This window comes from Bos taurus, chromosome 10 (assembly GCF_002263795.3).
Source record: "Bos taurus isolate L1 Dominette 01449 registration number 42190680 breed Hereford chromosome 10, ARS-UCD2.0, whole genome shotgun sequence".
Taxonomy (NCBI): domain Eukaryota; kingdom Metazoa; phylum Chordata; class Mammalia; order Artiodactyla; family Bovidae; genus Bos; species Bos taurus.
In genome coordinates, this window is record NC_037337.1 from 11244041 (window position 1) to 11487833 (window position 243793).

Below are 243793 nucleotides of genomic sequence, written 5' to 3' on the forward strand. Positions count from 1 at the left end.
TCCATTTCTTCTAAGGGATTCTTGCCCACAGTAGTAGATATAGTGGTCATCTGAATTAAATTCACCCATTCCAGTCCATTTTAGTTCACTGATTCCTAACATGTTGATGTTCACTCTTGCCATCTCCTGTTTGACCACTTCCAATTTGCCTCGATTCGTAGACCTAACATGCTAGGTTCCTATGCAATATTGTTCTTTACAGCATCAGACTTTACTTCCATTACCAGTCACATACACAACTGGGTGTTGTTTTCACTTGGGCCCATCTTTTCCTTCTTTCTGGAGTTATTACTCCACACCTCTCCAGTAGCATATTGGGCAAGTACCGACCTGGGGAGTTCATCTTTCAGTGTCTTATCTTTTTGCCTTTTCATACTGTTCAAAATAGATTCAAAGGTTGATACAGTGCCTGAAGAACCATGGACAGAAGTTCATGACATTGTACAGGAGGCAGTGATCAAGACCATTCCTAAGAAAAAGAAATACAAAAAGACAAAATGGTTGTCTGAGGAGGCCTTACAAATAGCTGAGAAAAGAAGAGAAGCTAAAGGCAAAGGAGAAAAGGAAAGATATACCCATTTGAATGCAGAGTTCCAAAGAATACCTAGGAGAGATAAGAAAGCCTTCATCAGTGATTAATGCAAAGAAATAGAGGAAAACAATAGAATGGGAAAGACTAGAGATCTCTTCAAGAAAATTAGAGATACCAAGGGAACATTTCATTTAAAGATGTGCTCGATAAAGGACAGAAATGGTATGGACCTAACAGAAGCAGAAGATATTAAGAAGAGGTGGCAAGAATACACAGAAGAACTATACAAAAAAGATCTTCATGACCCAGATAACCACAATGGTGTGATCACTCACCTAGAGCCAGACATCTTGGAATGCAAAGTCAAGTGGGCCTTAGGAAGCATCACTACAAACATAGCTAGTGGAGGTGATGGAATTCCAGTTGAGCTATTTCAAATCCTAAAAGATGATGCTGCTAAAGTGCTGCATTCAATATGCCAGCAAATTTGGAAAACTCAACCATGGCCACAGGACTGGAAAAGGTCAGTTTTTGTTCCAATCCCAAGAAAGGCAATGTTAAAGAATGTTCCAACAACACACTAGTAAAGTAATGCTCAAAACTCTCTAAGCCAGGCTTCAATAGTACATGAACCATGAACTTCCAGATGTTCAAGCTGGATTAAGAAAAGACAGAAGAACCAGAGATCAAATTGCCAACACCCATTGGGTCATTGAAAAGCAAGAGAGTTCCAGAAAAACATGTACTTCTACTTTATTGACCTCACCAAAACCTTTGACTGTGTGGATAACAACAAACTGTGGAAAATTCTGAAAGAGATGGGAAAACCAGACCACCTGACCTGCCTCTTGAGAAACCTGTATGCAGGTCAGGAAGCAACAGTTAGAACTGGACATGGAACAACAGACTGGTTCCAAATAGGAAAAGGAGTACGTCAAGGCTGTATATTGTCACCCTGCTTATTTAAACTATATGCAGAGTACATCATAAGAAACGCTCGGCTGGATGAAGCACAAACTGGAATCAAGATTGCTGGGAGAAATATCAATAACCTCAGATATGCAGATGACACCACCCTTTTGGCAGAAAGTGAAGAACTAAAGAGCCTCTTGATGAAAGTGAAAGAGGAGAGTGAAAAAGTTGGCTTAAAGCTCAACATTCAGAAACTAAGACCATGGCATCCGGTCCCATCAGTTCAGTTCAGTTCAGTTCAGTCACTCAGTCATGTCCGACTCTTTGTGACCCCATGAACCACAGCACGCCAGGCCTCCCTGTTCATCACCAACTCCGGAGTCCACCCAAACCCATGTCCATTGAGTCGGTGATGCCATCCAACCATCTCATCCTCTGTCATCTCCTTCTCCTCCTGCCCTCAATCTTTCCCAGCATCAGGGTCTTTTCCAATGAGTCAGCTCTTTGCATCAGGTGGCCAAAGTACTGGAGTTTCAGCTTCAACATCAGTCCTTCCAATGAACACCCAGGACTGATCTCCTTTAGGATGGACTGGTTGGATCTCCTTGAAGTCCAAGGGACTCTCAAAACTTCATGGAAAATAGATGGGGAAACAGTGGAAACAGTGGCTGACTTTATTTTGGGGGGCTCCAAAATCACTGCAGATGGTGATTGCAGCCATGAAATTAAAAAATGCTTACTCCTTGGAAGAAAAGTTATGACCAACCTAGACAGCATATTACAAAGCAGAGACATTACTTTGTCAAGAAAGGTTCGTCTAGTCAAGGCTGTGGCTTTTCCAGTAGTCGTGTATGGATGTGAGAGTTGGACTGTGAAGAAAGCTGAGTGCAGAATTGATGCTTTTGAACTGTGGTGTTGGAGAAGACTCTTGAGTGTCCCTTGGACTGCAAGGAGATCCAACCAGTCCATTCTGAAGAAGATCAGCCCTGGGATTTCTTTGGAAGGAATGATGCTAAAGCTGAAATTCCAGTACTTTGGCCACCTCATGCGAAGAGTTGACTCATTGGAAAAGACTCTGATGCTGGGAGGGATTGGGGGCAGGAGGAGAAGGGGACGACAGAGGATGAGATGGCTGGATGGCATCACTGACTCGATGGATGTGAGTCTGAGTGAACTCCGGGAGTTGGTGATGGACAGGGAGGCCTGGCGTGCTGCAACTCATGGAGTCGCAAAGAGTCAGATGCGACTGAGTGACTGAACTGAACTGAGCTGAACACAGTCAAAGGCTTTAGTGTAGTCAATGAAGCAGAAGTAGAAGTTTTTCTGAAATTCCCTTTCTTTTTTCTACGATCCAGTGGATGTTAGCAATTTGATTTCTGGTTCCTCTTCCTTTTCTAAATCCAGCTTGAACATCTAGAATTTCTGAGTTCACATCCTGTTGAAGGATAACTTGAAGGATTTTAAGCATTACCTTGCAAAAATGTGAAATGAGTGCAATTGTATGGTAGTTTGAACATTCTTTGGTATTGACTTTCTTTATTATATATAAGTCTTTTTCTGTTTTCTATAGTAGTTCATTGGTATAAATTGATAGATTCCTCCTGTAGGTGATATCTGATGATATTTCTCTCTCTCCGACTTACTTCCATGCACATGGTAATGTCTTTGTCCATCTTTGCTGCTCCCAATGGATTTATTTAATTCTGTTTTATGAGTGAGGAGTATTCTAGTGTCTAGTTGTCTCAATAAGTCTTCCGTTTTTTATCTCTGGCCATGTTTGTTGATTCTCCTTCTCGGCTCTAATAAATAGTGCTGCTCTGAATATAAGAGTGCACGAGTCATTTCAAATTATGATTTTCTCTGTATCTGAACCCAGGAGTGGGACTGCTGGATCATATGGTACCTGTGTGTTGAGTTTTTTAAAGAACCTCCTGCTGTTTTCCACAGTGGCTGCACCCATTTACACCCCCACCAAGAAAGAAGGAAGATTCCTTTTTGTCTCTGACCTCTGCAGCGTTTATTCTTTGTGGGTCTTTCTGATGATGGCCATTCTGATCATGGTGAGGTGATTCCTCAGTGTTGTTTTGATTTGCATTGATTTGATAATTAGTCATGTGAACTACGTTTCCATGTGCTTTTTGATCCTATACAGTGACAGTACAGTTTGCCTGTTGAAATTGGCTTCTTGAACGACAACCCTATTTTGAATTCATTTTTTGGTGATTTACCCCAAGGACTTCACTTGAGGGCAGGTGTCCTTTCCAGCCCTGCCTGCCTTGTGAATATTCAGAACCGATTCAGTTCAGTTCAGTTGCTCAGTCACGTCTGACTCACTGCAACCCCAATGACTGCAGCACGCCAGCCTTCCCTGTCCATCACCATCTCCCAGAGCTTGCTCAAACTCATGTCCATCCAGTCAGTGATGCCATCCAACCCTGTCATCCTCTGTCATCCCCTTCTCCTCGTGCCCTCAAACTTTCCCAGCATCAGGGTCTTTTCCAAGGAGTCAGCCCTTCGCATCAGGTGGCCAAAGTATTGGAGTTTCAGCTTCAACACCAGTCCTTCCAATGAACACCCAGGACTGATCTCCTTTAGGATGGACTGGTTGGATCTCCTTGCAGTCCAAGGGACTCTCAAGAGTCTTCTCCAACACCACAGTTCAAAAGCATCAATTCTTTGGTGCTCAGCCTTCTTCACAGTCCAACTCTCACATCCATACATGACCACTGGAAAAACCATAGGCTTGACTAGACGGACCTTTCTTGACAAAGTAATGTCTCTGCTTTTTAATATGCTGTCTAGGTTTGTCATAACTTTCCTTCCAAAGAGTAAGCGTCTTTTAATTTTATGGCTGCAGTCACCATCTGCAGTGATTTTGGAGCCCCCAAAAATAAAGTCTGACACTGTTTCCACCATTTCCCCATCTATTTGCCATGAAGTGATGGGACCGGATACCATGATCATCGTTTACTGAATGTTGAGCTTTAAGCCAACTTTTTCACTCTCCTCTTTCACTTTCATCAAGAGCTTTTTAGTTCCTCTTCACTTTCTGCCATAAGGGTGGTGTCATCTGCATATCTGAGGTCATTGATATTTCTCCCAGCAATCTTGATTCTAGCTTGTGCTTCCTCCAGCCCAGCATTTCTCATGATGTACTCTGCAAAAAGTTAAATAAGCAGGGTGACAATATACAGCAGCAATTGCAGCTCTTCAATATGAGCCGTTGAGACTTCAGGAACTCAGGAAGAAGAATATCTGCTCTCTAGCAGCCATCAGACTGCAGACACTCCCTAAGGTGAGCCCTGAGGAAAGGAAGCTCAGGATGCTGGCCCAGATTGGTGAGGTGCATATGAAAGGAAAGACTTCAGGGAGCCCTGACTCTTGCATCTTCCCTTACACAGAAAAGCACTAAATTCCTTGACTCAGGATGTCTGGCTTTCTTTAGCAGTAATCTTTTGATATTCAGACTACCTGCCCTTTGTTACAAAGCTCTGTGTAAGCTGGCTCCTCCCCTCCCCATCCCGGGAGCAGTTCTCTCAGGGTTGCTTGAGATGGTGTCTCCTGAGCTCGAAGTCCTAAAAATTCCTACTGAATAAAAAAACATAACTCTCAACTTTTAGGTTCTGAATACTTTTTAAGTCGACAGGGCTGTTGTAATTTTGTTCCCATTTTCCTTGTTTAAGGAACCTCCACGCTGTTTCCATGGGCTTCCCAGGTGGCGCTAGTGGTAAAGAACCCTCCTGCCCACCCGGGAAACAGACGTGCGTTGGATCCCTGGGTGGGGAAGATCCCCTAGAGACAACCCACTCCGGTATTTCTTGCCTGGAGAATCCCATGGACAGAGGAGCCTGGCAGGTTACAGTTCATAGGGTCAAAAAGAGTCAGACACGACTGGAATGACTTAGCACGTGTGCACACTGTCTCCATAGTGGCTGTTCCCAGTTGGCATTCCAGCATCGATGGAGGAAGGTTCTCATTTCTCCACACCCTCTCCAGCCTTGGTTCTTTGTAGAGTGTTTGACAATGGTCATTCTGATCAGTGTGAGGTGATACCTCATTGTAGTTTTGATTTGGATTTCTCTAATATTTAGCGAGGTTAACATCATTCTCTGTGATTGTTTTTTAGAGGGTATGAGTGAAATATCTAGCAATTGGCTTTTGAATGTCTGCCCTGTGTTTCGACCAACACTGCTAGAACAGTCCTTGAAGGCAGGTGTTGTTTACGCACAACCCCATGGGTCTTCTGAATATTAAGTGCCCATCAGCACAGCTTTACACGTTGCTGTCATGGAAAGTGCCAGCAGCATTTTTTCATGCCCCTTTCTTTTTTCTTTCTGTGCAATTTCATTTTGATCCTATATTGGAATAGAGTTGATTTCCAATGCTGTGTTTGTGTAAGGTGTACAGGAACTTAATTCAGTCATGCATAAATGTGTATCTATTCTTTTTCAGGTTCTTCTTCCCATATATAGAAGAGCCTAAAAAGTACCGAGAAGCAAGAATCAGAGAAGAGAAAAAAAATGCAGGAAGAGGTGGCGGAGGTGTTGGAAACAAATGCAAAATCCAAGAAATGTAATCCTGTAGAAGCAGGGCTCTACAAATTTAAAGCATGGAAACTGGATTCTAGAATTCTTTACAGTGGGGGCATTTTCCCTAAGAAACTGCCAGAGAAGCAGGCAGTGCCTATTGGCTTTAACTTTGAAACGGAGAAAAGAAATCAAACAGGGAGAAGCAAAGAGGATAAACACTTTAAATTTATGTGAAGCCTTGCCCTTATCGCATCTTGTTAGGTGTTGTGGGTGTTCCTGAGAAGAAAGAAATTCCACTCACTGTCCCCAGGACTCCTGCCTTTGTTCAGAAGAAGAGAACCCCAAAACCCACCCAAGAAGATGAGGATGAGGAGCAGCCAGTAATAATAAGAGCTCGATAACTGCCCCTTGACGGAGTACCTTTGAAGCCCAAAATCCCAGTGAGGAGAACTGTGGAAATATATCCTTTCTCTTTTGATTCAAAAAAGTCATTTACAGAAAGAGAAGAAAATAAAACAACTGCAGAAAGGGGAGGTGCCCAAGTTCTAGGTGCTTCCTTTGCCCCATTTTCCCATCATTAACCTGCAGGAGAAGATGAAGAACACAACTCAAGTGGAGCCTTCTGCTTGGAGCCTGGCAGAAGAGGTGCCTGAAGGCACAGACTTGGGTTCTCTCTGTGCCCTGGTGACAAAGAGGGCTCCTCCCAGTGTGATGGTAAGAGCAGCTTTGGTTCCCGGATGGTGTCTGCAGCCGAGTCTAGCGGTGGAGTTGACTAGAGAACTTGGGTGGTACCCACATAGTCACTTATAGAAATTTGTGTTGCTTCCATCCTCCTCCTCTTTTTTAATATGTCAGAATATATAGTTGATTTAGTTTGTAATTTATTCACTTAAAGTGTGATTTTTACTGCTTTTATCCTTCACTTTTTATATTTAAAGTTAAAAATAAAGATACTTGATTTAGTTTATAGTTTATGTCTGATTCTTTCCTCTTCTCTATGCAAAATGAATTTGGAGTTAAGGAGCCCTTTGCTATGAAGGGGGAGCCTCGTTAACCATCTGACAAGGAAGAGACTTGACTGATGTGTCCCCCACTGAGGCTGTCTGCCGGCATCAGGCAGAGCTGCTGTTCAGGCACCTTCTGCCCTTATTGGTGCTGACAATGGGGGAACGCTGAGCAGGACATGTTTTAAGTCATCCTGTGACCTGGGCTGGAATCGATGTTTGTCTTGGTGAAAGTGAAAGTCTCTCAGTTGTGTCTGACTCTGTGACCCCTTGGACTATACAGTCCATAGAATTCTCCAGGCCAGAATACTGGAGCGGGTAATCTTTCCCTTCTCCAGGGGTATCTTCCCAACCCAGGGATGGAACCCAGGTCTCCCACACTGCAGGCGGATTCTTTACCAGCTGAGCCACAGGGAAGCCCAAGAATACTGATATGGGTAGCCTATCCTTTCTCCAGGGGATGGATCTTCCTGACCCAGGAATTGAACCAGGGTCTCCTGCGTTGCACATGGATTCTTTACCAACTGAGCTACCAGGGAAGCTCAACTTGACTACAGATCAAAAGCAGTTCCATACTCCTCTCCACAGTGATTCTTAGCATTTATAGCTCATCAGCACCGTGAGTGTTCTCTTTCCACCGGGTCTTCTCCACCATTCACCTTTGTAGACTGAGGATGGCCTCAAACAGGTGCAGTGTTCCCTTGCTGTGGTTTTGATTTGCACGTCTCTAACAATTCCTGATGTGCAGCACGTTTTCATGGGCTTTGATTTAACTAGTGTGTGTGGAATTGACTGTGGAAATTTTCTTCTTCACCCTCTGTCCAGTTTTTATTTATTTTCAATTAGTTACCCATGGAAGTTTTTAAAGTGCCGGTGTCATTTAGAGCCCAGCAGTCTTTGTGAATATGAAGTGTTTATAAGTGTTGCAGTGAAATAAAAAATAGTTTTCTTTTTCTCTTTTGCCTTTTGAGTCTTTGTCTACTTTAACTGTTCCTGATCTAGACGGCATTGATAATTAAGTTTCCTTCTTTTCAGAAGACTAACCTGTTATACAAGCTATATCCTACACGTGTGTGTGTGTTAGTCACTCAGTCATGTCTGACTCTTTGTGATCCCATGGACTGTAGCTCACCAGGCTCCTCTGTCCATAAAATTTTCCTGGCTAGAATACTGGAGTGGGTAGCCAATCCCTTCTCCAGGGATATCCCACACCTATCGCCCTCTATCTCTGCATGAGCCATACTTTGCTTCTATTATCTTTTAATTTTATGCTAGTCACATCCTAATGCTTAACTTTATGGTACTCTCTCTGCAAAACTCCCCTTATAGTTTGTTTCCCCTCTTTTTGCATTACAGGGAGAAAGCCGCAGTGCAATCCACAAAAGTCAAGGAACCCAACTCCTGAGCCTTGCCGGACCCAAGTTACTGGGCTCCCTGATGCCAGCCTAGTGACTGTTTTGAAACAAAAATGCAAAAAGAAAGAATACTCTTTTTGCTCTTTTGCTCTTTATCTCCAACCTCTAACTACGAGCCCAAACTGTGTGATCCCCTTGATTCCCCATCGTGGGGGAGACACAGTTCTTGAGGCACAAGCATACTGTGTTTTTGTCTCTGCCAGCTTAGGGATTAAAGCCACCTTTCTATTTCCTCCAAAACACATGTATTTCCACAAAGGTATAAGGTTTTTATATTCTTGTTCCTTTTATCATTGTTTCAAAAAAGTCAATAGCTCAATCTTCTGAAAAGAAGAAAACTTAGTTATCAATGCAGACTATAGATCAGGAACAGCTAAAGTAGAGAAGGAATCAAAAGACCAAAGAGAAAAAACTGTTTCTTATTTCACTGCAGCATAAGCAATAGCTTTACAGTTTCTGTTGTGGGAAATGGCCACAAGGAGACAGGATTTCTTCATCCCCTACTCCTGTTACTATAGTAACCAGAGCCTTAGGGTTACTCCTAGTCCATGGTTTCTTCTGGCACAGGCCAGAAGCCTGTGTCTCATTAATCCTTGTGTTTTTTTTTTTTTGTCTTTTTAAGTTAGCGTTTACGTTTTTAGGAGGATAGTTGACTTACAACGTTGTGTTAGTCGGTGTAGAGATTCTTCATCAGTTATCTCCATAAACATATTGATTCATCTTTTTTTTCTCACATAACATTATTATAGAGTGTGTAGTACACTACCCTTTCTAAAGTAGATTCATGCTGATTCTATATTCTATATGTATTTGTGAATATAAATGAATCCCCACCTCCTAATTTATCCCTTCCACCCACCACTCCTCTTTGGTAACCATGTTTGTTTCCTAAGACTGTGCGTGTATTTCGCTTTTATAAAATAGCTCATTGGTATCAGTTTCCTTCTGAAGTACTTCACTTACTATGATTGTCCTAGATTAATCTATGATTGTTCTAGATTATCCCTGTAAATGGGATTTTGTTTTCATGGCAATCACATTCCATTCTATGCATAGATGACTTCTTTCTTCATTCATCTGTCCATGTACATCTTGGTTACTTATATGTCTCAGCTGTTGTAAATGCTGCACAGTGCATGCTTGTGTGCACTGCTGTCAGTCGCTACTTCTATCTTGCAAAACCAAAACAGTTCCCATGAGACACGCAGTCTGCATTCCCCTCCCTCATCTCCTGGCACTCACCATCCTGTGGGCATCAGCCCCAGCAGGATGTTACCTGAGCGGGAGCCTAGGAGGTTTCAGCCACCCTCCCCCAACCCTGCGGGGAAGCAGGACCTGAGGATGCTCCACTCCAACTGACCATCAGGATGGACGGACCCGCTCTCCCTGCCAGACCTTAGGGGACTGTCCTTCCTGGGCGACCGGGGCAGCGCCTCCTGCTGGAAGCTTGCGACGCTGCAGCCGAGCCACTTCAGTCTGTCTCTGCAGGACCCTGGGCTGCGCTCGAGGTTCCTGGCTCTCCCCTGGGCCCTGACCACCACGTGGCCGCAGAACCTGCTCACAGCTTTGTTCTGCCCCTTGAGATGTTTAGTGACGAAGCTTTTGTTCCGTTTCCTGACGTGGGTGAAATGTGGAGCCCAGGGATGATCTCTTCTTCAAGAAGGGTACATCCTTGTTCCCACGTAGGGGTGAGCCCCCGTCCAACGATGAGAGACCCCGGGGGTGTGCCTCCTGGGAGCACAGCCCTAAGCTACTTTGAACCTGACCAAGTTCTGTCTACATGGTAGATTCAGACCTCTCCAAGTCCTGTCTACCCTGATTATGTTTAGATGAGACCGTGTGCTTCTATAATGAGAATATTTACACCTGACCGGGTTCTCTGTGCAGTAGGACATGGAGACCTGGGTAGAGACCCCACCTGGCCTCTGTCCCAGAAAACTCCGTGCCTGCATCTGAATGTCAGCGCTCAGATGCTGGGGTCTGGAGCTGAGGTGGGTTTCTCTGGGTAACCGTGCTTTTCTCTGAATGGTGTTCCAAGGCCCTCCCAGGGGTCAGTGCTGAGGTAGGGCTCTGAGGCTTTCCCTCTGACAAGTTCACCTCCCCTGGGGCTCATAGAGACACCTCGGATGGGCTACCTGCTTGCTGTCATTCAGTCTCTAAGTCCGTCCAACTCTTTGTGACCCCACGGACTGCAGCACGCCAGGCTTCCCTGTCCTCCTCTATCTCCCGGTGTTTGCTCAAGCCCACATCGGTTGAGTCGGTGATGCCATCCAGCCATCTCATCCTCTGTTGTCCCCTTCCCCTCCTGCCTTCAATCTTTCTTAGCATCAGGGTTTTTTCCAATGAGTCAGCTTTTCCCAGCAGGTGGCCTAAGTATTGTAGCTTCAGCTTCAGCATCGGTCCTTCCAATAAATATTCACAGTTGATTTCCTTTAGGATTGACTGGTTTGATCTTGCTGTCCAAGGTCTCTTAAGAGTCTTCTCCAGCACCACAGTTCAAAAGCATCATTTCTTCAGCACTCAGCCTTCTTTATGGTCCAACTCTCACACCCATACATGACTACTGGAAAAACCATAGCTTTGACTACATGGACCTGGCTTGTTTACACTTTGGAGGCCCACCAATCACAGCCATGGTATTCTGACCACGGAATGTGTAACCCCAGGTAGGAGGCTCTGGGGTCTGTGTGAGTCTCACTCCATCTGTGTGGGTCAGAATCATGTGCAGAGGGAGACCATACACTCAAAGCCAAGAAAAAGGGAAGAATATATGTGAGCTTCACTTGACCTGTGTTTAGTAATTAATGCTTTACAGTATCATTTTACACAGGCCTGTGCCAATTCCGGAGAAAGCAATGGCACCCTACTCCAGTACTCTTGCCTGGAGAATCGCATGGACGGAGGAGCCTGGTGGGCTGCAGTCCATGGGGTCACGAAGAGTTGGACACGACTGAGAGATTTCACTTTCACTTTTCACTTTCATGCATTGGAGAAGGAAATGGCAACCCACTCCATTGTTCTTGCCTGGAGAATCCCAGGGACGGGGGAGCCTGTTGGGCTGCCATCTATGGGGTCGCACAAAGTTGGACATGACTGACGTGACTTGGCAGCAGCAGCAGTGCCTATTCCCTCTTTACCCCTGCAAGATTCCCTATCCGTGGGGCTCCTGGAGACTCCTCAGGTGAGCTGCTGCTGCTACTGCTGCTGCTAAGTTGCTTCAGTCGTGTCCAACTCTATGCGACCCCATAGACGGCAGCCTACGAGGCTCCTCCGTCCCTGGGATTCTCCAGACAAGAACACTGGAGTGGGTTGCCATTTCCTTCTCCAATGCATGACAATGAAAAGTGAAAGTGAAGCCTCTCAGTCGTGTCCGACTCTTCGAGACCCCATGGATTGCAGCCTACAGGCTCCTCCTTCCATGGGGTTTTCCAGGCAAGAGTACTGGAGTGGGGTGCCATTGCCTTCTCCATCTCAGGTGAGCTACCTGGTAATTATTCCAATTCACCAGCACGAGCATGGCAAGAGGGGAGCAGGTTTATCTGGGCAATTGATTGCAGGGCACATGGATCAGGCAAAAAGCCAATGGGCAGCAGGTGAGGTTGCTGCTTTGCTCTCCTTCCAGCAGAGTGTCCTTACTCAGCAGAGACCAGACCTGCCCCTCATCTTCCAGCTCAGCGTCTGGTGTGTTTTCACAGCACCTCAGCAGGACAACAAAAGACTGAGACTGCCAGCACCAAGGTAGTGTTTTCAAGTAGCTGTCATTATCATGACAGCTGTAAAACCAGTTAATATAACGTAGAACTGAAGGGAAAAGAGAAGGACTGCTATGGGACAAGTGTTGGGGAACGAGACTGACCCGACAGTTCTATATCTGCCAAGCCAGGAGCTTACAGGAACTCACTCATTTCCACCGAAGGGGCCCAACCAGCAGAGGCCTGGTGTCCTAACCAAGGGTCTTGCCACCAAAGGTGCAGGGTCTGGGAGAGGGGATCACCCTAGAGACTGTAGACATGTGACCCCAGGTACATGGTCTGGGAAGGAGGGTCACCCTGGAGACTGTGGACATAGGACCCCAGGTGCAAGGTCTGGAAGGGATCACCCTGGAGACTTTAGACATGTGACCCCAGGTGCAGGGTCTGGAGGGGTCACCCTGGAGACTGTACTAGACATGTGACCCCAGGTATGGGGTCTGGGGGGGGTCACCCTGGAGACTGTAGACATGTGACCCCAGGTATGGGGTCTGGGAAGGAGGGTCACCCTGGAGACTGTGGACATAGGACCCCAGGTGCAGGGTCTGGAAGGGATCACCCTGGAGACTGTGGGCATGTGACCCCAGGCGCAGGGTCTGAGGATTGTGTGGGTCTCATCCCATCCACACAAGTCAGGTCCTGTACCTGCAGACCCCACATGTGCTCTTTACATACGTGTGCCTTGTCCCCTCTGAGATTTCCAACATCTGAATGGAGGATGTTGCCCTGATTAACCTGCGGTCCTTTTTTTTTTTTTTTTTAATTTTATTTTATTTTTAAACTTTACAATATTGTATTGGTTTTGCCAAATATAGAAATGAATCCACCACAGGTATACATGTGTTCCCCATCCTGAACCCTCCTCCCTCCTTCCTCCCCATACCATCCCTCTGGGTCGTCCCAGTGCAACAGCCCCAAGCATCCAGTATCGTGCATCGAACCTGGACTGGCGACTCGTTTCATATATGATATTATACGTATTTCAATGCCATTCTCCCAAATCATCCCACCCTCTCCCTCTCCCACAGAGTCCAAAAGACTCTTCTATACATCAGTGTCTCTTTGGCTGTCTCATATACAGGGTTATTGTTACCATCTTTCTAAATTCCATATATATGCGTTAGTATACTGTATTGGTGTTTTTCTTTCTGGCTTACTTCACTCTGTATAATAGGCTCCAGTTTCATCCACCTCATTAGAACTGATTCAAATGGCTGAGTAATACTCCATGGGTATATGTACCACAGCTTTCTTATCCATTCATCTGTTGATGGACATCTAGGTTGCTTCCATGTCCTGGCTATTATAAACAGTGCTGCAATGAACATTTGGGTACACGTGTCTCTTTCAATTCTGGTTTCCTCAGTATGTATGCCCAACAGTGGGATTGCTGGATCATAAGGCAGTTCTATTTCCAGTTTTTTAAGGAATCTCCACACTGTTCTCCATAGTGGCTGTACTAGTTTGCATTCCCACCAACAGTGTAAGAGGGTTCCCTTTTCTCCACACCCTCTCCAGCATTTATTGCTTGTAGACTTTTGGATCGCAGCCATTCTGACTGGCGTGAAATGGTACCTCATAGTGGTTTTGATTTGCATTTCTCTGATAATGAGTGATGTTGAGCATCTTTACATGTGTTTGTTAGCCATCTGTATGTCTTCTTTGGAGAAATGTCTATTTAGTTCTTTGGCCCATTTTTTGATTGGGTCATTTAGTTTTCTGGAATTGAGCTGTAGGAGTTGCTTGTATATTTTTGAGATTAGTTGTTTGTCAGTTGCTTCATTTGCTATTATTTTCTCCCATTCTGAAGGCTGTCTTTTCACCTTGCTTATAGTTTCCTTTGTTGTGCAGAAGCCTTTAAGTTTAATTAGGTCCCATTTGTTTATTTTTGCTTTTATTTCCAATATTCTGGGAGGTGGGTCATAGAGGATCCTGCTGTGATGTATGTCGGAGAGTGTTTTGCCTATGTTCTCCTCTAGGAGTTTTATAGTTTCTGGTCTTACGTTTAGATCTTTAATCCATTTTGAGTTTATTTTTGTGTATGGTGTTAGAAAGTGCTCTAGTTTCATTCTTTTACAAGTGGTTGACCAGTTTTCCCAGCACCACTTGTTAAAGAGATTGTCTTTAATCCATTGTATATTCTTGCCTACTTTGTCAAAGATAAGGTGTCCATATGTGCGTGGATTTATCTCTGGGCTTTCTATTTTGTTCCATTGATCTATATTTCTGTCTTTGTGCCAGTACCATACTGTCTTGATAACTGTGGCTTTGTAGTAGAGCCTGAAGTCAGGTAGGTTGATTCCTCCAGTTCCATTCTTCTTTCTCAGGATCGCTTTGGCTATTCGAGGCTTTTTGTATTTCCATACAAATTGTGAAATTATTTGTTCTAGCTCTGTGAAGAATACTGTTGGTAGCTTGATAGGGATTGCATTGAATCTATAGATTGCTTTGGGTAGTATACTCATTTTCACTATATTGATTCTTCCAATCCATGAACATAGTATATTTCTCCATCTATTAGTGTCCTCTTTGATTTCTTTCACCAATGTTTTATAGTTTTCTATATATAGATCTTTAGTTTCTTTAGGTAGATATATTCCTAAGTATTTTAGTCTTTCCGTTGCAATGGTGAATGGAATTGTTTCCTTAATTTCTCTGTTTTCTCATTATTAGTGTATAGGAATGCAAGGGATTTCTGTGTGTTGATTTTATATCCTGCAACTTTACTATAATCATTGATTAGTTCTAGTAATTTTCTGGTGGAGTCTTTAGGGTTTTCTATGTAGAGGATCATGTCATCTGCAAACAGTGAGAGTTTTACTTCTTCTTTCCCAATTTGGATTCCTTTTATTTCTTTTTCTGCTCTGATTGCTGTGGCCAAAACTTCCAAAACTATGTTGAAGAGTAATGGTGAAAGTGGGCACCCTTGTCTTGTTCCTGACTTTAGAGGAAATGCTTTCAATTTTTCACCATTAAGGATAATGTTTGCTGTGGGTTTGTCATATATAGCTTTTATTATGTTGAGATATGTTCCTTCTATTCCTGCTTTCTGGAGAGTTTTTTTTATCATAAATAGATATTGAATTTTGTCAAAGGCTTTCTCTGCATCTATTGAGATAATCATATGGCTTTTATTTTTCAATTTGTTAATGTGGTGTATTACATTGATTGATTTGCAGATATTGAAGAATCCTTGCATCCCTGGGATAAAGCCCACTTGGTCATGGTGTATGATCTTTTTGATGTGTTGTTGGATTCTGATTGCTAAAAGTTTGTTAAGGATTTTTGCATCTATGTTCATCAGTGATATTGGCCTGTAATTTTCTTTTTTGTGGGATCTTTGTCAGGTTTTGGTATTAGGGTGATGGTGGCCTCATAGAATGAGTTTGGAAGTTTACCTTCCTCTGCAATTTTCTGGGAGAGTTTGAGCAGGATAGGTGTTAGCTCTTCTCTAAATTTTTGGTAGAATTCAGCTGTGAAGCCATCTGGACCTGGGCTTTTGTTTGCTGGAAGATTTTTGATTACAGTTTCAATTTCCGTGCTTGTGATGGGTCTGTTAAGATTTTCTATTTTTTTCAGGTCCAGTTTTGGAAAGTTGTACTTTTCTAAGAATTTGTCCATTTCTTCCACATTATCCATTTTATTGGCATATAATTGTTGATAGTAGTCTCTTATGATCCTTTGTATTTCTGTGTTGTCTGTTGTGATCGCTCCATTTTCATTTCTAATTTTATTGATTTGATTTTTCTCCCTTTGTTTCTTGATGAGTCTGGCTAATGGTTTGTCAATTTTATTTATCCTTTCAAAGAACCAGCTTTTGGCTTTGTTGATTTTTGCTATGGTCTCTTTTGTTTCTTTTGCATTTATTTCTGCCCTTATTTTTAAGATTTCTTTCCTTCTACTAACCCTGGGGTTCTTCATTTCTTCCTTTTCTAGTTGCTTTAGGTGTAGAGTTAGGTTATTTATTTGACTTTTTTCTTGTTTCTTGAGGTGTGCCTGTATTGCTATGAACTTTCCCCTTAGGACTGCTTTTACAGTGTCCCACAGGTTTTGGGTTGTTGTGTTTTCATTTTCATTCATTTCTACGCAAATTTTGATTTCTTTTTTGATTTCTTCTGTGATTTTTTGGTTATTCAGCAGCATGTTGTTCAGCCTCCATATGTTGGAATTTTTAATAGTTTTGCTCCTGTAATTGAGATCTAATCTTACTGCATTGTGGTCAGAAAAGATGCTTGGAATGATTTCAATTTTTTTGAATTTACCAAGACTAGATTTATGGCCCAGGATGTGATCTATCCTGGAGAAGGTTCCATGTGCGCTTGAGAAAAAGGTAAAATTCATTGTTTTGGGATGAAATGTCCTATAGATATCAATTAGGTCTAACTGGTCTATTGTATCATTTAAAGTTTGTGTTTCCTTGTTAATTTTCTGTTTAGTTGATCTATCCATAGGTGTGAGTGGGGTATTAAAGTCTCCCACTATTATTGTGTTATTGTTAATTTCTCCTTTCATACTTGTTAGCATTTGTCTTACATATTGCAGTGCTCCTGTGTTGGGTGCATATATATTTATAATTGTTATATCTTCTTCTTGGATTGATCCTTTGATCATTATGTAGTGACCATCTTTGTCTCTTTTCACAGCCTTTGTTTTAAAGTCTATTTTATCTGATATGAGTATTGCTACTCCTGCTTTCTTTTGGTCCCTATTAGCATGAAAAATCTTTTTCCAGCCCTTCACTTTCAGTCTGTATGTGTCCCCTGTTTTGAGGTGGGTTTCTTGTAGACAGCATATGTAGGGGTCTTGTTTTTGTACCCATTCAGCCAGTCTTTGTCTTTTGGTTGGGGCATTCAACCCATTTACGTTTAAGGTAATTATTGATAAGTATGATCCCGTTGCCATTTACTTTATTGTTTTGGGTTCGAATTTATACACTGTTTTTGTGTTTCCTGTCTAGAGAATATCCTTTAGTATTTGTTGGAGAGCTGGTTTGGTGGTGCTGAATTCTCTCAGCTTTTGCTTGTCTGTAAGCTTTTGATTTCTCCTTCATATTTGAATGAGATCCTTGCTGGGTACAATAATCTGGGCTGTAGGTTATTTTCTTTCATCACTTTAAGTATGTCTTGCCATTCCCTCCTGGCTTAGAGAGTTTCTATTGAAAGATCAGCTGTTATCCTTATGGGAATTCCCTTGTGTGTTATTTGCTGTTTTTCCCTTGCTGCTTTTAATATTTGTTCTTTGTGTTTGATCTTTGTTAATTTGATTAATATGTGTCTTGGGGTGTCTCACCTTGGGTTTATCCTGTTTGGGACCCTCTGGGTTTCTTGGACTTGAGTGATTATTTCCTTCCCCATTTTAGGGAAGTTTTCAACTATTATCTCCTCAAGTATTTTCTCATGGTCTTTCTTTTTGTCTTCTTCTTCTGGGACCCCTTTGATTCGAATGTTGTAGTGTTTAATATTGTCCTGGAGGTCTCTGAGATTGTCCTCATTTCTTTTAATTCGTTTTTCTTTTTTCCTCTCTGATTCATTTATTTCTACCATTCTATCTTCTAATTCACTAATCCTATCTTCTGCCTCTGTTATTCTACTATTTGTTTCTTCCAGAGTGTTTTTTATTTCATTTATTGCATTATTCATTATATATTGACTCTTTTTGATTTCTTCTAGGTCCTTGTTAAACCTTTCTTGCATCTTCTCAATCCTTGTCTCCAGGCTATTTATCTGTTATTCCATTTTGATTTCAAGATTTTGGATCAATTTCACTATCATTATTCGGAATTCTTTATCAGGCAGATTCCCTATCTCTTCCTCTTCTGTTTGGTTTGGTGGGCATTTATCCTGTTCCTTTATCTGCTGGGTATTCCTCTGTCTCTTCATCTTGTTTAAATTGCTGAGTTTGGGGTGTCCTTTTTGTATTCTGGCAGTTTGTGGAGTTCTCTTTATTGTGGCGTTTCCTCACTGTGTGTGGGTTTGTACAGGTGGCTTGTCAAGGTTTCTTGGTTAGGGAAACTTGTGTTGGAGTTCTGGTGGGTGGATTTGGATTTCTTCTCTCTGGAGTGCAATGAAGTGTCCAGTAGTGAGTTATGAGATGTCTGTGGTTTTGGGGTGACTTTGGACAGCCTGTATCTTGGAGCTCAGGGCTGTGTTCCTGTGTTGCTGGAGAATTTGCTTGGTATGTCTTGCCCTGGAACTTGTTGGCCCTTGTGTGGTGCTTGGTTTCAGTGTATGTATGGAGGCGTTTGATGAGCTCCTGTCAATTAATGATCCCTGGAGTCAGGAGTTCCCTGGAGTCAGGGTTTGGACTTAAGCCTCCTGCTTCCGGTTATCGGTCTTATTTTTACACTAGTTTCAAAACTTCTCCTTCTATACAGCACCATTGATAAAACATCTACATTAAAGATGAAAAGTTTCTCCACCGTGAGGGTCACCCAGAGAGGTTCATGGCGTTACATGGAGAACAGAAGAGGGAGGAGGCAGTTAGAGGTGACCTGAATGAGATGAGGTGGAATCAATAGAGGAGAGAGTGGGCTAGCTAGTAATCACTTCCTTATGTGCACTCCACAACTGGACCACTCAGAGATGTTCACGGAGTTATACAGAGAAGAGAAGAAGGAGGAAGGAGACAGAGGTGGCCAGGAGGATAAAACGGGGAAATGAAAAGGAGGGAGACAGATCCAGCCAGTAATCAGTTCCCTAAGTGTTCTCCACCATCTGGAACACACAGAAATTCACAGAGTTGGGTAGAGTAGAGAGGGGTTAGGGAGGAGACACAGGCGACCTGGTGGAGAAAAAGGAGAGTCCAAAGGGAGAGAGAGCAGTCAAGCCAGTAATCTCGTTCCCTAGTGAAAAATGGGTACTGAAGATTGGGTTCTTAAAGGTACAAAATTGGTAACAAATACATAAAAGCAAAAATTAAAAATCTAGAGTAGAGTTTGGGATTTCAAAAATACAGTGTTAAAGAAAAGAAGGAAAAGAAAGAGAGAAAACAAACAAACAAAAACAAAGTCGCAAAAATTATAAAGAAAATATAGGTAAAAAGTTGATAACAAATACCAAAAAGCAAAAGTTAAACATCTAGAGTAGAGTTTGGAATTTCAAAAATACAATGTTAAAAAAAAGAAGAAAAAGAAAGAGAAAAACAAACAAAAACAAACAAAGTCACAAAAATTATAAAGAAAATATAGGTACAAAATTGATAACAAATACCAAAAAGCATAAATTAAAAATCTAGAGTAGAGATTGGAATTTCAAAAATACAATGTTAAAGAAAAGAAGGGGAAAAAAATTATAAAATATATATATATGAAGTTTGCTTTAAAAAAAAATAGGGTCTTTTTTTTTTTTTGCGAAGTAATAGTAGGTTATAAAAGTGAAAATTAAAGGAATAATAGAGGACTTAAAATTTTTTTAAAATTTAAAAAAAAGAAAGAATGAATGATCGTATAAATAGTAAAAATATATCTAGGACTTTCTCTGGTTTTGTTGTGAGTATTGTGGGGTCAGTTCATTTTTGGCTAGTTCCTTGGTCCAACTTATATTTCTCAAGATCTATAGGCCCCTTGCTATGTAGTCAGTACTAACCACAGGGTTTAATCGATTGCCTGTAGCTTCCAAGGCGGTTCCCTCTGTTATAGCTTCTTCCATTTGCTGGTCTCTTCAGTGTCTGGTTTCCGCCCTGACACAAAGGGGACAGTGGTGGACACTTTGTTTTTTTTAGGCTCACTTGTTCAGTCGCGCTTTGGGGAGGGATGGACGCTGCAAACAAATAACACTGGTGTGTGCTCGCAGTGCCTCAGCCACACTGGGCCTGTCTCCGCTCATGGCGCGTGTAGCCTCCCTGCCCACACTGCTCAGGCTCTAGGTTGCTCCGCCAGGAACCATCCGAGGCCGGCCCTGGGCTGATTGCACCTCCCAGGTCCAAGCCGCTCAGGTTCAGGCACTCGGGTAGTCCTCAGAGGCGCAGACTCGGTTGGGCCTGCGTTTTGTGCCCTTCCCAGGTCCAAGCAGCTCAGGTGATGAGGTGTTTGGCCAGCAGGATTGCTGCGACTTATCGCCTCCCCGCCCTCGGTTATCTAGGTGTACATCCAGCACCCTTTCTCAGGCGGATGTTGATGGTCCAGACCCCCAAGAAGTTTTAGTTAGCAAAGAAGTCTGCTTACAGTTTTATAGATAATGTCTCTCTGGGGCTGCGATTGCCCCCTTCCGGCTCTGGCTGCGTGTCACCGGAGGGGGAAGGTCTGCAGCCGGCTGTCTCTGTTCAGTCCTTTGTTCCGTGCACAGGCCTGGCGGTGTCTTAGGTTAGGGCTGGCTTTTCACGTGGTAGATATCCCACAGTCTGGTTTGCTAACCCAAATTATTTCGCTCAGATAGTGCTCAGGGTATTCAGGCCAGATCCTTACTCTAAGCGATGCAGCCTGCGCCGTGCCTCCCTGCCCAGCCCCCGCTTGCTAGTGATGTGTGCAGGCGTCTGCGCTGCTTCTCCGCTGGGGGAGTTACCGTAGGGCTCGTAATCTGCAGGTTTTAATTGTTTATTTATTTTTCCTCCCTGTTATGTTGCCCTCTGTGCTTCCAAGGCTCGGCACAGATTCGGCAGTGAGAAGGTTTCCTGGTGTTTGGAAACTTCTCTCTTTTTAAGACTCCCTTCCCGGGACAGAACTCCGTCCCTCCCTCTTTTGTCTCTTTTTTTGTCTTTATATTTTTTCCTACCTCCTTTCGAAGACTTGGGTTGCTTTTCTGGGTGCCTGATGTCCTCTGCCGGCATTCAGAAGTTGTTTTGTGAAATTTACTCGGCGTTTAAATGTTCTTTTGATGAATTTGTGGGGGAGAAAGTGTTCTCCCCGTCCTACTCCTCTGCCATCTTAGCTCCTCCCTCTGCAGTCCTTTTTTTTCTCTTCATATTGTCACAATCACATGAGGTCAGGCACCTTTGAGTGAGTTGCCACTCTGCATTCTGCTGAGTGAAAGAGAAGCTTTGGTGGGGTCATGTATTGATATCATAGCATATCATGTATCTAATTCATAGGGTCACCACTATCGGGTTTCCTCTAGACTGAGTTCATGTAATTTAATTTGTAATTTATTGTTATTTTATATTGGGGCAGAGTTTATTTCCAATGTTTTGTTTGTTTTAGGTGTACATGTGTTACAGAAATCAGTACTCGAGAAACCAAGCACCACACTTGGAGAGTTGGAAAACTCAGGTTTATTATGCCAGTGGGCCCAGAGGAGTTAACACTCCAAGCTCTGAGCCCTGAACAAAGGGGTTGCAGAGTTTTTATACACGGACAGGCATGATTAAGCAGGTTTGCAGGGGCTGGGCAATTGCAAAGAGCAGGACAAGGGTGAGTGAGATAAACTCCAGTTCCTAGTATTGTGAGTCCCCACTTTCTGAGACTACGCGACCTACGTGATCCAGACTTTGCAAGGAGCAAGCTGAGTTACAGGGTCAGAACGAGCAGGAGGCTATGTAAAATTTTAACTTTTCCTCTTCATTCCCCCCTCTTGATGCTTCTATCACTTATTGTAGAAAGCATCATCTCATGTTTGGATAGGACATTCAGAGCCCCATCGTTTACGGGGCTATATTGAGCTATTACCATTTATAACTTTGTGGAATCAATTCAAGAGGTTATGAAGTGGGTAACAGCACTGAGAATACGAAGGCCAAACAAGAATGCCCCAAAGAACATGAAGAGAGGACCTGTTAAAGGGAGAAGCCACGATGCCAGCTCCAGATATTGTTCTAATTACCCCAGGAATTTGCTATTTCCTCTCTCCTTTTTATGATTTGTTTCCTTAGCTGTTGGGCCCTGTCCTTGACTATTACTGATTGGTTTACATAAAAGCCACATTCTTCGTTCAAGAAGAGGCAGAGTCCTCCCTTTTCAGCTGTCAGTAGGTCTAGCCCTCTCCTATTCTGTAAACGGAGAAGGAAATGGCAACCCACTCCAGTGTTCTTCCCTGGAGAATCCCAGGGATGGCGGAGCCTGGTGGGCTGTCGTCTATGGGGTCACACAGAGTCGGACATGACTGAAGCGACTTAGCAGCAGCAGCATTCTGTAAAACCACCTCAGCCAGGGAATCTAGTTGGTCCTGTAAGGCCACTTAAGATTTGGCTACTCTCTCAATGTCCAGACCAACTAGTAAAGGTATAAGCTGGATGGCTCTTTTTGACTGCGTATGTCCTGCCAGAGGTACGGTGAGAGTCTGGTTGTTAGGGACAGTGCTAATCTGGGGAGTGAGGAAAGCTAAGGTGCAGATACCCATCCAATTGACTGGTAGATGTAAGCAAGCATCTGGCCCACAAAGAAAAGGCCTTGACGGGGGTGGCACCGTCTTGTGTTTGTCAGAGGATGAGTGGGCCACTCACCTTTTAAAGTTTGAATACATTCGTCCCTGGCTAAATTGCCTATAGGCTCAGTTCCTCCATCATTTGTAAAGCATTCTGGAGCCTTTTGAGTTAACTCAATTGTCCTAAAGACTGGCCCTTGTAAGGGAGAGTCTATAGGAGTTCCCATGGCTGTTGCATTATTTGATGGTACTGGTGTAGCTAAGTACCGTGGAGCTCCTAAGCATGAGCAGAGCCAGCAGTTCCTGGCCAGCACGGCTGGTGTTGTTGAGAAGGCGATGAGCTGTGTTGAGAACCTAGTCCTGATGGGGTCTAAGGGGGGGTTAACTCTGTAGCCTGGGTCTTACTGCCAACAGGCAGAGCTTGAGTTTTTAGGGCAAAGTTGGTCCATGATTTTGCTTGTCTGCATTATTGTCCCTGTCCAGTAGGTCTTTCCATTTATTCGGCAGACAGACACCTGCTCTGGGTGGTAGCATGTGCGTGGCATTTGGGGGTAGACAGAGGCACAGGGGCATGATGGCAATGCCATGGCATTGGGATACCGCCTGGGGTTTGGATCCTCTGATGGGGGAAAGGTAGCAGCAGCAGGGGGCATGACTGGAAAACATTTTGGCCCCCAGGCCCCTGGATATACATCGCATGGTTATGAAGGCAGTGGGTGATCAGCCTATAGGATTGGCTATCTATACATTGTTCTAGCTGATGGTTGAGTAAGTGATTTTCCAAGGGTTGACTGTAACGTTGACAGGTGCATGATGGATAAGGAATGGCACCATCTGTTAGAGCAAGGGGCACCAAAAGCCTGCAAAGCAGCCTGCACGTAACAGATAACTGAGCTCTAGCAAAAGCTTTTCTCCCCATCTTTGGGTTGTCACGGCTATAGCAACTGAGCCTATCGTGAAGGTTATATTGTGAGTGATTTAGTTAGCAGGGAGAATCGATCATGAGACGTCTGATAAGAATGAGGCTTCCCACTACAGTGAGATAACAGACAGCTAACCACAGCTTCCAGAAAAACATCTGTTTCTACTTTATTGACTACGCCAAAGCCTTTGATGTGTAGATCACAATAAACTGTGGAAAATTCTGAAAGAGATGGGAATACCAGACCACCTGACCTGCCTCTTGAGAAATCTATATGCAGGTCAGGAAGCAACAGTTAGAACTGGACATGGAACAACAGACTGGTTCCAAATAGGAAAAGGAGTACGTCAAGGCTGTATATTGTCACCCTGCTTATTTAACTTATATGCAGAGTACATCATGAGAAATGCTGGGCTGGATGAAGCACAAGCTGGAATCAAGATTGCTGGGAGAAATATCAATAACCTCAGATATGCAGGTGACACCACCCTTATGGCAGAAAGTGAAGAGGAACGAAAAAGCCTCTTGATGAAGGTGAAAGTGGAGAGTGAAAAGTTGGCTTAAAGGTCAACATTCAGAAAACGAAGATCATGGCATCTGGTCCCATCACTTCATGGGAAATAGATGGGGAAACAGTGGAAACAGTGTCAGACTTTATTTTGGGGGGCTCCAAAATCACTGCACATGGTGATTGCAACCATGAACTTATAAGACGCTTACTCCTTGGAAGGAAAGTTATGACCAACCTAGACAGCATATTGAAAAGCAGAGACATTACTTTGCCAACAAAGGTCCGTCTAGTCAAGGCTATGGTTTTTCCAGTGATCATGTATGGATGTGAGAGTTGGACTGTGAAGAAAGCTGAGTGCCAAAGAATTGATGCTTTTGAACTGTGGTGTTGGAGAAGACTCTTGAGTGTCCCTTGGACTGCAAGGAGATTCAACCAGTCCATTCTGAAGGAGATCAGCTCTGGGATTTCTTTGGAAGGAATGATGCTAAAGCTGAAACTCCAGTACTTTGGCCACCTCATGCGAAGAGTTGACTCATTGGAAAAGACTCTAATGCTGGGAGGGATTGGCGGCAGGAGGAGAAGGAGACGACAGAGGATGAGATGGCTGGATGGCATCAGTGACTCGATGGACATGAGTCTGAGTGAACTCCGGGAGTTGGTGATGGACAGGGAGGCCTGGCATGCTGCGATTCATGGGGTCGCAAAGAGTTGGACACGACTGAGCAACTGAACTTAACTGATACTGTTTTCTATATTGCCTGTTTCAAAAGTGTTGTCCCAAGCCTATTATACAAAATGAAGTAAGTCAGAAGGAGAAACCACCAATGCAGTATATTAATGCGTATATATGGAATTTAGAAAGATGGTAACGATGACCCTATATGCAAGGCAGCAAAAGAGACACAGATGTAAAAACAGACTTTTGACTGTGGTAGAAGGCGAGGGTGGGATGATTTGAGGCAATAGAATTGAAACATGTATATTACCATATGTAAAATAGATGACTGAGGCATGGTCAGTGCGTGACTCAGGGCACTCAGAGCTGGTGCTCTGGGACAACCCAGAGAGATGGGGTGGGGAGAGAGGTGGGAGGGGGCTTCAGGATGGGGGGGCACATGTGTAGCCATGGCTGATTCATGTCAATGTATGACAAAAACCACCACAATATTGTAAAGTAATTATACTCCAATTAAAATAAATTAATTTTTAAAAATTAAAAAAAAAGTGTTGTCTCTTACATTACCAAGTGTGTGACAAAATGGTTATGTAATTTCCCCAAACTATGGTCAGATTCATTACCTTGAAGGAGCTCTGCCATCTACCTCTACAAAGATTAAATCATGGCCACTGAAGCCATTGACCTTCAACACCCCCTGAAAGGAGTTCAGGATAGAAATTAGGAATGAGGCACTCTGTGCTCTGTAAAAAAAAAAAAAAAAAAACTGCGGAAGAGACATTCAGATAGACACTTTGGGGAGGAGATTTTATGACCCCCGATTCTTGTATCTTCTCTAACCTAGAGAAACACTAACATTGCTGACAGTGACAGCCGCTTTGGCTATTAAGACAAAAATTTACAATTAAAGTCAAAATAGAGTAGCTATGGAAATAACCAGGTGACACTATGGTGTCATTTCAGACAGGTCCTTGTATTGTTGAGAGCTTGAGTTTTCTGAGCTGTGTCAGACTTAGGATGCCGTCAGCCATTCTGAAAACCAAGCCTGCTAGCAGCAGGTGACTACAATCTTACTTTTTAAAGGTCTCTTCTTGTAACTATTATACATTTAAGTGAGGAAATTGCTCTGGCATCATATGTTGACAAGAAAAAAAAATGTGTAGTGACCAATATCCACATTAAAGGTTAAGACCTACATAGATAAACCTAGACAACTGGCTACCTGACTACAGGTCCCTTCAAAGTGTTAAGTATAAACTAGGATTCAGGCTTAATTTTTCCTAATTTGTCTATTAATGTTCAGGTTGTCATTCCTCCAACTATTTCTGAGTCCTAAAGGCTCCATCCCTTTGAACAGGATGACCCAAGCACTGACCCTATCTGGACCACAATCAAAATCACCATCAAATGTAATGTGGTTCTTACTCCTTCTTTGACTCCTAGTTACAATAACTCTTACTGATCTATGGCCTCTGGTTTCTTAAACTACCTGTTAAGACTTAACTCTTCCAGATAACAACAGATTTACATCAAGATAATAATGATGCAGAGAGAAAACCCACACCCCCAAAGAGATTACAGCCACTCCTCTGAACAGATTCTGTGGGAATAACCACAAAAGTCACTCAGGGGTCCCTTAATAAAACAGGGCCAGAGCTCTGTGACCTCGATTAGATAGGGTCTATGAGTCCCATATTGTTGGGGTCCTTTAATGGACTGGAACCTGGTGGTCCGGAGTTGACGATAAGAAAGTAAGAGAGAGAGAGAGGCTGATATTCCCTGGTTTACACAGAAAACCAATAAAGCCCTTGACACAGAGCTTGCGTTGCTCACGAAGGCACTGGGCACCCTCTCGAGGTGGTGAAGGCACAGGGCACCTTCTCAAGAGGGTCTCAGAAGCCCGGGCAGAAGAGTGAGCACGACGGGTTTCTACGCTCCAGAGAATTAGCTGGGGAGAGAGAGAAAGAAAGACACAGGGACACAAGCTCTGATGAAGCATGGGTGGGTATATATACTGTCTTACAAGGTAGCTATTTTCAGCAAAGATAAAGATCAAAAGTCCAGACTTACAAATTATCAAGGAAACATAAGGCAATCCATATCAAAGAAAGAGGGTTGTAAATAATCACTTTTACCGTATGGTTCATAAAAAGGAAGAGGGTCATAAATAGTTACTTATCACCATATGGAAAAACTAACAGAGGAAATGCATGCATTCCTCAGCCCTGGGAGCGGTTTGCCACTCCTCTTAATTCCTGAATATTCAGGAATTAATAAGGAACAGAGGATTCATGACAGATCCAAAACAGCACACAGGAAGCCTCCTGTTAAATGCTTTCTGGCACCATGTCAGCATTAAAGTTACAAAAGATTGACTTTCTATCCCTCATCAACCCAAAAAAGATTTCTTGGGGTTCACATCTTTCAAGGGAAATTTGAAGTAGGAGACAGCTGGGCCCCTGGGCTGAACAGCTGATGGTTATCCAACAGAGCAAAACTGAGGTTTGTCCTCAACCAGACAAGAACAAGAATGACACCTATTTCCCTTTCTCCATTGATAACAGAGGAAATAAAATGACAGGGAATTTGTTGCAGTGAAAAGGAAAAAAAAAGAGGAGTGAGATTTTTTCTTTTCTTTCCTGAGAACAAAGAAGATGAAGAGAACAGTGAGCAGGCCTGAGCATTCCTAGTTGTTTTCGTTTTTTTTTCTTTTTTCTTTGTTACATTAGCTGCTCCTAACTCCATGCGTCTGTAACTTAGTTTGCTTTTCTGCCCCCTAACTCTGCAGGAGCTACACTCACACCTATGGTCCTTTGCTTACTCTTACAACGCCCTCCTCCTTGCAGTTCACATCAGAAGGAGGTTGCAGAGCCACCGGCCTGCCAGACTCAATCACTGGGTTACTGATGCCAGCCTATGACTGTTTTTGAGAAGATTCTAACATATTTGTTAGAGGATGTGTTAGAATGCAGGAGGGGGGCACAGTTCTTGGGGCACGAGCCCCCTGTGTTCTCCTCTCCACTGGCTGAGTATTAAAACCACCTTTCTATTTCCTCCAAGTTCTGTCTCCATATTTTTTTATTCAGCTGCAGTGGACAGAGAAAGCCAAGATTTCTCCTAAGTACATTGCAAACAACCATGCAGGAGGGTTCCTTTCTCTCCACATCCTCTCTAGCATTTGTTCTTTAAGATGTTTCAGTTCAGTTCAGTTCAGTCGCTCAGTCCTGTCCGACTCTTTGTGACCCCATGAATCGCAGCACTCCAGGCCTCCCTGTCCATCACCAACTCCCGGAGTTCACTCAGACTCACGTCCATCGAGTCAGTGATGCCATCCAGCCATCTCATCCTCTGTCATTCCCTTCTCCTCCTGCCCCCAATCCCTCCCAGCATCAGAGTCTTTTCCAATGAGTCACCTCTTCACATGAAGTGGCCAAAGTACTGGAGTTTCAGCTTTAGCATCATTCCTTCCAAAGAAATCCCAGGGCTGATCTCCTTCAGAATGGACTGGTTGAATCTCCTTGCAGTCCAAGGGACTCTCAAGAGTCTTCTCCAACACCACAGTTCAAAAGCATCAATTCTTCAGCACTCAGCTTTCTTCACAGTCCAACTCTCACATCCATACATGACCACAGGAAAAACCATAGCCTTGACTAGACGAACCTTTGTTGGCAAAGTAATGTCTTTGCTTTTGAATATGCTATCTAGGTTGGTCATAACTTTCCTTCCAAGGAGTAAGCGTCTTCTAATTTCATGGCTGCAGTCACCATCTGTAGTGATTTTGGAGCCCAGAAAAATAAAGTCGGACACTGTTTCCACTGTTTCCCCATCTATTTCCCATGAAGTGGTGGGACCGGATGCCATGATCTTCATTTTCTGAATGTTGAGCTTTAAGCCAACTTTTTCACTCTCCACTTTCACTTTCATCAAGAGGCTTTTGAGTTCCTCTTCACTTTCTGCCATAAGGGTGGTGTCATCTGCATATCTGAGGTTATTGATATTCCTTATTTACCACTAAATTCTCCTTTGGTTTTTTATTTTCTAAACACTTCTGTATAAGTTATGTTCCTGAGGTACAAAATGTAGCCTACGTCTTCCCTTCCCATGGGCTATGCCTTGACCAAACATCTGACAGTTATGGTAATTATGCTTTCTGCTGTTCCTCCCCCGGGTTCCCTGAGGATGGGGTTTACCAGAGCCTGTCAATGATCAAACAGGCTTCTCTAGAGGAACATGAATCACTGCCAAGTTCTCTGACTTTTAGGCTGATGCTCGTCCTATTCTGGTGAATAATTTTGTTGTTATAATTATGTGGATGTAGGGCTGAGCATAGAGGGATATCTAATCCCAGTGTGGGTCTTCGTTGTGGTGTCATCAGAAGTGTTAAAGTCAGCTTCATGGCTTATTTATATTTTTTTATTATTTTATTTTTTAATTTGAAAACTTGTCTTCCACTTTTACTGATATGTAATTGACATATAGAGACTGTATAATTTTAAAATATACACTGTAATAAGTTGACTTATATACATGATGAAGTGATTATCACAAAAAAATTATTGAACATCCAGTCTTATGTAAAAACAACATTAAATAAATATAAAAAATATTTTTTCTTTGTGTTGAGAACTCAAGATTCTCTTAACTTTCATAGGTAACATACACAGTGTTAATTTTATTTCGTGGTTTATTTTCTTTTAGCTATGGATTTTTACAGCTTCACTAGGACTTAACTTTATTTTGAGGTAATCCTTAACATGCTTTACACTGGATTTCTACTGATATGAGTTAATCTTAGGGCCAAAGTAGCTGACATGTGCCAACCCTAATTAGTTAACATAACTCACTCAGACTTCCTCTCGTGTGTGCTTGGTCTCAGTCGTGTCCGACTCTTTGCAACCCCATGGACTGTGGCCCGCCAGGCTCCTCTGTCCATGGGATTCTCCAGGCCAGAACACTAGAGTAGGCTCCCATTTCCTCCTCCAGGGGATTTTCCCAACCCAGGGATGGGCCCTGCGTCTTCCTTGTCTCCTGCCTTGCAGGGGGTTCTCTACCTGCTGAGCCTCCTCTATGGCTTACCTTTCATCCCTGCCGTTTCCCATGGGGCAGGGTTACTCAGCCATCGTCTTTGTGTACCTGGTGTCTGCTCCTTTTAATCTTCTGTGTTTAGAGACCTCACCAGACGCAGATAATTACATGTGTAACTGTATCAATATTAGACATTAGTAGACTGGAACTTGTGTGTTTATGGGGTTATTAAATCCATCCAGGTGTTTATAGGGCTTCACTTTAATTGTTAAGCTACATCACCAAGTTGAGTAGGATTTTGTAAGTATAAGTTTTATCATTTAGGTGATATATTGATATTCAGTATAGTAGTTTGGGTTGGGTTAAAATTAGAATTGAAATATTTAACATTTTTTCTTTTGAAGATCATTAAAATGTACTTTATTGGTTATTTTGTTTGAGGTACATGGCAGATCCAGAGGGATATATATATATATATTTTTTTTACATCCATTATCTCTTTTATTGGGGTATAGTTGCTTTACAATGTTGTGCTGGTTTCTGCTGTACAATGAAGTGAACCAGCTGAGGTGTACATATATCCTCTCCCACCTGAGCCTCCCTCCTCCCCATCCCACCCCTCTAGGTCATCACAGAGCACAGAGCTGAGCTCCCTGTGCAGGACAGCAGCTTCCCACATGGTGGTGAGTATACATCAATGCTACTCTCTCTGTTTGTGCCGCCTCCTCCTTCCCAGACTGTGTCCCCAAGTCTGTTCCCTAAGTCCCTGTCTCCAGTGCTGCCCTGCAAATAGGCTCATCAGGACCTTGAGTCAACATTTTACAAGAAAAGGACATGGGGGTTTGTACAGGGTTTTATTAGCTGGAACACCATTAGCTCCTCCTGCTGTCTACTTCTTGCCCAGCAGCTGGTCTAGAGGGGAAGGGCATGTATTCAGCAGAATTAACTGGAAAATGGGACAGCAAGGAAGGCAAATTTGTGATAATTTAAAGCAACTCTGTATGGTGGCTTTTGTTAAAAAAAAAAAATCCCAGTTCCAGGAGCCTCTCCAGGAACCAAGCCGGCAGCTGACACAGAGCATCTGTATTAAACCCAGCCACGCCACTCTCGGCACGTCACCACACAGTCATTTACATGGAGTTTGTCAATTTATTGGGTTTCTCTGGTGGCTCAGCTGTTAAAGAATCTGCCTGCAGTGCAGGAGACCTGGGTTCGATCCCTGGGTTAGGAAGATCCCCTGGAGAAGGGAACGGCTACCCACTCCAGTATTCTGGCCTGGAGAATTCCGTGGACTGTATAGTCCATGGGGTTGCAAAGAATCGGACACGACTGAAAGACTTTTACTTTCATTTTGTCAATTTCTTACAACTGCCACACTCGACAACACTTCGATATACCATGTGTCTCTGCCATTTGCTATTGTAAAATCACGCAGAATCTATGGAAATACAGCTCAGTTCAAGTGTGGCTTTCCATTCAATTCAGTTTGGTTCAGACTCTCAGTCATGTCCGACTCTGCGTTTCCATTAAATAGCTTCAATTTACTCATCCGTACGATGAACTTTTAACCATGGTCAGAGTGGGCTTATCCAGGTCACAGGATAGTTTTAAAAATCAAATGAAGTAGTTCACTTTCAAGTAATGAATTTGTTTATTTATGTTTGGCTGTGCTGGGTCTTCATTGCTGCTCAGGCTCTTTAGCTGTGGCAAGTGGAGACCACTCTCTAGCTCTGGCGTGTGGACTTCTCATTGCAGTGGCTTCTCTTGTTGCAGAGCACAGGCTCTAGGGTGCAGGCTCAGTAGTTGTGGGGCACACGGTTAATTACTCCACGACATGTAGGATCTTCCTGGAGCAGGGATCAAACCCATGTCCCCTGCATTGGCAGGCAGACTCTTCACCACTGGACCACCAAGGAAACTCATGATGTAATTTATGCACAAGAGAATTTTATGGAAGCCATACATGCAAACAAGTCCAGTAGTTAGAATTCTTCAGAAGGAAGTAATGAGTGTATCATTTCAGGTTTATATTTAAAGCTTTGCTTGCATAATAGTTTAAAATCATTTCCTAAAAACACAGCAATGCACATGCCTCTAAGCGGGAAGCTGATGTAGTGGAATGCTGTGGAGAGAGAACAAGGAACTGAGTGTCTATCCACACACACACTAATCAGAAATGTCATTAGTGGCAGTTTTCTCTGGGTAGTGGAATCACAGAAAATGATTAAAACTTTGTTTGCTTTGCAGTAAGTAATGAATTTTCTCCCATATATGTAAAACTTTGATAACTTTTAAAAGAGATTACTTGGGGGGAAAAAAATCAATGCGTCCCTGTAAAACAGCATTTAGATAGCTCTCCCCAGAATTTTCATTCTACAGAATTCCACTATTCGAGGCTTGCAGTCGAACAGTAAGTGCAAGGCCATTCCCGAGTGCTATCAGAAAAGTCTGTTTAGCAAAATTACTGCCTTTGCAAGTAATCACACCAGCAAAAGAAAAGGATTTCTCTTCCATTTCCCATCATTATAAGTTCAAATTAAATTCTGTTTTCTCTTTGTTTCCTTATGCTCTTGTCTGTATTTTTTCTCTGTGGCTTAGAAGAGGATCATTTTGTGAGACTGTCTCTATGGAAACTCTAAGAAAATACAGAAAGAATTGGCCAAGTTGGAACGAACACAAACAGTGAAATCCATTTCGTAGTCCTTTTATGGACTGTGATTGGCCAGTGCATCTCTGTCTTTTCTGGTTCTGAGGCTGAAATGCTTCAGCTCTCATTTTGTACAGCCTCGGCCACCTCTGAGACACCGTGTCCCTCTGACCCGAGGAGGAAGGCTTTGCTCCCTACACAACAGCCCCAGCAGGACAGCTGTTCTCATTCCCGCTGTGTCTGGGGATCTGAGGTAAAGGAGAGGAGGCTTTGCTTGCTTTGTTTACTGCTTTTCTTTCTCCCTGATGAAAGCCAAGGCCCTGTAAATGTTATTGTATTCTATTTATTCTATAATCGTTACTTAACAAAAGGGTTTAGCCTTTCTTCTCTACTGAATCTCAAATGAGAGCCTTTAAAAACGTAACTTCTCTCTTCAGGTAATGCAACAGTAACACATATTCAGGATATGACGAACTCTTGGACAGACTCTTTTGCATCCTGCTGGTTGTAGAAGCATTTTCCCTGCAAAAAGTCATCAAGATGCTTGAACAAGTGGTAGTCAGTTGGTGAGAGTGTGTGTGTGATATAGCATACACCTTGTCCAGATGGACTTATAATATCAAAAATCTCAATGAAATTATTTAATATGTACCATTTTTGAAAATATGAACTGTTGAAGACCACTGTTGAAGACCAGCTCAGTGGATGGACTGAGTAGAAGCTCCAAAACACTTTCCAAAGCCACCCCTTATAAGAAAAAATTGTCATGGTAAATGTTTGGTGGTCTGCTGCCCAAACTGATCCGCTACAGCTTTTTGAATCCCAGCAAAACTATTATGTCTGAGGAGTATGCTCAGCAAATCAGTGAGATGCACCGATAGCTCCAAAGCTTGCAGCCAGCATTGGTCCACAGAAAGGGTCCAAGTCTTCTCCATGACAATGCCCCACTGCACATCATACAACTAACATTTCAAAAGTTGAACAAACTGCTATGATGTTTTGCCTCATCTACCATATTCACCTGACCTCTCGCCAACCGACTACCACTTGTTCGAGCATCTTGATAACTTTTTACAGGGAAAACACTTCCACAACCAGCGGGATGTAAAAAAAGCTGTCCAAGAGTTCATCATATCCCAAAGCATGGATTTTTTTTTTTTTTTTTTTTGCTACAGGAATAAACAAACTTATTTCTCATTGGCAAAAATGTGTTGATTCTAATGGTTCCTATTAATCCTATTGATTAATAAAGATATGTTTGAGCCTAGTTATAATGATTTAAAACTCACAGTTCAAAACCACAGTTATGCTTGCCCCAAATTAATAGATGGACAATTGGCACATAATAAGATGCTCAGCATCACTAATTACTAGAAATGCAAATCAAAATCACAATGAAATACCACCTCACACCAGTCAGAGTGGCCATCGTCCAACCATTCTTGTAGACAGGACACAAGTCAGGGATCTCGATGTATCTTTGTACCTATTTGTATCTTTCATTCGTAAAAGTGATGAATAGCAGAGAGGCAGAAAGTAGCATGATGTTTTGAAAGGTTCTTAATTCTCACCAAATGAGAATTTCTAGCAACATATTTATTTTAGATAAAATGGAAAGATGATATTAAATATAAAATTATGAAAAAGAAGGAACTGAAGAAGTTCTGATGCAAATGTTGTTGAACTCTTTGGTCAATCTCAGGGAGAGAGTATTAAATGTTTAATGGCATTTCAATGATGATAATCTTGGAATTAGATTTCTCCAACAGTGTTAATGCTGAGGGAGGCTATTTCATACATTTGTAAAATGTCATGTAGGTGGGATTTACATATATAGCAGCAGTTATACAGACATGCAGATAACTAACATTTGTTTGCTAATATGTATCACTGTAAATCTAAGATAGGGCGCAGAACAATAGATTAAAACATTTGTCCAGCCAATGAAACAGCAAATTAGCTAGTTGCCATGGGATTTTTAATTGGAAAATTGCTGACTAGATCCAGGCATGGTATGGTATTTTAAATTAGTGTCTTCCTTTATCAGATAATTGCAATAATTTGAGGACGTGAGAAAGAAGCAGCACATCTTTTGTCTGCCATAGTTCGTGACTGCATGAAAAGGACGTTGGTTATTCTACATCCGAAAGAGTGGAAGGCTCTTAGTCCTCAGGGCAATGAGCAGGATGCTGTAACTCTGTTCCTTTGGGCACATGGAGCTTTAGAACTTCCTGTAAACCCAAGTTCAATGCTGTTACTTTGCTTAAATCTCACGTCTCTGAGTAAGTTAGTCATCATGCTACAATCAAGGAGCGTAGGTAAGCAAGTTTCATCTAGAGAACTAGAGTGCATGCCCACAGAATTTCATGCAGAAAGAAAATAATCCCTCAGATCCATCAGACTGGTTTTTACATGGAAGTTCCTGAGCATGAATGTGTGTGATTTAATCTGCTTCTCAAACCCAGGACACCTGAACATTTGCCCGAGATCCTGAAGGAAAAGAGAGATCATGAAAGGACAAAGCAAACTTCATCACCAGCTCCTTTATGATGGTCTCTGGTGGTAGACATGACAACATGGAGAACGTGCCTACATCAGACGGTCCCCAGAGCCCAGAACCCCAGCAGGAGGACCACAACCACAGCCAGGGGCCACCCAACCTGGGGTGTCAGACTTCAGTCCCCACCACGTCTCCCAGCATGCAACAAACGATTAAACTGTTGAATGGATGAGAGAGTGTCACTCTTCATGACAATGAGAGATGATCTGGAGCAAAGAGCTTGGAAGGAGGAAACCGTGCTTGTCTGATCACCTCTTAGGGCTCATCCATGTAAAATGTGAGAGTCAGTGGCCTTATTCTGCACAACACACCACACACACACATACACAACACACAACATATGCACACAACACACACACACACACACAACCTTTTTCACAGAAGTAGAGTGAGGGGAGGGCCCTGGTCCCTTTGGGCTGCTGTAACAAAAGACCACAGCCATGGAAGCTTATAAACAATAGACCATTCTGGAGGCTGAAGGCCAAGTGTGGTTGGGGTCAGGGTCAGGGTCGGGTCCAGGTCGGGTCCAGGGTCTCCCTCACAGGGAGATAGGGGCAGGGGCTCCATGGTCCTTCTGTAACAGCACTGACCCCATTCCTGAGGGCTCCACTCTCACGATGAAGTGTCTCTCCTGGGTCACCTCCCAGTACCATCACATGGGCATCAAGGTCTAATGCATGAATCTGGGGGAGACACAAACGTAGCAGGAGCCGAACTGAACATCCCTGGGCCATACTTTTGAGTTATTACTTTTTCACCTTTTTACTTAACAAGATAAATTTAAAAGCCAGATGTGATCAACCAGGATTACTATTCTTTGTAAAATTAAAATTAATAGAAATGTTGTACCAACTTTGCATACTTGGGGTAAACCACCCTTGATTGTGGTGTATAACTATTTTTATACATTGTTGGGTTCTATTTTGGAGAAGGCAATGGCACCCACGCCAGTACTCTTGCCTGGAAAATCCCATGGACGGAGGAGCCTGGTAGGCTGCAGTCCGTGGGGTCACTAAGAGTTGGACACGACTTAGTGACTTCACTTTGACTTTTCACTTTCATGCATTGGAGAAGGAAATGGCAACCCACTCCAGTGTTCTTGCCTGGAGAATCCCAGGGACGGGGGAGCCTGGTGGGCTGCCGTCTATGGGGTTGCACAGAGTCGGACACGACTGAAGCGACTTAGCAGCAGGGTTCTATTTGCTAATATTTTCACGTAGCGATAGTTCACGTTTATATTCATGAGAGATATTGGTCTGTAGTTTCCTTTCGTTTTTTAGAATTTGCTTCTGGCTGTGCTGGGCCTTCCTTGCTGTGTGAGCTTTTCTCTAGTTGCGACAGACGGGGGTTCCTCTCCATCTGTGGTGCACGGCTTCTCTCTGAGGTGGCTTCCCTTGTGGAGCACGGGCTCTAGAGCACAGGCTCAGTGGTTGTGGTGCATGGGCTTAGTCGCTCTGTGGCCTGTGGAATCTTCCTGGACCGGACATCAAACCTGTGCCCCCTGCAATGGCACATGGGCTCTTCTCCACTGTACCAACAGGGAGGTTCATTACATTATTTCTGTTGTTTTAAACTTGTTAAAGTGTGTCTGTGGCCCAGAATGTGGCATGGTGTATCTTTGTGAGTCTTCCAGGTGAGCATGAGAACAACGTGTGTTCTGTTGTTGCCATAATTCGTAGATGTGAATTGTATCCAGTTGACGAATGTTATGTGTTTAACATTCATTTATTTGGCTGTGTCGGGTCTTAGTTGCAGCATGCGGGATCTTCACTGCATCACGTGGAATCCTTTGCTGCAGCTCACAGGCTCACTAGTTGTGACGTGCAGGCTCAGGAGTTGGGGGTGTGGGCTCTAAAGCACGTGGCTTCAGGAGTTGTGGCACGCGGGCTTAGTTGTGCCATGGCATGTGGGATCTTAGATCCTGAACCAGGGTTTGAATGTGTGTCCCTTGCATTGCAAGGCGGATTCTTAACCACTGGACCACAAGGGAAGTTCCTAGATGTTATGGTTGAGTTTCCTTCCTGATTTTCTTCCTGATGATCTGTCCATTTCTAATAGACTTGTGTTGAAATCTCCAGCTCGGATAATGGATTTACCTACGTCTTTTGCAATTCTATTAGTTTCTCCTTCACACAGTTTGCCCATTGTTAGGTTCATTCACATGAAGGATTGTTATGTCTTCTTGATAATTGATTCCTTTATCATTATTTAATACTCTCTTTATCCCTGATACCTTTCCCTGCTTTGAAGCTTGTTCTGTGAAATTAATAGGTTACTCCTGTTTTCTCTGGACTGCTGTTTATATGTGGATTTTCCTTCATCTGTTTGTCTTTACACTCAGTGTGAGTTTCCTATAGACAATGTGTGATTGAGTCTGCTGTTTTGACCCAGCTTACAAACAATTATTGGTCATTTAGATCACTGATGTTCAAAGTGGTTGCTGAGGTAGCTGGATTCGTATCTGCCATGTTTGTTACTATAGTTTATTTGTTGCCCTTTACCATCTAATTTTTTTCAACACTTTTCCTGCTTTTTGTGACTTTACCTGAGCATTTTGTATGATGTCATTTTTTCCCTTTTATTAGCATATCACTTAAATATTCTTTTTTTACTTGTTTTAGTGGTAGCCCTAGAGTTTGCATCATACATTTACAGCTAATAGTAGGCCACTTTCAAATAATGTCATAATTCAAAGGTAGTATAAATACCTTAAAGTAAGAAGGCAATGGCACCCCACTCCAGTACTCTTGCCTGGAAAATCCCATGGATGGACGAGCCTGGTAGGCTGCAGTCCATGGGGTTGCTAAGAGTCGGACATGACTGAGTGACTTCACTTTCACTTTTCACTTTCATGCATTGGAGAAGGAAATGGCAACCCACTCCAGTGTTCTTGCCTGGAGAATCCCAGGGACGGGGGCGCCTGGTGGGCTGCTGTCTATGGGGTCGAACAGAGTTGGACACGACTGAAGTGACTTAGCAGCTTTGCAGCAGCAACAAAATAATCCTAGTCCCTTCCTTCAATCCCTTGAATCTTTGCTGTCATTTTAAAAATGTATATACAAGCATGTTGTTATTGTTTAGACACTAAGTCATGCCTGACTATTTGTGACCCCATGGACTGTGGGATTTACCGGGCAAGAATACTGGAGCAGGTTGCCATTTCCTTTACCAGGAGATTTTCCTAACCCAGAGATCAAACCTGCATCTCCTGCATTGGCAGGCAGATTCTTTACTGCTGAGCAACCTGCGAAGCCCATATACAAGCATACACAAGCATATATAAGTATATTATATATGATTACATAACTGAATATATTGCTGGTAGTATTCTTTAACAAAATGTTATCTGATAGATGCATGAGAACTAAGAAAAATAAAAGTTTATTTTGACTTCACTTATTCTTTCTTCAGTGCTCTTTCTTCCTTTATATAGGCCTAAATTTCTGACCTTCTCTCTAAACAACTATTTTCCCCTTCTGTCTAAATAATTTATTATTTTCCTTCTCTAAAAGCTCCATCTTGGACCTAGAAAGGTATTTCAACACCAGACAAGGTGCTTTGTTTTTTGTTCTCCCCCGCTCTGGTGTCTCTCAGGATTTCTTGTCTATCTTTGGTCTTATGGAGATTGAGCATAAAATTCCAGCCGGTATTGTTTCATAACCCTCAAGACGATGATGCCATTAAAATGCTGCACTCAGTGTGCCAGCAAATTTGAAAAACTCAGCAGTGGCCATCGGACTGGAAAAGATCAGTTTTCTTTCTTATCCAAAAGAAGGGCAATGCAAAAGAATGTTCAAACTACCACACAACTGTGCTTATTTCACATGCTAGCAAGGTAATCCTCAAAATCCATCAAGATGGGCTTCAGCAGTACGTGAACCAAGAACTTCCAGATGTACAAGCTGGATTTAGAAAGGCAGAGGAACCAGAGGTCAAATTGTCAACATCCACTGGATCATAGAAAAAGAAAGAGAATTCCAGAAAACCATCTACTTCTGTTTCATTAACTATGCTAAAGGCTTTGTTTGTGTGGATAACAACAAACTGTGGAAAATTCTTAAAGAGATAGGAACAACAGACCATCTTACCTGCCTCCTGAGAGACTTGAATGCAGGTCAAGAAGCAACAGCTAGAACCAGGCATGGAATAATGAACTGGCTCAAAATTGGGAAAGAAGTACGTCAAGGCCGTATACTGTCACCTTGTTTCTTTAATTGCTATGCAGAGAACATCATAAGAAACACTGGGCTCAATGAGTCACAAGCTGGAATCAAGATTACCGGGAGAAATATCAACAACCTCAGATACGCAGATGATACCACCCTATGGCAGAAAGCAAAGAGAGACTAAAGGGCCTCTTGATGAGAGTGAAAGATAAGAGTGAAAAAGCTGGCTTAAAACTCAACATTCACAAAAAGAAGATCATGGCATCCGGTCCCATCACTTCATGGCAATAGATGGGGAAACAATGGAAATAGCAACAGACTTTATTTTGGGGGGCTTCAAAATCACTGCAGATGATGACTGGACCATGAAATTAAAAGACACTTGCTCCTTGGAAGAAAAACTATGACCAACCTAGACAGCATATTAAAAAGTAGAGACATCACTTTGCCAACAGGGATGCATCTAGTCAAAGCTATGGTTTTTCCAGTAGTCATGTATAGATGTGAGAGTTGGACCATAAAGAATGCTGAGTACTGAAGAATTGATGCTTTCGAACTGTGGTGCTGGAGAAGACTCTTGAGAGTCCCTCAGACAGCAAACAGACCAAACCAGTCAATCCTAAAGGAAATCAACCCTGAGTATTCCTTGGAAGGGCTGACTCTGAAGCTCCAATACTTTGGCCATCTGATGCGAAGAACTGACTCATTGGAAAGGACCCTGATGCTGGGAAAGACTGAAGGCAGGAGGAGAAGGGGACGACAGAGGATGAGATGGTTGGATGGCATCACTGACTCAGTGAACATGAGTTTGACCATACTCCAGGAGACAGTGAAAGACAGGGAAGCCTGGCGTGCTGTAGTCCATGGGATTCCAAAGAGTCAGACATGACTTCATGACTGAACAACAACAAATGGGTTCATACATTTCATTTGTTTCTTTCTTTCTGCTCCTTCAGTTAGGCCCTGATGACCCCAGGTGGTTGTGCAGCCTCGTTAAGAAGAACAGAGTGCTGTCTCTGTTAGAGCACAAAGGCTTTTCTCACTGGTATTTAATGTGAGGACCAGGTTGAACTCCTCAGGGAAAAGCCCACAATCTTGTGGGTGTCCCTCCATCATTAGGTCCTTCTGGAGTTTTTAACACAGGTTGTCGCCCATGAGCCTCAGGCAACTCATAAATTACAGTTAAGGCTTTCCTAGCCCAGGACTGGCTCCTGTGGTAATTTCCACTTGTGTGTCTCCACTCCAGATGTTTCGTTACCCCATGTGGGATTCAGAACCGGAACAGAGGTGGGTAATTCCTGGCTCCGGGGCAGCTAGGCAGTGAGGAAATCTGAGTAGGTTAACCTCTGTAAAGTGGTTTCTCTTGAGGTCAGGTCTGGTGAAGGCCTGGAGCATTGGGGAAAAATGACACTGAGACATAGTGTTATGAAGAAGTCCTTGGACCTTATAAGCAAAAGCAACATTCCTTAGTGCCAATAAAAAGTGCACATTAGGTTTTGACTTGATTTACTGATCATTAGTCCTTGAGTTGAGAAGATCCCTTGGAAAATGGAATGGCTACCCACTCCAGTATTCTTGCCCGGAGGATTCCATGGACAGAGGATCCATGTGGTTGCAAAGAGTCAGACATAACTGAAGCGACTGACACACTTTTGCTTCTTATCCAGTGTAATGGAGCAAGATGTCACCAGTGACATTTATATGATAATAACTTTTAAAGCTTTGAACATGCAGTTTTGTTAGTCTGACTTCATCCTCTCTATACTCAGAGACCACACATTGTAAGTACAAGCTGGGGGGGACATCTGTGCAAGTAATTCAGGGAAGCTTGAGACTTGTGACTGTGTCAGCAGGATGTGATGACTCCGTGACAGACATGTGTGTGTGAGTGACTGGTTGTCTTGGAGACGAGATATTCAGGGCCACATAGAAAGACATTTCAGGCATTGTCTTGACCGAGGTCTTCCCAACAGGGTGATTCCTAAATGACAGACTCTGAAGAATAAGTAGTCTGTTCCTGGGAACCACACGGAAGTCTCCTCATCAGATGTTTGTTTACATAGCAAATCATTGCCTGAGATACTGAACCACCCTGAATCCTTGACACGCTGTTTTTGTGTGATATAGAAACTCACAAGTGTGCTCTCGGGTGACTGTACAAGCCAGCTAAAGTAATTTAGCAGGTTCAAGGCCACTTCTGCTTTCACCTGACTCATTCTTTTTAGAGAGATCTGTTTTTAAGGTAGGGTTTAAATGGTGCATGAGACCCAAATCTCTTTTTTCCTTTAAAAAAATAAAACTTATTGGTGTATAATTGCCTTACAGTGTTCTGTTTGTTTCTACTGTACAGCAAAGTGAATCTGTTGTATGTATAACTATATCCCCTCTTCTTTTGGATTTCCTTCTCATTTAGGTCACCGGGGGACAGAGGAGTGAGATGATTTGGGGGACTGGGATTGACATATATACATTATTGATACTATGAATAAAATAGATAATTAATGAGAACCTACTGTACAGCACAGAATCTTTAAAAATTTTTTATTTATTTGCTTATGGCTGTGCTGGGTCTTCACTGATGTGTGGGCTTTTTTCTAGGTGTGGTGTGTGGTGGTTTCTCTTGTTGCTCCCAGGCTCTAGAGCACAGGCTCAATAGTTATGGCACAGGCATAATTCCTCTGCAGCGTGTGGGGTCTGCCTGGACCAGGGATGGAACCCATGTCTCCTGCATTGGCAGGTGGATTCTTTACCACTGAGCCACCAAAGAAGCCCCCAGAATCTTTTTAAAACACTCTTCTGTCAGTTCAGTTCAGTTCAGTCACTCAGCCATATTCGACTCTTTGTGATCCAATGGACTGCAGCACGCCAGGCCTCACTGTCCATCACCAACTCCTGGAGATTAATCAAACTCATGCCCATTGAGTCGGTGATGCCATCCAACCAGCTCATCCTTTGTCATCCCCTTCTCCTTGTGCCTTCAATCTTTCCCAGCATCAGGGTCTTTTCAAATAAGTCAGTTCTCTGCATTAGGTGGCCAAAGTATTGGAGTTTCAGCTTCAGCATCAGTCCTTCCAATGTATATTCAGGTCTGATCTCCTTTAGGATGGACTGGATGGATCTCCTTGCAGTCCAAGGGACCCTCAAGAGTCTTCTTCAACACCACAGTTCAAAAGCATCAAGTTTTCAGCTCTCAGCTTCTTTTATAGTCCAACTCTCATATCCTTACATGACTATTGGAAAATCCATAGCTTTGACTAAAAGGACCTTTGTTGACAGAGTAATGTCTTTGCTTTTAAATATGCTGTCTAGGTTGGTCATAGCTTTTCTTCCAAGAATCAAACATCTTTTAATATCATGGCTGCAATCACCACCTGCAGTGATTTTGGAGCCCCTCAAAATAAAGTCTGCCACTGTTTCTGTTTCCCCATATATTTGCCATGAAGTGATGGAACTAGATGCTATGATCTTAGTTTTTTGAATGTTGAGTTTCAAGCTAACTTTTTCACTCTCCTCTTTCACTTTCATCAAGAGGCTCTTTAGTTTTTCTTCACTTTATGCCATAAGGGTGGTGTCATCTGCATATCTGATGTTATTGCTATTTCTCCTGGCAATCTTGATTCCAGCTTGTGACTCATCCAATCCAGCGTTTCTCATGATTCACTCTGCACAATAAGTTAAATAAGCAGGGTAACAATATACAGCCTTGACGTACTCCTTTCCCAATTTGGAACCAGTCTGTTGTTCCATGCCAAGTTCTAACTGTTGCTTCTTGACCTGCATACAGATTTCTCAGGAGGCAGGTCAGGTGGTCTGGTATTCCCATCTCTTGAAAGATTTTCCACAGTTAGTTGTGATCCACATAGTCAAAGGCTTTGGCATAGTCAATAAAGCAGAAGTAGATGTTTTTCTGGGACTCTCTTGCTTTTTTGGATGATCCAGCAGATGTTGGCAATTTGATCTCTGGTTCCTCTGCCTTTTCTAAATCTAACTTGAACATCTGGAAGTTCACGGTTCATGTACTGTTGAAGCCTGGCTTGGAAAATTTAGAGCAGTACTTTGCTAGCATATGAGATGAGTGCAATTGTGTGGTAGTTTGAGCATTCTTTGGCATTACCTTTCTTTGGGATTGGAATTAAACTGACCTTTTCAAGTCCTGTGGCCACTGCTGAGTTTTCCAAATTTGGTGGTATATTGAACTGTGGTGTTGGAGAAGACTCTTGAGGGTCCCTTGGACTGCAAGGAGATCAAACCAGTCCATCCTAAAGGAAATCAGTCCTGAATATTCAGGAAGGACTGATGCTGAAGCTGAAACTCCAGTACTTTGGCCACCTGATGCAAAGAACTGACTCATTTGAAAAGACCCTGATGCCGGGAAAGATTGAAGGTGGGAGGAGAAGGGGACAACAGAGGATGAGATGATTGGATGGCATCACTGACTCAATGGACATGAGTTTGAGTAACCTCCAGCAGTTGGTGATGGACAGGAAAGCCCAGTGTGCTGCAGTCCATGGGATTGCCAAGAGTTGGACGTGACTGAGCAACTGAAATGACTTACTGACTGAATGCGGCACTTCCACAGCATCATCTTTTAGGATTTGAAATAGCTCAACTGGAAATCCATCACCTCCACTAGCTTTGTTCGTAGTGATGCTTCCTAAAGCCCTCTTGACCTTGCATTCCAGGATGTCTGGCTCTAGGTGAGTGATCACACCATTGTGATTATCTTGGTCGTGAAGATCTTTTTTGTATAGTTCTGTGTATTCTTGCCACCTCGTCTTAATATCTTCTGCTTCTGTTAGGTCCATACCATTTCTGTTGTTTACTGTGCCCATCTTTGCATGAAATGTTCCCTTGGTATCTCTAATTTTTTTGATGAGATCTCTAGCCTGTCCCATTCTATTGTTTTCCTCTATTTCTTTGCATTGATCACTGAGGGAGGCTTTCTTATCTCTCCTTGCTAGTCTTTGGAAGTCTGCATTCAAATGGGTATATATTTATCTTTCCTTTTCTCCTTTGCCTTTAGCCTCTCTTCTTTTCTCAGCTATTTGTAAGGCCTCCTCAGACAGCCATTTTGCCTTTTTGCATTTCTTTTTTTTGGGAACGGTCTTGATCACTGCCTCCTGTACAATCATCTGGAAAACAGAGCAGAAACTGTTTTAAATTAAACACGAGTTTAAACTGTTTGATTATGGCATTATGTTTGCATGAATAAAGATGATAGTTTCATAAGACAATTTTAAAATGATATGAAAAAGAAAAAACCTTTCAAATAAATGGCCTAATGTTGTAGTAGTGAAATAAAAAGGACAAAGATTTAAGAAAGAGAAGAATCAATAAAAACATATTTGTGAGGAGATGAGAGTATTCACTTTTTGTTTGAATAGTATATTGATTAAATATTGGCTCTGATTACCACATTCAGCCTTTGAAACAGTTCCATCCACGGCACTGATGCTGACTTTCAATGTCATGTCAGGGCTGAGTCACCGGAACCAGGTGGTGGAATTTTACTGGTAAGGCTTTGTGCGTCCCCATTTCGGTGTGGACCACGGGAGAATGCGGGAGACATTGCAAGGCCTCAGGCAGAATAGGGTTAGGGTGAGCATGGTTGCTCTGAGTTGTGCTGGTGATGGTTCACATTCTAAGATGCGACTTCAGAGGCAGACATAATTGAATAGTAAAAAAAAAAAAAAAAATTTCCCTTGATATGAAATTACCCCTCAGCCCTCATTACTGTGCATAAAATAGGTAACTAAGGGAAACCTACTGCACAGCACAGGGAACCCTACTCGGTGCTCTGTGATGATCTAAATGGGAAGGAAGTCCAGAAATGAGGGGATTTATGCATCTGCATAGCTGATTCACTTTGCTGTGTGGTAGAAATGAACACAACATTGTAAAGAATCTATACCCCATTAGAAAACAAACAAACAAAACAAAAAACCTGACTGCACATTAGGCACTTGAGTAGGCTCTAGGGTTGCAAGCAATGGATAAGCAATCAAAACCTGTCCTCATGGAGCGCAAGGTCTAGTGAGGAGAAAGAGAAGACGGGGGATTAATAAACCTATAAATAAAGGAAACTGCGGAGATATATGTCATTAAGCGCTGTGAACGAAACAAGCAGGGAAGCTATTTAGGGAATTTCTGGTGTTGATACAGTGTTTGTAAAGATGGTTAAGGGTTATCTCTCTAAGAAGGTAACATTTGAACAGCCTGAGAGTGCAGGAGCCTGTTGTGTGCCAGAGATGCGGGGGACACTTGTGGAAGCTTGTTCTCAGGCGAGGGAACAGAACCTGCAAAGACCCCAAGGCAGGAGCGCAGCGAGGAAGCCTGTCCGTCTGGGGCCAGGGAGAGGGAGCAGGACTGAGGAGACTCAGCTCACAGGTTATGTATTGTGGTGGCTGTGGCTCCTGCTCCCAGTGACGGGATGGCTTTGGAGGGGGTGGTAAAGAGAAGCCTTGTCGACTTAGTGTGAACAGCTGGTAGATTTACATTTAGCCTCCAGTTCTATCACACAGGGGATTTGTTTTTAAGTTTGTAACATCGTATTAGGGCTTCTTAGGTAGTGCACTGGTAAAGAATCCACTTGCCAGTGCAGGAGGTGCAAAAGACACGGGTTTGATTCCTGAGTCGGGAAAATCCCCTGGAGAAGGGCATGGCAACCCATTCTACTATCCTTGCCTGGAGAATCCCATGGACAGAGGAGGCTGGTGCGCTACAGTCCATGTGGTCTCAAAAAGTCGGATATGACTGAGCGACTGAGCATATTGTCAAATGAAGAAAAGTATTAGAAATGCCCAGGGGTCCAATAGCAGCTGGAGAAGGAGATGTTGACTGTCCCATGAATGTGAAACCATCTTAGGAGAGGATACACACTTTCTCTAGCATACAAATCCTTCTATAACCATAGAACTCTAAAAAAGGCACTTTCCCACTTTCAAATATTTCTTGTGTGTGTATTCTTTCTGTTGTAAAGAACATAAATTTGTACTAGCTTGCTTTATTGATCATTGGAAAACATTTGTTTAACAGAAAGTTGCTTTTAAAAAGCAGATAAACAGTCAGCAAAGATTATTAAAATGGTTTATTTTTAAACTCCCTTCTAAGAGTAGGTCACTGCAGTCAATAAATGTGTTATTCATACTTTTCAGCACAGTTATATTTTGCTATTTGAGACACAGCATGGACCACTTGTGAGTCTTATGTTTTGGCTTTGATTTTTATTTTATTTTCGGCTGTACTGGGTCTTCTTGCTGCACTCAGGCTTTGTCTAGTTGCTGTGACAGGGGGCTCCCCTCTAGTTCCTGCGAGTGCCAGGGCTTCTCATTGCAGTGGCTTCTTTTTTTGTGTGGAGCATGTTGTGGGCTCTCGGTGCACGGGCTTCAGTAGTTGTAGCGTTCAGGCTTAGCTGCCCCGCAGCATGTGGGATCTTCCCAGGCCAGGGATTGAACCTGTGTCCCCTGCACTGATAGGTGGAAGCTTACCCAGTGGACCTCCAGGGAAGTCCCACTTGTTAGTCCTGATACTTGACACTGTGCCCCTGGATCTTGGTGTGTTGGTTTAGACTCACAAAAGCTTCACGCCCCTGACTCCACACAGGTGTGATGGAGGTGGAGATGCCCGCTGTGCGTGGAGAACTCTGAGGTTCCACTTGGTGCCTGACTGAGAGAGAGTGCATCCATGCAGGGGCAGGAGCTGGAGTGGGGCCGGCTAATCCAAGTTACCTAATGGACGCTAGGGACCCAACTGCAGCAGGAACTCCGAATGTCATCTTGTAAAAAGGAGACAGACGTACGTACCTGAGGGCAGACGACACAGGACACAGGCACTCGTTGCTCCTCTTCTTCATCTCATGCTTTTGGTGTCGGGGCTGGGTGACCTCACAGCCCAGGTCTGGCTGAGGCTGTAAATGCTGGTGGTCAGTGGATGTGATTCAGTGCCTCCCTTTGCCTTGCGGTTGCTCATTCACAGTGAAAGTGTTAGTCACTCAGTTGCGTCAGATCTTTGGGGTCCCATGGACTGGAACCGCCAGACTCCTCTGTCCACGGCATTTCCCAGGCAAGAATACTGGAGTGGATTGCCATTCCCTTCTTCAGGGGATCCTCCTGACCCAGGGCTCCGACCTATGTCTCTTGCTTGGCAGGCAGATCCTTTACCACTGAGTCACCTGGGAAGTTCGAACCGCTCCTTAGGTGAGAGCAAAGCCAGGGAGTGCAGGTCAGCCCCGCAGTCATCCGAGCAAACAGTGTGCTTCCTCCTTCAGGAGAGAAGGCACCTCGGGCTCATCTCCTCCAAGTGTGTCTCCCTGGAAATAAAGCTGTGATGATTATCAGTCTACTTACTCCCGAGAAACAGTCCTCAGAAACGTTAGTCTAGTTTTTATTGATGTAAACACACTAGTATTCACGGTGAACCCCAGTAGGCACTGAAACGTTTCTGTCGACCCCGATGCTTGAGGAGAACAAGTTTTCCTTTATTTTGTATTAGATTACTAGTCATGCCCCGATGCTTGAGGAGAACAAGTTTTCCTTTATTTTGTATTAGATTACTAGTCATGAGTAAACAAGTGTAATCTTTTTTTTTCCGACACATCTGGGTAAATAATTCAGATGTAATCCTTTCTTATGAGTCATAAGAAATTGTAAATTGTCTAATATGTGCTTAACTGACTTTGTGCTTAAGATCACAAACAGTGAGACTAAAAACGATAATAATGAAATATAGCCATTATTTCTGCTTATGATAACTTTATAATAGTAAGTACAGAGCTGAACCTCTACTATTCTCTTGCCATTTATGTAACATGCACCAAAATATTTCCATTTTAGATCCTGTTACATTGTATTATAATTGTGGGAATTGTCACAGTTCCCTATGCTACACTTTAGGATTATGTTGTAACATTTTTATAAGTCAAGATTTATAAGTCAAGCAAGTTGTTTTCACTTGGAAAAATTACTGGGCTCCGGGAGTGCAGACTCAGCCTGCTGCAAACCTTCAGGATGCAGTTCAGTGGGCTTCTTTAGTTGGCAGAATAGCATGATAAAAAGAGCCAATTACATGAGAAAAATAAGGGCCACTTTTGTCAGCCATAGCATGCATAGTTTGCTTGCAATAAAATGATGGTTATAGTCCTTGTTTATCTGAAGTGTTTAAATGTTGTTACAATAATATTTTCCTTCAGCACATTTCACCATCTTGTAACATTTATTTGCAATCATATAATAACATTATTCAATATTCTTACTTAGTAAAAATGGACTCAATATTTCTTTTTCTTAAAACTTATTTTAAAATGTATTTAGCTGCCATAGGCCTTAGTTGCAGTGTGTGGACTGTTTCATCTTCATTACAGCGTGCGGACTCTTTAGTTGCGACATGTGGGATCTAGTTCCCTGACTGAGAGGGTAACAGGCAGGAAGGCTGCTGCTGCTAAGCTGCTAAGTCGCTTGAGTCCTGTCCGACTCTGTGCAACCCCAGAGACAGCAGCCCATCAGGCTCCCCCGTCCCTGGGATTCTCCAGGCAAGAACACTGGAGTGGGTCGCCATTTCCTTCTCCAATGCATGAAAGTGAAGTCACTCAGTCGTGTCCGACTCTTAGCAACCCCATGGACTGCAGTCCACCAGGCTCCTCTGTCCATGGGATTTTCCAGGCCATTTCCAGGCACCAGAGAGGCCTGGTGCCACTCTCTGAGTTTCGAGATGTTTCCTTTCTCTAATTAGCAGCCTGCTAGTAGGTATATCCGTTCAGTTCAGTTCAGTCACTCAGTCGTGTCCGACTCTTTAAGACTAGCAGGTGGGCACTTTTTCTGCCCCCTTCCAATGTCTATGTCAGAAGCCTTCTCTATCTGTTTTATACTTTAATAAAACTTTATTACACAAAAGGTCTGAGCGATCAAGCCTCGTCACTGGCCCCAGGTTGAATTCTTCTCCTCCGGAGGCCAAGAATCCCAGCATCTTTAATGGCTCAGCAACAACCTGTCATGATCAGGGATCAGACCCATACCCCCTGCACTGGGACTGTGGAGTCTTAGCCACTGGACCACCAGGGAAGTACCTGGACTCAGTATTTTTGATTCATCTAATTGCCACTGTCCTTTCTTTTATGATACATTCAGTCTTGTACTTGAGCACTTACTATTTGAAATAAATTCACTGTAGTTCCATTTTTTACACACTTTTCTCTACTGCAACATGGTATCTTAGATTCCATCTGCTTTATTTAGGTCATGGAGATGAGAGTGAGTGATGAAGTGTGTGTGGAGCTAATAGTACCATCAGTCCCGGTTTTCCTAAACATGAATTTAGAAATACACTTCACGCCTCCATCTCTGAGTCAGTCTGTTCTGTGGGACACACCAAGCACAGCTGATCAAATAGAGCTTTACTATTTTCCTCCAAACTATCATTGTTTATGGGCTGGTGGCTCAGATAGTAAAGAATCTGCCTGCAATGAGGGAGACCTGGATTCGATCCCTGGGTTTGGAAGATACCCTGGAGGAGGGCACGGTACCCATTCCAGTATTCTTGCCTGGAGAATCTGCACGGACAGAGGAGCCTGGTGAACTACAGTCCGTGGGGGTTACAAAGAGTCGAACGTGACTGAGCAACTAAGCACAGCACAGAACATCATTGCTTCTATGCCAATTACAGGACTCCCCCGGTGGCTCAGTGGGTAAAAAAATCCACCTGCAATGCAGGAGTCACAGGACATGCAGGTTTGATCCCTGTGTTGGGAAGATCCCTTGGAGGAGGAAATGGCAACCCACTCCAGTATTCTCGCCTGTAAAATCCCGTGGACAGAGGAGCCTGGCAGGCTACAGTTTATGGGATCACAAAGAGCAGGACTAAAGCAGGCACCCACGCATATGACAATTACGCTTCAGTACTTCAATTAAACAGTTTAAGAAACAGTAACTATCAGTAATCTAGACATTTACATTGTACTTCTATGAAAGTAACAGGAAATACTCTTTTAAAAATTGGGTCTTCTATTCACTTTGTTGCTGTTCAGTTGCTAAGTTGTGTCCAACCCTTTGCGATTCCATGGACTGCTGCCTTTTTACACTGTTCATGGGGTTTTCCAGGTGAGAATATTGGAATGTGTTGCCACTTTCTTCTCCAGTGGACCACATTTTGTCAGAACTCTTCACTATGACCTGTCTGTCTTGGGTGGCCCTGCATGGCATGGCTCATAGTTTCACTGAGTTATGCAAGCCCCTTCACCAGGACAAGGCTGTGATGTATAAAATAGATAATTAAGGAGAACCTACTGTACAGCACAGGAAACTACTCAGTGCTCTGTGCTGACTTAAATGGGAAGGAAATCCGAAAATGAGGGGATATGTGTATACATGTGGCTGATTCACTTTGCTGTACCGCAGAAATTAACATAACAGTGTAAAGTAGCTATACTCCAATAAAAAAAAATTAAAGAAAAATAATGTGACTGTTCCAATTTTGTTTAAAGGCATTAGAATGAGCATAACTCAGCTAGAGATATGTGAATCTTCTAAAGTCTTATGAAATACTCAAAGCATAATTCAAGAGATAAGAAAATGATGAATGAGAAGATGGATGTTAACTGAGCCTACTGTAGTAATCATTTCTCAATACATATCAATCAAAACTGTTGTGGTGTATGCCTTAAACTTATACAGTGATGTATGTCAATTATTTCCTAATAAAGCTGTAAAAGTAATAAAATAAATTTTAAAATTAAAAAACAAAAAATAGGTCTTAGTGGGGTCATTTAGATCAGCCCCATGAGAAGCCTTCTGTCTTCAGGGGGTCTTCCTTCAAACACCAACCTCCCCTTCCAAAGTTTCAGTGTTTCCTCAGTTCCTATGTACAAAATCAAAGCCTTTGAAATGGTACACAGAAGTGCTCCTAATCTGAACCTTGTAAATCGCCCTCACCTTCTCTTATACCCAAACACTTCTTCATCTTAGGTATGCAGAGTCATTTGTGATTATTTCTGTTCATCACCTCTGCATCCATTGTTCTTTCCTGACTGCCTGGAAAACTCTCAGTATGCTCTCAGAGGTAACCTGAGTGTTAACTTCCCTAAATTGAATCCTATTCAGGGAGTGTACTTGAGCGCCTCCCCTGAAAGGCTTTCTTCTGGACCCTGGACCTGCTTTTCCTGCCCTGGAGCCTGCCCAGCCTGGCGACCCACTACGCTGAAGCCCCACAGTGAGCTGTATGTGCTGTGAATAGTTTGTGTCATAACGTCGGACACCACTGAGCAACTGAACAAGGACTCACAAGCAAAACTTTTACGGTTGCTATTGCAGGGAATGGCCACAAGGTGACAGGCTTTTCTCAAGCCCAATTGTGATTACCTGGGAAATGAAAGCTTTCCAGAATTTTAATTCAGGGCTGTAATTTAATGTGGAATGTACTTGAAGAAAACCCAAAAGCTTTTGTGTTTTTCCTGAGTATTCTTTTTTAAATTAACCTGTATTCCATATTATAGTAACATTGATACACAATGTGTTGTCGGTGGCAGGTGACCTGAATATATTTTCTATTTTGCTGTTATTTCTGCTTTCTCACCATTGTACCCTGATTAAATTCTAGACAATGTAACTTCTGTTTCTTTTAAATTTACCGTCTAAGCCAGTGGGGAAGTCCTTCATCTGCATTAGCAGAAAAAATAATATCACCAAAGTTAGAAATCTGATTATGAAATAACATGTTCCAAATTATCTGGAAGTAGTTAGGACTTTCTTTTTTAAAGGAATGATTTTGAAATAACCTAAACTTTGGTCGATCTTGCATTTCTGTGTTAAAATTTGAAACATTCTTTCCGTTTATTTTAAACTCTTCTCTGAGAAACTAAATCACACAGTGCTTTTGCCCATTAGGCTCAGGCATTTTGATAAAAGAGATAAAAAAAATGAGACACCTCAGATGTCCTAAGACAGTCTGGTAAGTGATTTGTCTCACAAGAAACTGCGAGGCTTGACGCGTAATAGCCCTCATAAGCATGAAGGGTCACTGATGTACACACATGTCATTGACCATAATCTTCTATCAACCAGTGACCAAGGGTTTCAGGAGCTGTGACAGGAAGCTCTCACCTCCCACTGACTCTAAATCTCTGTGACTTCCTGCGCTCCTTGAAAGTGAAAGTTGCTCAGTTGTGTCTGACTCTTTGCAACCTCCATACAGTCCATGGAATTCTCCAGGGCAGAATACTGGAGTGGGTAGCTGTTCCCTTCTCCAGGGGATCTTCCCAACCCAGGGATTGAACCCAGGTCTCCCACATTGCAGGCAAATTCTTTATCAGCTGAGCCACCAGGGAAGCCCAAGAATATCGGAGTGGGTAGCCTATCCCTTCTCCAGGGGATGTTCCTGACCCAGGAATCGAACTGGGGTCTCCTGCATTGCAGGCGGATTCTGAGCTCCTTACTTTAATGAATTCTGTCCCCATGCCCTTCCTCCCTGTTGACTGATGGTGATGGCAGCCCACAGAGCAGAAGGTCTGGTCCAATAACTGACTTACAGGCTCTTTCTTCTCTTCCCTTTCCAGTCCTACCTTTACGCCTCTTTCTCTTTTCTCTGCTCATTGCTCACCTTTGATGTTATCAATGGGAGGTGGTGGACAAGCATTATTCTTCATCCAAAAAAGAATAAGTGAAAATGCATTGCTATCCCAGTAGGAACATTTTAATTTAGACATAAGAGCAGCTCACAATGAATATGATCTTGTACAGTTTTCTGTAGATTTGTTGTTGTCCAGTCTCTTGGTTGTGTCTGACTCTTTGCGACCCCATGGACTGCAGGACACCACGCTTCCCTGTCCTTCATCATCTCCCAGGGTTTGCTGAACTTCATGTCCATTGAGTTGGTGATGCCACCCAACCATCTCATCCTCTGTCATCCCCTTCTCCTCCTACCTTCAATCTTTCCCAGCATCAGGGTCTTTTCCAATGAGTCAGTTCTCCACATCAGGTGGCCAAAGTATTGGAACTTCAGCTTCAGCATCCATCCTTCCAATGAATATTCAGGACTAATTTTCTTTAGGAAGGACTGGTTGGATCTTCCTTGCCATCCAAGGGTCTGTCAAGAGTCTTCTCCAATACCACAGTTCAAAAGCATCAATTCTTCGATGCTCAGTCTTCTTTATGGTCCAACTCTCACATCCATACATGACTACTGGAAAACCCATAACTGTGACTAGACAGACCTTTGTTGGCAAAGTAATGTCTCTGCTTTTTACTATGCTGTCTAGGTTGATCATAGCTTTTCATCCAAGGAGCAAGCGTCATTTAATTTCATGGCTCTAGTCACCATCTACACTGATTTTGTAGCCCAAGAAAATAAACATCTCTCATTGTTTCCATTATTTCTTCATCTATTTGCTATGAAGTGATGGGACCAGATGTCATAATCTTCATTTTTTAAATGTTGAGTTTTAAGCCAGCTTTTTCACTCCCCTGTTTTACCCTTATCAAGAGGCTCTTTAGTTCCTGTTTGCTTTCTGCCATAAGGGTGGTATCATCTGCATATCTGCGGTTATTGATATTTCTCCTGGCAGTCTTGATTCCAGCTTGTGCTTCATCCAGCCCAGCATTTTGCTGATGTACTCTGCATAGAAGTTAAATAAGCAGGGTGAGAATATACAGCCTTGACATACTCTTTTCCTGATGTAGGACTGGCCACTTCCTCCGCCTCCACTTGGGACCCTTGTTGGGGGGAAGTGGCTGCCTTGTGAGGGGGGACACAGCAGCTCTGGAAAGACACAGGTGACCCGTAAGTGGGGCCTCCCTCCCACCTTCACCTGCGTGGTCCACAGAGGCGGACACCCAGCTCCGGCCAAGCCTTCTGATGCCTGCAGCGCCCATGACACTCCACCTGCATCCCACAGACTCCCAGATATCCTGCCCCAAGCATCTCATTAAAAGAGATAGTGAGAAAACTCTTTCCTAAGCTTCTAAATTCTGTCAGGAAGCAGACAGTGGTGATGGTAGCATCCTCCCAACTGAGTTTCTACGCTTAGCCGCTCCCCTCTGCAATTGGTCTAGCCTCCTCCACCCGTGTGTCTGGCTACCGTGGCCTTCCCTTAACCCCATGTGTTTCCCATAGCTCCCACTCTCTCCAGACTTGTAAAACCCCCTCATGTGGTGCAAGGAAATCAGCTCTTTCAGAAATGTATTAACTCACCCAGATTTCAAATGTATTATTCTTCCAAATGGCTGACAATTTTCACCTTTTTAAAGAATTTATTTATTTATTATGTGTTTGGCTGCATGAGGTCTTAGTTGGGGCACAGGGTATCTTCGCTGCGTTATGTGGGATCTTTTGAGTCACTGTGCAAACTCTAGTTGTGGCTCTGCGACTCAGGAGCTGTGGCATGTGTAGGGTAAGGGAGTTGGTTCGGAAAAAGAAGGAGACCGGCCCCTTCCAGGAACAAATTACCTTTAATGAGGTGAGAAGGGGCAGCAGTCAGATTAGTGCGCTGCTGCACTAACCCAAGAAAAGAGTAAGTATAGGCGTATATGTGGAAAACTGTTTTGAGGGGGCCTGGTCTTCTCCAAGGTTGTTTCAGATTAGTTATCTCTTAAACAGCTGGGGCAGGGAATTCTGGAGATCAGCCAGAGGATGGAACTGCCTAGGAGCTGGGCATAATCAGCCCTAATGTCCATTTTTTCCTTCGGGTGAGAGAGTTCTTTGTTTTGCATAGAATGGTGGGGAGGACCTGGCGGGGAGTTTTAACTCCAGGCTATTTTGAGCCCTGTAACTTACCTTCAGCATGGAAGCTCTGTTGCCCCTTTTTATGTGGGATTTTAGTTCTCTGATCAGCGATCAGCAACTGAACCCTAGTTCCCCTGCATTGCCAGGTGGATTCTTAACCACTGAACCACCAGTGAGGTCCCTGAAAATTTCACTTTTGAAAACTGAGATAACCAGTTTGATTTGGGTGTTACCTAAGTGTACAGTTGAGTGCACGTGTCAAGTCACACAGTCATTTCATCAGGTTTTAGAAGCACACAGCCAGAGCACAAAAGCTTTCTTCATACATCTGCAGAGAGCGTGCACTCTGACCAAAACTCTAGCTTACAAGTTTCAAAGTGATAACTGTAAAGCTGCCATCAACAGATTCCCAGCTAACAGGTTCCCAGCTACACTTTGACAACATCTTTGGTGTTGCCTTGGGGCTCTTGCTAATACTGAGCATAGATAAGTTGTTGTTCTTCAGCAGACAGTTCTTTTATGTGCTGAGCCCTGTCTTCACGGTGCTGGGCAGAGACTGCAGCACAAGAGTGCATAGTGCTTCTTACTTCTCTGAAAGGCATTATTATGGCTTTTCTCAATTGTGTCCTGATTTAAAATAATCCAAACTAATAATCCTCAAAATAAAGCTGTAATACAACTACCTGAAGATGATGAATTTTTTTTCAAAAACATAATTACAAAACTCTATTTAGTCACCTTATTTATGGATCAGTTGGTGAAAGTTCTTGTGAGATACATAAAACAGTAACTATGAGCTAAAACTGATTTATTAACAGTTCAAATTCAAAACTATGTACATTAGCTCTATTTTTGATTTGGATCAAATCAGCTTGAAGAAATCAGATCATTCTTCATCAGACTGAAGAAATTAGTAGACCGAAAGAGAAAGGATGTTTTTACCTACTCTCTAAGACTCTGACCTTTACTTCTGATATGGTAAGGAAGTACTTTCTGTATTCAGTTCAATTCAGTTCAGTAGCTCAGTCGTGTCTGACTCTTTGCGACCCCATGAACCGCAGCACGCCAGACCTCCCTGTCCATCACCAACTCCCAGAGTCCACCCAAACCCATGTCCATTGAGTCGGTGATGCCATCCAACCATCTCATCCTCTGTCGTCCCCTTCCTCTCCTGCCCTCAATCTTTTTCAGCATCAGGGTCTTTTCCAGTAAGTCAGCTCTTCGCCTCAGGTGGCCAAAGTATTGGAGTTTCAGCTTCAAAATCAGTCCTTCCAATGAACACCCAGGACTGATCTCCTTTAGGATGGACTGGTTGGATCTCCTTGCAGTCCAAGGGACTCTCAAGAGTCTTCTCCAACACCACAGTTCAAAAGCATCAGTTTTTCAGTGCTCAGCTTTCTTTATAGTCCAATTCTCACATCCATACATGACCACTGGAAAAACCATAGCCTTGATTAGACAGACCTTTGTTGGCAAAATAATGTCTCTGCTTTTCAGTATGCTATCTAGGTTGGTCATAACTTTCCTTCCAAGGAGTAAGCATCTTTTAATTTCATGGCTGCAATCACCATCTGCAGTGATTTTGGAGCCCAGAAAAATAAAGTCAGCCACTGTTTCCACTGTTTCCCCGTCTATTTGCCATGAAGTGATGGGACTAGATGCCATGATCTTAGTTTTCTGAATGTGGAGCTTTAAGCCAATTTTTTCACTCTCCTCTTTCACTTTCATCAAGAGGCCCTTTAGTTCTTCTTCACTTTCTGCCATAAGGGTGGTGTCATCTGCATATCTGAGGTTATTGATATTTCTCCTGGCAATCTTGATTCCAGCTTGTGCTTCCTCCAGCCCAGCGTTTCTCATGATGTACTCTGCGTATAAGTTAAATAAGCAGGGTGACAATATACAGCCTTGATGTACTCCTTTTCCTATTTGGAACCAGTCTGTTGTTCCATGTCCAATTCTAACTGTTGCTTCCTGACCTGAATACAGGTTTCTCAAGGGGCAGATCAGGTGGTCTGGTATTCCCATCTCTTTCAGAATTTTCCACAGTTTATTGTCATCCACACAAAGACTTTGACATAGTCAATAAAGCAGAAATAGATGTTTTTCTGGAACTCTCTTGCTTTTTCGATGATCCAGCAGATGTTGGCAATTTGATCTCTGGTTCCTCTGCCTTTTCTAAAACCAGCTTGAACATCTGGAAGTTCATGGTTCACATATTGCTGAAGCCTGGCTTGGAGAATTTTGAGCATTACTTTACTAACGTGTGAGATGAGTGCACTTGTGTGGTAGTTTGAGCATTTTTTGGCATTGCCTTTCTTTGGGATTGGAATGAAACCTGACCTTTTCCAGTCCTGTGGCCACTGCTGAGTTTTCCAAATTTGCTGGCATATTGAGTGCAACACTTTCACAGCATCATCTTTCAGGAGTTGACATAGTTCAACTGGAATTCCATCACCTCCACTAGCTTTGTGCCAAAACAATTCTTTATATTCCAGACTCTAGTATTTTGAGGGCATACATATAACACATTTATGTGAGAAAGAAGTAACAGAAAACAGATGTTCAGGAAAACTTCAAACAGCATGAATGACTGTGGCATTTTGCTCTGCCCTGTTTTCCATAATTGTTTTCTGGGCTTTCAATAATGTGGATTTTGAAAATAAGCAGACTTGCCTTTTCTCATTGGTTAAATGGAGTGAAAAGGGAGAAAGAAGAACTGACTCACTGAAGGTAGAAATCTGTGAAAACCCTTGGCAGCTCCCAAAGGTGTTGGTCTTTTTATTTGTTAACAATTAACACTTGAGTTATGTTTGTTAACAACACAACAATTAGGTTTCTATTTTAATGGAGGTGCACAGTGCTCTTTGTACTTAATCCACACCGAATATACGAAAATGGCCTGTTCAATTTCTCCAAAGGAAAAATGCTGGCCAGAGGATGTTTGGTGAGGCATGATGGGGCATGAGTGGTGAGCTGCCCACTTGCCCTGTGGGCTGAGGAGGGGCAGGGAGCTGGCTGTGGTTCCCATCTCAGCTTCTACAGAATAAACAGAGAGCAGGCCAGTAACCTTGGCTCAGAGGAGTTGGGGTCTTCCCAGGTAGCTCATTGGTAAAGAATCTGCCTGCCAATGTCAGAGATGTGGGTTTAATCCCTGGGTCTGAAAGATCCCCTGGAAAAGGGAATGGCAACCCACTCCAGTATTCTTGCCTGGAGAACCCCATGGACAGAGGACCCTGGTGGGCTACAGTCCATGGGGTCACAGAGTCAGACACGATGGAACGACTGAACAACAGCAATAGAGAGCTCTCAGCTCAGAGGCACTCACACTGTACCTGACAGTTGACATGTGAATTCAGTCAACACCATGAACACTAGCTTATCATTTTTATGTATTTCAAGTGTTCACATAGTTAATTTATCAAAGACATTTCACTTTTAATTTAGTTTTTTGTTAAATTATAAAAATTGATCTTTAGAAATTGAGATACAAATGTAACTTTTAGAAAACTTTCCATGAAAGATTCTGTATTTGTTATTTAAAAAAATTACACTTTCTTTTAGTCCCACCTTTTTTCAACCTTGTTCTGTGTAGCTCTTGGCAACTCTTATTGGTAGTAAGATGGTCTAACTTTTGAGGCCATAAGTGAATCAGAGTGAAAACAATCTTAAAATTACCCCGAGAGGAAGAAAACTGAGGAGTACCGTTCATTTTCCTTTGACGTCTGCTCTGTTATATATATATAAGACATATATAAGCTCTATATATATGTAGAATGTTCTGGGGTGAACCCCAAAGCAGAAACAACTCATGATGTTAATGGCCGTGTGCTCACACAGCCAGATTATGGACTGTAGCCCAGCAGGCTCCTCTGTCTATGTAATTCTCCAGGCAAGATTACTGCAGTGGGTTACCATGCCCTCCTCCAGGGGATCTTCCCAGCCCTGGGATCAAACCCATGTCTCCTGCACTGCAGCAGATTCTTTACTGTCTGAGCCACCAGGGAAGCCACAAGATTATCTCAGGCTGTCGTCAATTTGTAGAGGGTCTCCATCTGTGTCTCGTGAGAATTTATGATCAAGTAGAAAGGCTCTGCTATTTTATCATTCTCTTTAATTTCAGTATGCTCTTATGTCTCTGCATGACTGTATAATTATAAAAAATGTAATGGCCATAGCTAGTAAAGGATACCTGGTGCATTTTCAAAAACCTTCCCATGCGACTGGTACACTTTTTAGGACTCTTTTTTTTTTATCATAAATGAAGTTTTTTATTCATCAGCAGTGAAAATGACAGTGATAATAACTTGAGAACTTGGGATTTAATTTTAAGAATACTATTTTACAACATAAATTGAAAATATGGAAACAGACATCGAAATAAAGATTTTTGTTTTATTTTAAGCATGTCATTACTCAGATTGTTTTCGTAGTACTCTTGTGACTTGTGTAGTACTTCTATAATGAAGAAATCTGCTGTGAAATGGTCACGTGTTCAGTACATATATTTGTGCTAAGACATAAGATCTTCTTAAAGGTCTGTTGTTTGAGGTTAGCATCTGAGGACTACCTGGTTTTTATCCTTCTTTATTTTTGCATTTCTCTATGATTGGGTCACTGTACTAATGCAAGGACATCCTCTGATGCCCATTATCATTATCAAGGCACTTTACATCCATATTAACGATGAGTTGCTTAGCAACTGACTAGTTGATGAAACCTACTGGATCTCCTCGCTGCCTTTTTGGAATATGTCAGGAACTAAATGGAGTATATTTGATTTTTCACAACACTTTAGCATTCTACCATCTCTGAAGGTTTATAAGCAGTTTTATTTATTTGTTTTTGAATAGGTTTCATTTTTGTTTTTCAAACCCAGATTTCCATGAATAGTGGGCTTCCCTTGTGGCTCAGCTGGTAAAGAACCTACCTGGAATGAGGGAGACCTGGGTTTGATCCCTGGGTTGGGAAGATCCCCTGGAGAAGGGAAAGGCTACCCACTCCAGTATTCGGGCCTGGAGAATTCCATGGACTGTATAGTCCATGGGGTCGCAAAGAGTGAACTCCGGGAGTTGGTGATGGACAGGGAGGCCTGGCGTGCTGCAATTCATGGGGTTGCAAAGAGTCGGACACGACTGAGCGACTGATCTGATCTGATCTGAGCAACTTTCACTTGGTGAATAGGCTTTATTTTTGTTCTTCAACCTCAGACTTCCTTGTGACTTCCTTGGAAGTTGACTTACTTGGAAGTTGATTACAACTTTTATCTTCAAGAGATAGTATTCCTAATATTTAAAGATTTGTTTCATATATTAGATCTTGAGAGCTCAATCTTGATCAGTCTTTGTAACTAGTCGGTTAAATTATGCTATGTCCAAAATATAATGTTAGATTATTGTTAGGTTGGCTTGATTTCTACTTTCAGCAAAGGGGTTTAAATTCATCTGGAGCCACACAGCATTATACTACACTAGATGTATCAGTTGGTAAAGAATCTGCCTGCAGTGTGGGAGATCCAGGTTTGATCCCTGGTTTGGGAAGATCCCCTGGAAAAGGGGAATGGCAGTCCACTCCAGTATTCTTGCCTGGAGAATCCCATGGGCATAGGAACCTGGGACTACAGTCCATGGGGTCGTAAAGAGTCAGGCATGACTGAATGACTAATACTTTAATTTTCTGACAAAGAACGGCAGTGCTTGATAAGTGACCAACAAGTGCAGAGAGTACAGAAGTTCAGGAAGGAAGCAAAAATCATGTCCTTGATGTTATTCAGGACAGGATAACCATGATGTGTCTCTTGGATACCGTAGAGGGATAAGAGAAAGCAGACCTTTCTAGATGGAGAAAATACAGCATCCTGAATTCCTCTTAGGTGTACAGAAATGCATAAAGATGACAACATTTGTGAAGGCATTGTAAAGGTTTTTCTCTTAAACCATTCTAATGAGATTAGTATATAATTTAAAGTAGAATGCCTATCATTCACATGTATTACATCAATGGATGGCTTACCTCATTCAATACCACACAGACTGTGGATCACAATAAACTATGGAAAATTCTGAAAGAGATGGGAATACCAGACCACCTAACGTGCCTCTTGAGAAATCTGTATGCAGGTCAGGAAGCAACAGTTAGAACTGGACATGGAACAACAGACTGGTTCCAAATCAGGAAAGGAGTATGTTAAGCTCAACATTCAGAAAACTAAGATCATGGCATCCAGTCCCATCACTTCATGGGAAATAGATGGGGAAATGGTGGAAACAGTGACAGACTTTATTTTTGGGGGCTCCAAAATCACTACAGATGGTGACTGCAGCCATGAAATTAAAAGACGCTTACTCCTTGGAAGGAATGTTATGACCAGCCTAGACAACATATTAAAAAGCAGAGACATTACTTTGCTGACAAAGTTCTGTCTAGTCATGTATGGATGTGAGAGTTGGACTATAAAGAAAGTGGAGCACTGAGGAATTGATGCTTTTGAACTGTGGTGTTGGAGAAGACTCTTGAGAGACTTTTGGACTGCAAGGAGATCCAACCAGGCAATCCTAAAGGAGATCAGTCCTGAGTGTTCATTGCAAGGACTGATGTTGAAGCTGAAACTCCCATACCTTGGCCACCTGATGAGAAGAGCTGACTCATTGGAAAAGAACCTGATGCTGGGAAAGATTGAGGGCAGGAGGAGAAGGGGACGACAGGGGATGAGATGGTTGGATGGCATCATCAACTTGATGGACATGGGTTTGAGTAAACTCTGGGATTTGGTGATGGACAGGGAGGCCTGGGGTGCTGCAGTCCATGGGGTCGCAAAGAGTTGGACACGAATGAGCAACTGAACTGAACTGAAAGATGTCTATAGCAAAAAGACTAATAATGTTATAGTTGGAGTTATACAAGAAAGAATGTGAGACTCCAGTTCTTATTTTTAGTTAAACCACTGTTCCATTCAGTTAGCAAGTAGTGAGTAAGTACCTCAAAGAGTCAGACATGACTGAGCACCCATGCACACACCATAAACAGAAATGGGGAAGCAATATAATACAACAATGTTTATGGCATATTTAACACTCCCAGGCAGTTAGTCACATGATTCCACGTTTCACTTTTACACCTGGAATACACTGGACATTGATTTTTTTTTTTTTTAATGCTGGGTTTCAAGGCATTTTGTTCCCCTATAGTGAGCCAATCAACCCAGAACCAGTCACTCTTTCCATTACATCGTCCCTATTATCATAAATCAGGTAATTCTCTCTCTGTGGGTATTTCCTTCTAAATTCTCAATCCTGTTCCCTCAGTTCTCTCCATGGATCAATTTCCTACTGTGTTAATTACTTTATAATAAAAATTCTCCATAGATGATGATGTAAATTCTCCAGGTTTCTTCTTCTTGCTTGGACACACTAAACCCTTAGACTTGCCACATGATTTTACAGCCATCTTGATAATTTCCACAACAACTTCTATTGGGATTAAAAAAAAATTATTGGAGCATTCTACTGGGATTTTAATTAAGATCAAATCTATGGATCAATCTAGGGAGAACTGATAGTTTTACAATATTGAAATTTTTAACCCACAAATCTGATGTAACCTCTATTTAGGTTTTTAAATGTTTCCCCTTTAATTTTCTTCAATAATATTTTGTACTTTGCAGTCTAACTGGTACTAGATTTATTCCTAGGTATTTGGTCTTTTATGCATTTTTGGTAAATCATATTTAAAATTCTTTTGTTTTCAATTTCTTTTTATTTTTATAAAGGAATACAATGGATCACTGACCTATGTCCAGAGATCATCTTAAATTTAAATTTATTTTAAAAATTATTTGGATTTTTGACACAATCATATTGTATACAATATATGATGGTTTTGTGTTTTGTATTTCCAATTCCTATGACTTTCATCTTTTCTTTGTAGCCTAATTACACTGGCTCAAGTGTAATTCTCTTTTTAATATACTTTTTTAAATTTATTTTTTATTGAAGGATAATTACTTTACAGAATTTTGTTGTTTTCATCAAACCTCAACATCGATCAGCCATCAGATCAGATCAGTCGCTCAGTCGTGTCTGACTCTTTGCGACCCCATGAATCGCAGCATGCCAGGCCTCCCTGTCCATCACCAACTCCCAGAATTCACTGAGACTCACGTCCATCGAGTCAGTGATGCCATCCAGCCATCTCATCCTCTGTCGTCCCCTTCTCCTCCTGCCCCCAATCCCTCACAGCATCAGAGTCTTTTCCAATGAGTCAACTCTTCGCATGAGGTGGCCAAAGTACTGGAGTTTCAGCTTTAGCATCATTCCTTCCAAAGAAATCCCAGGGCTGATCTCCTTCAGAATGGACTGGTTGGATCTCCTTGCAGTCCAAGGGACTCTCAAGAGTCTTCTCCAACACACCAAAAGCATCAATTCTTCAGTGCTCAGCCTTCTTCACAGTCCAACTCTCACATCCATACATGACCACAGGAAAAACCATAGCCTTGACTAGACGAACCTTTGTTGGCAAAGTAATGTCTCTGCTTTTGAATATGCTATCTAGGTTGGTCATAACTTTCCTTCCAAGGAGTAAGCATCTTTTAATTTTATGGCTGCAGTCACCATCTGTAGTGATTTTGGAGCCCAGAAAAATAAAGTCTGACACTGTTTCCACTGTTTCCCCATCTATTTCCCATGAAGTGGTGGGACCGGATGCCATGACCTTTGTTTTCTGAATGTTGAGCTTTAAGCCAACTTTTTCACTCTCCACTTTCACTTTCATCAAGAGGCTTTTGAGTTCCTCTTCACTTTCTGCCATAAGGGTGGTGTCATCTGCATATCTGAGGTTATTGATATTTCTCCCGGCAGTCTTGATTCCAGCTTGTGTTTCTTCCAGTCCAGCGTTTCTCAATCAGCCGTAGGTATACATATATCCCCTCCCTTTTGAACCTCCATCCTATCTCCCTCCCCATCCCAACCCTCGAGGTTGATACAGAGCCCCTGTTTGACTTTCCTGAGCCATACAGCAAATTCCTGTTGGCTATCTATTTTACATATGGTAATGTAAGTTTCCATGTTACTCTTTGCATACATCTCACCCTTTCCTCCCCTCTCCCCATGTCCGTAAGTCTATTCTCTATGTCTGTTTCTCCATTTCTGCCCTGTAAATAAATTCTTCAGAACTATTTTTCTAGATTCCGTATATGTGCATTAGAATATGATATTTATCTTTCTCTTTCTGACTCACTTCACTCTGTATAATAGGTTCTAGGTTCATCCACCTCATCAGAACTGACTCAAATGCATTCCTTTTTATGGCTGAGTAATATTCCATTGTGTATATGTACCACAACTTCTTTATCCATTCATCTGTCAATGGACATCTAGGTTGCTTCCGTGTTCTAGCTATTGTAAACAGTGCTGCAATGAACAATGGGATACATGTGTTTTTTCAACCCCGGTTTCCTCAGGGTATATGCCTAGGAGTGGGATTGCTGGGTCATACAGCGACTTAACAGCAACAGTAACATGGTGGTTTTATTTCTAGTTTTTTAAGGAATCTCCATACCATCTTTCATAGTGGCTGTAATCAATTTACATTCCCACCAACAGTGCAAGAGTGTTCCCTTTTCTCCATACCCTCTCCAGCATTTATTGTTTGTAGACATTTTGATGATGGCCATTCTGACAGGTGTGAGGTGATATCTCATTATGGTTTTGATTTGCATTTCTCTAATAATGAGCGATGTTGAGCATCTTTTCATGTGTTTGTTAGCCATCTGTATGTCTCCTTTGGACAAATGTCTGTTTAGGTCTTTTTCCCACTTTTCGATTGGGTTGTTTGTTTTCCTGGTATTGAGTTCTATGAGCTACTTGTATATTTTGGAAATTAATCCTTTGTCAGTTGTTTCATTTGCTATTATTTTCTCTCATTCCAAGGGTTGTCTTTTCACCTTGCTTATAGTTTCCTTTGCTGTGCAAAAGCTTTTGAGTTTAATCAGGTCCCACTTGTTTACTTTTGTTTTTATTTCCATTACTCTAGGAGGTAGATCATAGAGGATCTTGCTTTGATTTATGTCAACGAGTGTTCTGCCTATGTTTTCCACTAAGAGCTTTATAGTTTCTGGTCTTATATTTAGGTCTTTAATTCCATGTTCCTGGGTAGGAAGAATCAGTATTATGAAAATGACTATACTACCAAATGCAATCTACAGATTCAATACGATCCCTATCAAATTACCAATGGAATTTTTCACAGAACTAGAACAAAAAATTTCACAATGCATATGGAAACACAAAAGACCTTGAATAGCCAAAGCAGTCTTGAGAAAGAAGAATGGAGCTGGAGGAATCCACCTTTCTGACTTCAGATTAAAATATAAAGCTGCAGTCATCAAGACAGTATGGTACTGGCACAAAAACAGAAATATAGACCAATGGAACAAGATAGAAAGCCCAGAAATAAACCCACGCACCTATGGGTACCTTGTTTTTGACAAAGTGAAAGTGAAATGGCTGTGCTACTGCTGCTGCTAAGTCGCTTCAGTCGTGTCCGACTCTGTGTGACCCCGTAGACGGCAGCCCACCAGGCTCCCCCGTCCCTGGGATTCTCCAGGCAAGAATACTGGAGTGGGGTGCCATTTCCTTCTCCAATGCATGAAAGTGAAAAGTGAAAGTGAAGTCGCTCAGTCGTGCCCGACTCTTAGCAACCCCATGGACTGCAGCCCACCAGGCTCCTCCGTCCATGGGATTTTCCAGGCAAGAGTACTGGAGTGGGGTGCCATTGGCTCAGTCGTGTCCAACTCTTTGTGACCCCATGGACTGTAGCCTACAAGGCTCCTCCATCCATGGGATTTTCCAGGCAAGAGTACTGGGGTGGGTTACCATTTCCTTCTCCAGGGGATCTTCCCGACCCATGGATTGAACCAGGGTATCCCACGTTGTAGGCAGGCACTTCACTGTCTGAGCCACTAGGGAAGTCTGCCTTTTGACAAAGGAGGCAGGCTAGAATATACAATGGGGCAAATATAGTGTGTTCAATAAATGGTGCTGGGAAAACTGGACAGCTACATGTAAAAGAATGAAATTAGAACACTTCCTAACACCATACACAAAGATAAACTCAAAATGGATTAAAGACCTAAATGTAAGACCAGAAACCATAAAACTCTTAGAGGAAAACAGGCAGAACACTCTATGTCAAGTGTAATTCTTAATAGAAATTACAGTGGTTTCCCCCTCTGATCCTTAATGTGATAGGTTGCATTCCTAAAGATAAGCCACTCTTACTTGCAGAAAGTGAAGAAGAACTAAAGAGCCTCTTGATGAAAGTGAAAGGGGAGAGTGAAAAAGCTTGCTTAAAACTCAACACTCAAAAAATCAAGATCATGGCAAATAGAAGGGGGAAAAGTAGAAGCAGTGACAGGCTTTATTTTCTTGGGCTCCCAAATCACTGCAGATGGTGACTGCAACCATGAAATTAAAAGATGCTTGCTCCTTGGAAGAAAAGCTCTGACAAACCTAGACAGCATATTAAAAAGCAGAGACATCACTTTGTGGTGACCAGAGCAAGCTGGGACTCAATAAAACCTCTTTGGGTTGTAAATTAGCTCTTTTTTTCACTTTCTTTTTATTTTTCCTAGAAGGGACATTTTGAGTAATTGCCTTGCTCTGGCTAGCTGAATTTCCTTTGTGTATGAGTATTCTAGATCTATCCCTGTGGCTACTGTAAGGCGAGTGCAGAGAAAAGAGAGCAAGCCGGGCAGTCAGGCAATGAAAAGGGAAATTTATTAGAGGGAAAAGAGACGGTGACTGGCCCTTAAGCAGGACCAGTGTCCTCCCTTTCTGATGAGGTCTTTCATATACCCCACCAATGAAAAATTCTCTGATGGTTAATTCTCTGCAGTTGAGTCCTGTGGTCACATAGTCAGAGGTCTGGAATCCGGTGGTCTCGTAGCCTTGAGAAGGTAGGCGCCAGTGGGAAAACAGAATGTTGTTTGGGCAATTTGGTCAGTCTCAAGAGTCACTGTGATTTTATTCTTTGTTTGCAAGGTCAACATCATGAGCCATTTCTACCGTGAACCCCCAAATAGACTCTAACATTCAGCCTTTTTGATTTGGGATAAGAGCCAAAGGTCAATTTTGCCTAACTGCTTCCTGCAGGACAGAGGCACATCGGGGTGAGATGAGGAAAGTCTGGAATGTGAGTCAAGGGGATTTGTGTGGGGTCAAAGTTTTTGAGCGAGCTAGAAGTAGCTCATGGATAGTTCAGCTGGTAAATGCTCATTAACGGTCCTGAAGAAATTTTGAAAAAGATGCATTAAACATGGGCCAAAAGTTAAAATAAGGGTAAGCAGAAGAAGAAGGCCTAGCAAAGGTAGGACCCAGGGCAACCAATTCCAATTGCTTCACCAGTTTTCCCATGAATGACTGAGGTGTTTATATATTCTAGAGGCCCTGTTTGTTAGATCTCTTGCTGCTTCCTTTACAACCCGGTGGCTCAGCTGGTGAAGAATCTGCCTGCAATGCGGAAGACCTGGGTTTGATCCCTGGGTTGGGAAGATCCCCTGGAGAAGGGAAAGTCTACCCACTACAGTATTCTGGCCTGGAGAATTCCATGGACTGCATAGTCCATGGTGTTGCAAAGTGTCGGACACAACTGAGCGACTTTCACTTTCTTTCTTTAGAACGCCTGATTTGTTGGTGTAGAAGCAGCATGCTTCCTCCAAAAATAGACACAGGCCCCTGTTTTCTGCCGTGAGAAGGTCTAATCCTCTTCTGTTTTGGAGGACCACGACTGCCGGGGAATCGAGCTGGTTTTGAATAGTGATAAGGCTAGTAGCTATTTCTTCTAGGCTCTCAGTGAGGTCTTTAGAAAGGCTTTGGTAGTAATTTAAAGAGGTTGTGAGTCCTGCAGTCGCTGTTCCAATCCCAGCCACTATTCCTATACTTCTTAATAAAGGAATGAATTGAATTGCCCATTTGGGTCAGTTATGAATTAGTGGGATAGGAAGGGCCTGTAAGGAATATGTAGTTGCCAGGTTATGCCAAAGGATTGGGCTACTAGTTGAGTGATTTGGGAAATGAAAGCTGGCCCATTATCGGATTGGAGAGAGAGTGGGAGGACAAAGCGAGGGGTGACTTCTCATATGAGAAGTGTTACTCAGTGTTACTCAGTTTCTGAGGCAGTTTCTGATCTCATAGGAAAAGCCTCAATCCACCCTGAAAAAGTGTCTCTGACAGTGAACATGAGTTTTAATTTTCGTGTTGGAGGAATGTGCGTGAAGTCAATTGGCCAGTCCTCTCCTGGGATATGCCCTCAAGCCTGACATTTTGAGAGTGAGGGAATAGGCTTTAGGGTCCCCTGTGGTAAGACTGAGGAGCAGATAATGCAAGAGTAAGTGACTTGTAGGAGTGAAAGAATGTTAGGATAGGTGATAAGAGGTCTTCAGTTCAGTTCAACTGCTCAGTCGTGTCACGCCAGGCTTCCCTGTCCATCACCAACTCTCAGAGCTTGCTCAAACTCATGCTCATCGAGTCAGTGATGCCATAAGAGGCCTTAAGAGATGATAAAGAGGTTTGGTGCCTACTTGACGGGCCTGATGAGCGTCTGTAAGCATCAGTGTGGCCTGAGATTGGGGAAGGACAGAGCAGCCCTGTTTTTGTAACCAGTCTGCTTGTAGTTGTGCTCCCTCTTGCAATAATCGTGTGTTTTCTTCGGGGAGGTGAAGGGGTTTTATGTTGGAGATTACTATAAGTTGTTGAGCTGGTGATTGGAGTGAGGCTTGTTTTGCTTCTCTGTCTGTGGTGTCATTGCCCCATGAAATGAGGTCTGAGGCCCCCTGGTGACCTTGGCAATGTATGATGCCTACTTCAGTTGGCATATTAGCTGCTTTTAAAAGCTGGAATATGAGCAGGGCGTTAGTTATGGGAGAACCTTTGGCAGATAGGAGCCCTCGCTCCTTCCAGATGGCAGCATGTAAGTGTACGATGTGGAAAGAATCAGTGTATATGTTTGCTCTCTTGTTAGCTGTGAGGGTAAGTGCTCTAGTTAGTGCAATAAGTACTGCCTTTTGGGAAGAGGTTCCTGAGGGGAGAGGTAGGGATTCAATAATTTCAGTGTCAGAGACAACTGCAATCCAGCTACCTTTTTTCCTTCTGATGTGGTAGAGGAGCTGCCATCTGTATACCAAGTAAAGTCAGGGTTATTTAAAGGTGTTGGGGAAATGTGGGAGAAATGGGGCATCAGGTCTTCTAATGCCTCTTTGCAAGTATGGGTGGGGCTCAGAAGAATTCGGGATGAGGGTGGCAGGGTTGAGAGTAGGACAGAGTTCAAAGGAAAACGGGAGATTCAAGAAGGGTGACATGAATTAGATGAAAGCGTGAAGGAGATAGAAGGGTCATGGATTTGTGAGACGGTCCTTAAAGTCACGTGGTGAATGAATGACAGTGGGTGCTCCAAAAGGAAGATTTTTACTTTCCTGAGTGAGGAACACAGCTGCTGCCAGAGCAGGTAGGCAGGCTCTCGATCCTCAAATTGTGGCATCTAATTGCTTTGACAGATAAGCAACAGGGGTGAAGGAGGGGCCCTAATTTTGTCTCAAAACTCTTAGGGCAATTTTGTGTCTCTCAGTAGAGTATAAAGGGGCAAGAAAGGTCAGGACATGTGAGAGCTGGGGCTGAGAGAATGGCTTGCTTAAGGGTTTTAAAGGCTGAATGGATATTTGATTTTAGCTCTAGTTCTGAAAGATCTTCTCGGGTGGCTTGATACAGGGGTTGTGCCAAGAGGGCAAAATTAGGAATCCAGAGGTGTCGATATCCAGCTAACTCCAAGAAGGACAGGATCTCTGTTTCTGATGAAGGGAGTGGTAGGGTAGATATAAGGGACTTTCTATCAGTAGTAATATGTCTTTTGGTTGGTAATAAAAGGACTCTAAGATAAGTGAACTCTAGGAAGAGAGAGCTGAACCTTGGTGGGAGATACTCAATAGCCTCGATTGGCTAGAAAATTGAAGAGTTGTATAGTGTGTTGTTGAGAGTGGGTAAGCCTCCTCCTACAAAGGAGGAGATCATCCACATATTGGAGGACAGTACTGAGATTAAGGGAGAAGGCGATGGCACCCCACTCCAGTATTCTTGCCTGGAAAATCCCATGTATGGAGGAGCCTGGTGGGCTGCACTCCATGGGGTTGCTAAGAGTCAGACATGACTGAGTAACTTCCCTTTCAATTTTCACTTTCCACTTTCATGCATTGGAGAAGGAAATGGCAACCCACTCCAGTGTTCTTGCCTGCAGAATCCCAGGGACGGGGGAGCCTGGTGGGCTGCCGTCTATGGGGTCACACAGAGTCGGACATGACTGAAGCGACTTAGCAGCAGCAGCAGCACTCAGAGTAAGGTCAAGAGAGGTTAGGTCTGATGCTAGAGCTTGGCCGAAGAAATGAGGGCTATCACGAAAGACTTGTGGGAGGACTGTCCCTGTCAGCCGTTGGGAGTGATGACTGTCTGGATCGGTCCAGATAAAGGCAAAGAGGTCTTGAGAGTTTGGGTGTAAAGGGATGGTAAAGAAGGCATCCTTGAGGTGTAGAACAGTGAAGTGTGTAGTGGAAGAGGGAATGAGAGAAGAGTATAGGGATTTGGAACTACTGGGTATATGGGAATGACAGCCACATTGATAACTCTCAGGTCTTGGACCAGGCAATAGGAGCCATTTGGCTTTTTGATGGGTAAGATAGAGGTGTTATAGGGAGAGTGGCTTGGGCGCAAGAGACCCTGATGTAGGAGTTTAGTGATGATAGGTTTTAACCCTTGTTGATGTTTTTTGGGGACTGGATATTGTGGTTGATTGGGGAATTTAGAGGGATTTTTGAGGTGGATATGAATTGAGCATGGTGAGAGGTGACAGATGGGTTGTCGGTATCCCAAACTATGGGGTTTATGGACGAGGAGGGCAATGGGGTGGGGGAAGAGAAGGTGGGGTTGAGGAGCAGTAGCCAGGCTAGATCAGAAGATGGGCCTGGGACAGTAATAGAGGCTTTGAATTTTGAGAGAAGGTCTCTCCAAGAATAGGAGTGGGGCATTTTGGGAGTATGAGAAAAGAATGGGAAAATGGGGTATGTTGAAGTGTGCAAAGTTGAGGCTCGGTTATTCATAGTGTAGCTATTAAACCATCAACCCCTGTAACAGAGACCTGAGAGACCTTGGTTTTTCCAGAGTAGGCAGGCACAGCAGAGTAAGTGGCACCCGTGTCGATGAGAAAAGAGATCGGCTTAACTGAGACTGAGAAAGTTACCCTGGGCTCCATAGACATGATGAGAGTCAGGGCCCTGGGCACCTTCAGTTTTCAGTGGCGAGTCCAAGGAGGCTGGGCAGAGCTGGGTCGGAGGACTCCTGCTCGGGACCAGGAGGGGATGTCCAGATCCCTGGAGGGGGATTTGGGCCATTGACCTTCCAATGTCCCTTTGTGCCACAGCTGGGACACGGACCTGGAGGGGCCTCGGTTTAGCATGAGAGGGCCCAGTGACCGTCTTTGCCGCAGTTGAAGCAAGGCCCAGGGGGCTGCCTGTCTTTGTTGATTGGTGGAGACGTGGAGCCATGTAGGGCAATGGCCAATAGGTGGCATTTAATCTGATCCCCCTGGGCCTTCTCTAGATTTGTCTTCTCTTCCTGGTTATTGAAAATCATAAAGGCTAAATTTAAAAGGTCTCATTGAGGGGTTTGAGGGCCTTCTGCCTTTTTTAGTTTCTTTCAGATATCTGAGGATGACTGGGAGATAAAATGGCTGTTAAGGACAATGATGCCCTCTGTTGAAGTGGGGTCTAATCTTGTAGGGCTTCCATTAACCTGGCTAGAAACTGTGCCCAGCTTTCGTCTAGTCCTTGAGTTATTAGCTGGAGCTTATAAAAGTTGATGGCTTTATGTCCTGCCATTTGAAGGCCCATGATGAGGCAAGCAAGCATGTGATTACGGGCTGCTCCTCCAGGTCTCTCTGCCTGATAATCCCAGTTGGCATCATCTTGGGGGACAGCTGTGGCCCCTCTGGGCTTAGTGTTGTCTGTCCTGTGTATTCATCAGATGTGCCTGAGAGGCTTGCTATACTCATACTCGTTCCTACTCTTCTGGGAGAAGAGTGGAGGGAAGTATGATGAAAATATCATGCCAGGTTAAGTTGTAAGACTGGGTAAGATACTTGAATTCTTTTATTTATTTTATTTTTTTCAAGATAAATTCAAAAGGTTTATTGCACCAGATGCCACAGAAAAATGGATCAAAGTAATATGTGAACAAGTTTTAAGAAAAAAGACTTCCATACATTGATACTGATATCTATTTAACTGATCAAAAACAAAGTCCTATCAATTTGTTGTATTGGAACTTCAATGATAACAAATCAACCCTGGAATTTTCTCCTTTTAAAACATCACTTAAATTTAAGCATATTGCAGTTTTGCTTCCAAGATTTATGGTTCACCAAATATGGACTTTTAAAAATTAACATTCAGAGGGGGCTGCTTGATTTAGGCAAATATTATATTAAAAGGTTCCTGCCCCCAAAGCACAATAGGAAACAAATGGTTCACATTTACCAAGAAGCTCAAGACTTTTTCAATTTATTGGTGAAAGTATGCATGAACAAAATACTTTCAAAAGCACATGTAAGTGGAAAAATCCAGATATTTAAAAGAACTGTAAGGTCACTTTATATTCTTTATTTTTATGTACAACCAACTCCAGTGAGGAACCTAAAAAGCTACAGACTGAATTTTATAAAATCTCAGGACCTAATTAGAAGAGCCAAAACAAGAGTTTAGTATCATTTAGCAGGTGGGGATTTTCCTCCCTCAAAAAAAGTTAACTTTGAAAAATATGATAAGTTTAAAAAGTTGCAATGTGTAAACGGCAGTTTCATGGGATGTGAAAAGTTTATCGTTACTTTCATTAAAAAACAGCACACTTCAGAAAAATGGATTGGAGCCTGTACAAAAAGCTATTTAACACTGATAAAAATAAAATACTTTGGAATTATGCACAAGTATGGAAGCTACATTTTAAGTTTTCATTGTCATGTTTAAACGTACACAAGTATCTTTACATTCATATCACTCATCAATCTACGAAAAATTAAGCCTCGACATGCTGGAGGAAGGCCCGCACGGCAATGCTGGAGCACACCCGCTCCGTCTGCCTCCCATTCGCCTGGACAAGCAAGATGCTACAAGAGGTACACTCAACAGGTAAGACGTCAAAGTTGAAGAAACCCTAAAGGTGGAATCCTGTCAACTGAGGTAGTTTTCTCTATTTGTACTTTTTTTTTTTAAATTTTGCTTTCTTCTTGAGGTGGGCCTGGGCGAGGGCGGGTCCCTTCCTTACCTCTGTGGCTGAGACAGAACCCGGCCCCGGGGTGGTGTCTGGCGTGTCTCCACCCAGTTCCATGAGATTCTTTTTCCACTTTTGGGAAGAGGTTGAGTTTATGAGAGAACAGGTGGATGTTCTTGAGAGGAGGAGGGTTCACAGAAGAGCAGCAACATTCCTGGTCTGTGGTGCAGGTGGCAGCCGTGAGGGGTGGGCTGCCTGGTGTCCTGAGGGGTCTCCCTTGTCACCTCCTTCTAGAGGAGGGGGGCATGCAGACGCCAAGCTAGTTTTCTCGGCTGCCAGGGGCTGGGCCACATCTTTTCTGCATGAAGCTTAGAATTGACCATTTAAAGCTCAGCTTCCCTGGGCTGGGTCTAATGCTCCACAGGCTGCTACCTGCACTGATTTTGCATCTAGTTATTGTCTGTAAACCCTGGAGGGTGGCAGGGGAGGGAAAGTGTCCAGAACATGCCAGTGAGAAGGGGGTCAGAGACTGGGGGATGCTCAAAGCTGGTGCAGTGGGGACGCTGTGACCTCGCTCAGCACGTGCATCACACATAAGGGACTCAGATGGGGAGAGGGCGGCCATGGGCCAGGTTGAATTCTTTTAGATCATTATCAGAGTCTGAAGAGAAAGAGCCAAGCTGCTTTTGGATTTGAGATAGATCGGTGAGGGAGAATGGGACATGAACCCCAACAATGCCTTCTGCTCCAGCTGCTTCCCATACAGGAGAAGTGGAACAGGGTAAGGAGAGGGGTCCTGCCATAAAGTTTCCTGCTTGTTCAGGACCAGATATGGGGAGGGGCTCTAGGGAGGTCGGGGTAAAGCCTTGGGACCCTCCAGTAGAGGGTGGGGCTGAGGTCTCAGAGCTTATCTCAGGCACAGGCTGGGGAGGGGGGCTGGGAGCCACAGAGAAGGAGGGAGGGAGGAGGGGGCATAAGGTGGATGCTGTGAAACTGGATCTGGAGCAGCTGCAAGGGGATTGGGAGCAATAGGGGGTGGACTGTGGTCGGAAGGATCGAAGGAAGAAGAAGAAAAGTCTGAACAGGGATCAGGAGACATTGTATGAGGAGGATGTGGCCCAGAGTGGGCTAAGAGTGTCTGAGAAGTAGAACAGGATTCACAGAGGGAGGGTCGTGAGCGGAGAGCAAAGAAAGCCTGGACATGAGGGATCTCTGACCACTTGCTGTTGTGGTGGCAGAAGTTACTGAGGTCCCGTAGAGGATTATAATCGAGAGTTCTGTTTTCTGGCCATAGGGACCCATTATCAAGTCTGTATTGTGGCCTGACAGTGTTAGAATAGTAAATAAGTCTTTTTGGTCCAATTGCCCCTTGGAAGTCCAAGGCTTTTAGGTTTTGGAGAAGGCATCCTAGAGGAGCAGATTTTGAGGGCTGGGACTAAGAATTTCCCGTTGCGGCTGAATAGGAAGGGTAGACAAGGGCGAGGGAAAGCGAGGAGAAAGGTCTGAGAGAAAAGGCATCCCTGTTCTCAGGACCTTCTCAGAGAGTAATAAGTCTGCTTTGAAATGGGTGCCCCCTATTTCAAAGTCAGACGGAGCACAAGGCTGAGGGCCCGAGGGCCGTGGGGATCCTCCCGCCTAGCGCTAGGGCTTGGAAATGAGGCTAGAGAGAGAGGGAGGGAGGATCCAAGGGAATGGGATTTCACTCACCCTTGAAACAGATGGATGAAATCTGGGCTGGTGGGTGGATGTCAGTCCAGCAAGGCAAGTGGATGGTACCGTCCTGGAGCTCGTCTCAGTTTCTCGGACAGGTCCAAGGGAGGGGACCACTGGAGGTGGGCTCCTGAGACCCAGTTGTGGTGGATTTTCCCTCCCAGGTTTCAGCACCAAAATGCAAAGCGAGTGCAGAGAAAAGGAGAGCAAGCCGGGCAGTCAGGCAAGAAAAGGAAATTTATTAGAGGGAAATGAGAGGGTGACTGGCTGTTAAGAAGAACCAGTGTCCTCCCTTTCTGATGGGGTCTTTCATATACCCTGCCAATGAAAAATTCTCTGAAGGGATGGTTAATTTTTAGCCTGTAGTTGAGTCCTGTGGTCACATAGCCAGAGGTCTGGAATCCTGAGGTCTCCTAGCTTTGAGAAGGTAGGTGCCAGTGGGAAAACAGAATGCCATTTGGGCAATTTGGTCAGTCTCAAGGGTCGCTGTGATTTTATTCTTGTTTTTGAGGTCAACATAATGAGGCATTTCTACCACAAGCCCCCATGTAGGCCTGATCAGCTCCCAGGGGCACAATATCCTCATTTAGTGTTGTTTTGATATGACCGAGTGATAGTCCATCGTACATACGGAGCACATCTTGTTGAAGCTTTAACCTGTTCGTGAGGATTTTGCTGTTTATCGTCGTTGCTCTTGTAGGTGGTGCTGCAGCACTCATTGGGGTGCATGCGTCTTTGGAAAGATGGCTTTCTTGGGATCTAAGACCAGATGGGAGAATGTTAGATCCCAGGCTTAGCTTCTCTCGATAGTTTACTTTCAGGCATTCGGAGACTGTCAACTATCCTTCGTTTTGACAGACTACCTTCCCACCGACTGTGTAGGGGGTTCTTCTTACTCAATGGCATCCCTGCAGTAATTAGGGATGCAGAGCATCTTGGCCTGTGGTGGAGATTTGGGTTTTGTATTATTTCTTAAAGGTTGTGTGGAAAAGTTCCCTTTGCTGTTGACTTCCTGAAAAGTCCATGGTGTTTGGAATTTCTTTCTGCAACACCCACCCCAGGAAATGGCCTGAGGGCAGCTGTCATTGACAACCCCCCCAAGACATTTGTATGTTGGTTTAAACTCAACATTCAAAAAACAAAGATCATGGCATCCGGTCCCATTCAGTTCAGTTCAGTCGCTCAGTCGTGTCCGACTCTTTGCGACCCCATGAACTGCAGCACGCCAGGCCTCCCTGTCCATCACCAACTCCCAGAGATCACTCAAACTCACGACCATCAAGTTGGTGATGCCATCCAGCCATCTCATCCTCTGTCGTCCCCCTTCTCCTCCTGCCCTCAATCCCTCCCAGCATCAGAGTCTTTTCCAATGAGTCAACTCTTCACATGAGGTGGCCAAAGTATCGGAGTCTCAGCTTTAGCATCATTCCTTCCAAAGAACACCTAGGACTGATCTCCTTTAGAATGGACTGGTTGGATCTCCTTGCAGTCCAAGGGACTCTCAAGAGTCTTCTCCAACACCACAGTTCAAAAGCATCAATTCTTCGGTGCTCAGCTTTCTTCACAGTCCACTCTCACATCCATACATGACTCCCATTACTTCCTGGCGAATAGATGGGGAAATAATGGAAACAGTAACAGACTCTATTTTAGGGGGCTTCTAAATCACTCTAGATGGTGGCTGTGGCCATGAAATAAAAGACACTTGCTCCTTGGAAGAAAAGCTATGATCAATCTAGACAGCATGGTAAAAAACAGAGACATTACTTTGCCAACAAAGATCTGTCTAGTCAAAGCTATGGTTTTTCCAGTAGTCATGTATGGATGTGAGAGTTGGACCATAAAGAAGGCTGAGAGCCGAAGAATTGATGCTTTGGAAATGTGGTGTTGGAGAAGACTCCTGAGAGTCCCTTGGACTGCAAGAAGATCCAACCAGTCCATCCTAAAGGAAATTAGTCCTGAATATTCTTTGGAAGGACTGAAGCTGAAGCTGAAACTCTAATACTTTGGCCACCTGATGCGAAGAGCTGACTCATTTGAAAAGACCCTGATGCTGGGAAAGACAGAAGGTGGGAGGAGAGGGGGACGACAGAGGATGAGATGGTTGGATGGCATCACCAACTCAGTGGACACGAGCTTGAGTAAACTCTGAAAGTTGGTGATGGACAGGGAGGCCTGGCGTGCTGCAGTCAATGGGGTCGCAAAAAGTCAGACACGACTGAGCAACTAAACTGAACTGAACTGAACAGGTGGTGTGGTTGTCATTACAGGAAGTCTCCACAAGGCAGTACTTTCCCCTGCCCGCCTCTGGTTCCTCAGATAACCAGAGCCTCAGGGAAAGTGGGCTTCCTGGGCTGTGAATTGAAGTGGAATGTGCCAGAGCAAAATACCTGCAGCCTTGTGACTCACTGCTTCTTCCCCCTAAAGCTTCACACACCCGACCACCAGACTAACCCCAACCACAGCCACGGCACCCAGCTGAGGGTACTTAGGTGCTAGGAGGCTGCGCTCTCAGGAAAGAGGCTTGAGCTGGGACCCCCAGCAGCAGGGGATGTGCAGGCTAGGTCACTGTTGCTGCCATGATCCTCCAGGCTTTGATCCCACTTGGGACTCTGGTCCCAGCTGAGATAAGCAGACGGTTGTGATTTTCAAAGGCATTCAGAAATAATAAGGGCTCAATGAAGGGCACCCTGCCAGGCTCTTTGGACCCCACCTCAGTCCAGCCTTGGGACTCAAGCCTAGTCAGGCTCCTGGGATGCCATAGAAGCCCAAATGAGGGAGGCTGGAAACAATAAAATTGGCATTGATTTTCTCTCCCTTCCTTTGACTTCATGCCAATGAAGCAGGAGTAGAGTCAACCTGCCCACTGTGCTTGATGTCAGTGTACCGTCAGCTGATTCAGGTATGGCGTATCCATGGAACATGTCTAATTTTGGGGGGTGGTTTTTTTTTTTTTTTTTTTGCCATAGAGTTTATTGCAGAAGGTTGAGCAATGTGCTGAGCATCTGGTCCTTGTGGGTTATCTATCTCACATACAGTGTTCTGTGTATATGAGGAAGGAAGGAAGAAAATAGTCTATGTGGAGTATCTCTTAGAGATGCCCGTTTCTGTGTATATGTGGAAGGGAGGAAGGAAGCTGATAATCCTTGTGGATTACTATTACAGATACAGATTTCTGTGTCTATATTAGTCTCAACCTCCTAATTCATCCCAGGCCCTTCACTTTTTTCTTGAACACTTGGTTTGAATTTGAATTCTTATAGTCTGTCTTTGGGTTGTAAATTCTTTTGTTTCACCTTTTTTATTTTGCCTAGAAGGGACATCTTGTGTTATTGGCTTCCTTTGTCTGTGTGAGATCCTTTAGGGTATGATCCTTCTAGATCTATCCCTGTGGCTACCAGTGACATAATTTCCTTACTTCAGTCTTGGTTTTTATGGCTAATAGTCCATCATATATATGTATATCATACATATATATCTTGTTTAAGCTTAATCTATTGGTGAAGATTTTGCTGTCTCTGTTGGTTATTGTGAGTAATGTTGCAGTGCTAGTTGGGGGTCCATGTGCCTTTTTGAATGATGGATTTATCATTGTGGAAATGTCAGATCCTAGACCTACCTTCTCTTGATAGTGTATTTTCAGGCATTCAGAAATGTCTTATTCAGGCATAAGAAAGTCTTCCTCAGTGATCAATGCAAAGGAATAGAGGAAAACAAAAGAATGGGAAAGACTAGAAATGTCTTCAAGAAAATTAGAGATACCAAGGGAACTTTTCATGCAAAGATGGGCACAATAAAGGACAGAAATGGTATGGACCTAACAGAAGCAGGAGATATTAAGAGGTGGCAAGAATACACAGAAGAAGAACAATACAAAAAAAAGATCTTCATGACCCAGATAACCATAATAGTGTGATCACTCACCTAGAGCCAGACATCCTGGAACTCGAAGTCAAATGGGCTTTAGGAAGCATCACTACAAACAAACTTAGTGGAGGTGAAGGAATTCCAGTTGAGCTATTTCAAATCCTAAAAGATGATGCTGTGGAAGTGCTGCACTCAATATGCCAGCAAATTTGGAAAACTCAGTAGTGGCCACAGGACTGGAAAAGGTCAGTTTTCATTCCAATCCCAAAGAAAGTCAATGCCAAAGAATGCTCAAACTACTGCACAATTGCACTCATCTCACACGCTAGCAAAATAATGCTCAAAAGTCTCCAAGCCAGGTTTCAACAGTACATGAACTGTGAACTTTCAGATGTTCAAGCTGGATTTAGAAAAGGCAGAGGAACCAGAGATCAAATTGCCAACATCCGCTGGATCATGGAAAAAGCAAGAGAGTTCCAGAAAAACATCTACTTCTGCTTTATTGACTATGCTAAAGCGTTTGACTGTGTGGATCACAACAAACTGTGAAAAATTCTTCAAGAGATGGGAATACCAGATCACCTTACCTGCCTCCTGAGAAATCTGAATGCAGGTCAAGAAGCAGCAGTTAGAACTGGACATGGAACAACAGACTGTTTTCAAATTGGGAAAGAAGTACGTCAAGGCTGTATATTGTCACCCTGCCTATTTAACTTATATGCAGAGTACACCATGCAAAATGCCAGGCTGGATGAAGCACAAGCTAGAATCAAGATTGCTGGGAGAAATATCAATAATGTCAGACACGCAGATGACACTGTTTGGTAGTTAGACTAGGGAAAAAAAAAAAAAAGGTCCACAAAAATAGAACAAAGGAAGGTCCAGGACCGGAGTGAAGACCTCAGGTAAAACAAACAGCCCTCCTGGCTAGCCCAATTTACATAGGGCAGGCTGAGCAGGGAGGAGACAAGTGTATAAAAGGAGGAAGCCTAGAAGGATTGAGGCCTCTCTTGTCTTTTGGGTCAGCCCGGCCTCACTTCTCGAGGATGTACTATCCTTTGGTTTTCCTAAGAAAACTGAGCTGTAACACCGATTCATCCATTGCTTCAAATTTTTGCTGCAGCAAGACAGAACCGAGGAAATTACATGCCCCTCCTACACCACCACCCTTATGGCAGAAAGTGAAGAGGAAGTAAAGAACCTCTTGATGAAAGTGAAAGAGGAGAGTGAAAAAGTTGGTTTAAATCTCAACATTCAGAAAACTAAGACTATGGCATCCAGTCTCATCACTTCATGGCAAATAGATGGAGAAACAATGGAAACAGTGAGAATTTATTTTCTTGGGCTTCAAAATCACTGCAGATGGTGACTGCAGCCATGAAATTAAAAGACGCTTGCTCCTTGGAAGAAAAGCTATGACCAGCCTAGATAGCATATTAAAAAGCAGAGACATTACTTTGCCAACAAAGGTCCATCTAGTCAAAGCTATGGTTTTTCCAGTAGTCATGTATGGATGTGAGAGCTGGACTATAAAGAAAGCTGAGCGCTGAAGAATTGATGCTTTTGAACTGTGGTGTTGGAGAAGACTCTTGAAAGTCCCTTGGACTGCAAAGAGGTCCAACCAGTCAGTGCTAAAGGAAATCAGTCCTGAATATTCATTGGAAGGACACGCTGAAGCTGAAGCTCCAAGACTTTGGCCACCCGATGTGAAGAACAGACTCATTGGAAAAATCCTGATGCTGGGAAAGATTGAAGACAGGAGGAGAAGGGGATGACTGAGGATGAGATGGTTGGATGGCATCACCAACTCGATGGACATGTTTGAGCAAGCTTTGGGAGGTGATGGACAGGGAAGCCTGACATGCTGCAGTCCATGGGGTCGCAAAGTGTCCGACTCGACTGAGTGACTGAGCTGAGACCTAGCCTCTCTTGATAGTGTATTTTCAGGCATTCAGAGACTGCATTATACTGGGTGTTGTCAGTGTGCCTTCCCAACTACTGTGTAGGGGCGTTCCCTTTCCTTAGGCTCTGCTGCCTTTAGTGTTTGTAGCCTCCTGAGGATGCTCTGATGGGACTGATGGGACTTGATTTCTTGTTTTCATTTTGATTGACATTCCTGCAGTATTTAGGGATGCCTGAGCATCTTGTCCTGTAGTAGAAGTTTGAGTCTTAGTTTTTTCCATGAACAGTGTGAGGAAAATTTACCTGTGGCAGTTGGCTTCCTGAAAGCTGGTTGTGTTTGGAATTTATTTCTGCAATTCCTGCCGCAGGACATGTCCTGAGGACAGCTGTCGTTAACAGACCCCAACGCTAGAGAAACAGGTGCCAGTAAGCGTGGAGGTGCAGTTGTAGGTACAGAAAGTGTCCACAAGGTGACAGCACTTTTACCTGGCCACCTCTGGTTCCTTGGGCAACTTGGCTTCCTGGGCTGCGAATTGGAATGGAATGTGCCTGAGCAATTTAAGGGGTTGGGTCTCACTTCTTCCCCTTAAAGCTTCACCCCTCCCCTCCAGACTCTTTCCAACCGGGGCCACAGTACCCTGCTGAGGGGCCTAGGAGGCTGTACTTTCAAGAAGGAAGCTTGAGTTGGGGACCCCAGCACCAGAGGTCCTGGGGGTTAGGTAACATTTCCAAGGTCCTGGAAGATAGAGGGTCGGGTTCCCATCCTTGGGGAGCACTAGGGACTCTGGTCTCAGTCAGGGAAACCAGACAGAAGACGTTTAAGAGGGGTCTCAATTAAGGGCTCGATGCTCGGCTGTATTGACTCCACCCCAATCCAGCGATGGGACCCAAGCCTGCTCAGGCTCCAGGGATGGAATAGCAGTGCAAGTCAGGAAGGTTGGAGGGAATAAACAAGGCGATGCTTTTATTTTCTTTAATTGCATGCCTGTGCTATGTTGGAGTATATTAATTTTGCAGTTTTCTGTTTGTTGTTAGTGTATAGCTGCCTGATTCATTTATGACATATACGTACATATACATACATACAAATTCTGTTTATTCCTTTGCCACAGAGGTTTTTTGCAGAAGGTCAGCATAGTTCCCTGTGCTGATCACCAGGTCCTTGTGGAGTATCTAGTATAGATACAAATATCTGTTATTTCCAACCTCCTAATTAATTCCTTGGGCTTTTCAATTTTCAAAAAATTCTTGTGTTTGCATTCTCAGAGTCAATTTTTGTGTTGTAATTTAGTTCCTTTGTATCTCTTTCTAAATTTTGCCTAGAAGGGACATCACACACTCTTGTCTTCATCTGTCCGGCTGATTTCGCTTTGTATGTGATCCTCCAGCATCCATTTCTATGGCTACAAGTGGAATGATTCATAATTTCAGTGGCGGTTTTTCATTGCTAAATAATAGTCCATTGTCTGTAAGTACCAGGTCTTTGCTAAGCTTTAGTCTCTCAGTGGACATTTTGCGGGGTCTGTGTCTTGGCTCTTGTAAGTAGTGCTGAAGTGAATGTTGGGGTGCATGGGACTTTTTGAATAATGGTTTTCTCAGGATATAGGCTGAGATGTGGGAATGTCAGATCCTAGGGTTAGCTCTCTTGAATTTTTTTTTTTCCTGCCACGCAGAGGCTTTCAGTTCTAGTGGCTGTTGCCAGTGTTCCTTCGGCCAAGCATGTGGGGGGTTCCCCACTCCTCCCTTCTCTTTCCTACATATATTGTTTGTAGACTTGTGAGAACAGCATTCTTGACTGGTGGAATTTGATTTCTGGTTGTCATTTTGACTAGCATTCCTCCTGCAATAATTAGGGATACTAAGAATCTTGTCTTGTGGTGGTTAGGGTATTTTTTCTTTCATTTTTGTTTTCTTTTAGGCATGTGTGGAAAAATTTATGTCTTGATTGGCATCTTGTAAGTTGGGTGTATTTGCAATTTCAGTTCAGTTCAGTTGCTCAGTCATGTCCAATTCTTTGCAACCCCATGGACTACAGCATGCCAGTCTTCCCTGTCCACCACCAACTCCCAGAGCTTGCTCAAACTCACGTCCATCAAGTCAGTGACGCTATCCAACCATCTCATCCTCTGTCATCCCCTTATTCTCCTGCCTTCAATCTTTCCCAGCATCAGGGTCTTTTCCAATGAGTCCATTCTTTGCATCAGGTGGCCAAAGTATTGGAGCTTTAGCATCAGTCCTTCCAATGAATATTCAGGACTGACTTCCTTTACGATGGACCGGTTGGATCTCCTTGCAGTCCAAGGGACTCTCAAGGGTCTTCTCCAACACCACAGTTCAAAAGCATCAATTCTTTGATGCTCAGCTTTCTTTATAGTCCAACTCTCACATCCATACATGACTACTGGAAAAACCATAGCTTTGAATAGACAGACCTTTGTCGGCAAAGTAATGTCTCTGCTTTTTAATATGTTGTCTGTGTTGGTTATAGCTTTTCTTCCAAGGAGCAAGGGTCATTTCATTTCATGGCTGCAGTCACCGTCTACAGTGCTTTTGGAGCTCCCAAAATAAAGTCTCTCACTGTTTCCATTGCAATTTATTTCTCTAATATTTACCTCAAGACCTTTCTTGAGGCAAGCTGTCATTGACAGCACCCCCGGCCCCCTTGTGAATTGGAGGTGGCATTAAATGCCTTTGGTCAAGGTGTAGTTACAGAAAAGGTCCACAGGTGGCGGCACTTGTTGATGCCCACTCTGGTTCCTGGGGCAAGCAGATCAGATCAGATCAGTCACTCAGTCCTGTCCAACTCTTTGCGACCCCCTGAAGTGCAGCACGCCAGGCCTCCCTGTCCATCACCAACTCCCAGAGTACACTGAGACTCACGTCCATCGAGTCAGTGATGCCATCCAGCCATCTCAGCCTCTGTCGTCCCCTTCTCCTCCTGCCCGCAATCCCTCCCAGCATCAGTCTTTTCCAATGAGTCAACTCTTCGCATGAGGTGGCCAAAGTACTGGAGTTTCAGCTTCAGCATTAGGCAAAGCTGGCTTCCAGGGTTGTGAAATAGAGTGGAAAGTACCTGAGTGAACATTTAAGGGCTTGTGTCTCACTACTTATTCCCCGTAAAGCATCACACACACACGGCTTCCAGACTGATCCCAACGGAAGCCACAGCACCTTGCTGACTGTGCTTCAGTGCCTAGGAGTCTGCACTCTCAGGAAGGAGGCTTGAGCTGAGAACTCCAGCACGAGGAGCCATGGAGGTTAGGAGACTGTTGCTCCCAAGGTCTTCAAGGACTTGATCCCACTCGAGTCTCTGGTCCCAACCAGAGCACAGCAGGGCACATGCTTAACAAGGGCTCAACAAACACCCTGCCAGACTGTCTCAAGAACACAGCAGTCTAGCCTGGACACCCAAGCTGCACAGACTCCAGGATGGATCACACGCCAAGTCAGGAAGATCAGGGGAACAAAGCAGGCACCGCTTTTCTTTCTTTTTCTTTAACATCATGCCGATGCTATGTTGGAGGACAGTCGATTTGCAGTGTTGTGCTTTTCGTCAGTGTATAGCCGCTGGATTCAGGTATAACATATCCACAGTGTATCTCTATTGCGGTTTTGAACTTTTTAACATAGATAGAAGGTCAAGAAGAGAGCCAAGCATCAGGTCCTTGTGAATTATATATCTCAGATACACTTTTCTGTGTATATAAAGAAGTTAGGAGACAATTTTTGTGGATTATCTCTTAGATACAGATTTCTGTCTTTAGAGATACAGATTGCTGTCTATATATGGGAGGCAGAAAGGAAGCGAAGAGGAAAAGTTAAAATTTTACATAACCTCCTGCTCGTTTTGCCTCTGTAACTCAGCTTGCTCCTTGCAAAGTCTGGATCACGTGGGTCACAGTCTCAGAAAGTGGGGACTTATAATACTAGGAACTGGAGCTTATCTCACTCACCCTTGTCCTGCTCTTTGCAATTGCTCAGCCCCTGAAAACCTGCTTAATCATGCCCGCCCACGTGAAGGTCAGGTATTCCCTCCCCATCTTGAGTGCTGTTCCCACATGCACGGAACCCCTTAGTTTAAACCAGCCTATTAGCAGCTAGCTGTGTTCACTGTCTGCCGGGAGCCGGCGAGAGACATTCCGCTCGTGACAAAGGTCATGAGGAAGGAGGCTCGGCATACGCAAAGGCGCGATCGAGCCTCGGGAGTCTCCCCGGATATTCTCGAGTATCTTCCCCCAAAAAACCAGAGTCTGCCTACTTTAGTGCTTTGTGCTCTCACCTCTGACTTTACTGGGGGCTGTCCCCTACCACCATCTCGCTCTGTCAAAGAGTTAACTTACAGCTCCAATTAATAAAGTTCCTGGGCAATTAGGAGTGTTTAAATCCAAACCCCTCAGATGGCTCTCTAACTCGCCTGACAAGTTTACCCGGACTCCTGCAGCTATGCATACGATTGTTTACAGTCTCCCAGCCTCGAGAGGCACGGGAAGCTTAAGATATTCAAATAGCTTAGAGCCTCTCAGAGAATTAGAAACTGTCAGAATAAGACTAGTAAAGGATTTCATTGATCAGTCAATGTTTGTTGCCAAGTTTTCACATCCCCTGAATTGTATCCTTGAATATGTATTAATTAATATAGTTGGTATATAGAAAAAATAAGTAGTGGCCTTGGTGTTAGTAACTTTAGACCCTTAAGGTAATAAATTCTTTCCTTTGTTGTAAACCCATTACACATCCACCCTATAGGAATGCAATTTTATCTTTGGAAGATGGCGCCAAACCTTAAAATAATTACTCTTAGAGAAAATAAGTCTTTGTTGATAAGTCCTTGTCAAGAGTCATAAAATGTTAATAGGCCTTCTGGCCAGAAGATGATGTAAATCACCTAAACCATTTGTACACGATAAATTTGCAGGAAAGAAACCCTGGTTTTTGATAAAAATCAAAGACTGCTGACTTTGGATCCCCTATTATCCTCTATGTGTAACTTAGGGTATATAAGCCCCTGTTGAAAATAAAGCTACGGGCCTTGCTCACCAGCGCTTGGTCTCCCCATGTCATTCTTCCCTTTAACTTCCAGCTGAGTCTCCATCTGGAGCGCGGAACCCACCACGCTTACTAATTATGCCTGGGCTTCTAAGACCCACTCGAGAAGGTGTCTAGGGTGAGGCACCTTCCGCTATTCGAGAGGGCGCCTGCGGCCTACGTAAGTGGTGCAAACTTCTTGTCTTGAAGTTTTATTGGTCTCCCGCGTAAACCAAGCTACTCAGCCTCTTTTCTCCACTGAATTTTCCTACTGAGCTATCCTCATTCTATTATTCTTTATATCTCTAATTAGCATATAAATAGTCGCCTAGGCCGTCTCTCCTTCGAATACCCTGGATCAGCTGGGGCTGGTCCCCGGCAACTGTCTGTCTATAAAAACTCTGTAACCCTTTTGTTCAGGGCTCAGAGCTTAGACTGTTAACTCCTTGGTCCCGCCAGCATAATACACCTGAGTTCTCCAACTCTCTGAGTATGGTGCTTGGTTTCTCAATTACTGGTTTCTGCAACGTTTCTGGAGGCCCCAGCGAGATTCCAACGACGCCAGCCCCTTGAGCCGTTGGACTGGTGGCTCGGCTGGGCTGGAGCAAAGGAACTCCAAGATGAACAAGGAGGCTTGCCGCCTGACAGTATTCCGGGGTCTCTTTCAGAGTGGTGTTCTGACTCTCCAGACAGCCGAGCCCCGACTGGACTCATTGGAGTGACGGACCAACTCACCAGGAATGGCCACAGGATCAGGTAAGGCCCCAGGGCCACTCCCCAGTCACGTCCTACCCCAACGGGTAGGAGAGGAGACTGATCATCTCCTTGGAGCTCCCAGGAAGGGAGCAACAGTTAAGGAAACCCGAGGACTCAGGAGAAGGGAGGCATTGTGACTGAGAACCTCCTTGGAGCTTCCAGGAAGGGAGCAACAGTTAAGGAAACCTGGGGACTTGGGAGAAGGGAGGCATTGTGATAGCCTCTGAAAGATTGTGAGTGCATGACTGCTGATTGAACGGAGTGAGAGAAATTTTTCTTTTTTGGAAACTGCAAAACCAATTCTTTTTGCATACTCAATTAAAAATATTTAGCTTGTTAAAAGGCCTGCCTAGGAAAAAGCTTGAAGTTAACCCTTTCCAGGTCCTTGAAATACATAACCCACTTTGCCTAAGACCTCAGCCTTGGGCAAATTAGAACTTCAAGCAAAGAAAAAAAAAGGGGTCAAAGAGATATTTTAAATCTCAAACAGAAAACTCTAAGATCTCTCTCTGTCTGACTGTCTGGATTTATGTATACTTCAGTGTATGTCTTTTTTTTCTTCTGATAATACTGTTGAAGTTTTAAATGAGTTCTAATTGGCCTGAACAAAAGTAAGTGCTTATAAATCAAACAATTCCAAGTACAAGAAAAATTAACCTAAATAAATTTCAGATTCACATGAACTGGAAAATATTCAATATTAAATATCTAGTATTAATGTTTGTTTGCTAATCTAATAAGGAAAGTACGGTGTGTGTTTTTGGTAAAGAGGGTATAAAAAATAAAATTATATTTTATAAGGGGAAAAGACAGTAGGTCTGACTTACAGGTGGCTGTTACAGAAAGTGATTAAAAGGTTGGTGGAAAGTGGACTCTGAAAAAAAGTTTGGGGCATGGTTAGGACTAAGTTTAAAATAAATTTAATTAAGTTTACATAAATGAGTTTAAAGTAAGTTGGTGCAAAAACTTGAGTTTGGTCTTTCTGTGTTAGGAGGACATACTTTCTTCAGATGCTGAACTGCTTTTAATAATAGATCAAAGTTTCTTTACCTCTTAATTGATCTGTTCTATATTTACCTTTGAAATCTTTTGTTAACTTTGGCTAAGTAAATAACTATTATTTCACAGTAACTTATACGAGCCTACTTGACTGTTATAAACCCTTTCGACATTTATTGACAAAACTTCCTAAATAACTTGACTTCTAGCTAACTTTGGGATGCTTCAGAGGGCCCCTGAGACATCCCAGAGAGCTATTAAGCTACCTGGGTTCACTGCACATGTTAAATTACATAAGAAGTAGTGTTGAAGGGGTGATAAATCTTTTCAGGTTATACTGTATGGTTGATGTTACTAATATAGATATCCTAGAATTATGTGAAATTCATATACATCTGATATGCCCTGATACTGTATTAAACTGTTATGACCAGGTTTCTTTGTCAATTGCAATAGAATCAGATTTTAAACATGCTTCTATGGTTTTACTCTCAAGCCTTTAGAAGAATACTGCTAGTTCTTCAAGATTTTTGGAAAAGACTTTCTAACATTAAGCAGATAAACAAATTTTGTTATTAACAGTAAGCTGGTACCAGAGTGGAATTTGGTCTTTTCTCTGTTTAGAGAACAAAGTTTTCTTAGAATGCAGCTTTTGATAACAGATTATGAATTTCTTTGTCTTTAAGTGATTTATATTTGTTTTTAAAATGTTTTTGTTACTTTGGTAAAGTAAATAAACATTATTTAAGATTGCGGGACATGTAGACAAAGCTCATTCTGCTTCTACAAAAAATAACTCCTCAAGGTTAGACTTTTGCTATCCAGATAGCCTTAAAACATGGCAACAGTCTGCTCCTAAATCAGGAAATTAAAAATGGATGAACAACAGCTGAAAATCAAAAAGCCAGGGCTATAGGAAATCCAGGATGGCCACTTGGCTTTTCCCGGCTCCCTGACAGACCTTATTTTTATTTGATGGGTTAAAGACTTCCCTGGCTACAGTGTTAATGCCCTCAGAATGAGTTCTAAAAAAAAAAAAAAGAAAGAAAAAATTATGTTTCACTGAATATTAACTTCTAGTTTTGTTAATTAAGGTCTGTGCTTACTAACTTTCACTTCTGAAATAGTTCCTTGTTATGTTACGTCGCTAAAAGATTTAATTAAGTTATTAAAAAGGACACTCTAAGATTGTTTCTAAAGCTTGTCTCAGTAACCAGTCTTTGGATAAAGGTCAGATGCTCCATGCTCCATACACCAGGAGATAAACACTTGGCTATTATCATTTAACTGAGTCGGATGACCTGGGGTATACCAGGCTATACCCAGTGAAAGTTCTTGACTTGAATTCTTGCTTGTGACCTTACTAATAACAGCTAGCTATATTATTTTCTATGTAGCTTGTTTCAGAAGATTATTTCTTACATTACCAAATGTGTGACTGAGCCTGTGATAAAATGCTGATATGTAGTTCCATATGAGATCAATAACGGTAATAATGTAGCTCTAGATATGAGAAGCAGCAGCAAGAGGAAAGGCCGTGGACCAAGAGGCTAACAAGACAGGTATGGTGCAGACACTTTTGTTACTTGCAAGGCCTGGCCTAGTGACAACACACTGAGTGACCTGTCAGTGGAATTTTTGTTAGACCTGGGAATGAGCCTTCCCAGCACCGCGGGTCACAGTGACCATGAAAGGCCCCCAAACATGGTCAAATATGTGGCTATGAAGGGGCCCTGTTGATTGAAAGTTGGCCCTTGCTGGCTGCCTCTACAAAGATTGAATCATGACCACTACAAGATGCTGACCTTCAACACCCCCTTTGAAAGGAGTTCAGGATAGAGACAAAAAATAAGGCACTCTGTGCTCTGGGAAAAAAAAGAAAACACACACACACACACAAACAGGCCTTCAGATAGTCAGATGTTTTCAGGTAAAGATTTTTATGAGTCCAAATTCTTGCATCTTCTCATACCTAGAGAAACACTAATCTCATGAATCAGTGTCTGGACCTGGTTCTCCTGGCTAGCCCCTCAGCAGCTTTCCTAAGTCTATTGATCTTTGGACCATATATCTTTAACTTTCTTGTTAAGTTTGTTTCTCCAAGTAGTAGTACAACAAGAATATCCCCCGGCCAACACCCAGACAATGCTAGAACAAGCTGCCTTATCATTCTGTGGACTCTCATCTCCCTCTGTAAATGCACCCCGAGGTCCTCAGGCTAGTCTCCCTTTGAGGTCTTATATGGGAAATCACCCCCAGTGATAGAAAAGCTCAAGGGAGACCACCAGCAACTAGCTGACCTGGAGATGTCCCGAAACCTCCAGGCCCTGGAGAAGTTTTCTGCCATATAGCCCGAGAAACCTTAGAAAGGACACCCATTTATTTGGGCAATTGGGTTCATCCCTATCAGCCAGGAGATGAGGTATAGGTTAAAGATTGGAAGAAGGAACCACTTAAGCCAGTTTGGACAGGCCCTCACACGGTCGTCCTGGCAACCCCTACTGCTGATAAAGTTACAGGCGTCATCCCTTGGATCCACCGCACCAGAGTCAAGAAGGCAGCGGCTTCCTGTGATGAAGACACCTGGAAAACAGTTCAGGACCCCAAAAAACTCCCCAAGGTCCAGTTCCAAAGACAACAGCCCTCACCCACAAAGGATGCTGATCTCTGCTGTAGCCACTCCAGAAGCTGACTAGTCAGTGCACAGCAGAAGCTTGAGGATTCTTCAGCCTTGCTCCAGCCACACTCCGGCAGCTGGCTGGTCAACACATGGAGGAAGCTTGAGGACCTGGCTATCAAGATATTGATGGATTTTCATTGTCAACCCTGGCCTGTATCCCTAATCAGTATTATTGCTGTGCTCTTTGTTACAGGACCAACTAGACTCCCTGGCTTTACAGAACTGTAAGACTCTGGTTTTACAGAATAGGAGAGGGCTAGACCTACTGACCAGAGAAAGCAATGGCACCCCACTCTGCCGGGGTCCAGCCCCGGTGGATCCAGGGAATTCGAAGCGGGGACGGCGTCGGCGAGGATCAGGAAACAACTGCTTAATTAAACTTTAATTAAGGATATAAAGAGTAATAGAATAAGGATAGCTCAGTGAGGAAATTCAGTGGAGAAAAGAGGCTGAATAATTCAGCCAGAAGGTAAGAGAAAGAACGACATGGTGAGACCAAGTTTCGGTGAACAAGGCCCGCACTTTATTTTCCAAAGTAGTTTTTATACCTTAAGTTATGCATAGAGGATAATGGGGGAAGGGGTAGAGTCATGAAGCAAGCCAGGCTTTCTTCCTGCAAATTTATCATATGCAAAAGCTTAGGTGATTTGCATCATCTTCTGGGCCGGAGGCCTGTTAACATTTTAAGACCCTTTCTTCAGAAAACTTTTCTCTAAAGGTGATAAGTCAAGCTCCACCCTCCAAAAGCATTAGATAAAGTTGCATTCCTACAGAGCAAAGGTGTGGTGGGCTATAACAAGAAAAAGAATTAACTCAAGGGTCCCAGGTTACAAACATTAAAGCTACTACTTACACCAATTATATTAATCAATACACTGCCAGGGACACAGCAGGTAAGGGATATGGAAACTTAGCAGCAAACATTGGCCCAAAAAGTGAAAATCCTTCACCAATACAATTTCTAATCAATCTTTTAACTGCTCAAAGGAATCTGTATTTAGACAGTTTAGAACATCTCATGCCTCTCACAGTTGGGAGGCTCTGAGCAATCACATGTGGCCGGAAAAACCTATTCAGGCAGGCTAGAGGATTTCCAAAGGAGTTTGTAGGTTGAAACACTGTCACACCCAGGAATTATTAACTGGAGCTGTAAGCTAACTCTTTTCAGAGAGGTAGTGGGGGACAGCCCCCTGTAAAGTCAGAGGTGTAGGGGAAAGCACAAAGCAGAAAGTAGGCAGACTCTGAGAATTTCCAGGGGGACTCCTGAGGCTCGATCCCACCCTTGCGTATGCGGAGCCTCCTTCCTCATGACCTTTGTCATGGGTGGAGCTCCTCACACTGGCTCCCGGCAGTGATAGAATTCCAGTTGAGCTATTCCAGATCCTGAAAGATGATTCTGTGGAAAGTGCTGCACTCAATATGCAATATGCCGGCTCCCGGCACCACTCCAGTACTCTTGCCTGGAAAATCCCATGGACGGAGGAGCCTGGTGGGCTGCAGTCCATGGGGTCGCGAAGAGTCGGACATGACTGAAGCAACTTAGCAGCAGCAGCAGCAGACCTACTGACAGCTGAAAAGAGAGGACTCTGCCTCTTCTTGAATGAAGAATGCTGCTTTTATGTAAACCAATCAGAAATAGTCAGGGACATGGCCCAAAAGCTAAGGGAACAAATCATAAAAAGCAGAGAGAAACTAGCCAATTCCTGGGCTAATTGGAACAACATCTGGAGCTGGCATCGTGGCTTCTCCCTTTAATGGGTCCTCTCTCTCATGCTCTTTGCGGCCCTCTTGTTTGGCCCTTGTGTTCTCAATGCAATCACCCAGTTCATAACCCAGTTCTCGGATTGAATCTATAAAGTTACAAGTGGTAATAGCTCAATATAGACCCCTAAACGATGGGGAGCTCTGAATGTCCTACCAGAACATGAGATGATGCTTTCTACAACAAGTGATAGAAGCATCAAGAGGGGGAATGAAGAGGAAAAGTTAGAATTTTACATAACCTCCTGCTCCTTCTGCTTCTGTAACTCAGCTTTCTCCTTGCAAAGTCTGGATCACGTAGGTCACGTAGTCTCAGAAAGTCGGGACTTACAGTACTAGGAACTGGAGCTTATCTCACTCACCCTTGTCCTGCTCTTTGCAATTGCCCAATCCCTGCAGGCTCAACCATGCCTGTCTGTGTAAAGGTCAGGCATCTCCCACCCCATCCTGACTGCTGTTCCCACACACACAAAACCCCTTAGTTTAAACAGGCTTATTAGCAGGTAGTGTTGCTCACTATAGTCTGTCTATAAAAACTCTGTAACCCCTTTGTTCAGGGCTCAGCGCTTAGTGTTCTGGGCCTGCCGGTGTAATAAACCTGAGTTTTCCAACTCTCCGAGTGTGGTGCTTGGTTTCTTGATTACTGGTTTCTGCAACAGAAGGAAGGGGATAATCACTGTGGATTATCTATTACAATACAGATTTCTCATGTATATAGGCACAGATATCCTAACTCATCCCCGGGCTGTCACTTATGATTCTCTGGAACCATTCGTTTGATTTTGAATTCTCAGTCTCTTTTTGGGTTGTAAGTTTGTTGCCTTGTATGTCTACTTTTATTTTGCCTGGAAGGTACCTCATATACCATGGTCTTCCTCTGCCTGACAGACTTCCCTTAGTGTATGATCCTCCAAGGCCCATCCCTGTGGCTAGTACTGTCACAATTACCTAATTTCAGCGATGGTTTTTTACGAGTGAGACAGTCTACTGTATACACGTACCACACCTCGTTTCAGCTTTAGTCCCTCATTGTCGATTTTGCTGGTAGTGTGGCTCGGCTATCGGAAGCAGGGCTGAAGCTTTGTTGGGGTGTCCGTGCCTTTTGATCAGTGGTTTTCTCAGGACATAGGCCAAGGTGTGGGAATGTCAGATCCTAGTTTTAATCTGAGAGGTTTTTTTTTTCAGGCATTCAGAAACTGTCCATTCTACTGACTGTTGCCAATGTAAATTCCCAGAGATAGCTTAGGAGGATTCTTTTTCCTCCAGGCGCTCTCCCACATTTATCGGTTGTAGATTGGTGCTGATGACCACTGTGCCTGGAGGGATTTGATTTCCCATTGTCATTTTGAACGGCACTCCTCCAACAATTAGGGATCCTTAGTATGTTGTCTTGTTGTGGAGGTTTGACTTTGTTTTGGCTTTTTAAATTTTTCCTAAAAGGTTGTCAGGAGCATTTGCCTTTGACAACTGGGCTACTGAAACTCAGCTGTGTTTGAAATTTATTTCTCCATCACCCACCCCAGGTCATTTCCTGAGGCGGGTAATGTTAATTTCTGTCATTAACAGAAATCCAGCCCTGTGATTTGAGTTGCCAGGGAACACCTTTCATGCATTGGAGAAGGAAATGGCAACCCACTCCAGTGTTCTTGCCTGGAGAATCCCAGGGACGGGGGAGCCTGGTGGGCTTCCATCTGTGGGGTCACACAGAGTCGGACACGACTGAAGTGACTTAGCAGCAACAGCAGCAAACACCAGAGAAAATGCTGTAGTTACAGAAAATGTCCACAGGGTAGCAGCATTATTCAGGCCTACCTTTGGTTCCTGGGGTAACAAAAACCTTAGGGAAAGTTTGCTGCCTGAGCTAACCCAAAAGGGCTTGCATCTCAGTAATCTTTCCCCCTAAAGCATCACACAAACAGCCCGCCCTGGCGAGTCTTCCCAGGACCTCAGTACACTGCTGAGGGTGCTTAGGTGCTAGTGCTAGGAGGCTGCACCCTCAGGAACGAGGCTTGAGCTGGGATCCCCAGCCCCAGGAGAGGTCGAGGCTAGCTGAACCTTGCCTTCAAATCCCTTGAGGCCTTGATGCCACGTGGGACTCTGGTCCCAGCCAGAATGTAGGAGACACTAGCCCTTTAAAAGGGTCAACCAAGGGCACCCCGCCGGATTGTCAACCATGCCCAGTTCAGCAGTGGGACTCAAGCCTGTCCAGGCTCCAGGGACGTGACAGCATCCCAAGTCAGGGAGGGCGGAGATAAGAGAGTAGGCACTGCTTTTCTCTGCTTTTCTTCCCATCTTGTCAATGCTGCAGTGCAGTACACTCAATCTGCAGTCTTGGGATTGTCGTCAGCATACAGCCTCCTGACTCAGGCCTATGTATTTATGGGGTGGGGTATCTCTATTTTTTTTTTTTTTTTTGCCATAGAAGGATGAGAAGAGTGCTGAACATCAGGTCCTTCTGAATTATCTATCTCAGTTATACTATTCTGTGTATACATAGACAAACTTAGATAATTATTGTGGATTATCTCTTAAGATAATCAGATTTCTGTGGATCTGTGCAAGGAAGGAAGGATGGAAGGAGAGAAAAGAATATTCCTTGTGGATTATCTATTACAGATTCACATTTCTTGTCTATGAGGGTAAGGACTTCCTAATTCATTCAAGGCCATTCACATTTTTTTTTTTTCCTGGAACCCTTTGTCTGTCTTTGAATTCTCTGAGTCTCTTTTTGGATTGTAAATTTTTTGCCTTATATGTCTATTTTTCTTCTGCTGGGAAGGTAAATCCTATACCATAGTCTTCCTCTGCCTCCCTGGCTTCCCTTGGCCTAGATCCTTTAACGTCCATCCCTGTGGCTAACAGTGTCTTAATTCCCTAATTTCAGTAGCTGTTTTTAATGAGTGAGAAATAGTCTACTGTATATATGTACCACATCTTGTTCCAGCTTTAACCTCTTGCTGGGAATTTTTCTGGTTGTGTCTCTATTATTGGAAGTGTAACCCAGAAGTGTTAAATTTACATCAGATTTGCTTCTGTGACTTTAACCCTATTTGTTACTGTAAGCATACAAAATGGCCTGCGATCTGAGCGGCCCATCCTTGAAGGACTGTAGGAAGTGAAACTAACACATTCCCCCGCCTGAGGCTTGCCATTCTAGGGACATTTGCAAGGACTGAATAGTCTTTTTCTTTATTGCCTCACTTCCCTGCCATCTCTGATCCATAAAAGGACCTGGCAACCAGGCCCTGACAAGATGTTTATTTTGGGGTGCTAGCCTGCCTTCTCCGGAGAAGGCAGAGGCACCCCACTCCAGTACTCTTGCCTGGAAAATCCCATGGATGGAGGAGCCTGGTAGCCTGCAGTCCATGGGGTCTCTAAGAGTTGGACACGACTGAGCAACTTCACTTTCACTTTTCACTTTCATGCATTGGAGAAGGAAATGGCAACCCACTCGTGTTCTTGCCTGGAGAATCCCAGGGACGGAGGAGCCTGGTGGGCTGCCATCTATGGGGTCGCACAGAGTCGGACAGGACTGAAGTGACTTAGCAGCCTGCCTTCTCAGTCAGCTGGCTCCCTGATTAAAATCTCTTCCTTGCCTCTACACCTCATCTCTCAATGAATTCACTGACCCGCCATGCAGTGATAAGAGTAAGCCTGGACTCAGTAAAAGTTTGTCTTAATTATTTAAAGATGTAGGAAACTTCTGCTTGCCTTTAATAGGAAAGTCACAAAATTCAATTTCTTAAAATTCAGTATTTAGTACATAAAAGTTATCAGACCTTTGAAACTCTATTATGGACCTATTGTGTCATGGCTCTGCTGTGGTTTTCCAAATAGAAAATCCGAGCATAATTTTAAAAGAGACTCTAATCACCATATCTAATCACAAAGAGAGCTTAAGTACTGACATTTCAGTTAACTTAAATACATTTAAAAAAATAATGACTGTCAGCTAAACCAGGAAGCTGCCATTAGAACAGCTGGAGTTGAAAGAAGCTTATTTCATTAAAGACACCCTTTTAAAAATTTCAGCTTAATAATCCATGTTAACTTTCGAGATTACCTTTGTAGACATAGTAAAATATTAGGAAAAATTTCAATGGCCTCCTTTTTCTGTTGTTATTAACATGAATAGTTCTTCCACAACAGAAACAAAATTCCGTGTCTCTATAGGAGATATCAAGCCCTCATTAAAATCTGCAGCTACTTAGTAAGTCAATGGACTTGTGGAGCAATCTTCTTATATTACTTTTGCACGTGTGAAGAGAGTAACGCCTTGCCCTACCCGTGTCCTGCATGTATTATTAGTAAGTATTTAGTCATCCAACAAATCATTTGTTATGTGCTCAACTTTACATAAACGTTGGTTGAACTGAAATGAGTTAAGTAAGTTGATCTGCAAGGCCAGGCAACCACATGAAGCTCCCCAGGGAGCCTTTGGGGGTGCCTCAACCTGCGGCACTGGGGAAAGATGCCCATGGGGGAGGGGGGTGCTCTTTCTAGGGGCAGGCCTAGAGGTCACAGTGGTCAGCTTTCACGGACTCGGAAAGTGGCACCTATCATATACAGAGGCAGCATCTGACACTGGAATAATACTCTCTTCCTCAAACCTCTCTCTCCCTACATTTTCTCATGCCATTTTCCCTGGTTCTCCTTTCTCTGGCTCCTCTCTCTGCCCAGCCCCCGTCAAGGTTAGGCCAGGCCTCCTTGGATAGACTCTCGTCCTCTCATTCCACACATTCTCCCAGGGTGCAGCGGTCCATGCCATCACGTCAGCATCCTTGAGAGGAGGGCTGAGGACTCCCAGGTCCCCCTCTCAGCTCAGACCTCTCTAGTGGCTCTGGACCCCACCTCTCAGGTATCTCGTGAATGTCTCCACTGCACCGAGGCCAAGGCAGAGCTCCTCACAACCCTCCCCTACTCTTCTACCAGCTGTCAGCACTCCCGCCCCACCCACCCACCCACCCACCCCGGCACCAGATCTATCCAGTGACTTCCCGCCCTCTCACAGCCGAGCATCACAAATACCTAGTCAGCCACGTTAGGGTCCTTCAGTCTACCCATGAAAGAGTTCTTGAACCTGCCTAATCCTTTCCAACCCATGCCTTAGTTCAGGACCTCACATTCCCCATCTGGATTATCCCATCACCTGACACTATTCTTCCTGATTCCAGTTAGAGCTCCTTACAGTCAGGCCTCCGCGCCAAAGGATCTTTCCAATACACAGCTGCTGTGTACTGGATAGTGATAGGAGGTTTCCTATCACTATCAAGTCCGAAAAAAAAACAAACAGAAAGAAAGGAAGATAGTGTGCGTGTCTGTGTAAGTGTAATATTAACATAAGTACTAGATCGCCAGAGAAAGAGGCCCACCTACTTTTCAAGGCAGAATAGTACAGTTGAAGTGAATGGAGCCTGAAGTTTGAATGCCTGAGTTCAAATTTCAAATTCATAACTTATAACGTATGTGACCCCAGAAATGTGTGATGCTTCAGTGTATGTATTAGTTACTTAGTGCCGTGTAACAAATTACCTCAAGACTTAGTAGCTTACCAGGTGCAGCAACTGCTGAAGCCCAAGTACCCTAGAGGCTGTGCTCCGCAGCAAGAGAAGCCACCGTAATAAGCATTATCACACAAGTAGAGAGTAGCCTCTGCTCTCCACATCTAGAGAACAGCCCGCACAGCAACGAAGACCCAGCACCAGCCATAAAGGAAAAAAAAACTTAGTAGCTTGAAAGAACAAATACTTATCATCCCAGAGACGTTGGGGGATCAGGAATTTGGAAGCAGCCGCACTATATAGGTTGCGGTCGAGGCTGGGGCTGCAGTCTTTTGAAGACCAGACGGAGGCTAAATTTTCTTTCCAAAATGGCTCCCTCACGGGGCAGGAGGCTCCTGGCAGGAGGGCTCTATTTCTTGGCATGTGGGCCTCTCCATAAGGCTGCTTAGGTGTCCCTATCAGAATGCTGCTGGCTTCCTCCAGAATGAATGAGACAGCAAAAAGGAGGAGACTTTAATGCCTTTTATGACCTAGTCTCAGAAGTCACAAACTGTCAGTTCTGTTATATTTTATTAGTTGGAAGCAAGTCATTAGCCAGTCCAGACTCAAGGGGAGAGGAATTAGGGTCTACTTATAGGGAAGCAGATTAAAAAGTTTGTGGACATACTTTAATGCTACCACAATGTCCTTGTCTGAAAAATGGAGATAATAATAGTAATTTCGTAGAGTTATATGAGGAGTAAAGGATCTAATGGATGCTCAGGGTTTAGAATGGTGCCCTGCATGTGGTAAGAACTAAGTATTGCTGCTGCTAAGTCGCTTCAGTCGTGTCCGACTCTGTGTGAACCCATAGACGGCAGCCCACCAGGCTCCCCCCGTCCCTGGGATTCTCCAGGCAAGCATACTGGAGTGGGTTGCCATTTCCTTCTCCAGTGCATGAAAGTGAAAAGTGAAAGTGAAGTTGCTCAGTTGTGCCCGACTCTTAGCGACCCCATGGACTGGAGCCTTCCAGGCTCCTCCGTCCATGGGATTTTCCAGGCAAGAGTACTGGAGTGGGGTGCCATTGCCTTCTCCGAAGAACTAAGTACTAGCTACTGTTAAAATTCCACACCCTCCCTCATCAACTCCCCTCACAAACCATGTCACCTGGCCTTTCTGAGCTAATTGTCATTCCTTAAATAGAGTATGCAAACACCCCTGTGCCCTGGACCTCCTGGAAGATTCCCCTATTCCATGTTTTTCCTCCAACCCTTAGTGGTCCTCCTCCAAGCACCTTCCCAGAACCTCTCAAGCAGGCCGAGGTGCCCTGCAGCCAGCATCCCAGGGCTTCTCAGCCAAGCGTGCACCACACACACCTGCTTCCTCCCGCTCCAGCTCCTGGCGGCGGGCGGGCGTGTACTCCTTAGGGAGGGTGTGCTCCCTCCTCGGAAAGGCCTCCCCTGACTCTCCCAGCAGAACCAGGAGCTCCTTCCCAGGAACCTCTTGGCATCTCAAGCATATTTTGTGAATCATCACGTCATCATCGTCTTTGTCACCCACTTACACTGAGAGGGACTCCTTATCTTCATAGCTGCAGGTACAAGCACAGTGTCCAGAACACAGTGGGTGAATAAGACAGAATTTGTTGAACAAATGGATAAGTGTCTAAAACTTCAGAGAATATTTTTAATGAACAGGAGGCAGAAGAATCACAGAAAAATCAACAAAACGGGTCAAGCACATCATAAACCTCACGAGGTAAGCTCTGGCCAAACAAGGTCACACTCTTCATCTGGGATGCTCACAGTTCTGTTTTCTCAGAATCTACTTTTGTCTTCCTCACCAATTAATATAAACGGTTTAAAAGTATAAGTTTATGTTATAAGCTTATATAACACTATGTTTATAGATTATAATGCTAAAACTTTGACAGAAAATAAAGCTGTTCATTGCTTACAATTTATAATAAAAAGGTATAAAAATTTCCCCTGTATTTAATACATTTTCATAATCTCTTGTTTAAACATTACTTCATTATTAATGCCTTTAAATGTAGTTAAACAAAACACCCAGAGACAAGTGTAAGAAGTTTGCCTATAAACACACCAAAAATGGAATATGACTCAGACCAAATAAATACTTCTAAAAACAGGCACAAAGGAAATCTTAATCTGAAATCTTTTTCAACAGCAACTCACACACACAGGTAAACTGAGAACTCTCAGCTTACTCACAGTAAACTTTGTGACTGAGCACTAAAGAATGGTACATTTGATAACCCAGGAACAAGTAGGGAGAAATGTGAAGATGTTAATGTGCTATTTGCGGGATGAGAAGTAGATGACCTTGGCCTCCTGTCAGAGGGAATATACACTGAAATATCTTTCTTAATGTCTCACTGAAAGTTTTAGTTTGAACTTAACCCACTGTACTCTATGAATGTTCCTGTTCTTCTAAGATAAGATTTCTTTCCATTTTTTGAAAGGTGTGTTTGTAAGCACTTGTGGTAGCTTTCAAGAGCCAAAGTTAAGCTTAATAATGTTGGCTTACGAGGCAGTGGAATAAGCATTTCTGAATGAAGCATCCTGCCTGGCATCCCCTCAAATCATACCATCTATGTGTTCTATCCACTTTAAAGCAGGTCCTGGATGGGGAGGATTAGGGAATGGCTACACTTAAGAGTTTCTGCTAACACATCCCTGGGTAAAATAAAGGAACATTCATGCATATGCTGCTGTACCCTTCCAGACGTGTTCATGGCTGTGGCTGATACAAGATATTATTCCAGGGCTTTAGTAGCAGCTTTTATGCCACCAGCTCCAACACTTAAATACTTCCTTCTGTGAATAACTAAGAAATAAAAGCAAACATTGGCCTCTAAACTATGGGAAAAACCTTGAAAGACAAGGACCCACAAGGCACCTATTGTAGATAAAGGCGAAATTATGAAGGTTTTAGAGGTAAAACAGGATACAAGGGGACAAAACACAATCTTTAAAAGAATGGCAGTAGGGACTTCCCCGGCAGTCCAGTGGTTAAGACTCCAGGCTTCCACTGCAGCCGGCAAGAGTTCAATCCCTGATCAGGGAGCTAAGATCCTACATGCCGTGCATGCAGCCAAAAAAATACATACGTTTTTTAAAAAACAGGATGAAATAGCCCTTGAGGATATGACATAAACTGGTTAGAGCCAACTAGGTGGAAGATAGTGGAAGATTCAACTGCCGGTGTGCGGGGAGCTGCCCGTGAGAACGGGGTCCTTGGTCTGAAGGACACAGCTCTGGGAGCTGCCTCAGTCCTTGAGGGTTTGCTTGCAAACATAGCTCTCTGTCCTGCCACCCCAGAGATTAGGCGATTATTTACTGCAGACACCTGGAGTTCTGGGCAAACTTCTCACGCACAGGGAAATGTTATCTGGTGTAAGAAATAATAACAGGGTGCATTCCCATGCTCTCAAGATTTCTTGTAACTGTTTGTAAGATGTATAGGTCAACCAAGAAAAAGTTAACTGTCTTGTCTTTCTCACGCTCTCCTGTATAAATATAAGATGCTGAATAAAGCCGGTGTCAGACAGCTTCCCTTTCTGGAGACATGTCTGAACCTCTCGTCCCCATCTTTGTTGTAGAATTCTTTTGCTGTAGTTTTCTTTCTCAGCCGCACCGTGCACGTTCTCAGGACCTGATCAACTTTGCCGGCTGGCACCAGCACCGGTGGACCTTGAGCCTCATTATACACGCACGGTAATACATCAGCTAAATGACACATCCACCGGGGCCATGACAGTTCCAAAGCTGACCACAAAAAGCAGAAAGAGGGCAAGTAGCCAGTTCCTGAAAATCCCTGCCCTTTCTCTCCAAAGCAGTTGGAATAATCGTCCTACTCATTAGTTTATGAAAGTTGTAGGTCAAGAAAACTTAACCACCCCGTATTTTGGGGCCTCTTGCCTTCTGAGATGGCCCACATTCTGTCTATGGAGTATGTCTCTCTCTCAGTAAATCAACTTCTTAACTATCACTTTGCCTCTTAGGCCAACAATATTTGAATTTCTTCTGCTTTGAGACATAAAGAACCTGAAGCAAGTCCTGATGCCAGGTATGTGATCAATTAAAAGGCAGTGGATTCAAGTCCCAACCTGAGTTGTGTGGTTTCAAAGGAACACTGTGACCAGAAAAACATTTCAGAATCAGAAGGAACCTTAAATGTATGGGAGCCTTGTTGACCCAGATTTTTCCTTGCAAGCACAATTTCAAATATGCTGCTCCTCTGTCAGATCAAGTTGTAGGTCATCTGGGCCAACACCTTAACTTTATAGGCAAAGAAATCAAGAATAAATAATTTTCCAAAGATCACACAAGTAATCAGTGCCAGATGGAAATGTTCAACCAGTTCATTCCTCACTGTCCTTCTAACTGAGCCCCAGGACAAAGTCAAGGTCTCCCGCAATTTACTTCTAGTCCTTTCTCACTATATAACCCTAAATATGCTTTTTAAGAGTTGCATCATTACAAGACAATCTGAATTAAGAAAGGAAGGTTCAGATGAGCTAAAATTTCCTCCAATGACAAGAATGAAGGGCTTTAAGTTGTGGATTGGGAACTAACAAGAGGCTGTTTCAATTAAACTGAGAACATTTCAGTCAACCAGCTCAAGTATGAACTAAGGAACAGCTAGCAAAATATCTAAATATGTGACCTTTATATTAGTTAGAAAACTTGACAAGCATTGTAAGGCACAAAAATAGATCTCAAAACCTGAGTCAATAAAAACCACAGAATACAATGAAGAAAAGAGAAAGAAAATGCTGAAGAAGAAAAGTGGACAACGTACACTCAGGGAAGTTTGTTGAGATGTGGTGATTACTCACTACTGTCCAAAATGAATGTCAGACTCTGGAGTTTACAAATGTCACTCTTAATCAGAGTTAAAAGGAAAACGAGTGGGACCTATGTAATAATTCTGTGGGAGTGGAATTCCGTGGAAGTGATGTGGTAGGGTTTCCTCCCTCTGACCATCAGTTCAAGTAAGGAAGGCAGAAAGGCTGCCGGCCTCAGATGACCTGCAGAGTGACAGGTTTCAAAATCATTTAAAACGCTACCTGTTTCTTTTAAAAAAATAACATTTTTTTCTGTCTATAAATGTACTTATTGTACTTCTGTAGAAAGTATACTTTGCAGAAACTTAAAAGACAGAGAGAAAAAGAAGAAAAGCACTCATTCTTCTTGGGACACATCCAGATGACCTTTATCAATGTTTGCTTATGTTTTTCATCATTTTTCTCCAAATGCAGTAATATTTTATACGAGATAATATGTTTATAGATTTTTAACCTCACCTTTAACTCAGTAAAGTATTATGAACCTCTTTTTGTCATTTAACATTATTTTGCAAGTAATTTGTACATGGCTGCCGTACATCAAAAAGTGTGCGTGTGAGTTGCTCTGTGGTGTCCCACCCTTTGTGACCCCATGGCTGTAGTCTGCCAGGGTCCTCTGTCCATGGAACTCTCCAGGCAAGAACAGTGGAGTGGGTTACCATGCCCTCCTCCAGAGATCTTCCCAGCCCAGGGATTGAGCCCCAGTCTCTTGTATTGCAGGCATATTCTTTACTGTCTGAGCCCCCAGGGAAGCCCACTTTATATAATGATTTTATTTATAAATGTTTATAAATAATACCATTATCAATATATTTGTATATAAATCATTGTCCAGGGACTTCCCCAGTGATCCAGTGGTTAAGAATCTGCCTTCCAATGCAGGGGACAAGGGTTCAATCCCTGGTGGGGGAACTTAGATCCCTTTGGCCATGGAGCAACGAAACCCACTACACAAGTAGAGAGAAGCCCACAGACTGTGACTAGAGAAGCCTGTGCACTGCAGTTAAGAGCCCATGCACCGCAATGAAGACCCAGCACAGCCAAAAAACAATAGTAATAAATAGGACTTCTCTGCAGGTTCAGTGGTTAAGAATCCACCTGCCAATGTAGGGGACACAGGTTCACTTCCTGGTCAGGGAAGATTCCACATGCCGAGGGGCAACTAAGCCTGTGAGCCACAAGCACTAAACCCATGCTCTAGAGCCCGCATGCCAAACTACTGAAGCCTGGTGCCCTAGAGCCGGTGCCCCACAGCAAGAGAAGCCACTTCAAGGAGAAGCCCACGCGTCACGACTAGGGAGTGGCCCCCACTCACCATAACCAGAAAAAGGCTGTGCCCAGCAAAGGAGACTCAGAGCAGCCAAAGATAAATAATCAGTTGTATTTCTAGGGACTGAGCAACTTCACTTTCACTTTTCACTTTCATGCATTGGAGAAGGAAATGGCAACCCACTCCAGTGTTCTTGCCTGGAGAATCCCAGGGACGGGGGAGCCTAGTGGGCTGCTGTCTATGGGGTCGCACAGAGTCGGACATGACTGAAGTGACTTAGCAGCAGCAGCAATACAAAAAATTCTTTAAAAATATAAATAAACAAATCACTGTCCACATTCCTATATTATTCCTACAGAGAGGAGCCTAGACTTTGAACTACTAGATCGGTTTGAACAACTTAAAGTTCTTGTTGACATCTGTCAAATTAATTTTCAGAAAAGTTGCACTGATTTACACTCTCTTTGCCAGTGGATAAGGAGCCTGTCTTACCAATGCCTTCGTATCTCTGAGGATGAACATTACAGACTTTTTGCTCATCTGGGAGGAAAAAGAGGCACTATACTGCTCTTCAGTTTTGATTATTAATAAGTTTTAATGACTTTTACATAATTACTAGTAATTTATATTTTCTCTTTGTATCCTCCAACCATTGAGTAAAGTATTTAGATATATATATATATATTTATGTATATGATAGCTCATTATCTTTCCTTACAATCTATTGTCACTTGGACAAATTATTTTCTTTTAGAACGTCTTAAAGAAACTTTTATGAATCAATAAAGTGAAATAAATTCTTAAACCTGTCACAAACAGTATACATAGAACTGTATGAAATAATGATGGGATGTCTAATTTTTCCTCAAATAAACCATACATTAAACATTTTGCAAAAAAAAAAAAAAAAAGTCCAAGATCGGCCTCAAATCAAGTTTTCTTTATCTTGAGACAAAATTTCAATGAGTCTCAGTGTGTTCACCTGTAAAATAAAACACAACACTTCAAAAGTAGGCAGTCTTGTGCCTAACATAAAACAATACACAGCACCACCTAGAGGTAAAAAGAAATACTTTTACACTTTTTCCCTAAGTTAAAGAATCTTTCGTCTTCAACAAAATATCAAGTCAATAAATTTTATGTTAGCAGAAGTTGCCTGAGTAAATGTATTGGAATTTTCATAGTCTCTACAATAGAGGATCAAATTCTTAAAATGAATCTGTCACAGCATCTTCAAGACTTCTTAGCTCCTATGCAAATTTAACTCATTTTTTTCCTACTGTCACTTTTTTAGGGGATAAACCTTGAGAAAACTGGCATTGCTTGAAAGAAACCATGACACTATCTTAAGTCTGACTCTAAGGCCCACAGATGTCATGATTACTAGATAATATGATGCAGCATAGTGTACAATAGATATTTGGTATACTGGAGGATTTCTTTACGCTTTAGGGCTTTGTGGACTTGATGAAAACCATGGTCAGAAAACAATCTCTCCATGATTAAAATATAGTGTCAGCTTCAACTCAGAGAAAATAATGCCTGGGTTGAATATGTAGGTAGCATCAAAGATTTCCAGTGATGGCGCACTGAATCTACCTGAATCTGAAGAAAATGTTGATCTATGGAAAGGTATGATGTCTATGGATGTCTGATCGCTGTTTACATCTGGAATATTACAGCGCTCTGTTTCCATGCTGCTGTTAAGGACAGCTTCCTCTTTGTAGCCTCCTCTGGAATGGCACTGGTTTCATCTGCGCCTTCTAGATTGTTCTGAGTGTGTTTTTCAGCTTCATCATGCTTAACCTTCCAATTAAGCTGTAAGCTCACCAAGTGAATTTGCATCTCCTGAAGGCCTTGGGTCCAGCCTCCCACCTTCTAGGCCTCCCATATTGGGAACGTTTGAATGGACTAAGTGACAAGTACCTTGCTGGTGGGTATAAAGACACAATTTCTCTGGCAAATGTGAATGTACCAGGTAAAATGAAGCTCGGACAAATAAAGGTTAAGTAACTATTGTGACAAAGTTCAGAAAGTGTTGCCTAAGATCTGAGTTTATCCTTGACTGATGATTTAAAAGAAAAACAACAAAAATCCTTTCTGAAACTGCCTTAAATTTGTACGGTCTCCAATTTCTAATTCATATTTTTGGGAATAGATTACCATTGGGGAATTGCACAATCATACATTGTTTTTAACAGGGAAGACAAAATGGACTAAAAGCTTTCCCAACATTTTATTTTGAAAGTTATATGACTGTGCGACTGAACTGAACTGAACTGAAACATCCAGAAAAGATGCAAGAATAGTATGATAAGCAGCCATACACCTATCACCTACCTTTAACCATTATTAACATTCTTTATGTAACTACACTTATTTCTGAAACTCTGAAACTGAGTTACATAACACTTTACCCCTAAACACTTCAAGCAAAAATTTAAGAACAATGATATTCTCCATAACCCAGTGTAACCGTCACACTCAAGAAAATTAACAAGAATGCTCTAATATCTACCTGAAATCCAAATGTCCATAATTGTTCCAAGGAGATCCTTTATAGTTGTTAAAAAAACAAACAAACAAGATCTAATCAAGGATTACAGGTTGCACACAATTTATGTTGCATTCGTTTATTGGGTGCTTACTAGGTTACACAGGCCTTCTGGTTTAATTTTCACAAGAAAACTTGCTATAGCTTTTGATACTATGTCAAATGGTGATAAAATCTTTACCTGTGAACACTTGATATATTTTACTTATTCACCATTTTATTCACAGAATTTAGCACAGAGCCTTGAACATACTAAATATGAAATAAATGGAACATGGTGTACTTGTCCATTCTGATGGAAAAACTACAACTAAAAACACGATGGAAAGGACCTAATGTGTTGTGATGACACACCTAGGCAGAAGCAGCCCCTCTCCGCATCCCCCTGCTTTTCCAGGCACTTTGGTGGGAACATTGGAGCCGTCCACCTTAGCTGCCTTCAGTGACCCGTTACAGGATAACAATGACAGTTTATGCCAACTTTGCTTCTATTCAATAGATCCATTTTTTGTTTTAATATTAAAATTTATTTTTAATTTAGCATCAAGGAGGAAAGAGTTTCCCATTTGTTTTGTCAGGCTACAGGGTATATCAGACACAAATATGGAACACAAACTAAATGGTAGCCAATAGAAAACATAAGTTTAGCATCTAAGCACTTTCTTTTCTCTTTTTTGAGTCATAGGAGTTTGAGAACTCAGATTCACCTAACAATATAGATACAAAGAGCAAACAATTTTTTAATCTTTGTGAATTATGGCAGGCTAATCCCTGAAAACATATACACAGAACACTGCAAAAGAGGTGATAGACTGCAACAATTTCAGCCTAATTTTGGTGATATTTTGATTAAGTATTACCTGGTAAGAAGGTAAGTCATTTATGTCATTTATTGGGCTAAAATATTCTCTGATACTTTGTCAGCCTCTTGTAGAATCTTGAGAGACTTATCCATCAAACAACTGTTTTAGAAAGATGATGATTTTTTACCATGAATACTGTAATTTCTATGATGTATGAGTGAAGAATCTGAAATAACTCATAGTTTCCATGATAAATATTCATCATAGTAATTTTGTACAGAAATGTATAATTTGGCCCTCCAGTTGCTAGCTGAATCTGCTGAATAAAGCCAACTTTGTAAAGCGGAACAATGGAGACATTCATCTTATTTGGATTTTACCAGTTTGCTGTGATGTCTTTTTGGTTGTCTATGAAGGGAAACAGTTTAAACCTGTTTAAAGAAATTCCTACCAGTACCTTCCCCTGAGCCAGCATACATCTATCCAAAGAAGCAATTTTTCAGGTACTTCTTTGTGTGAATACTTTGCATTAGGCTGGTATTAGTAAAACTGCATGCAGAATTTACTCTTGTTTTTAAACCATCCCACTTCACAGGCTGAGAAAGCCAAAAGAGACATTTTCTGGGGTAAGGCATCTTCAGGAAGGGTGCAGGGAGGCAGAGTGTGCCAAGGTTTTTTGGTGGCAGACTCCTGCAGGGCTTTTTTTTTTTTTTTTTTTGCTGTCATAAACGTGGCTTCAGTTATGCAGGTATCTGTACATTTTTGCCCAGTGAATACTGTGCTCTTTAAACCACTTAGGAAGTGTTTTAAAACATTTTAGAAAGTGTCCTTTCAAAAACACAATTTAGCAAGTATAGATGAGATCAGTGCAGTTTCAGAGTGGGTTACAAAGAGGAAGCTGTCCTTAGTATCAGTGTGGAAACAAGACTGTTGTAATATTCTAGATGTTAACAGCAACTGGACATCCATAGACTTCATACCTTTCCATAGACCTCATACCTTTCCATAAACCAAAATTTTCTTCCAGTTCAAGTAGATTCAGTGCGCCATCACTGGAAATCTTTGATGCTGCCTGCATTTTCAACCCAGGCATTATTTTCTCTGAAATTGAAGCCAGGGAGTGACACTATGTTTTAATCATGGAGAGATCGTTTTCTGACCATGGTTTTCATCAAGTCCACAAAGCCCTGAAGCGTACAGAATACTTCCAGTACACCGAGTACCTATTGTACACTATGATACAGTATGATTCTTGAAAATTTCATCACCAGCAATCGAGCAGGTTTCAAATCTGGGGACATGTCTTCATGTCCCCAGAAATATGTAAACTATAGAGAACAAAGGCTGATAGGCTCAAATTTCATTAATAATCATGTAGAAGGCCTTTAGCATTTTTTAGTAAAGCGCTGAACCCAACAAAAAAAAATGACTGCTTCCCTCTTAACTAGAATATAAATTTCATGAGAACAGAGACTAACTCTGTGTGGATCGTTACTATACACACTGTGCTAGCATATGGTAGGCATTCGATAAATATTTGCTCAAGGGATATGATGAATGTTTTTAACTCCTGAGGCAGCTATTAAGCTCTGAAAAAACAGTGGACCGGGGCAGACTATTGAGTCTAAGCAGTGCCATGATGTGGGTACTTTCTCCTCCACTTAGCTCTAACCTGAGCCATCGCCAGAAATCACATCGAAACAATACATCTGAACTGAGCCCAAAAGACCTGAAGGCTCAAGCAAAGTAACAATGCAGGCGGCTTCCACTCTAGGCCCGCAGATGCTGCCACGATCCTGTTCTTCAATCCTCACCTACAGGACTGCGGGCAGCTCCCTGTGACCTGAGTGAGGCTAGGAACCCCCAGACCTAGTAAATGGATTTGTCTTACCGTACTTTAAGAAATACTTTCTGTCTTTTGAAATGGGATTTAAATAACAGATCAAGGTTTGCTATTATCATAAATGTATAAAGTGCTTTGTGAAAAATAAAATGGATCATGGATTCAGGATAATAAAAAAAAATGTTTTAAAATTATTAACACATGAAAAAAAAAGAATTACTTTCAAGCCTTAAGAGCTAATACTATTTTCTGGTGTAAGAAAAGATAAATAGACCAACTGAGCAAAACAGACAGCTTAGAAACAGGCTTATATTATATTTATATGGATATTTGATATATGACAGAGGTGACATCCAAATCAATATGAAGAGGACGGAATAATTAATAAAGGGTATTGGGACAACAGGATATCCATTGTGGAATAAATTTAGATTTGTACCCCACAGCTCAACACAAATTAATCCTAGGTACACTGAGGATCTGACTGTGAAAGAAATCATTTTAAAACTCTTAGAAGAATAATGCTACAACATAGATGAAAGACATCTGAAATAAGCAAATCCCAAAGGGAACATACCATATTATTCCACTCATATGAAGTACCTAGTCAAAATTCACAGAGACAGGAAGTCGAGTGGTAATCGTCAGGGGCTGGGGAAGAGGACAGGACAGTTAATCTTAATGGGTAGAGTTGCATTCAGTTTTGCCAGATGATAAAAATCCTGGAGACAGATGGTGGTGATGGTTGCACAACAATGTGAACGTCCTTACAGCCCCTGAACACATGTGAAAATGGTAAAATTTATGTTAGGTACATTTTACCACAATTTAAAAACTCAGAAGAAAATACGGATAATGCCTTCCATTTCAATATTGCATACTTGTTTGTACAGACAGTTCCTCCCACAGATAACTAAAAATGCTTAATAAGCATCTAAAATAGTCTTTAAAACACCACTGACGATTCCTGACACTACAAGCTACAGTGTTAAAGTGGGACTGGATTGGCAGGAGGAGGTACAAGACTCTTTGAGGGAATTCACCTTAATCAGAGGCCTCACGGAATTGCCAGAAATAATTTTCAGGAAAATGAGCAGCCTGCAGTGGGAAAAAAAACAAAAACAAGCACACAAGAAACAAGGACTCATGAGTAAGAACCAACAGAAATAAACAGCAGAAAAGAACTCATGAAGACTGAAATTAACTAAAGGAGTTGTCTGTACGTTCTGAGATGCAAAAAGAAGTGGAAAATTTATTGGTAAATCCTGTACAGATGTAATATAATAATAATCTCTTATGGAGTAAAATTTGAAAAGAGAGAATTAAAATATGCAACAACAATAAGGTAAATAAGGAGGAAGATAAATGAAGTTAAGATATTCTAAAGTTCTTATGTTATACCAAAGATAAAAGTATTGCTTTTTAGGACTTTGGTAAGTTAATAAACCTGTTAAAATTTCTAGTCACCACTAAAGATGATAAACAGTACATTATACCTTTCAAATAAAGGGGAAAACATGGAGTGATTATACCAAAAACCTCAACCAAGCCCAAAGAATTCAATAAAGAAGAGAAAAAATGTTGTACAAGAAACCATAAAGTAAAATGACAGATTTAAATCTAAATATATAAGAAATTATATTTAATGATAATGCACTAAATGCTCCAATGAAAAGGTTAGATCATCTGACTAAGTAAAATTAAAAAACCCATGGGATTTCCCTGGTGGTTCCAGTGTTAAGAATCCACCTGCCAATGCAGGGGAAATGGGTTCCATCGATGGTCTGGGAAGATCCCACATGCCTCAGAGCAACTAAACCCACAACTACTAAGTCTGAGAGCAGCAACTACTGAAGACCATGCTCCGCAACAGAAACCCGTGCACCAAAGCCAGAGAGTACCCCCCACTCGCCACAGAGCCAGAAAGCCTGGCACAGTAATGAAGACCCAGCACAGCCAAAAAGAAACTCATTTTACAAAACAATGATACCCTCTGCAAAAGAAAGACACCCAAAACATAAGACAGAAAAGTTTAAAGTAAAAAAATGTTAAACTATATACATTTTGCAAATATAACCAAAAGATAGCTAGCATGGCATATTAATATGAGAGGAAAAAAAAAACCTTTAAGGCAAAAAGCCCTACCAGAGATAAAGAGGTTCAAACTTTTTACAAAGAAAACTCCAGTCCTAGATGGCTTACTGGACAAGCTCTATTAAATGTTCAAGAACTAATTCCAAAATGTTTTGGGGCTAGTGTAACATATAAGTGAAAACCTACAGAAAGAGAAAGGATAAGTACAGGACAATCTCACTCACAAATACAAATGCAGAAATCTTTTAGCAAAATAATAGCAAAGCAAACCAAGCACAGTATTAAAAGGGAAATGTAACATGACCAAGTTGGTTTTATTTCAGATGTAAAAAGTTGGTTTCACATTGGAATAAAAACCAAACAATGTACTTTACGAAATTATAGTGAAATAGCATACAAATATTTCAATAGATGCAGAAAGTGTTCAATAAAATTCAACATTTATGACTTTAAAAAAATCTTAGTCAAGTAGAAATAGAAAGGAACATCTATTGAACACTGCACTGTAGGGTTTTTTTGGTCATGTCACACAGCATGTGGGATCTTAGTTCCCCAACCAGAGATCAAACCCACATCCACTGCATTGGAAGCACAGAGTCCTAATCACTGGATGGCCAGGGAAGTCCCTACACTGTAGTTCTTAAACAGTGAAGGACAGCAAGAAAGAAAAAAAAAAAATATATATATATATATATAAGGATTTGAATTAAACTAAACTATCATTAATTATTTGAAAATTATAGTTAAGTAATTCAAAATAATACTTCAATTAATTGTTGTATAGGAAAATCAGTATACTACATCACTGTAGGATAGAAAAAGCAATATGAAAATTTTATTTTTTCCTTTATACTAGCAATTAGTAGGTAAAAAATAATTTTAAAAAATACTATTTGCAATGACATTAAAGTTTGAAAACTTGGAAATAAATCAAGCTCTAAATTTTAGATTCTATGGAGAGAATTTAGGGAGAAAATTTGAAAAGCTTATCTAAAATCTCAAAGAAGACCCAAATAAATATACCAGGATTGGAGGATTCAGCATCTTAAAGAGGCTGAGCTCCACTACTGATCATAAAGAAGTCAGTAGCACAGAACTTGCTCTTCCACAGTAAACAACCAGAAACCTGGACAAAGAATATGAGGCAACTGTTTGCAAACGACAGGGAAAGACAGATAACTGAGAGAAGGAAAATAAAATGCCCCAGCGTCCCACACGGTGGCAACTTTGAGACTACAGCACAGCAAAGAAAAACTCAGAGCACAGTGGTCTCATGAAATTAAGGAGACAGAGACGGGGTTTCAAGGAGGGGAGGGAGCTAGAATTTGTGGGACAAAGTACCAGAGAGGAGGGAGCTATACAGAGAGAGAACTTTCAAAATCTGCACAGAGGTCTTGATCTTTGGCTGAACACCAGTCTGCACAAACACAGGGTGAAATTCCACACAGCCAGGCAAAGAACGACTACCAGACTACGTACACTGGACAATTCTCAGCACACAGGGAGTCAGACGCTGTTCAAGTTCTAGCCAGCCAGAGTAGAGAGACCTCACTGAGCCATAGGGCGATCGATGGAAACCCCAGGGTGGGTCACGGCTTCTTATTAAAGCTAAACTAAAGGCTATTCTAGGCACACTCCAACAAAGTTTAAAATAATCCTCAAGGATATCAGGTCAATCCACAAGTAACCTAACAATTAATCTTGTGCCAAAACAAACTTTAAAACTCTTTGAAGAAAGACAACAGAGGGCAAACATTCAATAGCATAACATTTATAATCTATGATATCAAACAAAAAATCACTAGACATAGAAAAAAGTAACAAGTTCTGAACCAGTAAAGGACTGAAATTGATATATATATATAAAATATATGTGCTCTTTATACACACATAATATATATGTGTGTATACTATATACACAGGCATACACATTTTTTGTCCCAGCCCTTTTTACTTTGACTTAAGTGAAAGCTGCTCAGTCATGTTCAACTCTTTGCAACCCCATGGACTATACAGTCCATGGAATTCTCCAGGCCAGAATACTGGAGTGGGTGGCCTTTCCCTTCTCCAGGGGATCTTCCCAACCCAGGGATCAAACCCAGGTCTCCCACATTGCAGGCGGATTTTTTATCAGCTGAGCCACACTTAACTTCAGTGCTAATGCCACCAGATCTCCTGATAATGCAAAAGTGATCACTTCATGTCCATAAAAGTTAGTTTCATCTGTTTTACAATAAAAAACTACATAAACATTAGTGAATATGGAAAAGGACATTTAGCTAATTTTGCTCATTTGTGTGCATTAAGCTAAGAGTTTAGAAAAAAAGATAAACTTTTTTCTCCCTGTGTTTTCTTTGGCTTTACCTATATTCACAGAACACTGATTCTCCCAGAGGTATGCTTCTGGTAGAGTGGAAGTTCAACAGGTCAAATCTGGCCCATCACCTGCTTTTTTCCCTTTTTTTGGGAACAGTGATTAGTCATTTTATTGGTGTACCATAATTTATTTTACCAATTCGTGAAATAAATTTAGGAATTTACACAGGTTCCTTTTTTCTGTTACAGGTAACAGCATGGTGAACATTCTCACAGATAATTGTCTTCATACAGCTCTTATTCTTCAGTATGTATTTCTGAAAATGGAACACATTTAGTTGAAACTATTTAAAGACCGCTTTTGAAAAAGAGGAAAAAACTGTTTCCTGAAAACTTATAACTCATAGGGCAGCAGTAGTGTTTGGTGCTAATAAGCCATCATCCACACTTGGTATTTTCCGTAGGACAAACACTACAAAAGCTTTACAGACACCGTGTCAATCAACCACTCACTGACCTTACGAGATTATCATCATCCTCATTTTACAGATGGGAAAATTGAGGACCAAAGGGACAAAGTAACTTGCTTAAGGTTATGCCGTGGGAAATAGCAGAGCTAGAATTCGGGCACAGCTCAGACTACCCCAAAGCTCCTGCTCATATTCTTATGCTACCCCTCCAGCCACTGGCACATTCATAAAAAGTGATGTCTTAAGAAGTACCTGATTATTTTGACTAGCAAGCTTAGTGTACCTGTCCCTTTTTTTAAAAAAAATTGTTATTTATTTTAATTGGAGGCTAATTAATTTATAATATTGTGGTGCTTTTGCCATATATTGACATCAATCAGCCATGGGTGTACATTGTCCCCTGTCCCAAACCTCCCCCCTACCTCCCTCCCCACCCCACCCCTCTGGGTTGTCCAAGTGTACCGGCTTTGAGTGCCCTGTATCATGCATCGAACTTGGACTGGTCATCTGTTTCAGATTTGGTAATAAACATGTTTTAATGCTATTCTCTCAAATCATCCCACCCTCGCCTTCTCCCACAGAGTCCAAAAGTCTGTTCTTTATATCTGTGTCTCTTTTTTGCTGTCTTGCATATAGTGTTGTTGTTACCATCTTTCTAAATTTCATATATATGCAATAATATACTATATTGGTGTTTTTCTTTCTGATTTACTTCACTCTGTATAATAGACTCCAGTTTTATCCACCTCATTAGAACTTACTCAAATGAGTTCTTTTTAATAGCTGAGTAATATTCCATTGTGTATATCTACCATAACTTTCTTATCCATTTGTCTGCTGATAGACATGAAGGGTGCATCCATGTCCTAGCTATTGTAAACAGGGCTGCATAGCCTGCTTTTACAAATAAAGTTTTACTGGAATCCAGCGATGCCCATTTGCTTACATACTGTCAATGTCTACTTTTGTGCTGTAACAGCAGAGTTGAACAGTCACGACAGAGACCACAAAGCCTAAAATACTTACTATCTGGCTCTACCAGAAAAGAGAGAGCAAACAAAAGCTATATTTAGCAGAGGAAATAAGTCAGATATGGCAAACAGTAATAAATGATCATTTGAATAGAATTCATCAGAAACTTCCATCTTGGAGAAGTTCTTTTTGTACATTCTGATACATAAAAAACCTAAAATCCATAGCCATTCTTTTTAATAGTTTCAGATGTTTTGACAGTGGTGTACGTTTGGTAGACTAACCCCAGAAAATGGCACCATCAGATACAACTCTTTCAGTTTCGATTTGTCTAAGCAGTTTTGTACAGATAAGTGTGACTCTGCGATACCATGGCCCGCAGCCCACCAGGCTCCTCTCTGTCCATAGGATTTTCCAGGCAAGCATACTGCAGTGGTTTTCCATTTCCTTCTCCAGGGGATCTTCCCGACCCAGGGATCAAACCCGGGTCTCCTACACTCCAGGCAGATTCTTTACTGACTGAGCTACCAGGGAAGCTGGCTACAGATAGGTAGTATTCTCACAGTGTATATCCAATGATGGTGCCATTCTTTGGTTTTCTTACCTCAAATATCCTACCAAGTATGGCTATACATAGTTTTTGCTTGCATTTTAATTGGAATAAACATTTGTGTAAGAAAATATTTGGCATAAAACTTGAAATTCCTGATGTCTTTTGAAAAAATCAAAATATCTGACATCAGGGCTACATTCCTGTGACAACGTGCAGCTACTCAGTTTGGAGGTAACATACAAATTTCCAAATCACCCATCAGTACCTACTAATTTCTGACACTTAAAACATTCCAATTTTTTCATTTATATTTCTTTTTCTTGGCACCACCCTCTCCCATCCCCAAGGCAGCTGATATTACTGTTCTTCCTCGCTACTTCCCATTTTCCTTTGCAGGTTCTTTTCCTTCATCCCTCTCTTAAACACTAGTGTTTCTCAGGGTCTCAGTTTTGGCTTTCTTCTCATGGTTTATAACTCTCACTGGACAACCTCATCTATACGCACAAACTGAACTTGAACTACCAGGCCCATTGATAAGGTTAAGAGTATGGACAGCAACCTTACGATGGTAGGGATCACTAAGAATTTTCAGGATCTTCCTTCTCTAGTCCTGATCTCCTATCTGAACCCATGTTTCACATTTCTATCTATAGACATCTCCCAGCAACTAAGACGACATACCCAACACTAAACCATCAGCTCATTTCCCAAACCAGTTTCTCATTATTTCCTCCTATTGTTTAATGACACTGTAAACCACTCAGTAATCCAAGACAGACTCTCGGGATTCACCTCTGAGTCTTTCTTCACGTTCATAGTCATATCCAAATTTTACTAAGTCCTAGCAATTATACTCCATTAATATGTCTAAATATTTCTTTCTCTTATTCATTCCCCTTTGAATGTAGTTCAGATACTCCTCATCTTCATGCAGAGCCATAACAATAACTTCTTAACTCATCTCCAAGCTTCTGTTTTGTCTCCCTTCAGTTCATTCTCCATGTTGCCGGCAGTGTACACTTCCTGAGAGTGCAAATCTGACCACAGCACCCTGCTTAAACTCTTCCAGGGGCTCCCCATCACTTACAGCATTAAGTCTACCTTTCTCTGGATGAAGTACAGGAACTCGGAGGTCTAAATTCTATCTTTATAGCTTCACTGCCTACCACTACCCCATGTGTCTTGCACTTCAAATACTCTGCACAATTTGCAGTTATTTAGTAAGTCATGATCTTTGTCATCTCCACCTTTGCATGTAATGTTTTTTGGTTTTTGTTTTTTGCCACCTGAGATGGATTTTTTTTCCTTCTCTCATCTGCTTTTTAAAGTCCTGCATAAACTCCAAACTTGATTCAAATGTCACATCCTCCAGGAAAATTTCTATCATCTTCAGAGTTAAGTGTCTACTGTTCCCACTTCTTTTAGGGAACTTTCCACATTGTTTTAATGATTATTTATTTTAGTTGAGGGAGAAAGACAAGCCTATGGCACTGTTTTTCCATCAGTGATGAGGAGTAACTATGTCTTCACTCTCTCAACTATGAACTATGTACATAGTTCAAGATTTTGTAAACTAGGGTCCCCAAATCCCTGACTGTTTTTAAAACTGTTGTCTATCACTTACAAATTCTCCCTCATCATAATTCACAATTAAAAAGTATTTTTATATAAAAAGTCTTTTAGCTTATTAAGTCAACATTCCTCTGCTGACATACTCTTAGAGATCTACAAGGAGCATTGACGGGAGGGCTGTTGGTTTCTCAAGTTTGAAAAACGCTGTTCTGAATAACTGGCTGAGATATTTATAACCACGTCAGGTTTTCTCTCTAAAAATCTAAGTGACCAGTACAGAATAAAACCCACACCACCTTATTTATGGTGTACCACTCACAACCGCCTTTTCAGTACTTTAGAAGTCAGCATTAACAAAATTGACACATGAATGAAGTATGTCTTCTTGTTAGTTCAGAAATTCAAGATGTTTAGGAACAGAACGAAGTACATATGTTTAAGGAACCTATCAGCATTCTAATCTTCAAACTAACTTCATCAACCACAACACAGGATGTAGTAGCACACATGAGAACTGTATCACTGTATTAAAAAAAATCTGGGCAAGTGGGGAAAGACTGAAGGGAGATATCCTTTGACAAGTGAGAGAAAAGCATTAGCTACAAATATAAGTTTAACCATTTGAGTAACAGCTCCACAAAGACTGGGGTTCTGGGTGTCCCTGTTACTGGCACTGAGTGCATCTTAGGTGGCTGCTGGGGAAGTGGAAGCCTATTTCCCTCCTTCTCTGTCTGGGTAGCCAACAATTTCAAATTCAGACCACTGAACGCTAACTGTTCAGCTGACAAGAGGCTGGGAGTAGGTGGTATCAGTTCAGTTCAGTCGCTCAGTCGTGTCCAACTGTTTGCAACCCCATGGAATGCAGCACACCAGGCTTCCCTGTCCATCACCAACTGCCGGAGTCCACCAAATCCATGCCCATTGAGTCAGTGATGCCATCCAACCATCTCATTCTCTGTCATCCCCTTCTCCTCCCGCCTTCAATCTTTCCTAGCATCAGGGTCTTTTCAAATCAGTCAGCTCTTCGCATCAGGTGGCCAAAGTATTGGAGTTTCAGCTTCAGCATTAGTCCTTCCAATGAACACTCAGGACTGATCTCCTTTAGGATGGACTGGTTGGATCTCCTTGCAGTCCAAGGGACTTTCAAGTCTTCTCCAACACCACAGTTCAAAAGCATCAATTCTTTGGTGCTCAGCTTTCTTTATAGTCCAACTCTCACATCCATACATGACTACTTGAAAAACCATAGCCTTGACTAGATGGACCTTTGTTGGCAAAGTAATGTCTCTGCTTTTGAATATGCTATCTAGGTTGGTCATAACCTTCCTTCCAAGGAGTAAGCGTCTTTTAATTTCATGGCTGCAATCACCATCTGCAGTGATTTTGGAGTCCAAAAAAATAGTCAGCCACTGTTTCCACTGTTTCCCCATCTATTTGCCATGAAGTGATGGGACCATGCACCAAACTAATGACCTAAATCACTCACCACCTAGCCGTGTTACCTCACAGATGAAGTGGGCCCACCCAGCTGTCCCGTCAGAGTGTCCCCATGTGGATAATGCCTCAACCAACAAAAATTTCCCCTTTGCATCCTTTCACCTTGTTTTCTGTCCTTCATTTTTTCTTGAAATCCCCACTTCCTTCCTTTCCCTCAAAACACACAGGTCGTCGCCTGTGTTATCTTTAAAATCCAAGGCTACTCCCCACCTCCAACCCAAATTTCCATTGCTTGGTAAAGAAATAAGGGGTCATTCCTTGAGTAGATATTTCCTGAGTGCATACTGGGTGCCAGACACTGGGACCAAGAGAGGCTTAATCCTTTTTTTCAAGGTGGAGTCAACAAATGAAATGATTATAAATTAGTATTATGAAGGAAATAAATAATGATGGAAATGGAGCTCTAATCACAAGGCCAAGGTGGATTTCCCTGCAGAGGCTGAGAGCTGAAAGAGGAGAAGGAGCTAGATTTGCAGTGGATGCTGGGGGAGAACATTCCAGGCAGAAGGAACAACTTACTGGAAGGTAAGAACAATCTTGATCTGTGAGAGAAACTGAGAAGTAAGGTCTGGCTGGAGCCCAGTGAGAGAGAGGAACAAGACACAGGATGAGGATGGATTAGAGAGGAAGGGACTGGCTCACCTTAGGCCTTATGGGCCAAGATACTGAGCTTGACTTTCAAGAGCCATGGGACCCCATCAGAGTGGTTTTGTTGGAGGGGAACATTATGATCTAATTTGTTTTGAAAGGGTCACCCTCCAGCTGAGGAGAATGGACTGAAAAGGGAAATCTGATAGAACAGCTACGTACATTACTTTATAACATTAACGTGCAAACAAATAAACTAGAGACCTTGTTAAAGTGCTGTTTCTTGCATGGGGGACAGGGAACTGAGAGCCTGAAATTCTACTAGTTCCCACATGATGCTGATGCTGTTGGTCTATGAACCACATTTTTAGTGGCAAGTTACTGGGAGACCATGGAGTATCCAGGTAAGTTCAGTTCAGTTCAGTCCTTCAGTCGTGTCTGACTCTGCGACCCCATGGAATGCAGCACACCAGGCCTCCATCCATCACCAACTCCTGGAGTTTACTCAAACTCATATCCATTGAGTTGGTGATGTCATCCAACCATCTCATCCTCTCTGGACCCCTTCTCCTCCCACCCTCAATCTTTCCCAGCATCAGGATCTTTTCAAATGAGTCAGCTCTCCACATCAGGTGGCCAAAGTACTGGAGTGTAGGCTTCAACAACAGTCCTCCCAATGAACACCCAGGATTGATCTCCTTTAGGATGGACTGGTTGGATCTCCTTGCAGTCCAAGGGACTCTCAAGAGTCTTCTCCAACATCACAGTTCAAAAGCATCAATTCTTCGGCGCTCAGCTTTCCTTATAGTCCAACTCTCACATCCATACCTGACTACTGGAAAAACCATAGCCTTGACTGGACAGACCTTTGTTGGCAAAGTAATGTCTCTGCTTTTTAATATGCTGTTTAAGGCAATCATAGCTGTTCTTCCAAGGAGCAAGCATCTTTTAATTTCATGGCTGCAGTCACCATCTGCAGTGATTTTGGAGTCCCCCTAAAATAAAGTCTGCCACTGTTTCCACTGTTTCCCCATCTATTTGCCATGAAGTGATGGGACTGGATGCCATGATCTTAGTTTTCTGAATGTTGAGCTTTAAGCCAACTTTTTCACTCTCTTCTTCTACTTTCATCAAGAGGTTCTTTAGTTCTTCGCTTTCTGCCATAAGGGCGATGTCATCTGCATATCTGAGGTTATTGATATTTCTCCCAGTGATCTTGATTCCAGCTTGTGCTTCATCCAGCCCAGCGTTTCTCATGATGTACTCTGCATAGAAGTTAAATAAGCAGGGTGACAATATACAACCTTGACATACTCCTTTTCCTATTTGGAACCAGTCTGTTGTTCCATGTCCAGTTCTAACTGTTGCTTCCTGACCTGCATATAGATTTCTCAGGAGGCAGGTCAGGTGGTCTGGGATGCCCATCTCTTTAAGAATTTTCCACAGTTTGTTGTGATCCACACAGTCAAAGGCTGTGGCGCAGTCAATAAAGCAGAAGTAGATGTTTTTCTGGAACTCTCTTGCTTTTTTGATGATCCAGCGCATGTTGGCAATTTGATCTCTGGGAGATGATTGTAATTAGGAACAGGGTCATGACAATAAAGATAGAGAAAAGTAAGTGTATCCATAACATATTTTATGCTGGATTGGGAAAAAAGAACATCAAGATGGGTGGTAACTTCTCCTTCTGCCCCCCCCCCTTTTTTTTTAATGAGAATTCTCACATTGGAACGATGTTTTAGGTCAAAAGCTCTCATTACACAGGAATCTCATCTGAATGCTGGAGACACTTCTGGACTTGACTATACTAAAAGAGCATTTCTTCTTCATTAATGTGCATTACAACATCTTCTCCTATTGACAAGTATTGTGATTGTCATTCTCAATCACTCTTATTAGTTCCTAGGATTCCCTCCCCCTCTACAGTGGTAAGTATGAAATTAGTCACCAGAACAGTCATTCTCAAAGTGTGGTCCCCAAACTAGCAGCATCAGCATCAAATGGGAATTTGTCACAAATGAAAATTCTTAGATGCCACCTTACATGTACTGAATCAGAAAATCTGAGAATGGATTCCAGAAATCTGTGCTTTAACAAATCCTCTAGGTGATCATGGTGCTCATTTAAGTTTAGGAAGCACTGAATTAGAAAATTAGTAAATATTAGTGTATATGTTATTAGACATTAACATCTTTCTGAGTGAATCTTTTGGGAAGGAAAGACAAAGAAGATACAACAACCCTAACCAAACAAATTAGAATACCTGGAGACCACAAACACAGCCATCTGAGCCTCTTAGATTATGTGTATAGGCAGCTTTCACTATTACTGTTTGCTCTTTCTGTGCGCTACTATGATGACAAGAAGAAAATTAGGAAATAAAAAGAAAACCCCATCTTCTTCCCTTTAAAATAAATTAAGGGACTTCCCCGGTGGTCCAGTGGCTAAGACTGCACATCTGCACTCCCAATGCAAGGGGCCTGGGTTCGATCCCTGGTCAGGGAACTAGATCCCACATGCCAGAACTAAAACCCAGCATGGCCAAATAAGTATTTTAAAAATAAATTGTTTAATGCTTTTCAGCTTAAGAGGATATTTGAGAGGCTTTGTGCCTCTCCTTTCTCTTAGCCACAGTTGTCAATTAGGGGTATGAGGATGGAGGACTATGAGAATCACCTAAGAAGCTCTCTCAAAATATGTTCTCTCTCTCTCTCCCTCCTCCAGCTGAGATGCTGATAGGAATGTGGGTGAACTAGCACATATATCCCAAGAAATCTTCCTGTGATTCCAATCTACTTCCATCCTCACCTCTCCCCATATCCCCAAGCAGCTCTCTTAGTATCTTGTCAATACAGAAGTAAGTATCAAGATCACAAAATCTATCTTCTGTCCTCTAGGACTCACTAATATGCACCTACTCTGGCTTTGGTAGCATGCTGTGAGGTATGGTCTCAGCCCTGAAGGCTGTAATACTCTAGATTAAAGAAACAATTAGTGAAAAGCATTAGACTAAATGCAATCAAGTGTCACACTGTGATGGAGACTTTAGGACTATGAAATTTGGGAAATAAGATCTAGGCTTCCCACTCATTTTCACAATATCTTTTCATCTTGGAGTACTGGGGGCCAGATGGTCTGAGATACCAGAAGGACAAATACACAATCACATTCCACTCATGCATATGAACAAAAACACAGTAGGGAACAGTAACAGAAGTTACTTTATGCAGCACACCTGAAAACTGCAAATGCATTAGGGCCAAAGCAACCTGAGAAAACAAAAGAAGTCTTTTAAGAGCCACTGTTGAGCTTGCATTTCATGTTTCTCCATTCCTTTCCTGTTGCCTGATGCTTAACTATTTTGCTTCTTGTTTATTCTTTCAGGAGTGGATAAGTAGGACAAGGGAAACAGCAGGTAAATTTTAGTATACTACCTCTGGTATTCTTTAATAATAAAAGGTCCAGTGATGAGAGTATTTCAAAGTGTTAGCTAAGCTTTGCGTAGGAATATGGATGTGAATTCCAAGATGTTAAGTAAAAAAACAAAAACACAAGATGAGACTAGTGTGTATGTTTGTTATTTCTGTTGCTGCTGCTAAGTCGCTTCAGTCGTGTCCGACTCTGTGCGACCCCACAGACGGCAGCCCACCAGGCTCCCCCCATCCCTGGGATTCTCCAGGCAAGAACACTGGAGTGGGTTGCCATTTCCTTCTCCAATGCATTAAAGTGAAAAGGGAAAGTGAAGTCGCTCAGTCGTGTCTGACTCTTAGCAACCCCATGGACTGCAGCCTACCAGGCTCCTCCACCCATGGGATTTTCCAGGCAAGAGTACTGGAGTGGGGTGCCATTCTGTTAAACATATGAAAAAGAACATTTATATTTCTCTATAAATACTTTGGGAAAGATACACAAGTAACTGGTAACATTAGTTGCTCTTGAAAAGAGGAACTGAGTGGACAGGGTTAAAAGAAGAGAAAGCTGTGGTACATATACACAATGGAGTTACTCAGCCATTAAAAAGAATACATTTGAATCAGTTCTAATGAGGTGGATGAAACTGGAGCCTATTATACAGAGTGAAGTAAGCCAGAAAGAAAAACACCAATACAGTATACTAACGCATATATATGGAATTTAGAAAGATGGTAACAATAACCCTGTATACGAGACAGCAAAAGAGACACTGATGTATAGAACAGTCTTTTGGACTCTGTGGGAGAGGGAGAGGTGGGATGATTTGGGGGAATGGCATTGAAATATGTATAATATCATATATGAAACAAGTTGCCAGTCCAGGTTTGATGCACGATACTGGATGCTTGGGGCTGGTGCACTGGGACAACCCAGAGGGATGGTATGGGGAGGGGGGAGGGAGGAAGGAGGAGGGAGGTGGGAGGAGGGTTCAGGATGGGGAACACATGTATACCTGTGGAGGATTCATTTCGATATTTGGCAAAACTAATACAATATTGTAAAGTTTAAAAATAAAATTTAAAAGAAAAAAAAGAAGAGCTTTCACGGGATGCTCTTGTTATTTCTTGAATTTTGCACCATGTATTTGAATGACCTACTTTTTAAAAACAAATAAGCTTTTTTAAAAGAGTACTGGCTAAAAGGAGATTTAGGAATCTCAATCCTTTCTTCTAGGAGGCTTTGTGGGATACTAGAAAAAGCATTGTTTTAGGAGTTCACATACACAAAAAATAAAAGACCTGGTTCCCAAACCTGGTCTGCTTCTTACTAGTTTTGTGACCTTGGCCAAGTTCCTTAAATTAGCTGAATCTCAGTTTAATGTGTGATTTTGCACATTAATAAAATCAGTATAACAAAAGCTACTTTGTGAGGATCAGACATTATATAATACTGCCATGTGCTTACTCAATGGTAGCTATTATTCTATGGATTTCAATTATTCCCGCTATTCATTTCCACCAGTTCTGTGTTGGATGTTGATTAAAGGGAACCTGAGATATGAATGAGGTCTAGGAGGATCTTAGTTTACAGATACCAACTACCCACCTTTGGGAGAAAATCAATCATTCTTTTAAAAATTTTTAAATCATTCTTTTAAAAATTGTACTCAGGTGCTTTTTGGGTCTTTAGGTGCAAAAGTCCAAAGGCTTCTCAAGGCTTCATAAGGACTATTCCTTAATGTTCAAACTACAGCGTAATTGCACTTATCTCACATGGTAGCAAAGTAATGCTCAAAATTCTCCAAGTCAGGCTTCAACAGTATGTGAACCATGAAATTCCAGATGTTCAAGCTGGATTTAGAAAAGGCAGAGGAACCAGAGATCAAATTGCCAACATCCATTGGATCATTGAAAAAGCGAGAGAGTTCCAGAAAGACATCTACTTCTGCTTTATTGACTATCCCAAAGCCTTTGACTGTGTGGATCACAACAAACTGTGTAGAATTCTTTAAGAGATGGGAATACCAGACCACCTGACCTGCCTCCTGAGAAATCTGTATGGAGGTCAAGAAGCAACAGTTAAACCGAACATGGAACAAGAGACTGGTTCCAAATCAGGAAAGGAGTACATCAAGGCTATATATTGTCACCCTGCTTATTTAACTTATATGCACAGTACATCATGCGAAATGCCAGGCTAGAGGAAACACAAGCTGGAATCAAGATTGCCGGGAGAAATATCAATAACCTCAGATATGCATATGACACCACCCTTATGGCAGAGAAGAACTAAAGAGCCTCTTGATGAAAGTGAAAGAGGAGAGTGAAAACGCTGGCTTAAACCTAAACATTCAGAAAACTAAAATCATGGCATCTAGTCCCATCACTTCATGGCAAATAGATGGGGAAACAATGGAAACAGTGGCAGACTTTATTTTAGGGGGACTCCAAAATCACTGCAGATGGTGACTGCAGCCATGAAATTAAAAGACGCTTGCTCCTTGGAAGAACAGCTATGATTGGCCTAAATAGCATATTAAAAAGCAGAGACATTACTTTGCCAACAAAGGTCTGTCTAGTCAAGGCTATGGTTTTTCCAGTAGTCATGTATGGATGTGAGAGTTGGACTATAAGGAAAGCTGAGCGCCGAAGAATTGATGCTTTTGAACTGTGATGTTGGAGAAGACTCTTGAGAGTCCCTTGGACTGCAAGGAGATCCAACCAGTCCATCCTAAAGGAGATCAGTCCTGAATATTCATTGGAAGGACTGAAGCTGAAGCTCCAATACTTTGGCCACCTGATGCAAAGAACTGACTCATTGGAAAAGACCCTGATGCTGGGAAAGATTGTTGGTGATGGACAGGGAAGCCTGGCGTGCTGCAGTCTTTGCTGGGCTCACAAAGAGTCAGACACGACTGAGCGACAGAATTGAAGGACTATTCCAAGAGATCTAGCAACCTCTGGCGTGTAATGATGGCCAGCTCCATAATGCAATTTCATACTAGCTCCCCCTCCTTCCTTGCTTCACTCTTTTTCTTATTTCTGTTTCTTGGACCAGTCGCCCTGATACAGGGATAGCACATAAGCCTTGTGCCTCAGGCGATATCTACTTGATGCAGAAACCCCAGCTAAGACTGGGCCTGCCTAATACTACCGAAGAGAGTCTGGGACTGTGCTGCAGGTACTACTGGTGCCCAGCCCATGTGCCTCGAGGCCTCCGTATTAACAGGACTTGCTTTCCTAACTGCCAGCATTTGCATCTCATGTGCTGCTAGATGGCTTTCTTTGCCACCCTCAACCAATATTTTCTCTCTTAAATGAGATGTCTTTAAATTTTCTTGATGGTACAGTTTTCCCCATAAAACTTTTAATTCTGATGAAATCCAGTTTATCCAATTTATGTTTTTATCAGTTGTCCTTTTAGTGTTATATATAAAAAATTATTGACTAACTCAAGGTCACTAAAATTTGTTCCAATGTTTCTTCTAGTAGTTTTATAGTTTCTTTACATTTAGATCTAGATCAGTTAATTTTTGTGTATAGTTGAGATAGAGGGTCCAATTTTATTCTTTCACATGTGAATATTCAATTTTCCCAGCACCATGTATTGAAAAGACAATTTTTTCCCCATTGAATTGTCTTAGCATTCTTGTGGAAAATCAACTGACCACAAACCTAAGGGTTTATTTCTAGATTCTCCATTTTCTTCCATTAATCTATATGTCTGTGCCATGCGTGCATGCCAAGTCGCTTCAGTCATGTCTGACTCTGTAACTCCATGGACCGTAGCACTCCAGGGTTCTCTGTCCATGGGATTCTCCAGGCAAAAATACTGGAGTGGGTTGCCATGCCCTCCTCCAGGGGATCTTCTTGACCCACGATCAAACCCGCGTCTCTTACGTCTCCTGCATTGGCAGGCGAGTTCTTTACCACTAGCGCCACCTGGGAAGCCCATCTGTATGTCTATTCTGTGCCAAAAACACATTGTCTTGATTATTGTAGTTTTGTAGTAAAGTTTGAAGTTGGGAAGTGTAAGTTCTGCAAATGCTTTTGGACTCCAAAGCCATAAAATATTTTTATATGGTTTTCTAAAACTTTTATTTTTTGCCCTTCTCATTTATACCTTTTATCTACTTGGAATTTATTTTAGCACATGGTGGGAGGCAGGGCTCTAAAGTCATGCATCTAAATTGTATTAACATTTTTTTTTTTTTAAAGTTCTTTCTTCAAGTGACCCACCAAGCAAGCCTCTTACAAATCAACTCTCCATCTAGGCAGGCCTCTATTTGGGGATCCTATTCTGTTCCACTGGTCATTTTTTTCTATCCTGAACCAGCATCACCCTTCCTTAATTACTGAAGATTTTAAGAAGGTAATCTGTAAAGCAATTCTCCCCATCTTGTTCTTCTTCACGAGTGTATTTTTGGCTCTTATATATAAATTATAGATACACCTTGACAAAATTACATACATACATATACACACACTATGTATTTCATGGCTATAGAACTACTTTTCAGAGATTCAATTTCTTCTAGAGATAGCTGCAGGAAGACATTTTCTAAGACTACCAATTGTAATCTAATTTTCAAAGTTTTTATCATAAACTTAATATCTTTTATTAAATGTTGGAAGCATTTCTAAGCCTTCTTTTTCATTCCTATTATTATTTGTTTATGCATTCTCTTTTTTTTCTTGATGAATCTTGCTAGAAGTTTGCTGTTTTATGATTCTTACATTGGCCTTGTACAGCAAAGGCCTCATGCTGACCTTTGTTTACTATGTTACTACTTTCCTCTCTTACTGTTACTGTCTCCTCACATACATTTTGTTTATTCTGCTGTTTCTTTTCTAATTTCCTAAATTTTATGAATTGAGCATTAATTGCTAGCCTTTCTTCATTTCTAATGGAAGCATTTAAGACAATAAGTTTCCCTCAATGCTCTGTCTAGCTGTCACTTTTCACTTATAAAATTTCCAGTTGGTTCTGTTTCTCTAGTTTCCATTTCTCTGCTGAGATTCCCCATCTGTTTACTCACATTTTTCAAGGAAAAATCCATCTTTTTCTTTAAACCCTTGAACAATGTATTTGTAAAAGCTGTTTTAAAGTCTATGTGTACTTATTCCAACATCCAGGGTCGTATCTGTTTCTATTGGCTACTTATCTCTTTAAGGGTCACATTCCCTTGTTTCTTGAGTTAGTTGTCCAATAATTTCTTCCGGTGCATGGAACAATTTTGGCTGCTACACTGTGAGGAACTCTATGATACTGTTTTTCTTTAAAGCTTGTTGAGTTTTTTTCTGGCACATTGTTGATTACACTTATTTGCCTTGATCCTATTCTGGTTTTGTCCTTAATTTAAGGCATGGACCTTACTGGAGTTTCAACTGAATGCCCAGGTACTCAATAAGATCCCTCCAGTCTGGATGGATTGGAACTCCACAATCTTCCAGCAATGGTGTTTCTGTTAAGTTCTCAGTCCCCTAATAGTCACTCCTGGCTGATCTCACAATGGCCTTGACTTACATATGTTGAGTCAAGCACTTAGCCACACTCCTGAACACAACCTCCTATGAGATTCCCCTCTTCACAGCTCCATCATTTTGGGGGTACTGGCTCACAAACTACAGTCACCTCAGCAACTCAAATCTGATCTCTGCCTCTTCTACTCGGCTGCTCTGCACTTTGGCCCACCTCTTGCTCCACACACCAAAAAGTGCTCCTGTTCCAAAAGGGAAGGCAATCATAAAGGTCACTTCACATTTCCCTTGTGTTTAAGGATCACTGACCTGTGCTGTTGTCCACTGCTGGAGAGCAGTCATCTTCTGTGCTTTGCCACTTTCATACTCATTTATGGCACGAAGCTAAGCCTAACATCTGGAGAAGGCGATGGCACCCCACTCCAGTACTCTTGCCTGGAAAATCCCATGGGTGGAGGAGCCTGGTAGGCTGCAGTCCATGGGGTTGCTAAGAGTCAGACACAACTGAGTGACTTCACTTTCACTTTTCACTTTCATGCACTGGAGAAGGAAATGGCAACCCACTCCAGGGTTCTTGCCTGGAGAATCCCAGGGACAGGGGAGCCTGGTGGGCTGCCGTCTATGGGGTGGCACTGAGTTGGACACGACTGAAGTGACTTAGCAACTTAGCAAAGCCTAACATCAGTTATCACATCAACTATAGAAACAGCAATCCCCATCATTTCTTAATATGCAACATTTTTAACACTCAGTTTAAAGACTCTCAAATTCCCACTATTTTCTAAGTGGTTCATGAGTATGTTTCTTAGTCTCCAAACATAAGCTTTTCATGTTTTTTCAGTGCATATTTCTTATTTAATCCCAATGTGATCAAAGAAAGCAATATGTATGATACCATTCTTTTGAAATTTGTTCAGACTTCCTTTATATATCAATATATGGTCACAAATATTCCACTGAAAGATGTGTATTCTGCAGTTTTGGGGTGGAATGTTCTGTGTGTCCATTGAATCAAATATATTCATTGTTTCTATATTCTTTTTGATTTTTGTCTGCTTGATCTACCACTGAGAAATTGGTAGTAAAATCAGTCATTATAATTTGTGGGACTTCTCTACAGTTCTCTGTTGATTCTGCTGATTCAATTCTTAAATCTAGTGACTCTCTTTATTTTTAGTAATGCTCTTAGCTTTAAAATCTTACTTTTTCTGATAGTGATAGATTTATACTAGCTTTTCTGTTTGCTTGATATATACTTTTCATGCTTTTATTTTCAACCTTCTTATATTCTTATTTTTAGCTGTATCTTTTGTGAACATTTATAGACATTCAGTTCAGTCCTGTTTCATTACTATTTCATTACTGTCCCCCAGCAACACTTGGCATAGTAGCTTGTGATGAAGCTTCATAATAGCTTTCTCATTTTTTGTTCAGCTTTGGAAACTGGTAAAACATAGGGAAGATTAGTAGCTGGAGGGTAGAAAGTGTTTGAGTCTATTAGAAGGTCATGGGGAAAAAAAGTATAGTAAAAAAAGAAACATCAATTTGTGGGAATGATCTTCAAATGAATCAGATACTATATGAGACATATCAAGATAAGAGAAAACAAGAAATTACAGTTTTCAGTTCAGTCACTCAGTCGTGTCTGATTCTTTGCAACCCCATGACTGCAGCACGCTAGGCTTCCCTGTCCATCACCAACTCCCAGAGCCTACTCAAACTCATGTCCATCACATTGGTGATGCCATCCAACCATCTCATCCTCTGTCGTCCCCTTCTCCTCCTGCCTTCAATTTTCCCAGCATCAGGGTCTTTTGCAATGAGTCAGTTCTTCGTATCAAGTGGCCAAAGTACTGGAGTTTCAGCTTCAGCATCGGTCCTTCCAAGGAATATTTTGGACTGATCTCCTTCAGAATGGACTGGTTGGATCTCCTTTAAGTCCAAGGGACTCTCAAGAGTCTTCTCCAACACCACAGTTCAAAAGCATCAATTCTTTGGTGCTTAGCTTTCTTTATAGTCCAACTCTCTCATCCATACATGACTACTGGAAAAACCATAGCTTTGACTAGACAGACCTTCGTCAGTAAAGTAATGCGTCTGCTTTTTAAAATGCTGTCTAGGTTGGTTATAGCTTTTCTTCCAAGGAGCGTCTTTTAATTTCATGGTTGCAGTCACCACCTGCAGTGATTTTGGAGCCCAAGGAAATAAAATGTCACTGTTTCCATTGTTTCCCCATCTATTTGCCATGAAGCGATGGGACTGGATGCCATGATCTTCGTTTTCTGAATGTTGAGATTTAAACCAACTTTTTAACTCTCCTCTTTCACTTTCATCAAGAGGCTCTTTAGTTCTTCTTCACTTTCTGCCATAAGGGTGGTGTCATATGCATATCTGAAGTTATTGATATTTCTCCCAGCAATCGTGATTCCAGCTTGTGCTTCTTCCAGCCCAGCATTTCACATGATGTACTCCACATATGTTAAGTAAGTGGGGTGACAATATACAGCCTTGATGTACTCCTGATTTGGAAGCAGTCTGTTGTTCCATGTTCAGTTCTAATTGTTGCTTCTTGACCTGCATACAGGTTTCTCAGGAGGCAGGTAAAGTGGTCTCGTATGCCCATCTCTTTCAGAATTTTTCACAGTTTGTTGTGATCCACACAGTCAAAGGCTTTGGCATAGTTAATAAAACAGAAGTAGATGTCTTTCTGGAACTCTCTTGCTTTTTGGATGATCCAGCAGATGTTGGCAATTTGATCTCTGGTTCCTCTGCCTTTTGTAAATCCAGCTTAAACATCTGGAAGTTCAAAGTTCAAGTACTTTTGAAGCCTGGCTTGGAGAATCTTGAGCATTATTTTGCTAGTGTGTGAGATGAGTGCAATTGTGTGGTAGTTTGAACATTCTTTGGCATTGCCTTTCTTTGGGATTAGAATGAAAACTGACCTTTTCCAGTCTTGTGGCCACTGCTGAGTTTTCCAGATTTGCTGGCATATTGAGTGCAGCACTTTCACAGCATCATCTTTTAGCATTTGAAATAGCTCAACTGGAATTCCATCACCTCCACTAGCTTTGTTCATAGTGGTGCTTCCTAAGGCCCACTTGACTTCGCAACAATTTTAGAATCTATAAGAAAATGTGTGCACAGATGTGTGTGCGCGTGCTCAGTCCTGTCTCTTTGTGACCCCAGAAACTGTAACTTGCCAGGCTCCTCTGTTCATGGAATTTTCCAGGCACGAATACTAGAGTGGGTTGCCATTTCCTTCTCCAGGAGATCTTCCTGACCGAGGGATCGAACCTGAGTCTTTTGCACCTGCTGCATTGGAAGGCAGATTCTTTACCACTAGTGCCGCCTGCGAAGACTTCTATAAGAATGGGTAGACTTGATGCAATATAGTACAAGCCTGAATGCCTGGACTAAAAGGACATAAAATACCCAAGAATAGGACTGTAAATGACCACTAAAAGGATATAAATATCCAGAACTTATAAAGCAAGACTTGGGATTAAGTAATAAACATAAATGATGAGAGCCTATATTTGTATATCTATATGTAATTTGCATCCTAAGGTTTTTGTATTCTAAATGTCTTACTGTGTATGCTATGTGCTGGTCAACTATGATTCATGACTCTCCTTCCCAAACCTTCTCTTCTTCCAGGATTCTTTATTTAAATAAATGACATCCACCCATTCGGTTTGGCCAGAAATCTAGAAGTCAGCCTTGATTCATCCTTTCTTCACAATCAAATCCTATTGACTCTGTCTCTTAAGTATCTCTTGACTCAGTCCACTTTTTCTTCCTCTTCTCCGCCAACTTCCTAATCTATTTCCTCTAACTGCCTCCTAACTGCTTTCTCTACATGTATCTGTACAGGATCATGTCCTCCATTCTGCACATAGTGCCTAGAATGATCTTTTAAAAATGCAAGTGCCCATGTCACTTCCCTGATTAAACATATAAAACAACAAAATAAATAAAAAGGGAACTCCAATGGCTTCCCTCCCATCACTCCCAGAATAGAGACGAAGCCCTCAGTGAGGCCCCTGAGAACTGGCTCCTGCCTCTCACCACAGCCCCTCTGGCTTTCCTCTCACAGTACTTCAAAATCAACTCAGTGCCGTTGCCTCTGCCTAAACCACTTTCCCCTCTATTCTTCACCTAGCCTACTTCTCATTTTTCTTGTTTAGCTTGGATATCTCTAAAAATCCACTGTAATCTCCCAAATAGGTTGAAAGCTCCCACAACACCCTGTACTATGTCTGCATAATCTCAGTGCATTTATAGATACTTGTGTAACACTGGTGTCCCCTGCTCTCTTATCAGTTCCATAAGGGCTGGAAGTTGTCTATCTTATTTCTCTTTAGATCTCCAGTCCTTAGCATTGTTTCTTGGTACATGGTAGGATCTTAATATTTGGCAAATGATCAACACACCAAAGACTGAATGAATGATCACTGAATAGAGAATCTGTGATATATTAGAGGAGTATCAAGCAAAGCTCTATCCTCAGAAATCTAAGGAAATCCTTCCTTCAGAGGAGGATTAGTAATTAACATAGGGAACATATGAGGACCATATGAATGGTTCTTTTATGATTCTTTATGTTTCCCTTTGTTCGGGTTTCTGCCTGGAAGAACCAGGCTTGGGATTTTCGTACACTCAAACCATACCAGTAAAATACAGAAGGAGGATAATCTGTGTCTCCACGTTTCGCAGGAGGAAATTGAAGTTCAGAGATCAAAATAACTGTTTATTGTCTCAAAGCAGTTTTGCGACCTTTGAATTATAATGATGCTATTATGTTTTCTGTGTTTGACATTGAGGTATGGCCACTATTCTAAAGCTGTTTTCATGATTAAATAAGGCCGGTGAGTAGACAGTTTGATTCTAAATCCTAAAAATGTTTCCAACTGAATGTCAGTATAATGCAGTCATCCTTCCTTCCTGAGGTAACAACACTGTTCTCAAAATAGAGATTCTGCCTCACAGAATACATCATAATGAGGGTGAACTAAGTTATGAAAACAAGACTCTGTGCATCAGACTTCCAAGTCATCTGGGTCAATGAAGTGCAGTTCTCTCTAGATTGAATTCTCTTTTCTTTGGCCACAGCTCTTCCAACATAGCTTCCTAGCGGCATCATGCATTTTCCTCTAAACATGATGTTCCAGTTGTGTGACTAACAACAGACCAATTTGACAAGAGTTACTCACTGCTTGACCAAGCCTATCACCACTTCCATTAAATGCAGGGTGGTTCTAAGTGAGTGCTCTCTCAGACACTCCTCCTTGGGGCCTGGGTGTGCCCTCACAATCTGGTCCAGTAAGTGTGAGACAATCCAGTAAACTCCGGGCCGAACTGGGCTGATTTCATTTTTTGTTTCAATCATAGTCATCTAACTGTTGAGACTCTTGGTCATTTTAAGGAAAAACGACAGAATTTACTCAAATGTTTGCATAATGTAGCCTAATTCTATGGCAACAGAAAGGAAATCACTGAAAGAACAAAATTTCTAGTGGAAGAATCATGGCAAGTATGTGACTAAGAAAAGTCTCTATTCAACTGTACCTTTTACTGGCCAATTACTTGAAAAAAGTGCCTAAAGTATTTTTGAGCTCTCTAATCCTCAAGACTTTCAAGTCGCTTGTGGATATACTATTTCATGTGGCTTGCTTTTTTCTTTTACATTCTCAACATAGCAAAATGCTGTGAGAATGATTAGTGACTGATATTGTATTTAACAAAGTCATCATTAAGTTTTATTTCTCATTCCATAATTTCCACAGAGAATTTCTAATATGTCTAAACATGTTAAAGGAATGACTGAAAGGGAGATAATAAAGTAATGATTAAGAGTTTAACAAATAATTAGAAAAACAAGACAAACATATTCAAGTATGCAGTGATAAAAAGCAAAATGTAATCAAATGCTAGACTGTACGGTACCCAGAGTTAGTGAGGATGCAGAGAAATAAACAAGTTAAAACACTGTTACTGAGGAAGTTAACTGATAAACCCTTTTTTTTTTTTTTTTAGAAAATTTTGAAGATCTATTAAATTTTCTATCATGATTTTTCTTTTCCAAAATGCAGACATAAAATTTAGATGTGAGTCTTACAACTGGACCTCCCTAGTGGCTCAGACTGTAATAAATCTTCCTGCAATGTGGGAGACTGGGGTTCAATCCCTGGATCGAGAAGATCTCTTGGAGAAGGGAATAGCTACCCACTCCAGTATTCTTACCTGGAGAATTCCATTCCTGGTACCTGCTCATGCCTTTAAATTTTTAGCTTCTCAGGTGGTGCCAATGGTAAAGAATCCGCCTGCCAATGCAGGAGACAAAGATGTGTGTTCAATCTTTGGGTTGGGAAGATCCCCTGGAGGAGGAAACGGCAACCCATGGAAAATCACATGAACAGAGGAGGAGCCTGGCAAGCTCCATGGGGTTACAAAAGAGTCATGGCTACTTTTTTGTTTTTAATTTTTTTCATGGAAAACTTTAAACACATACAAAAATAGAAAAATGCATTTTCATGTACACATCACCAAACCACACATCATTTTATTTTCTTGGAACATTCATCCTCTGAAAATAATCACAAAACTTACTTCATCATACTTTTCAGTAAAAGGGAAAGTGTTAGTCATTCAGTTGCGTCCGACTCTTTGACACCCCATGGATTGTGGCCCTCCAGGCTCCTCTGTCCATGGGATTGCCCAGGCAAAAATATTGGAGTGGGTTGCCATTCCCTTCTCCAGGGGATATTCCCAACCCAGGGATAGAACCCTGGGCTCCTGCACTGCACACAGATTCTTTACCATATGAACCATCAGAGAAGCCCTTGTCACCTCATATAGGTCTTCCATGACCATTTTACTTAAAACTGTATCCCCAATCCTCAGAATGGAGGAAAATATTTGCAAACAAAAAAACTAATGAGGGACTAATCTCCAAAATATACAAACAGTTCATGCAGCTCAATATTAAAAAAACAAACAAGAAATGGGTGGAAGACCTAAAAAGACCTTTCTCCAAAGTAGATATACAGATGGCCAATAGGCACATGAAAAGATGCTCAACATCACTGATTATCAGAGAAATTCAAATACAAACTATAAGGAGGCATCATCTCACACTTATCAGAATGGCCATCATCAAGAAGTTTACAAATAATAAATGCTGGAGAGGGTGTGGAGAAAAGAGAACCCTTCTACACTGTTGGTGGGAATGTATACTGGCATAGCCACCATGGAAAACAGTATGGAGGTTCCTTAAAAAACTAAAAATAGAGCTATTATATGACCCAGCAATCCCACTCCTAGGCATATAGCCAGAGAAAACCATAATTCAAAAGGATGCATGCACACCATATCCATTGAGCACTATTTACAATAGCCAGACCATGAATGCAACTAAATGTCCATCGACAGGGGAATGGATAAAGAAGACATGTACATATATACAATGGAATATTTCTCAGCCATAAAAAGGAATGAAATAGTGCCATTTGCAGAGACATGGATGGACCTACAGACTGTCATAGGCTTACTAAAGTAAGTCAGGAAGAGAAAAACAAACATATAATATCCCTTATATGTGGAATCCAAAAAAAAGGTACAGATGAACTTATAAACAAACTTACAACTACCAAGGGAGGAAGGAGGAGTGGAATGACTTAGGAGACAGACTGATAAAATATACATTACTGTGTATAAAATAGACATGAGACCCTACTTTATAGAGAACAGGGAACTCGATTCAGTGCTCTGTGGTGACCTAAATGGGAACGAAATCTAAATAAGAGAGGATACACATATATGTGTAACTGATTCACTTTGCTGTACAGCAGAAACTAACACACCATTGTAAAGCAACTATACTCCAATAAAAATTTTTTAAAGACTGTACTCCCAACACATCCCTATTTGTCCCTATTTCTCATCATAACATTTATTATTTCTAACATATTATACTTAACAATATTACACTTCCTGTTTGCAATGCATTAAACTGCATGAAGACAGAGATTATCAAATTTTTTCATTGGTATACCCCATACCTAGAACAACGCCTGGTACACAGAAGGGCTTAATGATTAACAAATGAACGTGTATTGATATGGAGAGATGTCCATGATATGGTAAGTTTAAAGAAATATAAAACTACATCACAGTTTAAATAATAATATACCATGCTGAGGGGAAAGAAGTGGATTGTGACAGAGGCAGTAGCACTCACCCACTTCACTCCACATTTCTCAGCTTACCTGCAGTTATGGCCAATAAACTGCAATTGGAAGGGGAGAATTATGGGCCGAGGCAGTAAAAAGTCCATGTGAGATTTTACAGTCTCTTTTCACTGCTATGGTGACCAAAGGGGCCTTGTATTCCAGGGTGTGACTGCAGCATGTGGACTCTCCAGTACCCTGGGTCTCTGAATGACTGCATGAGGAAACGGTCCTGCCAATCTGTGTAAGACACGTAGCACTGGCAGGAAATAAACCTTTGCTGTGTTAAATCACTGAGATTTTGGGGGTTGTTTGTTAATAGAGACATAATCTAGCTTATCCAGATGAATACATGTAGAAAAACTAGTATTCATTAAGCTCTTTCTATATGCCAGGAACTACACTGAATGCTTTACACATTATCTTATTAAAACCCTCAGGAACCCCCATAAGCCATTACTATCACGCTGAGGAAAGTGAGGCAGCCTGAGGGCAAATAACCAGTCCAAGGCTGCCAGCTAAATGCAGAAGCTGGAAATGGAACCCAGGCAGTTTGGAGTACAAGCTACCAAGCTGTTAACAGGAGTTATCCCTGAGGGCAGGGTTATGGGGACTTACTACTCTTCGTTCTACATTTCTGTAATGTTGCAAATTTTAAAATAATCATTCATTACCTTTGCAGTAAGCAATAAGCAAACAGATAAATGACGTGTTAGATACTTAAAGACTGTGAATTCAGAGACGGAAGTCAAGTGACCGCTGGAGTTTGGTGTAATTAAGAAACGTCTAAAAATGGCCCTCTACCATCCATATAGGCATGCCTGGTTTTATAGGTGAATTTCAGCATGGGAATCATATTATATTTCATAATAAAACCGGATTTTTTTCTAGGAGAATAATATTCTTATATATTTTAACTTTTGGCAAGAATGGAATTAATAAAAATGGCCATGCCTATAGCAGGATGAATATTGTAGTTCAGGGAATGTTTTGCAGGTTTTCCAGGAAAGTCATCCTTCAATACCTGCAACAAGTTGGTTCCAACTGGGCTATCTTGGAGATAACAAAATATGCAGATGCTCAAGTCCCTTATATAAAATGGCCTGTTATTTGCACACAGTCTATACACATCCTCCCCATATATTTTTTTTTCCCCATATACTTTAAATCATCTCTGAATTACTCATAATACCTAATACAATGCAAATGCTATGTAAATAGTTGCTGATGCTTGGCAAATTCAAGTTTGGCTTTTTAGAACTTTCTGGAATTCTTTTTTTTAAGGTTTTGCTCCATATTTGGTAGAATCCATGGATGCACACTTGTAGATACAGAGGGTCAACTGTACTTCATGGCAAATAGCTGGGGAAAAAATGGAAAACAGTGACAGACTATATTTTCTTGGGCTTCAAAATTACTGCAGTGACTGAAGCCACGAAATTAAAAGACACTTGCTCTTTTCTTAGAAGAAAAGCTATGATAAACCTAGACAGTATATTAAAAAGCAGAAGTATCACTTTGCTGACAAAGGTCCAATAGTCAAAGCTATGGTTTTTCCAGTAGTCATGTACGGATGTGAGAGTTGGACCATTAAGAAGGCTCAGTGCCGAAGAACTGAATCTTTCCAATTGTGGTGTTGGAAAAGACTCTTGAGAGTCCCTTAGACTGCAAGGAGATTAAACCAGTCAATCCTAAAGGAAATCAACAATAAATACTCGTTGGAAGGACTGATGCTGAAGCTGAAGCTCGAATACTTTGGCAAAGAGCCAAGTCATTGAAAAAGACCCTGATGCTGGGAAAGACTGGGGGCAAGAGGAGAAGGGGGCAGAAGAGGATGAGATGGTTAGATAGCATCACTGACTCAATGGACATGAGTCTGAGCAAACTCTAGGAGATAGTGAAGGACAGGGAAGCCTGGCTGCAGTTCATGGGGTTGCAAAGAGTCAGACGTGACTTAGCGACTGAACAACAACAGCTGTATTTAACAGTGGTCTTAAAAAAAAATGCAATAATAAAAAAATAATTCCTTACAGCTAAATATGGCTATATTAAATGTATTTTTAACTTCTCTGTTCAGTGATATTAAAACATATATGGCATAATATATAATAATACGGTGTATAAGTAGCTTTGCTGGCTGCCCATGATCTGAATCCCCGTTTTGGGAACTGAACAACATTTGACTTTGGACAGGAGGAAACTGAAAGGCCAAAATTCTGGTTGTCCCAGATTCTGAGCAGCTCACTGGGCTACTGGCTGCTTCTATCATCATTGTCTGATCTCGGGTCTCACCAGGCTTCCCACCGATTCCGTAAACTAGTAATCCTTCCAGAATTGGTTTCTCCTGCATAGAAGGAAGAACTTCACTACCAATCCAGGCAAACTGACAGCTATATAATCTGAAGGCACAGTTTAGGAGAAATGAACCACCTTTGAAAGATTCAAGAAGAAGACCTAAATCTATAACGCAACAATAAATGCCATGAAAGCACTTTGACCAGACCTGAGATACACTGCATACCACCACATTTCTCCCAGCCTTTTGCTTCCTATCCAGGATTTTCTGTCATATCTGAGTGTTCCCTGACTCCATGCATAAAACACCTATGCTTAACTCCCATCTTTCATCTTTCATTTGTAATATCCCAGTTTCAGACAGGTGTCATTATGGAACATGATCTACTCAACAGTAAAAATGCTTTTAAGTTTGTGGTTGAATGTTACAGAAAACAAATCTCTGAACTAGTTTTTTAGGTTAGGTTCAAAAGTATAAAATAAAATACAACCTCACCAGTAAGAAAATGAAAATTCCCCAAATTTCATTTGCCTGATCTCACAGTATTCATTTGAGAACCAAATGAAGCAATTTATTTAAGATATACCGACTGTAAGATGCACTATTAGTTTTTCTTACTGGTATATAATAAAAAACTAGTTTATTATAAACCACTAAGAAAGAAAAATATGGCCAGTTAAAAACTACAACACATACTTTCTTCTTCTATAACACATACTTCTTTGGAATGTTAACTCTTAGTAAAAGAGTCCTTTATACTTAACTAAACATGGATCATTATACCTAGTTCTTGTGCATACACTGAGAGAAAAATATGAAGAAAATAAATCGGTTAAGGTATTCTTAAAACTTCTCACTGAATCCAACATCCTGAATCACTTTTCAATTCAATCACTGATATTCATTTTTTCCCACATAATATCATTATCCATCCCAACAAGAATGTTGGTGATGCAGTATTTGTTATAACAAACTGAAAAATGTTTTTCTGCTTCAAAATGGCAACACAGGAGAATCCTGAAACCACCTCTCACAGACACACTGAATCTATAGCTACACACACACCAATTTCCTTCGAAAGATATCTGGAAACTAACTGAGCAACTCATACACATCAGATGAACCAAACCCCCCAACATCTAAATGGGTAGGTGGGACACAATCTCACCATAAACCTCATCCCGTGCAGTGACATAAAACCAGCAGAGAACTCACAACTCAGCTTCCCCCAGAGGACTGAAGGGTTTGGACCCCACTGCTGGTATCACAACTCTTACGACTTCCACCTGAGAAATGGACCCCAAAACATCGGCTCTGAAAGCCAACAGGGATTGCAGACATGAGACCCACAAGGGTATAGCAAACTAATCCAATAGATAGTTCTTAGACTGTGTGGATTCCCTGTGGTTAAACCCCAGGGCCCAGCGCAGGGGCAGCAGACTGAAATGAACCTAGTCTTTCCGTGAAAGAGGCTAGTCACTAACCTTAAAAGCCCAAGGGACAGGCTTCTAACTTAAAAGGCTTCCAAGGGCTGACTATTGCTCTCCAGAAACCGCGGAGGCTGGTAGGTTCATCTTCCTGCTCTCCTCCTGCCTCGTCCAGGTTGCCAGGATCTTTCAGAAAGGGGCTCATGTGCATGTCTGATGCCCCAGGTTTTGTGGCTGCTGCCCAGAGGATGCCACTTGCTCTCCTGGCTTTGGTGGCCAGTGAGGCTTCTGCTTAAGGGTCTCACTGGACTGTAACAAACAGAGAAACACCTTTTCACTAGTTATCCCTCCCAGGCCCAGGGTGGAGGGAGCAGACTGAACTGACCAGTCTTTCTGTGAGAGAAGACTATTAGCTCTGTTAATAGCTGTGGCCAGAGGGGATGACTACCCTCCTCTCCACAGACTAGGGAGGCCAGTGGGCACCACCTTAATGCTGTCTCTGTGCCCCACTCTATACTGCTTGCGTCTCTGAGAAAGGCGCTTTTGCACACATCTGCCACCTGGGGTTTTTTGACTGCCCCTCAGAGGTCTGGCACCAGTGACCAGTGGACCCTGTGTTCATGGGTTCAATGGGATGATAGCAAAAAAGAAAAAAAGTTTTAAACTGGCTATCCCTTCAGGGCTCAGCAGAGAGGACGCAGACAGATTCATTTACCAGTCCTCCCCTGAAGGAAAATATTCACATACTAAAGTGTGCTGCCTGAGAGTCTGGCTTCCATTTAGTCCGCCTCTAGGTGCTGACTGAGATCCTCCCCTTTGGCATGCAGACAAATCTTGGCAGATCCTCAATTACTGGGAGCCTGTAAGAACACAGAAGGCTGCTTGGATAACCACAAAGGTTTAAGTGAGAGGCATGAGCTACTACAGGGTTGAAGAAATTCCATCTTCTGAATCAGACCACTCCTTCCAGACTGAGACATGGCATTAAGCCAATATAGACAGTCAGGGAAAATTATATCCACAGAGAAATAAGTTCCAAGGAAAAGAACAAGATAAAATCCCAGAAAAAGACTTTAATGACATGGAGTTAAATTCAGAATAATCTAATGTTGTAAGGGTGGTGGGTTAGTCAGTTATAAACATGGAAAATAACTACAACTACTGTAATTTGTTAATGCATACACAAGATAAAAAGATGCAAATTGTGAAATCAAAAATATAAAATGTGAAGGGGGGTAAAGCTTCAGAATGTGTGCAAACTTAAGTTATTATCAACTTAAAATAGACTGTTAACAAATATAGCATATTGCATGTGAGCCTTATGATAACCACAAAGCAAAAAACTATAGTAGGTATACAAAAGATAAAGAAATTAAAGGTTACCACTACAGAAAATCACCCATCACAACAGAAGAGAGCAAGAGAAGAAGAGAACAAACGAATTACAAAACACCCAGAAACCAATCAGCAAAATGGCAATAAGCTCATACTTATTAATACTTTATATATAAATGTTATAAATTCTCCAATTGAAATATACAGAATGGCTGATGGATAAAAATATATGCTGTCTATCAGAGACATCAGCTTTAAGAACACACAGAGACAAAAAGTGACAAAAATAGTCTATGCAAACAAAAACCAAAGAAAACTGTGGTAGCTATATCTGCATCAGACAAAAGACTTAAAGACAAACCTATAATAGGAGATGAAAAAGAATGATAAAGGGGTCAATCCAATAAGAAGATATAGCATTTATAGATTTACATGTATCTAACATTGAAGCAGAGGAGACTGGTGGCCTATAGTCCACGGGGGCGTGCAGAGTTGGACACAACTGAAGCAACTTAGCAAACACACACACACAACATAGGAACTGTGGAAAATTCTTAAAGAGATGGGAATACGAGACCGCCTGACCTGCCTCCTGAGAAACCTGCATGCAGGTCAAGAAGCAACAGTTAGAACCAGACATGAAACAATGGACTGGTTCAAAATTGAGAAAGGAATACGTCAAAGCTGTATATTGTCACCTCGCTTATTTAACTTATATGCAGAGTACATCATGCGAAATGCCGGGCTGGATGAAGCACAAGCTGGAATCAAGATGGCCAGGAGAAATATCAATAACCTCAGATACGCAGATGATACCACCCTATGGCAGAAAGCAAAGAACTAAAGAGCCTCTTGATAAAAGTGAAAGAGGAGAGTGAAAAAGATGGCTTAAAACTCAACATTCAAAAAACAAAGACCATGGCATCCGGTCCCATTACTTTACTGGTAAATAAATAGGGAAACAATGGAAACAGTGAGACTTTATTTTCTTGGGCTCCAAAATCACTGCAGATGGTGACTCCAGCCAAGAAATTAAAAGATGCTTGCTCCTTGGAAGAAGTTCAGTTCAGTCGCTCAGTTATGTCTGACTCTTTGCAACCCCATGGACTGCGGCAAGCCAGGATTCCTTGTCCATAACCAACTCCTGGTGCATGCTCCAACTCATGTCCATTGAGTCAGTGATGCCATCCAACCATCCCATCCTGTCATCCCCTTCTCCTGCCTTCAATCTTTCCCAGCATCAGGGTCTTTTCCAGTGAGTCAGTTCTTCCTATCAGGTAGCCAGAGTACTGGAGCTTCAGCATCAGTCCTTCCAATGGATATTCAGGACTGATTTCCTTTAGGATTGACTAGTTGGATCTCCTTGCAGTCCAAGGGATTCTCAAGAGTCTTCTCCAGTACCACAGATCAAAAGCATCAATTCTTTAGCACTCAGCTTTCTTTATAGTCCAACTCTCACATCCATACATGACCACTGGAAACTGCATAGCTTTGACTATACAGACCTTTGTCGGTAAACTAATGCCTCTGCTTTTTAATATGCTATCTAGATTTGTCATAGTTTTCTTCCAAGGAGTCAGAGTCTTTTAATTTCATGGCTACAATCACCATCTGCAGTGATTTTGAAGCAACCCATCAACAGAAAACTGGATTAAAGATTTACTGAGCATGGCCCCGCCCATCAGAGCAAAACCCAGATTCCCCCACAGCCAGTCCCTCCCATCAGCAAGCTTCCATAACCCTCTTATCCTTATCCATCAGAGGACAGATAGAATGGAAACCACAATTACAGAAAACTAACCAAACTGATCACTTGTCTAACAAGTGATTACAGCCTTGTCTAACTCAATGAAACTATGAGGCAAGCCTTGTAGGGCCACCCACGATGGACGGGTCAGGGTGGAGAGTTTTGACAAAACATGGTCCACTGGAGAAGGGAATGGCAAACCACTTCAATATTCTTGCTTTGAGAACCCCATGAACAGTATGAAAAGGCAAGAAGATAGGACACTGAAAGATGAACTCCCCAGGTTGGTAGGTGCCCAATATGCTACTGGAGAACAGTGGAGAAACAGCTCCAGAAAGAATGAAGAAGCTGAGCCAAAGCTAAAACAGTGCCTAGTTGTGGATGTGACTAATGATCAAAGTAAAATCTGATGCTCTAAAGAACAATATTGCATAGGAACCTGGAATGTTAGGTCCATGAATCAAGGTAAATTGGAAGTGGTCAAACAGGAGATGGCAAGAGTCAACATCAACATTTTAGGAATCAGTGAACAAAAATGGACTGGAATGGGTGAATTTAATTCAGATGACCATTATATCTACTACTGTGGGCAAGAATCCCTTAGAAGAATGAAGTAGCCCTCACAGTCAACAAAAGAGTCCAAAATGCAGTACTTGGGTGCAATCTCAAAAATGACAGAATGATCTCTGTTTGTTTCCAAGGCAAACCATTCAATATCACAGTATTCCAAGTCTATGCCCCAACCACTAAAACCGAAAAAGCTGAAGTTGAATGATTCTATGAAGACCTACAAGACCTTCTAAAACTAACACCAAAAAAATATATATCCTTGGGAGAAAAGGCATGACCAACCTAGATAGCATATTGTAAAGCAGAGACATTATTTTACCAACAAAGGTCCGTATAGCCAAAGCTATGGATCACTCTTCTACCCTGTTGGCTCAGACGGTAAAGCATCTGCCTATAGTGCAGGAGACCTGAGTTTGACCCCTGGGTCAGGAAGATACGATCCCCTAGAGAAGGAAGTGGCAACCCACTGCAGTACTCTTGCCTGGAAAATCCCATGGATGGAGGAGCCTGGTGGGCTACAGTCCATGGGGTCGCAAAGAGTCAGATATGACTGAGTGACTTCACTTTCACTTTCACTATGGTGTTTCTGGCTTCCCTGGTGGCTCAGACGGTAAAGCGTCTGCCTACAATGTGGGAGACCCGGGTTCGATCCTTGGGATGGGAAGATCCCCTGGAGAAGGAAATGGCAACCCACTCCAGTATTCTTGCCTGGAAAATCCCATGGACTGAGGATCTTTGTAGGCTACAGTCCATGGGGTCACAAAGAGTCGGACACAACTGAGTGACTTCACCTCACTTCATGGTGTTTCCAGTAGTCATGTATGGATGTGAGAGTTGGACTACAAAAAAGGCTGAGTGCCAGCCATTAAAAAGAATACATTTGAATCAGTTCTAATGAGGTGGATGAAACTGGAGCCTATTATACAGAGTGAAGTAAGCCAGAAGGAAAAACATAAATACAGTATACTAACGCATATATATGGAATTTAGAAAGATGGTAACAATAACCCGGTGTACGAGACAGCAAAAGAGACACTGATGTATAGAACAGTCTTATGGACTCTGTGGGAGAGGGAGAGGGTGGGAAGATTTGGGAGAATGGCAATGAAACATGTAAAATATCATGTAGGAAACGAGTTGCCAGTCCAGGTTCGATGCACGATGCTGGATGCTTGGGGCTGGTGCACTGGGAAGGCCCAGAGGGATGGTATGGGGAGGGAGGAGGGAGGAGGGTTCGGGATGGGGAACACATGTATCCCTGTGGCGGATTCATTTTGATATTTGGCAAAACTAATACAATTATGTAAAGTTTAAAAATAAAATAAAATTAGGAAAAAAAATTGAAAAAACAACAACAACAACAAAAAAAATCACTGACTGCAGCTGGGCAGGCTGAAAAACAAAAACAAAAACAAAAAAAAAAAGGCTGAGTGCTAAAGAATTGATGCTTTTGATCTGTGGTGCCGGAGAAGACTCTTGAGAGTCCCTTGGACTACAAGGAGATCCAATTAGTCAATCCTAAAGGAAATTAGTCTTGAATATCCATTGGAAGAACTGATGCTGAAGCTCCAATACTCTGGCTACCTGATGGGAAGAACTGACTCACTGGAAAAGACCCTGATATTGGAAAAGATTGAAGGCAGGAGAAGCGGGCAACAGAGGATGGGAGGGTTGTTGGATGGCATCAACGACTCAGTGGACATGAGTTTAAGCAAGCTCCAGGAATTGGTGATGGACAGAGAAGCCTGGTGTACTGCAGTCCATGGGGCTGCAAAGAGTCAGACACGACTGAGTGACTGAACTGAGCAACATGGTGACTATAATTAACAATTGTTGTTTAGTTGCTAACTTGTGCCTGATTCTGTTGTGATACTGTGGACTGTAGGCTGCCAGTCTCCTCTGTCTATGGGATTTCCCAAGCAAGAATACTGGAGTGGGTTGCCATTTTCTTCTCCAGGGGATCCCAACTCAGGGACTGAATTCGCATCTCCTGCATTGTAGGCAGACTGTTTACCACTATATCATCCGGGAAGCCCATAGTTAACAACACTGTACTGTATATCTGAAAGTTGCTAAGAGAACAAATCCTAAATTCTCATCGCACACACACACAATTTGCAATAATGTGAGGTTTATGGATGTTAACTAAACTTACTGTGGTGATCACTTCCCCACATATATAATACATATATCAAAATCATCATGTTGAAGACCTAAAACTAATATTTAATACAATGTTTTATGCCAATTCTATTTTTTTTTAAAACCATTAAAAAAAATCATTAGAGGACACATCAATGGTTCTATTAAACTATAAGTTGATACTGTCACTGGGCTACCTTGAGCTCATCGTGACAGTCAAAGAAAAGAGGGTCACTGTCTGGCCAGACTGACTGAATCTGACTGTTGAGGAAGAACTGGGTTCCCATGGTACAATGAGGGAGTAGTATGTCTTGAACGCAGATCTTCTGGGGTACCTCTTAGAACTCCTGTGGCTTGTGATCAATTTTGTAATTGATTATTTCACTGATAAATTATAAAATCCACAGGGTTCTTTTGCTCAGGAGGAACCTGTTGTAAACATAGGGCCAGAAGTCTGAAAGAAAACAAGGTTGTATGTTTCTTTATTGCATGCATGCTAAGTTGCTTCAGTTGTGACCAACTCTTTGTGACCCTACGGATTGTAGGCCACCAGGCTCCTCTCCCCATGGTGATTCTTCAGGCAAGAATATTGGAGTGGGTTGCCATTTCCTTCTCCAGGGGATCTTCCTGATCCAGGGATCTATGTCTCTTACATCTCATGCATTGGCAGGCAAGTTCTTTACCACTAGTGCCACCTAGAGCCAGACAGCCTGGAGTGTGAAGTCAAATGGGCCTTAGGAAGCATCACTAGAACAAAGCTAGTGGAGGTGATGGAATTCTAGCTGAGCTATTTCAAATCCTAAAAGATGATGCTGTTAAAGTGCTGCATTCAATATGCCAGCAAATTTGGAAAACTCAGCAGTGGCCACAGGACTGGAAAAGGTCAGTTTTCATTCCCATCCCAAAGAGCAATGCCAAAGAATGTTCAAACTATTGCACAATTACATTCATTTCACACGTTAGCAAGGTAATGCTCAAAATCGTTATAGCTAGGCTTCAATAGAACATGAACTGAGAAGTTCCAGAAGTACAAGCTGTATTTAGAGAAGGCACAGGAACCAGAGATCAAACTGCTAATATCCATTGGATAGCGGAAAAAGCAAGAGAATTCACGAAAAACATCTGCTTCATTAATGACACTAAAGCCTTTGACTGTGTGGATCACAAAAACACACAGTCAAATTCTTAAAGAGATACCAGACCACCTTACCTGCGGAAAATTCTTAAAGAGATACCAGACCACCTTACCTGCCTCTTGAGAAACCTGCATGCAGGTCAAGAAGCAACAGTTAGAACCGGACATGGAACAATGGACTGGTTCCAAATTGGGAACAGAGTACATCAAGGCTGTATATTGTCACTTTGCTATGTAAGTTGAATATAACTTATATGCAGAGTACATCAAGCAAAATGCTGGACTAAATAGAGGACAAGCTGGAATGAAGATTGCAGGGAGAGATATCAATAACTTCAGATATACAGATGATACCACCCTAATGGCAGAAAGTGAAGAGGAACTAAAAAGCCTCTTGACGAAAGTGAAAGAGGAGAGTGAAAAAGATGGCTTAAAACTCAATATTCAAAAAACAAAGATCATGGTATCTGGTCTCATCACTTTGTGGCAAATAGATGGGGAAACAATGGAAACAGTGAGAGACTTTATTTTCTTGGGCTCCAAAATCACTGCGACAGTGATGGCAGCCATGAAATTAAAAGATGCTTGCTCCCTGGAAGAAAAGCTATGACAAACTTAGACAGTGTATTAAAAGGCAGAGACATTACTGTGCCAATAAATATGGTCTGTATATTCAAAACTATGGTTTTTCCAGTAGTCATGTATGGATGTAAGAGTTGGACCATTAAGAAGGCTGAGTGCTGAAGATTTGATGCTTTCAAACTGTGGTGCTGGAGAAGAATCTTGAGTGTCTCTTGGACTGCAAGGAGATCAAACCAGTCAATCCTAAAGGAAATCATTCGTGCATATTCATTGAAAGGACTGATGCTGAAGCTGAAGCTCCAATACTCTGGCCACCTAATGGGAAGAGCAGACTCATTGGAAAAGACCAATTGCTGGGAAAGACTGAAGGCAAGAGGAGATGGGGATGACTGAAGACGAGATGGTTAGATGGCATCAGCAACTTAATGGGCATGAGTTTGAGCAACCTCTGGGAGATGGTGAAGAACAGAAAATCCTGGCGTGCTTCGTGGGGTCTCAAGGAGTCAGACACGACTGAGCAATAGAACAAGTGTCACCTAGGAAGCCCCTTTCTTAAGATTAGTGTTTACTTTTCTTTATATCTTAATTGTTTTGTATACATGAAGGCAAAAACAAGGATGGATAGAGATATTTGAAGGTTTGAGAACACATCAGAAAGTTATCTGAAATTTAAGTCTCACAAATAAGCAGAAAATGCTAATCCTTTGAACAGTATTAAAAAAAAGGTCAATAAATCGAAATTTATGGTACAAGACAAAGAAGAAGAGCTACTGGCTATATAACTTTGGTTATGTAAAGTAGTTAACATCTCTGAAGTTGTTTCCCAATCTGTGAAATGAGGACACCTGCTAGTTAGGTAAGTTGCTTGGCAGGTGGGAAGTCAGAGAAGTCAGTTTTCTTATCCTAATCCAGGGTTTCTCAACTTTACCAATACTGACATTCAGGCCAGGTCATTGTTTGCTGTGGGGAGCTGTTCTGTATACTGTAAAACATTTAGCAGCGTCCCTGACTTCTACCCACATCACTCTCTATCATCATGTGAGAGGCCTGTAACACTTCTCTCCCAGACTCAAGGTTGAAAATGACCACCCATTGTTAATTGCCTTCTGGGAGGCAAAGTCGCTGCAGCTGAGAGTCACAGTGTTCATCCAAAGGGTTTGAGCGGGAATTAAAACGTAGTCTGGGAGTAGAATGCAGGGGCTCCACCACACAGAGGCAGGATTTGTGACTCAGAAAACTAGGGATGAGGAGCTTCGAGCCTCCAGTGAGTACCCGAAGTCCTAATCAATAAATGAATTGACTCTGAAGGGAAGGTGCAACAAGGGGCAAAGAGGGCAAGGCGCTGAGACTGGTCTTCGAATCAAAGATACACACCCTAGTCACCACTCACAGTGCTTAGCTGATTCCGAGGCAAGATTATTTTCCAGTTAAACCGAGACACCGAGGCCGTGGGAGCCTGACAAGCGAGGAGGTGCGGGCCGAGTTGAGAATGCCTCCCGGCGCGCCGGCCGGGTGGAGTCCCAGAGAAATTTCCACAGCCTCCCGGCCCCCGCCCCACGTGCTGACGTCAGCCGCAGGTCCCGCCTCCACTCCGCCCCGTCCTCCGGGCCTCGCCCCCGCCCCCTCCGCAGGCACCTCCCCCTGCCCTGCTCGCGGCCCTGCGTAAGCGGGCAGGGGCGGGCTGGAGGCGTTGGTGCTGCCACGTCTTGGCGGCTGCGAGCGTAGCGGCCGAGGGGCAGCGGGCTGTAGCGCGGGAGGCGGGAAGAGGTGGGGCTGGCTCTGAAGCCGGATCCGGATCCAGTGCAGTGTACCCGGGTGGGTGAGAATCCGTCGAGCCTGGAGAAGAGCGCAGACTGCTGACCTCTGCGGGTGAGAGTCTGGGGGTCGGGAGAGAGAGCAGGTCCGGACCGGATGCCCTGAGTGCCAGGTTGGGCCTGCCTTCAGGTTTATCAAACAGGTGTGACTGCTACCCCCGGGCGAGGCGAGCTAGGCCCGGCGAGGGGCGGGAGCAGATTCCGTTCGGGGATCCAGGCATTTATCTTCGCCAGCTGGGTGCACATGGGGGCGTAGAGGGCAGTTTGGAGCAAGTTGAGCGAACGCACGCCTGGAGCAGAGGTTAGGGATGGTGGTCAGTGGTCCAGGCATGCAGGAGGTGGCCTTAGCCAGGCAGGAGCAGAGACTAGGGTGAAATTGACTCCGTTCGGCAGCTTTAACGTGGGGAATTGAAACAGCTGTTCACAGTCTCTGCCGCCTTCGGTTTTGAAATGGGCATGAACGCTGTTGGCCCCCCTGTTCGCTTCGGAGGAGCACCCCACGGCGGTCAGGAGCCACTTGAGGACCTGATTCTGCTCCGAAGATCACCTCCTGCACTGATTAAATTGGGGTTTCACTGTGGGAAAGACGGACATCCTTTGTCTCTTCCGGGGGAATTCTACCCTCTAGAGACACTAAGTATTGTGACTTCTCTTACAGGAGCTAACATTTATGTAAATCGAACTCTTAAAATGCCATACAAAATTGAAGGGCGACTAGTTTTGTTAGGATATACACTCGTGAATGAATCCTAGAATGGATCTCAGGAAATCATTTAGGTCAGTTTCATTAGGCAGGATTCACTGACATTTTGTAGAATAGGGGAAATAGCTCCCAGTCTGACACGATGATGTAAAGATTGGCCTCTACTGAGTTTGATACTGGAGGGCAAGAACGACATTGGAGGATTTAAGATTCACTCATTGGCTATTACCTTGAGGTCACGTCCCGAAAGCGCCACGTGCTATATAGGGTGCTCATGGATAGACTGGGAATAATGCCTAAATTATAGGGATCAAATAAACTATCAAGAAATTTTAAAATTCTCAACTGAAGTGTAATTGCATAATTTAATATAGCCAGGCCTATTAAAATCATCAGTGAGTGAAGTGTTCTTAGGTTCAAACAAAATTCAAATTGACATTGTTATGAAATGTATGTAGACGAACCCCAAAGTCTCAAACAGCACAAGGTCCCCCTTCCTGCTTTAACCGTGTACTAAATAAAGTATTGCTCCAAGAGCTCATGAGATATTAAAGACAAGTTTAGATTTGACCTTAGATTGTTTTTTAAATTTTTATATCAACTTCTGAAATCTTCATTCTCAGTATCTATTACTTGTTGCTCTCAGTTGTTTGTTCCTAGCAGCAGCTCATCCCCTTGTGTATCAGTAAAAATGGTGAGAAACCTGTTGAAATTGTGTCCAGAGAATGGTCAACCAACTGATGTGATCTTAGTAAAAATGAATTGGCTGTATGGTTTTTGTGATATCATTTGTGGCAGTTTGGAAATCTTTCTTCTGGATTTTCTGAATGACCTCCAGATAAGTCTTGTACTATTTGTTATTCACTAGGCATTTATTGTGCTAATCTTACGCATTAAGGGCCTTTAAATACCTGCTAACTTAGTAGTTAAATAGAAAAGGTTTTTGAGAAATACTTAACGGTTAGGGTTGTTTTTAAAATTAGTCTAAAATCTTCAAAGACAGACCCCAACAAGGGAATTCCCTGGCAGTCCAGCAGTTAAAACTTGGTGCTTTCATTGCCATAGACCTGGGTTCGATCCCTGGTTGGAGAGCTAAGATCCCACAAGCAGCACACCCCTCACCCCGACCCCTGGCCAAAAAACCCAAAATCTCAAATAGACTCCAGTGATAATGATGGAATTCGGCTTCAAATTCCTAATGTGGTACCTGGGGCCACTTTAAGATCCTGAAAATTATCTTTTGCAAACCAAATAAACTCAACAATTTTGCTGTTTTCTAAAATCTTTTGAAATTTAGTATCAAATCACACCTTACTTTAACTTACTCAATATATTAATTGGACACCAACAGAATTTTACTACATGGGGACATAGTAAAATAAAAGATAGTAACCTTAAGTATGGCTCTGTTTTATAAAATAGCTCATATAAACATTTTGATATTAATTTTTGATTGTGTAAGGATACGGATTCTTAACTTCTATCCAGAATGCTTTAAGAATTTTAACTAGCCTGAAATTCTTATTTTCCAAATATAGGTTATGAGTGCTGCTTTGACTAAATGTTGTGTGTGTGTTAGTCGCTCTGTCATGTACGACCCTGCAACCCATGGACTGTAACCCGCCAGGCTCCTCTGTCCATGGGATTCTCCAGACAAGAATACTGGACTGGATTGCCACTCCCTTCTCCAGAGGATCTTCCAGATCCAGGGATTGAACCCTGGTCTCCCTCATTGTAGGCTGATTCTTTAACAACTGAGCCACAAGGGAAGCCCAAATGAAAGTGAAAGTGGCTCAGTCGTGTCCAACTCTTTGGTCAGGCCAGAATACTGGGTGGGTAGCTGTTCCCTTCTCCAGGGGGTCTTCCCAACCCAGGGATCGACCCCAGGTCTCCCACATTGCAGGCAGATTCTTTACCAGCTGAGCCACAAGGGAAGCCCAAGAATACTGTAGTAGGAAGCCTATCCCTTTTCCAGAGGATCTTCCCTACCCAGGAATCGAACCGGGGTCTCCTGCATTGCAGGTGGCGGCTTTACCTACTGAGCTATCAGGGAAGCCCCTTCTTTCAGATTAGAGTAATCAAGAGCTTCAGGGGCCCAATTATCTGGAACAAATACTAAAGTGCACACACTAAAATTACTTGTAATAAAACCTGTTTCAAATGAACCATGGGTGTGTGCTCAGTCACTTCAGTCAAGTCCAACTACAGTCCATGGGATTTTCCTGGCAAGAATACTGGAGTGGGTTGCCATGCCCCCTCCAGAGTATCTTTCTGACCCAGGGATCAAACCTAAGCCTCCTGCATCTCCTGCTTTGGAGGTGGATTCTTTACTGCTGAGCCGCCAAGAAGTCCCCAGATAGACCATAAGCTGGTTAAATTTTATGAATGATTGTTTTAATCATCACAATTTCCTTTCTTTACTGTTCTTAGATCCAAGCATAGTGTTTAGAGCAAGTTTTCTTCCTTTCCAAGAATGTTTTCAGTTTAACATAAGCATAACCTTTTTGTAGCCGCTGTACCCAGCAGTGTGACTCATGAATTAATTTAAAAGTGAAAAAACATGAATATATAAAAATAAGTTAACATGAACATACACAAAAATAAATTTTAGATTAGTAGCTAAATTATATCTTGTTGAGCATGTGTAGTGTGCGAGGCACTGGTAGGTGTCTGTATATACTAAGCCATTTCTTCACCAGTTTCATCTCCATTTTACAAATGACGAAACAGATTGTTTAATTTACACGGCCATGATCAGATAGTTGACATCTGAATATCAGGTCTGACTCTAGAGCTCATGGTCTTTCCTCATCTACGTTTCAGTCTCGGCTTTGGTATAATTTTGTGACCTTGGGCAAGTTACTTGTCTACACCTGCATTTCCTCATCTGTTAACATGGAGATCATCATCAGTACTCTAGGATTGTTACAGTGAGTGAGTAACATGTAAAGTTCTTTGAACAATGCCTGGCACATAATAAGTGCTGAACAAATAATAACTTCTATTATTACACCACACTACCTTCCCAAAGCCTCTGCTAGATTGCAGCATTCCCTATATAGTTACATCGGGTTATGCAATATAATCTAGCTTTATGGAAAAGTTAAAAGTAGTTGCCCTTAGACATACTGTGATTTATGAAATAAGAGAACATCTGGGAGTTGGGTTATTGGTGGAAGTTATTCTGTTATTAAGTGGACTTTAATTTTTTCCTGTATTGCTTTGTTTTATGGTAGTATATTATGCACATAGATAGATGAGATACGGAGCGCTATGGTAGTATATTATGCATATAGATAGATGAGATACGGAGCGCAGAGTACAAGTTATATGCGAATTTTCTACTGTGCATTTTTGACAGCATGGAGGATTTGCACCCTAAACCCGTGCTGGTCAAGGACCAACTCTGGTTTAACTGGGTGTGGTGTTAGAAATGAAAGTTTAGTGTTACCACACAGTCTCCTGGTAATTGTTTGGAAGACTGTTCCCTCCAGCAATCCTCTTCTACAGAAGCGTGCCCCCCCACCTGTTTCTATGCTTCATGTTTTTCATTCTAGCATTCTAGCTTTCATTTAGTTTCAGTTTTATTAAGACTACACCTAATAAGAACCTGACCATTTCTGAATGTTCAAAAAAAGAGAAAAATATCGTAATTAATCATTTTCCAATAGCATGAAAAACACAGGCTATTCTTAAAAAGTTGCTTAGATGCAGCTGAGCAACTTCTAGATTTTTAGAAAACCTGCTATGAAAACAAAATCCAATAGATACTTTGTGTGAATTTATCATAGCTGAGACCAAATATTCCAGTGAATGCAGAGAATCTTCTGTTCATGGTTCATATTTTTTTTAAAGCTACATGCTCAGTAGTCTTCCTTAGTATCAGATAAAACCAACAAATTATTCCTTAATCCAATAATGTTAATAAAAAAAAAAAGTCATTTAAAAGTCAGATATTCAAAATGCTACGCTAGTAGCACTGGCCCATAGGAAAAAATGTTTTAAAAGTCCTGTTAGAAAAATGGAGTTTAAAAGTGTAACAACTTCTAAATTTAGTCGTTCATTTACTGTATGACAGAATTTCTGAGTTTTCTATATAGCTCTAGCTGTGGCATTTGATGTTACATTCAGGATAGACTAAAATAAGTACCTGGCATACCTGTTAAAGATTTTTTCTAAGTGCCATTCATTTTTATTAAGAAATTGACAATTTTGCCAATCAAAAATTTTCTATTAAATAAAATGCCTTAACATTTAAAATTTTGTTTTAGATCTTACTGCAAAGATGAAACCTGATGAAACTCCTATGTTTGACCCAAGTCTACTCAAAGAAGTGGACTGGAGTCAGAATACAGCTACATTTTCTCCAGCCATTTCCCCAACACATCCTGGAGAAGGTTTGGTTTTGAGGCCTCTTTGTACTGCTGATTTAAATAGAGGTATGGGCTCAGTTTATAAATGCTACTTAGACTTATAATTAGCATTGTTTTTTCCACATACATGATGATGCTGATAATTTTTTTAAATATTTGACTTTCATATTAGTTTTTTGTGCTTAAATTTTAAAGTGACTGAGAACTTAATTACAATGTGTATAGGCCAGATATTACTGTACTACAGTACTGAATTACACCATTTCAAATGACTTATATACAACAGTGCTCCTTCCTAATTAAGCAGCAAAAAGGGGGAAATTACCTTGTATAATGACACAAAAGAAAGAATCTTCTCTAAGAAGCTGGATGGAAAATGAGAATGAAGATAATTTGCCTCGGATAGTTGCAAAAGGTTTTGTCTACATGTATTCCTTTTTTTAATATCTAAATTCTCCAAAATAATATCCTTAAATTTCAGTAACCAAAAATCAACTTTTTACAGTTTTCATTTTTTTGGCAGGAAATCTTAAATTATTTTGGTCGAATCAGTTCTTCAATATATAAAAGTTAAGATTCCCAAAGTTCTATGCTGTTCATATTAACATAACATTAATCGGGAATCTTTAAAAAAACTGTTGTCTCAACAATGTTATATTTTACAAATAATATCATATTTGATCACAATGAGAATCTTGCATTTTTAAAACCAAAGCACGTATTTGGGAAAATTTGACATCCCTTGCATTGAATCTACTGCAAATTACATTTAAAACTGTATATGCTGGTTCTATATACTGAGTCTTAAGGTCAGCACTATTCCAAAAATCTTATGCAGGCAAAAACATTAGTAAAATCTATTATTGTTTTACATATTGATTATATAGAAAGAATGGGTTTGTTTAATCTTTTAAAATAATTTAAGAATGGTTCATTACATAAAGTTTTGAAAAAAATAATGCCCACCAGCTTGACACATTGCTTCTTTTAATATGTATTTGCTCTTCTCATGACTTGAAATCTGTTTTTCAAAACTAGGTTTTTTTAAGGTACTAGGTCAGCTGACAGAGACTGGAGTTGTCAACCCAGAACAATTTATGAGTAAGTCCTACAGCCTCTTTTTCCTGAAGAAAAAGAAATGAAACAAGATTATATTTTTGTTTCAAACTCTGTTCACTGTCTACTTGTTTTGTTCAAATAGCTGGAAAATATTCAAATAACAAATTAGCTATTATTTGTTTAATGTGGCCAATCTATTCTAGAATCCAAAAGTAACTACTACCATGTTTTACAAAATACCTGGCTATTTTTAGATAATTACTATAGCATAGGACCTGGGTGGCAGTTTTAGAGATTTTCATTATAGTATTTTCCTTCCACGTAGTTAGGTTATTTCACAAAAACTTCATTGTCAAAAATGTAATAAAAATATGTGACAATAGAAACCCAGAAGGGTCAGTTGACTTACCCAAAATCACAGGGAGTTGTTGGTAAGGAAAAAACTACAACCTTCCTAACTCCATCCAGTGCTCTTAACACTGTCTTCCTATCTTCTTCATTTTCTTCAATAGGTAATTTTATTTTGTACTCTATATGACCCTCTTGAAGTAAAAGTTATTATTTTGTGATTCTGTTTTCCTTCTTTGAATCTATTTCATCCCATTTCAGACCCATTACTAGAATACAACTGTGGAAATAAACAGTATGTTAATACTCTTGGGCTCAGTTTTTATTCCTAAATTCTTCTTTGTGGGAATACTAGATGAGAAATCATGTTATTTCATCAATATAAGTCAGTTTGAGGGGAAGGTATTTATTCCATTTTTGCTCCTATTTGCTATGTGGCTTTGGAAAAATTACTGGGAAACGGAGACTTTTTTATCTATTTCACAGGGTGCTTTCAAAGCAAACAAAAATGATGATTGTATTTCTAAAACGGGTCATATAATCATGAAACATTTGGGATCACAAGAGGAAAACTGAAAACTACTTTGTCAGATTATAAAATAGCTGTATTAGCCTTCCTTCATTTTGCTAGCAGATCTTTTAAATGTATGGACTATGTTCTAGTCAGTACTGACTGCTGATGTTTCAAATACATGGTCATGCTTAATAACTGACATTTTCTCTAGACACAAAGTTGTAATTTACTGTGATAAAATAGCTTTAAATATTCATTAAATTATTTTGGTTAATTCTAGTATTTTTTTTTTTTTTTGGTACCTAATAAAGTTTAATGTCCATATAACACACTTTTCCAATTTCCACAGAATCTTTTGAGCACATGAAGAAATCTGGGGATTACTATGTTACAGTTGTGGAAGATGTGACTTTAGGCCAGATAGTTGCTACAGCAACTCTGATAATAGAACATAAATTCATCCATTCCTGTGCTAAGGTATGTGTTCACATTAATGCTTATGAGTAAAATGGATATCAACTTTGAGTTTCCATCAGACAAGTCTGTTTTCCCACTGCTTTTTACTGCAAAATGAGAGAGCAAAATATAGCCTGGAATAGTTTTGTTTTCTAGAAATCACTTAGTCATTTTCCCATTCTCTTAAGAGTTGTGAGACAGAAAATGTTATTAATATGAATTGTTTGCTAAAAATTGTTCTGTAAGGTGTTAGAATTGGTATCAGTTCAGTTCAGTCACGTCGAACTCTCTGCTACCCCATGAATCGCAGCATGCCAGGTATACCTGTCCATTACCAACTCCCGGAGTTCACCCAAACTCTTGTGCATTGAGTCAGTGATACCATCCAACCATCTCATCCTCCGTCGTCCCCTTCTCCTCCTGTCCCCAACCCCTCCCAGCATCAGGGTCTTTCCAATGAGTCAACTCTTTGCATGAGGTGGCCAAAGTATTGGAGTTTCAGCCTCAGCATCAGTCCTTCCAGTGAACACCCAGGACTGGTCTCCTTTAGGATGGACTGATTGGATCTCCTTGCAGTCCAAGGGACTCTCGAGTCTTCTCCAACACCACAGTTCAAAAGCATCAATTCTTCAGCGCTCAGGTTTCTTCACAGTCCAACTCTCACATCCATACATGAGCACTGGAAAAACCATAGCTTTGACTAGATGGACCTTTGTTGGCAAAGTAATATCTCTGCTTTTTAATATGCTGTCTAGGTTGGTCATAACTTTCCTTCCAAGGAGTAAGCGTCTTTTAATTTCATAGCTGCAATCACCATCTGCAGTGATTTTGGAGCCCAAATAAATAAAAGTGTGACACTGTTTCCACTATTTCCCCATCTATTTCCCATGAAGCGATGGGACCAGATGCCATGATCTTTGTTTTCTGAATGTTGAGCTTTAAACCAACTTTTTCACTCTCCTCTTTCACTGTCATCAGGAGCTTTTTAGTTCCTCTTCACTTTCTGCCATAAGGGTGGTGTCATCTGCATATCTGAGGTTATTGATATTTCTCCCGGCAATCTTGATTCCAGCTTGTGCTTCTTCCAGCCCAGCGTTTCTCATGATGTACTCTGCATAGAAGTTAAATAAGCAGGGTGACAATATACAGCCTTGACGTACTCCTTTTCCTATTTGGAACCAGTCTGTTCTTCCATGTCCAATTCTGTTGATTCCTGACCTGCATGTAGGTTTCTCAAGAGGTAGGTCAGGTGGTCTGGTATTCCCATCTCTTTCAGAATTTTCCACAGTTTATTGTGATCCACACAGTCAAAGGCTTTGGCATAGTCAATAAAGCAGAAATAGATGTTTTTCTGGAACTCTCTTGCTTTTTCCATGATCCAGCGGATGTTGGCAATTTGATCTCTGGGTCCTCTGCCTTTTCTAAATCCAGCTTGAACATCTGAAAGTTCACAGTTCACATATTGCTGAAGCCTGGCTTGGAGAATTTTGAGCATTACTTTACTAGCGTGTGAGATGAGTGCAATTGTGCGGTACTTTGAGCATTCTTTGGCATTGCCTTTGGGATTGGAATGAAAACTGACCTTTTCCAGTCCTGTGGCCACTGCTGAGTTTTCCAAATTTGCTGGCATATTGAGTGCAGCACTTTCACAGCATCATCTTTTAGGATTTGAAATAGCTCAACTGGAATTCCATCCCCTCCACTAGCTTTGTTCATAGTGATGCTTTCTAAGGCCCACTTGACTTCACATTCCAGGATGTCTGGCTCTAGATCAGTGATCACATATTTTTTGTACAGTTCTTCTGTGTATTCTTGTCACCTCTTAATATCTTCTGCTTCTGTTAGGTCCATAGCATTTCTGTCCTTTGTCGAGCCCATCTTTGCATGATATGTTCCCTTGGTATCTCTAATTTTCTTGAAGAGAATTGGTATAGACGTAGAAAAATCAAGTCAGCATTGTGGAATTTGTGGAATTAGTGTTTGGAATCACTAATGCTAATTTTTTTCAAAAATGATACTTGGAATGTACTACATTAACACAAATTCCCATCAGTTTCCCAGTGGTCAAGAGTTCAGAATAACATGTTCTAATCATGACCCTTCTAATGCCTGTAGAGTCCCTTCACTCCTCATGATTCACAGGAAATAGTAAAGAAAACAAGATCTAGATAACCCAGTGAGAATATGATAAACACTTGGAATGTATTCTGTGAGGTATGAATTTTGGTGTGGTTTCTGTACTAGAAATTAGTATATTGTATTTGTTATGTCTGAAATAAATTGCTTTTAAGCAGGAATAGGATAATGGATGTAGTACCTTTAGTAACAAGATTACATTTTGGTGATGTGGATTCTGAGATTTGTTTTAAAATAATGGGATGGGATGGCTCGGGATATGGGTGAATTAGGCCACAAATTGATTCACTATATTATTTCTTCTATAATAAGTTTAAAAAATTTGCAATTTTTGAAGTTAAGGTTTATAAAACATTCATCAGTGAATTCTTACCATCATTTGTTGATTTAACTAAAAACAAAACCTACATGCTTAGTCTTTTAAACATTGTGTATATTTTCAGAGAGGACGAGTAGAAGATGTTGTTGTTAGTGATGAATGCAGAGGAAAGCAGCTTGGCAAACTGTAAGTAGGCAGAAACAAGGTAACCGTGGATAAAGCAGCTACTCTCTGTGTTTCAGTTTACATTTTCTTGCCAAGATACTTGTTAAAAATGTTTCCCTGTTTGAAGTTTTTTAAGTGTCATTAATTATGAACCCATTCTCACTCGAGCTTAGACTGAATTTAGTGAAAAGTATTTTTATATATAACTTTTGTCATAAAGTTTGGAAATTGGAACTGTACTGTTAAAACAGCCAACATCTTAAAGTTATTAACTTTTAATAGTAGCACTTTTTCATATTACTAGGAAGAAGAAACTTTTGTTGAGTCAAGTAATTTGTCTATCACGTTTAAAAACAAAGGACATGTTCTCAGTCATATGACTTTTAGAACCGGCCTTCACTGTATAATCCTCTATACATTTATCTAAGTCTTTTAACTTTCATAGGTTAGAATTTGCTTTTTAATATTTTCTGAGTTTTACGGAATTCACTCAGTAAATATTAAGCACATGTGCTAGATACTATTCAAAGTATTTGATACCTATCAGTGAACAAAACAGACCAATTTCTAGTATTTCTGATGCACGTTCACTTAGCCATACCTTTTATAATTGTGTAACTTCAAGCAAGAGGTTCTGTCTTCAGAATGATGAGGTTTTTTTCTGTATGGGCAACCTGAGAAATTCCTAGTTTTCTCTCAAGGCAGTTAGAATCACATTTTTATACTTGGTTTGGATTCTTTAAGAATTTATAAAGATGTATATGTTTTTGTTTCCACTTCATATTAGACTAAATCCATAGGTAACCTGATACATTCTTTCACAGATATTTAGGTAGCTTTTAAAATGATAAAGAACAAAGCAATTATTTATCCACTTTATGTGGGAATGTTGACTGAATAGTTTTGACTATTCAACACTGACTAAATAGTATGAATAGAATTTAGATACAAAGGCTAATTTTGGCCATATTTTTTTAAAAGGCTGCCAGTCTTTGGTGTTAACAATTTTAAAATCTACTTGTAAAGAGGGTTTGGGGTGAGTTTTCTTTTTATTAATAGACCAGAGATTACTACATAAAGTATATCTGGAACAAAATAAAATGCTTTGGGTGATTTAAATGCTTTATATATTTGTAACTTGAATTTTAAATGAATATAGTGAGAAAGGCCATGATATAAACCTATTTGTAATGTAAACAAAGTTTTGTAAACTATTCACTCACATTGTTATTAATATCCATTTTTATTAACAAATGCTCTATGCCTCTCCCCCCAACCCTTTTTAAAATTTCAGGTTATTATCAACCCTTACTTTGCTAAGCAAGAAACTGAACTGTTATAAGATTACCCTGGAATGTCTACCACAAAATGTTGGTTTCTATAAAAAGTTTGGATATACAGTATCTGAAGAAAACTACATGTGTCGGAGGTTTCTAAAGTAAAATCTTTTAAGAAAGACATCTATCAAAGGAGCTGATGCAGCAAGGCTATCCTCTGTTCCTTGAGTTAAAATATTTTGTTGCTGCGACCAGGTGACCTCCATAAATACTGGATTGTGATACAAGTATAATGACACTTAGAAGATTACTTTGGGCTGGTGGGACATGCTGAATTTAGATTACAAATAAATTATTAAGGGGATGATTTTTAACCAAAGGAGTATATTTTTAACTTGAATCTTTTCTTGCATTGTATTTTTCTAAAGTTTGGCTTCATTTCTTAGTAGTCAGAGTATAGGTAGTAAGGAGTTATGTCTGCTATCTGTACTGCTCATTAAAAGAAAAAAAGCATACAGTGAATAAGATTGTTTCTTATCACTTCATAAAATTAATATTTTTGTTTCAAAGAAATATATCTAAATACCACTTAAGGGTATGTCATTTCACACGTTACATGAAATTGGATGTTAGATATAACTAAATGTAGTACAGTCCAACACTTGCCTATCCTAATACTGTACTGGCAGACAACCTGGTGAGCCTTTAAAAGAAGTAGAAATGAAGATTAACTTATAAAACGTGACAATTAAATATACATCTAAAAGTTGTTATAATTCTAATGTAGCTGAAGTACTACCTGTCTTATATGTGAAATATAATAATTATCCATGTTTAAATATCTAAGAGAAATATAAGGTACTTTTTAACAGTGAGTTAGTAAATAAATCCTGGTATATTATATATTTCTAACCTTATTTCTCATCTTTCCATGGGGTGTCCAAAGCCTGTCTTCTAACATTTTTATGAAAAGCGGATTACAAAGTTGTGGAACATTTTAAAATGTATCATACTACATTTATTACATCCTTAAAATGTTGATGGAAGCTTTTCTATTTAATGTGACTATAATGGTACTATTATTCTGGTCACTATCCTATTTTGATTTTAATTTTTTTTTTAAGTAAGTAAGAATTAGATACTTCACAACTGGTTCTTATCTTCTGCATTCCATGTTACATTAAACCTGTTCATATGAATAATTTTGTTAGAATCCTAATGTTTTCTGTGCTTTTCTTGAGTTGTCTATTGAAACAATTAGGTCAAGTCAGGGTTTGTAAAATTTTAATTTTGTGTACTCTTTGTAAAAGGAGCATAGAAAGTAAAAACCACCTGTTTCTCATCCTGTTGACCCACACCTGGTTCAACGAGATTTCCTATTTCCCTCCATGCAGTAAAGCTAGTTAACTTTCTAAATAACAGAAATTCTTTACCAATAGAGGGTGTGCTACTTACCTGCTGATGACCTAAGCACATGAATTGGTGTGTCCCTAGTGAAAGCGACAAAACTAATTTTGCTTTTTAAGAAAAAGGAGTCCTATAACCTTGGTAACAGTAGCTTCACTAGGTATATCCTGGTAATTAAAAACCCATGTTAAAAAATAAACCTAATAGAAACTTCTCTGGTGGTCCAGTGGTTGAGACTCCTTGCTTCCTATACAAGGGGCATGGGTTTGATCCCTGGTTGGGGAACTAAGATCCCTGCGTGGCTGGGACCCTAATAAAAGGCAAATGTTTTATTATAATTCTTACCACTAAACAATGTGAAGTAATATAAGCTGGCTATTTCAATAAATCCCTTTAAATAATGTTCTTACAGTCTTATCTTAAATTCCCCCGATAGGAAACAAAAGTTGTAGGTAAGGTATAACACATAAAAATTGTGTCCCTGAGGAATTGATAATCTGCACGTAGCTTTAGTTAACCAGAAAAGCTTGATTTTACTAAGGCATCCTGTGGGTAAACTTGAGTATGAAAAAAACTGCAGATACATTTCAGTAATACATTTTTGGGTACTCTTCACTTTTGAAAAGGTATAATGAAGTGGCAGTTGTGATTTTTATTTTGTTCCATGTGTTTTATATATTTGTATTTTACTGACTAAAATGCACATCTTTTTTTACATGTAACATTTGGAAATCTGGATGCATTTTATGATCAATTGTTTGTCATGATTTATTCAGCAATATTTTTGCCTTTTAGTGGGATCAAAAAGATAGTGTAGTGATGCTGATGATGACATCTCAGATTTGATGAAGGATATTATGTAGGTAGGCTAACAAGGGGAAAACTAAAAGCATGAAGTATTTTTTTAAATGAGCTGGAAGCTGTTCTATGAATGGCCTTACCTCTGCCTTCAGACACAAATTCCCTCACTTTCAACTCCAAACTTGTTCAAATAATCATTAAACAATATCTTGAGCCTAAACTTGGGACCTCCCTGTACTGACCTTAATTTTTATGTGTGTAATCACAGTGTTTTAGAAAATACCCTTAAGTGCTTCTCATTATCCAATGTTCATTTGTCCTTCAGATTTAATATGTGTGTGGGATTAAAACTGGGTTACTTTTACCTAGAAGACAACAATCTAAGTAAAGCGGTTATGGCATAAGCAGTATAAATGAACTTTTCAATCTTTTTTGAGGTATAATGGCACAACAGTTTTAATACAACCACCAATCTTCACAAAATAATTTTAATACTTTGTGCCTGAGCTAGCAGCATCTTGCACTGTGACATTCCTATACATACATAATAAGCATTTTATCCAAGTACAAATGTTAAAAGCAGAGTAACTTAAGCAATTGTCTATACAAAGGTAAATAGACACTGTAGGTTATTTTTTTCTTGAATCATTTTTGCTGCATAGTAAATTGCAATTACATGTCAGTATAATGTTACTGATCTATAGAATACACTTTGAACTGTGAGGTATGGCAACTCCCTATGAGAGAGAGCTAACATGTAAACCTGAATATTTTGAGTGATTTTTTTTTTTTTTTAGCTGCCATGGATGGGTAAGACAAAAAAAATCCAGCATTCAAAGACCCTAGCAACTTATTTTTCTAAAAAAAAAATAAAAAAAAAACTTTTAGTAATTTTCAGCTATTTCCTATCATTTTCTTATTGGAGCACTGATGAATGGACAAAAATATTGAGGTGAAGCTAAGTCTGCTATGGAATTATGGATTAAACAGTTATTTGAAAAAAAAAAAAATCCGCCAGGTAACTGCTCATTTACTTTACATCAAGTTGAGATTTTGATATATATATCTCTATATATGCATCCCAACTTTATAATTCAAGATTGCAGTTAAATACTTCTAAATTCACTTAAATTACCATGGTAATAAGACAATTAGAAACCTTATATTTTCTTTAAAAGGACATGCTTAACATTTTCTGACATTACTTCTAAACTCAGATGAAGCACAAAATCCTCCCAAAACAAATATACTGCTTTGAAAGTTAAGTGGTTGAAAGTTGGTAGCAAAAGCTATCATGGTTTAACATTTCCACCACAGAGTAGATACAAATAAACAAAGGTAACTGCTCTTTATACATCTGATATGAAATTAACACAGACCAATGGACTGAAATTACAAGGTAAGAATACTGCCATTCTAGTTGAATATTTTCAATATTTAAGTTTCATACTTTCAAAATGGACAATAAAGCAGTTCTCCTATGTTCTGATGTGATATCATTTTAAATTCTGTGCCCAGATTAATATTTAATGCTTATAATTGGGTGCTGAGTCACTCATATATTATTCAAATATTCTATAAAATAAATCATGATTGGTTAAATGTACTATAATTAGCTATCACAAAACATCAAAGGAAATAGAGGAATTATAGAAACGGAACCAAATAAAAAGAATAGGAAGAGCTACCAGAAGAACCAGTTAAACACTGGATGGAAGAATATACTTAAAACAAACTTGCAGTGTTCTTATATGAAAGAAAAGTTAAACTTTTTGTCCATATTAATTTGTCCTCAAGAAAATGAAGTCCCTTTTTCTAGTGTCTGTGAGAGTCTTTACAGTGCTGGGCAGGCACTTTAGTGACAACATAAAAATTACAGTGATTAAAAGTGGAAAATTACCAAATATAATTCAATAACCAAACCTGTATCCTTGGCCAGACTATTAGAGAAGATATGTATATTTTAAGAAATTAATTTAGAAAATCTTAACTGTCTCATTTTTAAAATCTAAATGGACTATTATGAAGATTCTTCTAAGCAGTTTTTGTGGAAGGAGCATCATAGATTATTAGTTTGCAAAAGAGATTTTTGCTGACCTACCCAATAGTAATCTATATACAGGGAAGCTGTGTTATCTGGCACTTTACCAACTGGAATTTCTGAACACTCAATGCAAATCTTGACTATACTAGACCACCACACCCAATGATATAACACACCAATCATACAACAGAATACAAGACCTCAAGGGACTGACAATATGCTGTTTTTAGGGTGGTAAAATAGGGGAAGGGAAGAGGAATCAGAAGAAAACCACCTGGGTCAACAGAATTAACGCTTAATTAACAAAGCAGTTTTGATTCACTTCCACTCTCCTGTTATGCTGGATAAAAAAACTTACTGTATTACTTCACCTTAGGGAGGAAAGCAAAGTAGGTAAGTTGGTATAATAGGTTACTTTATGGGGTACCTCTTGGTACCAAAGGAAGGTATGGAAATCACTCTCATCAGTAAAGCACCTCAAGAGAGGACTGAGAAAAATGAAATACAAAGGAGTTTCATTCGTGCTACCCTAAATCATCAACTATAAAAAGTTAAAACACTCCTCTCCTCCCCAACATCATACTTAAAGTAGTAAAAATGTTTTTTTAAGAACAATTTTTATATGTATAAATAAAAACATGGAGAACCTAGGATCCATAAAGTGACTTTGCTAATGCAAATTATGGGGGAAATTTGGATTAACTCAATGTAAAGAAAGAACTGATTACAACACTAATTTGTATACACTGAAGTCTTCCACAATCACTTTTCTACAAAAAATGCATCCTCAAAGAAAACTTACTGTCTGAGCCAGAACAATCTCACAGAATCATTAAGACAACACAAAATGAAGGAGTAAAATGTTCCATATTCCAAATAATTTTACTCAGGTTTCTTCAAGCCTTAAGACTTTCAGTTTAAATTAATTTATGGTTAAAAAAAATTATAGAAAAATGTTCAAAACTTTTCACTGTTCTACATACTAATTTAGAGGTCATAAGGATTTATTTACTTATTTTTTCTAATGAAGCAAGGCACTTTTCTTTTTGGGGCTTTGTTTAGGAAAAATAGTGCTACATTGGTTTATTATATTTAGAACCATTTTGGACAAAGAAAAAATCGGCTACACGACTCCGAAAAGAAGAAACAGAACATTTGGCTTTTAAGAACGCTAAAGGAAAGTCACTTGAAAGTTGAAAACTCTCCTTGTATTTGTGAACATCTGGTATTATAAAGCAAACATTTTCCTTTGTTCATTAAACTTTTTCTTTCTACAGAATAAAATTAGGAAGGTAATAGGAAAGGAAGCAATACTTGGATCATGTTAAAATAAGGACAGTTGGCTGTCATGATTTAAAGATTATTAATAAGGGATCAAGAAGTTTAAAAAAAGATAAACTATTGAATTATACTAAAAAAGAAATGTGGCAGATTCCTACATTTGTTAATGTTTCTGTAAGAGGCTCCATCATAAAATTGAACTGTAAAATTATTTTTAAAATGTAATATGTAGAACATAAAATGAATTTTTAGCAAACTTTAGGAAATTCTTTTGTTATAAATTACCCAGATTTTATAAACAAATCCCCCCTAACTTGCATTTTGTTTAAAGTAACAACTTTATATCATACAAATAAATTTCAAGTATGAAAAGTGCATTATTGCAATAATACCTCTTTGCAAGTCCAAAATTCTTGGTTTATAATAAAACTGTAAAGAATTAAAAAAAAAAAAAAAAAAAGGAGTAAAACCATCAGTGCCATCTATTGCAGAAGTCCAACATCTTAAAATGTTGCTCAACAAGTCGCAGAGAAACACGTCTGGAAGCAACATATAATTGAAAAGAAACTACTTGTGTTTTTACCATTTTACATTATTACTGTCTGTAGTATTTTTCTCCTCAAATAGAAATTCACATCCTCTATAATGCTGCTCTTGAATCAGCCATTCTGCGCAGCTGCCACTTGCATGTTTCCAAAATCATCTTCTTCTTCATGTGTTCTCTTCAAACTGCCTAAAAGTTATTGCATGAACACAACATATGGTATAATGGGAACTTAAATAAATTCATTCATTAGAATGTTACAGCTAGGAAAGGCTTCATTTTTCATGAAGTGTTATCATATATATATGACAATGAAAATTTCATGACTGAATTTTTAATAAACCTTTGTACTGATAAAATACTTTTGTTACAAATAACCCAAAGAACTTTGTATCTTCGTGACATCATCCCTCTTAATAATTATTAAGGTATTTTATATAATGAACATTAATTTTTAAAATAATGGTTCATAAATATTTGGTTACCATTTTCTAGGCATCCATCATAAACATGTGACTCTGAACATATTACTTATGAACTTCATATAACTTTATGAAGTTATAATTTGTATAATTTTATTTTGTAGATGTAATTATCCTTTTGCTTCACAGATGCTGTCAAAAATGTTTTTCCAGTGAAACTGATTGTTATCAACAAGTGTAGAATTGGAAGGAAGGCATGTAGCAGATAAGAGAATTTCTTTTATCTACTCCTCATATCATAGTCTGCTAGTACAGGAATTTCCCACAAAGAGTATGTGTGGGATTGTATATGCCCAACAATCATAATCAAGAAATTTGAGTCTCAATGGAGGAAAACTTTAGGGAACAACTGAACTGGTAAAGGGTTTGCTGCGTTATCTGCCAAATAGTTACATCACCTTAAACTTATGCCCTAAAAGTTGTGCTAAATCATGGTTAGTGTTAGTCCAGAGGGTGGATTGGATTCCGAAGGGAAACTAGTATTTCACTACAAGATTAATAAGAAAAGAACAGAAATATAGTACTGATGGAATAAAGAAGAAAATATGCTAGTCATTAAAATAAGTCTAAATGTGTGCATACGTGCTAAGTCGCTTCAGTTGTGTCCAATCTTTGTGACCCTATAGACTGCAGCCCACTAGGTTCCTCTGTCCATGGGATTCTCCAGGCAGTAATACCAGAGTAGGTTGCCATGCCCTCCTCCAGGGGAATCTTCCTGACCCAGGGATTGAACTTGTGTCTCTTATGTCTCCTGCATTGGCAGTTAGGCTCTTTACCATTAGCACCACCTGGAAAGCCTTAAGTCTAAATAGAGCTGTTATAACAGATTCAGATGCAGTGCTACATCTGCATTCTACTAAAGGAGGTTGAGAGACATAGCTAGCTAATTCAAGGCAGAAAGTGAGGAGGTACAGATAAAGTTCTATGGCAGAATAACTAGAAGTTAGAGGAAGAATAAGTTAATCATCATGTTTTCTTGAGGCAACGACATCTGAACCAAGTTTTTATGGAGAGACTGGATGTGATGCTTTCTAGGTGGAGAATAGAAGACACACGGGTAACCATTAGTAGCTCAGTTTTCTGCAGTACATATATAGAGGTACAGTGAGAGATACAAATAAAGATCAAAAGGGCCTTTAATTACTATCTGTGATGTGTTTGCTTCAGTAAAAAATTAAGCCAACGAAGACTTTTAGACAAGAAGAAAACCACTATTAGAATTATCTTTCATGAAAATATGTCTGGCCACAATGTATGGAACATGTAGGATGGGAGGCCAATACAGACCTGAACTATACTGAGATTAAAGGTATTATAAAAAGAAAGAATTTTTGTTACTGAAGAAACAGAGCCTCCCATTTTGGAAAATGATTACATAGAAGTTGCAAACTAAAGAGTCAATGACAAGTAGGAAGTTAAGCTTGAAGTGTGGTTACATAGTTTCATCAACTAAGGAGGTACAATAGAGTGCTGGACTTGTGGATGAGATCACCAGTGTTCAATTTCTAAATCCAACACTAACCAGGTATGTAACCTATTTTTCCTAACTCAAAAGGCTGTTGGTGCAAATAAGACTGAAAGGAACTCTGGGAGAGAAAAATAATAAACTAATAAATTCCATGAATGCTCTAATAAAAAGAAAGGAGACAAAAAAGGGTAGCAAGGTCTTGGAGAGGAATGTAAACATTAAAAGATTTTGAGAGCATGCCTGGATCATTAAATGGGGGAGGAAACACTCTAAAATAGGGAAGAAAAAAGGACAGATATTTATTGCAACAGAGAAACTGAGTCACCCTGCTTTCACTTACTAGCCACCTTTTATTTTCAATAAGATCACCTAAGTCTATTTAGGGCCTCCGGTACCAGACCCCTCTTATTATTTTAATCTTTCCAACACAGTTATACTACTTAATTGTGGAGAAGGGAATGACAACTCACTCCAATATTCTAGACTGGAGAATTCCATGGACAGAGGAGCCTGGTGGGCTACAGTCCATGGGGTCACAAAGAGTTGGACACCACTGAGCAACTGACACTTTCACTTTGAACTACTTAAAGATTTAAAGGTCAACAAAATGGAAATCTGATCTTCCAACCAGCATGTTCTACTTAACTAGTGGCATACACACAGAAGCTCAGTATAATATATAATTAATTATAAAATTAAAATTAGAAATTATTTTAATTCAATAGCCCATCCAAAAGTTTCTAAACAATTTAAATTGCTCAGTGTAACTTGCTAATGAGTGACAGATGCATCTGCATCTTCTCTTCTACTTTTCATATCATCTATCTCCCCAAATTTCTCCAAAATGAAAAAATCCTTACCTGTGGAGCCAGAATGAACAGATAATGACCTTTCTATCTGAAGTGGTGACATCATCTGTATTGTTAATTTTGCTAGGTAGATGGCTTCATATTCCTAGAAAAGATTTTAATTAACTTGAGTATACATTTAACTTGAGTATACAATTAACTTGAGTATACATTTAAATTCTTGGATACCCAAAACAAAATGAAATTTAAAAAGTGGTTAATGCATGCATTATTGGTATTCTTAGTTTATACTGAAAACTCCAGTGCCATATGGCTGTAAGAGAAATGCTTAAAATTCCTATCTTATAATTTCATATATACTGATGAGACTATAAATCAAATCAAGCCAATAGCCTGCACTAGGGTATCACACACTGAACTAGCAATCAGGACATATTCCCTGCCACTGGGGCAGATCTCTGACTTAAGAAGAAAATGAAATAAAATATTAAAAAAATCAGACTAATATAAAGTACTTAATGGATTCAAGTATATTCAGTTCAGTCACTCATTCATGTCTGACTCTTTGTGACCCCATTGACCGCACCCTGCCCATCACCAACTCCTGGAGCTTGCTCAAACTCATTGAGTTGGTGGTGCCATCCAACCATCTCATCCTCTGTTGTCCTCTTCTCCTCCCACCTTCAATCTTCAAGCATATATCTGGTTCAAGTATGTATCTGGTTCTAATTTCTTAAAATCAATAGTCCTCGACTTCCAGTTAAAGATGAAATAATAAAAGCATTCATGTACCTTCTTTCCTTAAAGGGAGGAGATAGAACAAGATATATAGAGAACTCCTGATTTGATGAAACTATAAAACATCGATAACCCTGAATATGAGAAAGAAGAGTAAGGAAAAAAGAACAGTGCCTACCTTTATGACAGAAGAAAGAGAATTATAATTAGGAAGAGGCCTCAAGAGGACTTTTGGAATTCTGGAAAATGTTCAATTTCATTATCTGGATGGTAGTTACATGGATGTTTGTTTACACTTTATGCACTTACATATGTGTATTATATTTCACAATAATATTAAAAAAATGGAACCAGACTAAGCTATGCACAGAAAATACCTGGCTGCATATATCAAACAAAGTGGGTACAATTTAGAGTTCTCCAAAAAGGGTGGCAGACCTAAGACAAATCTTAGAAGCCCCTGCATAGTATGAAGTATGTGTGGGTCTATCAAGGAAAATGTGAACATCCACACCTGGCATTTTTGCAAGAAGCAAGCCTGGTGGAGGAGAAACTGTTGCCAAGCATCTGCTAATCTTGGTCAGCTAAAAGTAAAAACTAAATCACTAATTCTCAGGCTGACTATACCTGAGGATCACCTGAAAAATCTTAAAACCAGTATATATATACTCAGCTTACCCCTCTCCTTGGCTGCCCCCTTTCCAGTGATTCTCATTTAATGGTATGGGTAAAGTTCCCCAGGTGACTCCAATGTGCATGTAGTATTTATGAACCTAAAAAGGAAAAACCTGTGACAGAGGGGCTCCTTTTCTCCACTCACTGAGTAGATTCATACTAGTGGGAAAAACTGTTGGTGAGAAAGTCTTCCAAAACAACTGGGAAAATTTAAGCTGCCTATATTTCCCAATCTCTCCCCAAAACTTTATTATTGGGAAAATGGCTTATCTAAGAAGAATGCCTCTGGTTCGAAGATGACCAATAATCAAAAATGAACCAATATAAGTCTTATGTAAAAGTGTTTCTAAGGGGAAAAAAGCAACATTATAACCAAAGTCCATATATGAAGAAAACTGCATGAAAATTACACGAGGCAGGTGAAAATTGTGAATAATTCTCCATAAAATCAATGAGATAACGGCATTTCTGAAACAAGTTCAAAGAAGAGATAAAAGGACTCATGGAAGAAATTTAACAATGAAAGAGATGACGTAACTCTTAGAGCTCAATAGAAAAACAGAAAGAAGAAAATAAACCACAGAAATAATGACTGTAAGAGAATCAACAAAGAAGAGAACGGACCATACCATGCAATTCTAGCACATTATTAATGTACCTCTTTCTCCTGGATTGTTCCCAACGGCACATAAATATGCCCTTTCCTACCATATTAGAAAACAAACAAAATGCCCCTCTTAATCCCAGTTTCCCCTCCAACTACTGTTTTTCTGTTTTCCCCTTTTAATTCCTGGAAATATCTGTTCTGGCTGTTCACATTCCTCTCTTCCCATTATGCTTATACGCCCCATTCCACAAAAACTTGTTTGTCAAGGGCACTGATCACTTCGTGCTCCTACTCAATGTCAGTTCTCAGCCCTTACTTAACCTATTATCAACCTCTGAAACAAAGGATCATCTCCTACTCTTAAAATGCCTTCTTCACTTGACTTCCCAAGCACCAGACCATCCTGGTTTTCTTCCCAACTCACTGGCCACTCTTTTCAGCCTCCTCTGCTGATTCCCCATCTCCCCAATCTCTACATGTTGGGAGTACATTAAGTTTCTGTTTTTGAAGTCCTTTTCTACCCACACTCCCTTCTCTGGTGATCTCCTCAGTTTTAAAGCTTTCAATAGCATCCATATACCGAAAACCCCTATATATAAGGTTCTTTCTCATGAACACCAGGCTTATATGCAGACCTGCCCACTATCTAATAGCTCTCTTAACCTTAACATGACCAAAAAGTCTCAATTTTATTCCCTTCAAATTTCATGCAGTTTCTCCTGTACAAGTAAGCAACAGTTCCTCTTCCAGTTGTTCAGACTAAAAGGCTTAGAATCATCCCAGTCTCTCTTCTCCAATCCAACAGCAAATTCTGTAAGCTATACTGTCAAGTAAATCCAGAATCTGATCTCTTTTCATCAACAATCACCTCTGTCTAAATCCGTATTCTCTCCTAACTCCCATCACTCCATAGCCTCGTAATTTATGTACTTGCTTCTGCCCTAACCCCAACAACCCTTACAGTATATATACATGGTATACTACATTTAACACAGATGACCCAGTTTATTCCTTCACTTAAAAGTCAAAGGCCTTATTTATAATGGCCTATAAATGCCTATCACGTGGCCCCTTACCTCCCAGGTTTAATCTATTATTACTATTCATTTGCTCACTCTGTTCCAGCTATACTGACCTCCTCACACTTCTTGAAAATACTAGGCATACTCCCATCTCAAGGCACTTGCACATATTCCTTCTATCTAGAATGCTTTCCCCCAAGTACCGAAATAGCTCATTCTCTTAATTTCTTCAGGTCTTTGGTCAAATAACATTTTTGCAATAAGGCCTTTTCTTATCACCTTTCAAAAATGCAATTAATGTCTCACTTCTTTATATGACTTTAACGGCTCTCTTATTTTCCTCTGTGACCTATTACCATATGATCTACTACTTTTGTGTTGTTGTAGTTTAGTCATTCCGTCTGACTCTTTGTGACCCAATGGACTGAAGCCCACCAGGCTCCTCTGTCCATGGGATTTCTCTGGCAAGGATACTGCCATTTCCTTCTCCATAACCTCCTATATTTTAGTTTGCTGCTACTAAGTCGCTTCAGTCACGTCCGACTCTGTGCGACCCCATAGATGGCAGCCCACTAGGTTGGTTTACTGTCTAATTCATTAAAATAAGTTTTATGAAGTCAGGGATTTGTCTGTTTTGTTCTCTGCTTTACTGCCACTGCTTATAACAATGTCAAATAAACATCTGATGAAACAACAAAGCATGGGAATGGAAAGAAAAGCTTGCCAAAAATCAAGCCAAAAGACAAAAAAACAAAGTTGAAAATAAATACAGAGAAAATGGTAGATATGGAAGAAAAAAAGAAAACAATATAAAATATGTCTCTGGGAGAAAAAAACAGGCAAGTGAAAAAGAACAACAATAGCCAAATACGTATTAGAAGAAAACTTTCTGTAATAAGGGAAGATGTGAATCTCTAAGTGGTAAGGGCATATTATGACTAAAAGGAAATTAATATAGAACAATCAAAAAGATATACTTAATAAAGCATCCTATGCTCATCCAGAAAACAGCTCCTCCTTCCAATCAAGTCTTCTAAGAGGGAAGAATTTTAAAAATTAAGCTCCCTTCAGACTTCTCTAGGACAATTATTCAATGTTAGGTCTGTGTAGAAACTCATAAGAGAAAAAGTATTAAAATTTTTTTAATCTAGCCAAGTGCCATTCAAACATAAACACAACAGAGCTTCCCTGGTGGTCCAGTGATTAAGACTCCATACTTCCACTGCAGACGGCATGGGTTTGATCCCTGGTCAGGCAACTAAGATCCCACATGCCATGCAGTGTGGCCAAAACAAACATAAGAGCAAGAGAAAAACATTTTCCAAAAATGCTAGGACTTAAGTTTCGAAGAACTCTTCTTGAAAATAATGTTCAAACTCCAGGAGTTGAATAAGGAGGCTAAAATCCTACTTAAATATAGAACTCAGCATGAACAATGAGAAAATGCGGTTATAGCATAGAATGCAAATATTATAATTTGTAACAATGTAGAAAAAGTAAAAGCCGGGAAATGTAACAGGACATAGTTTAAGTGGATGATCCTATATGGCTAAGTAAAAAGAGGTACCATATTTAAATATTTTTAAAAGTGTAAGCGGTATCTCCTAGAAGAACTAAGATTAGTATCAACAAAATAGGTTGTGGAGGGGAAGGAGGAAAGTAGAGGTATATAAATTTTTATCTTTTACACTGGAAATCCATTGATAGTTATTTAAATGTGATAACTCAAGGAACATATGTATATACTATAAAGTTAGATTGTGCCCATTAAGTAAACAACTTATAAATTTAAAAGTATCAAAAGAATACAAACAAAAAATTCATCAATTTATAGTGAAAAGTTCAAAAAAGATGTATTTTAAGAGAAAGCATGATATGAAAATAAAATGACAGACAAAAGTGTATGTCATTTTTAGTACAAAAAAGTGGGATAAATTCACCTATTAAAGAAAAATATGAGTAAAAAATCAAAATAACAAAATCCAGCCATAGGGCACATACAAGAAATGCATGTAAAACAAAGCGATTTAGAAAGGTGGAAAGAAAAGCAATGAAGAAACTCACAAGACAAATGCAAACAAAAAAGGATCACAATATTAAGGTTAATTTCAAAGTAAAATAACTGGACAATAAACATATAACTACAATGAAGATCTAACTTGAATTTTATCTATGAAATAATGCAGCACTAAAATTGGCAAAGAAACTAGAGGAATTAAAGAAGTAAACAGAAACAGAACAAAGGGAGTTTCAGTTCACCTCTAAGCCCCCAAAAGATGAAGTGAACAAATACAATGTACCCTCTGTATCCATGAATGCAGAACCCACAGATACACAGAACTGACTGTACTATGCCATTTTACATGAGATTTGGAATCCATGGTGAGGGAGTGTGTATGGCCCTGGAACCAATTCCTCACGGATATAGAAGGATGACTGCAGACTGAATTTTATGCCCTGAAAACAGAGAATATATCTTCTTTTCCAATAGTCATAATAACAACTGTTTATTACACCACAAAGAAAACATTTAAAATTTAGTTATATGATTTATGAAAAAAACTCTCAAACGTGAAGTAAAAATAAAATCAAAAGTGAAATGACAGAATATCAAGTTATAACACGAATAAAAACATTACATAGCAAAATTTATAGAGGATATGTAGAATCAGTTCAGTTCAGTTCAGTCGCTCAGTCGTGTCCGACTCTTTGTGACCCCATGAATCACAGCACGCCAGGCCTCCCTGTCCATCACCAACTCCCGGAGTCCACCCAAACCCATGTCCATCGAGTCAGTGATGCCATCCAGCCATCTCATCCTCTGTTGTTCCCTTCTCCTCCGGCCCCCAATCCCTCCCAGCATCAGAGTCTTTTCCAATGAGTCATATGGCTAAAGAAATGCTAAGAGGATAATTTACAGTCTTGAATTCTTCTAGCTCAAGACCCGAGTTTGACCCCTGGGTTGGGAGGATATCCTGGAGAAGGGACTGGCTACCCACTCCAGTATTCTTGTCTGGAGAATCTCAAGAACAGAGGGATATATAGTCCGTGGGGTCACAAAGAGTCAGAGATGACTGAGCGACTAAGCATGCAACTGAGAAAATCCACAAAAGAATAACAGCAGCAGCAGCAAAAACAACAAAAACCTAAGGAAAGCACAAAGCAAGAAGAAATTCAAATACAGAAATTATATAAACAAACCAGATAAAGGGGAAAAAGAAAGCACTGATATACAAAATAAGAAAAAAAGAATGAAAAAAATAACCAAAGAAATTAGAAGATATCAAAAAATGCAAAACATTATTTTCCTCAATTTTATCTCAAATCCAGTGAAATTATATAGAAGATTATGAAATCATCCAAAGTGACCTAAACAGGCTATGAAAATCAGACCTAGCCATTAACCAAATGAAGAAAGCTGTCCAAGAATTGGTTCACCCTCAAAATATATGAATGAATGTAATAATGAATAACTGAATTAAATTGAAAAAATCAAGGTCCAGTGATTTCACAGGTACTATATATCAAACATTAAGAAGCAGGTAACTCCAATCTAATTTAAACTGTTCTAGAGCAAATAAAGAGAAAGCAAGTTTTCATTTTAAACATGAGAAAAATGTGACAGACACTCTAACCAGAAGATGGTAGTACAGAAAAAAAAAATTACAAACCAGTATAACTTATTCAACTAATTCCAAAATCTTAAAAAAAAAAAAAAAAAATTTGACAAACAGAATCTAGCAACACATTAATGGAATATAGTCTACCATAGCAAAGTGAGATTCATTTGTGAATCAAAATGATTCAAAATTAACAAGTCTAGCATCAGATCAGATCAGATCAGTCGCTCAGTCGTGTCCGACCCTTTGCGATCCCATGAATTGCAGCACGCCAGGCCTCCCTGTCCATCACCAACTCCCAGAGTTCACCGAACTCATGTCCATCGAGTCAGTGATGCCATCCAGCCATCTCATCCTCTCTGGTCCCCTTCTCCTCTTGCCCCCAATCCCTCCCAGCATCAGAGACTTTTCCAATGAGTCAACTCTTCGCATGAGGTGGCCAAAGTATTGGAGTTTCAGCTTTAGCATCATTCCTTCCAAAGAAATCCCAGGGCTGATCTCCTTCAGAATGGACTGGTTGGATCTCCTTGCAGTCCAAGGGACTCTCAAGAGTCTTCTCCAACACCACAGTTCAAAAGCATCAATTCTTCGGCGCTCAGCCTTCTTCACAGTCCAACTCTCACATCCACACATGACCACTGGAAAAACCATAGCCTTGACTAGACGGACCTTTGTTGGCAAAGTAACGTCTCTGCTTTTCAATATGCTATCTAGGTTGGTCATAACTTTGCTTCCAAGGAGTAAGAGTCTTTTAATTTCATGGCTGCAGTCACCATCTGCAGTGATTTTGGAGCCCAGAAAAGTAAAGTCTGACACTGTTTCCCCATCTATTTCCCTTGAAGTGATGGGACTGGATGCCATGATCTTCGTCTTCTGAATGTTGAGCTTTAAGCCAACTTTTTCACTCTCCACTTTCACTTTCATCAAGAGGTTTTTTAGTTCCTCTTCACTTTCTGCCATAAGGGTGGTGTCATCTGCATATCTGAGGTTATTGATATTTCTCCCGGCAATCTTGATTCCGGCTTGTGTTTCTTCCAGTCCAGCATTTCTCATGATGTACTCTGCATAGAAGTTAAATAAGCAGGGTGACAATATACAGCCTTGATGTACTCCTTTTCCTATTTGGAACCAGTCTGTTGTTCCATGTCCAGTTCTAACTGTTGCTTCCTGACCTGCATACAAATTTCTCAAGAGGCAGGTCAGGTGGTCTGGTATTCCCATCTCTTTCAGAATTTTCCACAGTTTGTTGTGATCCACACAGTCAAAGGCTTTGGCATAGTCAATAAAGCAGAAATAGATGTTTTTCTGGAACTCTCTTGCTTTTTCCATGATCCAGTGGATGTTGGCAATTTGATCTCTGGTTCCTCTGCCTTTTCTAAAACCAGCTTGAACATCAGGAAGTTCACAGTTCACGTATTGCTGAAGCCTGGCTTGGAGAATTTTGAGCATTACTTTACTAGCGTGTGAGATGAGTGCAACTGTGCGGTAGTTTGAGCATTCTTTGGCATTGCCTTTCTTTGGGATTGGAATGAAAACTGACCTTTCCCAGTCCTGTGGCCACTGCTGAGTTTTCCAAATTTGCTGGCATATTGAGTGCAGCACTTTCACAGCATCATCTTTCAGGATTTGGAATAGTTCAACTGGAATTCAATCACCTCCACTAGCTTTGTTCGTAGTGATGCTTTCTAAGGCCCACTTGACTTCACATTCCAGGATGTCTGGCTCTAGGTCAGTGATCACACCATCGTGATTATCTGTGTCATGAAGATCTTTTTTGTACAGTTTTTCTGTGTATTCTTGCCATCTCTTCTTAATATCTTCTGCTTCTGTTAGGTCCATACCATTTCTGTCCTTTATCGAGCCCATCTTTGCATGAAATGTTCCTTTGGTATCTCTAATTTTCTTGAAGAGATCTCTAGTCTTTCCCATTCTGTTGTTTTCCTCTATTTCTTTGCATTGATCACTGAAGAAGGCTTTCTTATCTCTTCTTGCTATTCTTTGGAACTCTGCATTCAGATGTTTATATCTTTCCTTTTCTCCTTTGCTTTTCACTTCTCTTCTTTTCACAGCTATTTGTAAGGCCTCCCCAGACAGCCATTTTGCTTTTTTGCATTTCTTTTCCATGGGGATGGTCTTGATCCCTGTCTCCTGTATAATGTCACGAACCTCATTCCATAGTTCATCAGGCACTCTATCTATCAGATCTAGGCCCTTAAATCTATTTCTCACTTGCACTGTATAATCAGAAGGGATTTGATTTAGGTCATACCTGAATGGTCTAGGTCTAGCATTATGTGATTCAGTTCACCATATTAATGACTTAAAGGACCGAAACTAGAGTCATTTCATAAAAAAATGTTTTTTAAGTTAAAAATCAGTATCTATTCCTGATAAAAAAATCTTTTAAATATGCACAAGCAAATACTCACTGAAACACACACAGTGCAATAATAAAAGCAATGAAATTGAAATCAAGAATAAAGTAAGTATGAATATCACAACACTATTACTTATCCAATTGTTGTGATACAATGACCATCAAGTGAGAAAGAAAAAAAATTAGAAAAGAGGCAAAATTATTATGATTTGAAGATGAAAATGGAGGATAATCAACTGGAAAATTCTTTAAATTTGGTCCTAGAGTTTAGTAAGGTTGCCAATTAAAAACATAAACAGCTTTCCTATAAAAAAAAAAATTAGCAATTAGAAAACACACTAGAAAGATATTTGAAAAAACAATTTTAATTATAATGGAGTAAAAGAAAATAGCTAGGCATAAATTTCATAAGAAAAACATATATTTTATACAAGGAAAACTTTAAAACACTAAAGGACACAGAAATTGACTTGAATAAATGGAACATACTCTTAGAAACATACTCTTTGAAAAATTTAAAGGTGTCAATTCTTTCTGCACCCTTTCCAGTAAAGATCACACCACAAAATATGTGTTAAGAACTTGCCAGGAAATTTTCGGAAAGAACATTAATGAGGAAATCTTGATTAAATTACTTAATATAAGTAATACAGACTACTTACAAATATTATAGCATTTAAAACTTTGATACAAAGGCAGCAATAAGCAGATCAATGGAACAAAATACAAAGTCAGAAACAGACTCGTGTGGATTTAAAATTTGGTATATAATAAAAATGGCATTTCAAATCATTGGCTGTGCTGTGCTTAAGTCGCTCAGTCGTGTCCAACTCTTTGCGATCCCATGCACTGTACGTAGCTCACCAGGCTCCTCTGTCCATGGAGAGTCTCCAGGCAAGAACACTGGAGTGGGTTGCCATGCCCTCCCCCAGGGGATCTTCCCAACCCAGGGAGCAAACTCAAGTCTCCTGCACTGCAGGTGGATTCTTTATTATCTGAGCCACGAGGGAAGCCTTCAAATCACTGGCTACAGATAAATTTTCTACAAAGAATCCTTATAAACCAATGAGATAAAGACCAACAACATGTTAGAAAAACGGGCAAATTACAAGCAGCTGCCACTTTTACCACCATGACAACAATGGTCCAAAAGTTTCATGAAACTTGCTGTTGGTATTGACTAGGTATGGGTAAGTAGGTACTCTTTGTTTCCTGGAGTCTTTTTAAAGGCAATTTAGCAACATCAACTTTCAAATGCCCTCTGACCCAGCAATTCCACTCTGATCAATTATCTTAGAGGTACATTCACACATGTAAACAAAGATACACCTATTAGGACATTCTTTCCAATGTTGTTTAAAATCATGAAAGACTGGAAACAACTTAAAGCTCCATGTATAAGCATGCTATGCTATGCTAAGTCGCTTCAGTCGTGTCCAACTCTGTGCGACCTCATAGATGGCAGCCCACCAGGCTCCGTCGTCCCTGGGATTCTCCAAGCAAGAATACTGGAGTGGGTTGCCATTTCCTTCTCCAGTGCATGAAGAGAAAAGTGAAAGTGAAGTCGCTCAGTCGTGTCCAACTCTTAGTGACCCCATGGACTGCAGCCCACCAGGCTCCTCCATCCATGGGATTTTCCAGGCAAGAGTACTGGAGTGGGGTGCCATTGCCTTCTCCAATGTATGAGGAACTGGTCACATAAAACTGTGATATACACACACACACAAATATTATTAAGGTAGAGCTATATATAATCTTCAAGATACACTATTAAGGAGACTTACTTTTCAAGTATTCTTCTTAAGCATTACTGAATTTTTATATTTTTAATCATGACTATTTTTCTCTTTTTAAAATGAAATAAAAACTAAAAGTGAATTAAAAATAAAAACAAAGTAAATTAAGTTTGGTAACTAACACATTTTGTAGCGCTCTTGATATTTCAATGTAAGATTTATTCCTGCATAACTGGATGCAATCAGCCAGAGCACATTCTTTGACTTATGATTTTTCATCTTGGAAAAAATTAATCAGATAATTCACAGTTTTATTTTCTTTTTAGTGTATCTTCTACACATCATCAAAGTGTGAAAGAACATGGAGAAGATAAAGCATATAAAATAGAAAAAGCTGCTATATGTAACACACTTGGAACCAAAATTTTCTTATGCTCTGTATGTAATCAAAATAGAGGGAAAATGGAAGACACGTCTAAGATCAACTATTTTACTTTAGATTTAACAATGTGGTTTTAATCCTTTTTTTCTTGTCAATGGCAGCTTAAAAAAAATACTTTTAAATAGATTTAAACTTGAACAAAGAAATTAGTCAGATTATGGCAATTTTTAAGTATTTACCAAGTACTACAACTAAATCATATGAATACAAGCTTTTAATTATCATACTTTCTGACTGCCTTATTGGAGAAGGAAATGGCAACCCACTCCAGTGTTCTTGCCTGGAGAATCCCAGGTTTGGGGGAGCCTGGTGGGGTCGCACAGGGTCGGACACGACTGAAGCAACTGAGCAGCAGCAGCTGACTGCCTTAAAGAGGAAAAATAGAGAAGTTACCTGAAGTTGATGGACAAATCCAGCATTAGGATTAATACAAAATCTTCTTTCTTGAACATAAGCAAACGCATCTCTGAAAACAAAAAAATAGGAAAACTAAGGCGGTAATATTATTTCATGAATTAATCTCAATTTTTCCAGAATTTATCTAAAGTAGGAACTTACCTAACAATTTACCTAAAACAGAAAATCATAATCAGACAGCTTGTACTACAGAGAGGTAGTGAACTGCAGTGGGAAAATCCTTTGCTCCCCAGCTGTGTTCTAGGGGATACTTTTCAACTTCTCTAAGTTTATTTTTTTCATGTGTAAATTGGGGATCATAACAATTCCTATCTTTAAGCACTACTATGAATATGGAAGATAGTAAGTATAACATATCATGTATAGCATGTGTCACACACACTCCATGTTCAGATTTTATTACTGGTTAAATTAGAAACATATGGACTCCCTTGTGTTGTTGAGATAAAAGTGTCCAGCAGTGTATCTGGCATCTGGCAGAGACCCAATAAATTAAGTTATTATTTGCTGACATGGCACCAAATAATAAAAAATATATATAAAACAAAATCTACCAAGCATTAATCTTTTCAATGAAATAAACACAAAACATTTGTATTCAAATAATATTTAAGAACACCTTTAAGCAAATTTTTCCATTATAAATTTAAGATAAAAATACCAAATGAAATAAAAGATTTGAATGTCCACTATGTGTCAGGCATGTGGATCCAATGTTGAACACAGCTCAAGTGGACAAGGTTAACGGAGTACACAGCGTAAGAACGGAAGGTTTATACAGACATGTCATGTGAAGTTTCACTGGCCACATTTAGAATTATGAAGGATCAGAAACCTCTGAGAGCTTTTTAGGGTAAGGTGAAATATGATTTATCTTTTGAAACAATCATTTTGACTGCAGTGTGAAGAACAGAACAGACTAGAGAAAGAAAGAAAACACAAGACCACTAAGATAACTACTGGAAGAGCTTGTATTAGGGAGATTAAATAATGAAACATGACTAGAGCTTGATTAGGGAGATTCAATAATGAGAAAGAGCCAGAATCAAGGAAAATTTTAGGACATAAAACAGAATTTGGTAATGGATCAGTCTGGGACATGAGTGCAAGAGTATCAATGACTACAGTAGATTGGTAACCTGTACAAGACACTCTAAGAAAGGAAATACTGTACATTGGCCAGCTTTGTTTTAGGGTGAAAAGCACATTAGCCTCTCTCTCCCTTTCGTCTATGCAATATGCTTGGAAAAGATGATTTTGCGTAAAACAAATAATAAATTGTGAATAGACAATAAAACAATTCTTAAGCAATTTTTCACCCAACTACTGTTAAAGGAAAACATAATAAATTAACCTTTTTAACAAAGAAAGCAATTACATCTTTGTCTAATAAGAATTTTAAAACTTAGATAAACCAATTTCCTAGTAGTAAGCAAGCAGTTTTCCATGGGTTACTCCAACTGTAATTATCTTGGGTTTTTAAAATAATAAGAGAACTAGCTTCATAAAGTAACAAAATAGCCTAAGTGGATCTATACAAGGTAGACCAGCTACAGAGGTTAAGAGACTAACCACAGGATAAAAGGGACTGATTAATCAACCATAACTAGATGACAAAAATCAAGAGATTATTAACTTCCAGTGCCCAAACTGTCTCCATTAAGCTTCATTTTAATGAGAATTTAAACTTTGGCTAGGTTTCAGAATACTTTCTTACCTGTACTTCATTCCAAATGTTTCCATAATGTATGCAATAACAAAGGCAGCACTAAAGAGGGGGAAAATATTTTAGAAAAAAAAACAGAAAACATACTCATTAATTAAATGCTGGAGAAAGAAAGATTATTGCTAACATCATACCTCCTGGAGATCCCCGCATTCCCATGGACAAGAACTTTTCCTGAAAAACAAGAAATAGTTATTCTGATAGAAAGATACCTGATGCAGCAGCTAAAATATACTGAAACCATGTATCATACCACAGTAAAATAAATCTTATCTTAAGCATTTTATGTATTCTGTATACACAACTTGGATACTTACTAATTTTCAAATCCTTGAATTTATTTATATTAACTGTGTGGAGATTACAATAGACTTTTAGATTAAAAAGATTTAAAGCTGACAATATGAAAATAGTTCTATAGAGATATTTAAGAAAGTCTATCCAAATGAAGTAAGTTTTGGGAAATTTGGAAAGTCTATTATACATAATTATAATTTTCATATTCATTTAAGACTAAATAAATTTAGTCTTAAATAACTAAAAATTAACTATAATGAATAATTTCCTAAAAATAAACATAAGTTAAATGAAAGAAAAATTACTTACCTCCACTTTGTAAGCTCTCATCAATAAATTCTTTTGTCTGAAGGAAAGACAGTGTGTTATAATAAAATATATGGAGTAACATAAGCATAAAATACAAACATATATACACAAAACAAAATATACTGAAAATATTTTCCTGCTTATTTGAATAAAAATTACCTTGCATCAAAAATTTCCAAAATGCCACAAATACCATTATTATAAGTTTAAATATTTTGCATTTAACAAATCTGAAATATAATTTCTCAAATATTTTGAGATCATAAAAAAGATTTTTAAAATAGTCAATTTTCTTTAAAATACAATCCCACAATTTTCAGACATTACAAGTAATAGCAGAATAGGAGAAAATCATGTCCCATTAAGTTTTAAAACCACAATTAAGAAAGCAAATCATAAATATTAAATGATATTAAAATATTGTTACCTACCATGGGGAAAAAACGTATTATATTTTCAACCGGATTATCTGCAATATCCAAGACTAAATATCTGAAAATAGAATATTGTGTGATTAAGCACACTTTCAGATAAAACTCTTCATATATAAAAAATACAAAAATTTCTTGACAACCATGAAAGTAACTTTCAAAATATCATATTCCCAAGGACCAAGCCATATATTTTATAATGCTTGAAGGCACAGCATTTAAAGCCCTAAATAACAGTTAACACATTAACATTTCTCTGATATCTTACGTATAAAAAAAATCTATCTTCTTAAAATAGAAAAATCATAAACGGTAAGAAATTTTCCTCTAGATCAGAGTAGACCTAGAAAATAAAGACAAAAATTACCTATTTTCTCCTCTTTGTTATTCTTCCATTTCTAGCAACTTCCCTAAGACTAGAAGAGTTTTCTTTGGATGGCCCTGCCACCCTTCCTCACAACCCTACAGAGGACAATTCAGAGACACACCAAAGCCTGACAGAGAAAAAACTGACAGAAATAGAATGCAGCAGTCTGACAGAGCCCTGAGTCAAACATTCATTGTCTGAACTAACCTACAACAGAGGACAACTAACCTGTCCTCAAATTTTACACTTGAAAAACATTTAAAATAAGTCATTTCAATATACAAGCCTTACTTTTGTGAAAAACTGCCATTTCTGGAAATCTGCTGGCAGTTCAATGGTTAGGACTCAGTGCTTTCACTGTCAGGGACAGGGACAGGGACAGTTCCCCTGGTCGGGGAACTAAGATCCTGCAAGCCTTGTCATACAGCCTCAACAACTGCTCCCCTCACCCCACCCCCAACCAAAAAACAAAGAAAACTTTCATTTCTAACCCATCCAAGACCATCTGTTTATTAACACAACTTAGTTAAGTAATTGAGTTATAAAATCAAAATGTAAAGTCAATATTGCTTTAATAATTACTTTGGTGGTAGCAACTTCAATAAACTCAGGACTTATCACAGAGAAGCTATACCCAGGACGTTTTGGCACTAACAACAAAAATTAGAAAGGTATAGTATGGCATTTTAAAATATAACATTGTCATTTTCTTTAATATATACAAGTCTAAATGTGTGTATACATGATGTGCATGCAAGCGTGCACTATAAGCTGCTTCAGTCGTGTTCAACTCTTTGCCACCCTATGGACTGTAGCCCACCAGGCTCCTCTATCCATGGGGATTCTCCAGGCAAGGATACTAGAGTGGGTTGCCATGCCCTTCTCCAGGGGACCTTCCTGACCCAGGGATCGAACCTGTGTCTCCTATGTCTCCTGCATTAGCAGGTGGATTCTTTACCACTAGTGCCACCTGGGAAGCCCGTGTATACATGAAACACACACATAACACAAAAAATTTAGAAGGAAATTTAACAAAATGTTAATGTCAAGCTCCTCTGGGTTGTGGAATTATGGCTGGGTTTTTAAATATTTCTCTTGGTGTTATTCTGTATTTTCATAAATATGTATAAAGAACAAGTGTATCTTCTGCAATTGGAAAAAATTCAATCTATTTCATTTTAGATTACATGCAACCCCTTTTTAAAACTAATTTTCTTTAACTGAAAAATGTGTATGCACAGTAAAAAATTCTAACAGCATAAAGATATCTGCAATGAAAACTAGGTTTCCCTACCATCCCAGACCCTAAATTTCCCTTCCCAGAAATAACCACTGTCAAGTTTCTAGTCTGTCAGTCCAGAAGTTTCCTATACAAGAATAATGCCTAATGTACTGCACATACTTTAAACACTTGGAGAGTACACATGTGGCTCTGCATCTTGTTTCCTTCATGCAATAAATTGTAAAGATTAGTCTATATCAGCACATACACAAATATTCCATTCTTTTGCCTGACTACATAGTCTATTATGTATTCACAAAATATATTTTAAGAGTATTTTACACTGAGGGACATTCAGGTTGCTTTCATTTTTACAAAAATAAAGCAGAACATTAAAAGATTTCTAACATATACGGTTTTATACTAATACTTCTAGAATGATATCCAAAGAAGAGTTAACAGTACCTGCCTGCTAGCCAGGGATAAATTAGGTAGCTGGGTTTAGGGAAGGAAAGAAACCTTTCTTCTCATACCTTTTTGACCCTTTGGTCTTTGTATCATGTGTAATATATGCTTTGTTTTTTAAGTGAAGCCAAAATAAAGAACATTAAAAACCATCAGATGCTCAACCTCATCATTTTAAGATAAATGTGAAAGGCAAACTAAAACTACACAACACAATTTTTACTCCAGGAGATCACAAAGCTGAAGGGCAATTTACTCCAGATGCAGGGCTAACCAAGAGAGACGGGTCATAGTGAAGAGTGAAGAGTTCTGACAAAATGTGGTCCACCGGAGGAGGAAAAGGTAAACCACTCCAGTGTTTCTGTCAGAAGAACCCCACGGACACTATGAAAAGACAAAAAGATATGACACTGGAAGACGAGCCTCCAGGTTGGAAGGTGTCCAATATGTTACTAGGGAAGAGCAGAGGGCAATTACTAATAGCTCCAGAAAGAATAAAGTGCCTGGGCCAAAGTGGAAATGACACTCAGTTGTGGATGTGTCTGGTAGTGAAAGTGAAGTCCAATGCCATAAGGAACAATACTGCATAGGAACCTGGAATATTAGGTCCATCCATCAAGGTAAACTGGACACAGTCAAGCAGGAGATGGCAAGATTGAACACTGACATCTTAGGAATCAGTGAACTAAAATGGACTGGAATGGGTGAATTTAATTCAGATGATCATTATATCAACTACTATGAGCAAGAATTCCTTAGAAGAAATGAAGTAGTCCTCAAAGCCAAAAAAGAGTTCAAACTGCAGTACTTGGGTACAACCTCAAAAATGACAGAATGATCCTGCTTCGTCCCCAAGGCAAGCCATTCAACATCAGTCATCCAAATCGATGCCCCAACCAACTGATATTGAATAAGCTGAAGACAATCAGTTCTACAAAGACCTGGAACACTTCCTAGAACTAACACCAAAAAATGATGTCCTTTTCACCATAAGGGACTGGAATACAAAAGTAGGGAATCAAGAGATACCCAGAATAACAGGCAAGTTTGGCCTTGGAATACAAAATGAAGCATGGCAAAGGATAAAAGAGTTTTGCCAAGAGAACACGCTGGTCATAGTAAGCACCCTTTTCCAAAAACCCAAGAGATGACTCTACACATGGACATCACCAGATAGTCAACACCAAAATCATACTATGTTCTTTGCAGCTGAAGACAGAGAAGGTCTATACAGTCAGCAAAAACAGGACCTGGAACTGACTGTGGCTCTGATCATGAGCTCCTTATAGCAAAATTCAGCTTAAATTGAAGAAAGTGGGGAAAACCATCAGGCCATTCAGTTATGACCGAAATCAATTCCCTTATGATTATACAGTGAGGTGACAAATAGACTCAAGGGATTAGATCTGGTGGACAGAGTGTCTGAAGAACTATGGATGGAGGTTCATAACATGGTACAAGAGGCAATAACCAAAAACATCTCAAAGAAAAAGAAATGCAAGAAGGATAAGTAGTTGTCTGAGGAGGCTTTACAAATAGCTGAGGAAAGAAGAGAAGTGAAAGGCAAGGAAGAAAGGTATATCCAACTGAATGCAGAATTTCAGAGAACAGCAAGGAGAGATAAGAAGGCCTTCTTCAATGAACAATGCAAAGAAACAGAGGAAACAACAGAATGGACTAGAGATCTCTTCAAGAAAACTAGAGATATCAAAGCAACATTTCACACAACAATGGTCACAATAAAGGACAGAACTGTAAGGACCAAACCAAAGCTGAAGAGATTAAGAAGAGGTGGCAAGAATACACAGAATAACTATACAAATAAGGTCTTAATATCCTGGATATCCACAATGGTGAGGCCACTCACCTAGAGCAGGATATCCTGGAGTGTGAAGTAAAGTGAGCCTAAGGAAGCACTACTAAGAACAAAGCTAGTAGTGTGTGTTAGTTGCTCAGTTATGTTCAACTCTCTGAGACCCCATGGACTGCAGCCTGCCAGGCTCCTCTATCCATGGAATTCTCCAGGCAAGAATACTGGAGTGGGTTGCCATTCTTTTCTCCAGAGGATCTTCCCAACCCAGGGATCAAACCTGCGTCTCTTATATCTCCTGCTTTGTGAGGCAGGTTCTTTACCACTAGTGTCACCTGGGAAGCCTAAAGCTAGTAGAAGTGATGGAATTCCAGCTGAGCTATTTAAAACCCTAAAAGATGATGCTGTTAAAGTGCTGCACTAAATATGACAGCAAATTTGGAAAACTCAGCAGTGGTCACAGGACTGGAAAAGGTCAGTTTTCATTCTAATTTCAAAGAAGGGTAATGCCAAAGAATGCTCAAACTACCATACAATTCTGCTCATTTCACATGCTAGTAAGGTTATATTCAAAATCCTTCACGCTAGGCTTAAACAGTATGTGAACTGAGAATTTCCAGACGTACAAGCTGGATTTAGAAAAGGCAGAAGCACTGGAGATCAAATTGACAACATTTACTGGATCATGGAGAAAGCAAGGGAGTTCCAGAAAAAACATCTATTTCTACTTCTTTAAACTCTGACTGTGTGGATCACAGCAAACTGTGGAAAATTCTTGAAGAGATGGGAATACAAGACCACCTTAGCTGCCTCCTGAGAAACCTGTATGCAGGGCAAGAAGCAATAGTTAGAAATGGAAATGGAAAAACTGATTGGCTTAGAACTGGAAAAGGAGACAACAAGGCTGTATATCGTCACCCTGATTATTTAACTTATATGTAGACTACATCTTGTGAAATGTGGGGCTGGATGAACAACAAGCTGGAATCAAGACTGCCAAGAAAAATGTCAACAATCTTAGATATGCAGATGATACCACTCTAATGTCAGGAAATGAAGAGGAACTAAAGGGCCTCTTAATGAGGGTGAAAGAGGAGAGTGAAAAAGTTGGCTTAAAATTCAACATTCAAAAACTAAGATTATGGCATCCAGTGCCATCATTTCATGGCAAAAAGAAGGGGAAAAAGTGAAAGCAGTGGCAGATTTTATTTTCCTGGAGTCCAAAATCACTGCATGGTATAGTGACCACAGCCATGAAATTAAAAGACACTTGCTCTTTGGAAGAAGAGCTATGACAAACCTAGACAGCATATTAAAAAGCAAAACCATCATTTTGCTGACAAAGGTCCCTACAGTCAAAGCTATGGTTTTTCCAGTAGTAAAGACTAATAGAGTTTTGCCAAGAAAATGTACTGGTCATAACAAACACACTCTTCCAACACCACAAGAGAAGACTCTATACATGGACGTCACCAGATGGTCAACACCAAAATCAGATTGATTATATTCTTTGCAGCCAAAGACAGAGAAGCTCTACACAGTCAGCAAAAACAAGACCAGGAGCTAACTGTGGCTCAGATCATGAACTCCTTATTGCCAAATTCAGACTTAAATTGAAGAAAGTAGGGAAAACCACTAGACCATTCAGGTATGATCTAAATCAAATCCCTTATGATTATACAGTGCAAGTGAGAAATAGATTTAAGGGCCTAGATCTGATAGAGTGCCTGATGAACTATGGACTGAGGTTCGTGACATTATACAGGAGACAGGGATCAAGACCATCCCCATGGAAAAGAAATGCAAAAAAGCAAAATGGCTGTCTGGGGAGGCCTTACAAATAGCTGTGAAAAGAAGAGAAGCAAAAAGCAAAGGAGAAAAGGAAAGATATAAGCATCTGAATGCAGAGTTCCAAAGAATAGCAAGAAGAGATAAGAAAGCCTTCTTCAGCAATCAATGCAAAGAAACAGAGGAAAATAACAGAATGGGAAAGACTAGAGATCTCTTCAAGAAAATGAGAGATACCAAGGGAACATTTCATGCTAAGATGGGCTGGATAAGGGACAGAAATGGTACGGACCTAACAGAAGCAGAAGATATTAAGAAGAGATGGCAAGAATACACAGAAGAACTGTACAAAAAAGATCTTCACAACCCAGATAATCACAATGGTGTGATCACTGACCTAGAGCCAGACATCCTGGAATGTGAAGTCAAGTGGGCCTTAGAAAGCATCACTACGAACAAAGCTAGTGGAGGTGATTGAATTCCAGTTGAGCTCTTTCAAATCCTGAAAGATGATGCTGTGAAAGTGCTGCACTCAATATGCCAGCAAATTTGGAAAACTCAGCAGTGGCCACAGGACTGGAAAAGGTCAGTTTTCATTCCAATCCCAAAGAAAGGAAATGCCAAAGAATGTTCAAACTACTGCACAATTGCAGTCATCTCACATGCTAGTAAAGTAATGCTCAAAATTCTCCAAGCCAGGCTTCAGCAATACGTGAACCGTGAACTTCCTGATATTCAAGCTGGTTTTAGAAAAGGCAGAGGAACCAGAGATCAAATTGCCAACATCCACTGGATCATGGAAAAAGCAAGAGAGTTCCAGAAGAACATCTATTTCTGCTTTATTGACTATGCCAAAGCCTTTGACTGTGTGGATCACAACAAACTGTGGAAAATTCTGAAAGAGATGGGAATACCAGACCACCTGACCTACCTCTTGAGAAACCTACATGCAGGTCAGGAATCAACAGTTAGAACTGGACATGGAACAACAGACTGGTTCCAAATAGGAAAAGGAGTTCATCAAGGCTGTATATTGTCACCCTGCTTATTTAACTTCTATGCAGAGTACATCATGAGAAATGCTGGACTGGAAGAAACACAAGCTGGAATCAAGATTGCCGGGAGAAATATCAATAACCTCAGATATGCAGATGACACCACCCTTACGGCAGAAAGTGAAGAGGAACTCAAAAGCCTCTTGATGAAAGTGAAAGTGGAGAGTGAAAAAGTTGGCTTAAAGCTCAACATTCAGAAAAGAAGATCATGGCATCCGGTCCCACCACTTCATGGGAAATAGATGGGGAAACAGTGGAAACAGTGTCAGACTTTAATTTTTCTGGGCTCCAAAATCACTGCAGATGGTGACTGCAGCCATGAAATTAAAAGATGCTTACTCTTTGGAAGGAAAGTTATGACCAACCTAGATAGCATATTCAAAAGCAGAGACATTACTTTGCCAACAAAGGTTCATCTAGTCAAGGCTATGGTTTTTCCTGTGGTCACGTATGGATGTGAGAGTTGAACTGTGAAGAAGGCTGAGCGCCGAAGAATTGATGCTTTTGAACTGTGGTGTTGGAGAAGACTCTTGAGAGTCCCTTGGACTGCAAGGAGATCCAACCAGTCCATTCTGAAGGATATCGGCCCTGGGATTTCTTTGGAAGGAATGATGCTAAAGCTGAAACTCCAGTACTTTGGCCACCTCATGCGAAGAGTTGACTCATTGGAAAAGACTCTGATGCTGGGAGGGATTGGGGGCAGGAGGAGAAGGGGACCAGAGAGGATGAGATGGCTGGATGGCGTCACTGACTCAATGGACGTGAGTCTGGGTGAACTCCGGGAGTTGGTGATGGACAGGGAGGCCTGGCGTGCTGCGATTCATGGGGCTGCAAAGAGTCGGACATGACTGAGCGACTGAACTGAACTGATGTACATATATGAGAGCTGAACCATAAAGACTTAGTGATGAAGAACTGATGCTTTCTAATTGTAGTGCTGGAGAAGACTCTTGAGAGTCCCTTGGACTGCAGGGAGATCAAACCAGTCAATCCTAAAAAACCTCAATCCTGAATATTCATTGGAAGGACTGATGCTGAAGCTGTAGCTCCAGTACCTTGGCTACTTGATGCGAAGAGCTAACTTACTGGAAAAGACCCTGATGCTGGGAAAGATTGAAAGCAAAGGGACAAGGGGGCAGCAGAGGATTAGATGGTTAAGATAGCACCACTGACTCAATGGACATGAATTTGAGTGAACTCCAGTAGACAGTGGAGGACAGGGGAGCCTGGTGTGCTACAGTCCATGGATTGCAAAAAGTCAGACATGAACTAGCAAATGAACAAGATTGGAAAAAATTAAAAATATTTTATAATTCTGTCTGAGAGAGATACCAAGGAAGGAGTCACTGTCATTTACTTTGCACTGGGAATGCAAACTGATGCAACTCAATGGAGGGCAATTTGTAACATCTATTAAAATTTAAATGCTCACATTCTTTAATCCAGTCATTCTACTACAAATTTATCCTACTGATATATTCACATATGAATTAAATGACATAGAGGGATAGTCACTACATTAGCAATAGTCTGGAAACAATCTAAATGTCTAACAATAGGAGATAGTTTGAATAGATTTTAGTAGAGTAATACAATAGATTACTGTCTACTTAAAAAGAATAACACAGGAATTCTCTGGTGGGCTAGTGGTTAGTATTCCAGGCTGTCATTGACGTGGCCCAGTTGGTTGGGGAACTGAGGTTCTACCAGCCAGAAGATGCAATGAAGAAAAAAAAAAAAGAAGAATGTAGCTAAGTAATAATATGAAGCAATCTCCTAAATACATAATTTTTTTTAAAAAGCCTAAGTTGATCTGTAAATATATATGTAACATAAATCTAAAAAGATACTCAAAAAAAAGTAACAACAGATACTTGTAGTGAGGGGAATAGACTATTTATAGGACAGGAATAGGGAAACTACTTTTCAGTATACATTCTTTTGAACATTTAGAATTCTACATTATGTGCATAAATTACTTATTTAAAATATTTTAAGGGAAGTTTATTCTTTAAATGATGTACTGTATGACCCATCTTTATAAAACATATATATACAGAAGTCCAATATAATAAAATCATTTTAAAATAAAAACATTACATGTTTGATACCCATAACATTTTTATGTTATATCAACAATTCTTACCTAAATAATTGTTGAAAGTTGGGTTTAATAAAGTTTGCTTCAATATTTTGTCGTATACATATTATATGAGTTATTCCATGTTTCTGTAGTATAGGTAGCTATTAAAAAAAAGAGAAATAGTTTGAAATACAAAACATCATCTTACTGTAATAGAGATCTGAAAATACATAGGACTCAACTTTATAGTTAGTATAGCCACATCTGAGCTTTAAATACAGGGAATCAAAGCTAATTTCATAATAACATGCTTAAAGTCATCAGCAAAATATTTCAATGATTCAAGATAAACACACTACATGTTCTCAAAAGGCTTATAGAATTATTTTATATCTATAATTTTAGAGTTTGATATGACCTTAAAGATAATTTATTTGGGAAACAATACTCTACCTTCATTATATATATTAACCCTTTGACCTTTATATTATGTATAACATACTTTATTTATAATTTATATTTATATACTCTTTATTATTTATTTTTAATACTATATAGTGGTTAAAGGCATGGGCTACGTACAGAGTCATGAGCTATGGAGTCCAAGCTCTAGATCCCAGCTCTGCTAATGACCTGAGCACTGTGGCTCAATTTTCTCACGTGAAAACTAGGAAAACACTACCTATTCACTGAATAGTTGTGAGAATTCTATAAGATAATCTTTGGAATAGTGGCTGGGACACATAGCAAGTTTTTTTAGTAAATGGCAGTTATATATATTGGTTACAATTCTTATTTATTAGAGAGAACTACTCTAACATAAACAGTTATTCAACATTTCTGACCTAGTTAATAGCAGTGCTGGAGCCCAAATCTCTAGACTGCTCTCTGCATCTCCCAGGACACTGTTTCTATTTTAAGCCAGAATTAATTTATACAATTCACAAAAACTAACTTCTAGGTTTTAAAAATTCTCCTAAAGTTAAAACTGGCGACTCCAAAGTATTCTGTGGTGCTTTGTGGCTCTACATTTAAAGAAATTTAACATGATAACTCTAAAAACTGTTAAGTTTTTATTTGTAAGTGACCATAGGCTTCAGTGAAATTTACAGACAACATGTTATTTAAATAGTTAGAATATGTATGCCATCAGTGACTTTGTTCACTGATTCATGCTAACTATGTGTAAAGCAGTGCCTGGAACACAGTTGTTGTTCAATAATTACATGTTCAAGAAATGAATGAACAAATCATGATGAATCAGAATTATTAATAAGCCTGTGTTTTCTATTTTCAGTTTATAATCCTATATATTTAATTCCCTTTCTATATTAATAGAACAGTAATACTAATAATGCATAAAAAAGTTCAAGAATAATTTCTACTTATTACAGATCAAATGCTTGTGTCTCCCTAAAATTCCTATGTTGAAGCCCTAACCTCCAAGGTAATATTAGTTTGTGGGGCCTTTGGGAGGTAATTAGATATAAATGAGGCTATGAGGTGGAGTACCCATGCTGGAATTAGTGCTCTTACAAGAGGAAGAGGGATCAGAGCTTCATCCCTCTGCCATGTGAGACTACCTCAAGAAGGCAGCAAACCATGAAGAGGGCCCTCACCAAAACTTAACCATGATGGTGCCCTCATCTCAAACTTCCCAGCCTCCAGAACTGTGAGAAATAAATGTCTGTGGCTGAGACCATCCACTCGATGGTATTTTATTATAGCAGCCTAAGCCAAGAAAGTGTTGTTTCTAAATGTTAATTTTTGCAGCAAAATTTCCTATGTCTGGCATAGATTACAGTTCAGTTATCTGTATTTCCTGAATACATCCTGAGACAGGGGAAAGGAGGTTAAGAATTTGGTAGGATTAATAATAAATCAATGTTTCATATTCACATTTATAGAACCTCCAAAGTGAATTCAATATTCATTCACTTGTCTATCACTGATCTATGATATGTGAACTTTTCGTACCTACTCTATGAATATGAGAAACTACAAGAAGACATATATAATCAGGGATAAAACCTGTTTGTTTTAACAAACTTGGAAGGCACATTAGATTACTAAGTAAAAACAAACCTTAAGACGGAACCCAAATATAATAGCACATAAATTTTTTTTTCGTTTTCAACAGACTTTTATTTATACAAAGCAAACTATAACCTTATCTCACAAACAGAAAAAATTTTATAAAAAGAAACAGTTCACTACCTACAAAGACCCTAAATATGTCCCTTTTATTAAAACTGTATTTGAATGTAATAAAAGGCCAAACTAAATGAGTTTATAAGGAGCTTATTCCTTAAGGATTTTTTATTTCTATTACTCTTCTGCTATTACTGTTTAAGATGATATGAAAAGAAATATGGGTTGAACTATAATGATTTATGGTGGGAAATAATCAAATTTTGCCATAGAAGCTTTTCTGCAATCTAATGAGACCATGGTGAAGTTAGGAGGGAAGAGGTTTTGAGACAATGTATCTGTAAACAAATACTTACAAATTAATATGACAAACAGTATAATATATATATTTATAAAGCACAGTGAGAATACCAAAAGCAAATAGTCTAAAATCATTCTGAATCCCAGTATTTGTGAATATTACATTATTTGGGCAATAACTGTGTTTTTACAAAGTAGATCACATTTAAGTCGATAGTTATCTACCATATCCTTTTCTAAGTACTTATTTAGATATATATTTTTATCAACATCCCACCTTCTCAACTTAGTTGCAGGCCATCAAATTACTACTATTATTCTTAGATATGCCTCAACAGTCAAAAAGCTTTCCAGTTTCAAAATGAATGACATTAACTTTAAAAAACAAAACGTCCCATCACCTAAAGTTCATAAATATTACCAAATTATTTCAAAAAAGTTTTTAATTCTAAAGTTTTTAAAAAAAACCTATGCAGGTATCAAACCGACTTCTAAATAGGCAGGGTATTAGGGAAAACATCTGTGATATAATGTTTTATATTATAATTCAAAGAGAATTAGCATTGCCATAATTCATAGGGCTGAATCCTCTAGGAATTGGTAACACTGCTATTAATACATATATCTGAATGAGATCTACCCTTTCAATTGTGTAACTAAAGAAATACATTTCAGTGTAAATATACAGGACACCTAGATATATAATACAATACTTTACAACCTGGAGGTTCTAGATCTCCATAGTTTGGAAAAACAGAAATAAAATTTGAGTCACTTCAATTAAAATATGTGGGTTCTATGAATGTATTTGTACACGCTCATCACGCACATTCTATTTTACCCTTTAACTAATATGTAAAATAATCTTATTTGGGGATTTAATTACATCTCATATTTCTCAGAAACTACGATTAGCAATTGCAGATGTCCAATATCCAGATTAGCAATTCCAGGTATCCTGGAAGGTAAATAAATTATTAAAGGTCAGTTTGGGCAAGTATTTTAAGCACATGGATTTCATGAGGAAAATAAAAATATAAAACCTCACTTGTGATTTGTGGTTAAACACTTGAGAATCACTGGTCCATTAAAATTTCAAAAGAAGTAGGTACTCCAGAGTCACAATTACTGCTAATATGCAATATCAGTGGCCCTTCCTCAAACAAAACTCTTTCTACTACAAAAACTCACCCGAAAAAGTTGGTTAATAAGGTCTATTGATGAATCTAATTTAAAGTTCTTACCTTGCTTTTCATGGCAGAAGAATATGGGCCTAAAAACAAACCAGGCAGAATTTCCTAGAAAAAAATATTGAGCTATTTACCACCAGCAATTTAAATCTATACAAAACACGTACCATGTAAGTATTTTCATAGCTGTTATAATAATTTGCTAAAAAGTTTATTATTTAGGGAGAATTTTCTAGCAACACTGAGCAAATGACTGGGAAGAGAAATGCAGATGTGCTTTATATAACATGATGACACATTTAAAATTTAAATTAATTCTGAAAAGTCAGGTATTTGAACTTTCATAATGCTTTTTTATAAGCAGTCTGAGAATCAGTACTTTTGTCTTTTAGTATAATTAGTATTGTTGTCTTTTCGATTACTAAAATACCTCTAATTTTACTTCTATTCTCTGCTACAGTCTAGAAATAAAACAGGTATTAAAAAAAATCACCCTTTTAGAATTACACAAAATCTTATTCAATCAAATGAAAAGTAGCACAAGATTCAGCAATTTATTTTATTTTTATTTTTTAAGATTCAGCAATTTAAATAAATAACATCTGAACCGTGAATTAAAATTTATTCTATGAGAATTCAATATAGAAACTCTTCAGTAGGGATATATCATACCCTATATACTAACACAATTTTATACTTCAATTCTATGGGATATCAGAATTATTTGTGTATAGATTTGATTTCATAGCTTCTTGTATGCAGAAACTAAATTTTACTCATATTTGCATTCCCCATAGCACCAAATAAAATACCTCATTGGTAATCACATATTTTTAACAAGTGAATTTTCACTAAGAGAAACAGGTTTTTTAGAGGTCAAGGAATTCCTGAGGAGAGACACTCCTTGACCTTGGGAGTGGCAGAGATGAAAAACGAAACAAAAAGTTTCGCTATGTAGGTTCAGTTCAGCTGCTCAGTTGTAGCCAAACTCTTTGCGACCCATGGACTACAGCATGCCAGGCTTCCTTGTCTATCACCAAGTCCTGGAGCTTATTCAAACTCAGGTCCATCAAGTCAGTAAAGCCATCCAACCATCTCATCCTCTGTTGTCCCCTTATCCTCCCACCTTCGATCTTTCCCAACATCAGTGTCTTTTCCAATGAGTCACTTCTTCACAGAAGGAGGCCAAAGGACTGGAGTTTCAGCTTCAGCATCAGTCCTTCCAATGAATATTTAGGACTGTTTTCCTTCAGGATGGACTGGTTGGATCTCCTTGCAATCCAAGGGACTCTCAAGAGTCTTCTCCAACACCACAGTTCAAAAACATCAATTCTTTGGCGCTCAGCTTGCTTTATAGTCCAACTCTCATATCCATACATGACTACTGGAAAAACCATAGCTTTGACTAGACGGACCTTTGTTGGCAAAGTAATGTCTCTGCTTTTTAATATGCTGTCTAGGTTGGTCATAGCTTTTCTTCCAAGGAGCAAGCGTCTTTTAATTTCATAGTGGCAGTCAACATCTGCAGTGATTTTGGAGCCACCCAAAATAAAGTCTCTCACTACTTGCCCATATACTTGCCATGAAGTGATGGGACCAGATGCCATGATCTTAGTTTTCTGAATGTTGAGCTTTAAGCCAACTTTTTCACTCTCACTTTCATCAAGAGGCTCTTTAGTTCTTCTCTGCTTTCTGCCATAAGGGTGGTGTCATTTGCATATCTGAGGTTATTGATATTTCTCCTAGCAATCTTGATTCCAGCTTGTGCTTCCTCCAGCCCGGCATTTCGCATGATGCACTCTGCATAGAAGTTAAATAAGCAGGGTGACAATATATAGCCTTGACGTACTCCTTTCATGATTTGGAACCAGTCTGTTGTTCCATGTCCAGTTCTAACTGTTGCTTCCTGACTGGTCTGGTATACTTATCTCTTTAATAATTTTTCAGTTTGTTGTGATCCACACAGTCAAAGGCTTTGGCATAGTCAATAAAGTAGAAGTAAATGTCTTTCTGGAACTCTCTTGCTTTTTTGAAGATCCAGCGGGTGTTGGCAATTTGATCTCTGGTTCCTCTGCCTTTTCTAAATCCAGCTTGAATATCTGGAAGTTCACCATTCACATACTGTTGAAGCCTGGCTTGGTGAATTTTGAGCATTACTTTGCTAGCGTGTGAGATGAGTGCAATTGTGCGGTAGTTTGAACATTCTTTGGCATTGCCTTTCTTTGGGATTGGAATAAAAACTGACTGTTTTCAGTCCTGTGGCCACTGCTAAGTTTTCCAAATTTGCTGGCATATTCACTGCAGCACTTTCACGGAATCATCTTTTAGGATTTGAAATAGCTCAGCTGGAATTCCATCACCTCCACTAGCTTTGTTCACAGTGATACTTCCTAAGACCCACTTGACTTTGGACTTCAGGATGTCTGACTCTAGGTTGAGTGATCACACCATCGTGGTTATCTGGGTCATGAAGATCTTTTTTGTATAGTTCTATGTATTCTTGCCACCTCTTCTTAATGTTTTCTACTTCTGTTAGTTCCATACCATTTCTGTCCTTTACTGTGTGCCGGGAGCCAGCACGGGAGTTCCTACCCATGACAAGGTCATGCAGGAGAGCCCTGACGGGCAAGGCAAGTCAGGGCTTGAGGGCCCCCCCTGGATCTGCCTAAGCGTCTACCCCAAAACCAGAATCTGTCTTACTATTTTACGACTTTCACCAACTCCTCTGACATTAACGGGGGGCCATCCCTGACCACCTTTCTTTGAAGGAAATCAACTTAGAGCTCTAGCTAATTAGCCTCCTGGGCATAATAGGAGTGTTTCAATTCAAACCCCTCAGATGGCTAACTTGCTTGACACGTTTATCCGGACTACGAATATGATTGTTTACAGCCTCCCAACCTTGAGAGGCATGGGAAGCTTAAGATATTCAAATAGTATAGAGCCTCTCGGAGAGTTAGAAATTGTTAGAATAGAACTAGTAGAAGATTTCATTGTTGAGCCAATGCTTGCTGCCAAGTTTCCAAATCCCCTGTATTGTATCCTTAAAAGTGTATTAATTAATATAGTTGGTATACAGAAAAATGTAAGTAGTGGCCTTGGTGCTAACAACTTTAGACCCTTAAGGTAATAAATTCTTTCCTTGTTGTAAACCCACTGCACCTCTGCCCTACAGGAATGCAACTTTATCTAACGCCTTCAGAGGATAGTGCCAAACTTTAAAATAATTACTCTTAGAGAAAATAAGTCTTATGGTTGACAAACCTTTATCAGAGTCATAAAATGTTAACAGGCCTTCTGGCCAGAAGATGATGTAAATCACCTAAACCATTTGTATACGATAAGTCTGCAGAAAAGAAAACTTGGTCTCGATAAGGATCAAAGACTGCTGACTTTGCATGATTTTACACCCCCTATTATCCTCTATGCACAATTTAAGGTATATAAGCTCCCTTTGAAAATAAAGCTACGCGCCTTGCTCAAAGCTTGGTCTCCCCGTGTCGTTCTTTCTTGCTTCCTTTTCTCTCATTTTCTTCTCTGTTCTTCCTTCAGGACAAATAATTGGGAGCGTGGGGGCCCTCTGAGACCATTTATTTGCCCGGGCTTCTAAGACCCACTCCAGAAGGTGCCTAAGGTGGGGTACCTTCTGCTATTCGAGAGGGCGCCTATGGCCTCCATGGTCAGTGCAAGCCTGGTGTCACAGGTTTTATTGGCTTTCCGCGTAAACCAGTTATATTAAGCCTCTGATCTTTCTCCTTTTATCTATCCTTTTAATCGCCAACGCCGTCCCCCCGAGGGAATCCCTGGACCCAACCGGGGCTGGACCCCGGTAATTGTGCCCAACTTTGCCCATCTTTGCATGAAATATTCCCTTGGTATCTCTTATTTTCTTGAAGAGACCTTAGTCTTTCCCATTCTATTGTTTTCCTCTATTTCTTTACACTGATCACTGAGGAAGGCTTTCTTATCTCTCCTTGCTATTCTTTGTAACTCTGTATTCAAATGGGTATACCTTTCTTTTTCTCCTTTGCCTTTAGCTTCTCTTCTTTTCTCAGCTATTTGTAAGACCTCCTCAGACAACCATTTTGCCTTTTTCTATTTCTTTTTCTTGGGGATGGTCTTGATCACTGCCTCCTGTACAATGTCAAGCTATCACTAATTCATTCATTCCATACTGTATTTTTGTTCCATAAATTCCCTTTATTAAATGTTGGTTTGTACCATCCAGAAAATAGTCTTTATCAATTCCCTGTGGAAAATTCACCTGCTTATTCTTTATTTAAAATTTAAAAATTTTTAATTTCAGTATAGTGGATTTACAATATTATACTAGTTTCAGGTGTATAGCATAGTGATTCAGTATTTTTGCAGATTATACTCCATTAAATGTTATTATACAGTAATAGCTATAATTCTTTATCTGATACAATAAAAACTTGTTGCTATTTTATACATAGGTGTTTTTAATCTCTTAATCCCATACACCTAATTTGTCCCACCACACTTTTCTCTCTCCTTTGGTAACCACTAGTTTGTTTTCTGTATCTTTATAATTGCTAAGTCATGTCCGACACTTTGCGACCCCATGGACTGTAACCTTCCAGGCTCCCTTGTTCATGGGATTCTCCAGGCAAGAATACTAGAGTGGGTTGCCATTTCCTCCTCCACATAGTGTGAGTATTCAACTCAATCTTCTGGAGAATTTCACTAAATTAACTGAAGTTGACTGGAAATCAGACACAAATGTAAACAATTAAGTCAAAACGGTGATATGCTTTACAGTCTACTCTCCAGAGTTTATCTAAACTACACAAACACAGAAAGCAAACTGCTTTCAGAAATAATACAAATACTGTGCCCAATTTTTCAGATGAAGAAAACCAAAGTGACTCATTAAACACATACATATGTAACTATTTCAATGATTCTAAGAAATTTCATCTCCCATCTTTTTAAGAGCCACAATTAACTTTTAACATGTTAAAAGTTAATATGAGTATTTAAAATACTCAGTGATGAACCTACAGATTATGAGTCAATAGGGCTCAAATCCTTTGTGAAATTAGGTTAAATTATTTAATAATGATAGTAACAGTAATACAGGTTGGCTGGAATAAACAAGGAGGTTGTCATACCTGCATCTCTCGTCTCATAGGGTAGGTCCACTCCTTAAAAATGGAAGGAAAACATAAGAAAAGTAAATAACATTATGAAAAATGTCACCCAACTAAAGGTCAAAGATGTGATATACAAGCGTACGGATTTTTTAAAAATACATTATACTTGGCGAATATTCTATAAACACAAGCAGATCAACTGGCTTCATAAATACGTGAAAATTTAAGTGATAAGAAACAACGATTAAGGTGACTCTTAAGTAGTCAGGCTTCCAAAATTATGATTATGTTACTTTATAACAGACCGAATAGTTCAGTAATTGAAAGTATAGGTATTCCAGATGTTTCTCACAAAAATGATATTCTAAATCAGAGATGTAAAACAGACACCTTGTCATTTTGCCACCTCTAATCAACTGACAGTAGATAGCTCTTGGGCTTCCCTTGTGGCTCAGCTGGTAAAGAATCTGCCTGCAACGCGGGAGACCTTGGTTTGATCCCTGAGTTGGGAAGATCCCCTGGAGAAGGGAAAGGCTACCCACTCCACTATTCGGGCCTGGAGAATTCCATGGACTGTATAGTCCATGGGGTTGCCAAGTCGGACACGATTGAGTGACTTTCACTTTATCGGCTTCCCTGATAGCTCAGTTGATAAAGAATCTGCCTGCAAAGCAGAAGACCCTGGTTCAATTTCTGGGTTGGGAAGATCCGCTGGAGAAGGGATACGCTACCCACTCCAGTATTCATGGTTTCCCTTGTGGCTTAGCTGGTAAACAATCTGCCTGCAATGCAGGAGACCTGGGTCGATGCCTGGGTAGGGAAGATCCCCTGGAGAAGGGAAAAGCTATCCACTCCAGTATTCTGGCCTGGAGAATTCCATGGACTGTATACTCCATGGGGTTGCAGAGTTGGACACGACTGAGCAACTTTCACTTTCAGACAGCTATTAATTAAACCTTTTGTGGAGAAAAATTCAAGGAAGAAAAGAGTGCTGTGATCATTGAGCAACATCTGCAACGGATGAAAAAAGAACAGAATGTGATAGGTATTTATCTGCCATGCCTGATCTAAACTGCTAGATGCTTATCAAATAGCCTTTCCCATATCTTACTTGGGCTTGATTCTGTCTAGTTCAAGTCCCTTTAAAGATACACTTTACGTCAGTACAGAGTTCATTCTTGGAATGCAGACCAAAATAAAATAGCTAGAAAGGGAAGTTGCTCAGTCGTGTGAGACTCTGCAACCCCATGGACTGTAGCCTACCACGTTCCTCCATCCATCGTCCATCGGATTTTGCAGGCAAGAGTAGGTTGCCATTTCCTTCTCCATGAAAAATGCCAAAGCAAAATGGCAAAGACAGAAAATATTTTAAAAGTTAGAAGAAGATAAAAGCAATTACAGTGAATTGAAATGAGAAATCAAATACACTACAGGTAGTCTTCATTTGTAAATGGACTACATTCTAAAAGTTTCTAGCTTAGTTGTTTAAAACTCAGAATTAAAAATAGTAATTAGGTTTCTAAAGTTAAAACTGCAAAAAGGTTTTTTAAATTTCTTTAGAAAATTTTAGAATTACAGAAAAGTTAAAAAAATAGTACAAAGAATTCCCTTTACCCTCCACCCAGATTCCCCAAGTCAGAAAAGTATTTTTAACACAGAAGGTAGAAATGTTATACTTCTGTAATGGAAAGAGAATATATACTCCTACAATGACCATCACCATTCCTTTTTTTTTTTTAATAAAGAGAAACAAAATACATTTTTTGTTTCAAATCTTGAAAACTGGTCTCAACAATGTAGAACTGGTCTATAAACCCTGAGAAACCATCTACAAAATGACTGTTAAAATACATCTTCCAAAGTATCTTTAGCTTTGCACAGTGGCAGTATCATAGCCAATGATAGCCAATCTGAGGCATGTTAACTTTGATTCAAAAGTATCTTTAAATGCACAGATGAACTAAGAAGTGAGGAAAGTCCCCAGACAGACACACACTCACAAACATAAGAAAGCACAAACCCAGTAAGGGCAGTAAACACTGAAACACAGCATCCTGAGAAAATCTGCTAGTCTTTTCAGTCTTATGTTTCTGTTCTTTTTCTTTTAAATAAAAAACAAATTTTTATTCATATCTTCCACTTAACAAAAATGTTGTAGGCTTAGATGTGAACCCAAAATAACAATTTTTAGAAGAAAACATATGAGAATATTTTTGTGACTGGGTTAGGCGAATACTTCTTAAATATGACACCAAAATCACAATACATAAAAGAAAAAATAAACTGGACTTCCATCATGATACAAATATCTGTTCTTTATAAGAAGCATTCATAGTTAAAAATTGAAACTTGGAGCCATGAACTGGAGAAAATACTTGTAAGGAATGTATTTGATAAATAAACTGTATCTATATAGAACATAAAAAGAACTCTTAAAACTCAATAATAAGATTTGAAGAAACAACGAAGAGACTGAATTACTGATCAAAATCATCCCAACAAACAAGTCCAGAACCAGACAACTTCACTGGTAAATTCAACCAAACGTTCAAAGAAAAATTAATATCAATCCTTTACAAACTTTTCCAAAAAACAAAAAAACTGGGAACACTTTTCAAATTCATTTTATGAGGGCAGCACTGTTGTTCAGTGCCTAACTCATGTCCACCTCTTGGCGACCCTATGGACTGCAGCAGGCCAGGCTTCTCTGTCCTCCACTATCTCCCAGAAAGTGAAAGTGAAAGTCACTCAGTGGAGTCTGACTCTTTGCAACCCCATGGACTGTATAGTCCATGGAATTCTCCAGGCCAGAATACTGGAGTGGGTAGCCTTTCCCTTCTCCAGAGGATCTTCCCAACCCAGGGATTGAACCCAGATTTCCCACATGGCAGGCAAATCGCCAGTATTCTGGAGAATTCCATGAACTGTATAGTCCACGAGGTGGCAACGAGTTGGACATGACTGAGCAACTTTCACTATCTCCCACAATTTTCTCAAAATCCTGTTCACTGAGTTGATGATGCTATCTAACCATCTTATCCTCTGCCACACCCTTCTCCTTTTGCCTTCAATCTTTCCCAGCATCAGGGTCTTTTCCCGTGAGTTGGCTTTTAAAATGGATGTAAGAATGAAGTGCTAAAACGACCAAATCTGAATGTAGAGCTCAAATAATTTTTACAAATATCAGATCAGATCAGTCGCTCAGTCATGTCCGACTCTTTGCGACCCCATGAATCGCACCACGGCAGGCCTTCCTGTCCATCACCAACTCCGGGAGTTCACCCAGACTCACGTCCATCGAGTCAGTGATGCCATCCAGCCGTCTCATCTGTCGTCCCCTTCTCCTCCTGCCCTCAATCCCTCCCAGCATCAGAGTCTTTTCCAATGAGTCAACTCTTCGCATGAGGTGGCCAAAGTACTGGAGTTTCAGCTTCAGCATCATTCCCTCCAAAGAAATCCCAGGGCTGATCTCCTTCAGAATGGACTGGCTGGATCTCCTTGCAGTCCAAGGGACTCTCAAGAGTCTTCTCCAACACCACAGTTCAAAAGCATCAATTCTTCGGCGCTCAGCCTTCTTCACAGTCCAACTCTCACATCCATACATGACCAAAGGAAAAACCATAGCCTTGACTAGACGAACCTTTGTTGGCAAAGTAACGTCTCTGCTTTTGAATATGCTATCTAGGTTGGTCATAACTTTCCTTCCAAGGAGTAAGCGTCTTTTAATTTCATGGCTGCAGTCACCATCTGCAGTGATTTTGGAGCCCAGAAAAATAAAGTTTGACACTGTTTCCACTGTTTCCCCATCTATTTCCCATGAAGTGGTGGGACCGGATGCCATGATCTTCTTTTCTGAATGTTGAGCTTTAAGCCAACTTTTTCACTCTCCTCTTTCACTTTCATCAAGAGGCTCTTGAGTTCCTCTTCACTTTCTGCCATAAGGGTGGTGTCATCTGCATATCTGAGGTTATTGATATTTCTCCCGGCAATCTTGATTCCAGCTTGTGTTTCTTCCAGTCCAGTGTTCCTCATGATGTACTCTGCATAGAAGTTAAATAAACAGGGTGACAATATACAGCCTTGATGAACTCCTTTTCCTATTTGGAACCAGTCTGTTGTTCCATGTCCAGTTCTAACTGTTGCTTCCTGACCTGCATACAAATTTCTCAAGAGGCAGACCAGGTGGTCTGGTATTCCCATCTCTTTCAGAATTTTCCACAGTTTATTGTGATCCACACAGTCAAAGGCTTTGGCATAGTCAATAAAGCAGAAATAGATGTTTTTCTGGAACTCTCTTGCTTTTTCCATGATCCAGCGGATGTTGGCAATTTGATCTCTGGTTCCTCTGCCTTTTCTAAAACCAGCTTGAACATCAGGAAGTTCACGGTTCACGTATTGCTGAAGCCTGGCTTGGAGAATTTTGAGCATTACTTTACTAGCGTGTGAGATGAGTGCAATTGTGCGGTAGTTTGAGCATTCTTTGGCATTGCCTTTCTTTACAAATATACTTACCCACAAAATCACAACTTAGATGGAGATTTCCATCATCCCAGAAAGTTCCCTCTTTCCTCTTCTCAGTCAGTATCTCCTGTCTTCAGACTGACTTTTATCACTACAGATTTTAGTTTTGTCTGTCCTAAAACTTCATGTAAGTGGAATCATTTGTTGTTTAGTCACTAAGTCGTGTTCAACTCTTTTATGACCCCATGGACCAGAGCCCACTCAGCTCCTCTGTCCATGGGATTCCCAAGGCCAGAATACTGGAGTGGGTTGCCAGTCTCTTCTCCAGATCTTCCCAACCGAGAGATCAAACCCTCATCTCCTGCACTGGCAGGAAAATTATTTACTAATGAACCACCAGGAAAGAATCATACAGCAGTACTATTTTAGGTCTGGTTTATCTCAACCTAATGTCTATGAGATTCATCTATGCTGTTGTGTATGTCAGTAGTTTATGCCTTTTTATTGCTGTGCAGTCACAACTGACTCATTCTCCTGTTCATGGAGATTTAAGTAGCTTTCTGGTTTTGGCAATTATGAATAAAGGTGCTGTGAAAACTCTTTTATATGCCCTTTGATGGACATATGCATTTATTTCTCTTGAATATATGTGGCAATTAAATGACAATCAGAGTAGGCCTATATTTGGCTTTACCAGACAGTGTCAAAAGTTTTCCAAAAGCAATTTATGCGCCCACCAGCAATGGATGGGAGTTTTAGTTGTTCCACATTCTCACCATGGTCTTGCTTTAAATGGCACTGCATTTGAGAGAAAGCCTAGGACCTACTCAAAGTGGAAAGCGAGATCATGACCAAAACACTGGGTCCCCAAAGGGCAATACCTTCAGTGAAGACACACTGGAGGGAGTAGAAGCTTACTTCATCCCCATAAAAATGAGTACCCCTGCCTTTCCTATCTTTGGGCCTGAGTAGGTGGTGGTGGTAATAGTGGGATGGGGTGTTAACCAGTCTGATTCGTGAGACCAAGTGAAAATTTAATGTCAAGTGGTCCTGAATGAGTGTCCTGGGAGAAGTAAATGCATTTTCTCTCTGGAGGAACATACTCTAAACCTAAATCAGAAATAATTCAAAAGTTAAGTTCTAAGAACTCACAATTTAAAAATTCATTAAAAAAAAAAGGAGGAAATAAGCCAGTATCAGAAGCCATACAACTGAATCACATCCACAAAAACTTCAGATATTAATTACAACAATAAAAAATATTGCTGTCTTTGTGGATATGATAAAACATTCACTATAAGAGTACCCTTCAGTTCAGTTCAGTTCAGTCCTCAGTCGTGTCCGACTCTTTGCAACCCCATGAATCACAGCACACCAGGCCTCCCTGTCCATCACCAACTCCCTCCCGGAGTTTACTCAAACTCATGTCCATCGAGTCAGTGATGCCATCCAGCCATCTCATCCTCTGTCGTTCCCTTCTCCTCCTGCCCCCAATCCCTCCCAGCATCAGGGTCTTTTCCAATGAGTCAACTCTTCACATGAGGTGGCCAAAGTACTGGAGTTTCAGCTTTAGCATCAGTCCTTCCAATGAACACCCAGGACTGATCTCCTTTAGAATGGACTGGCTGGATCTCCTTGCAGCCCAAGGACTCTCAAGAGTCTTCTCCAACACCACACTTCAAAGGCATCAATTCTTCGGTGCTCAGCTTTCTTCACAGTCCAACTCTAACATCCATACATGATCACTGGAAAAACCACAGCCTTGACTAGACGGACCTTTGTTGGCAAAAAAAAAATCTCTGCTTTTCAATATGCTATCTAGGTTGGTCATAACTTTCCTTCCAAGGAGTAAGCATCTTTTAATTTCCTGGCTGCAATCACCATCTGCAGTGATTTTGGAGCCCAGAAAAATAAAGTCTGACACTGTTTCCATCTACTTCCCATGAATTGGTGGGACCGGATGCCATGATCTTCGTTTTCTGAATGTTGAGCTTTAAGCCAACTTTTTCACTCTCCTCTTTCATCAAGAGGCTTTTGAGTTCCTCTTCACTTTCTGCCATAAGGGTGGTGTCATCTGCATATCTGAGGTTATTGATATTTCTCCCGACAATCTTGATTCCAGCTTGTGCTTCTTCCACCCTAGTGTTTCTCATGATGTACTCTGCATAGAAGTTAAATAAGCAGGGTGACAATACACAGCCTTGAAGATGCTGTAAAGAGCAATAATGCATAGGAACCTGGAATGTTAGGTCCATGAATCAAGGCAAATTGGTTAAACAGGAGATAGCAAGAGTGAACATTGACATTCTAGGAATCAGCGAACTAAAATGGACTGGAATGGGTGCATTTAACTCAGATGACCATTATATCTACTACTGTGGGCAGGAATCCCTTAGAAGAAATGGAGTAGCCATCATGGTCAACAAAAGAGTCTGAAATGCAGTACTTGGACGCAATCTCAAAAACAATAGAATGATCTCAGTTCGTTTCCAAGGCAAACCATTCAATACCACGGTGATCCAAGCCTATGCCCCAACCAGTAACGCTGAAGAAGCTGAAGTTGATCGGTTCTATAAAGACCTACAAGACCTTTTAGAACTAACACCCAAAATAGATGTCCTTCTCATTATAGGGGACTGGAATGCAAAAAAAAAAAAAGTACCCTTAAGTATAATCAAATATTAAGAAATCAATTTTTTAAAGACCCAAAAGGAATATGTAGAACTGAAAATGTACAATTGAAATGAAAAGTCATCAGATAGGCTAAACAGAAGAAAGGATACTGTTAAAGAGAGAATTTGTGAATTAGAAAACAAAACTAATGAAATGACCTAAATCCAGAGTTGGAAAATATGAGCAGTTAACAGACTGGTAAGATAGAAGTAAAAGGTCTAACATCCATAGAATCTAAGTTCTAGAAGGAGGGGTGAAAAAATAAAGGGGAAATATCACACACAATATTAATAAGAATTTTCCAAAACGAGTTAAAGGTACCTTAGAAATAGGCAGCCCATAAGGGAAAGAAATGCACAGGTAAACAGGAAAAGAGGAAACTGCTCAGCACAGCAAACACAGAAAGAAGATTTTTTTTTTCCAGACTAAAAGCAAATAGAAGAATGGAAAATATGAATAGAGGCCAGAAGACCTACATATATGCAGCCAATTAATTTTCCTGAAAAGACACCAATGTAATTCAATGGAGAAAGAAGTCTTTCAACAAGTGATGCTGGAAATAACTGAATAAATGTCTGGGAAATAAAATAAATTTTGATCCTGACCACACATGCACACATGTGCATACACACAGACAGACACACACAAATGTCTCATGTGTCTTCACTGCTGTAATCTACTTCCAATACTTGATGACAGTGCTCGGCACACAGTGAATCAGTCAAAGAGATGCAGCTTTGTGTGGGTCTATGAGACTTGACCCAAACAATGTTTGACTCCTGTGTGCATAGGAGCTCAGTTGTGTTCAACTCTCAACAGCCCCGATGGACTGTAGCCTGCCAGGATTCTCTGCCCATGGAATTTTCCAGGCAAGAACACTGGAGTGGGCTGTCATTTCCTCTTTCAGGGATCTTCCCAACCCAGGGATCAAACCTACCTTCCATTTCCTGCATTGGCAGGCAGGTTCTTTACCACTAATGCCACCTGGGGAAGCCAGTGGGCACTCAATAATTGTTGAATGAATGAAAAAAAAGTATATGTGTGTTTGTGTGTAAACATAAATGCAAAAATAATATAATTTCTAGAAGAAAACATAGAAGAATATCTGCAACCTTGGGAAAGGAACAATGTCTTAAAGAGGACACAAAAGGTACTAAGCACAAAGGAAAAACAATTTAGTAAATTTGATTTAATGAAAATTAAAAAATTCTAATCAACTGAAATATACTGCTAAGAATACAAAAGATCAAGCCACAGACTGAAAGAAAATATTTGTAGTACATATATTCAACAAAAGACTTGTATCCAAAATACAAAATACCAACAATAAAGTGAAAACCTAATTTTTAAAATGGGAAAATAAGTGAAGAGACATCTCATGGAAAATAACTAAAAGGTCAATATCACACGAAAACATGTTCAACATCATTAGTCAGTCATTAAGGAAATTCAAATTAAAACCACTACATACCCACTAATGACTAATGTTAAAAAGTGACAGTACTATATAAGTCAGTGTTGATGTGGAGCCAGTGGGACTCTCAAACACTGCTGATGCGAGTATAAAATGAAATGCTAATAATACACCTACTCTATTAATTGAGCAATTCTTAACAAAGATTTGCTAAAGAGAAATGAAAACATATGTCCACCAAAAAGACTTGTACAAGAATATTCAAAGTAGCTTTATTCATCATAACCCCAAGTAACCCAAACGTCTATACATAGTATACTCATACAATGAAACAGTACTCAGCAATAAAAAAGAATCAACAACTCATAAACACAACAGAGATGAACTTCACAGATACTATGATCAGTGAAAAAAGTCATTAACAAAACAGTTTCTTTTGCATGATTCCATTTATATGAAGTTCAAGAACTGACAAAACTACACTATGGTTATAGAAATCATAATATTCACTGCCTAATGTGGGGTGTGGTAGGCGTTGCTTGGAAATATGAGGTAACTTCCTATGTTGGGAGAAATGGTCTATATCTTGATAGAAGCAGTAAACACTGGTGTATATATTTAACAAAACTCACTGATTGTACATAATATCTGCATTATACTCTATGTAAATTTTATAATCTCTATCAAAAGGAGAGAGAATCCGGACAAGACGACAGATTACATATAAAGAAAAGACAATTCAACTGACTGATTTCTCAACTACAAGAATGAAACGCCAGAAGAGTAATACATTCAAAATGGTGAAATAAGTAACTGTTAGTCTAGGATATATATTGAGAAAATCATCTTTCAAGAACAAAAGTGAAATAAAAGACAATTCCATATAAACAAAAGAGAGTCTACTACCAGCAGACTCTTATTAAAAGAACATCTAAAGTATGTTTTTTTGAAGAAAAAGTACTGCTGTCTCTATTTTACATTTCTACTTTAGGCACTGAGAGCATACATAACCTGACTTCAAGTTCAAGTAGTCTGACTCTATAGAGTCCATTCTATTCATCACTACACTATACAGTCTCTCAATGTAAGAAGGAACTATAAGCAAACATATAGTTATATTTTAACAAATATAGACTATATAATATGATTAGCTTATAGAGATTAATAGAATAAAGTATGTAATTTACAAGCCAGTAGAGGGGCAAATGTAATCAAACTGTACAAACTGAATGTTTATCTGCTTTTATAACTTACCAATATATTATAACCTTCTTATATTGAAAAAATGTTAAACAAGTCAAATACTCTTGTCATTTTAGTCACAGAACCCTTAACCATTGAGCACAGTACCTATACAGAATATGCACTGAGGAGATTCATGGCACTAGACTCTATGGATCTTTTTTTTTTTTTTTTTAAAGATTCTCTAGCAGCCTTATATTCCTGAAAAAACTTGTCAGAGTTGTGAGAAAGGATGTGATTAAAGAAATATGTACGTTTGAATTTACCAAAACTGAAATTTCTACATTATGTGTGACAAAAGAAGAAAAAAAGAGGACCATATATAGAGAAGTGGTGTACATATATTCTAGGGACTATGAGGCAATATACCTGATGGCACTTAAAGCCACAGGATAAACATGTGCTTCTTTCTGGTGTCAATTTTATCATAAATTCCACCCCCCCCCCCCGAGGAAAAAAATATTTTCACTGACCACTAACTTAGAACATTCATGTTAAAACAAACATGACCATATGAATAGAATTCAAAATTTATACGAATTTTTAAGTGAAACAAGAGGCTTCAAATAAATTTTGAGCTTCTCATAAGGTTGTATTCGATAGAACACATATACTGTATTTATAGAAGAGATAATAAAGGAGTAAGAAGCAAGCTGTATAGAAGAGAATGAAAAATTACTCCTATTCACTGGACAGATAAAAATTACTCTTATTCACCTGTTATATGACTTGCTGTAACAGGCATGGTTCCTTTGAAACCTAGAATGTCTTTTCTCATAGAAAATTTCATTTGGAGCATTTCCTGGTGCCAGCATCAGATCCTGATCTCAGAAGTTTACCTTCTTTATCTAGCCTGATTACTACCTACAGAACAAATCTTAAACTTGCCTTGTCTACCAACTCTGCCTTTAGATCAGGACTTTGAAAGTCATTTATGCTCACAGTCTTGCTCTACCAGACATGTATCTGTCTGAACATGTATCTAATAACCAAGTCTTGCATATATATCACACTCAATCTTAATCTCAGCCTGCCCACATTGTTTCAAAAATTCATCTCTTTAGAGATGGTAGTATTAATAAGGCAGACTCTCATTATAACTGATATGATGTATTTTGAGTTACTCCTATAATTAGTAGAATCAATTTCCCAAACTCTGCTGATTAGCCAAGCAGTCCAACTATGTTTCTCAAACCAAAGCAAGCCAGTTAAGCCAAAATATCCTTAATTGTGAAACACACCATGCTTCTGATGGGAATTCACAAGTGAAAATCCTTCAATCAATATGAGCTATAAGATACCACATATTAAAACATCTTTCAGGCTCTCTTCTTACTTCTCAAGCAAATGCAATTACATGACCTATAAAATCACACTTAGGGGACAGAAAGAATGCTATAAAAATGTTCAAAGACCAATAAACAAATAAATGTACCAACTTAGGCTGGTTGAAACATAATGTTTACAAATACCAAGAGGACTGTTTAAACAACAGGTTGGGGCAGTTAAGGAAAAAAAAAATTAGAATACTATACCTGAGCTGGGACACTTCACAAAACAGAAAAAGTAGTATTATAGTTTCTCTCACCGCTCCCTGCCCCCAAAAAAGATCCTCTTCAGAGTAAGCTCTTTCCTTCTGGCCTAGCTCAAGCTCTGCTTAAACCAAAGGACCAAAAGCAATTTTTACTTTAAAAATGAGAGGGTTGGGAGGATATGGAAAAACAAAGAAGTATTTAAGTAAGATGCTTCCAAATCAGTTATTTCTAAACCTAACTGCCACTGGAATTATCTAGTTCCATCTTAAACCAATTAACTCAGAAAAGGAGTCCAGCCTTGGTTATTTTTTAAAAGTTCCTTGAGTGATCCTACTCTTGTTGTTTAGTCACTCAGTAGTTCCCAACTCTGTGACCTCATGGACTCCTCTAGCCCACCAGGCTCCTCTGTCCATGGGATTTCACAGGCAAGAATACTGCAGCAGGTTGCCATTTCTTCCTCCAGGAAATCCTCCCAATCCAGTAATCAAACCTGAGTACCCTACAGTGCAGTCAGATTCTTTACAGCTGAGCCACTGGGGAAGTCCAGCAAGTGCTACAGAAGCTTAGAAACCTGGGGATCGAACTCCTCTGGAGATGGGAGAGTGGACACGAGGAACTGGCAAAATCAGGGAAAGCTTCTCAGAAGAAATGATGCCTCATGTGGGATCTAGCCCCAAAATAAATAGTTAATCAGGAGAGGGCAAGGGAAATGTGCTGGCAGTCATGGCAGGGGAAAATTGTAGCTTAAAGCTCCTAAGGTAGGGGGAAAAACATAGAAGCATTCCAGAAACGGAGAGAAGGTGACTATAGATAGGGCCCGAATGGAGCAAGGGGAAGAGTTGCTCATAACATGATTAAGAGAGGCAGGTGATGCCAGTTCACACAGGACCATGCTGATGACATTAGGGTTTGAACTTCATCCTCAAAACAACATGAAATTACAGCAATTTTAAAGGAATGACAATCTTTTTGCAAGCTGACCTAAATTTTTGCTAGCAACCATTCTGGGAAGAGTGCTCTATCCAGTATTTCAAGAAACTTGGAGGTAAAAATTTTTATAGAGGTGACAGGATCATAAAGTTATCATATCCTGATTACATCAATCATTAATAGTCTTCACTGAAATTACTGTACTTGAATTTCTTTTTTACTTAAGCAAGACTGGAATGTGATTGGGAGTGCTTCCTATGTGGAAAAAATTATGCTGGCTGGTCACCATAATTGTGTAAGAACATCTGCCACTTTACATATTTCACTGGAAATTAAAAAATTAACATTGTTTTATTAGTCACTTTTCCTTCTCCAATGCATGAAAAGTGAAAAGTGAAAGTGAAGTCGCTCAGTTGTGTCCGATTCTTAGCGACACCATGGACTGTAGCCTACAAGGTTCCTCCGTCCATGGGATTCTCCAGGCAAGAGTACTGGAGTGGGTTGCCATTGCCTTCTCCAATTAGTCACTTTACCATGCGTAATTAACTAGATGCCCTATTTACGATTATTTACAGTTCTGTCTGGCCAGAGAGCATCTTCCATCTTCTGTGAAATGCTCCTATCATCTTGGTGGGAGGACTACCAATGATAAACTTCAGTCCCCTCAGCCCAGAAGTATGTGACCTAGACTGGATCCCTCACTATATTCACCCCTTCCTGGCTCTCCTGACTGATCCCAAGGATAAGCCAATCCACTAGATTTTGAACACTAAAGCTTAGAGAAAAGTGCCTTTCCCCCCTTAATGTGAATGCTCTAAGGGTCTGACCCTCAAGCAACTGATGGTCAAACTTGATACCTGTGGAGAAGCCCAAGAAAAAGAACAGATCTTGACAGAAAATAGAGACAGGCATTAATGAAAGGCAGGGGCTGTACTGCTGCATTTTTAATACCATCTAGTCAAGTCTCTGAGACCAGTTTGCACTCCAAACTTTCTGGATTTTGTTACTTCTTTTCTCTGTTGCTTAAGCTCCTCTGGTTTCTGTCACTTGTAACTGAGAGATAACAAACATCCAATGCTACAGAATAAGGAACGAACTGGCTTTCAGTGGATGATATGAATATCATTATGTACTAGGGTTAAGTATTACTTCTCTCCAACACAAGAAAAGCAGCAAGCAGGAAAGAAGTAAGCTGTATTCCTAAGAATTTTACAATCTTTGCAAGGATAAGATATATTATTATTCAATAAGAGATTAGATGCAAAGTCTGTAAACATTTTAAACTAGAACTATTAAGACGAGAACAGGGAAGAATTGAGGTGTATTTAAAAGGACAATGAACTGAGAACAAGAAGACCAAGGTGCACTAGGAATACCATTTATTCTTAGTAAGCTACTATTTCTTCATCTTAAAAGTGGGAAAGCTCTACATTATTTCTAAGGTTGCCTAGTGTTGAAATTACTGAATCATTTCAAGGATATAAAAGCATACTCTTCATTCACATTATTCCATATAAAAGAAAAAAGTATAAAATCATTTTTAACCTAACCTAAATTCTACTTTTTTTTTTCTATTTGAATCTCCTAAAACATGAAATTCTCAAGGATTATTATCACAAGCAATGATCCCCCAAATCAAAAAAAGTGAACCAACCACAAAAGAAGACATTCAATAGAATGAATACCTGCCATAAACTGAATGATCTCTTAAAAGTAGAAATTTAACATTTCTTTCTTGAGACTACTAGAGCGCATTTTGTCTTCAGAAAATTTCTAATTTAGTAGTCTCCAATACCATAAAGCGGAGAAGGCAATGGCACCCCACTCCAGTACTCCTGCCTGGACAATCCCATGGATGGAGGAGCCTGGAAAGCTGCAGTCCATGGGGTCGCTTAGGGTCAGACACGACTGAGCGACTTCACTTTCCCTTTTCACTTTCATGCATTGGAGAAGGAAATGGCAACCCACTCCAGTGTTCTTGCCTGGAGAATCCCAGGGATGGGGGAGCCTGGTGGGCTGCCGTCGGGTCGCGCAGAGTCGGACACGACTGAAGTGACTTAGCAGCAGCAATACCATAAAGAATTTTAAACTAGGAATAGATGGGGGAAAACTCAATACAAACGTTAGGGAGGGAAGATGTAAGATGGGATAAAAAGAACCCCGAGTTAGAAATCAGGAGACCAAGTTATAAAGAATCCCCATATTAATTTCCCTCCAAAGGGCAAGTTTTTTGACTGAAGTTTTCAGATTCAAATGAGCTAGTTTCGTGCCATTTTACTCTGATGATCACGGCTTGCCTCAAGAACACCAAAAATCAAATCAAATCAAAACAAACCAACTGCTTCTGGAAACTTGTTGAAGGCACACTTCCAAGTTCAGGCCCCACATCAATTCCACACGTGGGCTCATGTGTCCCACAAGTCAATCGATGACACCAAAGATTACCCCTCAAAATGAGATTAAAAACATACCCTTGCATTGCTTTGGCAATAAAAGGGTTACCTTACTTCAAGTAAGTCCTCGACGCCGAATCTGGGGAAGAAAGGACTGAAGTAAGTAGACCAGACCCGGCCCCGGCGTTTTCGGAGGGGAAGAGGAACTCCCGGAGCCATGGTCGGGGCAGACGGCCCCGGAGCGAGAGACTCCGCCCCGGGGTCCCGAGACGCCCTCAGGAGGCAACAGGGGTACCAGTAGGTGAAAGCTCCGACGGCTGGGGCCTGGGGTCCGCCCCTCGGCGAAGAGCCACTGAGGCCTGTGCGTGTTAGTCACTGACAGACTCACCTCGGCGTCTTCTTTGCACTGTGGGAGCGAGGGGAACTCCAGCTTCACGTCCTCCATGGTCCTGGCCCGCGGGTTTGTGGGTGGGGCCGGGTAGGAGTGGGAGTTACCCGCCGGCCGACCCTCGGGCAGGCAGTGGCGGTGAAAGGAAAGGTAGACCGGAGGACTGACCGGGAGGCAGCGGGCTTACAACTAACACACGCAGACTATAGGGTCCCGGCGACTCCGGCAACAGCGGCCGCGACAGCCGGGAAGAAGGTTGGGCGGCTCGTATCCGGCCGCCATGCTGCTGCCGTCTTCCTCCCCCCCGTGCTTCCGCGCCCCTCAGGCCGCCCAGGCTCTGGCACCAACACGAGCCCTACAACCGTCTACCCTCCTTCCCCCTCCCGCCGTCCCCCCGCCGCCCCAGCCAATCCCAGCCTACGCTTGCCTTCGGCCCGCCCCCGCTGCAGCCGCCAGGTGTCAGCGCGCCGCCGCCCCGCCCCTTCGCGAGCGCGCAGACGCGGGGGGGCGGGGCCCCGGAGGCGCCCGGGCGGGAGCTTGCCGGGTGCGGAGGAGGTGGGGCTGCCGCAGGAGGGAGAAGGAAGGACTGTCCTGGGAAAGGCAGTGGGATAATCTGAAACGACAATGCCCTTTCTGGAATCAACGCAAATCCCTACTTTGGTGTAAGAACCGGGAAGACATCCTAGCCACCATAAACTGGCATACGAAAGGAAACTATAGTTTTCTCCTCTATTGAGAATCCTGCGCAATCTGTGGTGAGGTTATAACCAAAAAAGAGTAATGAAGAGTTCACCTGAAAATTATGTAATGCTACACAGAGAATGAAACACTATCACTTTTAAGCAAATCGAAACGGTGTACTTTTAACAATACTTGGGAATACGACAATTGGAAAATATCAAGAAAAAATCTTAAAGAAAAATTGATAGCTCACTAATTTGTACATAATACTGAAGGTCTCTTTAATTTTAAGATTAGACTTCAACGTTTTAGTAAACTATAAACTACATGGCTTTCGATATCTTTTTAAAAGGAGTTTGAATCAGTTAATACTATATTGTTTATAAAGTTCAGGTATATAACACTTTCTCTGGGCCTAGGGAGATAATGGTATCTTTTTTGTTTTTTAAACAGATGAAAATTAAGAAAATTAGTGGAAGAACCCACACTTAAAACATTCAAGATTTGTACACCAAACTTACTCTTTTAAAAACTCCACCCCCCCCACTAAAGTAAAAAAGTGAGAAAATCATTCAATAACTGAACTGCGAATTACAATGGAAAGAATAAAAAAGAGCACATTGATATTTGACCGAAACCTGACATCCTATTACTTTTTATAGTCATATTTATGAAACACGCTAAATATATAGAGAAATAGAACTGTTTAATTTTGAGTATTAAATGGCTAGTTTGAGGGCTCCATTTTCTTTATCACTATCTATAAACAGTTCTCTTTTAGTTATAAAAAGGTACATATTACTCTGCTAGCAAGTTTTTTATTAGAAGAATGATTTTATACTTACCTGAGTCATACTCACTTCTTCAGTGTTTACTAAACTGAAGGCAGTTTCTTTTTTTTAACTGCACCTTTAATAACATAATCTTAATTGATGCCCAATGATGATTTCCTATTGTAATTTGTTAAAGCTTTAATTGCCACATAATATGAGAAAGAATTGTGTATAGGTAACAGAACTTTTGTTTTGAACACTTCTGACATCAACATCCCCTACATCAGACACTCTGAGCCTGGTATCCATAGATACCTATGGAGTCCATGGGTGAGCTTGGGAAATAATACATCTTGTAAGTTTTAATATATGCAAAATTGTGTGTACCTATGTGTAAATTTTTCTGAGAAGAGTGTACAAACCTCCTCAAAAGGAAATTATCATCTTACAAAAATCAAGAAAACCAAGTCACATTTAATAGCAAACATTACTTTTAATCATAATCTTAAAAAAAAGGTATGGATGTGCATGTACTATATCAATCAACTATCATACAGCCTAATCATAGTAGGCAAAGAAATAAATACTTTCTGGAAGGAGGGATATACAGATATAGACTCTCTCTCTCACACACACATACACACCTATGTTACATGTAATAAAATGGTCTTGAACACTGAGTGTAGGTACTGTTTTAAAGTTCAAAAATCTACAATCTAAATACAACTTCATCTTGGTTATTAGTTTATTATACTTACTAAAGAACCTAATAGACCATTGTAAATGTAGTCTTATAAAAGACAAGAATATTTGTAGGAGAACTAAATTAAACATATTTTATTAAACTTTTTAGGATGAGGAAAACAAGTGATATAAAATAAGTCATAAGAAATGCTCCCTGGTACTACTATGTCAAACCATTTTCAAGGTTTTACAAAATACTCACACAGCAAATACAAAAAGCTTCAACATACTCTTCTGACTTCTGCTGCAATAAATGCAACATTAACAAACATACAAATTTCCTCTGTACTTCTTAAAAGCAGAATTACTGAATTACTAATTTTTACAATGTTATTCATACACATTTTTATTCATATGCTATTAATGAGATCATTGCCAATACATTATTTTCCTTAACTTTTTTAAAATTAAGCCAGTAGATGTCATGCAGCCATCAAAAACCTTACAGTAAATTAAACAGGTTTGTAGTCCAATTTAGACTCTAGCTTCTTAGAATCAGCCACTTTCCTGACTGCTTTCATGAAGTCTTCCTGTACTACAAAATCATGATCGGCACGAATTGCAAACATACCTGTGGAGAATAAAACAACATGACTGCTATATTTAATATGTGATTATTTATTATAAAATAATGAAGCTATATTTAATATGTGATTATTTATTATAAAATAACGAAGAAGGGTAAGTGAAATGGGTGAAGGTGGTCAAAAGGTACAAACTTCCACTTAAAAAAGTAAGTCCTGGAGATGTACAGCATGGTAACTATACTTATTAACACTGCATTTTATATTTGAAAGTTGCTAACAGTAGATCACAAGAAAAATATTTTTATATGTGTGATGACAGAATGTTAACTAGACTTTCTGTGGTGGTCATTCATAATATATACAAATAATCATTATGTTGTACACATGAGACTAAATGTCAATTTAGTTTATGTATCAATTAAACCTATATCTCAATTTAAAAACCTTTAAAAGAAAAGTAAATAATGTAATATTATTCTATGGAATAAATGTGAAGGAACCCAGAGGTACTACTTCTCAGCAAGCAGTTCCAATTTGTTAAAAACCACTATCATTGTTCAACTAATTTCCATAGCTATAGTGAGCATTATTTTCCAAACCAAAAATTAGGAAACAATGAGAAAATTATCTGGATACTTAACTCCAGCTCACATAGTCCCTGTATCCAATGGCATCTTGAAAAAACAAAAGTGAAAGTAAAAGAGAAGTCACTCAGTCGTGTCCGACTCTTTGCAACCCCATGGACTGTAGCCTACCAGGCTCCTCCGTCCATGGGATTCTCCAGGCAAGAGTACTGGAGTGGGGTGCCATTTCCTTCTTCAGGGATCTTCCCAACCCAGGGATAGAACCCAGGTCTCCTGCATTTCAGACAGATGCTTTACCGTCTGAGTCACCAGTCAGCCAGTGAACAAAACCCAACTATCAACAATACATACATACACATTTTAGGCAGCTCTTTCCTAACTCTACATGCAGCAATCCCCTGGAAGGAGGAAGCACATGTATGGTTTGCTGCTGCTACTAAGTCGAGTCAGTCGTGTCCGACTGTGCGACCCCAAAGACGGCAGCCCACCAGGCTCCTCTATCCCTGGGATTCTCTAGGCAAGAACACTGGAGTGGGTTGCCATTTCCTTCTCCAATGCATGAAAGTGAAAAGTAAAAGGGAAGTAGCTCAGTCGTGTCCGACTCTTTGTGACCCCGTGGACTGCAGCCTACCAGGCTCCTCTGCCCATGGGATTTTCCAGGCAAGAGTACTGGAGTGGGTTGCCATTGCCTTCTCCCATCTATGGTTTGGGAAAACACAAAACAACTCCAGTAAGTTTGATATCTTTTCCTTGTTAATAATCAAAAACTTAGAGAATAAGAATTAAAGTCAATAGTGGGCTTTAACAAAAGCCAATGGCATATTCATATAAGAGAATTTACCTTTTTCATGTACAAATTGATAATATGACTTTCACAATTCAAATACCACAATTCAATTTTTGCTTTCAAATTTTGACACGTTACTTGTCAAATACTACTTGACAAGGAGGTAAAGGTTTGTACGTGTTTTTAAAAAACGTTAATTGTGTCATAGATGTAGGTCCCAGATTTTTAGACAAACCTAATTTCATAATAAGTTAAAACTGGTAAAATAATCTACTAAATAAATGAATCCTACTACTATTTTCACTGAGAATCTGCTTATACTGAATTTTCACTAACATTAAATGACTGGATTGCAATAGAAAATTTCAAGGGTTGCTTCCTGTCTTCCCTTTTAAGATTTCTATATAAGAAATCTTGGCAATAGTTATTCTGTGCTATCCTCAGAAATTAGGTGAATGGAAATGACTAGTTTTTTTAATAGTGAAGTTTTAAAACCTGTTTAGAAGGCTGTAATTTAATTAGGCAAGCTATTTTTCCAAACCCTGTGCATATTACTGTTTCCAAATAATTTTTAGTGAATGAGTGAATCTGAGATACATTCTCAAAAAGAAAGATAATCTCAGGATCTGAATGGAAAAAGACAACTATAATTGAATTAAATATATTTTAACTCACAGAAAGATATGTTAACAAAAAAAATTTGAAGCTGAATAAAAAGAAAACCAAAGAAATTCAGTTTGTCTCCATATGAGAAGCATAAAAAGCTTAAATTTTAATCCACACACAAGTTACAGTTCTTTATTGGGAAATAGCTAAAAATAAACTTTAAAAAATGTGGGGGAAAGAATATAACTTAATGGTATCAGCTTTTAAGATTATGATACTGCTTTTGTTTGGATTTCAGTTTCACCAAAATAATCTTCCAATAATTTGGTCCAATGTAGATTCTGAAAGGAGAATGAATCATAATTTAAGTTGTGGGCTTCCCTGGTGGCTCAGTTGGTAAAGTATCTGCCTGCAATGTGGGAGACTCAGGTTCGATCCCTATGTTGGGAAGATACCCTGGAGAAGGAAATGGCAACCCACTCTAGTACTCTGGCCTGGAAAATTCCATAGACGGAGGAGCCTGGTAGGCTAGAGTCCATGGGGTTCCAAAGAGTCTGACATGACTGAGCGACTTCACTTTTGGTTTGCTTTTAGTGTAGGTTACTGAGTTTACCTCAATATTTTGGCTTATTAGTAAGTCTTTGTGAGCATGATTAACTGTGACTTCTACTCAGAGTTTCTGGACCTGCAGATTTTGATCTAGATACTGATTCACAGTATACCCGAAGATACTCCTATGGAGAAGCATGTCTGAGCAGCCTCTTTAAACACTGGTGAATTTACAAGAAACGTAAAAATAAGGCTAAAGGTAAAATGAAAACAAGAGGAAATCACATATTGTAATACTTAAAAACTGTTCATATGCAACCTATGAAAGTCTAAAATATACTGTAGATATTAATTTTAATTAAAAATTTTGTGTGGAGGACAAATCTAAGTGACTCTATAGGGTTTTAAAGCCACTTGGTACCAGAAATAAAAATCACACAATTCACAGAGAAAATCATACTAAAAAACTACTACATTTCCACAAACTGCATGAACACAAAACTCATACATTCAGCTTTGAAACTGAACTACTGGCTGACCAGTGTCAGAAGGCCTGTCAACCATTTTGCAGTGGATGGAGTGACCCCCAGTGCTGGCCCAGCTGAGTTTCTGCAGGAGTGGCAGTTCTGAACGGTCTCAGACTTACTCCAGGGGGACAGCATGCTATCACATGCATGTTTTTCCATACCCTACCCAGAGGCATCTTGTAAGTGCCAAGAAGTTAACCTTCCCAAGGGGATCTCATCCCATGGAGGAATAGAGGATAAGAGCTGGTAAATAAATGCTCTGGTCTCCCATATTTCAGCCAGACAATCCTGGAAAGAATTCTGTATGTTTCTCTGAAGCTTCATCAGAATCAAACACCTCCTGCCTACAACAGTTACTTTAGCGATGTACCCTTGTAACAGCCTTCCCTCTTCGCATCTCACTTGCCCTGTTCTCTCCTACTTCTTGGAATCAATTCCCAGAAAATAACAAGCACTCAAAACCTTGCAAAGTCCAGGCTCTGCATCTGGACAAACACAAGCACATTTTTAGTAAATTAAACAAATCAAAATCAAGAGTAAAAACTGTACTTTAAAGCCTTACCTGCTTCAGTACAAACATTTCTTAGGTCTGCTCCATTAAAGCCATCTGAAAGCTTCACAATTGCTTCATAATCTGTTTAAGAAAAATACTGGAAATTAGTTGTAAAAAAAAAATAGTTACAGTAGACCTTTACTTGATTTATGACCATATAGAAAATTTAACTTAAGAGCTTGCTTTGAAATAAGTCAGCTAGGCAACATCTGTGTCAATATTCCACAATATCAACAACTAAAAGCAATACTTCTGTTAAGTAAACCAGCACCAAGCAGAAATAAACGTACTTCTAAAACTCTAAAACCAAGAAACAATCAAGATCTGAAAGCATCTTAACCTGTTTGTACACAGAGACACAATTAAACACATGTGAACTTCACGTATCTGTCAAGTTATGACTCTAAAACTGTAACCAAGTATCTAATTTGAACAAATTCAGAACATTCAAAACCAACTGTAACCACAATGGAATTGAATCATTAAAATAAATACAAACTACACCAAAAATAAGTCATCAGACATCATTTTACCACACACAATTTTAAATGCTAGCATGACTATTGGCTACATTTTCTGGTTTCTGTGAAAGCTACAAGTGGTGAGATCTATGATATCAGTAATAGCTACATGACCTTTCTGTCCATATGAGACTTGAAGAGCTGCTGATTAGGGTAAGCAATTATAGACTTGATGAAGGATAGGAAGAAAAGAGGCAACAAAGGCTACTACAATGTGAAAATCTGTGATAAGACATCCTTGTCAGGCAATCTAGAATATGTGAATCTCTATTTGAAATCACATAGACAATTCATCAATTAGTCTTCACTTATCTCTCTCTCCTAGATCATTATCATCAGCAAAAAAAAAAAAAAAGTGTTGTAAATTCCTCCATCTTAAAGAAAACTCCCCCAGTTCCTATTCTCCATTTCTGCTGCACCTCCGTGTCTTCTCCCCTTTGCTAAAGAAGTCCTAAAAGAAGTGTCTAAACTCAATGCCTCATGTCCTCATCTCTCTGACATCCATCTGCATAAGGCTCTCACTCCAATTTCTTTTCTTGAGATCACCAATGATCCTCACCTAGTAAATCAATCTCAGAACTCTTCTTATCAGGCCCACTGTCAGCATTTGACAGGAAATTAGTCCCTCCTTAAAATAATTTCTTCATTTATCTTCCAGGATACCACCAGCTCCTGGTTAATTCCTACCTCTGTGACTACCCTTTCTCAGTCTCCTTTGATGGTTTTTCCTCTCAACTTCTTAATGCTGCAATTAGCTCAGTTTTTAAAACCCTTCTCTATCCATGGTCACTTCCTTAGAACCATTTTTATGCTGACATTACCCATATTTCTGGCTCCAGCACAGACCTCTCCAATGAACTACTGATGCTCCAAGAATTACTAATCAACATCTTTATTTGGCTATCTAACTGGCATCTCAGATTAAATACTGCCAGAATAAAATTCTTCATTCTCCCTCTAAAACTTAATCTTTCCCGTCTTACCTCAAATTTAATTGATGGCAATTCCATTTGTCCAGTTGCATGAATCAAAAACCTATGTCATTCCTGGTTCTTCTCTTTAGCTCACACTCTACATCTGATTCATTAGCAAGTCCTATGACCTCTATCTTAAAAATATGTCCAGAATCACATTAGTACAAAAGATGCTGCTGCCTCCTTAAACCAAGCCACCATCATCTTTTGCCTGCATTACTGAAATAACGTTATTGATCCTCTTGTTTATATCCTTGTCCCTCTAGTTGTAGCCAGAATGATCTTAATTAAGGTAAGTGAAATTTGAAAAATTTACAAATACTATAATGCCTGGAATTTAAAAAGCCAAAGGGAAATTAAGAGGTAGAAGAGATTACAGATGAAACAAGATTGGCCAAGAGTTAATTACTGAAGCTGGGGAATTAATACTTGATAAGATTATACTCATCTCTACTTTTATGTATTTCTAATTTTCTGCAACAGAAGGTTAAATAATAAAAAGGTCATTTTATTCCTCTGCTCACAATCCTCCAATGGTATCCATACCACTAAAAACAAAAGCCAGAGTTCCTACTCAGTGGCCTCAGTAAGGCTTTACACAACCTGATTCCCATTACTTCTATGATTTATTTCACTTGCTGCTGCTGCAAAGTCACTTCAGTTGTGTCTAACTCTTTGCAACCCTAAGGACTGTAGCCCCCCAGGCTCCTCTGTCCATGGGATTTCCCAGGCAAGAACACTGGAGTGCGTTGCCATGCCCTTCTCCAGGGGAATCTCCGCAACCCAGGGATCAAACCCACCTCTCCTGCATAGTAGGCAGATTCTTACTGCTGAGCCACCAGGGAAGCCCACTTCACTTGCTACTGTCCCACTGACTCTGCCACAGACACTCTGATCTCAATGCTGGCCCAGGAATGCATCTACTTCAAGGTCTTCTTACTTGATGATCCTTCTGCATGATCTTTCCCCAAATATTCTTCTAGGTCACTACTTAAAAATCACTTTGGTAAGGCCTTCCCTATGCTTCCCCCTCCCTACCTCCATTCAAAACTGTATACATGTTCATACCTGCTCCTGACATTACCTATTCCCCTTTTCTTGCTTTATTTTTCTCCATACTACTTATCATCATCCAGTAACTATTTATTAGGCAAGTCAAGATGGCAGAGTAGAAGGACGTATGCTCATCTTCTGCAAGAACTCCAAATTACAACTCACTGCTGAACAACTGTTGACAGGAGAATGCTGGTTTCCACCAAAAAGACACCCCACGTCCAAGGGCAAAGGAGAAGCCCCAGCAAGACGGTAGGAGGGGCAAAACTGCGTTTAGAATCAAATCGCATACAACCAGAGACGCTTGGAGGGCTCAAACATACCTTGTGTGCACCAGGACCCAGAGACCCCACAGAGATTGAGCCAGAACAGTGTCTGTGCATCTCCTGTGGAGGTACAGGTCAGCAGTGGCCTGCCACAGAGACAGGGGCTCTGAGTGCAGCAGATCTGGGTATGACATAAGCCTTCTTGGAGGAGGTCACCATTAACCCCACTATAAAGCCGCCAGAACTTACATACAACTGGGGAAACAGACTCTTGGAGGGCACAAACAAAACCTTGTGCGCACCAGGACCCAGGGCAAAGGAGCAGTGACCCAACAAGAAACTGCCCCAGACTTGCCCACGAGTGTCCAGGAGTCTCTGGCAGAGGCATGGGTCAGCGGTGGCTGCTGTGGGGTCGGGGACACTGAGTGCAGCAGAGCGTGCACAGGACCTTTTGAAGGAGGTCACCACCACCTTTATTACCTCCACCATAGTGTGGCCAGCCAGCAGGGAGGGAACACAGCCCATCAACAGAAAATTGGATTAAAGATTTACTGAGCATTGTCCCAGGGCTTGTTCCACCCATCAGAACAAGAACCAGTTTCCCCATCAGTCAGTCTCTGCCATCAGGAAGTTTCCATAAGCCTTTGTCCTTATCCAGCAGAGCGCAACAGAATGAAAACCACAATCACAGAAAACTAATCAAACTGATCTGGACCACAGCCTTGTCTAAATCAAAGAACTATGACACATGAGTGTACCGGCCACCTAAGATGGACGGGTCATGGTGGAGAGTTCTGACAAAACATGGTCCACTGGAGAAGGGAACCCCATGAACAGTATGAAAAGGCAAAAGGATAGGACACTGAAAGATGAACTCCCCAGGTCGGTAGGTACCCAATATGCTACTGGAGATCAGTGGAGAAATAACTCCAGAAAGAATGAAGAGACGGGGCCAAAACAAAAACAACACACCCAGTTGTGGATGTGATTGATGATGGAAGTCAAGTCTGAAAGTGTAAAGAGCAATACTGCATAGGAACCTGGAATGTTAGGTCTACGAATCAAGGCAAATTGGAAGTGGTCAAACAGGAGATGGCAAAAGTGAATATCAACATTTTAGGAATCAGTGATCTAAAATGGACTGGAATGGGTGAATTTAACTCAGATGACCATTATATCTACTGCTGTGGGCAGGAATCCCTTAGAAGAAATGGAGTAGCCCTCATGGTCAACCAAAAAGTGCAAAATGCAGTACTTGGGTGCAATCTCAAAGACGACAGAATGATCTCTTTTATCACAGTAATTCAAGTCTCTGCCCCGACCAATGCTGCTGAAGAAGCTGAAGTTGACCGGTTCTATGAAGACCTATAAGACCTTCTAGAACTAACATCAAAAAAGATGTCCTTTTCATTTTAGGGGACTGAAAAGCAAAAGTAGGAAGTCAAGAGATACCTGGAATAATAGGCTAATTTGGCTTTGGAGTACAAAATGAAGCAGGTCAAAGGCTAACAGAGTTTTGCCAAGAGAAAACACTGGTCTTAGAAAACACCCTCTTTCAAAAACACAAGAGAAGACTTTACACATGGACATCACCAGATGGTCAATACCAAAATCAGATTGATTATATTCTTTGCAGCAAAAGATGGAGAAGCTCTATACAGTCGGCAAAAACAAGACCAGGAGCTGACTGTGGCCCAGGTCATGAACTGCTTATTGCCAAATTCAGACTTAAATTGAAGAAAGTAGAGAAAAACACCAGGCCATTCAGGTATGATCTAAATCAAATCCCTTACAAATATACAGTGGAAGTGACAAATAGATTTAAGGGATTATATCTGATAGAGTACCTGAAGAACTATGGACGGAGGTTCGTGACATTGTACAGGAGGCAGAGATCAGGACCATCCCCAAGAAAAAGAAATGCAAAAAGGCAAAATGGTTGTCTCAGGAGGCCTTACAAATAGCTGAGAAAAGAAGAAAAGCTAAAGGCAAAGGAGAAAAGGAAAGATACACCCATTTGAATCCAGAGTTCCAAAGAAAAGCAAGGAGAGATAAGAAAGGCTTCTTCAGTGATCAATGCAAAGAAATAGAGGAAAACAATACAATCAGAAATACTAGAGATCTCTTCAAGAAAATTAGATACCAAGAGAACATTTTCATGCAAAGATGAGCACAATAAAGGACAGAAATGGTATGGAACTAACAGAAGCAAAAGATACTAAGAGGAGGAGGCAAGAATACACAGAAGAACTATACAAAAAAGACCTTCATGACCCAGATAACCACGATGGTGTGATCACTCACTTAGAGCCAGACATCCTAGAATGCAAAGTCAAGTGGGCCTTAGGAAGCATCACTATGAACAAAGCTAGTGGAGGTGATGGAATTCCAGTTGAGCTATTTCAAATCCTAAAAGATGATGCTGTGAAAGTGCTGCACTCAATATGCCAGCAAATTTGGAAAACTCAGCAGTGACCACAGGACTGGAAAAGATCAGTTTTCATTCCAATCCCAAAGAAAGGCAATGCCAAAGAATGTTCAAACTACTGCACAATTGCATTCATCTCACACACTAGTAAAATAATGCTCAAAATTTCCCAAGCCAGGCTTCAACAGTACGTGACCCAAGAACTTCCAGATGTTCAAGCTGGATTTAGAAAAGGCAGAAGAACCAGAGATCAAATTGCTAACATCCGCTGGATCATCGAGAAAGCAAGAGAGTTCCAGAAAGACATCTACTTCTGCTTTATTGGCTATGCCAAAGCCTTTGACTCTGTGGATCACAACAAAATGTAGAAAATTCTGAAAGAGATGGGAATACCAGACCACTTGACCTGCCTCCTGAGAAATCTGTATGCAGGTCAAGAAGCAACAGTTAGAACTGGACATGGAACAACAGACTGCTTCCAAATCAGGAAAGGACGTCAAGGCTGTATATTGTCACTGTGCTTATTTAACTTATATGCAGAGTGCATCATGTGAAATGCTGGGCTGGATGAAGCACAAGCTGGAATCAAGATTGCCGGGAGAAATATCAATAACCTCAGATATGCAGATGGCACCACCCTTATGGCAGAAAGCAAAGAAAAACTAAAGAGCCTCTTGATGAAAGTGAAAGAGCAGAGTGAAAACGTTGGCTTAAAACTCAACAATCAGAAAAGTAAAATTATGGCATCCAGTCCCATCACTTCATGGCAAATGGATGTGCGAACAGTGGAAACAGTGACAGACTTTATTTTTTTGGGCTCCAAAATCACTGCAGATGGTGACTGCAGCCATGAAATTAAGACACTTGCTCCTTGGAAGAAAAGCTATGACCAGCCTAAACAGCCTGTTAAAAAGCAGAGACATTACTTTACCAACAAAGGTCCGTCTAGTCAAGGCTATGATTTTTCCAGTAGTCATGTATGGATGTGAGAGTTGGACTATAAAGAAAGCTGAGTGCCGAAGAATTGATGCTTTTCAACTGTGGTGTTGGAGAAGACTCGAGAGTCCCTTGGACTGCACGGAGATCCAACCAGTCTATCCTAAAGGAAATCAGTCCTGAATATTCATTTGAAGGACTGAAGCTAAAGCTGACACTCCAATACTTTGGCCTCCTTATGCGAAGAACTGACTCATTGGAAAAGACCCTGATGCTGGGAAAAATTGAAGGCGGGAGGAGAAGGGGATGACAGAGGATGAGATGCTTAGATGGCTTCACTGACTTGATGGACATGAGTTTGAGTAAGCTCCAGGAGTTGGTGATAGACAGGGAAGCCTGGTGTGCTACAGTCCATGGGCTCGCAAGGAGTCAGACATGACTGATCAACTGAACTGAACTGAACATACTAGACTGCTGACTCTGAAGAACACAAAGGGTATACGCATTAGCTCTCTGCATAATCGAAAATCTGTGCATGACTTATAGTCAGCCTTCCATATCCCTGATTCTGCATCTGTTTATTCAACCAAAGCCAGTCAGGTAGTACTACAGCATTTGCTAGAGAAAAAGATCCCCATATAAGCCGATCCACACAGTTCAATCCCACGTTGCTCAAGAGTCAACTGAATATTTTACTCACTTCACCTGTCTCTCCTGACAAGTCATATGATGGCAGGAACGTGTCTGTTTTGTTCATTGCTATATCCTAGGCACTTAGAACAACTCAGCATAGAGCAGATGCTCAATAACTATTAGCTGAATTCAAGACCACCGTGTTTCCTGAATCTAAAACTCAATTTGGTAGACTATCGGTAATATCCAGTAGTATTTTGCTTCACGGTTACGAAATGTGAATATATAAAAAATAAGTTATTTCCTTACCTATTTCACCATGCTTTGTAATGGGACCTGCATGGATTTTCAATATATCTAACCTTGCTTGTTCGTTTGGTAAATCAATATCTGAAAATCAGAAAATTATAAAAAATTCTATTACAGTCAGGTTTTTTCTTTGTTAAATAGAGTAGGGGGTGAGGAGGAGGTTTGGGATAGAGAATAGACATAGACGAAGAGAAATGGACAACAGGCAAAGAAATTTAACTCACGTATTTTTCTATCTAATCTGCCTGGACGAAGCAAAGCAGGATCCAGTGTATCTGGTCTGTTAGTAGCCATGATCATTTTAACTCTATGCAGAGTATCAAATCCATCCATTTGATTCAGTAGCTAAGAATGTATTTGTGAATATAAATCAAAGATACATTTTATAAAATATCCCAACCATTAAAAAACTCAAGACAGAACTTTTATATGCCTAAAGCCATGAAATGTATTGCTTACAGATAGATATATGAGGTACAGAATGATCATTTGATGGAATATTTTTTTCTTACATAAAGGGATATATCTTTCATGCTAAAAGTTCCAAGATAGATTATTTAACTATATACCTTTCTACAGCTTTCAGACTAGGTCTAATAAATCTGAAGGCATCCATCTAATCAAAAATTATGAAACTAAACTATGTGGCTCTGATTTCCAATGTTCGAATTTTTTGATAGAATTAATTTTAAAGTAAAAATAGTAACTAACGTTTCAAGTGCTTATGGTATGCCAGATATAAAATTTACATTAGTATAACTGGACACAATGATTTTCTACAAATCTGATAATAAATCCATTAAATATCTTTTCAAATAATTCTATTATACATAGAAATACTGAGACACCTAATATATTTCCTTCGATTTCTAAAGTCTTCTTGAGTAAATGCTGGAAAAAACTGCATTCAATAACATCTTTAAAACAAAGCTAATCTAACAATATGTCTATTTCTTCATGTCAACATGTCTAACATTCCCAAAATGTTAGCTAATAACATATCAGCTACATGAATAAAACTAGCATGTGTTGCTTTAAAAATAATTCAATTTAAGGCTTCTAAAAGACTCTACAACTAATTTTGAACTACTGTGTATATTCTGAGCAGACCAGAAACATTTATAAAAAACAGTTTTCCAATATCCCCACTAAGACACAAACTGACAATGTATTACCTATGCTACCTATCTATTTACACAAGTTGGAAAATGTGTTTAAAATCTTGCCATCACTTTCACAGAACTTAAGAGTGGGAAAAAGCTTTAATAAACATTTCAATATCCCAGCATCCATCTTCAATAATCAAAACAATTTTAGCTTTCTTTCGTTGTCAACAATAGAGGAAAGTATTAGTAATTTTCAGAATAGCCTAAGACATAATCACAACTCATTTACTGTTATCAGTTTTAATATATTTGCCACTTGTAAAATATCTTTATAAAACTAATACAAGATCACATTCACAACATAAATACAATATACAATTTAAATATTAAATGGCCAGTCTGCTCAAAAAACAGAACAGTACAGCCAGCAATAAATCAAATGAAAATCTGTGGATATCCCTATTGTTTTCTAGGACTCATTTTCTTACTAGAGACTGTGCCAGAGAAAAGTGCTCATTCCTGGCAATATTTTCTAAGTTCATATGTAAGTGCATTCTTCATTTAAACCATTGTACATATTTTGACTTTCAAATATCCAATGTATACTTATTCATTTTATAAATACTGATTTTCTTCTAAACCACTTTTACCAAATATTACCTCCATTAAAGTTCTCTGAATCTCTCTATCAGCTGAAGTACCCTCAGAAAACCGGCGACCACCTGAAATAATGATATGGAAACTTATGTGTTACTCTTCCTCTTTAAGCATCATTTAAGAAAACAATATGAAAATGATAGTTCTAGGGTTTAAAGTATTAAGATGAAAATTAATTAACAAAAATTATACTGATAGAATTGATTTTGGTATGTTTCTCATTTTCTCAATGTTAAAGTTTATTTATTAAGATTGGTTAAACTTTAAGAATCAAAAAACAGTAACATTCATCTTGCTACTTCACAGAAGTTGCAATTAGAGGTGAAAAGAGATGGAAAATTTTCTTTTAGATTAAAAAAAGTTTTCCTAACACTTTCAAGTAAAGTTTAAAATAAATTTTAAAAACTGTTATTCTTACCAATAGCATCTATTTCATCCATAAAAATGATGCATGGCTGATGGTCCCTGGCATAATTAAACATTTCTCTGATCAAACGAGCACTTTCACCAATGTACTTGTCTACTATAGAACTAGATACAACCTGATTAAAGGAAAAACATTAAGGTAAACATAAGACAATTCAAATTTAATTTCAACAACTACACAAAGAATCTTCCCTTTACCTTTAAGAAATTGCAATCCAGCTGGCTAGCCACAGCTCGTGCCAAGAGTGTTTTTCCTGTACCTGGGAATAAAAAAAGAAGTAATTTTTGAAAAGTAATATAAATTTGAGGGAAAATAAGATAAATTTTCAAAAGCTTTTAAGAATGTAATCCTTTGAATAGTAAATTTTGCAAAAGGAGGCTAAGTCCTGAACAGAATTTCCATTTTATTCAAAATATCCTTTCTAATTTTATTTTAAGCCAACCAAATACATAACTAGAAATATACCAAACCCTACGTACTAACAAACTATGATGGAAACTTGCATATTAAAATCCATTAGTCTATACTGCACACTGAGTGGATCTTTACTTTGGTATGATATTGTAATAGTAAGTATTGGCTATTTGGAAACTACTGATTCAGTGGGTTATTAAAATCTTCCAAATACTGGCATTTTCCATTATACAATATTTAAAAAATCACATTTGCTAATACCATCACCAATCTCATCCTGTCCTGTATTAACACACTGGAAAAGTTGTCAAGCTCATAGTACCAGATATAAAGTTTTCAAAAATTTTCGTGTGAAAAGTTCCAATTTTATCAATGGTTACAGATGGGGTCAGTTGTTTAACATGATTGGCTAACTTCATTTTTTTAAAAATATTTGCAAGGTTACCGATAACCAGTCTGATAATTAATTGTAAATTTTTCTTTCAAGTAAAATGGCACTCTGTGAAAAGCAGCGAATTCAGCAGGCAACTGTATAACAGCACAAATGGTTTTCCTGGAGATATCTACCCTATTAAGAACGCAACAGAAGTACTTTATTTTCCATTTCCTCACAAAATACAAGACATTATTCAAGGATCAAAAGTTCATATTTTTACCAGTTAATCAAGGACATTTTAAAGTGAAACTGGCCTCTTTCCATACTGCACATGTTGAATGGCCACAAAGACAATGACTATTGTAACATTTTGTGCCACTGACTTAACTGATTCATGCTACATCATGAGCAGCCTTGTACCATCAACACAGATGTTAGCTGCCTTTTTCACTGTGTTGACATCTTAGTATTACAAGAGTAAGTTCTGACCTTGCAGATGCCCTGAAAGTATCTCTGGGATACCCATGGGTCTGTGAACCACATGGGAAAACTGGCTAGAATCACACAACATGTTAAGATATATACTTATGAAACGTAAGACTAAGCAAGCCTAATAAAATTATAGACACACATCTCCAGTTGCTTCCTTACTCTGAACAGAATGAAGGCTGAAATGGCAACATTAAATATTTCCATCTTATTGTTTTATTCATTGATTCATACTGAGACAGATGAAGCTTAATACCAACCTGGTGGTCCATATAACAAACAGCCTTTTGGAGGTATTATTCCTACACGCTGGAATAATTCTGGGTTTGTAAGAGGTAATTCTATTACCTGGAAAAGAAGTTACAGGTTCTTAAACAGTTAGTTAACATTTTAACATACTTTCAAATATTTTAAGTACAATATGAGCTATTACGTACATGCATAATTCATAAAAGATCTAGAATTCGGTGCTATACAAAACCATTTATATTAGAGGTCTTTTATCAGGCAGATGATATCTCTTAAATCTAAAGAGCTTAAAATATTTTAAAAATTAATTAAAAAGCATGTGGCAGAACTTCCCTGGTGGTCCAGTGCCTAAGACTCCACACTCCCAATGCAGAAGGCTGGGCTGGGGAATTAGATCTTGCATGCAACAATTAAGATGAGGACAGTCAAATAAATACATAAAAATACTCATTTTGTAAAAAAAGCATGTGGTAATTTATACTACTTATTTAACACACTTGTTAAAATAACCACACCCTTAACAGAAGTGATGGTTGCACAGGCATATAACCTGTCAAAACATACTTGAGCTGTACATTTAAAAACTTGTACATTTATAATTTCACTGAATATAACCTCTGCATCAACAAAAAAATTATACAAGAAATCAGTTAAACAAAAAAATCCCAAAAAGATCCACACTATTTTGCATTTGAATACAACAAAAATAATGATAAAATTGCCACTGAAAGAAATGTTATTTAAATTTTCTTAGGTTGCCATTTGTCATAGTCTTAATAAAACCATAAGTTCTGCTCTTAATGTTCTAATTCAGTTCAGTTGCTCAGTTGTGTCCGACTTTTTGCGACCCCATGGACTGCTGCATGCCAGGCTTCCCTGTCCATCAACAACTCCTGGAGCTTTCTTAAACTCATATCCATTGCTGCCTTTTCTAAATCCAGCTTGAACATCTGGAAGTTCTTGGGTCACATACTGTTGAAGCCTGGCTTGGGAAATTTTGAGCATTATTTTACTAGTGTGTGAGATGAATGCAATTGTGCAGTAGTTTGAACATTCTTTGGCATTGCCTTTCTTTGGGATTGGAATGAAAACTGACCTTTTCCAGTCCTGTGGCCACTGCTGAGTTTTCCAAATTTGCTGGCATATTGAGTGCAGCACTTTCATGGCATCATCTTTTAGGATTTGAAATAGCTCAACTGGAATTCCATCACCTCCACTAGCTTTGTTCGTAGTGGTGCTTCCTAAGGCCCACTTGACTTTGCATTCTAGGATGTCTGGCTCTAAGTGAGTGATCACACCATCGTGGTTATCTGGGTCATGAAGGTCTTTTTTGTATAGTTCTTTCTTGTATTCTTGCCACCTCTTCTTAGTATCTTTTGCTTCTGTTAGGTCCATACCATTTCTGTCCTTTACTGTGCTCATCTTTGCATGAAATGTTCCTTGGTATCTCTATTTTTCTTGAAGAGATCTCTAGTCTTTCCCATTCTGTTGTTTTCCTCTATTTCTTCGCATTGATCACTGAGGAAGGCTTTCCCTTATCTCTCCTTGCTATTGAGCCACAGTCAGCTCAATGCCCTAAGACTGATTCAAAGAAAGCAAAGTGAGGGACCAAAAAGGTGAGGATTTGACTGTCCAATTTAAACTCTTCAGTCCGAGTAACTAGTTCAGTTCAGTCGCTCAGTTGTGTCCGACTCTTTGCAACCCTATGGACTGCAGCATGCCAGGCCTCCCTGTCCATCACCAACTCCTGGAGTTTACTCAAACTCATGCCCAATGAGTTGGTGATGCCATTCGACCATCTCATGCTCTGTCATCCCCTTCTCCTCCCGCCTTTAATCTTTCCCAGCATCAGGGTCTTTTCCAATGAGTTAGCTCTTCACATCAGGTGGCCAAAGTATTGAGAGTTTCAGCTTCAACATCAGTCCTTCCAATGAACATTCAGGACTCATTTCCTTTAGGATGGACTGGTTGGATCTCCTTACAGTCCAAGGGACTCTTGAGTCTTCTCCAACACCACAGTTCAAAAGCATCAATTCTTCAGCTCTCAGCCTTCTTCACAGTCCAACTCTCACATCCATACATGACTACTGGAAAAACCAGAGCCTTGACTAGATGGACCTTTGTTGGCAAAGCAATGTCTCTGTTTTTTAATAGGCTGTCTAGGTCGGTCATAACTTTTTTCCCAAGGAGCAAGTGTCTTCTAATTTCATGGCTGTGGTCACCATTTGCAGTGATTTTGGAGCCCCCGAAAATGAAGTCTGCCACTGTTTACCAGTAACTTGAGAGAGAAACTTTTTTGAGTAGTTTTGCACTTAAGGTATGATTGCTGCTGCTACTGCTGCTAAGTCACTTCAGTCGTGTCCGACTCTGTGTGACCCCATAGACGGCAGCCCACCAGGCTCCCCCGTCCCTGGGATTCTCCAGGCAAGAATTCTGGAGTGGGTTGCCATTTCCTCCTCCAATGCATGAAAGTGAGCCTACCAGGCTCCTCCGTCCATGGGATTTTTCAGGCAAGAGTACTGGAGTGGGGTGCCATTGCCTTCTCCAAGGTATGATTAAGACATACCAAAATTGTGGGCAATTAATATTCTCAACTGTCTGCAGATGGAAAGGGGGACTGCATGTTCATGGACTCTGTGTGTGTGTGTTTAATTAATATTCTCAACTGTCTACAGATGTCCATGGTGTGTGTGTGTGTAATTAATATTCTCAACTGTCTGCAGATGGAAAACGGATTGCATGTCTGTGGTGTGTGTGTATGTGTGTGTGTGAGAGAGAGGAGAAGACACAGAGAGAGATTCTGCTCCTATGGCTGATGCAGCAAACCACTGTAAAAGATTTCAGTGTTTCATGAAGCACCAGTTCTCTCTCTGCCCTTTCATTAACTACTAAGTGAAAATAACAGGCTTTTATTTATGCTTAAGCCAGTGCTTCCTCAAGTATGGTTAAAAAAAAAAATAAAAAAGCTTGGTTTCATAATCATCTGGAATGCTTGCTTATTTTTGCGTTTTAGGCCACACCATGAGGCACATAGGATTTCAGTTTCCCAACCAGGACTGGAACCCAGGGTCCCAGCACTGGGAGTACAGAGTCTTAACCACTGGACAGTAACGCAAGGCCCCCAGAATGCTTGTTTCAATGCTAATTCCTGTGGATTCTACCCCTAATCCGTTACATCAAAACCATGCAGAGAGCTTATGAATCTGTACCTTTAATAAGAGTTCGAGGAAATTTAAAGTGCTGAAATCAGATAATGTAAGCTTTTCTGACTAACCAAATTCATTCCTGAGTATCTCCATCCTAAATTAGGATGAAATCAATATGACAATTTAATCTGCTTAAAAGAGAAGTGTTAAGAAGCTATCTGTGCTGTGAAGCAAGGCAATCCTGATTTGATTCTTCACCTAAGAACTTAATTGTTTCTGTTATCCAGTCGCTAAGCTGTGCCCCATTCTTTACGACCCCATGGACAACAGCACACCATTTAAGCCATCCAAAGCCAGTCTTTTTCTTAAATGACAGTAAACAGTTTTAACAAAATAAAATATGTAAGACACAGATAACTTACTCTATTATAAGGATAATAGTATAACGAGGTTATGGGAAAAAACTACATTACACACACCATCCAAATGTGCTCCAACCCAAGTAAATTACAAGATAATCAAACTAACAGATGGCATGAGCATTGGATTATATCCATTATTCAATATATTCAGTATATGTCAATTATTCTTAGTTTTTTTCCCCTTCTTTGTCATAAAAAAAAAAAGGGTAAGATTTTTCTAACATCAAATTATCTCCAAATTACAAAAACCTGTAATTTTTATAACTAGAGCTTCAGAGCTATTTTTCTCTCAGCAAAAATACTATTTATATAATATTCAGTAAACATTATTTGGACAAAGTAATTTTACATCCTCTCCCTTCCTTCAGGTATTTCTTTTTCATGGTCACTTATTTATTTTTGATACAAATGTACATGATGCGTCTTAACAGACAGCCCACCTACCACCACACAGGTAGGGCGTGGCCACTAGGACAGAGGTAGGGCAGGGAGAGGAGCTGGTAGCGCTGCCATCTGCCTCTCAGCCTCCCGACTGCCGCTCAGGCTCCAGAGACCCAGACACCACAGGCTCTGGCCTTCAGGCATTTTAAAACCAGTACTATTCCTTGGTAAGTTCAGAGAACAAAGCATATACTACCAACCTCTCTTAATTCCCGAATCTGTTCTGATAGCCCTCCAATCTCAGAATAAGAAACATTCCCAGGGTCCTCATGAGACATGTTGTAAACCAATGGATCCACTTCTCTTGGCAAATATCTGTAATGATAAAGTGTGTACTTTTCTTTTAAAAGATGTATTTTGTCTCAGCCTACAAAGAGTATAAATGATTTGCTTATACAAGAACGTGTAGGAGATCTTATAAAATCATGTTTAAACTAATCTGAAATTAATAAAAGCAGAAAAGTGGCAAAATATTCAGTGATCTCAGGAAGCATCTATTTTGGATAAAATCTTCCCTCCATGACAATAAAAGGTTAACTAAATAGTATAAGATACCTACCTCATGATAGTTAGTGTAGTCATATCCAAAGCAACTCTTGTTCCTGGCTTCAGCTTACTTTTGTCAAGCTAATTTTATAAAACAGAAAGTGTCACATAACCACTTGAAAGGGGGTATAACAGTCTAACAAGAGCATAGTTAGAAGCCAAATAATCATTTTTACCCTTCAGAGAGAACACTAATATTAGATTATAAACAACATGGAGTTCTGCCTCTTAAAAAAGTGCCCTTTTGTGCAGTCTCACTGTGAAACCCCTAATACACAAAATTTGAGGAGGCAACGACTTTGTTTTTGAAGCAGGAACTGACTGCAATATTTTACTTTCAAAGGCTCACTATTTAATAGTGTTGCTCATCATTTTGATTTAGGCACTGACTTTTGACTTTGGAAACTGGTAGCAAAGTATATATACAGATTCCTTAGTGAACATTTGTGAAGAAAGAAAGGAAAGCATCTTACAAGTACGTCCATTAAATTTATTTTAAAAACTATGGTTTTGAGAAGAATATACTCTATGATCACAGTAGATAAGGGAGAAATGCACTGTTTCCCTCTAGAGATTTAGTAAAATTCTAAAGAATAAAAAAAATCCCAGCAACCTTCATTTATGCCTTTGCTACATGTCAGACACCACGGTAAATATATTTTATGTTAAGTTGAATCATACTAAATAATTTATTGGCATATTTAGGCAGTGTAACTTATTTGGGTAGAACTGGATAGAATCTATCCAAAGAGATTCAATCATGCTCAGGCTGTTTGTCAAAAAGAGTTACTTTTCAATAGTTTAGAAAACTGCTTGTTAATACAATTTCAGAATCACACAAATTACTGAACACTTTTCACAGAATTTTGCAGAGAGTGCTTGGTTTAGGATTTAGTGCCAGTTAAAATGAAGTGGGAGGCTTCCCTGGTGGCTCAATAGTAAAGAATCTGCCTGCCAGTGCAGGAGAGAAATGCAGGAGACATGGATTCAATCCCTGGGTCAGAAGATCCCCTGGAGGAGGAAATGGCACCTCACTTCAGTTTTCTTGCCTAGAAAATTTCACGGGCAGAGGAGGGCAACAGTCCACAGAGTTGCAAAGAGTTGGATAAGATAGAGCAACTTGAAGTGGGAGCAAGCTAAATACTAGGTTTAATATAATGGATTAAACTAAAAGTATTTCCCAGATACAGTAGTTCCCCCTCCCTTATTTATAAATGGAAACTTTATCATAATAAGTATGTATGTATAGGAAAAAATATAGCACATATAGGTTTGGTTACATGCCTAGGTTTCAGGCATCCACTGGGAGTCTTGGAACATATCCCCCACGGATGAGGGACTACTGTACTTGAAACAAGAGCTTAAACAGAGATCAATAAGAAGTTATTTCATTTATATCTATAGGCAATATATACTCTGGCCTTTCTAATATTTTTCAGCATTCAAATGCTCTATTGCCCTCATATAATCATGAAATATCTGTAAATGCCAACTTCTGGCATCCAGAGAGTCCTGAAAGGGACATAAATATTCTTTATAGGATTAGGCATCTAAAATTTTGATTTAGAAAATATCATCCCACTTATATGTAAGCAAAATCTTAAGACTGAACCTTGTCCCTGGGTAAAATTCCATTCTATAGCCATGTCGGGTCAATGTTTTAAAACCTGAACCTGATATAACAAATACTCAGAGAAAGCTCTTCCAATGAGTTTTTAAAAATCTGCTAAAGGCATTTCCTAAAGAATAGAGTAGTACATAAATTGGCTTCAGTGGTTACTAAATAATTCAAATCTATTTGTCAGTTTTTGACTGCAAAATAAAACTTGGAGTTATCTCAATTTGCTTATTCTGCTGCTGCTAAGTCACTTCAGTCGTGTCCGACTCTGTGTGACCCCATAGATGGCAGCCCACCAGGCTCCGCGGTCCCTGGGATTCTCCAGGCAAGAACACTGGAGTGGGTTGCCATTTGCTTATTCTAATCTAAACCAATTCACACAAAATCAATTCAACCTATAGTAAAGTTGATAAGTAATATTTCTGAATGTTTAAAATGCAATTTATAAGGTTTAATACTTTTAAGTCTTCTTCAAAAAGAGACATTAAAATAAAATAATCTGAATTATTTTTCAGTTCTAAGATTCTTTGATTTCTCTGTGTGTAGAGTTGACTGAGCTAATGCAATCAAGCAGAAAAGTAGACTACCAGGACAGTTCAGCTGGTAAGAATCCACCTGCAATGCAGAACACCTGGGTTCAATCCCTGGGTTGGGAAGATCCCCTGGAGAAAGGAAAGGCTACCTACTCCAGTATTCTGGCCTGGAGAATTCCATAGCCAGTATAGTCCATGGGGTTGCAAACAGTCGGACACGGCTGAGCTTTCATCAGGAGTCAAATTCATGGTTTGAGTTTGCTGCTGCTGCTAAGTTGCTTCAGTCGTGTCCGACTCTGTGCGACCCCAAGACAGCAGCCCACCAGGCTCTCCCGTCCCTGGAATCCTCCAGGCAAGAACAATGGAATGGGCTGCCATTTCCTTCTCCAGTGCATGAAAGTGAAAGTGAAGTTGCTCAGTCATGTCTGACTGTGCGACCCCAAGACAGCAGCCCACCAGGCTCCCCCGTCCCTGGGATTCTCCAGGCAAGAATACTGGAGTGGGTTGCCATTTCCTTCTCCAATGCGTGAAAGTGAAAAGTGAAAGTGAAGTCGCTCAGTCATGTCTGACTCTTAGCGATCCCATGGACCCCAGCCTACCAGGCTCCCCCATCCATGGGATTTTCCAGGCAAGGGTACTGGAGTGGGGTGCCATTGCCTTCTCCCATGGTTTGAGTTTAGGCTTTGCTAATAATTAGCTATATCTGAACAAGCCACCTTCGGGAGTTATGGGCATAATTTCTAACTTGCCTACCTGGAAAATTAAATAACTTATCTCAAAGCACTTTTGTCAATTATGAAGCACTATACAAATATAAAATGTTACCTGTCGACGACAACCCACAACATATCTCGGTCCATTTGTAGCTTTAACAATGACTAAAGGGGAAAAAAGAAATGAAAAAACAAATTGAAACATAGAAAGTAAAAACTAAATATATCCACATTGATGGCACGTTGAGTTTTATTTCTGTTCTCCAAAAGACAAGAGTTGAAAGAAAACTCAGTCTATGCAAGAATATCATCCACCTTCATTATAATCATTTAAGCAATAAGCATTCAAAGCTGGTGACAGAAAGGAGGTAACCCTGCTCTTTTTCTCTTTACTAACAATCTAATACACTTACATTTTTCTTCAGTTAACTGCTTAAGTACTTCACCCACAATCTAATAAAGAAAAAAAAGAGCATTATTTTTTGCCAAGAGCTTAAAAAAATAAATCACCATCACCCTCTACATCCCGAACTCCATTACCTACCTGCCCAACACTTTGTAGAGCCTTCAGATCATTTTCAGACTTTTCGTACTGCTTGGTAAGTTCTTTTAATTGTTCCCTTACTGAAATAATATAATTTGAACATTTTGAATTAAGTAATCTTCGCGAGTTTAAGCCACCAAATCTTAATTTTTGTCTGTTTCACTTTACATATATTTTATATCCACTGAATCAAACCACACAAAAGTAACAATGCTGTTTGCAGATGACATGTTTCAAAACGAAATATTACAGAGAAAGCACGTATTTTTATTTTCTTGATCGGCAATACTTACTTCTTTGAGCACATTTTAGGTAACATTCTTAACAGATATTGACCTTCTGACATTTCCGAATCTGAGATTACAAATCCGAATAAGAGTTAGACCCTCCTCACTTTATCTATTTACATGCACTGTTACCCTCTGGCTTTTTAACCTAAATAAAGCTCCACAGAAGTATGGTTAAGGTTTTCATTTATTACGTCGGTGACGGTGCATTAAGAAAAAAATGCAACTCTTTTATTTAGTTCAGGAGGTAAGGGAAACGTGTGTAATTAATGCAGTACAATTCAAAACACGAGTAAAGATGAAAAGGGCTACTCTGACTGATACGCCTTATCCCTTAAACCCCATGTTCGGTTTTCTACTCCACTAACAAGCCAATCCCCCTAGAATCTCATCTCTTGCTTGAGCTTCTTTGACTCAAGTCTTTTCCGCGCTCCGGGTTCCGGGGCTCCACCAATACTGCACTCCTTGCACTTCAACCTGGGAAACATCTCTGACCAACTTCTTCCCCACTCTTTGTCGGGTCATTTTCCACTTTTATCTCAGAACTGGGGATGTTCTGTATGTCACCTGGACCAGACTAGATCATTTCCACGCCCGAAAAGGCTCGGCTTCCCAAGTACTGGGCGGAATGACAAAGCGCCTTGTCCCTGGACTGAGGCCTTCTCATCCCCGGGACTCGGTTGCCGAACTCGGCAAAAGGCCTCCGCTTCGGCAGAGACAGAAGCGGGTCCAGGTACGAGATTACGTGGAAAGAAAGGTGCACTCACACTCCTTGAGACGGCCGTCAATCTCTTTGTGCTCCAGCAGTTTCTTGCGGTAGTCCTGAAGCGCCTTATCTCTAGGGTCCGCCATGATGAGAAGCCGTCGCTCATAGGGGATGCCGGGAATGGCCATGGCCGCCCGGGCGGGGGAAGGGGCGGGGCGAGGGAGAAGAGCCTCCCTGGAAGGGCAGGTTCGCAGGTGACCCCGCCCCTTCCGGTTGGCTCCGCCTCTTCACTGCACTTCTCCAACTTCTGCGTCTAGGGCGCCGGAGCCCGCGGAAGGAGACCTCCACCTACACCGTCCCCTGCTGGTCGGCCTGGGTAGAGCAGGGCGCTGTCCCCTAAGAAGCCTTGGTGTTTTTAAGTCATCCTGTCCTGGAACCACTAAAGAAATGTAATAAATTAATATGAGAGTAAAATAGAGAATATACATATTTCTCTAAGTAGCGCTTATGGCTTTTCGATGTATACCTGTTGGTATAACACAATACTATCTAGGATCTCCAGGTACAGAAGGAGTAAGCTATTGATTTATTTCTTCATTCAGTGAATGAAGTACTAAGGATTTGATCTGGTAGGAAGATTAAAAAAAAAAAGATTTCAAAGTGTAATAAATGCTGTTCAGTTCAGTTCAGTCGCTCAGTCGTGTCTGACTCTTTGCAACCCCATGAATAGCAGCACGCCAGGCCTCCCTGTCCATCACCATCTCCCTGAGTTCACTCAAACTCATGTCCATCGAGTCGGTGATGCCATCCACCGATGACAGAGCCATCTCACCCTCTGTCGTCCCCTTTTCCTCCTGCCCCCAATCCCTCCCAGCATCAGTCTTTTCCAATGAGTCAACTCTTCGCATGAGGTGGCCAAAGTACTGGAGTTTCAGCTTTAGCATCATTCCTTCCAAAGAACACCCAGGCTGATCTCCTTTAGAATGGACTGGTTGGATCTCCTTGCAGTCCAAGGAACTCTCAAGAGTCTTCTCCAACACCACAGTTCAAAAGCATCAATTCTTCGGCGCTCAGCCTTCTTCACAGTCCAACTCTCACATCCACACATGACCACTGGAAAAACCATAGCCTTGACTAGATGGACCTTTGTTGGCAAAGTAATGTCTCTGCTTTTCAATATGCTATCTAGGTTGGTCATAACTTTCCTTCCAAGGAGTAAGCGTCTTTTAATTTCATGGCTGCAGTCACCATCTGCAGTGATTTTGGAGGTGAAAGGGGCTTGGCTCATTTCTTGGAACAGAGAGAAGGCCAATGAGACCGGAAGGGATGGGTTGTGGAGATGAGGGGCACAAGATAAAGATGATGAAGTAGACTGAGTAAGGAATGTGAAACCTGATAGAACTGTCTATAAGATTTCTGTGCTTTTGGACAAATGAATCTTTCAAAAATCTCCGTAAAATGAGTATAATGTTTTACCTATCTCATAGGGATGTCATGAGTATTAAATAACAGCGTGCCTCTAAGCTATTAATACATGTGTGCATGCTCAATCGTATCTTACTCTGGCAAGAATACTGTATGGGTTTCCATTTCGTCCTCCAGGGGCTTTTCCAAACTCTGGGATCAAACCCATGTCTCTTGCATCTCCTGCACTAGCAGGCAGAATCTTTACCACTGAGCCACCAGGGAAGCCCCAAGCATTCAATAGTGTTATTTTAAATTATTTAAGAGTAGTAATGACCTCAAATTTTGTGGTACAGATCCACATTGCTGTACCTCTTCTCAGCATTATTCCTGGAGAG

At 40.4% G+C, this 243793-nt stretch overlaps 3 protein-coding genes across 14 annotated transcripts; 1 reads left to right on the forward strand and 2 right to left on the reverse strand.

Annotated features, from left to right (window-relative positions):
- Window positions 1-109124: 109124 nt before the first annotated feature.
- Window positions 109125-216208, reverse strand: STYX (serine/threonine/tyrosine interacting protein). 8 transcript variants are annotated; one of them, XM_059890657.1, is made up of 12 exons: window positions 215867-215937; window positions 215593-215617; window positions 200849-200881; window positions 195768-195821; window positions 192136-192233; window positions 183283-183343; window positions 182852-182888; window positions 182380-182419; window positions 182237-182287; window positions 180496-180568; window positions 168937-169030; window positions 109125-109243 (listed from the first exon to the last, which is right to left on the reverse strand). In XM_059890657.1, the coding sequence occupies exons 3-12, from the start codon at window positions 200864-200866 to the stop codon at window positions 109146-109148; spliced, it is 624 nt and encodes a 207-aa protein (XP_059746640.1). In that variant the 5' UTR covers window positions 200867-200881; window positions 215593-215617; window positions 215867-215937; the 3' UTR covers window positions 109125-109145. The 8 variants fall into 8 exon arrangements, 7 of the variants coding, with proteins under 7 accessions (XP_059746640.1, XP_059746639.1, XP_024853600.1 ...); XM_059890656.1 differs by having other exon boundaries at window positions 215557-215617; window positions 215867-215936; XR_003036698.2 differs by lacking the exons at window positions 109125-109243; window positions 215593-215617 and adding exons at window positions 162686-166011; window positions 166166-166315 and having other exon boundaries at window positions 215867-216208.
- GNPNAT1 (glucosamine-phosphate N-acetyltransferase 1) lies at window positions 148667-162477 on the forward strand. 3 transcript variants are annotated; one of them, XM_024997453.2, is made up of 7 exons: window positions 148707-148754; window positions 152226-152336; window positions 153674-153841; window positions 154814-154876; window positions 156046-156173; window positions 158732-158793; window positions 160067-162477. In XM_024997453.2, exons 3-7 carry the CDS (start codon window positions 153688-153690, stop codon window positions 160212-160214), a joined length of 555 nt encoding a protein of 184 aa, XP_024853221.1. In that variant the 5' UTR covers window positions 148707-148754; window positions 152226-152336; window positions 153674-153687; the 3' UTR covers window positions 160215-162477.
- A 1925-nt stretch (window positions 216209-218133) lies between the features above and the next one.
- On the reverse strand, window positions 218134-242173 carry PSMC6 (proteasome 26S subunit, ATPase 6). 3 transcript variants are annotated; one of them, XM_059890408.1, is made up of 15 exons: window positions 242053-242157; window positions 240999-241078; window positions 240868-240907; window positions 240567-240619; window positions 237604-237671; window positions 237245-237359; window positions 233047-233134; window positions 231705-231766; window positions 231499-231622; window positions 231084-231145; window positions 229542-229662; window positions 229318-229398; window positions 222207-222278; window positions 219807-219874; window positions 218143-218635 (listed from the first exon to the last, which is right to left on the reverse strand). In XM_059890408.1, exons 1-15 carry the CDS (start codon window positions 242135-242137, stop codon window positions 218600-218602), a joined length of 1155 nt encoding a protein of 384 aa, XP_059746391.1. In that variant the 5' UTR covers window positions 242138-242157; the 3' UTR covers window positions 218143-218599.
- Window positions 242174-243793: the final 1620 nt, after the last annotated feature.

What these genes read in the sequence shown, in the direction of transcription:
- STYX (XM_024997832.2), bottom strand. Translation starts at nt 215,923, where the DNA reads ATGGAGGACGTGAAGCTGGAGTTCCCCTCGCTCCCACAGTGCAAAGAA. An exon ending in CTATGAGACGAGAGATGCAG is followed by an intron (nt 195,822 to 200,848) that starts GTATGACAACCT and finishes ATTTTTTTCTAG; the next exon opens with GAAATTCTGCCTGGTTTGTT. An exon ending in CTTCTGCCATGAAAAGCAAG is followed by an intron (nt 192,234 to 195,767) that starts GTAAGAACTTTA and finishes TTTTTTTAATAG; the next exon opens with CTACCTATACTACAGAAACA.
- GNPNAT1 (XM_005211307.5), top strand. Translation starts at nt 153,688, where the DNA reads ATGAAACCTGATGAAACTCCTATGTTTGACCCAAGTCTACTCAAAGAA. An exon ending in TACTGCTGATTTAAATAGAG is followed by an intron (nt 153,842 to 154,813) that starts GTATGGGCTCAG and finishes TTTCAAAACTAG; the next exon opens with GTTTTTTTAAGGTACTAGGT. An exon ending in TCATCCATTCCTGTGCTAAG is followed by an intron (nt 156,174 to 158,731) that starts GTATGTGTTCAC and finishes GTATATTTTCAG; the next exon opens with AGAGGACGAGTAGAAGATGT.
- PSMC6 (XM_059890408.1), bottom strand. Translation starts at nt 242,137, where the DNA reads ATGGCGGACCCTAGAGATAAGGCGCTTCAGGACTACCGCAAGAAACTG. An exon ending in ACTACACTAACTATCATGAG is followed by an intron (nt 237,360 to 237,603) that starts GTAGGTATCTTA and finishes TTATCATTACAG; the next exon opens with ATATTTGCCAAGAGAAGTGG. An exon ending in AGATTCGGGAATTAAGAGAG is followed by an intron (nt 233,135 to 237,244) that starts GTTGGTAGTATA and finishes CTTCTTTTCCAG; the next exon opens with GTAATAGAATTACCTCTTAC.